Source organism: Mustela nivalis (assembly GCF_964662115.1).
Source record: "Mustela nivalis genome assembly, chromosome: 11".
Taxonomy (NCBI): domain Eukaryota; kingdom Metazoa; phylum Chordata; class Mammalia; order Carnivora; family Mustelidae; genus Mustela; species Mustela nivalis.
Genome location: NC_139030.1, coordinates 27,717,626 through 27,973,994, shown reverse-complemented (window position 1 = coordinate 27,973,994; position 256,369 = coordinate 27,717,626). Strand labels below are relative to the sequence as shown.

At 35.9% G+C, this 256,369-nt stretch overlaps 1 protein-coding gene and 1 long non-coding RNA gene across 7 annotated transcripts; one reads left to right on the top strand and one right to left on the bottom strand.

The window, feature by feature from the left end:
• Positions 1–17,260: 17,260 nt before the first annotated feature.
• Positions 17,261–151,593, bottom strand: KYNU (kynureninase). Of its 4 annotated transcripts, none has more exons than XM_082689356.1 (15): positions 151,550–151,593; positions 133,353–133,393; positions 126,796–126,978; positions 106,278–106,398; positions 97,028–97,110; positions 87,826–87,887; positions 85,950–86,021; positions 84,723–84,797; positions 82,268–82,414; positions 65,050–65,148; positions 63,991–64,064; positions 33,695–33,747; positions 31,518–31,603; positions 25,097–25,327; positions 17,261–23,729 (listed from the first exon to the last, which is right to left on the bottom strand). In XM_082689356.1, exons 3-15 carry the CDS (start codon positions 126,962–126,964, stop codon positions 23,592–23,594), a joined length of 1,410 nt encoding a protein of 469 aa, XP_082545482.1. In that variant the 5' UTR covers positions 126,965–126,978; positions 133,353–133,393; positions 151,550–151,593; the 3' UTR covers positions 17,261–23,591. The 4 variants fall into 4 exon arrangements, with proteins under 4 accessions (XP_082545482.1, XP_082545480.1, XP_082545479.1 ...); XM_082689354.1 differs by lacking the exon at positions 151,550–151,593 and adding an exon at positions 144,624–144,654; XM_082689353.1 differs by lacking the exon at positions 151,550–151,593 and adding an exon at positions 133,607–133,698.
• On the top strand, positions 133,346–172,172 carry LOC309843703. 3 transcript variants are annotated; one of them, XR_014300293.1, is made up of 5 exons: positions 133,346–133,388; positions 151,543–152,011; positions 163,949–164,091; positions 164,478–164,565; positions 171,944–172,172. It is a non-coding gene; the product is annotated as an uncharacterized lncRNA (long non-coding RNA). The 3 variants fall into 3 exon arrangements; XR_014300294.1 differs by having other exon boundaries at positions 163,949–164,102; XR_014300292.1 differs by lacking the exon at positions 163,949–164,091.
• Positions 172,173–256,369: the final 84,197 nt, after the last annotated feature.

The window sequence follows — 256,369 nt, the reverse complement described above, 5'->3', positions numbered from 1 at the left end:
TTTAGGACTTAAAATTTTTTAAAAATTCTAAATTAGAATTTTAATGATGGCTTAATTAAACCATTCCTAAGAGTTGTACATTTGAGTTGATTCTAGTTTTTTACCTTTATAAATAATATTTGGATAAGCTTTATGATAAGCATTCAACTGTTGTCCCCATTTTACAGATGGGGGAATTAAGGTGCAGAGACTGAGTAACCTGACCAAGGTCATACACTTATAAGTGGGTAGAACTGAAAAATTAAACCCAGCAGACTAACTCCTGAAATGACATGTTTAACCCTGTAGCACAGTGGCTCAAACCCCTTTATTTGAAAGTTTGGGGCCCACTGTGATTTAGAATTTAGAATTTTCTGGGTTTACAAATACATGCATCATATAATAAATATTTAATAGTTCCAGTGGGGTCTAGGATAGCACCACTAACTGCATTAACATAACTCTAGCAAAATATATGAATAATCACACTAAATGCAATATATAAAAGCAATAAATAGCCTTATGTAAGTTCACATCAAATGATTTTGGACCAGATCAGGTTTTGCCATCAAATGAGTTAAAAATGCCTTTGGGGGTACCTGGGTGACTCTGTCCCCTTAGGGTTTGCCTTCTGCTCAGGTCATGATCCCAGTGTCCTGGGATTGAGTCCTGCCTCATCCGGCTCCCTGCATAGTGGGGATCCTCCTTCTCCCTCTGCCTCTGCCCCATGCTTTTCCTCACTTGCTCTCTCTGTGTCCAATAAATAAAGAAAATCAGAAAGAAAAAAAGGAAGGAAGGAAGGAAGGAAGGAAGGAAGGAAGGAAGGAAGGAAGGAAGGAAAAGAAAAGAAGAGAAGAGAAGAGAAGAGAAGAGAAGAGAAGAGAAGAGAAGAGAAGAGAAGAGAAGAGAAAAGAAAAGAAGAGAAAAGAAAAGAAAGAAGTGAAAGAAAAGAAAGAAAAAAAACTGGGGGGTGGGGGAGAATGCCTTTAATTATCAAATTAAACTACCCTCCCATCCTTACCTCCAGCTGCTTCTTTGGGCTTTGGAGACAGAGATTAATTAGGAGTAGGAGGTGACGATGTTATACTTCTACATAATTGAGTATTAATGTTTAAATTCTTACTCTCTTACTCTAGCCCCAAATTGTAAGTTATGTGGCAAATTAAGGCTTTTGATCTCTTCTCCATGCACTCCATGACAATGGGATTTTCCCAATTATACTGATTATGCCTTGCTGTTTAACAGATCACCCCCAAATTTAGAAGCTAACATCAATATACCCCATGAATCTTCAGTCCAGAATTTGGTTAGGGCGTGGCTTAGTGACTCTTCTACTTTGTGTGACATCAACTGAGGCTATTCAGTTGTATTCAGCTGGCAAATGAACTTGTCTAGAGTAGCTAAGATTTCTTCACTCACATATCTGAATTTTGGAGGAGATCACTGGATGATTGGGGTCAGTGGGTTCTGCTGATAGGAGGGCCTGCGTGCTGTCTAGAGCACGACACTGTGAAGTTAGTGGGCCTCGTGGCAGTCAGCTTCCCCTTGGGAGAATGTTCCAAGAGATGAGTATAAATAGCAAGGCTTCTGTGACAGTTTCAAAGGCACCCACCTTATTGGTCAAGCAAATCACTAAAGTCAGCTCAGATTCAAGAAGAGAATTAGATTCCACTTCTTAGTTGGAATAGCAGCCAACAACTCTTAGCCACCCTTAATCTAGTATAGTTGTTTAAGAAAAAGAAAAGGAAAAATAGATGATCATTTTTAAGCAGTTAGTTATTAAACCTTAATGTTTCCATTTTTACTTTATTCTTTATTACTGGGGTTGAATATTACATTAAATATTTATTGATCGTTGTAATAGTGTCTGTGTGTGTATTGTCTAGTCATGTTCTTTGCTTTTTTCCCTTACTGATTTATAAGAGGTCAACATAGTTTTGATATCTTTAGGAATCTTTTATGCTTATATACTGCATATAGCTAGGGATACACTAAAAGGAACTCAGACTAAATTATTTTCAGAGAAATTTAAAGTTATGGAATAGATTTGATCTTACTTAATCTCCAACTATGTGGGAAATTATCTGAAGCTTAGTGATATAAACCCAAATAAAAGGCATGAGACACACAGTAGACACATACACAGACTTATAAGACTATATGATTAAGTGATTAGAGAAGAGAAAATTTCTATTTCTTGAAGACCATATGCTAGATCTCTTTCATATGCTATATTAATCCACTTACTCAAAATAATTTAAAGATAGAAGAAAAGTAGGAGATGGTGGGAAGGAAGTGTTACCATTTGTGGGTTGTCTGTGGAGCCAGCCCTTTGACAATTGACTTGTGGGTAAGTGTTAGAGTATTTGATCTTCACAACAACCCTGCAGAGTAGAAACTAGATGATTTACTCTTCTGACCTACAATGTTATAAATTAGAAGGTCACAATGTTATAAATAATAGTCACAATGTTATAAATGATAAAGTTAAAGAAGGAATTCACATTTAGTATCCTTTCCCCTTCCCTACAATGCCTCCCTGATATTCTCCTGCAAAACCATCCTGCCACTAATTGATCTCTATTTTGAAATCTCATTTAAATTACTGTAGAGGACATTTAAAAGATACTTCTTGGTACCACGCTAATACCTATTCTCACTCCCAGACATATGATAAAAATGTAACAGTAGATACCTAAAAAAATGATGAAGAGTTTCAAAAATTTGGTTTGTAGGTATCATAAAAAATAATGTCATTAATACAAAAATCAAAAAAAGGAAGTAAGAAAGGATAAAAAGGTAGGGCAAGCATTTTAACAAGAGATAACATTTTCTAGTGAAAATGCTTTCTGTAATAATCCAATACATTTCTCTCACTGCCACACACTTGCTAAATAATATGTAAAATACTGACACCTAATGTTAACTTTTTGTATTATAATTTCAGAAAATTTTTCAGTATCCTAAAATAAAATTTAGGAAGTCGCTAAAGAATTAAGGTTAAACAACAACAACAAAAAATCATATACTTTATGGAAATAAAGTTATTTGATTGTATGGTGTGTTAATGGGATATTATTCCTAAAAATTAAAGGTAGAAAAAGCAGCTCGTTTACATCTAGGATTTAGAATAAAAGCGAGGGCATGTAATTGAATCGAAGATTAGTGGCAGGAGTATATTATTGATGACACTTCAACGAACTACACTTTAATGCAGGGGTCCGTAAAACTGTTTCTGTAAAGGACTAGAGAGTACACATTTTAGATTTCAAGGATGGTGAGGTCTTTGTCACAGCCACGCAGCTCTGAAAACACTCATAGACACCATATAAACAAGCGGGCATGGCCAAGTCCTCCCTCCACTCCCCAAAAAGCTGGCAATGAAATTTGATTTTCATGTAATTATCAAACATCATGAAATATTATTTTTCACCATTTGAAAATATAAAAACCATTGTTGGTTTGTTGGATAAACAAAAAGAGATGCTGGATTTGGCCCCCAGGCCATCGTTTGCTGACCTTGTTGAAATGACTTTTAGTTGAGCTGTCAACGTAGGGCCAAATGGAGAACCATGTCCCTTCGGGAAGAGAACTGATTAAATGAAAGGAACGTTCGAAGACTGAACAGTTATTTCAGTTCATGTGATTACCACTAACTTCAGACCGACGTTGCCCAGCCAGCTATTTTATATTAACTGAACTAGCTACAGGAGCACCAAAACTAGCTTTAAGAAAACACTTGCAAATTAATGTATTCTTTTGTTTCATTGAGCTTTATACTTTTCAAACTGAAAACGACCTTAAGAAACTTAGGAAAACTTTTTGAACTTTTAAATAGAAAATCTTGCCTATTAATATGTTTCTAAAAACTTTTAAAGCTTATTTCCACATGAAGCCCTTTAACTCCCCACGGACCCTTCCCTTCCTTTAGAATACTCTTTCCCAGACCCTCTGCTTCCTATTTCTCATCCTCCAGCTCTCATTAAACCATCACCTTGGGTCTTTCGTGGGTCTTTCCTTGACCTTCCTATCAGTAAAATTTTCCCTTGTCAGTCTCCCTTTATGCACTCTGTTCTTTTTCTTTATAGCTCTTACCAAACCTCATTTATTTTTTTTTAAGATTTTATGTATTTATCAGAGAGAGAGAGAGGGAGAGAGCGAGCACAGGCAGACAGAATGGCAGGCAGAGGCAGAGGGAGAAGCAGGCTCCCCGCTGAGCAAGGAGCCCGATGTGGGACTCGATCCCAGGACGCTGGGATCATGACCTGAGCCGAAGGCAGCTGCTTAACCAACTGAGCCACCCAGGCGTCCCCCAAACCTCATTTAATATATGCAATGCATTTCCATTATGCCTGTCTCCCCCTGGACTCTGAGCTCCGTTGGCCTGGGATGAAGGTATCGTTTTTTGCTTTTCATTCTAATTTTTCAGCCAGCAGAGGGCAGTGTCTCTAGCCCGGGGGGTGGGTAGGGTGGGTGGGGTGGGTGCAGGTGGGGGTTAGTTAATATTTCTGAAGAATGAGTATGTAAATCAGATGAAATCAGATTAGCTTTGGTGGAAATGCAGTGATGTGGGTCCGGGACCACCTTCTGCTCTGGTGTTGTCCTTCCCTCAGTGCTTTTAGGGAAACTGTAGAACTACATTTTAAGATGAGAAAACTAAACTCTGATCAATCAATATCTATTATATAGTTACTTAAATATCTTTAAAAATTATGTTTGTTTTTCCTTTTATAGAGGTAGAGTCTGGAATACTCAGTATAATTAAGACTATAATAAGTACATAAAGATGACAGTTGACAAAGAATAAATGACAGAGAAGTAGCAAGATGAGTTTTTTTAAAGACTTATTTATTTATTATTTGTCTGAGAGAGAGAGAGAGAGAGAGTGCGATAGCAAAGGGGAGAGACAGAGGGAGAAGCAGGCTTCCTACTGAACAAGGAGCCCAATGCAGGACTCGATTCCAGGTCCCTGGGATCATGACCTGAGGCAGAGGTAGATGCCCAACTGACTGAGCAACCCAGGCACCTGCAAGATGACTTTAAGACAGAAAAGCAACTACTGGATATCACCGACCTGTGACGGTAGGTCTCATACTAGAATCCCAGAGCTCCTAAAATACTTTTTTGGTTTTTTTTTTCTGACAAATGAATGAAGTAAGTAGTAATTTATCTTAATTCATATTTGAGAAAATGCATGTACAAAGTGAGTATTTTATGAGTTTACCACACACACAATGTGAAAGGTGAATAATTAAAATAAACCAAAGTATCCATGTGCTCTGAGAGAAAAAAAGATTAAACATTGGTTAAATATGTGAACTCCAGAGCCAGACTGACAGTTTTGGATCCCAACTCTTCTACTTTCTAGCTTTTTGATCTTGGAAATATCACTTTATCTCTTCCACTTTATGTATAATATGAACACAGTGAAGTATTTATCTCACAGGATTGTAATAGAGATTAAATGAAAAGTGTTTAGACAATTGTCTGGCACACATTAAGCAAACAATTAACTAAAGTCATTATGGAGCTAGTATTTATCATTATACCCGTTAGACAAAACAATGGTACTTATTAGAGAAATGCTTGAAGTTTTTAACCTCTAAGAACTCAATTGAAATAATTTAAAAAGGAACAAAAGCAACTCTTGGTTACAACAAGATTTTATTTTCATTCATGCAATTTTAATTGTTTCAAATGTTCTCCACATCTCAGAGTTCCGTCATCAGTCCTAAAAATCATCCATTCATTCATTTAATATGTTAAGCACTGTGTTAAGCTTTGGGGATATGAAGATGAATCAGCCATGATTCAATAGTTACAAGATTCAAATTATAATAGAGTGTAATAAAAGCATTAATAAAGGTATAGCCAAGTGCCTAAACCAAGTGCATTTCCTTGTGGGCAAAGGAAATTAATATCGATTAACATTATATTAATATTATATATTTTTATATATTATATTGCTTATTGTTTTATTGTATTTTATATATCATACATTAATTAATGTAATTTAATGAAAGTATAATCAAGTGCATAAACCAAGTGCATTTCTTTGCAGGCAAAGGAAAGTTTCTACTGAGCTGTGAAAGTTAGTTGAAATTAAGTAAAAGAGGGGTGCTTGGGTGGCTCAGTGGGTTAAGTGTCAGACTTTAGCTCAGGTCATGATCTTAGCTCCTGGATGGAGCCCACTTCTGGTCTCCCTGCTCAGCGGGGGGCCTGCTTGTCCCTCTTCCTCTGCTCCTCCCACTCTCCTTGCTTGTGCTCTGTGTGTGTGTGCGTGTGTGTGTGTGTGTGTGTGAAATAAATAAATAAAATCTTTAAAAGAAAAAAGATAGAGAGAGAAAACGATGGAGGCAATCACTGGTCCATAATTATGCCACCAGTGCTCTGTCAGGGCTCAGTTCTATTCCTTTGAGTGGTCCTCTCTAGTTCTTGGCTTCACTTTCTGTTCTTTTTTTTTTTTTTTTTTTTTTAGATTTTATTTATTTATTATTTTTATTTGACAGGCAGAGATTACAAGTTTGCAGAGAGGCAGGCGGGGGGGGGGGGGGAAGCAGGCTCCCTGCTGAGCAGAGAGCCCAATGCGGGCCTTGATCCCAGGACTCTGAGATCATCCCTCGACTCTGGGATCATGACCTGAGCCGAAGGCAGAGACTTTAACCCACTGAGCCACCCAGGTACTTTCTGTTCTCTTGATTCCACATTCTGAGTCTTAACTTCTTTTCCACAAGAAACAGACCCTGTTTGAAGCTTAGTAGCTTTCTCAACCTGCATCCTGCTTTCATAAGTTATCTACGGCTATGTTTCAAATTCCCTAAAAAATCAGTGGCTTAAAACTAAACATTTATCATCTTATAATTTCTGTGGCTCAGAAAATCAGTAACAGCTTAGCCAGATGCTCCAAACCAGGATAGCTCACAGCATAGCAATCAATGTGTTTGCTAAGGCTGCAGTCATCTTAAGATTTGGACAGGGGGGATCCTCTTCCAACCTCACTAAAGGGTTGTTGGCAGGATTCAGTGTGCATGAAAGAGCACAAGTTGGGGGCAGGCAGCAGGAAGAGGGAGAAGCAGGCTCCCTGTTGAGCAGGGAGCTCCATATAGGACTTGATCCCAGGACCCTGGGATCATGACCTGAACCAAAGACAGATGCTTAACCAACTGAACCACCTAAGCATCCAAAACTATTTTCATTTTGAACTTTGTTTTGCTTTCTTTAAGTCTGACTGATATTTTTCTTCTTTCTTTTTTTTCTTTTTTTTTTTTTTAAGTGTAGGGCTGTTGTTGTTGTTGTTGTTGTTTTTGGTATCAAATTATGATCCAGTCCAGTAAATAGAATCATATAATCCACTCCAATAGGTAAAACATCCAGAGAGGCTACATTCCATATTTGACTAAGAGTTAGAATGCTGTGAAAAACACTGCTAAGATCATAGAAGTGATTTTGTCTAGCTGAGAGGTCTGGAAAATCTCACTAAAAGGTTTTACAGCTGTACCTGTCATCTATTTTGAGACTCAGATTATGTTTAATAGAAGGATTTGATATTTACCACTAGGTTTGAGAATCTTTTTCAAGATGGAGAACTCTATAATTGAGAAACAATTTTATTTCCCAACCCTGGAAGTCTTGGAAGTGTTGGGTTAAACAGTAGTTCTTTCTGTAGTTCATGTCTCTAGATCTGATTCTTTACCATATGAGAAAACAAACAAACAAACAAAAATTAAAACTGTCAACACTTTTAACATTCTGTCTGGAAACTTTAGCTAGATACACAGATGAATTAGATATTTTTTCTACCTTTCATGTTACCTCACAGCAACCACTTTACCAAATATAGTACCTCTAACTAAAATGGGTCAGCTTTTTTCAAGCCTCCAATGTCAATGTATTCACTATACTTCCAACTTCCATTAAGAGTCTTTTTCTTTTTTAAGAACTTATTTTTATTTATTTGAGAAAGAGACAAATAGTGATAGAGATAGTGAGAGAGAGAGCACAAGCGGGGAGGAGAGGGAGAAGCAGGCTCCTGCTGACCAGGGAGCCTGATGTAGGCCTCGATCCCAGGATCCTGGGATCATGACCTGAGCCGAAGGCAGATGCTCAACCAACTGAGCCACCCAGGCACTGCTTCCATTAACAGTTTTAAAACCCTCTAGCTCTGATTACTTCCTGGTCCTACCTAAAGCCAATACCAGATGTTTTAAATTTTTGTTATATTAGCATCTCACTTCTAGGTGATAATTTTTGTTTGAATAATCTATAACTGGGTAACTACCTATTTCAGAATTAGTGGTTTAAAATAGTAAGAGTTTATTATATTTTAAAACTCTATGAGTTGGTTAGGTGATTCTTCTGCTTAATATGATATGAGTTGAAGTATTGGGACAAGATAAAAATCCAAAATGGTCTTGTTTATGTGGCTGGTAATTGGTGCTGGCTACATGCTAGAGCTCAGTTTATGCTGTTGGTTAGCACCTCAGTTCACATCCATGTAGAACTCTCCATTGGGTTGCTTGGGTTTCTACAGAACATGGTAGCTGGCTTCAAAGAGAAACATCCAAAGGGGCAGAAATGGAAGCTGAAGAGCTCTTAAAATGAAACTTTGGAGGTTACATGTCATTTCTACTACATTCTATTGCTCCAAGCCAGTTATAGCACAAAGCCATTTTTCAATGTGGGAAGAAAGGTCACAGGATCTTAAACACCAGGTGGCTTGGTTCACCATCTTTGGAATCCAGCTCACACAGAAATTTATTACCCATAAGTGTGAAGTATAAATGTAAAGATGTAAAGCAGTGAGAATATGAGTCTAGGAGCCTACCCCAGGCAGGGTAGTTTACTACCCAAACTAAACCATTCATAAGGGGGTGGAAAGAACACAGACAGGGCCATTAGGAGTGTTATCAGTCGACTGAGAAATTAAAGGAGTTGGGAGAATCCTACGAGAAATTTTAAGTTTTTGCTACAGTCATTTTAATACTGTGGCCTCATTTAACAAACAGGAGGTGAAATAGCTTAACTAGATATTTAAACCAATGTAGACTTCCGTCTTGATGTTCTGAATGCTCTCACTCTTTATTGTTTAAAGGTTCCCTTTTCTGCGAATCATCATCTGCCCCACCAGCACTGATAAGACTTGGTAGTAAAGACATATTGAGCTACAACTTATTATGCAGTGTAGAAGAATGTTAACCATGATCTCCCACTGCAGTGAACTCATTCTCCTCAGCATCTGAACAACTAGAATCTGCTATTCCCAACTTTAGAGACAATGTATCATTATTTAATTCCATAGAGGTCTCAAAAATCTACAATTCTCCTTTGTAACTAAATCAAGAATTCAAAATGTCCTTCTATCATTGCAGAAGCAACTTTAACTTGAGGAGGCTAAAATACTTGTTTCAACAGAACTCACTCACAAGGACACGTTGTACACATATTCTTGTCTACCTGGAGCCTGGAGGAGGGAAACCCAAATCTTGACATTGAGAAAACTGAAACAGACAAGTAGATGGTTTTTGCTTCAACCATGAGTCAGAAACCTACTGAGAGTCCCCCAAGAATTCTCTTTCCTGGCAAAGTTATGACCAGATAATTTTTGGCCAGTACCTGAGCAGAGATTTATGCCCGGAAGAATGTATATCTATTCTGACTAAATAGAATCCTCATTAAACTTACCAGAGAGTTTTAAATAGTCCCTAATACCATTTACGTGTGTAGAGACTACAATAGATCATTGATGATACTTGGATGTGCAACTGCATGTGGAGACCCCCGAACCCAAAATGCCGTTTGCCCAATTCACACATGTGTTGCCTACAATTCCAAGCATGGCTCAGTCTACTCCCTTATTGCCATCCAACTCCCAACAGACTCTAGAGCTACAGAAGCTTAAATTCTAACAATGAGATCCACATCCTCAGTTTCATTACTCTCATTACTCACCCATGTCCCCTTGTAGATACTTCCAGAACAGAACCGCATGATCATTCCAAGCAGTGGTGTGTTGGTAAATGTTCAAGAGCCAGCAATCAGAGTATACTTCCAGAATGAATGTTAGTGTATTATTTATTTATAAAAGCGTGTAAGCAGCAGGTGGGAAAAACAAAGAATTAACTCATTCCTCAATGATGTGGGACATTTTGCTAAAACAACATGGTTTCTGAACTTTGAAAGCACATTCCTCAGTTTTTTCTTATTCACATTGTAGAAGCTACAGATATAATATACTTACAAGTTATATCTATGTTATCATTATTTTCTCAGGTCTAGAAAAAAATACAATAAAATCAAAACCTGATTTGTAGTGTTTGTCAATTCCCCTGGTGTAAATACTGCCACCATAGCTGATTTCAACCTACCAAGTAATGTTTATGCATGAAGAATTGGAAAGAGACATCTATGCCATTATATAATTTTTCTACTATTCAGATACAATAGACATAAATAAACTCAAAAATATAGAATTAGTAAAATGACTAGGAAGTAATGTTTTGAATATTTATTACCATTTTTCTAAACAAGCCTTTGTTTTTGGAATAAATATAGATGCACAGGAAGTTGTCAAGAGGCAACAGGGAGGCCTGGTGCATGTTTCACCCACCTTTTTCCAATGTTGACTTTTTGCATAATTATAGTACAATAATAAACTAGGAAATTGACTCTGATATAATCCATAAAGCTTATTCACATTTCACCAGTTAGTAATATACATTCTACTCTCTGTGTGTATGTGTATGTAGATCTGTCCAATTTTATCACACGGGCAGCATCATGTAACCACCACAAAATCAAGACATAGGACTCCTCTATTACCACAAGGCTACCTCATGTTAACCCTTTGTAGCTACTTCTCTCTTCTTTTTTTTTTTTTTAATTTATTTATTTGACAGACAGAGATCACAAGTAGGCAGAAAGGCAGGCAGAGAGAGAGGAGGAAGCAGACTCCCCAATGAGCAGAGAGCCTGATGTGAGGCTCGATCCCAGGATGCTCCTGAGCCAAAGGCAGAGGCTTTAACCCATTGAGCCACCCATGCATACATGTTTTTGCATTAAAAGAGGTTTCCATTTCTCTGTTGTACATTCCCCAAAGTACCATTACTGGGTTGTTGTAAGCACATTTTTAGTTTAGAAGAAACTGCTAAACTATTTTGCAGCGTACATATACCATTTTAAGTTATAACCAACACTGTATAGGTGATTCAATTTCTCCGCATCCTTACCAGAATTTGGTATTGTCACTATTTTTTTTAACTTTTGCCATTCTGTACACATCTTTACATTAACATAGGCCAATCAGCTTAGGCCCTCAATATATAGTGAATTTTTAAAAGTACCTACTGTATGCAGGATTCAATATTAAAAAAATGATTCTCTATTAAATTCCTAAAAATTATAAATAAAATAAATTAAATTTTCTTCATGGCAAATGTTTCAAAGGGAATGCAGTAGACCTTCCATTCTTCCTTCCTTTCTTACATTATTATTTCTATCTTTCTTCATTTTCTCTCATGTAAAGAAATTATGAGTATGATTTTTAAATCTTTCCTAAGCTGTACATAACAAATAGCTAACTACAATATGAGTTGGATGAACAGAAGTCTATGAAGGTAATTTTTTTGTTATCATATAGTTTTCCTATATCCCAATTTAGTACTTACTGGACGTGTCTTGAAATGCTGTCATGTCTGGTGGCAATGACTGAATTAAGCTTTGTTCTTTGGATAACTCATTCTCTCTTTCAACCATCACACACATATCCACAAACTTACTGACTTTATTTTTTTTTTTCATAAAATTCAAAATTTCCAGGATACACCTAGATTTGCAGAGATAAATAGGTCTCAGTGTGATTCTTCCTTGAGTTTCTGATACTCAGAGGAAAAAACCCTTCTATGTCTGCACTAGATGCATGGTGTCATCCGAGAGCTCTCTTCTTTTCCAGATTATGTATTGAAATACATCAAGGGAAGAGCCGGTTTCTATTTATATGACACCATTCTTCCTCAACTTGCTCAAGCCTGGATTACAGTATGTTGTCTAGCTTCTCCAGAAATCTTCCTTTTTCATTTACAATAATAAAAATTCAATTTTTTGTCCACATGTTTAAAATGTTTTAAAGCTGCCATTCACTAACAGCCTTAGTTTAGTTACACACAAACTGTTTGAATGCCATCAGAACTTCTTAAGCTACAGCTTTCTCCCTAATTATGAGCCATACATTATTGTCTATATCATCTGTCAAATAAACAGCCTTTGTGCTTGCCAAAAGAATATCTGGAGGTGCTCTTATTTATATTGTATGTTGAAAATATAAACAAAAACACAAGCATGGTTTACTGCATGTTACAATTAATAAACCACCACAATCCAAACATTACCTGCTTTTCCTCCATGTGACAGCGTCTCTTTAAGCACAGTTGATTTTTCAGAAAAATTTGTTTCCTTAACCTCTGCTAGGGAGAAAAAAAAGTACTCTATATTTAAACAGTTAGGGACTTATGTTAAAATATGTTGAGAGAATTGAGTATTTTCTTAATTTGGGGGGGGTCTTTATTTTTTTTTTTTTATTTTTTTTTACTTTGACAGAGAGAGAGGGATCACACGTGGTCAGAGAGGCAGGCAGAGAGAGAGAGAGGGGAAGGAAGCAGAGAGCCAGATGCAGGACTCACTCCCAGGACCCCAAGATCATGACCCCAGCTGAAGGCAGAGTCTTAACCCACTGAGCCACCCAGGTACCCCTTTTCTTGCTTTTTTTTTTTTTTTTTTTAATATTTATTTAGCTGAGAGAGAGAGAACACACAGGTGGGAGGGAGAGATTGGGGGAGAGAGACAGAATTCCAAGTAGACTCTCCACCAAGCTCAGAGCTGGATGTGGGGCTGAATCTCATGACTCTTAAGATCATGACCTGAGTCGGTATCAGGAGTCGGAACGCTTAATCTGCTGAGTCACCCAGATGCCCCTAGGATTTTTTTTTTAAATAAGTTGAAACATAAAGGGCATGGCTGCTACCACATGAGCATATTGAAAGCAGGTATAGGACTAACTAAGAAGAACAGAAGAAGTATTTGCCTAAGTATTAATTAGGCTTCAGACAAACATTAATTTTCAGGTTGAAATCAATTTTACTGTCTTCATTCCTTTCAGTGAATGAGATTCTGATTTTCTGGAAGTCTATTTTTAATTCCTATCCTAGACGATATGTTTATATTCTAATAATTACAATGGACACAAATTAATCTTTCATAATTAAGTATAATTAATGAAATACTCTTGTCTTTGTTTTAGATAATAAGAAACACACAGTAGTAGGTAAAGACAGCTTTTTTCATTAATCTTTGGTTTTTAATACAATGATTCTTCTTTCCTGATTACTTTCTACATATGCACAATATTTTATGCTTTCTTTTAAATTTTTTATTTAAGTAATTCATGTAAATAACAGACTGTTGCTAAGTACTGCCTGTCCTAGTAATGTGTGCCCCATATTATTTAAATGATGTCATGTATTTAACCAGTTAATCTGCAGGACAACTCTATGAAGTAGTACTATTATTATCTGATTTTACAAACAGAAATGAAAGCATTGAGCATTGAAGTCACCAGATTACATGAATGGTAGGTATATAACCAATATTTGAACCTGGTAGTTTGTTTTCAGAATCAGTGAACTTCACTCTTACAGTGTACTTCTTCACATATTTTGACTTTTATGCCCCAAATAGTAGCCTCCTGACCCAACCACAGCTCCCTTTAATTCCTGCTAACCAAGACTTGATGGCTTTCGACTACTTTGGCTGTTTCTACTTCTGTTTAGCTCCATATTTTTAAATAATATGAATTTATTGTTTTTCTGGATCTTCTGTATTTGCAACATTATTTTTTTCCTACTCCAGAAATTGAGGATTTAGTTATTATAGATCTCCTTCTCTCCATGCCTACAACCTCATAGACACAAATATATTTTCTCCTCACTCACCCTCTTAATATGGTACAATCATGATTTAGATTACAGCAATATTGTTTGCATGTTTACAATTGCATAAATATTATTTACAGCTGGTATTGTGAATATATGACAGAATAGGAACATATGTTAAAAAATACTGAGAAAGTAACATTTTTGTAATATGAAATTTAGACCTAGAGGATATATCTTCTAACTATTCAGTTTACTCTGATAATGTTTCTTTTATTGTACAATCATTTTTTTACAGTTAGTAATGCCTTCTTTTAAATTTGCTTGATATTGTCACCGTACTAACTTGAATCTTCAAATTAGTTCTAACAAAATTTAAAACTCTTCTCAGAACAGTGAACTACAACAAACATTAAGTATTTCATCAGTTTGTGGTGGCAAAGGGAAAGAGAGAGAATGAGATAGAGAGAGATCCATCCTTCCCCTGGAGTCTCTGAGCATTTGTTCTAGTACAATATGGTTCCTGTCTATGGCTGATGAACTGTTGTTGTCCTGGGACTTCTCTTTATGATCATTTGGGAATCTTGCCTTTTTTTTTTTCCTTTTCTCCTTTTTGTGGCTCAGTCTTTCTCAGTAGATACTGAGAAATAATATGTGGGAAGAAAACATCCCAAGACATTGTCTACCTGAAAATATCTTTATTCTACCTTCACATTTATTGATAATATGGTATCATTATAGTTGATATTTTGGCTTGGAAATTGAAAATAATTTGTCTTCCGAATCTTAAAAGCATACTTCATTATTCTTTTCACATTTGGTGATTAGAGTCTCTATATTATTGTGATGGTTGATATATCTAGCATAATTTAATTTTCTTTGTAAAGTTTTAGAATATTCTTTTTATCCCCAATGTCTTAATTTTTTCTTGTGATGCAATTTACATTAAAAAATACACTTATTATTTTTAATACTCAATGACCCTTTTTATTCTGAAGGTATATCTTTGTTTGGGGTGAGTTCTTGAAGAGTTTATTTTTTTTCACACAATTTCCTCCTTTCTATTTCATCTGTTCTCTCATTTTTAACTACTCTTAAACAAGCATTGACCTCTTGTATTAATTATGTAATTGTATGGATTGTTTGTTCTGCTTTTGAGATAATTCCTCAATTTTCTATTCCAGAATTTCCTTTGAATTTTTAATTTCTGATTTATTTTTAATTTTCAAGAGCTTTTCCTTGCTCTCTGTTTTCTTTATGTGTATAGTTCACTTGCTCCATAGTTTTTCTTTTTTTTTCTCTTGGAAATTATTAATTATAACTTTCCCCACTTTTTCCTCTTTTCTTTTTCCATTGTATTATTTGTTTTTCTGTTTGTTCTTTTGGGTTCTATCCTGCATTTTAAATGTTATTGTCGAATGTATGGTGATACTTTGTGTTCATTCATTTTTAAAACTGGAACTCTAAAAACCAGGTGCAAGCATTTTGTGCAGGGGCAGAACTTTTTGATTGGTGGGCAGCATTGTACCACAATGAGACCCAATACAAGGATTTGTAGCTCTTATAGATTGGACTGGATAGTTTTCCCAGAGGTACTTATAATCCTCTTCCTCAGGCGGGCTGGAGGAATGGTGGATGTGATCCTGGGTACATGCATAATTTCTTGGGAGCCAAGTGGGGGAAATAAATTGGGACTTTTCCCACTTAAAATACAAAATCTTGCTGAATCACTCCATTTTTCAGACAAATGGTTCATCCATCTCTTCAGCTGTCCTCGTGTCCCTAAGCCCAGAACTACAGTAGTTCATCCTCTCTAGAAGTAAACTCTCGCCTTTGTGGGTGTGGGAAAGATGCAATATTCTGATTGCACAGGTTGGAGGAAAGGATCTGGGGTCCAACAGCGAATTTTACAGACTTTCAACCACCAGTTTACCATCCCACCTGCACCTGGCCTTCAGAAAGAACTGTTACCTCCAACTAGTATCCATTTCAATGGTTCTTTGACCTGAGTCAGATCACTACTCTTCCCTATCCTTCTCTGTCACACAAAGAATTATGTTTTAGGTTCCTGCTGCCAGTCTCCTCTACCTTCCTGCTTTGAAAGTGTGTTGACACTGGTCCCTTCTCAGTGGGAGGGTCTTTCTATATTTATGCCACTTATATTCATTTACTATTATTTTTGTGAGATAGATACATAGTATAACACAAAAATAGAGATTAGTATACACTAGTTTTGTTCCCTTAAATGATTGTAACTTACACAACTTTCCCAAAGGAAGTACTTGAAAACAATTTTCTTGTCTTATTTTACAGTTTTACATTTTATCTTTAAAGAACTTGAGATTTTCTAATAAATAATCACACGTGTACTAGCAGAAGTACCAAAACTGATCACATGTGTCAGCTTTGACTGAACTGAAAGCCATTTGAAGAAATATCCTTTAAACTTTAACATGCTTTTCTTCAAATCTAAGTATTGTTGAGAGAAGGAAATATAAGAAAAAGATAACAAATATATATAGTGTATAAAAATATATGTAGCGAGTTTGTTATGAAATAAGTTAATATGGCCATCAATACAACCAAGTAACAGTTATAAAATAGCAATATTATTTAGAATTCAGTGAAAAAATGTGACATTTGGAGTCAGTTACCAATTTCAAACAGTCTGGTTCTGTTGTTGCCTCCTAAAAAAAGACTGTCTGTGATTCTCTCTTTCTGTTCTTTTTTTTCCTCTTAATTGCCATTTTTTCCTAGACCAGCTGTAGCATCTATGTCCTGACTTTGATCCAACTACTTACTTTAACCCATAGAGAAAATGTCTCCCATAGACTCTGCATATATCACTGCAATGTCTCCATTCTTGACAAGCTTGCTGTTTTAACACAATAGAATGCAAGGAGAGCTGCATAAAGTGAAACTCTCACAAACGGGGAAAGAGAAAATTAAGACCTCTGTTTAGTAAATATTGGCACAAAAATGCAGCACTTTTCACCTAAAATACTATTGTGAATATATGTGATTGAGATTTCAACAGAGACCCAGAAATTCTTTGTTAGTTGATTTGTCTTCTGTGAGAAGACATGCTTTAAAGTATTATTATTTATGATAATGGAACTCATTCTCAAGTTTGTTTCTGGATAGGGCACTGGAAGAGGGCTTTTGAGTCCCGTTAGAGACAAAGGAAGATGCAGTGTGATAATACCAGTGGTGGCCTCAAGGTAAAAATGGGTATCATATTTGACTTGTTATAACTGTACACTTCTCATTAATTACCTGCTTATAAGAGCGAAAATCTATGTTCAACAAGTGGTAAGTACCAAGTGATGTACTAAAATAAAATAAAATAAAACAAGACATAAAATATTAACCAAGTTTTATTAAGATAGGGAGAAAAGATATATACAAATACAGTGTAAGATATGTTCCTTTCAAAATCCATCATAAGAAAATTAAAGATAAATTTTTTGACATGTGGAGACAAAAGGGATTGTTTCCATCCTAGAATATGGGTGGAAAACATTATATACATGATTTTGTTAAAATCATGACTTTTGAGGAAGTTATTCAGGATTCTTCTCTAAGCCATCACAATTTATTGCTTATTTTTCAAGTATTAACAAAAGTAGAATCTTGAAATTCTTCAGAATTATCAAGATTTTGTCATACATTTTTCTCTTTCCTTCCTTTCCATCCATCATTTCTTCCTGTGGTGTGAAGAGTAATGACCCCCAAGGAGGTTCATGTCTTAATTACCAGAAGATATGAATATTTTACATTATATAGCAGAGGAGAATCATGACTGCAGGTGAAATTAAGATGAATCTATTGGCTTTCACAGAGATAAACCTGGATTATCTAGTTGGGCCCAATGTCATAACAAAAGCTCTTGAAAGTGGAAGAGGGAGGCTATTAGACTATGAAAAAAGAAGTGTCAGAGAGATACAACATTGCTGGCTTTGAAGATGGAGATCAGAACCAAGAAATATTGGCAACTTCTAGAAGCTGAAAAAGGCAAGGAAATGGGAATTTCCCCTAATGCCTCCAGAAAGGAATCCTGCCAAAACCTTGAGTTTGATCTAGTGGGATATATGCTGACACTGTAACCTGCAGAACTGTAAGATAATGTGGGTGGATTAAGTGTGTGGTAACTTATTTGTTAGCATTCTTATTGGGGGAAGGGGAGACAGAGGAATTTCAAAGCCAACTCCAGACTTTGTATCATTTCATTCCCATGTGCTGGGTGTATCTATTTAAAAATATTCATATCTTCTTACATCCTTAGTATCTGTCATAGCTAACAAGTTGAATAAAATTCTTCCTTGTTAGTATGTCCTCAATTCTCTCAGCAATGCATTTTTATTGGTCCTATACTAGTGCTATCACCATACACACAAGAGTTATTACACTGCCTTTAAATGTTTTTATTTTATTTTATTTCATTTTAGAAGGAGTGAGAGAGAGAGCATGAGAAGGGAGAGGGGTCAGAGGGAGCAGCAAATTTGCAGGGAGTCCAATGCAGAACTCAATCCTGGGACTCCAGGCTCATGACCAGTCTACTGAGCCACCCAGGTGGCCTCACATTACCTTTGAAACACAGTAATTGGATTTACTACTCCTTGTAAAATGGTCTTTGAATCAAGATCCAAAGACAATCCACAAATTGCATTTACTAATGTCTCTTTGGTTTCACTACATGAGAACAGTCCATTCTCCCTCACCTCTTCCATATTCATGCCATTGACTTGTTGAGGAAACCCAGTGAGCTGCCATGTAGCATCCCCCACATTTGCTTCTTTGTGGGGCCATTTAGCTTCTCTATGCCCCATAGTTTTTTTACACTGGAAAATAGCCCAAAGAGTTTGACTGGACTCAAGTACATCAATTCCCGAGACTACTGTGCAAGTGATGCTGCCTCCTTCATGATGCGCCACTTTAAGGACATAGTTACTGCCTAATTTTAAATATAATTTCTCTTAAAATATAGATTTCCTAACTCTGCCAACTGAAAATCCTGGAAACTATGATTAACTTGATTATAATGAGCACTCTTACTGTTGAGATTATGGTTTCTAAATATCATTGTCTTCCAAAAGCAACACATATTCTTAGAGAAATAAGTGATGTCAGGATTGAGATAAGAAATATACAAGGTGAGCATGCATCTTCTTACACCAAAATCAATAAATAATAAAAAAAAAAAAGTTAGGTAATATCAAAAAGACTCAGGAGCTGAAATTAGAAGAGTCAGAAGTTAGAAAACTGGAGCATTGATAAAAATATTTGGAATAAACTAGAACATATCATAAATGTTTAAATGCATTAGTCCATAATACTCTTCTTTATAAATGTCTTGCTGAGATTAAAATATATCACTAGAGGGCAGAACATGAATTTTATCTTTCAAAAACACATAATATAGATGCTAATGACCCACACAAGCATCAAATCCATTATCTCAGTTACAGGATGCCTTAATTCAGTGATGTCCAATGATGTGCTTTATGATATGATGCTTTCAGGGTGTTCGCAGTTTTCTTAAGGTGATGCAAAAAACATTTACCCAAAAATCAATGCTCTAACAATTTCAGTTTATGGAACAAAAGCAGAACACAATTTGAATGTGAACTCACACAGTTTTGACCTCAAGGAGAAAGTTACCTAGCAGAAAATATCTGTAGAAAAAGTTTCTTTAATTGGAAATTTAGCTATTGCCCTCACACCCAGCCTTTCCCCCAGTCAGTTTTGTATGGTAAGTTTACTTTAGTGTTACACAGACAGCTCTATGTATTACCATAGCTCCCAAGGGTATTACTCTAAAAGAATTGCATTTATATAAATGTGCATGAACTATTAAAAAGGCACAATCCATTTTCTACTGGGAAAATAGAAAGTGCCTAATATTTGTTTCTAGTCATAAAACATGACAATTTGACATATTGCTGGGGGTTAGATACTGGAAAACAAAAGTAAAAATCAGTGGCCAGAAAAAGCCTTTTAAAATGAGATGGCATGAAAGTAAGAAATTCGAAGAACTCCAAAATAAAATAAAAGCAGGAACCTGGGAAGTAAAAGTATGGTTTCCATCTTAAGAGTTTCTGCCATATCCTGAAGTCATTGAGCTTCAGTGCTGGTAACTAAATGAGACATTGAACAAGCTCAGGACCAGCCAACTAAGTAAACTGATCCAAGAGTCCTACATAATGTTGGCAACCAAAGAATATGTAAAAGAACAGCAAGAAAAATTAGTATCTTCAGAGAATTTGCAACTCTAAATTGGCCCGTGTGAGGATTAACACATCCAGTCTCATACTACCCATGTGATCTGAAAACACTGAAAACAAAAATTTTAGGGGTGCCTGGGTGACACAGTTAAGCATCCAACTCTTGTTTTTGGCTCAGATTGTGATCTCAGGGTCATGAGATGGAGCCCCACATCAGCTCTGCCCCCAGCAGGGAGTCAGCTAAAGTTTCTCCCTCCCTCACTCTCCCCCTCCCCCCTCCAATAAATAATCTTTAAAAATTTTAAGTGTTCTTGTGTTAGAAATGACCCTGAGTAACTGGCAGAAGCAAAAATGAGTATCTTTAGAAAGACATACTTTAACCCAGTTCTCAAAGAATTCCAAGGGGGGGGGGTGTCAATAAAACGAGTGGTTTAAAGTTAACCTACAAAAAGAAAAAGAAAAAGAAAAAAGAAAAGTTAACAAGTAGAATACACACAAGAAAATAAGCATTATTTGTGAAAACCAACAGAAACAGCTGAAATTTACCATATGCTAGATATAGAATATAAAAGGCTTATGGTTATTAACACTAGATGAAAGAAATTCTCAGATTGGCTTTCCTAGAAACAGAGCTTTGGCTGGGCTTTGTATTAATATAGTTTTCTTTAAAAAGATTTGAGAGTGAGTGGAAGGAGGGGCAGAGGGGGAATTTTCAAGCAGACTCTCCAGTGAGCATGGAACCACATAGGGGGCTCAATCCCACAACCTGCGAGATAGTGACCTAAGTGGAAACCAAGAGTCTGACACTTAACCGACAGAGCCACCCAGGTGCCCCTGGATTATTATGTTTTATTGAAGGGAGCTCATCAGGAAAACTTCAGACAAGTTCCCAGACAACATGGGAAAGGAAAAGAGCTGAGCAAAGATAAAACTCAGGTAAAATTCTAGTGTTGGCTCAGTCCACAGATAAAGGACAGTTTGGGAAGCATAAACTGCAGTGTATGTATATGTATTCATTATGTTCCTCCTACTTCTGTGGCAGTTATACATTCATTCTGTTAGTTCAGTAATCACCCTATTTTAGCCGGCATACATGACAAAAGCGATCAGCAGCTACTATTGGCAAGGATCAAGAGAAACCTCATTTCCTACTGGTTAGAAGTAGGAAATGTTAGTACTGGTTAATATTGGTTAGAGGTCCAACCTCTTGGGAGAAGAGTTTAATGTTGCACTGTGAAGTTGAACATGTGTGTGTTCTATGACCCAACATTTTCAGAGTTATATGTCCTAGGCAAACATTTGAACCTGTGTACCAAGAATGTTAATAGCAGCATTGTTGCAATGTTAAAAATATTTGGAAAAACTCAATGTTCATTAGTCATGGAAAATGAGTAACTCCAAGAATAAATACACAATTAGTAACTCCAATTATATACCAGAACACTGAGCAGCAATGAAAATGGGTACAAAGCTGTATGTAACAAATGGGTAAATCTCAAAAACTTGATTTTGAGTAAAAGAAGCAGAATATATACAATTATATTTACACGATGTTCACACACAGACAGTATTGGCTAATGTATTTTTATGGATATATACATAGATATAAACCTTCAATGAAAATAAGGGAATGGTTAACACAAAATATTATTCAATGGTTATCTCTGGATTTGAGGAGGAAGGGGAATACAAGCAGAGAAAAGGGCATTTCTAATACTCTGCTTCCTAGCCTGTGTGATTGAGGACATAGTATTGATTATTCTTTGAATAATTAGTATACATAATTTGATGTGATTTTAATGTGATTAGCAAGAATTCTTTTTTTTTTTATTATTTTTTTGCACGGTATTTAAGAACTTGAAACTTACAATCACTTTCATACACCCTTACTTGGCCATCTAATTAATAAGCTTGAGATTTTTCTCTTATAGTATCATGTTTTTCTTTCATAAAGCCTATAGTTTGTAATCATATATTTATTTGGGTGTTTGTATGTTTTATTACCTCTTTCTCCCACTAAGCTGCATGTTTCCTGAGAACTGAAACCATGTCTGTTTTGCTTACTTCTATGAGATTCAAAACGATTTCTTCTCTGTGAAGTTGTGCAGGGTCAAATAAGATAAATAAGATAACGTATGAATAGATCAGCACCATACATGGTACATGGCGAGTACTCAATACATTTATCACCATAGGTGCTGATACTGCTGTCAGTTCTGCATCTTTTTATTTAACTCTAACGGTTGTCTAAGTTAATTTCATTCAAATTTGTTCATCAGGGGTACTAATTATGTGTAGTCATTCCTTCTTCCTGCCCAGGTATATGAATGTAGACTATTTTGCCAATTCATGAATAGTAGCTGTAGCAACAACAGCTGAAAACCAGGAAAGTCCTATAGGGTTGAGTGTGACTGTAGTTTCCTAGTGGAAAGAATGGCCCATAGATTCGGGTCAGAAGGGGAGAGATGAAGCACTCATTTGCTAATTCTAATTCTTAGTCACAAGTATCTCGGGATGACTCGTTTCACCACTGCAAAGACAGGTACCATGGACAGACTTCTATCAGCACAAGTCCCCATTAAAAAAATAAGGAACAAACTTTGTAAAATGGATTAGGACCCAAGAGTTAGCTTGGAAATAAATGTAATAAGTCTCAACCAACACTTACTGTAATAAGAGAAAGTGAATAATAAATGGTACAGCATAGACCAATAATTTATGACACTTCTGCTTTTTCTATAGATGCCTCTTTTTAAAAATCATCTGTTCACTGTGAGAAGCATGCTGATGCCAGGGATGGTAACATGACAGAATGGTCAGTGGCAACTATAAGAATTGTTGACTAAAAACTGAAAAATAAATTCTGTCACAGATGTTAAAATATGATACAATTTATATATTAGAATCAATAAATAAGGTATAAACACATATAAATACTAGTCTCTGAGATTAAATATATTTCTTAGTGTGGGCCATGGCCAAAATATTTGAAAGCTACTGTCCTAGAAAATATATTTTTTCTTCCTTAGAGTTGGATGGAATACTGCAAAATCATGCATCTATCAGACTGTGAAATTATAGTGACTATAAGAAACTCTTTGGTAAATTAAAACTAAAGTAACATTTCTAAAATTGACACAAAAGAACCGCACACATATTATGAAGTTGTCAAATTATAAATTAAGTCAACATAAAACATTCACTGACCACGAAATATGATGGCTAAGATTGTGTACATAATACTTAAACCAGTAAAACTTTGATCCACCAAGTATGAAGAAATTGGACAGACATGTGGATTCCTCAGATCACAGACTCTTGGAAAAGATATTTCAGATTTTTCTGTAAAGTATATAATTCATTGCCAAGTATGTGTAATCAGTCTTAGAAAACTTCTAATCATTAAAATTTGAAAATAATAATAAAATAACCATAGAAACTTTCAGTAACACTTGCTGAAGTTGTTCTAGAAAACGCTGCTCTTTTTGATCTCTTCAGAGTCAAGTGCAGAAGTGAGGAGACTGATAAACTTATGAACATCATGAAAAGAGTTGTAGAGAGGAACTGGAGCCACTCGGATGCCATTTGGTTCTCGCTTGTCACACTGTGGGGGGGGGTAGGAAATAAAGTCACAATAACATTATCATTACTCACATGATGAAAAATCTACACTCAAGATAAACTTAAAACAATTATGCTAATTTCCCTAAAACTTAATATATAAACTTTTTTTTTACTTGTAGTAAAGCATGTTTCTGTGTTAATGGAAACTCTCCTCTTAATAATAGCTAAAATATGAATATCATGTGTAGCCAAAAGTTTTCCTGAAATCTACTCAGCAATCATCTTGAAGTGTTCAGTAAGTCATGGATATAATTTACTGGTGGGAAGACTCTGGAGAGATTAGAACCCTTGGGTGAATTTAAATGAACATACCGGGACATGGAGAGTTTTAGTCAATATTCTTTACGTTGGATCCTTTAATCTCTTATCACATCAGTAAGGAGTTGGCACTATCTCTGAAATGTCACAAAATGGACCCAAATGATTTGGTCTAGACTGAAGATCGCTATGACTGATCTTCAAAAAAATACCCACTGTGAGTTAGTACACTCAATATTTGGTTTATGTGCACTGGACCATTTAATTCTCACAACAACTTTTGGAGGCATTTTTGCCCCCCAAATGCAGATGTGAAAACTCAAACCAATAGAGGTGAATTAACTTTCCTGGAGCACACAGCTTACAAATGGTAAAACTTGACTTGGAACACTGAATTACGGATCCGTGCCTCTGGAATCTGAGATACCGTCTCCTCAGGAGAGACAGGACCACATGATAAACCATGCTGTCCCTGGAGATAGATACATGACCACCATTTCTCCTGAAATGACCCTACTAACGCTTATTTTCTTCAAGAGACTATAAACAGATCATTAAGGGCCTCAGGGTTTAAAAAAATATATATATTCCCTACAATGTTAACACACCTGAGATGGGTTTGCAGTTCTTTTTTGACTAAATGACAAGGTTGGAATGCCTTGGCTCAAACAAACAGCTAAATAAAACTGACTTCTTTTCTTCCTCCCCACTGTTATGTTATTTAATTCTGTATATTCAATAAACATACATATTTGGGCTTTCACTGGTAGAAACTAGTGAAAACATGTCTTCATTGATTATAATGAAACATTTTTTTTTTTTTCGGCTCAAACTGTAATGAACAGAATGAATAAATTATAGAAGACGGGTTCCTATATTCAAAATTTGTGGCTTCTTCCCTTTTATCAGAAACAACAGAGCTCTATGCCTTCAGTTAGCACAGTGATGAATATTTAGTTGGCAATATATCCTCATTGACTGACCGATGTGAAATAACATGCAACAGTAAATTAACCAAAGAACCCCAATTTTATCCCCAACATGCAACCCAGAGAGAAAACCGGGTAGCAAAGCAAGAGATATACTTACAACCACTCCTCGTTTTTCTAGTTCTTGGAAAACACATTTTATTGGAACAGAAAACGTTAGTGTAAGCTGGCATCCGCGGTCCTCTATGCTGGCTGGAGTAATTATGTTCACAAATGGTTTCTTGGTATCTGCTTTATCTTTGTTATAATAATGCTTGATCAAGTATTCCAGATAACCAGTGAGCAAAATAGATTTTCTCCTCAATGCTTTCATAGTTGCTTGCTTAAAGATCTACAGAAAAAGAAGCAATCTGATTAACAGTGTCTTGTTGATGTACAACGAAGCAAAAATTAACCGAGAACCATGTTAAAAAAGGAAATGCCCACTTTCGACCTTTCCAAAAACATCCCATTTTAGATAATCCTTCGTAAAAACATGTCCTCTTTTAAATGCTTGGCCACTGAAAGCCGAATATAAAGTTGCTGTGACAGGAAAAACCATACAAATGTCATTTAAACAATACTTGCAAGAGAAGAAGAAGAAAAATAAGTTAGGATAACATTCTTTTAGAGTTATTTTAAGTCAACTTAGTATAATTAATGTAAGAAAACATACCTTAACAAATGCATTTAAACATAATGGAATTCAAACCTTTTCCTCACAACCATTTTACTTAACCACAATCAAGAAGACCTTTTTTTTTTTTTAATTCTGATAGTTTTTTGATCCACACAGTATAATAAGGGCTAAACACGCTTGTACATACGAAAGGCAGTGTGACCGAGATTACTTTTAATTGTCCTACCAATTCCTGAATCTCCCCAGTTAACAGTCAGGAAATAAGCAGTTAAATAATAAAACAAGTACTGTCAGACAGGGAAGCACGTGATGTTAGATAATATATATGTTAGTACTGAGGCCGGTAGGCTCGCGTTTCTGTGTGTGTGTTTCTGTCTCTCTTCCCTCTCTCCCTCTCACTCTTTCCATTTATCTTTCCTTCTTCTTTCATCATTTTTTCCCCTGCTAAACTCCAGCACTGGTGTGAACACATGCCATTTGCTGCCTGAGGTGTTTTATATTAAGATGAGTGACAAGTGCACACAGTAACTGTTGTTGGAACACTAGAGGTCAAAACAGACATGCTTTTCTAGCTTATCTCTTCAGGTCAAACAGAGTTTCAAAATATATCCTACATATAAGAACTGAATGAACTTCAAACAGCGTGATGCACTGGCATGTCGCTTACTATCCCTTTTCTGTATCATGTTATGTCACAGAGCAAAGACAGGGTCGTTCAGTGACATCTAGACTTTATGAAGCTTGGGAAAATAGTTATTTCTGTGTATGCGCGGGGCATGTGTGAGCAGGCATTCTAATAGAACTCCAACCATCTGGGCAAAGATTTCCTTGATCTGTACGGCACGGAAGCTGCAGATTTGGCTGAAGGAGACAAAAGGGATTTGTATCGAAGGTAACGGTATCCAAGGAAGATGGGAGAAACGGGACAGAATGGCATTGGTCTCTGTCCTCAACCACACATCACAGACTGTGGAAGCAGGTCGAGGTGTGTAGATCTCAGAAGGTATCTGGGATGGGCAGTACAAGGAGGTAACCCGAGTCACTCAGGTAGCCCGAACTACACGGCATCTGACAGGAGCCATCTCTTCACTGTCTGCTATAAAACAAAATGTGAGTGGATCTGGCACAAGGCAGACTCAAGGGAACACAGCGAACTTTTGGATCAAGAGAGCCTATAGCAAGAATCAATTCTCACAGAGGGCAGGGGCAGAGAGAAGCAAAGCACGACCCACCAGTGGTTTTGTTGGCAGGGTAGGAGTAAAAGAATAGGAGAGGAAATTTTCCGAGCTTCTCTTTGGAAATTAATAGTAATTCAAGGAACATTTGATTTATAAATAATTCTGAAAAATTTTCTGGTTCTGCTATAAGCCCCATAAGATACAGGTAGGAGCAATGTGTGAAGCACTACTTTTAATGATATTGCATTTGTATTCTTAGGTTAGTAAGACTTTGGGGAATATTACTTAAGTTTATAGGTTTTTTTAAAGGAGATTTTGTTTTTGCAGATTTCTCTGATAGCTAGAAACCCATTTTTTTATGACAAGTAGTCCCAAATTTAACATACCGTACTCTTTGATAATAAAATAACTTTTAAATATGAAACCATTTTCCATCATTAAACCACATTAAGGGCAGCTAGACTATGAGGCACTCTTAAAATCCTGTCAGAGGCTATAAAGGTCTGTTCTGAGAACTCACATAAAAATATTAAAAGGGGGTGGTCGTGGCTGGGTGGCTCAGGTGGTTAAGCAACTGCCTTTAACTTGAATCATGATCCTGGAATCCACTCCTGTAACAGGCTCACTGCTCTGCGGGGACTCTGCTTCTCCCTCTACCCCTCCCCACTCTCGTATGCATGCATGCTCTCTCTCTCATTCTCTCTTTCAAATAAATAAATTAAATATTTTTAAAAAATATTAAGAGGGGATAACAGGAATTAACTGAAGAATACAATAAACTTATGGTTGGTATCTCATTATTTCTATGCTTTCTGTACTGAGAAAGAATTTTTTTTTTTAATTAGAAAAACTGAAAACTGTAGTTTGAAAATATTCAGCTTATAACAATTTTTGGCAGAATTTCAACTACATGGGTTATTTTTCTTACCAAGAAAAATGAATACAAAGCTAAAAAAGTTAGAGAAGTTTAAATGAGAAAAAATAAGTATAGTATGATGTTTTCTACTGTCACATTTTTTTCTCTAAAATTCTTAAAATTGGCCACCTAATCACTTTCTGAGGAATCACACAGTACACTTCTTTTTACTTGATGTATATTTTAATTGAATGCTCCAATTTTGTATTTTGGAGCTATTTATTTCATTATAAATCATATACTGAAAAGTCTAAAATCGTCTACCTATCACTGAATACAAGCATAGCCCTTCAAAATACAACAGATATATTTTTATTTCAAGTTAGCAGTTGGAAAACTGAGATTTCTGAAGTAATTTTCTATTAATATCTTCATTTTAAAAATGAGACAAATGAACTCAAGAGTACATGTAGTCAAGTGACAGTTGTCACCTAAGGTCACACTCAGTGTCCCTATGAGGGCTACAGTATGCCTCCTGGTTCTTACCATATTTTGTACTGTATTTGTATCATACATATTTCTATTTGTACTATATAAATATGTGGTATAGAGGCCGCTGGGTGGCTCAGTGTATTAAAGCCTCTGCTTTAGGCTCAGGTCATGATCTCAGGGTCCTGGGATCGAGCCCTGCATCAAGCTCTCTGCTCAGCGGGGAGCCTGCTTCCTTCTCTGTCTCTGCCTGCTTCTCTGCCTACTTGTGATCTCTGTCAAATAAATAAATAAAATCTTAAAAGAAAAAATATGTGGTATAAATAGCCAATAATATATAAAAAAAGACAGTTTGAAAATGATTATAAGGTGCTATTCTTCATACCATCATTCAACTGAATGCACAAGTCATTATAAACAAAATCGTATTAATATTTTAAAAGATCATATTGTCAAGCTGGTATCATATCCATGTGCACTGATTCTTAGGTTTAGAATCTCTCCTCCAGTTGATTTCTGACTATGTTGGATATTTTTTGAAAGACAAGTAGCTACAAGAAAAGGCACTTTGATTCATGCATCTATTTCTCATTTATTTGAACTTTAATTACCTGTCTCTTATAATGCTATAATGTAAACAAGGGCATGAACAACATAACGGCGGCCCTCATGCTTACTCATGTGGCATCTAGGGAGTAGAACATTTTAGTGCTTAGGTAAAGAATAAGAAGCAAAGAGATGCACTGTTTTGTCATTTCAGAATTTTGCAATTTATAATGAGGAGGAAGAATTTCAAAAAACACTTTTTCAACACAATGCTGGATTAGTTAAAAATAATTTTGGTTAGGGGCACCTGGGTGGCTCAGTGGGTTAAAGCCTCTCTGCCTTCGGCTCAGGTCATGATCCCAGAGTTCTGGGATCGAGCCCCATATCAGGCTCTTTGCTCAGCAGGGAGCCTGCTTCCCTCTGTCTCTCTGCCTACTTGTGATCTCTGTCTGTCAAATAAATAAATAAAGTCTTTAAAAAAATAATAATAATTTTGGTTAGAATGGAGCCCAGCAGCAAATAACTTAAGGTATTTCTAAGAGGCTCAAGAGAAATACGTAAGTGATAAGATGCTCCAGAGAAGTACAATCCCACTTCTTGTTGGTTTTAGAGGGTTTTTGCTAAGTTTAAGTGTTAAAGAAAGAAAATAAATCAATCTTCAGATTCCAGCTGAAAACAAAAACTTTGTCCAGGTGACTATAATACAGTGTGATGTGGCGGTAAACATTTCTGTGCTTTTTATCATTCAAGCCTAGCCTGGAGAACCAGTGGTAGAAAAACTGAAAATGTGATTTCTTTCTCATAGCAGAAGGGGTAAATACTTGAAACCAGTCCATTGCAGAAACATATGAAAGTTAGAGTATCTAAAATTTCTAGATCTGGCTGAAAACCCATTTGCAAAGATAAGGAAAATCAGACCAAATAACTTTAGTACTAGTTCTTCCTAAGGTACACCTTGGTGTTTTCACACTGAAACTTATTTTCTTCCTGATACAAACTTGCAAAGTGAGCAAAATTTTATTTCATTTTAAAACATTTAACAGAAGTGTTGCTCTGAATAGATACTGTAAAAACAATTCAAATATCATTATCTAACTTGCTAAGCAGATTCTCTCACTACTCCCCCCAAAAAAAAATTTTTAAAAATTTAAAAATTTTTTTTCACTGGCTGAGAAAATCTTGTTACTGGGTCTATTTTCAATTAAAAAAAATTTTTTTTAAAAACCTGCCTAAAAAGCGTAAACAACACAAGCTCCATCTAGTGGTCACACTGAGAAGGTGCTTTTTAAATGGGGATGAAGTGAAATGAGTTAATTACCACTGTGTAGTGGTAAGGTTGTATTTAAAAAAAAAAAAAAAAAAAAAAAAAAAAAAAAAAAAAACTTGACACTGCCACCCAGTGGCTAAAGTGAGAAACTGCTTTGCATGGTCACAAAATTCTAGAATTTAGGTTTAGAAAAGATCTTCGAAGTCTATCCATTCATTCATTCCGAAATACTCCACAACAGGATTTCCTAAAATATCACAAACTAGATGATCTTAAAACACTTTAAGTTAAAAAAGTCAAATTCTCTTTTGAATAGCTATATATTTAAAATCTGTTAGAAATGCATATTTACAAAAAACCCGTACATATCTACCTAAAATATATTTTACTCTATGTATGTATATAAAAATATATTTACTTAATATATGTATTAATATTAATTATATAGCATATAATTATTTAATATATATTTACTTAAATAAATTTACTCTCATACTGAAATTAATATCCAAATAATTAAGTTACATAGATATACATATGAATATTAACATAAACATACTTAAACATAAGTATATATTTATATAAATAGGTAGAAAGGTAGATAAACACATCTAGAAAACCAAGTTGATTCCTTGAATATCATTGATTAGGGTAAAACTAATTTTAACTATAAGTATGAATTTACTAAAAAATCTATACTAAGGCAGTAATAGTAGAGATTATACAAGAATATAATGCCACAGACACTCCAATTTTTAAAAAAATCAGCTTAACCTCTTGAGACAACCTTACTCAATCTTTGGCTTACTTTGAAGGATTCTATTTTTTTTCCTTAAGTATATAGTTCTGTGACATGGCACTTTGAGACAAGACACTTTTCATTGACTCCCAGAACCAGCAGCAGCAGAGTCCCCAGTAATCACAACAATGTCCAGCACATAATACTTTAATAGATAAATGCTGAATAAGTAAATTAAAGAAGAATTAAATATTGCATGGTTATTTTGTAATAGAGAGACCATGAGAAGATTGAACAACTTATTTAAGTTCATACAAATTCTAAGTGGAACTAAAAACATGTATTCCCTGGCTCAGTTTCAAAACATTTATCAAGTGCCAACGTTTATTATGTGCCAATCACCGTGCTGAGGCTGGGGATAGAAATAAAAGATGGCAATTAGGCCACAGTCACTGTCCTGAAGAACACTGGCCTTGATCACTGTTTATACACAGTCACATTAATCTTGCTGTTTAGCAGAGATGGTCCTACGACAGGTCACAGCCAAGTAAAGACATTGGTCAAGATGTGTAAAGTTGAAGGGGCGCCTGGGTGGCTCGTGGGTTAAGACCTCTGCCTTCGGTTCGGGTCATGATCCCAGAGTCCTGGGCATCCTGGGATCAAGCCCCGCATCGGGCTCTCTGCTCAGCAGGGAACCTGCTTTCTCTTCTCTCTCTCTGCCTGCATCTCTGCCTTCTTGTGATCTCTCCCTTTGTCAAATAAATAAATAAGTAAATAAATCTTTAAAAAAATATAAGATGTGTGAAGTTGAAGCATAGATCACTTACCTCTAAACTAGCATGTAAGGAGCAGACCAACAAAATGGGAGGGTTTGAAATTCGAAATCCACCGACCCCAGGGATCAACTGTAGTTCTGAAAATTAAACATCATGTCATTTTTTTAAATAGAATGCACCTTAAAAAATGTCCTCTGTGGGGTTTTGTTTTTTTTTTTTAATGACACTGAGGTAGTAGAGAGAAAGAGTAATATTTAAAACTTTTTATTACTAGGTTTTCTGAGGTATTTAAAAGAGACTCCATGGACCTAAAATAGTGGCATATTTTTTTTCCTTCACCTGCAATGTCTGTCTCCCCTGCCCCTATTTCATAGCAGCCTACCAAATCCTAGAGCTCTTAGACCATAAAAATGATCTTTTCTACTCTGAACCACATCCTCTGTCCTCCCACTCCCAAATCAGCGTTCCTCATTCTGCCCATGCTTTGCTTTTTCTACTAGAAAACCATGTCAATGAGAGAAAAACATCAAGATTTTAATGGTTTGTAATTGTAATGCCATCCAAAGGCAGAAATGTGATTGAAATGACCTAGGAAGGTGACTTTCAGCACTAAGATTATCAGGTCATTTGGCTTCTACTAGGGGGACAAAGGCTTTTAAAAAAATGATTTAAGGGGTGACTGGGTAGTTCAATGGGTTAAGCCTCTGCCTTCAGTTCGGGTCGTGGTCTCAGGGTCCTGGGATTGAACCCCACGTCGGGTTCTCTGCCAGGCGGGGAGCCTGCTTCCCCCCCTCTTTCTCTGCCTGCTGCTCTGCCTACTTGTAATCTCTCTCTCTGTCAAACAAATAAATAAAATCTTTTAAAAAAATGATTTTAGTATGACATATTTAAAAGGTAAATTAATAACAGATATCCTAATTAGAATCAATTAGATTGAATAGTAGCCAATCGAATGCAATCGAGTTAAGATTGCTAGTTGGAGATCGAACTAAAGCTAAGACTGACTTAAAGAGCATTAGAACGTATTCTAGGTCTTTAGAGATGCATCTAATCCAGGGCTAAATAAACTATGTCCTGGGGACCAAATCTGGCCCTCGACTTGTTTTTTAAACAAAGTTTCATTGGAACATAGCCACATTCACTCTTTTATGTCTATGACCATGTTGGAAGCACAATGGCAGAACTGAGTATTTGCCAGAGAGACAGCATAGCTACAAAAGGTTAAAAGATCTCATCTTTAGCCCTTCAGAGAGAGACTTTGCCCACTCCTGATATAGTCCAATTCTCTCGTTTACAGATAAGAAAACCCATCACAAAAGATTTAAGTAACTGGCATAACCACAGAGCTAATGATTTCAGCAGCCAGGATAAAATACAGGTTTCTTGATTTGAATGAAAGAGCCCGACTTAATCATTTGTATCTTGTTTTTTGCAAATGTGAATTTATTTAAAATATTTAATTCAGGTTGGTAGCAGTCTGAAGGGTCAAATTGAACTGAAACTCTCAAAACATTTAGGAAGCTTTCTGTCTCCAACGTGACTGAAGAATAGAGTCAGTCACTCAGGAAAAAGTAGGACAGTGGGGCGGCACGCCGCACGTGGTGTACTTTTATTTCTATCTGCTGGGGTTCAACTGCTATTGTTTGGTGTGTGGCAAAAGCCACAAAAGGAAAAACTGACAAAAGTGAGCTAAAAACGAACATTTATTCGATAGCACTATTATGTATGTGCTACTTGGTTTACAGCTTTGAACCTGTCTCACTCTCCCATCAGACCCCGAGAGACACAGATTTTATTATTCACATTAGATATGTGAGAAGGAAAACAATAAACCCAAGATGATGTAATTTGTGCAGCATCACAAAACGATTAAGCAGCAAAGTGCGATTGACACCTGTCTCTCCGGGTCTGACTACAAGCAAAACATTCCTTTCTGTCCTCACTGCCTGATGTTTTGGGTCCTCAGTGTTGATGAGATCTCAGTCTTGTACATTACATTTCCCTTCCACTTATCTCCCTACAAAGGGATAGACTCAAATTCATGCTAAAATCTACAAACACTTAGTTTTACACTCTGGAAATGTCATTTCTTATTTTAAGAATTCTCAGTGGCATTTTCAAAGTGCACTCTCCATGAGGCCTGTACATTACATATCATACGAAGACAGATGAAAATTGAAATAAAGGTAAAATAAAATGACTTGGAAAGTGAAACTGAATACACTTACTGTTATCCATCTTAAATCGGGTGCTGAGTTCATGGCCAAACCATCCCACTAACCTAAAACATAAATAACAACATCAGATATTTTGATCTATAAAAATAACTGCGATTAACACAGGAATCTGGGGTCTTCATACCAAAACCATTTGTGATGCGAGTCATCAAATATTTAAGCATATACATGTTAGATGATATCATAAGGCAATTAATATTTATAACCTTATCAAGAATGAGGATAAAAATCAATTTTATTCTTATTACTAGTTATATTATTTTTGTGATGTTAAATCATCTGAAAATCTGTATTTAAGGATCTTTTTCTTATTTCAAATGAACAAAATGTTGACCTTTTATTTCAATTTTAAAACAAATGTGTAAGTTCAAAAAGAAGAAGCAATTAATGCAATAATTTAATGTAATAATATTTAATAGTTTAATGCAATAATATTTTTCACAATAGGCTCCTTAATGAGAAATGGTGTTAGAATAACCTATATAATTGTGCAAAAATCTTTGAATAACTTTCTAAGGAAATTGATTCATGTCATATTTTAGTGAGATTAATAAATAAATAGCATGAAGTCATATAAATGTGTGTGTGTGTGCATATTAGAGGAAAAGAATTAGAACTTAAAGAAAAATATAAAATTTGAGAAATAGTAACTCAATATTTCTGGTACTATGTTCTATCTAAAGAAATTTTTGGCTTTAATGCTGCCAAAATAAAAATTTCAAAGGCACTTTGTTAGAATTGGGCAAAATATTTTTCAGTTTATGTAGAATGTATGAGTGAAAATAAATTTTGAAACAGAAGACTCTAATGGTGAGTGTGTTCTATCTAGTACTATTATCATGCTATAAGAGCAATGAAATTAATGTGCACAGGACCAGTGAATGAAGCATCAAGGAGGCCAATGGAACATGACAGAAAATATAACAATAAGGGTGCCTGGGTGGCTCAGTCAGTTAAGACTCCTGGGTTTGGCTGAGGTCATGATTTTGGGATTATGAGATTAAGCCCCTGGTTAGGTTTCACTCTCAGTGCAGAGTAGGCTTAAACTTCTCTGCCTCTCCCACTCTCTCTGCCCCTCTCCCTGCTTGCATGTGCTCTCTCGTGCTCTCCAATAAATATATAAAATCTTTTTTTTTTTTTAAATGAAGAAAGTATAAGAGCAGTTCTCAGATCCTGTAACAATTTAGTGAGTTATAACTGTCACATTGCAAAAAATGCAAGGGTAAAGAAAAGATATTCACATATTTAAACGGTTTTGAAAAGAAAAATTTCTGACTATAAAATCAAAAGGAAATACAGAGGCAAATATCGATAGACATAAGTATTTAAAATACTATGTTGAAAAGACAGACACAAAAAACAAACCAATGATGGGGAAAAGAGTGCTACTTGGCACCTATCAGTTTTCACCCAGTTTTTCATCAGAGAAGGGACAATGCCTCTGAAGCTACCCAGCCATTATAAAAGGAGAAATGTAAAAATGTAAATATCTCGCAAATTCAGAAAAAAAAGGCTCAATCTCAGTAATAATTTTTAAAATGTGAAGTATCATAAAAATGAGACCATACTTCATGTATCAAATTGGCAAAATCATTAAAAAAAAAATGAGGCCTATTTTCATCAAAGATTCAAAAAAAAAAAAAAAGAAATGAGTCCTTTATCTTTTTTTTTTTCTTTTTCTGAGATTTTATTTATTTATTTGTCAGAAAGAGAGGGTATAAGCAGGGGGAGGGAGAAACAGACTCCCTGCTAAACAGGGAGCCTGACATGCGATTCAATCCCAGGACCTTGGGATCATGACCTGAGCGGAAAGCAGTGGCTTCACCCACTGAGCCACTCAAGAGTCTCATGAGGACTTTGTCGAATCATGAGAATAAGTAAAAAATAACTATCAAGAGTACAGTCTGAGAATTTATATGAAAAAGATGTGTAATTTCCTGTCCCAGGACTTTTACTCTTTCTAATTTATTCAAAAGACTATTTGGATTACAGTGTTCAGAGTAACACTGTAAGATTTATGTACTAAGACACAAGTACAATACTATTTATAATGTCAACAGCTGATAAAATGAATTATACTGCTTTCATACAATGGAATACCACTGAAGCCATTACAAAAATCCTATTTAAAAGAATATATATTCAAAAAGGATAAAATGGAGATCACAATATTTAGAATATTATTACAATTTTAGAATAAAATATGAAAAAGCCAATAAAACATAATGCATTTATATTTAACTCTGGTCAAAATTTTAAAATCTTTTATTTGTTTTATTCTTTTCTATACCAGAATTTTCTAGAGAGCATGTATTGTTGTTGCATCAGAAAAAAATCTGTAATTAAAATTTTATAACCCATATTCATTAGTTCAAACTTTAATTCTAAAAATTAGCTTATTTTTATACTCTGAATATATATATACACATGTGTTTCTATATACACATACATATATTTTTCTGTATATATATAAATTTTATATCTAGAATTAGTTAACAAAAGTTGATTATAGATAACTAATGCTTTTACCCTTTGAAGTATCTCATGGTTTCCCTTTTCTTGAAGGGAAAAATTCATAGCCTATTAGTCCAAGCATAACTTCCAAACCTTAGTTTTAGTGTTTTTTTTTTTCTCATTTCAAGTGATTGATCCTCAAAACCTGTCAAACACCCCTCCCCACTTACCCCAAGACCACAGTTTCTCTGGCTGAAATGCTTACATGGGTAGAAACTGTGTAGGAGCAATGGAAGAAAAGAACCAGGGCAGAGCAGCAGAAGTCCAAGTGATGTAACACTTGAGGAGGTTCCAGGAAATTTCCAGGAAGTTCCTCTACTTTCTGAAGAGAAGGCCAAATTTTCTTATTTTAATTTCAAAAGCTACCCCCTTGATAAAATCCTAAGCAAAATACAGGGGTGAGCAGGACCATTTTCAGAATGGCTGCTATATTAAAAAAGAAAAGACATTTTTATATAAAGAAACCAGAGGAACCCTAACAGTTGGAAGTAGTCAGAGAATGAGATAGCTGAAAGGCGACCCTGTCCCGTTCCCCTTCCAGTTCAGGTGTCTTCCCAGATTGCAGATCCAAGAAAATTCAACTCATTCAGTGAAGACCCCTGAAAGAAAGAACTGGGTAATGCAGTCACAAAGATTTACAAGAAAAATGTAAAATTAGAGAAATCTACACACACACACACACACACACACACAAAAACATTCACCAGGAAAGGGTTGCCAGAAAGCTGATGGAATATAAAAAGCAAGGAGTGAAGTAAATCAAGCAACAGAAACTTAATGAAGTAATATTTCATACAATGCAAAACTACCCAGTAGAAATGCAGGAGTAGGACTGGTATAGCTTGACAACAGGAGGGGTGAACACAAGCTTGCAGAAATCAAGAAAAAATCAGGGAAGAAAAATAAAACACATAAAAGAAAAAAAGAGTTTGGGAAGAATGCAAGGAAGTTAGGAAACTAGAAAAGACACCCAGGTCAGAGGACAGCGGTGAGAAAAAATAAACCAAAGGGGGAAAAAAAATGAAGAAAGAAATTAAAAGGATTTAAAAGGGTCAAGAGAGAATGTTATAATAAGCAAAGATGTTGTGTCATACCCCAAAGGAATTTTCAAAGACAAGCAAAAAAATAAAAAACACAAAAACCTTTTTTTTAAAAGTTGTAATTCAAGGCAACTGAATAAAAAATGACTTGAATCAGGTGTATTGAAAAAAATTCAACACTGAGTGAATTGAGGATGATTATCGAGAGTGGTTTTATTTATTTTATTTAAGTTTGTTAAGGTTATTGGATATTAAACATGAAGAAAGCAAATGGGATTCCAGGCAAAAATGGTGAGGACAGAATAAAGGAAAAAAAATTAGATTTGTCTCAAATTTATCAAATGCAACCATTCAATGATGAGGATAATGTAAAAATATCTATATAATATCCCCCACCATAGAAAAAAAACATAATGCATGAATATTATGTGTGGATAAGCCAAATTGTATAAAGATTATGGTGCTGATCAAGCAAGAGATGAGCTAGTATTTTGCCATGAATTCTTTTCTTCCCTGTTTTGATTTTTTGTTTCAAATTTTTATTTCAATTCCAGTAAGTTAACATATAATGTGATACTGGTTTCAGGAGTAGAATTTAGTGGTTCATCAAATATATGTAACACCCAGTGTTCATCATAACAAGGGCACTCCTTAATGCCCATCACCCCTTTAGCCCATCCCCACCCTCAATTTGTTTTCTATTGCTGAGTCTTTTATGGTTGCTTCCCTTTTTTTTTTTTTCCCTTCCCATATGTTCATCTGCTTTGTTTCTTAAATTCTACATATGAGTAAAATCATATGGCATTTGTCTTTCTCAGACTGACATATTTTGTTTAGTATAATACACTCTAGTTCCATCTACGTTGTTGCAAATGGTAAGATTTGATTCTTTTTGATGTCTCAGTAATATTCCATACATACATATACATACACAGACACACATCACATCTTTATCCACTCATCAGTCAATAGACATCTGGGCTCCTCCCATAGTTTGGCTATTGTTAATAATGCTGCTATAAACATTGGAGTGCATGTGCCTCTTTGATCCCATGAATGCTTCATAAAAATCTAAATGAGGGTAAAGTTAAGTTAGCCAAGAGATGCCTGAGGACATTACGACAAAAGGTATGTGGTGACTTTCAAATGCATTTAATTATAGGACTAGGATTAAAGAAATGTAGAAATGAAGGTGACAAAACATAATGAAAGAGAATGTTGTATGACAATGTGAAAGTGGGTAACTGGCGAAATGGGGGTAATAAAGTAATTTCATTGATCATCTATACTTAAACTTGATAAATCAAATAACAGAAGTATAATCAGATCTAAGAATATCACTAAACACCAACAAAGTCAAAACAGACTAAGCCATGGGATGACAGGAATTGGGGCAGAAAGAAAGGAGACCTGCTAAATCTTTCATTGGTTGTGGAAGGGCACTAATAGAAGAAAACAGGAAAGACTACAATTTTTAACTAAAATATGAACATTGGGCGGGGGTATGCGCTATGGTGAGTGCTGTGACTTGTAAGACTGATGAATCACAGACCAGCACTCCTGAAACGAATAATACACTGTATGTTAATTAATTCAAAAGATCTTTAAAAATATAAAATATCAGAACTATTTGCTGAAAAGCAATGAACAAAAAAGCAAAACGTTATCTCGTGTTCGAAGACTAAGAAGATCTAAAAACAGAAAAAAATGACACTGAATGGCACTGAATTAAGACCAGACACAACCATCAAACAATAAATCAAAGAGAATGTTTAAATGAGCGATTCAGAAAAAAAAAAAAAAAACACTAAAAGGGTGAGCATAGATGTAAGTGGCAAATGAAAAATAAAGCATGGGTGGATGCAATCTTTACATCAGGCAAGATGAAATTCAGACCAAAAAGAATTAAATGGGTTGAAGGGCGTTTTATAATGCTGATGAATATAATCACAATAAGACAAAACAATTATGAATTTCTATTTAAGAGGTAAATCAAGTAAACAAAATACCAAGTAAGAGGTAAATCTAATTGATGTTGAATACTTATCCCTGAAATAAAGATTTTAGCTTTTTGAAAAGTACTCATAAAATACTGACTAAAATTAACTATAAAATAATGTAGTATTTCCAAAGTGGATATATTGTTGACTATGTCTTCTGATTATAATCCAATAAAATCAGAAATTATTAAGAAACTTAAAACAAAAACAAAAACAAAAACCAAGAAGACTCAATTACTTGGTAAGTTAAAAATTACTCAATTACTTGGGAAGTTATCTCAAATTATTTTTATGATCAAACTGAAATGGTAGAATTTCTTTAAAAATAATGAAAACACTATAGATCAGTATCTTTGGGTATTGCTAGAATAGTGCATAGAGAAAAATTCACAGCTTTACATGTCAGATCAATAGAAAACAATTTTTAAATGAAAGCAAATAAATCAATCATAAGACTAAAAATCCACACAGAAGAAAATAAACTGAAATAAACTATAATACACAATGAAAAAAGATAAAAGCTGGAATTATTAGTTAGAAAACATAAAGCTAAGTTACAATAATATATAAATAAAAATACATTTTGGTGAGAGTGAAAGATATCAATGAATTGAAAAAACACAAGACTAGTGTAGCTATAAAAAATAAAACATTACGGGGAGGAATAAACACAATATAGGGAAAAGAAAGAACATCAAAATAGACTGCTAAAATAAGTTTGATTTTATTTCATTTTTTTTTAAGATTTATTTATTTATTTGACAGAAAGTGAGACAGGGAGGGCAACAGAGAGCGACCATGAGCAGGGGAAGGGCAGAGGGAGAAGGAGGCTTCCCCGCTGAGTAGGAGCCCAAACATGGTCTTGATCCAAGAACACCAGGATCATGACCTCAGTGGGAAAGTAGATGCTTAACTGACTAAACCACCGAGGCACCAGTAAAGTCAGTTTTAAAGCTTAAAATTAAAATGGATAATTTTCTAGGTGAATTTATTTATCCCAACTAATTCCAGCAAAGAAAAAAATATCAAAGCCTGTAGGTTTTAATAAAAGAAATAAAGAAATCTCTCAAATACCTAAAATTCCTAAAAGAAGGTGATGACACAGGGAAATTCTGCCACTTTTCAGAGTAAATAATTCCAAGGTTATCTAAACGACTTCAGAGCATAAAAAAAAAAAAAAAAAAAAACAGAATAAGTAGCAAAAAAAAAAAAAGGCAAGAATGAAAGGAGTATAGGAAAAAGTTACACCTTTTGGGGAACAAATATAACATTAATATCAAACCAGGTCAGAATTGCATACATTAAAAAAAAGCACAAGCCAATCTGACTAAAGAATATTAATACAAAAATCATAAACAGATTCAAACACATTAAAATAATGTGTTATGAAGAGTGTGATTTATTTAAGAAATGCAAAAACAGTTTTATATTAACAAATTTATTAATATACAATTTATTACATTAATAAAGCTAAAAAGACAATCATAGGATCACCTCTATAGACCCTAAAAGACATTTTCAAAATTCTTCAACTGCTGTTAATTAAAAGAAAACTAAAATGAAACAAAATAGTAGTAAGACAACAATTATTGCAATGAAATATATTTTTGTCAGCCTAAAAGTCAAATTTGCACTTAAGGGAGAGCATGCTTTCAATTAAGACAAAGATTTTGCTGGGATGCCTGGGTGGCGTCTAGTCTTCAGCTCAGGTCATGATCTCAAGGTCCTGGGATCTGCATTGGGTTCCCCGCTCAGCAGGGAGTCTGTTTCTCCCCCTCCCTCTGCTCTTTCCTCCCTCTTCTGTCAAATAAATAAATAAAATTTTTACAATAAAAAATCCTCCTCTTTCTCTCCAATAAATAAAATCTTTACAATAAAAAATACTAAGACTTTGCAATTATAAAAATTGGAAATAAGTAAGTTAAGTATGACTACTTTCAAATTATAGGATTTTGTACCAGTATGAACAAACATATTATTTAGTATGGTAGTTTGGCACAAAGTTAATATGATAAATAAATATCCAAAATTTAAAATGCCAACAAGTGAATACAGTACCAAGAAATGTTCCAGAATTATACAAGGTAAAGTTTAAAACACTCCTGAATCCAAACAACAAGAAAGATTTGAATAATATTCCACAAAAAGAAAAAAATTAATGCTCCTCAAGTTAATGTGCAGATTTAGATGATCCCAGCAAAAAACACAAAAGATTTTATTTTATTTTTTAACTGGATACTAGATAAGCCAATGCTAATGCTATATGGAAAAAAAATCATAGTAAGAAAAGCAATGAAGTCAAATATTTATATAAAATATTACTATGTTACAAAACTTCAGAATAAAAACAACATGGTACAGTGTTAACAAATCAATTAACATACAATTTGCTACATTTAAAAAGCTAAAGAGAAAGTCATAGGGTTATCTCCATAGACTAATGAATCATAAGAGAAAATTGTATCAAACAACAATCTGTTTTAAAAAAATCATTTGTAACTCATGTCACAAGGTTAGTTAATCCTCTTAGTATAAAAATATCTAAAGACCAATAATATAAAAAATAACCCAAGAAAAATGACCAGAAGATCTGAATTGATCATATAGAAAATGAAAATGCCTCTTAAATGTTAAAAATACCTCTCCATTTACTAAAGATAAGAAAAATACAAATTAAAACTACACTTAGATACCACTGTTCGCCTCTTAGATTGATTAAAATTTAAAACAGATTATACATTCTCCTGGTATTAACATGGGTGATGAGTAACTCATGTATTATTGTGGGGTGTAAACTGATGCATCCCCCACCCCCGGAGAACAAATGAGTAACAGCTATAAAAGTTATAAACACATATACCCCCCAACCTAACAAATTCACTTCTGGGAATTTATTCACCAGAACTTGTACAGGTATGAGGTGAATAGTGCAATAGTCACCGCATCCTTTTCAGCAACAGTTGAAGATAGAAAAGAACCTAAAATTCCTTCAATATTAGGTTGTTTTCATAAATCATGGTAAATCTACATAATAAAATGTCTTGTAATTGTTAAATTAAAAGTGAACAAGAAAGACTTCCATGTCCTGAAACAGGAATGATTATAAGCGACATGAAACAAAAAGAAGGTGTAGAATAGAATGTAGAGTATCTTCCGTGTGTACTGAATACTTGCTGATTTTTATTTTTATTTTTCTCCCCAACTAGAACGTAAGCTGATCAGATCAGGGACTTGCCTCTCACAACTTGTAGATGAGTGTATGTAAGGAGGGTGATGTGATGTGTGATTAAGCAGTCAGTAAGTGAAGCACTGATTAAGGTAGCTGAACCTGCATGGTGATGGTCAGGGAGACTTTGCAGAGGAAGCTGAGTAGAAGAAAGAATATTTTGGCAAAAGAGGAAGGACTCTTCCAGATGGTCAAAGTAGCATGTGCAAGACCAGAGCTATGAGAGGACAAGGTTCTTTGGGAGTCGAGTGACTTTCTAAAGGCAGAGTACTCCATGTTATACAATGGACAATTATCCCCACCATTTGAGATGTAGCCATAATGTACTGAAGAGGTATTATCTGAAATTTATTCAACATTTTAAAAACTTGCTTTTCTTTCCACTTTTAAAATCCCTCATTTAAAAAACAGGAACCAAACTGTAAAAGGATCATTATCTGAAGTTAATATTTCTAGTGGTTAGAATACAAGGCAGAACTTTCTCTAATCTATTGTAAATATTAGCTCACATAACAACAGTTTGAACTCCATTTATAGGATAAACTGAGAGAAAATAAATTTTATGATACAATTGTTTATATGAGATTCTGAAGTTTATCATAATGGATATTTACTTCAAGAAACATTAATCATTGATTTAAAAGATTCATAACAAATACGTGAGATTTTTTTCAAAATGATTATGAAATCCATACACACTGAGAAAAGCCTCAGCTTATGTTGTACAGTAGAAGAAAAGAGTAATTTAATAATCCTACTAAATATAAGGCGGTTCTTTTTCTTTTTTTTTTTAATAAAGATTTTATTTATTTATTTATTTGACACAGAGAGAGAGATCACGAATAGGCAGAGAAGCAGGCAGAGAGAGAGGGGAAGCAGGCTCCCTGCCAAGCAGAGAGCCTGATACGGGGCTTGATCCCAGGACCCTGGGATGATGACCTGGACAGATGGCAGAGGCTTAACCAACTGAGCCACCCACGCACCCCAAGGAGGTTATTTTTCTAAATGACGTATTCACATACTGAAAGATGTATCAATGACACAACAGAGTTTTAATTATGGCTGCAGCTGAGATTTTGCCTCAGTTGTGAAAAACATATTTCAACCGAAATAATCATTAACTGTAAGATTTCACATGATGGTAATGAACTTAATATTTTACCTACATCGATGCCCACTTTTACTTTTAAAAGCCTCAGGGCAAGCTTTATTTTTAAAAGTTCACTTGCCAGGAGCACCTGGCTGGCTCAGTCGGTTGAGGGGCGGACTCTCAATTTTGGCTCAGGTCATGATCTCAGTCAGGGTCGTGGGATCAAGGCGCAAGGCAGGCTCCTCGCTTGAGATTCCCCTCTTCCCTCACCTGCTGCCCCTCCTGACCCCTGTGCTCGCCTGTGCTCTCTGTGTCTCAAATAAATAAATAAATAAATCTTTTAAAAACGTTCACTTGCCAAAATATTTCAATACAGTAAGTTTTGAGAGCACAGTATATTCCACAACTGGTTGGCATTTAGACTTACAGCTGAACGACAGATTTTGTTTGAATGGTCCAAAGAGAAGAAGTAAAGGGGACAGGATATATTTCACAATGCAGAAAATAGGAAAGGCAATGCCTCAGTTTTCACAAGACCATTTATGTGGCATTACACTAAATTCAATTCAAGCCACTGAGTTTAGTTCAGAGTCCACTGATGAATTTCTCATTGTCTGAAGTTGACACTCTTTCTAAACGACACTATTCATTATTACTAAAATCTGAATTTCCAGTTTTATATGATCTATTCCAGTACCTCCCAAAATGTCTTGTTTTGAAGGGAGATATTTTAAATGGTCTCATTTATGTGCTCAAAAATCTACGATTACATTTCAGTGATCCTCCATATTGCCAAAGTTTATCTCATAAACAAAACAAAATAAAGAAAACGGGGGGGGGGAAACCTACTTAGGAAGTAAGAAGGAATATTCTACACATATGTAAATGACAAATACCTAAACTTACATTTAATATGTCACTGTGCCTTGGGGAACATGAGAAAGTTTAAGAGTGTCAGGAGGTTACTGTTCTTTAGTCACTGGTCATGAAATCTCTAGCATCGGAAAACTGGTCAGATTTTCAGCTGCACACATGGACGCTGCGAATCATCATCACATACCAATTCATTCTGTCCGGCTCACTGAGTATTTCGCATGATGTCCCCAATAAGTGGTGTGTCCTCCACCCCTAGCACACACAGACTATGTGAGCTCATTCCCTCCCACCTCCACTGTCCACTCTTATTTTTTCTTTTTGTACTATGCCATTCAATCTTAAATGAATTGATTTTTTTTATTTTTAAAAAGATTATTTATTTACTTGTTCCCTCTCTCACTGTGTCTCTGTCACATAAATAAAATCTTTTAAAAAATTAAAATAGTTATTTACCCATAAAATTTATGACCTGATGATATTTACATATGTAACTTTAAAGAATTATCAAATTTCTGATGGTAACCATAATCAATAATAAAATTAAAAGTATACTTACCAAAGTTCTGAAATGTTTTGTTTTAAGATTTATTTATTTGAGAGAGCAAGCAAGTGAGAGAGGGAGAGAGAGCATGAGTTGGTGGGGTGGGGCAGTGGGAGAGGGAGAAGCAAGCTCTCTGCTGAGCAGAGACCCAGATAAGGGGCTCAATCCCAGGACCCTGAGATCATGGCTTGAGCCAAAGGCAGACACTTAACCAACTGAGCTACCCAGGTGCCCCCTGAAATGTTTTTATGTTAAATATCAGAATCAGGGCCTATCTTAATTTGAAGACATAATTGAGCTATGTTAGTGAGTTAAATTGACCGGGAAAGCAAAACCACTATATAAAGTAGTTGTTTATATGTGAGGTCCTTACGTTTTCTGTGATGTGTATTTATTGAAAAGCCCATTCTTATAGCAGTATAGAACTGTTGTAGGTACGGAGGGGACTCACTCTCACTGAGGCTCAGATTATATTTGCAGAAAAAGGAGGAGTTAGGGAATAAGTTCTAGCCTGAATGAATTAGAACCATTTACCATCATTTAGAACAGAGGCATTGACTATTTCATTTTTTTCTTTCTTTCTTTTTTTTTTTTTTTTACCATTTGAAAGGTGAGAAAAATGCTAGTTTGTTAGACAATCATTTCTTCTGTAGTTACATATCAAAAAATAACACATTGCACAAAATGCTTTCTATGGAAACATTCAGAATTTACCTCTTTGCATTTTCATTTTTAAAAATCTGAAGGCCAATATAGTGTCTATGAGACAGGTCATGAAAGTTAAGGGCAACGTGTCTTTTTCCCAGTCCTTTTCAATGGGATCAAAATAAAAACTGGGAGAAGCTTTCAATATGTTTTTCCTATTTAGGAACTTTTCTTTCATTCTTGTGTGTTTTCTAAAGGACTAGGTATTGTCATTTCTGTTTGTGGAGGGATATTAAAAATTCAAGAGCGTGAGTTATGATGGTTGCTGGGAGTATCTGAGAACAACATCAAAGACCCAGTGTGCGAACATGGTATCACAGGAGGAATGATAGGGTTGTGCTTGCAAGTACTGGTGACATGTTCATAACCTAAATGTGAAAGAAACAAGTGACTACATGAAGGGAAAAATGTGTTCTTCTTAGGGGAAAAAAGAAAAGAAAAACCAACAACGGATTCCATAACTGAGTCAGGCCATCGTGTTTGACACTTTATTTACTGAATCTATAAAAAGCATTTTAACTTCATATCTGAAAAAGTTCAAAAAGGATATTATGATTGTTTCTAAGTGTCTGTCTCATTACTTAATGATGATATACTTCTTTTACATTTGCTTACTGAAGAGATTATATTTTGCTATGTAAGGGCTTAGTATGAAGGGAACCAGCCTCTAGACCCCATTGGAGATTCTAACTATTCCCCATTCATCACCCTTGGCCCCAGCACCCACATCACTCCTGAGTGGAAGTTATATAAGCCCATACTACCTTTCAGAGTGATGTAGCTAATCAAATTATTGGTTCTTATGCCAACAGGAAATCTTATTCAAAAGACATGGTTTAATCAAATTTTTCGCAACAAACTTTTAACAAAAAAGGACCAAACCAAGACATGTTGGCTGGGAAATGGGCATGACAGTTTCATGTCATTTCACTTAACCTTTGCAATAACACTCTGAGGTAGGTATTATTTCCACACTTCCTTTTGAGAAAAGGAAGGATTACAGAGGTTGGGTGATTACCCAAAGGAACATAACTAAGTAAGACCATATCCTGCTCAGTATATATAAGCAGGAACCCTGACCCAAAGCAAGAACCTGTGGTTGAGGTGGCAACAGCAGAAGGAAGTTGAAGAACAGGGTTCAGAGTATCTTAACAAGCCAATAAGCAAGTAGAAGCTGAGACACCCAGAGCAGGAGCTAAAATAGACATGGGTAAGGTCAGTGGTTTAATGAAGTCAGAGTAAAGTTGACACTTACTATTCGTGAGTTTACTTCTAATATTTCTGCTCCTAATTAAATTACTTTTCTTTTTTAAAGCTTATTAGAATAAATCAATGTATCTTTCTTTCTTTCTTTCTTTCTTTATTCCTTTCTTTCTTTCTTTCTTTAAATCTTTTCAGCATTCCCCTGGCCCCATCCAGCCACCCCCACACCCACAGGAGCCCCCCTCCAGTGAGGAGGGACAGCAAGTTTTTCTATATTTCAGTCATTCTTCACATGTAGTTAATGAGACACTTTGCAGGAAGGTACAGACAAGAGACAGTACAGTGAGCTAGAACAGAAATGGTCCTTGTCCACAGAGTTTAAAATCTACTGGGCCTGGCTGGGGGTAGGAACTAATCAAGTAGGTATTAATTCAACAAAAGGGTGGGTGGGTTCCTCCCATCCCTGCCTCCTGGTGTTCATGCCTTGTATCACCCCTTCCCTTGTAACTGTGGGTGGACCTGTGAGTCTTCATGGAGAAGCAAGCATCCAGGGGACATACTGAGGTGGCACAAATTGACAGAAGGAAAATGGACTGGAACCTAGATGTCTGATATAACCAACAGCTGAAAAAGACAGAGTTGCCAACATATTCCATTAGGAGTGAGATATTGAGTGGACTGAGACCCTCAAAGAAATGAAACTGTAGACTCGGGAAGGTAAGTTCAGTTTCATCAACTTGAATTTTAAAGTTATTAAATGAAGGAAAGGAGAGTAAGAGAAGCAAAAGAAAAGAAAGTAACAGCTTTTTGTAGAGGCTCTTCATAATTCCCCAACAATTAGTAGTAAATGGGATCAAAGTACACTAGAATAGGGAGATAATAATGTAACTTTCTACATAACACGGCACTACAGTCTGATTACGGATGAGACAGTAATGTCAGTAACTTCAGTGATCAAAGCCGTTATTTGAAGAAAATATTCATCAAAACAATTCCATAAATTGTAAATACAAACTCTCTTAGTTTTATGCCATGTAGCCATTAAAAAATGGCAGGTAGAAAATACAAATCAAAACCACAATGAGATATCACCTCACACCAGTCAGAATGGCTAAAATCAACAAGTCAGGAAATGACAGATGCTGGCGAGGATGCGGAGAAAGGGGAACCCTCCTACACTGTTGGTGGGAATGCAAGCTGGTGCAACCACTCTGGAAAACAGCATGGAGGTTCCTCAAAATGTTGAAAATAGAACTTCCCTATGACCCAGCAATTGCACTCTTGGGTATTTACCCTAAAGATACAAATGTAGTGATCCTAAGGGGCACATGCACCCGAATGTTTATAGCAGCAATGTCCACAATAGCCAAACTATGGAAAGAACCTAGATGTCCATCAACAGATGAATGGATCAAGAAGATGTGGTATATATACACAATGGAATACTATGCAGCCATCAAAAGAAATGAAATCTTGCCATTTGCAACAACATGGATGGAACTAGAGCGTATCATGCTTAGCGAAATAAGTCAAGCAGAGAAAGACAACTATCATATGATCTCCCTGATATGAGGAAGTGGTGATGCAACATGGAGGCTTAAGTGGGTAGGAGAAGAATCAATGAAACAAGATGGGATTGGGAGGGAGACAAACCATAAGTGACTCTTAATCTCACAAAACAAACTGAGGGTTGGTGGGGGGAGGGGGTTTGGGAGAAGGGGGTGGGATTATGGACATTGGGGAGGGTATGTGCTTTGGTGAGTGCTGTGAAGTGTGTAAACCTGGTGATTCACAGACCTGTACCCCTGGGGATAAAAATATATGTTTATAAAAAAATAAAAAATTAAAAAAATTTAAAAAAATACCCCAGAGGGGGGGGAAAAAATGGCAGGTAGAGATACTCCACATAGTATGTGCACCAAAGTCCTGAGGCCATTAGTTGTGAAGTGTTTCAAACCATCACTGATTTTTCATATGCTGCTTTTCTTCCTTTGCATCTTTATTCTGATACAAAGTATCCATAATTACCATGTTCTCTTAATAATGGGGGTATCTATTTTTAATCTTAATTAAATTCTAAATGTTAGTTCTTTGGGAAATGATTGCAACTGTCTAAAATTAATTGCTGTACACTTTCACTAGATAAAAAGAAATTTAATCATTCGAATGGGATATTACAACAAAAAAATGACATTTTTCTTATTAAACTTATTTTTACCCATAACCCCTTGTGAAATAAGAAAGTATTGAGATTTCTTCTTTAATGTCTGACATTTTTCAGGTTATTCAATATTTTCATGAAAAACAACATCAGTGATATGTTTTTAATAGAAAATCCTATGCTACTGTAACTCTTACCCTACTAACTAGATTAAAATTTTTTTTAAAAAAAGATTTTATTTATTTATTTGACAGATTGAGATCACAAGTAGGCAGAGAGGCAGGCAGAGAGAGAGAGAGAGAGAGAGAGAGGAGGAAGCAGGCTCCCTGCTGAGCAGAGAGCCCGATGTGGACCTTCAGGACCCTGAGATCATGACCTGAACCGAAGGCAGAGGCTTTAACCCTCTGAACCACCCAGGCGCCCACTAGATTAAACTTTTGAAAAAAAAGTGTTAATTTAAATAAAATGATAAAAAAATTCTATTTACCAAAATAATATGCATGAGATAAAGTCTTTCCCCCATATTATCTTCCAATTGAACAATGTGAGCAATGTGAATCCAGGTGACTGACTCCTCAACTAGTCTTGTAGAAATGGTCCAAGAAGGGGCACCTGGGTGGCTCAGTCAGTTAAGTATCTACTTTCAGTTCAGGTCATGATCCCAGGGTCCTGGGATGGAGCCTCATGTTGGAACTCTCTGGTCGGCAGGGAGCCTGCTACCCTCCTCTCCCTCTTCTGTTCTCCCTGCTTGCTCTCTCTCTCTTTCTGTCTAATTAATTAATTAATTAAATCTAAAAAATCATAATAATAATAAAAAGTAAACACATACAAATGGTCCAACAAGTTTAACTTAGGGATGCATGTCTTTCTCCTGATTTAAGTTCCTATAATTGTTTAATATTGTTTGTAATTGTTTAATACTTTTTAAAAAAAGATTTTATTTATTTATTTATTTTTTTTTTTTTTGACTTTTTATTTTTTATAAACATATATTTTTATCCCCAGGGGTACAGGTCTGTGAATCACCAGGTTTACACACTTCACAGCACTCACCAAAGCACATACCCTCCCCAATGTCCATAATCCCACCCCCTTCTCCCAAACCCCTCCCCCCAGCAACCCTCAGTTTGTTTTGTGAGATTAAGAGTCACTTATGGTTTGTCTCCCTCCCAATCCCATCTTGTTTCATTTATTCTTCTCCTACCCACTTATTTGACAGAGATCACAAGTCACCAGAGAGGGAGACAGAGAGATAGAGGGAGAAGCAGGCTCCCTGCCGAGCAGAGAGCCCAATGCGGGGCTCCATTCCAGGACCCCAGGACCGCGAGCCTAGGCAGAGGCCCAAAGCACTGAGCCACCCAGGTGCCCCAATTGTTTACTACTTTTGAAAGCAACAGACACAAATGTTAACTGAGATTTCATTATGAGCCCCTGCTCTAAGCAGTTGCTTGATTTTTATAAAATAATACTATGATTTAGATACTATCATTATCCTCACTATACAGATGAGGATACTGAGGTTTCAAGACTCTTGATAAACCGTCTAAAATAACACAAGTGTTAGTTGTTGAAACATAAATGTACATTGAAACCCTTATGATCAAGAATATTCACAAGCAGATGCAAAAATCACCTGGGGTATATATATTTTTAATCAATCAGAGATTCTATAAAAGCAGTTATCCCCCAGATTACTTAAAAATGCACTTAGGTTTCTGAGTTGTCAGAAATATATAATATTTTTCTTGAAAACTTTTTTATATATATATTTTTTTACTTTCTCTTTTTTAATAATCTCTGTAATCAATTCCTTTTCTTCAAAAAGCACTGAGTGAGGCATCTAATTTAGTAAACTTGGAAAAGCATATTGTTTGTATATCACACGTTGAATTCTTTATAGTCGGAATGGGGATTGTTTATAGTCAAATAAAGAAATGGTGATTTAGGGGCGCCTGGGTGGCTCAGTGGGTTAAAGCCTCTGCCTTCGGCTCAGGTCATGATCCCAGGGACCTGGGATTGAGCCCCACATCGGGCTCTCAGCTCTGCAGGGAGCCTGCTTCCTCCTCTTTCTCTCTCTCTCTGCCTGCCTCTCTGCCTACTTGTGATCTCTTTCTGTCAAATAAATAAATAAATAAAATCTTTAAAAAAAAAAAAAAAGAAATGGTGATTTTAAAAAATTCATTCAAGCACAATATACATCACAAAAAATCTAAGGGAAAGTTAAATTCATTTTAAGACCCCACCATATGGAGCATAGGAAAGACAAAACAAAATAGAAAAGGAAGGTAATCTAAATGAAATATTGGCATGAATTCTATAAAGCCAATATTCCAAAGCTAATGAAGTAAAATTAAAAACCATTAAATTAGTTTATAAGTAGCTATTATCACATCAGGGCCACAAATCATTTCTACAAACTGAAATATGAACAATAACAATTAAGATGCAATCTCATTGCACTTGGACTAGAAATTTTAATCTTTTGCCACCAAAAACTAAAAATCAAGCAGGGAGTTCATTTACTTAGAATACATTAACAGAATTCTAAGAGAAGGTTTTGGAAGAGGTCTGATAAATAATAAAAAATAAAGGTTTTAATATGCTTTGTGTTCTTTGAACATCATAAATTTCCTAAAAGGAGTTTCAAATAGGTATTATCAAATGGAAAGCATCGCTTATTATAAAAACATCTTTGAGGCATGATATTCAAATTCACTAAGAGAAGACCACCAGGGATCCACTGAATATGATTTTGGATGCTAAGAGATAGGAAATGAAATACCCAACTCTCCTTGATCTCCTTAGCAAGACTTTAATGGCAGAATCTCCAGTATGAAATCCCTGAATATTTCATGCACTGAATTAATTCAGCTTATTCCACAAACCCCTTACCTCTCCTTATCCTGTATCTAACCAAAACAACTTTTCCCAGGCTCCTTAATCTGTGTTAAAAATGCAGTTCATCACTAGAGCAACTCAGCAAATGAGAAAATTACATCACAATCGGTTCTAAATAGTACATTTCCACAAAAGACTGATTACATAATGTCCTTTAATTTGACAATTTATTACCATGCATTGAATAATTTTAGTCTGTGTTTAGGAATATAAACCTGACTGAAGTTTTTTTTTCTCTTTCTTTTCCTCTTTCTCGTCCTCTTTCCCTCCCCCTCCCCCTTCATCTTCCTCATTCAGTCCCTTCCTCTTCCATCCCTAGCCTTCTTTCTTTCTCTCAGTCAAAGTCATAACTGAAAACTAAATACAATAGTCTGACTGCTTTCATGGCCTCAAAACATGTTTTGAATCAAATTGTTAGAACATAGCTAAAAAAAAAAAAAAACCATGGAATATTTGGGGTACATCATAATTGTTTATTTTTAGAAATCTGTAACAGCAACTGGAGATAAATCTGAATGCCTGTCGTCTCATATCGTAATGCCTTGTATAACCTAGGCTCAAGTAAAAGTATATCACCTAAGATTCTCATCAAAAAATTATGTTTTGCAGAATCAAAAAGTTCCACAAAAGTTGTTTTATTCAGAAGTAATGAGAAATTTATTCATTCAAATAGCTTTTATATATTCTTAATTTTCATAATAAAATTTTGGCAGCTGAACCTTAAGAAATAGGCATATAGTAGTCCTTTATACTTGAGAAAAGGAAAGAGAGGAGGTTATAGTCAAGTTTTTACAAATCTGTCTGGACTTACCCCTGCTTTACTGCATCCACCTACCGCAAAAGGGTGGTTGGGGATAAAGGTCACTGAAGTCATCGATATAGTTGATGACACCCATATTTCCATCAAACTGGTTTCAGTTTCTAACATATTCCTAGATGCAGTCCACTGTGTTCTGATGCTTCATTTTTATTGTTTGACAATCACAGTTTAAAAGCGAGAAGAAATCTTAGCAAATCCCCCATGCCTAATTATTTTTCCCCACAAGGAGAGCTGAAGAGACCTGAGTCTGTAAACTTGTTCCATGTGAACAGCCAATGGCTTCCATCTGTCTTTAAGATAAGAACTGATATTCCTTATTCGGAACGCAAGGAACTCCATCTCCTGGTCTCCGACTGGGATGCAGGTAAAACCACCCTGCCTTGAACACGCTCCTGCTGCCTGTTCCCCTCCAGTCTCAGTAAGACTTGGGAGAATTTCTGCAGTCAGCTCAAGTATCTCCTCCTCAACAAAGATTTCTCCAATCTATCCTTCCTTTTGCTGGTCACATAGAACGGACAGTAGGAGCTCATTCATATCTGTATACCCTTTGTACTGCATACTGTTTTGCCTACAGTAGATCTCAAGAAATAGTTTTTTAGCTAATAAATGAAATAACTACATGACATTTAATTAATGATTTAGCATCCTTCTGCCCAAACATCCAATTAATCCTTCCCCTCTAACCACAAACTTTCTATGTCCTCTTGGCTCAACTTTCTAATAACTTTTAACTCTATCCTGCTTTCTTCATTCCATTAGCCATGACCATATTTTAGGTAGTGAGCAGCTCACTTCTGTATGCCTGCTGACATCCTTTAAGTGACATATATATGTTTCTGTTCTTGACCTCTTTCAGAGTGCTGCCATCTTTTATAATAGATCATTAATCTGTACAACTTGTCATCACCTCCTCTGCTACTCTCCTGCTTTGAATTGTGATCCCCTGCCTGCTTTCTGTAATGGCTCCCCGGCTGGTCTTCCAAAGTCTACCCTTACTGTCTGTCCTATAGTCTGTTCCCAACAAAGACACAAGAGGGATCATTTTGCAAGTTGCTGTGTCATGCCCTATTTCTGGCCAAATGGGAAAGGAGCCGTGTCTTCATATAACCTTGTTTAAGGGCCTACATTTTCTGGACCCCCCTCTCTCTCTAATTTCACATACTAATCTCCAGTAGGCTCAATCTATTCCAGCCATGCTAGCCACTTTGCTATTCCTCAAATATTCAAGACACATTCATGTCTGAGAACTTTTATGCTTAGATACTCCCTCTGCCTGGAACTGACTTCACCAGATAACTGCTCGACCCAAACCCCACCTCCTTCACCTCTTCATTCACATTTTATTTTCCCAGTGTGGGCTTTCTTGAACACCTTTTAAATATGTCATGTTGCCAAGGATTCCATGGATAGTGCTGTTATACCTTCTTTTCCCTCCTGTTTTTCCACGTGTCTAAAGGACTTACCAACTTCAAACACATTAAATAATTTTCCCCTTATTCTAGGTATGGTTCGTCTTCTCTTGATGGAATGTATATGAGGACAAGCATCTTTGCTTTGTTTGCCCATACATCCTACTTTAAAAATTGCTTGGAATATATATAAATATATGATGCTCAATAAATATTCATTTAATGACTGTGAAGGTACTACAGGAGTGTTATACAATTATAAGTCAAAATTATTCCACAGTATTCACTGAAAATACTAAGTTCTTTTTATAAACAATCATAGATTTATTTTTTTCGGGGGAGGGGGGTGGCTCTTCATTGTGGTTGCTCCACGCTCTATTCACCTAGTATCAGCCGAAGTTGTTTCTCCGAGCCCCAAGGACAGTATCTTCTAGCTAATCAAAACACCTTAGATGACCAAACACAAACGGAGAAGGGTTTAAATGTACTGAAACTCTGACCTCAGGGCAGATCCATTGGATAGGATTTAGACCTGGTTGCCAGGTACCCAATCTCCCAATCACATTCCCAGGCTGCTCCTCACGTCAGCACATTAACACTGCAGAACTGCCCTGCAGAGTGAGAAGAAAGGCTTGGACACAAAAGCTACAACTGCTATAGTTCAAGGAGATACTGGAATCCTGAAATAAAAGCAATTCAGGTACATATAAGGAAGGTGGAGCTAGTGCATAAGAATAAGGATAAGAGAAAACAGTAGAAAACAAACAAACAAACAAACAAAACAAAAAAACAAACAAAAAAAACAACTGAGAGAAAGGCAGTGGGTGATCAGCACTTTCGGAGGAAAAGTAAAAGCATAGCTAAGTGACAGAAGAAGATTCAAAGGTGTTGGTAACAAACAAAAATCTCAAAAACTGACAAAACAGGTTGCTTAGCTCGTAAATTGTACATTCATCCCTTGATGTCAGCAATTAGTTGCCAAAAATGACTATTAAAAGGCTTGACATGTCCGCAATATTAGGTAAAATATTACCAACTCGCTCTGAGTTAGTAGAAAAGATCTCTATCAAATCTTATTTTCCAAAAAAAATTCATCTGTTCACAATTGCTCTGCACTTTCTAAGTTTACTGATTTAACGCTGCTCTGGAAAATAATATGAGACGGTATCACGAAACTCAATTTCTTTTCCTCCTCTCATTTGCTCACTCATCTGTAAATACTGTTTAGAGTGTTTCACTTGGTTCTGTTACATATTCATTACATCTTCAAATCTGACTCAACAGGAGGTTTGTTCAAGTATGTCCAGAGATCTAAGAGTATGACAAGTGTAGTTTATAAAATAAAAAAGCACTTCCTGATATCATGAGTTTGGGTTAATGAAAATTATTTCCTAAAGTTTTGGAATAACATGGTATCCTTAAAAGAGCTAAGTCAATTATTTTCCTGGTAGGAAAGCTTTATTAACAAATCATTTGAAAATTTTCTGTATCTACTTTCTGGAAATATATTATTATCTTGAAAGACTGGTTTATAATCCTTTGAGGTAATATTGATATTAAAAGCACAAAAACAGAGAGATGTCTGAATTTAGGACTTCTGAAAGGACCAGTTGCAATGTTGATTAAAATACTCATGAAGGGTTTTTTAAATTGTCTGTAGCTAGTTTTCCTGGATATATTTGGTCTTTGTAGAAGCATATGGAAATGCATATTTAATTTGACAGTATTTTGAAAATCATGCCCCCTTCAGAATAACTTGCGAAGTAGAACTGCTTCCATATGCTAGAAGATGGTTTGTCTATTATGCTAAGAGTAAAGAAAGACATATATTCAACAACAAAATTTTTAAAAGTATTTTTTGGGGCACTCCAGATTAAGAAAGTAAAGAAAGATCATAAGGACAATGTCAGTCTATCACTTCTTGGCCTTTTGGTTAGCCAAAAGTAGGACAATGTCACTCTAATCGAAAATTTTAAAATTAATTTATAATCAATTTTTAAGCTATCACCTTGAACATCAAGATGAATTCTCACAAGAATCACAGGGTCCTTAAAAAAAAAAACAAAAACAAAAACAAAAAAAGGCCATTTTCTGCCTAAGTTTCCATGGCTTGTACCAAACTTCTACCAAGTCTTCTGAGATCTTAACCAAAGCTGATTGGAGCAGAGAAAAGAGCAAGGCATACTCTCTATACATGGACGGATCATGACAAAGAGCTAGACCTCAACTCTAGAGAAAATTATCATTTCTTCCCAATCAAATATTCTCCTTTGGCATCGAGAAAACACAGGTAAACAAAGAAAAAAAGAAAACCCATCACATGAGCTCAGACCTTTGTTTGGAACAATATATGACAAGAGTTCTTATCATCTGTGAAGTTACCGGCAGTCTTGGAAGTACCTGGACCCATTGGGTCTGTGTGTAACGACCAAGTTCCCCGTACTGCCCCACACAGCAGGTTATCACTGTAGCATGGCTCTTTTGGCAAATCTTCAAGAGCAAGAGAGCTACATGTATATTTCTCAGATAAAAGTTTAGCAATAGTTCTTCATAGTTAATATAAAACAACAACAAAACCCCCTGCAGATTTCAAAGGTCATTTCAGGGGCAAAACTTGCAGTTATTAAAATAAGAGCTGAAGCTCTTTGACAAGTTTTAGTTTTGGTGTCTGAAAGGTTCATTGACCTCATATATCTTCAGAGACACTAGACTGCAATTTTAGAAGAGAAAATAAATTTTGAGATTTCAAAAGACTCCAATTTCCCCAAATTAATGATTATGTCATCATTATCTGAGAAGAATGATTTGCAAGGAACAATGGCTTTAATGTATCTTTTTATACTGATAATTACTATTTTGGCTTTCCTTTAGAGCCAGGATTACTTTATCTCCTGAGCTAAAAAAAAAAAAAAGGTATTATTTACTGAACTTATTTCTAATCATGATCACACCTCACAGTATAAATGTTATTTTTATGATCACAGCTTAAATTCACAACACAGAAAAACCACCTAGGTAATTTTGCATAGTACAAATTGTCAAGCACAGAAGATGAAGGATCATTTTAGAGTTACTAATCTAAAATGGTTTCTGAATGAAGATACGTGTAGGTTTTATGTCATGATTCCATAGATGAGTTTTCTTCAACCAAAGTATGATCTCTTGGACCCCTCACAGTTAAGATTTGGGGACTAGGACTTAGTATAACCTAACCCATGAGCATGTCTTTGAAATTAGGTATGAGCATGAAACAAACTTGATTTCACCACTGTTTATAATTTCTAAAATACTGTAGAACGGGAATATAGAGCAATTTTATGATAATAAGCAAACTTTTAAATGTTAAGCCAATAATTCAGATTCCATAAAAATTCTAGTAAAAAATGTAAGGAGGAAATGATCACCTGATATATCCCTTTAAGAAATGTCATTTAAGTAATTGTTCTTTATATTTTCTTAAATATGAAACTAACCAAGTGAAGTCTTTCTCATAGGCAACAATTTCAGCTTTCAAAGTAATAGAGAGTAAATTTATTCGCTTAGTTAACACAGCATTCCATTTAGCAGAGGATTTGTAACTAAATTCCCCCCCACCTTACTCAAGCTTTTCCAAAGCACTTGAGTTAGACATTAATCCCTCCACTGCTCCTATGGCAATGTCTGATAAGTCTCCTAGCAATTTCTTTTCTAAAGATTTTAATTTATTTGACAGAGAGATAGGGAGAGCAGGAACACAGGCAGAGGGAGAGGGAGAGGAAGAAGCAGGCCTCCCCCCAAGCAGGGAACCCGATGGGGGGCTTGATCTCACATGACCTGAGCCGCAGGCAGATGCCTGACTGAGCCACCCAGGAGCCCCTCACCTAGCAATTAAGAAGCTGCCTATGGCACATATTCTAACCTTATGTTACCTGTCATTTAAATCATTTATTCAGTTACTAAAATAATCTCTCCAAGTGGATTATAAATTAAAATCATAGCAATATCTTATATTTACTTCCACCTGTGAAAGCTACTTGCACAAAAATATGTGTTGGTTACATCTGTTCATGTCTTCTTAATCGACTCAGGATCATTCTCTTTACATGACAAAGAAATGAGTACCTTAGAAAGGACATTTGTTGGGAGTAAGATAAAACGGAAGTTTTACCATGTTTAATTCCTGCGATTAGAGAGATACATGGGTATACTGGAACTCTTCACTATTTGATGACCAATACAAAAAGACCATTTAAAATAAAATTCACTTTAAGCCAATAACCATATTTTATAGTAATTAATGGGAAAACTTAAAGGTGATTGAGAAGCTCTTAAAAAATAAGTTTAAAATTATATAAAAATTAGGGGCCTCTGGGTGGCTCAGTTAGTTGAACAATAGCCTTAGGCTCCAGTTATGATCCTGGGATTGATTCCTGCGTCGGTCTCCCTGCTCAGCAGAGCCTGCTTCTCCCTCTTCACCGCTCACGCTCTCACTCTTGCTCATTGTCTCTCTTTTAAATAAATAAATACTTTTTAAAGATTGCATAAAAACTAACTTGTAATTTGATAAACTCAAAATATAATGTGCTAATTGTTAGAAAGAAAAAATAATAAAGTGTTCATTTCTGGTGTATTTTTTAAAAATAGTGAGATAGAAAAATACAAACTTTCATATTACATTTAACTTTTTTGGCATGACCACAGAAAAGATCATTTCTATAAAAATTTTTGAAGCATTCATCATTTCCTTTTAATCCCTGATATTCAAGTCATTTACTTTTGAAGTACCGTGTCTAATTTCCTCTACTTCATCTGTTACTGGTTCTAACTCTGACAGAGTCTCACTGTCCATAGTTTTTTGATTCAGCAGTTCTTTAGTATCACTTAAAGTATCACTTTAGTATCACCAGGAAATTTTGAATCTCTTGAAACATTTTACTTTACAATCCATTTTCACTATGTTTTCATTGTGTTTTCTGATATTTATAACATTCTATAATCAGCAAAAGACCAAAACTTTTTACAATAATTCATAGATATAGCTGAAGGGAAAATTTCCTATTATGACAATCTTTGCTTTCCTACATTACCGTGTATCTTTGGGAACTGGTTTAATGCTTTGATAATCAGAAAATCTTGTAATCTGAAGTCAGATTAAAGTAAGAGCTAAAAAGCAAGCAAGTGGCAAAGCTGTGTCTTCTACAAATGCCTACTGTTGAAATCGTGTGTGGATGAGGTATTTCTGGGCTCGGGGGCCAAGGGTTGAGGCATTGAGAGAATCAGTGAAAGAGTGAAGGGGTAAACTTTGTAAAATATAGAAGAGTCATCACATAAATTGGAGCAGAAGCAGAAGAAAACGGCACAATGGAGGCTTAGGGCTGTGGAAGCACCACTGACAAGGGAGATGGCCAAGGATATCTAATATGGCTGAGAAGTCAAAAAGTCATGGCTAAGAAGTGATCCATGTTCGTACTAAAAACTGAATGTAAGAAACAGGCTAAATGGGTAGAACAGATACCCTGGGAGAATCTGAACTAGAGATTCTGTCAAAACGCTGAGAAATCTATAGATATTGGCCTATCACATTTTAAAGGATCTAGAGACATGAATTTACATACTTTACTGGTGTCACCTACACTTTCTTATTCTTTAGCGTTTAACAAGGAGACCTTACGCAGGTACTAGACAAGGTTGTGATAAGTAGTTAATTCCGAAAGGATCACTAAGAAACCAAAACAAGGTTTAAATTATAGGTTAAGTTTTGGATGATGGCATTCTTCAACACTGCCTGGAAAAGTATGTAGAATCAATGTATCAAGTCAGCATTCCCCAGAACAAATGTGCATTAGATGATCTCCCCTTGTAACATTAATCATCCAGTTGGGCCAAGCACGGCATATTTCTTCATGCCTCTTTTTATCCTTTCTTAGATGTTCCTGAATATTGTTTGGCATGTCTTCTTCTTCTTCTTCTTTTTTTTTAAGTTGCCAAATAAAAATAGTAGTAATAACTTACATCTCTGTCTTCTAAAATTTGCCTTAACTATTGCACTGAGGTTGTCTAGCCTCTTTGGCTAGTTCTTTTTAGCATTCAAATGACTTTTTAAAATAAAGGAGATGACTCAAGCCCTCAATAAAGCCTTAAAAATGACAGCTCTATTTATAGGCCTCAATCAAACACATCTAGCTGATTATGGAAATGTACTGGTATGATTTAAACTTCTAGCATTTTCATCAAAATTATCAGTATGCTCCATTCTTGGTCACTCAAAAAGCACGCACACACACACACACACACATACACACACACACACACAATCCCAGGGGAAATGGACATTTCAAGGGATCTACTACAGTGGAGTATTTGAAGGTTTGTTATGCCAGCACGGAAAGTGAAGAACAGCCATTGTCTAGTACGTATGGTTTGAATGGATGGAGAAAAAATAAGTGACAGAAGGAATCTTAATAGTGCATATGATCCACTCCTGCTCTTATTCTAGTCTCTCAAAAGAAAAAAAAAATTGTGTTATGTGTGGTGGGGGGGTGTTGAACTACAGTCTATGGACTCTTACAGAACAATCACTTTATGAGATTCAGATATTTTTGAATCCCATAAAATTAAAAAGTATTGATCTAAAGTATATCAGGAAAGTCAACATTTATGAAGTAAAAAAGGAAATCAAAGTATGTAAGTCCTTTTTTTTTAGTGACAAACTTCTGATCCTCAAATACCTACAATTAAAAATATTTCCCTATATATTATTAATATTATAGACTGAGTTGCAGTCAGCCTTGAACGAAAAAAAAAAAAAAAGTAGCATTTACTCACAACCAGTTCTAATTTAGAGTAATTCTTAGCTACAGACAACGTTTAGAATATGACACTGGAATGAGAAAAGGTAGTGATAAACTAGGACAAGGTCAAATGCTAGTTAAGAAAAACAGCTTGAGTTATGATGCTTAATGCAGCGGATCGACTATGGACTGTACTCTCTTTCTCTTTATTGGCAAAAGATTCTTGGAAAAAGTCTTAGGTCATCTGTTTGAACAATGGCCAAAATGCCTATTTAAACAAAAAAAAAAAAAAAAAAAAAAGAAAGAAAGAAAGAAGAAGTAGTGAAATTCTTGGTACAGATGTAATTTACCAGTTGCTAATGGAAACATATAAGAAATACTTCAAAGTTATACACTGAATACTAAACTTTAGAATGCTGGGCTACATCCTGGGATCCACTCTCTACACCGGGTGGGTCAGTCGCTTCCATAATGCCCTTCTTCACCACCCTTGATGAACATTTTTGCATTCTGTTTAATCACAAACTTAGCCCGCCCCCAATCTTAACTTTGACCTTCATCCTGGTTTCATTTCTTTATTGAAGGCTTTGACTACACAATATTGCACTATTGTCAAATAACATAAAAAACTAATTTAAATATATAAAATTAAAACTTATTGAGAAAGAATAAACGGCTGGATAATGAAATGTCATTTGTATACTATTTATTTGCAATAACATGCTTAGCCACTAGATGTCACCCTTTAAAAAAGCAATAGCGTTTACTCCACAAAGTTTGTTACATTAATAGCAGTTACTTTCCACTATTGGATAGAAGTTGGCTCCACTGGAATTAATTACTTGGGCATGATAGAAAAAGAAGCTTTAACAACAAACACACACCACCAGCTGGGGTTTTCTGTAGAGAGGGCTTCATGAGTCAAGCCTGATTTGAGTCTTGTCAGTCTCCAAAGCCAGAAAGTTAAAATGCGACAACAGATAATAACGTGTAATTCTCAAAAAATTTAAAAGCAAGGCTCTCATACAAAGAGCTCATTCAACTTATTAATGAATGAGGAACCAGGAAGATGGTAAGCCCTGTACAAGAGAGAATTTCTGGAATGGAGACTTACACAATCAGTTTCTCAAAGGTCTGATGAAATGAACTTGGTTATGGATGTAAAATTGTTTAATGTCTTCAAAGTCATAAACCATAACCTCTGAGATTGTGTTTTCTACTTAAGAAAAATGATCTCTACTATGTCCACTAGTCCAAGGTCTACTAGTTAACATCCAGTGAAGCAACAAACGATTTAACTTCCATGAAAGACCACAGATAATGCTTAAACCACTGTGCCTAGCACTGTACAAGTGCACTATCCTATTTTAGTCTCAGAATCATTGCCTATGAGGTAGATGTTGGTATGACCTCTATATAAAGGATACAACACAGAGACATCAAGGAAGCTTCTTCAGGTTATAGACCAGAGAGTGATCAAGGAGTAATATGAAGCTGTTCCGTCTATACAGTCTTTCTCCTGGGACCAAAAATTTAACACATACAGTGTTCTAGAAGATGTCAGGATTCTGCCCACTACAACCCCCCCCCTCTCTTGTTCCTCATCCATGAAGGGTAAATAGTGATAAAAGAACTCTCAAATGCAACAGACATTATCTCTAAGATCAGAATTTAACTGCTGATCCTTACATTCTCGAGAATTTGTGTAGATTATGTACATATCCCCCAACTACTCCACCAGCTTGTCTTTGGGTTGATGTAATATGTCCGATCCCTTATTACAATTTAAACAAGTGGAGAGTGGGAAATGCGAGTAGTGAGGCTTCACCCAGGGGAAGAAATATCCTATATACTGTCTACATGGCAAACAGTTGTGCTAGGTAAAACACCATCAGCGGGGTTTGCTAAAAATGAGAAAGAGACCTTTTAAAATAGGCATGGCACTCCTATAACATAGTAATGCTTTATGTTCTTTTCAGAGAATTTGGGACTTAGGGAGAAATATAATGTACTGACAGTGTATTTGTGGAAGATGTCTTCCTGCCAAAATACCTGTCTAAAGAAAATGCTCTATTTAATTTTAAAACTTTAAAATCTTGAAGAAATTTCTGACATGATTAAATGATCTGTAGCAAATCATCTTAAATTTCTTGGATTTATATGTGTAAAACCTCAGAATTGTGAGGTGCTCGAAGTTTTATTACTAATTCAGCTTCAATTCTTGTCAAGATTACTCCACTTAGCCAGTGGCTGAGAAGACTCAGGAAACTAATCAAACATTATTATATTACCTATTATGAGTCTAGACAGTCTTCATCACACACACTCTGACACAACAATTATGAAAGGAGCTTTTTGCAGAATATTGTATCTGTATCTCCACACCAGATAAAAACAAACGTACAAGTTCCCCAGTCAAATAAAAATGTATGTATGTGTTAATAGATCACATTTGCATTTATACTTGCTCTAAAAAATGAAAAAGTTATATAAAGTAGAAAAGTATTGCTTTTTATGCAGTCAGCCTGTGTTGTTCGATGTTCAGCTTCTTCAGTTTTCATGGATTATAAAATCTTTTAGGACAGAAGATAATCCTTACAAGACTATCGTATAATGTTTCTAGCTTTAAAGGTAGATGTAATTTTAATAATAACATACCACATTTAAGGCTCGATTAGGCATAGCTCTGGTTGCCTTTGATTTATTCATCAATGTGAGGAATCTGAAATTTTCTGAAGTCTAATTTTTGAACAAAAATAAATTGTCTCTTTGCATTAAACCATCTGCTCCACATGATTACAGTGACTCATTTTTAGCATTGAAGCTTCCCTTTTTGTGATTAAATTTCTGTTCAACCAACTGAACTCTTTGAAAAGCATTTATTTCTGATAAAGTGCATCATTGTTAATAGAGTAATAATTATAATCAATCCAGATTCTTACTGGATACCACCTTAATGAACTCATATAAATTTAGCATATTATTAACACAAATTAATTTATTCATCACCGAAGAATGTAAAGATGGTACTCACGCAGGTTTAATTGTATGGGCATGCTTTTCATGGACAAAAGCACCAGCAAGACCTCCTGCTCCTGAGTTTAAATACTGGATTGAAAAGAAATTAAATTGTATGACAAAAATAAATAATGAAATCATTTGATTTTTTTTTGTTATGAAACCAACTTTTGACTAGCTCAAAATGTATGATTATTTGAGCTTTTATAATAAAGCAGAATTTTGCATCACCTTATTCAAAGAAAAAAAAAATAAACATAGCATTATCAATTGAGAATAAATACCTATTACTTACCTGGCCAAATTTTGCCAACTAATAGATACAGTTCCAATGAAGTCTATCTAATTTTAATGTTTATTCATTTCAATTATTTTGTCACAAAAATACTTAAATAATAGAAAAGCATATTTTAAAAACACTAAGTTAAAATAAAATTGGTTTCAGGGGCACCCGGGTGGCTCAGTAGTTAAGCATCTGCCTTCGGCACAGGTCATGATCCCAAGGTCCTGGGATGGAGTCCCACATTCTGCTTCCTGTTTGACAGGAAGCCTGCTTCTTCCTCTCCCACTCCCTCTACTTGTGTTCCCTCTTCACTGTCTCTCTCTGTCAAATAAATAAATAAAATCTTAAAAAGAAATAAAAAATACAAAAGTAAAATTGGTTTCATTTCCATGATTCCTGTCAGTTGTCTTCAGATGTCAATAACAAGTTGATTCCATAATAATTATCTTTACATAGTAGAAATTTCACAACATTATTAACAAAAAATAAGAACCTAATCAATTTGAATTAAGCTCTAAATGTGGAGTTTCCCCCACCCTGTCTCCTGACTTTTATAGAAACCAGGTAATTGAAAGAATAAGTACTCTACAATAGATGAAAATACCCGATTTTAATTAATTACTATGCTATTGTATCATATGACTTTGTAATGAGCTAAAATCAGAAAAAGCAGTAATGAAAGTAATGGAGGAAGTAACCCAAATAGTTAAAACTGGCTACTGAGCCAGTGTTTCATTTAGATCAATGTCAATGTGTGATAAAAGGATGTAAAATATATTAAGTAATTTGTACCTTGTAGGAGCACCAGCAGGCAAAATCAACTCCCCAGTCATGTAAGTGGAGTTCAACATTTCCAACTGCATGTGCTAGATCAAAGCCAACGAAACACCCCTGGGGAAGGACATAAGACCAAGTTTTAAATCTGCTTAATGATTAGAAATAGTAAGAATAAATATCTCTAAGAAAATCTGACAAACGATTGCACTATAACTATAGTTTATTCTTTGGTGCAGTGGTTCACAATGTCTGAACCACAAAACACTGGGCATTTTCAAGATCCTTTCAAGTTGAGATAGTTTTCATAATACGAAGACATTTTTCACCTTCATCACTGTGTTGACATTTGCACGGATAATGCAAAAGCAATTATGGGAAAACTGCTGGCAGGTTAGCACAAATCAAGCCATCAAATTACACTAGCAGTCACTGCAGGTCAAGATCGTTTAGTTGCAGGGGGAAATAACAAGATAGTTTCACTTAAAGATCTCCTTGAGAAAGCTGTAAAAATGATTAATTTGTTTTAGATCTCAATGCCTTAATTCTCAGAGGTTTAAGGTTGAATGTGGGAGTATGTATAAAATATTTGACCACATTCTGAAGTAAGACAGTTGCCTCAAAATAACGTACTTATACAATTATTTGAGTTGCAAGCTGAACTAGCCACTTTTACTTCACAGAGAATGATTTTTTGCATCAAAAAACAACTGAAAGACAAACAACAGTAACTCACACTTGGCTGTTTGACAGACATTCTTCTGAAAATGAATGAAATGAGTCCGTCAATTCAAGGAAAACAACTCAGTCTTTGTTGCCAATGGAAAAAAAAAAAAAAAGTAGTTTCCAAGAGAAATTAGGTTTTTGAAAATTTGTATCCACTTTCATGAGGATGACCATTTCCCAATATTTAAAGACATTTCTGATGAGTTTAGTACTAATACATAATTTTTAAAGCAATACATAATGAACTATGTAAATATTTGGAAAAAATGAGCTAATATTTTTTCACAAAACCAATGTTTGATGTTTCATATCACACATGGATAGAAGATCTATTCCAAGTGCAAAACCAAACAATGGATTTTAATGTAACAAAGTGCAGAAAGCTCAGTAATTTGGTTTTACATTGCCTATCAAATTCTGATATAGTATCAAACAATATTCACAATAAACTGTGAAGCCAATAGAATACTTCCGCTTTTTACAACTATCTATCAGCATGAGGACTAATTTTCTTCATGCTTCATGAAGAAAAAAAAAAGGAGGAAGAGCTTGAATACAGAAGCAGAAAAAGAAAGCCAGCTGTCTTCTATTAAGCCAAACAATAAAGAGATTTCCCAAATATACAACTTTCTTTTTGTTTTAGAAAATATGGTTTTGTTTCCCTAACAGCATATTATTTAATATGAAATGTGTTTGTAATTGTTGCTCTAAATAAATGAATAAACATATTTACATACAAATATAGTAAATATATATAAACAGAGTATCAAAACCTCTTTGAGGTCCTCAGTGATTTTTAAGTGTGTAGAAAGGTTTTTGCTACTAAAAACTTTGAGAATCATCTCTGCTTTAGTGTATCCTATTTACCTGATGAATAGTAGTTTTCAGTTATCACTAAGCCCACATCATGCTCACATTTAATTAATTCAAGTATATGCAAACTATGGTAAATTGCCCTAATGGTTCCCATTCTTGTATCCTATTTCCTTTGCCATGTAATTTTTCAGTTCTTCCCACTGTGGACAAGATACAATTCTCTGCCCCTGGGATTAGCCAGGTGACGTATTGTGACCAATGGAATGGTTAGCCCATCTAATACAAGCAGAGATTCCAAGGGACTTGAGTGAATAAATAAGGCTCGAACTGTCCTGCCCTCTGCCATCTCTGGCTTCCATCTTCATGGAAGAAATGGGGATCAAAGTCACCCACACCTGAGCTCAGCGTGACTCATCTGATCTCCCCACCTCCCTCAGTTGGCCAGAGATGCATGGCTTAGTTCAGTCAAGAGTGGCAGATCTCTAAGATGAAGTATTGCCTAGATCAGATGACACAAAGATGACCAAATAAAAATGCTGTTGATGACTCTACACTGTGCTCTCCCTGCATACTGACTTGAGACCCTAACAGCTTCTTACTCTTAGTTCTTCACTTGTTTACATGATCCAAATGTTTTGTATATCTGCCTAGTAGAATTCAGTTTTAGAAACTAAGCCTCTGTCTCTATTAAGTTCCCAGAAGGACAACCTGAAGCAATAGATTGTATTACCCAAATTGTACCAAGTAGTAACTTTTCACTTAAATGGCTTACCATTAAAACCTCTAACTTTCTGTGAACCAAAATGGTAAAAGTTTTACTTAGAGAATATAGTGACTTATTCCATATTAAAACAATTTTGTACATAAACATGAATTTTAAAAAAAATCCCTGATCATTAAATGGGGTGATAGTTCACCCTGCAAAAATGTTTTACCTGTGAGCTTTTCTATTTTTAGCTTACTAAGTGCATATACAATTACATTTTCAAAACTTTACACTTTCTCCAAGTTTGAAGTAACACGCAATTTGATTGAAATTGTTGAAGTAAATAATTGCAGAGGGACCAATTTTAGATTGTTCTAATACCTCTTAAGAATAACTAACCTCAAACTACTATTACAGGTACTTTCCATGCATAGAGGGATGCAAACTATGACCTGTTTTTAATAAATAAATTTGTATTTGAACAAAACTAGTCTCATTTGTTTAAATATCATCTATGACAACCTCTGAGGAGTTTGTTTCAACAGAGACCATAACGGGTCACAAAATCAAAAATATTTACTATCTTGCTCATTACAGAAAAGATTTGCTGATCCTTAAACTACAGCATTAGTCTCATAAAGAAAACACAGTATACTGAAGAGTCAATTAGAAACCTTACTCTTTATGATGTGGCCAGAGCTAGTTACCTCATAGAAGAAAGAGTTCTTACCAGTACAAGAATCTGATTTTGTGAGGGGATTTTTTTGGGGGGTGGGGAATGAATTCATATTTTGTTTCTCACAGAAAAAAAATGAGCAATACAGGTCATAAAAATAAAACAGATGCTCTGTGCTAACCTAAGTTTTGAGAGTGACATAAAAGAATCTATCAAGACTTAGAGATCAAGATCTGGGTTTGCAAACTAATGCTTGGGTTCAATGAACACACACAGAGATTTGTTTCTATTTTAACATACATTTTAATATTGAAATTCAACTTAGAAAAAAACAGATTTCCAAATTTAAAATCTTTTTTCTTGCCATCATTACTAATAAAGGCAATGATGTTTGTTTTTTCCATTTTTCCCACTTTTTTCCATTTTTATCTGTTTTTAAAACTCAACTTAGAAAACTTAAGGAATGGAAAGGAAGCATTTTTATTTTGTTATCCATTACTTGTAAAGAATGGCGCAGTGAAGAAGCCATTTAACTTCAACCTACCATATCTCATTATTATAAATCCTGTAGTTACATCAGCGGTACCCCATTAAAAAAATTCACTGGAAGCTCTTACTGTATGTTTTAATGTATGTTCAATTCTTTCCCCATGGATGGCAGAAACATAAATTATTAAAATGTAACTGTTTTGAGGAAAGGACCAGAAGATAACAAACTTGAATGAGATCACCATGAAGTGATTTTACGAAAGTTTCACTAGATGGCAGCATCTTAAAAATAAAGGAAACACAAACACTTCTCCAAAACCTCTCTACAGCCATCCAGTTGTTTAATTTCATTATTTTACCTCTTTAAGGGTAGGTAGAAAAACAATATGAATAGGCGGAAACAGAAATTCCACATCTGAGTGCCTACTTTATGCAATTTCTAAAATAAAAATAAAATATTTTTCAATAAACTTGTATTAAAATCATCCGCAAGAGCTCACAATCATACTGACACAACCCCGTACAAGCACAGCAGTGGTCCGCCAACAGGTTGCCTCACTTTGTAGTCAATCTCCAGACCAGTGCGGTAATCTAACCATTATGAATAATCCCAGCCTGCCTACTTCCAATGAATTTGCTAAATCGCACTTTTGAGTAAGACACCTTATGTCCCTTCAAAGAACCCCATTAGCTTCAGAATGTAACTCACTTTCCTTAGTACCGGGTCCTTTCCAGTTTTCTTGTCTCAGGTGCCCCTTACCTACCTCCCTCTATTTGCAAAAACCTTTCTCTGTCTGAGGGTATTCTTTCCCTCCTCGCTTTGCATGGGTATCTCAGGTTTTGATTATAAGATAACTTCTAGGGGCACTTGGGTGGCTCAATCCTTAAGCCTCTGCCTGCAGCTCAGGTCATGATCCCAGGGTCCTGTCCTGGGATTGAGCCACATCCGCTCCCTGCTGGGTGGAAAGCCTGCTTCTCCCTCTCCTACTCCCCCTGTTTATGTTCCCTCTCTCAGTCAAATAAATAAAATCTTTTAAAAAAATAAAAATAAGAAATAAAAAAAAGATAACTTCTATGAAAGGTTCCTTTGTCAAACTCTCCCTTCTATCTTATCGATAGCTGTTTGCATAGACCTCTTGTACCAATTTTCCAATCTTATTGTCCTCTACTTTTACATGATATTGACTTAAATAATTGCTGGATATAAATAAGTAAATGAATTTTAAAAGGTCATACAATTGTTAATAAATATTCTCTAAACTGATGATTAATTTTAAAGATTATTATTTGAAGCCCTTTCTTCCTGTTGCGATTTAATGGTATAAGCAATTTATTCAGACTTGGCATCTTTTAAAATGAAGTTTCCTGGACAGTTAACAGTAGTCAAAAATATGTTCAAAATCCCTCTCGATAAAACAAGGAATATCATGCGTTTTTTCCCTTGCCATCTTCTCTAGCATAATACTAACATTTTTCTAACCAGGGGAGTAATACACACAGCCTGTGCAAATTATTCTTCTATATTAATAGATTTTTATTAAATCTCAGGATTTCCATGTGAAGGGGTAGCTTACTGTCTCTCAATTTTGATTCATTATTTATTAAAATGAAACATGGAATAATACACATTAATTTTTTACTCGTAACTATTCATTCAAACTGACTTTAGACTGACATTAGTTAGTATTAGTTCGTTCTTCACCAAAAAAAAAAAAAAAAAAATCCTATAAATTATGAAGACCATCAATAAGTAGAAGATTTGGTGTGCAAAGGTTAATTATATAAGGTAAGGTATTTGTGGGTGTATACAGAGCTGATAGTCAGCAGCTATCATTGGTGTGCTCATATAATTGCTAGGTAATAAAATACTAAAGGTGAGCAAAGAACATTTGTCCTGAGCCACTTGAGTAATCACCCATGGTTGTAGGTCCCGTGAGCCCTGGGAGATGCCTGCAGATGCTTGCCAGCTAGCCTGTGGCCATTCATACATACCAGCCTCTGCATGTTCCCTATAGAGTGCACTTCCAAACACCAGTGGACGCCCTTGGCAGTGGCACTGGCATCATGATGGGTAAACTGCAGATGCCTTTAAGTTCCTTTGAGGCTAGTAATGTATACTAGTAATGAGAATGTGACCTTCCCATGGCAGCTTTCACACCGTATCAGTTGGTCTTTAAATATTGTGAGTATATAAAAGTCATAGGAGACAAAGAACTACAGTGCTATATCTGGACAATGTTACCTTAAAATGAAAAACTGATGGGAAACCTTGAGGCAAGTGAAAAAAGAAAAAGTTACAGGAGCATGCGTGTGAGTGAGTGAGTGAATGTGTATGTGTGTTTGTGTATGTTGGCCAACACTAGAGAGATGGTAGGAACAAAGAGTGGATTAACAGTAATAGGTGACCCAGTTAGCTCTGATGTTGGGATTCCCCAAAGAAGTTCAAAATTAGGGAGGAAGGCGGGAACAAAGAGGAAGATGAAAGCTGGTAGGTTTTCTTGACATAGTCTTGAAGCACTGAATTTTCCAAAATTCATTGAAGTGCTGTGATTCAAAAGCACACATAGATGCTAAGTTAAAATCATCATCATCATCATCATCATCATCATCATACTCAGTAAAGATCTCTGAAAGAGGTGCCTCACTATCTCTGTAAATATTTCAGAGTGAATTTTTATTCTGAAAGTCTTTCATCCAGCCTAAATTTATTAGGCTCTTCAAATATCTTTCTCATTCTTTTCATATGAAAGGGTTTGGAACATTTGTCCCCAAATTGTGCCACACTGGCATGTGGATTATTTTGGGCCAAAGGCAAGCAAGACTCTGCAAGCTTAAATTTTTACCCCTGTCTTCACCCCCTAGGAGAATCTACATTGGGCGTCTTCCTCGGAATAGGAGTCATTACCAGAGATAAATGTTACCTGAGTGACCCATCTGCATGTCAGCACAAACATTTAAATATCATCAAACATATGTCTCGTTGCACTGTGAATTGCCTGCTCCCCTTTGAAGCTCCAGGCCTCTATCCGGTTCCTTAGTTATGGGTGGCGTATATACCTCACTTTACTTTTCTCTTTGAACTTCTCATGCATGTAAGGTTCCCATATGTACAAAATCAAATCTGATTTTTCTGTTAACCTGTCTCTGTTAATTTTATTGTTAGACCAGCCAGAAGAATCTTTGAGGGTAGAGGAAATTTTCTTCCCCAAAGTACCTATTATTACTCACATTTCTGTAGAGCACTATTGCAGAAACTTAAGATTCATCCTTTTAGCTAGACTTTCTTGAAGTAGATATTGATGCAACTGACAAATCTGGAGATGAGAAATAGGAGGTAGGGAACACTGAAGCACTTTGTTAATGAAATTTAAAAATAATGTGTTAGTTAAGAAGATGGGAGACAGAGCCAAAAGCTCTGTGGAGGGAATGAATAAAGGATTTAGGACAGAGAAAAGGCAAAAAGATCTTGAGACTCAAAAGTGTTGTGTAATTTGTAGGTGAAAATGTCTTACTATAACAAAGAGTGTGCTTTCAAGAGTAAATTTTGGCTATTTCTTATACTGGAAAAACCCAGCAATTGTCATCTCTATTTATTGTCACAAGTAAGTATAAAACGGAAGGGAAAAAATAAAACAAATTGAGTAGTACTGTTCTCTTCTGGAGTCTTTCTCCAGCTGGTAAGGACCTCACACAAAACAGTTTGATTTATTTCAGATACTCAAGATGGGAAAAATAGCTCAAGGTAATTTTTCAAGCTTAATTTAGTTCATTTAATATTTAATGATTTAATGGAGCAGTCTGCATGTCCTAAGTGTGTCAAAGAACAGAAATGGAATTTTTAAAAGAACTCAAAATTTACAAAACATGTTTTGATTTTTTAGAACACCTATCCATTATAAATAACTCTTCCAAATTTTCTGATTCTATTTAAATGGGGACACAGTTGTGCTTTTTACGTAGTATGTGATCCATAAAACTAACCTGATCAATTCTTGTTGATGTGCATAAATTATTCATTCACTGGCCAAACAGGTGCATATTTAAAGGTAAGTGATTATATGCAAAGCACTAGCATGTGTCTGTGAAGTTTATAAGGTCCACTCTCAAAAAGTCATTGAGCACTCTGCTGACGTAAGCTTCCTAAATTTGAGACTTAAGATGGGCATTAAAATAATTATGAGATAGTCCAAAAGCTGGCTGATAATACATTTTCCTTCGTGTTACAAAAATACAACAAAAAGACAGATTTCACCTGACATGGAGGAGCAAGAAAATCTTGATGATGAAGGTCAAGGACTGCACACTCATTTTTCTATAGGAGTTAGTCAAGAAGTATATGAGATAGGCCTGTAAGAAGTACTTCACTTTATCCTTTCTTGTAATATAAGCATAAATATATATGCCAGCTGTCACTGCTTCAGCTCCAGGTACAGGCAGGAGTTGTGTGAAGAGCTCAAATCCCAGTACATGGGAAGCACTGTCAGCCAACCTCTTGCCACTCATTCTACAGGAATGATGATCCAGTATTGTCAACCTTCTAATTTTTTAGATAATACCTGAAACTAGGAACTTTTAAATAAAACTTTTTTATTTTTCATTGTTGGCACGTGATAATTTTATTTTAAGTATACCATGTTTGCATTTAGAAAGACAGCTAGACAATGTAAATCTCTAGGACACGTTGTAACCTGGGAAGCATGTAGTGGCTAAGCTGGAGGAACAGAATCTTCACATGTGGGGATTCTAAGAGGAGGGGAGGCTAAGATTAAAGGCCATGAAGACAGGAAGTATGCCATCTGGGCAGGAAACAGGAAACATTTGGTTTTGCTGAAACAAGTTATGTGAAGTAGAGCAAAAGCGAATATACTGATAATTTGGGCATATGCAAAATCATAAAGGCTCAAGTGATTTGGATTTTATTTCACAAATGATAGAAGAACAGTGGTCATCATGTGGGATAACCATGAGGCAGGGAATCTAATAGGAGATACACAGATCTAATCACAGCATTACCTGATATAGGCCTTTGACTTTTGAATGTGTGACATTTAATCAACATTTACTTATCTTTTTATCTACCTCTCTTGTTAAAAGTGAATTTAAAGCAGCTCTTTAATTTAACCATCATAAGGTAATACCTATATTGAGAACCCCATTTAGATGTAAAATGAAAGCACAATTTTTTATATGTTCTAGTTATTACTGTGTCAATTTCCATGGCAAATTTCTCAACTAGATTTACTCATATATTTAAATTTACATAATACTTAACTTGACAATATTGCAAATAAGTCTATAGGATAATTGTTGAAGACATCATTCTTAAATTTCTTCTCTTGAAGCTTATTTTTATACACAGTGTGACAGTCACCTTATTTGTTCGCCACCTCACTTAAGATAATTTGCTAAGAAAATCAGCATTTTTCTCTTGACCTCAACTAAGTTTGATATTCCCAATCTTGCTTGAACAAACAATTTAACTGAGTAAAGAAGAAGATCATGAAAGAGGACATTAAGAGAAATCTTTCACATTTTATTTGGTATTTATTTTTCTTTTTCTGTTTCAGGATATTTTGAAATTCTACTTTCATTGCCATGAGGCACAAAACTGACTTTCCATTTCATACAGTGGCTAGTGAAGACATTAGAACTAGTCTATATGTTTCATGTTGGAACACTTTCATTTTTTCAGTTTAACAAAGACTACCATTACCTTTCCTTTGACTAATCAAGTGGAATGAAAAATGGGATACCAGAGAAAGTAGCCTGGGTCGTAGAGGACTGAAATATTTTATAAAATGCATATCACCTACAGGATAAGAAAAAAAAAAAGAAAGCTAAGGGCAGTATTTCATTTGGGGGCCGTAGGTTTGAATGAAACTAGATCTGGAAAAATAGTTACATACTGTGGCCCTGATGAGAGTGGTTAGTGAAGCACCAATCATGGCTGGCCTTGGGGAGGCTTGCTTTGGTCAGGTCAGGGATTCTAAAATAACATGAGTCCCAAAATTCCTCTTTTATTAAGAATTAATCAGTCTTTCTCACACAGTCTATCTAATGAAAAGCTTGAATTAAATAAAATATCTGAGGAAAATTTCTTTAAAACAGCTCAAAAGTTTTAGATTCTTGGGTACTGATCCTTACCCAACGTACTTTGACTTATTGATTCCAGGATCCAACCTGGAGGAATTTAAGACTACAGATAGAGTATACTGTATATTTTTGAACAGAATAATCCTTCATTATTCTCAAAGTAAAGGATATTTAGTTGATGAGGCATTTTGCCTAAATTCTAGGTCATTTTCTTTCCTTTATTTCTATCTCTGTGCCTGTATCTACACCCATGGTCTTTCTATTATTCTTGAATTCTATGAACAGCTAAATCTGGGTGAAACCACAGAAGCTCAATGTAGATACTTAATTTCTGATGTTTATATAAAACCTGTCTTTACCATGACAGAGATAATAAAGTTAAATAAAAATGATTTCCATGAGAGAACAGAAAAAATATTTCATGTAGTATGAGATAAATCTGTTATCTGGCACCCCATGCACAACTGTATCATGATAGAGATTTTTCAAATTCTTGCACAGCAGCTGCAACTACCTCTTAACTTCTGCCCTTTTTATCCCATTCCTGCCCATTCTTGTAGGCAGAAAATTTCTTTTAAAAATTAAAACAAAATGAAGTTTCTTTATTATCTCAAAGCTTTCAATGGCTCTCTGTAGGTCTTTAGGGAAAAGCTCAAGACTAAGTATAGCTTAGTAAGCCCTTCTTACCTTTGTCTGCCTTATAGATTCATTTCTTGTCATACCTTTCCTAAAATTCTACAATCTTTCTACAATCAAATTATACTAAAATATTTGCTTTCTTGTAATCCAATCAATTTTTTAAAGCTGTGTAGAGTGGTCCTACCACACAGCTAGGCACCTGAAGGAGATTTTACCTGTTTAACTCCTACTCATAATTCTAGAATTGGCTCAAGTCTCTTTTCTAAAAAGGTCACTTTGACATTCCAGGCTAAACTAAGTGTTCTTATTTGGACCTCCATTATTTTAATGTACTAAAATATTTACTGATCAAAAGAATGAAAGAAAATCCAAATGGATGTCTCATTCTACTATAGAAAGTATAGAGACAAAGATTCTTCTTATGCACTGATGAGAAGATCCTATTGGGTGAAATGGTAGTGACTTTAATAGAATAACTGTACTCATTACAAGTTCTTAATATTGAAAATTCTCATATTAACCTTTTTGGAAAACAATAATTTTTACACATTAAAAATGCATACACTATGCCAGTTTATACTATAGTTATATACAAACTAATTTTGGTACTAATTTTTCCCAGCTGATCCATTGCTCAAGTCCCATGCAAGTGTTTTTGTTGTTGTTGTTGTTGTTTTAATATTTTAAAGAGAGAGTGCATATGAGTGGTGGGGACAGGCAAAGGGAGAGGGGGAAGTAGGCTCCCTGCTGAGGAAGAAGGGAACCTGATGCAGGGCTCCATCCCAGGACTCTGGGATTATGTCCTGAGCCAAAGGCAGACACTTAACTGACTGAGCCACTCAGGAACTCCTTGTATTGTTGATATTATTCTATTGTTATCATCCTTTACAGAACTGACTCCCAATATCCAATACTAGAAACATCTCAACCAAACTTTCTGTAGAGTTTTGATGCTTGATCAATCATTTATTTGTCCTCTCCAGGTGTCTCCAAATTATTTTTAACAAGAATTTAGTCCTTTCCTAAAGATAAATGGGTGGTTTGGGGAGGTGACCATTTATATGTAAGTGTTGTTGAGATACTTCAGATTTTACTAAATGATGTTAAACTACAATAACTTTTTTTATAATGGTGTTTTTACTTATATTCCTTCTTTTTGTCTTACCTATTCTGCCTTCTTATTCAAATTGTTGGGGCTATAATTGTGATCATTATTTATTAATAATTTAGGCAGTTTATGGTTGGGTCTAAGAGATGCTTGTACTCATACTCAGTGAAGAATGACACAAGGTAGAAGCTAATAAAACAAAACACAAGTTTGCAAAATTCAGTCGTTTTTATCATTTGCATTTTTTTTAAAGGTCAATTTTTTTTTTAAGATTTTATTTATTTATTTTGACAGAGAGAGATCTCTGAGCAGAGAGCCTGATGCGGGATTCGATCCCAGGACCCTGAGATCATGACCTGAGCCGAAGGCAGTGGCTTAACCCACTGAGCCACCCAGGCACCCTATCATTTGCATTTTAATGTTCAGTAGGCTACAAGACAACTAATGTGCCAGCATGCATATAGGTACAGTAAAATGATGTAAAAAATGTTTAAGGGGGTCACTGATGCAATCAATTTTTATCTGTCACTCACTGTCTGCCAGCCCCCGCAAGTGCCCATAAGTTGTAGACCATTTTATATGGCATTGAGGAAGGAACGTAGAGTATAACCAGTTGGCACTGCATTCTTTTATCAAAATTTTTATTAGTCCATTACCAAACCTTTTTAAAGTTCAATGTAATCTCTTGAGTTTTAGCCATGCTGTTCAGATTGTCATTTTTAAAAATATATTTTAGGACAGAAATATCCAGTGAGAGCCTTTAGTTTATAATTCTGTATGTTTCACTTTCTGCCTAAGGATCCATTACTTCTTTTTCTGGTAGATTGGATATTCCAATATGTCTTTTTCTCATATATTGGTTAAGTGCTAACATTTACTGGTTACTTACAATGCACTAAATACGAAATATTTTAGGAATAGTATCTTGTTTAATTCACCTAGAAAACAAGCACCCTTACCTTCCCCAGTTATTGGTGGAGAAATAAAGTCATATCAGTAAGTCAATTAAGCCAAAGTATGCTAGAAACTAAGGAAAGGGACATGGACTCAAGACAAGGTCCGACTTGTCTCTACTACCTAAACTTTTTATTAAGGTAAATGCTACCCTACACCTCAAAGTAAGTATCCTGCTCTATCAGCAAGACAAAACATCTGAGTTTCAGGTGCGGCAAAACTAGTAGCTATTATTCTTGAGTACACAAATATACTTTATTTCACAGAAATGTCCATGTGTTAGTCAAAGGAATATGAGTGAAAATAAATTTTGCCATGATTAAGTCAATGCCTTTAAGAAGTTAGCATGCCCCTTCACATCCTTTTACCCCATTGTTTTGGCTGAATCAGACAAAGGATCCAGGGTATGAAAGCGACAGGACACAATCCTGAGTGACTGAAAACCTGGTATCATTTCATGGGAGAAAGCTGATTCCTGGCTGCTACATGAACAATAAATAAACATCTATCAGAATGAAAGCATTTATAGCTTTACTAGTTAGTTACCAAGACCTAATCTACCTAATACACCAAGAGTTTCCACTGAAAATAATTTCTTTTTTTTTTTAAACAATTTCTATTTGTTACCTACTTCTTATCTTAATCCAAGCTGAGACATTATAATTTATGGGGAGTCTATTCATTTCTCCAGATGATTCAGAGACTTTCCTATTATTCTCTCCCTTTATATTCCCTTATTCTGTCTAATCAATTTCCTGTGACTCATTTTCAAATGTTTTGTGAAATGAGGTGGGAAATAAAATATAAAGCAAGAAAGAAATAAAGGAGGAAGGGGAAAAAGGGGGGAAGTTAGGAAGAGATGGAAGAGGAAAGAGGCAGCAAGTTAGAAACAATGATGTTCCTTTGGGGGTGAAAATGGGAAATGTAATAAATACTGTGGGTTGGTTAAACAAACCCTTCTTCTTAGCTTGTCTCTACTATAATACCATAAAGGTTAAGAATTTCTTTACTCATGCTCTTTTGAAGCTACCACTTCAGAAGGCAATGAATCATAAGCAGGAATCTGCTAGCTTTTTCTGGGAATAATTTTGCACTTTGGATGAAAGGGACAGATGAAGCTGCACTGCTACTTCTCTCTCCTTCCTTCTGTCTTAAATAGAATCATGATATCTGGATTTGGGACAACTGCCTTGTGACCACGATGTGAGAAGCCTGAGAAAAAACCAAGAGAACCCAAGAGATGCCACTCAGACATTCCTCAACTGCTCAGTGCATCCCAGCAGCCTCCTAATTCAAATCTTTCATGGCGAGAAAAAGAAATCCCCAACTTTTGCCCAATTTCTCATTGGGGTTTTGTTTTTGAAGCTTAGAAACTTAATTAATTTAATTCAGGAATATTAAAGAAAAGACCAACCCTGAGAAGGTGGGATTAAAAAGTGACTGGTTGAAAAGGCAAAGAGGAGGACAATGTCAGAATTGAGTCTAAAGGTCCAGAAGGGTGGTGGCATGAAACATTAGGGTCCTTTTAGGGGAAACAAAACTAGAGCCTACTGATTTCAGAGTGGATGTAGGATTTCCAGGTAGAATAGGGAGAGGAGCACAAATAATCCTTTTCGAGTGTGGGAGTACTCTGTAGCTTTCACTTGGCAACAAGAGTGGAATCTTGGAAAGGGTTAAAATCTCTAGGGATAATAATTCAAAGGACAATGAGGAACAACTACATTCAGTGTGCATAGAAAAGAAGAAATGATTAGTAGGAACAACTAATAGAATATGAAAAATTTAGAAATAGGGAAGTGAGGCAAATTTCCAAAATAGTGGGTTGGCCAATAATATAGAATAAAGTAAACGGCTTCAAAGACAAAAAAGGAAAATGTATCTTCAAACTGACATCTCTTTTCATATGCTGGCCTTCCCTTATAACTTGACACTATGTTTAATTTTCCTTGGCCAGCCCTACTTGTTACCACCTCAGGCCTTCTCATTTAAGAAAAGCCTCAGCATCTGAAATTCATTATATGAATCAAAACTGTTCTTTTGATTAATTAATTTTTCTTTTTATATGATCACTGGAAATATTGTATTTTTTCTATGCTTCAAAATCCACTTCTATACCATCTATAGCCAAGTAATGACAGAAAACCGAATGCAAATTGGGCAAGACATTTGAACACGTATTTCTTAAAAGAAGACATTCAGAAGGCAAAAACACATTTGAAAAATCCCAACCTCATCAATAGTCAGGGGTAGTGCAAATTAAAACTACAAAGCATTACGACTAGAAACTAATCAGTTTGATTATCAGTGAGGATGTAGAGTGACAGATGCTCTCATACATGTTGATGGGAGTATATACCAAATTGGTACAACCCTTCGGGAAGTTGGTACTATTGATTAGGATTAGACGTATGTGTATATCTATTTCCAAGACCTCCAATCCTAAGTATGTATGTAACAGAAACTGGTGTGAAAGCTTACCTAATGTCTGCGAATATTCAGAGTCATGCTTACAATAGCCTTCAAATGGAAATAAACCCCAAATACCTATCCTGATCAGAATGGAAAACAAAAATGAATTGCGATTGATTTCATACACTGAAACAATACACTGAAATGAAAAGAAAAACGAAACCACGGCCACCAAAAACCCCACAAAACTACCACTACATACTACATGAAAAAATCTCAGAAACGTAATAATGAGCCAGTAAGACAGATACAAAGATACATATTAACACATTTATAGATGGATAAAGTTACTATATATGGCTAGAGGAAGGAGTGGTACCTTTGGAGGGGAGGTAACAGTATTTTAGAGAAGGCACAATTGAGGATTCTGAGCAGCATAAATGTTCTAGAAGTTTCTTAATGTGGGTGATGACTATATGGGTTCAAAATAATTCATCAAGCCACTTATTTATGATTTGCACTCTTTTTGGTATAATACATACATTTCTTTAGTTAATATATTTTTCAAAATTCCTGTTCCCACTTCCCTTTTACATGGTTATGAAATAAACAACTATTCTTGTTGACTTTCCTTGCTCCTTCTCAGTATCAATTTGGTTCCTGCCATACTTCATTTCCAGAAACTTTTTTTATTATCTTATTTAGCAATTTCTACAGTGATGTTTAATGCCTTTTTTTCCTATAATTTCCTCTTTTTTGATTGACACCTTTAATTTTTCTTTCTCTTCAGATTTATCTGCACAGACCACCCAAGAGAGCTATGTAAGTCTACAGTTTAAAATCACTTCTCTCAACCTTCCATTGGGAATGGGAGAAACTGTCTAGCCAGAGTATAAATGAGCATTAGAATAATTTTGATAGTGGTTAAATTAAAGTCTACTCAATCCCAATTTCACTCCCATAGTATCCATCAGTTCTGTGCAGTTACAATGAGATGGCACTGCTCATTCTTACCTTCATCTGACTGAAGGCTTAATCAGAGTGTCACATGGTAGGCATTTATTATACTTTTTAAGTAAAAGCAAGCCTGGAAAATACTGAGAGAATGTTTTAGCAAAGTACTTAGGAATGAGAATTACATAAAGCACCTAGGTAAACAGATTTATTTTGCTTTTCAATTGGAAATAAAATGTCTATCTGAGCCACTTTCTATAGCTTCATATTTGTTGAGGACAGTGCAAGGTGCAAAGGAGCCTTCATGGAAGCAGAATGTGTGCAATACAGCACATATTTTACAGTCTTCCTTCTCAACACCGAATTCATGAAGTGGGTCCAGCTATTCCAAATTAACCCTTGTGAGAAGAGGCTTAGAAAAGTCAAGTAACTTGCCCGAGATCATATAACAATACAATGATCTAGCCAAGATTTAAACCTCAGATTGTGATTCCAAAACCCGTGGTCTGTCTTCTATCTTCCTGTCTCATTAAGGTTAATGTATACTAAGGGGATCAGGGACTGCTGATTACTTGCATAACATTTTAAAATATAACTTTTTATTGACCTCCCTTTATTTTGGTGTTTAACATTTAATGCCGAAATTAAGAAGACATTATCTTTATATCTTTTGTAATGCACCACTTTCACACTTATCCATCAAACCAGTTAGAAGTCATGGCTGGAAGTTCCTAGAGACTGCTGATAACAGTGCTAAATTTCTTTTCATTAGTTCTATTCATTAGCTTCAATAACTAAATATATTAATGAGACCTCACACATATATTAATCCTGTAACTTATTAATGTTCAGAACAAAATTCCATTGTCACCTTTTTAAATGCATAATTTCATTGTTGAATCAAATAGAACTGAAATTTAAGGATTTTAAATACAAATTATAGCTGCTGAATATTATTATTCTAATTTCATTTTTTTAGGCAAACAAAAACTAAAAATACTCTTTTTTTTCCTTATTTTTTTTTACAAACATACATAAAGAGACACAATTTCAAAATAGTAAACGATGTTATGTATGACTTGGAAAAATGTAGGAAAAAACTCCCATTATTGGCAGGATCATAATTTCTCCAGAGTCTTAAGAATGAAGTGGCTTTTTACAAGTACACTGTGTCAAATGCGATCTATTGTTAACTTTTATTCTGCATCTCCCTTTCTTCAAGCACCTAAGTTTAAGTGAGAACTGAACTACATTGAGAATGAGTACAACAAAGTCCCAAAGTTGTGCTTCTAAAAGTCCTGGCATATACAGTTATTATCCGAAGTATTCTGTCTCATGCCTGCTAAAGGACTAACTCCGTACCAATGACATCACCTTGTAGGAAGCTCACCTGTCTTGCTGATTAGAGGCAAACTTTGGGACAGCAGATGGTAATGAAGAAGTGAGACAACAGAAGTGACAAAGAAAAGGTTTAAATAAAGATCCCTAAAGCAAAAGAGTACAGATTTTTTTTTTTTAATGCAAGTCTTACTTTTTTTTTTTTAAATTCTTTAAATAGCTTTACACAGACACACACACAAAGGTTATCTCACTAGAAGTGCAGTTAGACGACTACTCAGTAGAGTGATGTTCAGGGCAAGGTGGGATGGGGAAATGCTGTACATACCTTTGCTTGTCCAGCTTTTGTGATGGCAGGTATATTAAAGAGCTGTCCAGTGTAAAAATGCAGCCCACTGAACAGGATCACTGCAATCGAGTCTCCTTCCTTCTCAATTACTTCAAGAATATCCTCTGTTCTCAGTGTTTCTTCACCCTAAAGTTGAGTCAGGCACAAGTTACACCCAATCTACAATAACAAATTTGTCACGTCTTATTTCCCAATCTAAAATTCACCTTGAGTTCTTGCCCACATAAGAACCCTCAAAGAAAAGTTTTGTTTTTTTTGTTTTTTTTTGTTTTTTTTTTTTTCCAATTAATGGTCTTCATAAGTCTGGCGAGGGAGCAGCATTTAAGCATGCCTTTTGTTATTATAAGAAATGATAACAAAATCGTAAAAAAAAAATACTGTCTTTGCAAAACCCAACTTGCTTTATTCTTTAGTTTTTCAAATAATCTTTACTCTTTGCATGCCTACAAATTGTTTTTTCCTTATTCCCATCCAGTAAAATACCAGGAAGTATGAGAAGCCCCTGAAATATTAAGTGGTAAAATTTTCTTGGAAATTATTAATCCATCACATTATGTTTTCCAGGATAAAAAACACATACCTTTCACCTGAGTATAACCTAACCAAGAGTAAACTCTCCTCCACACCAGTCTAAAAATCAAGCTCCGAAAATGAAGGGAAATATCAGTAAAACTAAGATTATCATGGTTAATTTTTCCACTTCTTCCCAGCTAAGACTAATGATTGGTTACTCAGTGGAAATTCTGAGTGAATTTAAACTTGGTCTTGCAAACAACTAGAGCAAAAAGAAATCTGCAAACACAAAGTATCTCCTTGTATCTTAATCATTCTTATCTATTTACAAAGTTTTTATAAATTTTCTCCAGTGCTAAATCTGACATTTTTTGAGGTCAAAGCATCATTTACTCCATTAATATTTGGAGGAAGCTCCTTAAGGTATTCATAAATTTTCCTTTAGTTATTTTTAATTTTTGGCAATACTTGCTATTTATCAAGTACTGTGTCTCATGTTAGGCACATATTAATACAAATATAGCACATACTTTAGTTTCTACTAGAAGTCTGGAACTTATTTTAAAAACTGAAATCTATAAAAAATAGTACTGATACTGAAATCTTTAAATTATTAGCTGATACGTATTTTATATGTAAAGAGAAGGATCTTAGTAATTCTAAGACAAATTCCAAGTAAAAATAGTAACATGGCAACCCAAAACTCTTTTTTTTTCTTAAAAGAATTCTAAAATGGCTTGTCCACCATAATTTCAAAGTGCAGAAGATGAAGTACTTTATATACTAATTATTTATTTAAAGAATCAGTATAAAGCACAAAAGAAATGTACAGCTTAATGGTAGAATATGGTTCTCTCTGATGATGACCTGCTCTAATCTAGTAATGCTAAAGAATGCTCTCAAGATTTATGATTAAATCATGAGGTTCCATAACACTTACCTCTTTCAACATTAGAACTTCTGATAAATTAGTGGCTATCTTCGTTTTTGCTAGAAATTATCAATTTATATATGACACATGAAATAGATACCCTGTCGCAGGCATGAGAACTTTCTATCCCATTAATTGACTGCATGTTGGCAAATAGAACTAAATGGAGTAGATTTTAATTTCTCAAAGTATTCTGGGTTGAAAGAAATAATTGTTCAAACATTGGCTTAACAGCCTGGAAGCATCATTTGTGAAGCCTACAATTTATTCTGTGTGGATCTCTTGGTGCCAAATTACACAAGCTGCAGGGTTGGTATGTCAAAGTCTGTACAACTTGGCCTTACATCTCTATTAATGGAAAGTGCACAGTTATTTTAGATCTTGAACATATGTCAACCCTGATTAGGTGCTTCCTTTGTTACCTGTTTAAATATGAAGGAATTCCAGAGAGATAAGGTAACTTTCTTTAAGTCCCTTACCCAGTTAAGTTGCTGAGCCTGGGATTTCTGTGGGGTCTAATAAGCCCAGCCTCTTTCTGCTACACTGCATCTCTTTCTACACCCCACCCCATCCAAGCACAAAAGAAAATATTTGATACTTAGATTAAAAAGAGATATAAAAGATAAGCATCATTCAATTTCAACAAATATCATTTTAAAGGTATCCAAAGGCAATGGTATTTGAAATTGAACATGACACATGCGATTTGCCGTCCCTTTCCATCCCACTAAAGAATATGGCAAACTCCAGTGGTATTCATAGGAAAATAGTTTGCTTATGACTACCCCTCGAAAAATAAAAATACATATACTTCCAAGTTAATTCTCCATTTTAAGCAAAATGAGCTAGCAGTAATAGAAGTATACGTCTTTTATACGTTCTTGAAAGTTCCATTAAAGTAATGGGGATAATAAACTTCTGAGGAAAATGAAGAAAAAAATCAATACTAAAGAGAAACAGAATGAATATTTATTTCTCTTTCTCATATACCTCTCTTGGCTTTATAATCCTCATGCTTTTCTCAATGTTAAGTCCATGAAGTTGAAGCTGTGACTCAATAGCATACTGGAAAAGAAGAATGATTTATTAAATCAAATCCAATGCACAGAAGTACATTGAAATAACTCTGAAAGAGATAATAAAATAACAATAAAAGCATATTATTGTATTGAATCTAAGGTCAAGGTTAAAAGTGACTGAAAAGAATACACCAGAAAAAAATTGCTTAATTTAATTTATATGCAGGAATCAGAACATTCCTTGAAATACTGTATCTTAGAAATTGGATGGAAGCACAGGGGCCATCTAGGCTTCAGGGAGTTCTAAGAGATTTGTAGAAGATATTAAATCTCCTAATTTAAGTCAAAACTGGAGTTTACAAAATAACCAGAGTGAGTAGTGTGGACTTGTTACATTTGAAATAGCTTCTAGGAAGGGCTTACCCCAAAAAGAGTAACATTAGTAAAAGGAAAGAACATCAGAAAGTTCCCTTCACTAACAGTACAAGATATGAATGGGAACAGGAAATTTAGGGACCCTGAATTCTTTCTCAACATCAGGGTTTTGATCCTTTAATGGCTATTGATTTGGACACAGCTAAATGACATAGATTTTAACAGTTAACAGTGATAATAGAGAGACAGAAATCAAATTTCTCCCTAACACTAAAAGTGAAATATGCAACTTTATCCATGTCTATGTCTGGAATGACCAAGTTTCTTAAAGAAGCAAGACAATGAATCACAAGAAATATTTTTAATCCTTAATCAATGTTTTTTTTTTCGATAATAAAGCACCAATAATTATGTTAGCATGCTATGGACAAATTAAAGTTTTATTCTCATTCTATATAGCTAAAGGGTTAAGCACTAGGGTATTATTGATTTGATTTCATAAAGTAAAACAGCAACAAGAATTAATAAAACATTTATAACTGCACTTGATTTAAACCAGCAGCTCGCTCAATGTTTTTAAAAAGACTAATAAATCAATGCTCCCATTCAAACCTTTCCTCCCCTAACACATGTTTTACTTGGACAAAAAAAATAAAGCTACAATCTATATTTTTAAAAACACCTAATCAAAAGCATTTGACAGATCTTTTTATTGTAAAGTTACTTGGAAAAAGACTAGAGAACAAACTGTTCAACACGGGCAAATGGTGTGCTCCTCTAGGAAGAAAAGAAAGAATATAAATATAATTGGAAGAATCCTTACATGATCTGAAGGGAAGGCTTTGGCTTCCAGAAGAATTTTATAGCGTTTTGGTGTAGGCTTAAAAAAGGATAACTGCAATGAAATGGATTTATTGAGAAAACCATTAATGTACAATTTATACATTTGTTCAGTTTATACCATATTTTCATTTTATAATCCTGGCATTTTAAAGGCCTGACTCAATGACACATCTAGATGTCTGTCAAGGGTTCCTTTCCCAATTAGCCTTATTTCTAGTGAATTATAAAATAAAAGAAGGTACTGGCTCATTATATTTATCAATAGAAAAGCAAATTTTGGAGACTACATGAGATAAAAACAAATTCTCAAACTTTACTTAAATTTTAATTGAAAAACTACCTTTCCAATGCCTTTAATGGTAATTTCTCTATTGTAAGACTGAATACTATGTTCTACATAAATTTTATTTTATTTATGGTGATTCATCTTATACTGCTGATTTGGTTTCTGGTACATATTTCCACTGCCTTATTACTTTATGGGATTTTATTTTAGGTCTAACTGGAAGGGCCTCAGCCCTAACATGAAACATTTGACATTTCTAGAGGCACCAGGGAGAAATAGCTCATTTGTTCAAGGGAGCCCTTCCTTTTTCCCCACAGTTCCTAGAGAATAAACACTGCCTGCCAACAGTAACAATGAAATGATCGCTACTGTTGACTTAGTGTGGATCACTGGCCAACGTGCTGAAGCAATTTTCACGCATTACCACATTTCACCCTTTTATATACGTAGCAGGTAGGTATTTTTTTTTTTAAGATTTTATTTATTTATTTGACAGAGACAGAGAGATCACAAGTAGGCAGGCAGAGGGAGAGGGGGAAGCAGGATCCCTGCTGAGCAGAAGCCTGATGCAGGGCTGGAACCCAGGAACCTGAGATTAGGACCTGAGCTGAAGGCAGAGAGTCTTAACCTACTGAGCCACCCAGGGGGACCTCAGGTAGGTATTTTTGTCTTCATTTTCATAACAGAGAAAATGAAGATGTAGAAATCACCAAAACTGTGTCCAGAGTCAGATGTGAAGTAACTTAGCTAGGAATCAAACCCTGAGGTGTCTGAACTTAAAACTATGCTATTTACCATCATGTTTAACATACTCTGTGAACGTGTTCCTTTAGGGATATTTAACAATCATTTCTTCATTTTTATTAATGTATTAATTATTAATATATATATTAATATTAATATATTCATTGTGTGCTTTTGTCACATAGACATGTTTCCAAAAATGAAATAAAGTCACTTAAAAATGAAATAAAATTTTTTCAAAGCCTCAAGCAGTTACTATAGACACCATATTCCAAATCAAGCATATATTTGACATTTTAAGGTATACATATTTATTAAGTACTTAGGATGTAGGAAGCACTTGAAATACAGTAACTCTTTTAAGGTATTAGATCCCTTTTCTCCAATTTCATTCTATTTTCTAAATCTTTTTTAACCTATTCCCCCCAAAATTTGTCCATTAAAAATATAACTGATCCAGAATCCAACACTGCTGAAGTCCAGCATACTGGCAAACTATCTTTCCGAAGAGCTCAGTGTTTGCTGGCATTTGTACATCATTTTGTGTGCTGGCAAGCAGTTTTGCTTTTAACCCACTGTAACTTTTATTCCTTATACTCTGAGATAAGAACTGTTCATTATTCTAACTCTCTTTGCAAGAGTCAACTCTCCCATGATTATGAAGAAGCCCTTCTATCATAGTCCAGCATTTCCTGGTAAAAATGAAAATAACCTCACAACTTATTTTTAAATAAGTAAACCACCAGATGCTCATGAATTAAAGATAGAAAAATGTCAGATTCTACAAATGAGTGTATACTAAACATTGGTGGGAAAGGATACTTACCAGCAGAAGATGTAAATTAACAGTCAAACCATTCATTAGGGCAATTTCTTTCTCATTGGCTCCTGCAAAGTAAACACATCATAATTTAGATTTTTCTATTAGTGCTGAAGTTACTTGGAAAAACAAGGTAGGAAGGCTTCACTTCTTCATCCTTAATGCTTTTAGAGATAAGGACATATTTGATGTGTCATTCAAAGAAATGGAAGTTTTCCCACTTGACTCATTTTATCAAAGCGATATCTGGACTCTCATGCACACAGCTGACTAAAATCATATTTGCTTTTTGATATAGTAAATAATAGCAACAAAATAATGACACATTTGCTTTTTCCTGTAAAATAAAAATGATTTATCCTATTATCAGTTAGTTTGCCAAATTCCCATAGAGTACATTTTTGTGGTAAATGTATCTCAAAAGAAAGCAGGGCCAATCACATTTTTAAAGCTAGTTGCTTCTAATACCCAATTAAAATGCACCTTTAATAAGAGAGCTAGTTTGCCAAACATACTTCACTGTTATTTCAGTGAGATATATAATCATTTGTAAGACAAAAGAGCTAGAAAGCAAAACACAAAGACCTAAATAGCTCTGGGATTTATTCATACACACTGAGATGCAAGATAATTAATACAGATAGGTATTATCTGATGGGGAACGCATGCAAAATTAAGATATCCACTACACAATCATAATCTGATCTAATGCTTAGTAATGAGGGCTTGCATACTAGAGATAGACCCAAAGACAAAGCATACACTGGATCCTTAAGAACTCAGAGTTTAATAACAACAGTACTTTCATATTTTTAGTTCTTACAATGTCTCATAAAAGCATTTAGACCTGTATAATAGGAAAATCTCCTTAACTATCACTGAGAAAAATGGGCTTTGTGCCATTGTTTGTAAAACTGTGTGAGGCGTTAGGGAAAATGTGTCATACAAGTCCTATATTTCATATCCAAAAAGATACTTCTCTTAAGAGTTCCATTTTAGAGGAAGAGACAGCAAGTAAAATGATTATTCTAATATACAGGGAGATTGCAGGGTAAGTCCACTTGAGGGCAGGCCACTGCAGCTAAGTGCATAACTTAGGAGTTTCTATTTCAACATAGCCATCTAGTCGAGAAAAACTTCGGGTTGCATTTAACAGATGGATTTCTCCATTTGATGTGCAATGTTGGTAAACAATCAGTTAGAGGCTGTATCTCTGGTCCTTGTAAGGTGAACAGTGTCTGAAGTCAAGGCACATGAGACCAAGCTCATTCTATATTCCTAGCACTAAATAAACTTTGTCCTAGACATACTAGAGATAGGAATATGATAACCTTATGTTGCATACGGTGGCATATGTCTTCTCCTACAATATGAAAATCTTTTGGAAACATGTAGAAGAAATGCTGCCAGCTTTACTATATTTATTTCTTTGCATTATGGTATGAATTTATCCTGTTATCTCTAAAATGAAGCATTATCTAAGATATCTCATCTAATATCATCCTTAAACCCATTAGCTCTCCACGTGCATCTTTTCTGAGAACCACTTATTCCAAAAAATATTTTGGCAGAGAAAGTGAAAGGAGAAAAGGAAGGAAAACCAATCTTATAAAGAGAGCAGAATTCATAGAAAGAGAAGCATTTGAAGGAAGGTAATGAGAAGAAAGAAGAATTCATATGTGAGTTACCCCAAAATGAAAACAAAGAACTCAGAGAGGCAGGAAGGGAAGGAAACTTTGTAGTGAAGGCTGGACATCCTGTTTTTTTGCTTTACAACTGCATCTGACTCAAATAATTGCACATTCCTTGAAAATTTTAGTCCTCCAAACAATACACTGTCCATTTTGGACCAAAGAATGTAATGAACCAGATGTGCTAGGCTCAATTAAGGTAGACATACACTTGACCCTGTGCTATCTACTCCCTCACTTTCAGTGGCATACTAACACTCAGCTCAATTCTTTGTAAATAATCCCTCGCTGACTTGAATAATTTGTCTGCCACCATGCACAAAAAGGATCTCATCTTAGAACACTCCAAATTCAACCAAGCACTTCACGAAAGGCTCACCTCACTTGCAACTGAACTTTGTGAAGGAGACGGTCAGTCTATTTAATGTGTGTGCTTATGTACACAGGTCTATCTGAGGACGGTGCAAATATTAAAGTTTCAGGACATTAATGCAAGTGTTTATTTCAGATATAACCTATGGACACTAAAGAATCAAGGGTTCCTAACACCAAAACACCACCCATCAAACTGATTTTTAGCATTTTTTTAAAGGAAAATTTATCTATTTGACCTATCTCTTTTCTTTAGGTACAAATTGCATTTCTGAAACCAAGAGCTGTTCTTGTAGGAGATTTCATTATCATCAGCATCCCATAAGAAAATAAAAAAGAAATTAAGCAAACAAATTCTTCCAAGTTATTTTCCTTTGTTCTTCTTCTTTTTCCTAAGAGGTTTTTTTTTTGTTTTTTTTTTTTGTTTGTTTGTTTGTTTGTTTGTTTTTTGAATTACTGTTGAAACATTGAGAACTACAAGCATTGCAGGGCAAAAATTCTTAAAAACTTCCTGAAAGCTTATCAGGATTTGAAGAGTTCTTACTTTAGAAGATCATCTACAATTCACTGCAGTAAATGTCAAGATTTGAATCACTTCATCCAAGATGGGTATGAGCCAGGGTTTTCATCTGTAGAGTGCCTTCCTGCTTGTTTATTTATTGAACAGAATTTTTTGCTTTACCAGAAGGTGTGACTTAGTTAAATACAAGCAGGGCCTTCTTACCTCAATGCCTGGCATGCGGATGTTTATTGAGTCATTACTATGTGCCAAGACTTCTAAATACGTTACTTGTATTTTTTTCACATCTTCTTCACAGCCACACAATAACTTATCTACTTTAATTATCCATATCTATCAGTGAGGAAACTGGTGTCCAAAGAGATGAACTAACTCACCTTAAGTCTCATAGATAAGAAATAAGACAAAATCTTAACTCTCTCTTAGGAAAAAAAAAAAGATTAAAACCTTTGTTCCAGATTATACTGGGAAGCGTTGTCTACATTAACCACTCCCTGTAAATCAAATACAGGAGGCCCATGTTCATTACCAACATTCCTCCGCATCTAATTTTAATTTAATTTCAAAAATTTTGCCAAGAGATGACAGGGCCCCAAGCTGCTTAGTGTTCAGTAAGAGGATTCATGATGATCTCCAAACCGCCATCCACATTCTGTCTAACTGATTAAGCAGATGCAAACGTTATTGTGGATTTGCTTATAAGGTTTGTAATCAGGCTAAGTCTGAGAACTTTCCACTCTTTCAAGTTGTAAATTCCTGTGTCCTCCAGAGGTGGCTAGCGCATGAGGTTTTGTTAACTGGAGACAGCTTCTAGGGATTATTGCTTCTCAGAGGGTCAACCCAAAGTTTCATAAAGCAAATTTATGTCTACATTACAACATTTTTATAAGCTGAAATGCATGTATCTAGCCCTTTATGATTTTTATGTACCCAGGGAGAAGTAGGCTTAATAATAATACTAATAACATTCTTCAGCAATTCTATTTCTAGCATCTTGATAATATGACATTAATTATAAGGGAGACTTATTCCATGTTTTGCAGAATTGTTCGCGCTATATAAAATGTTTTATTAACAGTTTTCTTTCTCATCTGAAATTGAAATTATTTTCTATGTCTATGAAAAAATACAATCGCTCATTGTCTCCTCCTGCTCTCTATCCAGTCTATCAGTTCGTACACACAGTAATTTTTATTATCCGCCTGTTACTTGTTTTGGGAAATTTTACGGTGAAATAAAGACTGTGGTTTTAAGAACCTGGAAGAGTCGATCATTGCCCCAAATGTACAATGTGTCTGTTTGCTCATGACACATGTGTGGAGCTTGGAGGTAGCAAAAATAAATTTGACTTCTGCTGGTTTTTACAGTACTCATCAATTATTTTAATTATTTCATGATTTATGCAGTCTCCACTTCCAAGCAGGATTTGAGGTTTCTTGGGTTACAAACTGAGGAAGAATGATGAAAAAAAGAAAAAAAAAAGAGTACAATGTATGCAGAAGAGAAACAGAAACTTTGCTACTTTTAATTTAATCAAATTTTCTCAAAATTTCTTAGTGACCCGGCAAAAAGGGAAACTGGTGGGATTTGCAACAAATAAGATAATCTAAACACAAATATATTTAAAAACACTCTCTAAAATAATCTATTCCTAATAAAACAAATAGGGTGAACTTCTCATTTTTCATCTTAAGAATCATTTCTTGGGTGCCTGGGTCGCTCAGTTGGTTAAGCGACTGCCTTCGTTGGCTCAGGTCATGATCCTGGAGTCCCGGGTTCAAGTCCCACATCAGGCTCCCTGCTCTGCAAGGAGTCTGCTTCTCCCTCTCACCCTCCCTCTTCTCATGCTCTCTCTCTCTCAAATAAATAAATAAAATATTAAAAAAAATCATTTCTCTAATACATGCAATTTACAAAGTAAAGAAACAAGAGATAATAGTTACTAAGTATCAAGTTTTTAAAATATTGTTTCTAATACACTTTGTAGAGGGTCAATTCACATTCCTTTGGTCAACAAAAAAATAGTAGAAATATTTCTCCTGATAAAATGTGAATGGTAAAGAACAAAACAGACATTTAATAAACTGAGAATTGAACTAAAAATTACCTTTGTTCGCTGACAACATTTCAAATAAAATATTGTTATATGTATGTCATAAATGACTTGAGACTTTGGAAAGCCTACCTTAAATAACTTATATGCTATATATGCTTATTGTTACTTATAATACATAATGATTATGATACATGTAATAAACAAAATACATATTGTTTCTTGAGCTTCATTTCTATGAAAGTGACTGTGCTCATTTCAATAAGGAATTGTTATCTTTTTTTTTTTAAGATTTTATTTATTTATTTGACAGACAGAAATCACAAGTAGGCAGAGAGGCAGGCAGAGAGAGAGGAAGAGGCAGGCTCCCTGCTGAGCAGAGAGCCTGATGCAGGGCTCGATCCCGGACCCTGGGATCATGACCTGAGCCAAAGGCAGAGGCTTTAACCCACTGAGCCCACTCAGGCGCCCCAGGAATTGTTATCTTTTATAGCTCGTATCATTAGGGTCAAATGTCTGTAATTTAATTAATACAATATTCAGAACAAAACCATAAAAAATAAAGTTTGTCCCATATGTATGATAATTTTGTATGGTATTTCAAAGGCACAGAAAAGTCCCCAAAGCTAATAAATATGTATTTTTTAATAAGTTGAATCCTTTTATTTTTCTAAATAAATTTAACTAGTGGGGTTTTTCCCATCTTCCTTAGTAATTATAATGAGAGAGACTCATTTGAAATTTCAGTGATGGCTGTGATGTATTTGCTGGGCAAATAAAATACTTGCATATTTAATAAGTTTCACTAGAGCTATAAACTTTTAAATGGTCAAAGGAACCTTTTTGTAGGGTTTACTAGCTTCATATATAAATCTCACCAAATAGTATCACCTTCCTACTTCCTTGGCCTGTATATAAACATCCTTAACTCCCTTTTTAGAGGATGATAAATATTAAGCATAAAATAACAGGATTAGAATGCAGTTTATGTTCTGAAAGCAAACCTAGTAAGGAAAAACAAAACAAAACAAAACAAAAGCCACAGCTAAAGAGAACATATATGCTCAGGCAAATTAATCCAGGTTTGTTTGGGGTCTTTTCCATGCTAGACATTTGAATGCATATAATTAGCTTCTAGAAAATGAACACAAATGAAAGCATCACTCAACAACTATTTAACAACATACCCTTAAATACAATCCAGGATTATTTAAGTGGTAGTTTGCTCCATCAGAATATACACAATCCTCTAGTGTTATAATATAATATAATATAATATAATATAATATAATATAATATAATATAAAATACTAACACCCGATCAAGTGCTGTTCCCAAGAACCTGACTAGCCTGGTAGGAGATGCCAGGTTCTCCCCTTCACCTGCCTGACTGACCTCCACTCTGGCCTTGGGTCCCAACCTCAGGCATTCAGAGCTGAGAAGATTCACCCTGGGGCTCCTCCAGAGGGTCTGGATTCAGGCTCTGTGCATACAGCCTGGCTTCATGTGCTGCCCTGAAAACACTGTGCTACCAGGCTTCCAACTGCTCTTTTCCTTATCAATGGCAGCATTTCTGGTAGAAATTTTTACTGATCTATTTTTTTTAATTAATTAATTATTTTTTTAGTATTGCTGTATGTTTTTTACTCCAATGTTTTTCTGTCATCTCCATGTGTTTGGAATAGAAGTGATCACTTTGGTTTGTACTTAAATCTGTTATTTTAAACTAGTCAATATCCTGATCCTATAATATAACCACATAAAACAGAAATGTATATAGTGTAATGATTACTCAGTAATAGCTAGTAGGAAACACAACTTACTTTTTCTTGCAACCCTTCTATTTTCTTTTTCAACTTCTTGACCAGGTAATACATTCTTATGGTTCATAAACTAAAAATGGATTTTCCTTAGAAGTCTGGTAATTTGGGCTGTATCACACATGAGTGCGTTTTTCCACTGTGCATGTGGTTCGGTTTGTTGTGAGGGGACCCTACTGAGCCACTGTATAGGGAAAACTTTAGAATGTTTAGGTTGGGGCCCTTGGGTGGCTCAATGGGTTAAAGCCTCTGCCTTTGGCTCAGGTCCTAATCCCAGGGTCCTGGGATCTAGCCCTGCATCAGACTCTCTGCTCAGCGGGGAGCCTGTTTCCCTTCCTCCCTCTCTCTGCCACTTGTCTCTGTTTGTCAAATAAATACATAATATCTTTAAAAAAAAAAAAAAAAAGAAAGAAAGAAAGAATCTTTAGGTTGTCCAAACATCACAGAGAAAATTGTTCCAATTTCCTGCATAAATACTGGATACTCAATTAGAACAGAAGTGGATAAACATTTATTTTAATTCTTTATTTATTTTAATTCTTTTAAATTTCTTTTCACCAAGAAATATGTTATAGACTAAACTGTGTCCTGCTGAAATTCATATGTTAAAAACCCCATTCATATGTTAAAAAAACCCCATGCGACTGTATTTAGAGATAGGCCCTATAGGAGGCAATAAAGGTTAAATGAAGTTTTAAGGGTGAGAGGTCTTAAGCCAAAAGGGCTGGTGTCTTTGTAAGAAGAGAAACACCACAGTTCTGTTTGTCTTTGAGTGTGAACAGAGGAAAGGCCAGGCGGTGACACAGAAAGCAACCATGTACAAGCCAGGAACAGTGTCCAACCACTAACCAACCCTTGGATCTCTGACTTCTGGCCTCCACCCAGAACTGCGAACAAACGTCTGTTGTTGAAACCCCCCAGTCTGTGGTATTTGGTAATGACAGCCAGAGCAGACTAATATAGTACACACATCCTCCCTCGGGAGTCTTCATCTCCCCTCTCCAGGGACTCACCCAGTCATCTGGGGAGAAGGATTCACCTGGCAGCATAAAACGGGCAAAGGGAGCTGGCATGCTATCTGAATTTTAAACAGACTTTCAACACATCTCTCTTTTTTATTCCTATTTTACTCCCACTTCTAGAGACGCTTATTGTAATTTCCAGACTTTTGAAGGTTCTGCGGTGTAAAGTGGGTGGCTTTCTATTTCCTTCCCATTGGGAGATAAAGGTTTGATTTACCTTTTTTTTCCCCCACAAAAGCAGTTACCACTTACCCACTTGTGATCAAACTCACAAAATGCTCCCATCATCTACTTTGCTCTATTTGTTCTTTGGAATTTATGCCTTTTTTTTTTTTTTTTAAATACAGTAAGAGTTGTTTAGTGAAAATTCAGGGGAAAAAAAATAGAGAGTACTTAAATGCTTATGTTCAGTCCCCTCCACCATTCCCTCTTTTGAAGCACTAATGTCAATGATTTTTTTTTAACTTCTCTGTGTTATATGATTATATGTATATATTAATTTTACATTTTGGGGACTATCTTCCTGTATGGGAGTCCCATGAGGATATCCCATGGGATAAAGACGATGAGGATTTTTACTATTTTACTTACTTACCATTTTATCCTCGGGGCCTACACCACAAGTCCTGACACACAGCAGAAGTTCAAAAATCATTTCTGAATAAACAAGGTATTTCTCAGGTTTTCATGGTTTGTCAATTACTGTAATTCTTTCGGGATATAAGTTCTACTGTCCTCACTCTAATTCCACTTTCTCTCAGCTCACATGTGATTATTGTCTTCTGACCAAGATGCAATTGGGATGAAGCAATAAAGGAGTGAGATTTGAAAAAGCATTATGAAACTTGGGATTTCCCAAAGTCCTCTAAACAGACCCCACTCCAAAATTAACATATCGTTAATTATTTTCAATACCCTGCATATCATGTAAGATTTCAAGCAAACCTCAATATTCAGCCCAATTAAGTTACTTCTCTTTTTAAATGTTAACACGTTTGCCATCTAAAACTATCTTAAATTCTACCTAGAGTATATATAACTCACTTTAGAAAACACATTATAAACCAAAGAATATCAAAAACCATATTATTTCCAACAATTCTCAGCTTAATTTTAGAATTAGTCACTGTGGATTAAATTGAAATGAGCCAAAACCTGTTTGGTGCTTTAGGAGTTTAGCACGTAAAGGTTAGTGTTTATCATATAATGAAATGTTATAAAATTCATTTAAGTTGATTTTTAAGAAATCAGTTTGGAGTGCCTGGGTGGCTCAGTGGGTTAAGCCTCTGCCTTCGGCTTGGGTCATGAGCTCAGGGTCCTGGGATCAGCCTTCGTGGGGCTCTCTGCTCAGTGGGGAGCCTGCCCCCCCCCCCAGCTGCCTCTCTGCCTACTTGTGATCTCGGTCAAATATATAAATAAAAAATCCTAAAAAAAATCAGTTTAATTATAAATAAACACAATACATGTGCTCTTTATTGGGGAGTACATATTAGTTTTAAAATATGCAAGAAAACATAATTAAATATTTTATTTTTGTGCCAAATAACCCAGTTATATCCCCTATAGCCTTCAAGTCTCAATTAATAGTATATTCATTCTTTCTTTACTGTTACAGGTAAAAATAGAAAACCAGGATGTTCTTCAATAAGATTTTGACTTTATAATCCAGGTTTATATCTAAATGATAATGCTTTTATGATTCCTCTGGGAAAAATTCATTTTGTACTTACCTACAATGTCATTCATAAGGCCTACAATAGTCTCATCTCCTGTAATCCAAGGACGTTTTCCTAGGTCATGACCATAAGCTCCCCTGAAATTGAAAAGGGGCATAAACTCTATTAGGTTTGTTTGTTTGTATGTGTGTGTGTGTGTGTGTGTGTAATTTTTCATACATCAGTATTGGCAACTACACATTTCTAAATGAGTTTTTGTAATGTTTTAGTAATTATATAAAATTATGCTTCTTTAGAACCAAAAGTAATACTTGAGGACTCTATCTTTTTAACTTGTCATTGCTTAATTTCTCTAACTTCCTTTTTGTTGGAGGGTAACAGAGACTATTTCTTTATTTTTCTTTATCTCTATTTTAGAACCTAAGATGTTATTTTTTTTCTTCTTTATTTTGAAAATTAAGACTCTTTGAACATTATACTTGTATACCTGTAGCACACAGTAATATCTATAGTAAAACATGGCTACTATTCTTTGAGGCTAGAAATTAAAATTCTTATAAATTTGGTTTTTAAACATAGTTATAATCTGTACACCAAGTCAAAGTGTATAAAATGTGACTGTATTTGTGATGACATTTTAAGTAGACAAATAAACTTGGCAATGATCAAAGCCAACATTACAGCTTTACCTATTTTCTGGCAATTTCATCTACCATATTCTAGCTCAATTTTATTATTCTAGTAAGTGTCTCGGCAGGCATAAATGGCAAAACACAGAATAGGTAAGAGAATTTCCATTCTCAAGAAGTTTTCATTAAATGAGGAAGGAAATAAATTTGAAATATGGAAGAAGAAACTGAAACAAAGAATCAAGGTAGGAGGGACTAAACGTGCGGGGGCACACTTGTGGCAGGAAGCCCAGAATTAATTCTTAATTCCCTAGGAATTCAAAAACTCCCTGAAGCTGGAGAAAGGAATGAGCCTGTATTTTCTGCATAGTGCAAACTGTGCTTTAATCTATACTCTGAAATTCAGTAAGCTGGCAGGAGTGAGTGGTAAACTTGCTCTTAGAGGTGAAGGGTAGCAGAATGTCACCCCAAAATATGTTGCTGTGGTAGACTGATCATCTTGAGTTATAGGCACTTGAAAAACAGCAAGTGCAGTGAGAGGGTCTCTCTGAACTCCCCTATCTGCTTGAAGAGAGATTTTTCAAAAGGAACTCAGTAGCCATAAAATCACCTCTCCAGGAGTTTCATCAACCAGGAAAGATTGAGTCTTGTCACGGGAGAAGAGACCAGAAGTCAACACCACACTCAGACTGGCTTTGTCACAACCTATCCTATCTTTTATCTATTCTTCTAAGGGCTCTGTCACCTTTCCTAAAAATCACATGTTCTCCCCTAAGTGGCCTACATCCTCCTCTCCTTTCCTTATTCAGATAGGATTTAAGCCTGAATTCTAAGTCATCATTGGGAGGGTGGGTGGAGGTCCCTTCTCCCCCACGTTTTGTCTCCCATGTGTACAAGGACTATGCATCCTAATAACTTGTGCATTTTTTCTCCTCCTGCTAAGCTGTCTTTTATTACAAGGGTCTCAGCTAAGAACTCAGAAGGGTCTGGTCTGGGGAAAATAATTTTCTCTCCCCAAGAGAGTAGTGGGGTAATAGGATGAATGGAGCCCTGTTTTTAGCCTTTGTTGATTTTCATGATGTGAATATCCCCTGTGGTCCATTTCCTGGCATTAACTAAAATCCTCAATATTTAATGACTGGCTTTCATTGCTGGTCTGAGCCAATTCCAGGTCACCACTGGTTATGAGACTACATGTATTATAAGCTAATAAAGCCTGTAAAAATAAAAGTAAAGGGGTGGCAATATGTACCTGAAAGGATGAATGTGAAAAATAAGTAAGATAACATGTAAAAGAGATTGGCCCATAGCACTCCTTTCTGACTTTGCCCTACTGTAAATCTACAGCATGGGCATGTGGGGTACAATGCAATTTTTAAACTAATATTTTGATTACCGTATAAACTGAGATGAAGGAAAAGGACTTTCTCTGTGAATAAGCAGCAACTATAAGAGCTAAGGAGGAAGAGAAGGGCAATTGCCAGTGATTATTATTCATATTATTATTAGATAGCCTGCAGCTTGCCTCTTTCTTGACTTCCAATATAAATGCTAAAGACAAAAATCATTATCATTAAATGGTAGTTAAAGGCAGATACTTGGATCCTTTTTTATTTTAATCACACAGAGCTCCTGGCCTTGCTGATAGCACAATACATCTTATTACATTTAGGTAGTAAAATTCTATGTTCTGCCTCAGAGAATTTATGTCTCAGACTAGCAGGCCACCTACTTCTCACTCTGGTAGACACCATGGTAATAATCTTTAAGAGTATGTTTCTTCCTGCAATTCTGGCATCTCCCCCCACCTTTAAAATATCACACACACACACACACACAGTCTGCTTCTTTCCTTTTGTAGGCTACATGACTAAGCCTAAGGTAGTGAAATGTATTTAGGAAGTTGTTACCCCAATAAACTCCAACTAAAGTGGCCTGTCTTTATAAAGGCTTGATGTAGATGACAGTGCAGTTTTAAACATAGGTATCAGAGTTAAGAAAGATTACATTGCTCTCATTCACAACTGCCCAACATACTTGCAACGTAGTTGCAAACTTCTTTTCCAGTGCTGCAAAAGAAAAGAGCCTGGCAGACAGTTCCCTTATGGCTGTGGCATTAATCATTCCCCCAAGTGGGGTGTTCTCTGAGATGTCTAGGGAGGGCTATCTGCTCACGAAATTAGATTTCAGGATGTAAAATCAAATTAGGAAGTTAATAGAGGATCCTCTTTGAAAGAGGACTCTACTTTAACCATCCTACAAAATAAGTAGTAGCCAGGCTTTTAAAAGCTTCTTCCTCCTCGCTGCCCCCACCCCCACTCCACCATAAGGAAACAAATAAGACATCTCAGATTCCTTAAGACCACCACTTTTTTTTTTTTTTTTTAAATCTGTGACCCAATTGGTGATTAGCCACCTACATTTTCCTACATCTAGAGATGTAGGAAAATCTTAAACATGTCATACTTTCTTATTCATACTGAAAGGCGGTGCAGCAAAATTTGCCTCTTTAGCATAAAGATTATCTTGAGATGAAGGCATCTGAAAAACAGCACATATAGGGATGTTTCTTCAGAATTTTCCCATCTGCCTCAAGACGGGTCCTTCAAAGGAACTCAACTACCATCAATCCCTTCCTCAGCAATTTCGTCAACCATAGAAGATTGACTCCTGTCCCCAGAGAGGAGCCCAGAGTCGAGACCACACCCAGAAGATTTTGTCACAAACCATCACATCTTCAAAGTGCTTTTTATCCTTTCTAAAAATCATTTATTCTCCTTTTAAAGTGGCCTATATCCTCCTCCCCTACCCCTATCAAGATGACATGTAAGTTCTCAAATCTCAAGGATTTCTTTTTTTTTTTTTTTTTTGTAATCACTCCCCCCCCCCCCACCCAGGAAGCCCTCATGCTCATGATATTAATAATTAATAAGGAGTAATTATTAATTCTTGTTAATCTATGTCTTGTCAGTTTATTTTATAGGTCAGTTGTTGAATTGGGGGGGTAGAGGGAGCATTTTTTCTTCCCAGAATACACTTTTAAATATTTGACAGAGAAAGATCACAAGTAGGCAGAGAGGCAGGTAGAGAGAGAGGAGGAAGCAGGCTCTTCGCTGAGCAGAGAGCCCGATGTGGGGCTCGATCCCAGGATCCTGGGATCATGACCTGAGCTGAAAGCAGAAGCTTTAACCCACTGAACCACCCAGGTGCCTGAATACACTTTGTTTTTTAAAGAAAAACATCAACTGAATGAGACAGCGGTGTCTCAAGAGCGTAAGAGCACGCCTGCCCACACACACACTGCCATCAAGTCAGTTGCTGCCCGCTAACCATGTAGCTTGTTCCTAACATGTAATTCAGTGGGCTATTTTCTTATTAAGTAAGCCTACCTAAAGTCACATAGGGCTTAGAAACATCCCTATAAAGACACAACTGGGTCAAGTTTTTGCTCCTATGAAAAGAAAGAAAACCATTTATCAAATAGATAAGACACACAGAAGACCTAAAATATTGTGGTTGTATCTTAGGGACATGATATACACTTCTCAGCTTACAATGTGCTCTTCAGAATGGAGGTATCTTCCTCTTCTATCCCATCTTTCCAATGTATTATTAGTCCATGTTATTTTTCTTTAAATAATCTGGGCCACTAATAAATCCATAATATATAAATATGTAGTATTAAATGTTCTAAAAAAATTCTGGCAAACTCACAGACCCCTATTAATGTTATTTCTGACTGTTATAACCTCATTTGGCTGGTAATTAACTATTATATATCAAATGAGTCAAATCACCATGACATTTTTCTATTTCAGAATGTCAAAAAATCGAAATATTGTTATTGCACAAATTTAATTCTTCCTAGTAAAGTAATCTACTTAAGAAACCACACAGTTGCAAGATAACAATAATAAGCATTTAAAAACCCACAGAAGTGCTTTATTTTCATTGCTCTGTCTTAAATAAGTTAAAAAGGTTTAGAAGAAATCATTAAGCACCAAAAATATTTCTAAGTATGCCTCTGTTCTTGACTTTCCTCTAGCGTAAGTAATCAAAGTTGGTAGCTGTATGAATTCTAAAATCAGGCTACCCTATGGTCAGTAACAGTTTATTTTGTAGATAGGTAGGTAGTATGGCTGTGATAGGACATAAAAGATAGAGACAAGGACATTAACAGCCATGAGCCAAGTGGTAGTTCTTACTTTACATGGCTTGGATGGCCAGTCAGACTTGTTATCAATATCCCAGAAAAATATCTAACTTAGTCAAAGGATAGTCTGATTTTTATGTTACTGTCAAGATTATGAATTTCTAATTTTTTTTCCTGTTAAGCAATTCACTTCAGTTTGCATTGGTGTATTTATTAACTGTGTAGCTCTCTTGGACTCAGTCCTTCTCAAAATCTTCCACTGGTTAAGAAGAGAGAAAGGCACTGGCCTGATTTGGTTATCAGCTAAGAGGCAGGGCAGACATGGGGCTGGAGAAGGTGAAGAGGATAGGTAATCAGGAACGCTCACCACAATAATGGGAGGCCCTGCATCTAGAAGCAAACCAACATGTGAGAGGATATTTAGCACAAAAACAAAAGCAATATTCAAAAAGGGAAGTCAAGGGAACAACAGCCCTTCCACAGTGGCAAGATTATTACTTTAAACTAAAAGCATGTGAACAGCCAGCGGCCTAAGAAAGAAACACTCCTTGACTTAAGGAGACTCTTCTGAAAATACAGCTGCCATTAGCCCACTCACAGATGGAAAGTGACTCAACACCAGGAGGTGCAAATTCAGATGCCAGCCATCTCCCTCTTGGGGAGCTTCCAGCCAGGAAAGATACGCCCATTATTATCAGAATGAAAAGGCCCAGTAGAACTTTCTATACTTCCGACTGAAGTGCTAAAACTGCCCAAAGGGGGTTAAACTGGTATATAAACCCTTACCCTTAGTGATTGAGTGAATCACTTTTTTGTAGAGTACTTCTGCATGCCCATGAAAGAAACTTGGGTTAGCTATCTCTTATCGATGAATCCACAGGCCCTCAATGAATAGAATGTAAACTGATAGAGGAAGTTTTCCTCCCAACAGAACCTTAGCTGGAAAAGGCCAGAGAAAAAAATTTAAGCTAACAATTTAGGACCAAGGAAATAATGAACAAACACTTTTGAGATCAAAGATGGACAGTGGGATAGAACCCCATTATTCTGACCTTGTCCCTCAAACACCACTGACATCAACAAGGAGACAGGGGGTGTGACACTGACTGGGCCCACCACCACTGAAAGCAAGAAGACTAAATAAAACTAAGCAAAGATAAAATAAAACTAACTAGAAGCTCTCTGATCTTTTTCTCAGAATCTTTTAAATGTAGTTTACATTGCCTGAAGCATTAATATGCACCTCTTTACTGAATCATTTGTCTAATGAAAAATCAGTAGAAGGCATTAAGATTCTCTAATTTTCTATTGTCACAAGGTAAAATGTAAAATTGGAAGTTAACAACAATAGAAGGGTGTTATGACAGAGAGGCACTCTCCTGGAATATAACTTTAAAGTCTCAAAAATAATCAACCGGTCTAACAAACCAAGGTAATCACAAAGAGATGAATAAGATAGCAGGGCATCCTTTTTAAATGCCTAAAGGATAAAAATGCACAGCCTTGCTGAATGAATATCCAAAAGGCAAGGACACACTCTAAAGTTCAAATTCAATCTAATTCTCTGCTCTCTTTTATATTAAGGCCAAAAATGAATATTAACCATTTTTATTAAGTATGACCCTCATTTTTTAAACACTAAAACCTGCTAGTGCAAAATGCTTCCAAATGTGCTGATATTTATTTTTCAATTTATGCATGCAAGTTATGCAGATACAGTTATAACAGGCTTAATAAATTATATAAACCTCTATGATTTTTGCATTGAGGTACAAATTTATATTCTTAACCACTGAAATTAACAACTTTGCAGTGTAATCTAATGCCTGTGGTAGTAATCATTAGCACAGTCAATGTAAAATAAACCTTAAAAGAGGTACTATTCCCAATATGAAAGACCAGAGGCATGAAAACCGAAGAATTAGAAGACATTTGGAGTTTGAATAAGAGCCAAATGTCTTGTTCAGAGTTCTTATCTGATTTAGTTTCATTTTCCTGCATTCATGTTTTTCTGACCTTCGGGTTTGGCTTCCTCCTTGTGTCTATTTTCAGATTTTAATATTCAGGACATATTTTTAAACTATTTCTACTCATTTTTACTATTTTTTTTTCTTTTTTTAAAAATTCAAGCAAAATGGACATATCGAGTTCACCTGCTTCAGGTGTACACTATAGTGATGCAACAGTTCTATGCATTCCTCTGTACTCACCGTGCAGTGTACTCTTAATCCCCTTCACCTTTTCGCCACCCCCTACCACCTCCCTTCTGGTAGCCATCAGTGTGTTGTTCTCTTTAGTTGAGTCTTTTTTTTTTTTTTGTCCTCCTTTTTTTCTCTTTGTCCATTTGTTTTGTTTCTTAAGTTCCAGAAATGAGTGGAATCATGGTACTTAACTTTCTCTGACTGACTTATTTCACTTAGCATTACACTATCTAGATTCATCCATGCTGTTGCAGATGGCAAGATTCCATTCTTTTTTATGGCTGAGTAATACATGTGCATATATATACATACACCCCACATCTTCTCTGTTGATCTGTGGATGGACACGTGGCTTGGTTCTGTATCTTGGCTATGGTACAACATGCTGCAATAAACACAGATGTGCATACACCTTTTCGAATTAGTGCTTTTGTTTTGTCTGGGCAAGTATCCAGGAGTGGAACTGCTAGATCACATGGTAGCTCTATTTTTAATTTCTTGAGGAATGTACATACTGTTTTCCACAGAAGCTGCATCAGTTTGCATTCCCAGCATCAGTTACACAGTGGTCCTTTCTCTCCACATTCTTGCCAACATTTGGTATTTCTTGTGTTTTTTATTTTAGCCATTCTGATAGGTATGAGGTAATCTCTCACTGTGGTTTTGATGTGCGTTTCCCTTATGATTAGGGATGTTGAGCACGTTTTCATGTGTCTTATTTTTAATATTTTAAATAAAATAATTAATTTTTAATAGTTAAAAGTTTTTCTTAAATATTTCCAGTTCCAGCTTTATTAGTAACTACTGAGGAATGATAAAAAGCACATAAAATTAAGTTATTTTCCTAAAGGGATTTATAATATAGTTGAGAATATGAAGCTAATGAAAACAGATACCTCTCAACATCCCCCAGCAGTGATTATTAATACAATGGGCAGCTGGGGAGAGACTATCAGCAGGGTTGAAAGGGTTGGGATTAGGGACGGTCTGCAGGGGAACAGAGAAGCAGGGAATGTGAGGAGTTTCTTAGGTGGAAGAGTGAAAGTGAACAGAAATGATGGAGAAAAAAAAGGATTTAAGATTTCAGATTCTTGCGTGGTTGGAGCAAGAACTTGCTCCAACTTTTAACTTTTAGCTATTAAAAATTAATTATTTTATTTAAAATATTAAAAATAAGACATATGAAAATGTGCTCAACATCCCTAATCATAAGGGAAACGCACATCAAAACCACAGTGAGAGATTACCTCATACCTATCAGAATGGCTAAAATAAAAAACACAAGAAACCTGTTTAGCTAAGCCCAAATGGAGCAACTTCTCAATAAGCACATTCAGTTTGGGGAGGACAGGTGGTACCTTCTGCTCCACTAATCTTTTTCTTCCCCTCAACTATTTTAATTTTCTTATTTATAAAAATTGGTGTCATGAAGTTTAGCAAGAACAACTCATGAAAACATAGAATTAAATTCTAAATCTTAACTCCTTTATTAGTCACTAAATAAAATATAATGATTATGTATGATTTAGATGTATCAGCTTGGGGGAAGGGCCTATTTTTTCTAATACTTTGAAAGTTTTACTTTTGAATCTGTCACTAACTTACGTCATCAATAAAATGAGAACACACTGAATAACATGACTCCTAAGATTTCTCTACATCCTAAACTTCTAGGAGCGTACTGTACTCCTTTCCAAATAACAGGCAACCTAGAGTGATTTTTAGTTATTAATGATTTGAAGGGATACATGCAAACTGTTTATAGCAGCATTTATCAACAGTAGCCAGTTAGGGAAAGAGCCCAAATGTCCATCAACTGATGAATGGATAAAGAAGATGTGATGTGTGTGTGTGTGTGTGTGTGTGTGCGTGTGTGTATTATACAATGGAATATTACCCAGCCATCAAAAGGAATGAAATCTTGCCATTTGAAATGATGTGGATGGAACTAAAGAATATTATGCTAAGCGAAATAATCAGAGAAATACCATATAATTTCATTCATATGTGGAATTTAAGAAACAAAACAAATGGACATCGGAGGAAAAAAAGAGAAGCAAACCAAGAAACAGACTCTTAACTACAGAGAACAAACTGTGGGTTGTTGGAGGGGAAGTGGGTGGGGGATGGGGTAACATGGTGATGGGGATTAGGGAGGGCAATTTTTGTGACGAGCACTGGGTGCTGATGAACCACTAAATTCTACTCCAGAAACCAATATTGCACAGCACATTAATTGGAATTAAAATAAAAATTTGGAGGAAAAAAAAATAAAGTTCTTGTATGAGATGTCAAATGATAGATTTTGAAATAATACTTACATTTTGGCCCACTTATCTAGTTCTTCTTCCAGATATGTTTTAACCATTTTTGGCTGAAGGCCAAGAGAATTTCCCAAGAAATAGATGGCGTTTTCATCTTTATTCACTAAAGATAAATCAACTGAAACAGAAAGAAATGAAAAAAGTGCTTATTCAATTCATTAAACTTTCATTTGGCATTGCTAATCCAGTACAACTAATTAATATAACTAACACCGATAAGGATAATAAATAACTTATAATTCCTCCCAAGGATAACATCAAGTTTTCAGAAAAATAATTCTTTCACACTTAAATTTTAAAATTTTTATCTACAGAGACTTTTGTTGAGATCTCTTACTTATTGTGCGCCAAGAGGAAATCTAAATTAGCAACTATTCCTAATCACAAACAAACGAAGGTAACAGAAAAAAGTTAGAAACGGAATTTTTATAGAAAGTGTTTCATCAGCCCATCTAGTCATACTAGCAGGTTACCAGAGTCTAGGCACATTCTAAACCTCTGTAATAAATGGTGTTGTAGATAAGGCAAATAAAAAATATCTAAATGAGTATTTACATATCTGAAGTAGATATACTGAATTTGTACATATTTTTCACTCTGTATCTCTATACACATAATATTAATATATATACAGGTAGATTGTTCTCTGTATCTACGTCTTATTCAAATAAATCAGAATTTTGGTGATTTGTCTATCTTACAACTCTCTGTTGACAACAACAAATGCAGTTTTATTAGCAAACCAATCCATGTTTGAAGACAAAACATGTTCCGTGCGTGTCAGCCCCATCAATGACCCAGCATGAGGAGTCAATTACCCAGACTCTGCTCCTATTGTCTTGTCTTTTTCCTTCACTGCTCACGGCTTTTACAGACAAATACATAGAGGGCTGCTTATATTTTGAAAGTCATTTTTAAAGTATGTTCAGTATGGAAGAAAAGCAGAATTGTAAACTAAATTATCTTGTCCCTTGCCACTACATTCCTCTAACTTGGTTAACTTGTTTGTTTAAAAAGTCTCAAAGCCCATCAAATGGTATTATGTGAGAATTCAATTGGTCTTATGTAATGTGACAGAACAGAGTAACCAGAAAATGTATTTTATAAACTCCGCAAGAATAAAGAGATCACTTACCACTCTCCACCTTAGTCCCACTGGATCTGTGTAACATGAAAGATAAGTAGCCCCGGCTTGTCTCATGCCAGAAAAATGGTTAAGTTATTAAAAACTGTTCTTGGCAGTGTTGGGGGTGCAGGGCTGCACACACTAAACCAAAATATAGCACCTTGACATACTGAGTATTTTAAGCTGAGGGAATTTAAGAAACTGCATGTGTAAGAAAGACTTTTCCACCATGCCCTAAGCAGGTCATAAAACCCTCATGTGAGAGGTGCCCTCCCTACACGTCTTCATCTCCAAGACACCGAGAGGAAGGCAAGAAAATAGGCCTTAACTGTTTCCCCCAGTTTACTACACTCAGTTCATATCCTCTGTTATCTTGTCATATTTTTCCCATTAATGTCAACTCTTCATCAAACCTAGCATTAAAAATTCAGGTTTAATTGCTTCTTTGGGTCTTCATTTCCTTTTGAAGTCTCCCCTCTCACGTAAAACTCGTATTTTAAAATAAAAATTATATGCTTTTATCTTGTTAATTTGTATTTTGTTACAGACTTTTGGCCTAGCACTCAGAAAGGTAGAGGACAAAGTTTTCCTTTTTCCCTAGAGCCGAGTAGCATGTTAACAGAAAACAAGGGAGAGGCCTCCAAGGGTTGAAGGAAAAGCATGTGAACCAAGTTAATGCAACTGCTTTCCATAGGACTGAGAGAATCAAAGAATATAGCCTCTCCAGCTGGCTCCACTGAAGATCCCAGGCCTGCCAAAAGAGGCTTTGCGGGTGTGTTTGGGGACCAGGTAAGAGACTGGTGGGAAGGAGAGGCGGCTGCTGGGGAAGCCACCCGCCCTCTACTGGCCATAGAGGCTCGGGTAAGGGGGACCAAAAGAGTTCATCTTTACTTCACAAACCTCATCCTTGGGTCAACACACCTCCAAATATTTGCAGACCCCTAGGAAGAGAGAAGGCAAATCCCTAAATGAAGGAATGACGATTTTCCATCCAATCTGGCAGGCGTCTAATTTGATTCCATTCTTTAAAAATGCAAAACTATACCATTTGTATACCTCCAGTGTGGGATTGCAAATTATACTCGTTATTGTATATTTTAACTGATGTCACATGACTCAAATTTGAACTAAGTTATTTAAATAAGTATAGTAACCCAGGCCATTAGGAAGATATTAATGTCTTTTTAACTGCACCAAATCAAAGATCCTCCTTCTCCTAGTGATCTCTCATTCCTCCTAACTCTAAGAAACATTGGGAACTAGTTTATTTTACCATTGGATTCTGTAGAATAAATTATGAATTCACCTGCCCTTCAAACAAGTTTTACTTAAGATACATTCCTCTACCTGTGTGCTATCTCCTAGAGGTCCTAGACTTGTAGGTAGCGCGTTCTCTCTCTCTCAAAACTGCAGTAATGGTTTGTTTTCTTGGGAGGAAATGGAGCCAACTCCCCACTGAGCAGGGATCCTGATGCCAGGCTCAGTCCCAGGACCCCGGGATCTTGATCTGAGCAGAAGGCAGACGCTTAACTGACTGAGCCACCTAGGCACCCCAGAACATTCTATCTTTTGACAACTTCTTTAAAGCATATTGAGGATTTGATGTTCTGCCAAAATACGTATTTTAGTAATGATGGCATTCATAGTTCTCTTAAGTAGGAGTTGCCAATTTGCACATATTCTTTTGAAATTTCTCAATATTCCTTTTGGTTTTCTCTCTTACTTCAGTGGCCTTTTCACAAAGGACTTTAGTGGCTTACTGTACTCTCTCCCTTTTCAAAATAAACTTTTGTTGTATTAACACATGTCATTTTGGTGGGTCCCAAATTCTGGTTAAGTCATAATGCCTCAGGACTATAACTCCCCACCCACCAAATTCTCTTCTTTTAGTGTCTCTGTTTCTTTTTTTCAGGAAGATCTTTCTCCCATTAGAGTAGGCTCCATCGCGTTTTAGGGATGAAAATGTTAAGTGTCTCAGTGCCTTCCTCTTGATCCACACCACCCTAGTCTACTACTCTGAGAATCAAAACACTGAGAGGTATCATGACTGATGTCCCCTGTGATTTTTGTGTCCAGACCAGATCATTTGCTACATATGCTCATTTTGTCCCCTTGTAGGCAGTATCCCCAAGCGGCGACCTTTTCTAGTCAGGGCAAGGCAAGCTTTTTCTGTAAAGAGCCAGAAAGTAAATACACGTGGGCCATACAATCTGTTCCGATGACCCATTCCTGTCACTAAAACATAAAAATATATACACAAATAAATGTGACTGCCCTCTCACAGAACGTTATTACAAAAAAATGTTTTCTGATCGTGGTTTGAATGGTCATTCTCCAAATTCTAGCACAGATTGGGCATGTTGAAAGAGTGCATGATGAATTTCCATTACAGTCAAGTCTCCATCTCCTGTAAATACCCTTTGAGCCAGAAACATCTGCTTCCTGTTGAGACGCAGAAACTGAAGGGACCCCATAGAAAAAGCCATTTTTTTTTTTCCTTTTGCTCCAGCTTGTTATTGCTAGGACCTGCACCCCCATCCCACTTTACACATGCCTTGCAATGCAAATAGCACAGGTCCTTGTTAAAGGACCAAGACATAATGCTAACTTTGGAGTCTTCAAGCACAATAACATTAATTATTATTAATTATTAATTATTATTAATTATTAACATTGATGTTCTCTAAGACCACAGACTCCAAATACCTTGATACCAAGAACCCTGACTTCAGGGAATAAATTCCTTATGAAAAGGACACCTGGACCCTGTCTGTCCTTTTTCTATTTCTTGGATGCTTAAGTTCACATGCACCAGACCATAATACCAATAAAAATCCTAGACTCAAAGCAAAAACAAGACTCATGCTCTTTTCCTTCCTGAGTCTCCAGAATGCACTGTCCACATTTCTCTTATGTATTACATATCTTCAGTAAACTCTTTTACTTCCTATTAGCTCATGTTTGATTTCCATCCTGCAAGAAGTCAAGACCCTCTTGGCTAGTCCTTTTCTTGGGGTCCTCCAACAGACCTGCATGGATCACTGTTACAAATCCTTTGTATCAGTTTGCTAGGGCTTCTGTAACAAAATCCCAGAAACTGAATGGTTTAACAATAGAAATGTATTATCTCCATAGTGCTGGAAACTAGAATTCCAAATCTAGGTGTTGGCAATTTGCCCATCTGAAGGCCATGAAGGGTGGGTCCTAGGTTTCTCAACGTGACATGTCAATGCCTCCGTTCATGTCCACACATGTTCTCCCCACATCATGTCTGTATACATTTCTGTCTGTCTCTTTAGTTCTCTGTCTTAAATAGTTCACATCTTATATAGTTCACATCCTTACCCTAATGACCTCAGTTAACCTTGAGTAAGGGACAGGTGGGGTTAGGTAGGGAGAAACAGATAGGGGGCTATGAGTCAGGCTCACAGAAATCCCAAAAATGTGGAGCTGGGAGAAACCAGAAATAGGGGAACAAATTAGCCCTAGGCCTGTGAGGTCTTTTTTTTTTTTTTATGATAATCATCTGTGACCAACAAAGAATAACCAGACTCCCTAGGAGGTAAGCCATAGAAGGCAGTATCACTAGTCTTTGTTCAATGGTGATAACAAAAGATTATGTTAAAAGGATTCTATTTATTTATTTGACAGAGAAAGACACAGCAGAGATGGAACACAAGCAGGGGGCAAGGGGGAGGGAGAAGGGGCTCAATCCCTGGACCCCGGGATCATGACCTGAGCCAAAGGTAGACACCCAATGGCTGAGCTGTTCAGGTGCCCCAGGTTAAAGGGATTTAAGTTCACTGGTTAGCTTTCTACAAAAGACCAACCCTAAAGCCCCTCAAGGCAACCCTGCTGGGATCCCTCTCACTCTTGAGAGCTTTTTCTGTATCTTTACTCAATAAACTTCTATGGCTTTACCCACTCTCCTTTATCCACAAGATTCACTCTTGGAGTCCGTCAGACCAGAACCTAACTCTCTCGCTTCCCACGACAAAAGACTCCATTCTCCAAACTGGGTCACATTTTGTGGTACTAAGTGTTAGAACGTCAACATATTCTCTTTTAGGAGACACAGTTCAACTCATGACATCCTCCTTAAAGGTACATCTGGTTAAAACAGGCCTCACTCACCTCTCACCTCAGTCAGGCATTAAATCAACGGTGATGGTCATTTGTCTGAAAGCCTCCTTTCTTCTTAAAGGTTGCTGTACTAGAGCTCATGATTCTGGAAATCACTAGATTCCTTCTGAGTAACATTTTACAGCAGCAAAAATGTCCATCACTCTAGACCTCATGTTCTTACTTTTTTAGTTTATTTATATGTTCTAAGATGAACCCAGGAACAGTTTCATTTTTGCTTCTTAAATATAAATCAAAAGTTCAACATCACTTTGGATTTCAAATTTCTCTCATCCTCAGCTCAGGGCTGATCTAATTTAAAAAGTTTGAAACAAACAATACGTTTATTGTGTGTGTGGGTTTTTTTTTTTTTTTTCCCCCTTGTTCCTCATTGCTGTTACCTTCAATCCCTCCAGTGGAATGAGGAAAAAAAAAAAAAGACTCAGGAAAACATTAACCTGGCTTCAGTGCTTTTATATTATTAGCAGCTCTTTCCCTTAGAACATACTTTTTGTGGGTCCTTTACAAATTCTTTCTCACTGGAGTCCTGTGCACTCTAGCTAATAACTTTGATCCTACCCGCTACCACTACCTCCCACCTCTTGATGTCATGTGTCAAGATTTCTTTCTGCTAATGTTACCATAAATCTTTTCCCAGGTAGGGTCTTCTTGAAGTGATTTAAATTCTGCTACTTTGCAGTAGGGCTCACTTAACTGAAAAGAAATATGCCCCCTTATTACAGTAATTGATGGTATGTTAATGAAGCTACTTTAAAATTTGAGTTTTAACTATTCTAAAGTCTTCAGTAAAGTTGCCTTCCACAAATAAATGTACTTTGCATGTTTGAAGCATCCAATTAATACTATCAAATTTGGCCAAATATTAATCCAATTGCAAATACATTGTTGGATACCAGTACCAGCTGTTTTCTTTTAAAGAGATAAGCTATTATTTATTTTAAAATTATTCATATGTGAGTATAATACTTTTTAAACTAGTTGTGATAATCTACTCATGAAATGATAATTTAAAACATAGATATATAAAAATAGATACTTGTGATCTTTTATGTACTAGTTTATCATAATAGGAGCTTTATAAAAATATAACGTCTAGGCTTGATTCAGAGACTCCAATTTCACTGGTCTGGTCTGGGGCCTAGATAGATCCTTTTAAAATCTTTCCAAATAATTCCATATATTGCCACATTTCAGAAGACCTGGCACAAGCCCCCTTATTAAAAACAAAACCAAACCCAAACTGAAATTTCTTAAATTTAACTGCATTACTGAAGGTCACAGAAAATACCTTACTTTTAACTTAATATAGCAACTGGTTATTATAATTTACAATTAATTACACCATTTAAGGTATTTTAAGACTCAGGAATAAAACACATGTGGAATCATTCAAAAGCAAGGATAGCAGAGTAATTATAAAGTAATTCTATTTTTTTCCTTATTATATATAAAGAGAAAAAATCTAGATGTAATCCTCTAGTTTGACTGAAATACAAAGGTAAATCCCAAGAATTTTAAAAATGACTTATTTATATAAAGAGTATTTTCTAAAATCCACTATTTGTTTTTTATTTTTCTTTATTTTTTTAAAGATTTAATTTTATTTGAGAGAGAGACAGCAGGAGAAGGGGAGAGATCCAGACTCAGAGAAGAGGAAGAAGCAGACTCTCTGTTGAGCAAGGATCCCATTTTGAGGCTCGATCTCAGGACCCTGAGATCACAATCTGAGCCAAAAGCAGACACTTGACTGACTGAGCCACCCAGATGCCCCTCTTTTTAAAGATTATTTGAGAGAAAGAGCACTCATGCACAAGCAAGCAAGAGAGGCAGAGGGAGACAGACTAGCAGGCTCTCCACTTAGTAGGGAACCCCACCTGGGCCTGGATCCCAGGACCCTGAGATCATGATTTAAGCCGAAGGCAGATGCTTGATAAACTGAACCACCCAGGCACCCCTCTAAAATAAATATGCTGTGAGAAGGAAGTTAAGTATTAATTTTTGTTAAGTTTATTAATTAATTAAGTTTTGCTTATAAGGTAGCTGTGTATATCTTTCTTATGTATGCCAAGGGAATACTATGTGCACATAAACCAACATTAAATGGGAGTGTCAATATGTGAAACAAATCTAAGTATTTTCTTTCAGGGGCTACCTAGGTGGCCCAGTTGGTTAAGTGGTTAAGTGCCTGCCGTTGGCTCAGGTCATGATCTCAAGTCCTGGGAGGCCCCATATCAGGCTCCCAGCTCAGTGGGGAGTCCGTTTCTTTATTCCTTCCCCTGCGTGTATTCCCTCTCCTTCACTCTCAAATAGATAAGTAAAATATTTACAAATAAATAAATAAATAAGGATTTCCTTTCAGCATTGCAAAATCCTTTAGTTTATTCTATATAATTTTTGTTATCAGATTATCAGATATTTATTCATTAGAATAAGATAAGTTTGCTAACATATTCACCTTTAACTTAAAAAAAATTCCTTCTTATTTAAGTATATTACTTTTAATTAATGTTTTTCTTTTAAACAAGAAAATTCCACATCCTGCCTGTTTCACTTCAGAAGTGGCTAAAATTTTAACATACTATTACTGTCCATTTGATTTGTTTATTATTTTAAAAAAGAAATTTTGTTTTCTGGGCGCCTGGGTGGCTCAGTGGGTTAAAGCCTCTGCCTTCAGCTCAGGTCATGATCCCAAGGTCCTGGACTCGACCCCCACATTGGGCTCTCTGCTCAGTGGGGAGCCTGCTTCCTCCTCTCTCTCTACCTGCCTCTCTGCCTACTTGTGATCTCTGTCTGTCAAATAAATAAATAAATATTTTTTAAAAAAAGAAAAAGAAATTTTGTTCTCAAATTTAAATTAAAGAGGAAAGGAAAAATTTTAAGCAGATTCTCCTTGAAGATATACAATGTTTTTACAGATTGGTGAACATGAAATTATTGATGATTGTATTATAATCAGTAATGGAAAGCATAGAAATTCAAACTGTGTTTGTTCATGTTTTGATTATTTGGAACTCTGGTAATGCCAAGAAGATTTTAATCAGATAATATGAATTTATTGGATAAAAACTGTCTAATTATGAAGTTGTCTCAATCTAAATACTTGTGGTACTATTATGGTGGCTTTTGGTTGTTGTTATTCTTGTTGGCAATACTGAACTGAATCCTGGCAATTTGGAATACTGGTTAACTGGGATTGATGCTTAAGTCTATAAATCTGAGACAATAGTCCTCTGAGGAACTAGGTCAAAATTTTATAAATAAACAAATAATCTCTAGGGGAACCCAGGTGGTTTCAGTGGGTCTTGATTTTGATTCAGGGTCTTGGGATCAAGCCCTGCATTGATTTTTGTGCTTAGCATGGAGTCTGCCTGAGATTCTCTCCCTCTGCCCTTCCCTCTAATCATGCACATGCTCCCTCTTAGTCTCTTTCTCTCAAATAAAGAAATAAATCTTTAAAAAATAAACAAACAAAATATCCAGATGCAAACCAATGGGAGCCAAGACTTAATCACTTTTATTATATGATACACAGAGTACTGCATTTCAAATTTCCCAAGGACCAGTTCTGGTTCTGGTCATCAGAATGAAAAACTAGTTTGCTAGCATAATCTTTAAAAAAAGAAAAAGTTTTAAAATAAATGTTCTTTCTTTTAAGTATAGTTTAAATGTTTTTTTTTTTTTCTTGAACTACAGAAAAACAATAATTGCCTTCTACACTACTTAGAGAAATCTAAGAACCAATTTGGCTTGGAGTACAGAGTACATTCTGACACACTAAACACAACTAAAACGAACTGAGTAGAATTTTAGAATCTGAGGAGTTTGAAAAATAAATGATAGTAAGTATACCAGGCAGAAGAAAACCAGCATTTGAAAAACCACCAAACTGGCATTGAGTTTCCTGTATTTTCCTTCTACTTCTTAGGAAGCTCCCAGGGCTTGTTTTCAAAGAGGGCCAGAAACTCCAAACCATGGAGTGAGTGTGAGCCCTAAGACTCTAAGAGAAGCCCACTATCCCTATTTCTGGTCAGAGGTGTAGAGAGAATCACTAAGGGGTGTGAGAGAGAAATCTTGTTGGTGTTTCCTTTACTCTTTCATTTTTCTGTTCTTATTCTTGGTCACCACTAGTCAACCCTGTGACAGTGGTGGCAGTTATAGTGACAGTGGCTGCCCAGGCACCCAAATCATGGAGATTGGAAACACTTTTCTCTAGCCAGAGGAGGAATGGTTCTAAGAATATTGGATTAACTCTAGTTGTTTGGTTCCTCTGTCCTCTTGCTTCTGGGCACCAAAGACAAGCATAGTCATAGGAAGTGCACTTAAAAAAAAAAAAAAAATGAAAGTCTCAGTTTTTTAGCTAGAGGAAAATGAAGATGGGTCCCTAGGAGCAGGGAATTGTTAGGTCTACTGAGAGCTTAAGAAAATGATCATATAAAGTTGTATATGAACTTCTGAGCTTACCCCTGCTGGAATGGATCTAACTCTAACAGTATTACTAACAAAATTGTCAGAACTGACCCTAGATCCTAAATTGGTGATTGTCATACACACAGGACAGATCCAAGTAACACTGGAATCACCATCCACAGAAGGGTTCTGGGTAGATTGCTTGATAAAGCAAACCGAAAGAAACAAGAAATATCAACATTCATGATACTATTTAAAAAGACAAAGACTTATAAGATGCAAAAGTGTCTAGAATCTAAATTTATTCAACATAAAAGCCAGAACAATCTCAATCTATCTTAATAGAAAAGAAAATCAATGGACATTAATCCCAAAACAACAGAGATATTAGAATTATCGAAGACTATAAGGTAGTTATTGTAATTATAATCCAAGATGTAAGGAAAGACACTTTGAAGTGAATATAAATCATTTAAAACAAACAAACAAACTGAAAGATAGTTTCAGTTTGTTTGTTTGTTTTAAATGGAGGACAAGGGGAGATGGAGAGGAGAAGGGAGTTGGGGTAAATTGGAAGGGGAGGTGAACCATGGGAGACTATGGACTCTGAAAAACAATCTGAGGGTTTTGAAGAGGCTGAGAGGTTGGGGGAACCAGGTGGTGGGTATTAGAGAGGACACGGATTGCATGGAGCACTGGGTATGGTGCAAAAACAATGAATACTGTTATGCTGAAAAAAATAAATAAATTATTAAAAAAAGATAGTTTCAGCAGAGAAGTAAAGTACTTTAAAAAGAAATAAACTGAAACTTCAGAACTACAAAATACAGTAAATGAAAATGAGAAATTCCAAAGAAAAGACACCCGAGCAAATGGGAATGACAAAGGAAAGAGTCAATGAACTTATAGTCAAGTCAATAGAAATTACCCAATTTATACATCGGGGAAAAAAAAAAGAAATTTAAGAAAATGAACACTGTCTCAAGGATATTTAAACTTGTATTATTAGGATATACTTGTATTATTAGGACATTGTTAGGAATGGAAGAAAGAATGAGATGCAAAAAAAAAAAAATGTTTTAGGAAATAACAGTTGAAAACGCCTTGAACTGGTCAAAAGTAAAAATGTATACACTTCAAAATCTCAGTGAACTCCAAGGAGGATAAACTCAAATAAATGCATGCCCAGACACATTATAATCAAATTGCTGAGAATTAAAGACTAAGAAAAAGTCTTTAAAGAAGCCAAAGAAAAATAGCCCTTTGCTTATTGGGGACCAATAATTCTAATGACTAGGAGTTTCTCATCAAATACCATGGGGGACATAAATAAATAAAATCTTTAAAAATCAAAAACAAACAAACACTATGAAGGACAAAAACCAATGGAACAAAATGTTTAAGTGACTGAAAGAGAGGCATCTGGGTGGCTCAGTCAGTCAAGTGTTGGGACTCTTGATTTTGGCTCAGGTCATAATCTCAGGGTTGTTAGCTCAAGCCCTGTGTTGGGCTCTGGACTGAGCATGGAGTCTTAAGATTCCCTCCTCCTCTGTACCACACCTTCTCCCCACCTCTACGCTCTAGCTTTCTCTCTAAAAGAAAACAAAAAGAAAAGAAAAGAAATAGTAAAGGAAGCTCTTTAGGATGAAAAGAAATAGTACTGGAGAGAAATTTGGACTTTAGGAATGAAGGAAGAACAACAGAAATAGTAAATATCTAAGTAAATGTAAAAGACTTTTTTCTTCCTTAATATTTAAAAAAATACATTAATATACAGTTTTAAATTTTGAAAAGAATACAATGGTAACATTATCTGATTAGGTTTTTAGTGTTTGTAGATCTAATATATATGACAACTATCAAGTTAAAAAAAAAGGATGGTAAAGAGAACTATATAATTAGACACTGGTAAGTTTTCTATATCCTTTCTTACATGATAAAATATTTCTAAATCAACTAAAAAGTTTTTAATATGTATTTAGTATATACTAATTATTATTAACATAATATACATATCCTGTAAACTTTAAATTATGTGCATTATAATCTCTAGAGCAACCATTAATGCAAACAAAAATTACACAAAAAAATTATAATCCAAAATTCATTATATAACTTAATGTAATGTTAAAAAAAATCATATGATCAAAGTGAAAGCCAGAAAGGCAGAAAGAAAAGAGAAAGTGATGAACAGAAAACAGATAATAAAATGGTAGATCTAAATTTAAACTTACATTAAAACATAAAATGTCTGAAACACACCATTTAAAATGTATTTCCAGAATGAACTAAAAAAAGAGACCTAACTATATTCTGCCTATAGTCTATTTTTCAATTGTAATGATATAGATAGGTTAAAAATTAAAAGGTGTAAAAAGATATACCAAGAAAACACTGATGAAAATGAACCTAGATCAGTGTATTTATAACAGATAAAGTAGACTGCAGAGAAAACAAATTACCAGGGATAAAGTAAAACATTACATAATGAAAATGTATCAGTTCAACAAGAAGATATAACAGTCTCAAATGTGAATGCATTGAACAAGGGAGTTATTTCTCCCAGCTAATGGTTTATTCAATGAATAATGATTTCAGGTTTATTCAGTGAGTACTTAAAATATTTCTTGAATCTCTTTTTTCACTTCCAAAGCATTTACTTGGATTTTTAAAGTTCCTTTTGGATTTCTGCAAAAATATTTTCATCATTTCCTTAATTCTATTCAATATGATTGTACCTTGTTGATGAAGTGATATTACCAATATTAATATACAATTTTGTGACTCCAAGCTGAAGTATTTTCACAGCTATGTATAAATGCAGAAATTTCAAAAATTACATCATTGGGGGGAAAAAAAACCATGTGCATGCGTGTGCAACTTTCTAACACACACACACACTTTCTAATTCTTCAGCAACTATGCTTTTGTTTGCTGTGTCTTTGCAAATGCTGTTCTCTCTGCGGGTTAAGACCTCACTGGCCACCTCTACCCTACGGTCTGCCTAGATGGCTTCCACTCACACACACAGAAACACTACAGTCCCTGCTTTCAGGGAGCAAATAGTCTAATACAAAAGGAAAAACAATATGACAAGTCCATGAAATTGCAGAATACAAGTGCAATGAGAAGTTCAGTGTATCAACAAAATTAAACTTTTAACTGAGAAATGCCCTTATTTGTTGTTCTTATAGAAATAAAATATATTTCATTATTAAAATCACATAGTCATAAATATATATCTTCTTAAAGCTGGATAAAGCCTTTACTTAACATGCTAGCTTCCATTAAATTCCATTAAATAAAGGATTCCAGTTTATGCTGAAAAGCATACTCTTTCACATTTTGTTCACTGATACCTCATGCTTGTCACTAACTCCTGAGCCTAACAATAGTTGAACTGAAGAGGCTCTATTATTTTACACGGAACCCCTGGAGACAAACTCCAGCATGGCAGTTTTCTATGTCAATTTTGTCTAACAGGATAATATCACAAAGTCACAGTAATAGTAGATCTTATTTGGATAGCATTCAATTTAACTTATTAAAGTTGGCTGACAATTTACTCATCTTTCCCACGTATGTGATAAAACGGAAAGGGAATATTTGAGTATGAAAAGAACAGTGATGAGAATACTGTTGAATTAACTTTCTAGGCCCAAGATGGAGCTGCTTCTGCCTAGTCTGGCACATCTGCAAACTGAAACTTAGGTAACTTTCCTACGCCTGTTACGTTCTGCATGACTAGAAAAGCAGAAGATACTGTCAGCCAACACTCGAATGCCAAGCCAATGGTGAACTCCATACTTATTTCCTTATTCCTCCTTCCCTCAATCAAGTCTGAGTATGGCTGTGGCAAATCATATTATTTTCTACGTCTTTCTTCTTTGTTCTTTATTTTTTGTCCTATAAAAGTTTATTCCCTCTCACACCATTTTGCAGTTCTCTGGATCCTAGGGAACAGAAATTGCCAGCTTTATGAAGTGATAGATAAAGTTTGTATCATCGAAATTGTTTTCTTTAACCATTTTTTAAAAACTTCTTGTGTAAAGATATTCTCGAGTACAATTTACTCCTAAATTGACGTTCTCTGATGTAATGATCTTCTCTATAAAGCAAAGCAGGTTTGGTAGATGACCAGCCACCTGGGTGTGGGGTGGAAAAGGGGAGTAAAGAATTGAGTTTCTGATCATGGTCATCAAACTACACACACTTACTGAATTGTGCACTTAAAAATGATAAATGATGTAAGTCAGAAAAAGACATACTATATGGTATCACTTATATATGGATGCAAGGGCCTACTTAGCCAGAGAGACTCCATCTCGGTTAAACAGCCATTTTGTTGTTTGTGCAGCAAAACTTAAGCTGACCCTGGCCCCCCGCCCCCCAGAGGAACTTACTTAAAAACAAGTCTGGGAAACCAGTAAAATATGGTCGACCAGTCCCTGATAACAGAGCCCAAATACAAGGAACGGGTCAGGTCAGATGGAGATAACAGAGCCCAGAATGCAAGGACAGGTCAGACCAGGTGGAAACATCCAATCAGTAAAGCACACATAGTATCTTCCTAACCACCAAAGAATGTAGACCCTGCCTTTTGGGTGCCAAACTTGGGCGCCAATTCTGACCAGAGTGATAGGCTAGTTCAAACAGCTACTATAGGGTAAATTGTCATTCAATTGGCCACCCGCGTGTGACCTAACATGACTATGCAGCTTTCTCTGTGTGTTGCAATCTCATTGGCCACCTGTATGTGGCCAGGCTCAACCACATGGCCTTTGCTTTATAAAAGCTAGTCTGTGAGGCTGGAAGTCTTCTCTCTCTCCATAAGCGACGGTTCTGACCGGTGGGTTTGATTCTCAGTACCGGCAGGAAAAAAAGCTTTGCTTGACCTTCGCTTTGTATCAGTCTCGCTCCTTTGATAATGGACCCCATCAGTGGAATCAAAAAATGATGAATGACTGACTGACTGGCTGAATGAATGAACACATAAACTGAACTCAGAGACAGAGAACAGATTAGTGTTGGTTGCCAAAGGTGCGGGGTGAGAGGTAGGCAAAAGAGGTCAAAGTAGTCGAAAGGTACAAACTTTCAGTTTTAAGATAAATAATCCTGGAGTTATCTTGTAGAGCATAAAACAAAATGGCTTCTATGGTATGGTAAATCACAACTCAATAATTTTTTTTTTTTTAATTTAGCTCTATGCCCAGTGTGAGGCTAGAGCTCATGACCCCAAGATCAAGAGTCACTTGTTCTACAACTGAGCAAATGGCCAAGGAGTTTACTAAAACAAATTTCAAACACTGATCCAAGATATGCAAAATCAAACAAGGAAAGAAAAGCTGTTGATTATCAAATGAACAAAGATGTCAATGAGACGCTTGTTTATTTCTGGGAGAAATATAAATATAAATGGAAGGCATTTTGGACTTTGATAGGTAGGTCATAAAGAAGGCAGATGATCATAGGGGAAGAGGGAAAATAAAATGAAACAAGATGAAACCAGAGAGGGAGACAAACCATAAGAGACTCTTACTCTTAGGAAACAAACTGAGGGTTGCTGGAGGGGGGTAGGGGGGTGAGGGGATGGGGTAACTGGGTGACGGACATTGGGGAGGGTACATGTTATAATGAGCACTGGGTATAAGACTGATGAATCACAGACCTGTACCCCTGAAACAAATAATGCATTATATGTTAATTAATTGAATTTGAATTAAAAATCATAGAAAAAATAAAACAAATAAAAACCAAACAACAACAACAAACTTCGCCTTGTATCGCTGCCAAACCAGTGTATCTTATGGAACTATCCGATATTCTCTCAGAGATTTAGAAACGAAGATATTCCAAACAGGAATAATTTCAAGGAATTTAAACAAGTCCTTTCCAATATTTATGTCTTGCATATTCCTTCCTTTCTTCCTTCCTTTTTCTCTGTGCAGGCAAGTATGCATGTGTGTGTGTGTGTGTGTGTTATTTTGGGGGTATGGCCTTTAGAATAATGTTGAATATATAAGTGCAATACCAGGGTGCTTGGGTGGCTCAGTGGGTTGAGCAACTGCCTTCAGCTCAGGTCATGTGTGTGTGTGTGTTTGTTATTTTGGGGGTATGGCCTTTAGAATAATGTTGAATATATAAGTGCAATACCAGGGTGCCTGGGTGGCTCAGTGGGTTGAGCAACTGCCTTCAGCTCAGGTCAGGATCCAGTCCCACATTGGGCTCTCTGCTCCGAGAAGAGTCTGCTTCTCTCTGACCCTCCCCCTCCTCATGCTCTCTCTCTCTCTCCAATAAATAAAATCTTTAAAAAATAAGTGTGATACCAGCTGAGTAAAAATAATTTTGACCCTTTTCTCTAGCAACATATCAGGAACTATCCAAGAGTTAGGGGGAAAAAAACCTTATTTTGATAAAACTTTCTCTTAGAAACCCTGAGCCAACATTGTATTTATTGGCAGAATACCAGAAAAACCCCAGGTTGTACCTACAGCCTTTCCTTGGAATTTTTTAAGTCTATATTGGGAGTCATGATCCTTTCATTTGTTCAAAACTTGTTTATTTATGCTCTTTGTTTTTCATTATTCAGAGTTACTAAAGAACATCTTGTTCACAGTGTTATGCAAATTAACTTGAGAGGCAATATTATTTTTAGATGTTCTTGGAAGGTTTTATTAAGAAGGGAAGTACTAGTGTTTTGATGGATTCTTTGGGGCTAAAGGAAATTTGCACACCATCTGCCTCTGAGCCTGGCGAGCCTTGTTCCCCAGGCTCATCTTCACTTCTGCGCTCACGAGGCTCACTTCCTTACGTCCTTCTTGTTTCTGCTCAGGTGTCATCTCATCAAGGCTTCCTGATGGACACTATCTGCACCCCGGCAGTCCTCAGGATGCTAAAGAGCACCACCTGGAGTAGGGTATTTTTCACACTGTTTCTAAGTTGATTTATTTTCTGTCTTCTTATACTAGAATACAAACTCAGGGATGTGACAACTTTGCTCTTTAGTTCACTGACAAACTGTTCTGAGAATAGCGTCTTGAACAGAGTAAGTGCTTAATAGATACATGTTGAAAGAATGAACACTTGGCAAGTAACAAGCACCTAGAGAGAGTATAGTGGGAATAAGGCTGAATGGATTCTGGGCGCCTGGGTGGCTCAGTAGGTTAATACTCTGCCAGTCCTGGGTCCTGGGATCAAGCACTGCATCGGGCTCTCTGCTCTGCGGGGACCCTGCTTCCTCCTCTCTCTCTCTCTGCCTGCCTCTCTGCCTACTTGTGATCTCTGTCTGTCAAATTAAAAAATAAATAAATTAATTAATTAAAAAAAAAAAGAATGAACAGATTCTTCTCTCTGTGGTACCATCCTAAGCGATCTAGAACAGATGAAGTGGGGTCCCCTCAGAGTCTATGATTTAGTAATTTTGGTTTGGGACTCAAGAACCTGCACATTCTAGTAAATTCCCTGGTAATCATCTTTGGGCTGGTCAGGAACCCATGGACTTTGACAAAAATGAATTTAGAAGGACTTTGGGGGTTAATGAAGTCAAATTTTTATATCATTCAAAACTATTTTTTGAACAAATAAATTATTTAGATTCTTTATTGAATCAATTCATTTTCCTTCTCTTTATATTTCTTTAGGAATGAGGAATTTATCCTAGATGGTAATTTTTATGTTATTTCCTATTGAATATCTAATTAAAACAAATGTTATAACCATAATCGGGATTCTAGAATCAACTCAGTCTAATGTAGTGATTACATATATAATATATATAATAGTATCTTTACCTGGGTTCGGATTAAATTATCTCAAATGTTAGTAGAAGAGTCCTATATGGAGCCAGTATTAAAAATCTATATTGGTGGGGCACCTGGGTGGGTCAGTGGGTTAAGAAACTGCCTTCGGCTCGGGTCATGATCTCAGGATCCTGGGATCGAGCCCCGTGTCGGGCTCTCTGATTGGCAGAGAGCCTGCTTCCCCCTCTGTCTCTGCCTGCCTCTCTGCCTACTTGTGATCTCTCTCTGTCAAATAAATAAATAAAATCTTTAAAAAAAAACTCTATTGGTTAAAAATATATATATATATCTCTATTGGGGATACCTGGCTGGCTCAGCTGGTTGAGTGTCTGCATTCACCTCAGATCATCATCTAGTCCTGGGATCAAGTCCCACATCTGGCTCCTTTCTCAGCAGGGAGCCTGCTTCTCTCTCTGCCTGCTGCTCTCCCTGCTTGTGCTCTCTCTCTCTCTGACAAGTAAATAAATAAAATATTTAAAATCAATCAATCAATCTCTGTATTGAAGTTAAAAGTCCATTATATATATTTTTAAAGATTTTATTTATTTATTTGACAGACAGAGATCACAAGCAGGCTGAGAGGCAGGCAGAGAGAGAGAGGAGGAAGAAACCTCCCTGCTTGAACAGAGAGCCTGACACAGGGCTCCATCCCAGGACCCTGGGATCATGACCTGAGCAGAACGCAGAGGACTTTTAACCCACTGAGCCACCCAGGCGCCCCAAAAGGAACATTATATTAAAGGGACAAGGAAGCTAACATTCTGGACCTGTCTTAGGCTCACTTAACATAATCTAATTTTCATGCTGGGGAAAGTCCCTACATATTTTGGAGCAGCTTTTTTCTTTTCCACATGGAGGAACACTGGCTGAAAGGCTACTTGCTTCTTAAACTTGCCTAGCTAGGTAAAAGTTAGAGCAGGCTGTCACAGACCACAATGCCCCTCCCAGGACAAACACAGTGAGTTTGTTCATTGGGTTTTGAACCCACTGTGCTGGAAAAGATGGATATATAGCAAAGTTCTGAGGCACAAGAGGACTGTGGAAAGGTAATTAATATGTATTTTGTTGCAACAAAACTGACTCAGCCTGAGGTTGAAGTCATGTTAGTCAATGAGTCTTAGGTTCAGTAACAGAATAAGTGATACATTCAAACAGGGTTTTAACTTTTCATGTACCCCTTCATTTCAATACTTGAAATTCAGGGCTGAGCTCTATCTCAAATCTGATGGCATAATATAGAAGAAAGTCACCTTAAGAGAAGACAGACAGACAAGACAACTGGAAATTCTTAATGCATCACTTCTCATGTGCAGGAAGTAGTCCTTGCTCATATCTAGATATGGCCATTATTTACCTTCTTCTTCCAAGAGAGACCCAAGCTGCAGCCACCCTAGACCACTGGCCACCTTTCTCCATACCCACCAAGTGCTGCTGTCATGTTTTCTCTTCTCTCTGTGATACCAACATCTGTCCTTGCGGGATAGGTTTTGTTAGTACTTTTGTTTGCTTACTTTGCTATGTCTGCTTTTCCTATTACTCATTAAAAGGAATAAAACAATTCTTTCTAAATCTTGAGGAAATTAAAACTTTCAATAAATGTCATAAAGCTCTAGAACCCTAATTCTTGATTTGTAGTTCTTGGTGCCTGCGGAGAAGGCCACCTAAAGTTTTGTGGCCCTCTAGGCTTTTGCTGTGGTCTCCCGTGTAGGAACCCCATCAGATCTCCCAAGCAGCCCATGGGCTGCAGAGTACATCAGGGCAGGGTCACCAGAGCACACTTGTCTCAGGTGGGCCATAGGGATTTCAAGGGACTTCCTCTGTGTACCATACATCACCAGGCAAACTTCTCTCACATCACTGAAAGAATATCCCTAGACTTTCCTCATTTTTCACACACAATATTATTTTTAATCCCTTAAGATTTAAATCAAAGTGCCCTCTCATTCTAGATTCTAGAAAGACCTCGATTTTTTTTTTCTGTGATATCAGTTCCCTTCACTTACCCCATTTTATTAGGTCCTAGAACTGTCATTTATATCAGTGTCTACCTCAATTAATATTAAGCACCTTTAAATTGGATACAGAGCTTTCTCTTATTTTATCCTTCCGTAATTTCACAGGGTGCCTTCCTGAGTTACATAATAACATATACTCCAAACAGGACAACTATGTGACCCAATCTCATTTTAAAATCATATTAACTGATGCTTTTGGATTATGAGTATCCAAAATTATATCTTCCTCATTTAACCTAAAGAAAACTGAAAGTTAAACTGGATTATAAAGTATCTGAAAATAATTTTGGTGGATCAATTCTATTCAACCTGGTAGTCTTTTTCACTGATGTAAAATGGAGCAAAGTCAGATATTTAGAAAATCTGCTTTTTTATATTTGTGCTGTTTTTTAAAATAGGACTTCTCCCAAACTAAGAACAGAGTCAGCTTACTGTGTTATTTAAAAGAAAAAAAAATGCAGTATTGCATTTCTTAGTAATTGATTGTTTCTTTTCTTTTTCTTTCTTTTTTTTGGGGGGAGGGGGTAAGTCATATACATGCCATCTTTATAGCACACAAAGATGGTTATTCACATAACATCTTCTTAATATACTCAAATCCCAAAATAATATTTCCTCTAAGACAAATATCATATTATCATAAACTAGGCACCACAAAATAAGAGATATTCTAATACTGTATTGAAAGGAAATTGTTTTGAGCTCTAAGTGCTTAGAGAACAAGTAAATGCGTCTGCCTATAATTTTCAATCAGTCACTCTATTGTTCACAGAAGTAGATGACAGTATAAAAACCCTGTAAGTATTTTATTCAGAAGAAGAGAAGGAACATAAAGAATCTGAGGCTTAGGTAGGCTGACAGGTTGATTTAGTAGCACCAGGAACTTGCTGTTTTTCAGACATAATTACAATAGCTCTATTATGTAACAGAACAATGATTTCAAGGATTTATGATAAACACAGGCAGTAGCAAAAATAAATTAATAAATTAATTAAGAAAAATAAAATCCCTTTCAGTGTTCTTACCTGCAGGTAGATCCTGCATTTTGGGGATATGAAAATGCTCCTTGAAGTGCCTGAGCTTATCTTCCTCATCAAGGTGGAGGGCAACCCTCTCATCTGTGGGGTGACATCCAAGTTCAGATGCAATGCGTTGCACTGTGTCAGCTGGTAACTCAAGAGATGAAGGCTCCATTACAAGTTGTTTCTCTAAAAATGAAAATAAACAATTAAAAATAATTTAGCCACCATCATTTTTTTTTCTATAGAAAATTAGCCAAGCCTTTGTCTTAAATAAGATTCTCATCTTCCCAACCTCAGAATAGTATAATTAATCAAACAGCATTAAGCCTCCTGCTTGAGTTTTTCTCATGTATGAAATAAAGAAAATGATAGTAACTTGAGGATGTTGAAGGACATTTAGTTAATAGTGATGAGGACAGCGTAAAAGCTTAATAAATGTCAGCTCTTTCCATTCTTATTTCCTGGAAAAGGGCCCACATTAGTGACTTTCAAACATATCTAAGTTCATCACCTTTTCCTCTAAATGTCTTACTGGGGATAAGAGTAAAGATGCTTTTGTAAAAGTGTAGAGAACAGGAACCCACCTCGCTTATGTTTCTTCCTATCCCATTGTCATTATTTTACTCCCATTGGTTCTTGGATCACTGTTTTAAAATCAGGTACACATATACAACAGAACCATAACGAATTCTTTATTGTGAATGAAAACAATATTGATAAAAAAGGTAACTTTACCTTAAATAATGTTAATACTTTTTGCTATATGAGGAGCAAAGAGGTTTTCCGGCTACCGATAAAAAGACACTTCTCTTTCAAAAACTGTATATTCCAGGAGCACCTGGGTGGCTCAGTTGGTTGGGCCTCTGACTTCGGCTCAAGTCATGATCCCATTGTCCTGGGATTGAGCCTCCCAGCAGACTCGTGCTAGGGGTTGCTCCTGTCATTTATATCAGTGTCTCTGCTCCTACCCCTGCCTTGTGCACACCCTCTCTCACTCACTATTTCAAATAAAGACATAAAATCTTAAAAAAAAAAAAAAAACTATGTATTTTCCATCTTGGAACAAAGCAAGACCCTGTGACATTTTCTGAAAACTACATTTTTTTCTGTTTAATCATTTAAAATTTCTCACAATTTTGGAAAGAAAGGTTAATTTTCTGGAGGGAAAAAAGTAACAATAGAAAATTAACTACATATTCTTAAACTTTATCCAAACTTTCTTTATACTGATTTATTTATATTTCCCAAAATTTTAGTTTTTTTTTTTTTTTGAAATTGAGCAAGAATAGTATCAAGAGGAAGAAAATTTCTCAGGTAGCGTGATTTACAAATTTATATTTTTATGGCTCCACTCATGCATTCCTCCATTCATTTCTCTTTCTACGAGCGCTTGTGGAACACTAACCATATCTCTAAGCACTGACGAAACAGCACTGTGAAAGATGGTACATAAATAATCCATTTGTAGAGCTTACTTTTTAGTGGAAAATGAAAATTTATAATTAAATAATGTAATTTCAGAGTTTCAAGAGCTATGAATTAAAAAAGCAGAGTCATGGGATGGAGAGTCACTAGGGTATGGAATGACTTCCTCAGAGAGAGGGCGAGGTGCATCTCTTTGAGGCAGGGATCTACATGCATATCTGATTCATGTTATGGAATTGAACATGTGAAGACCAGGAACCAAAGATGACAGAAAGTACAAAGATCCTGCAGTGGGGACAGGCTGGCCTGTTCAGCTAATGCAGTCTGGAAATTAGGGGAGAAGGAGACATTATGAGGTTAAAAAAAAGGCAGGGCCAGAAGTTAATTATGAAGAACTCTGAAGCTAGTAAGGGGTTTGGATATTTTTCTAAGTGTAATGGGAAACTGTTGGAGAGTCCTGAGTAGAAAAGTGACAGGGCATAATTCTGCACAAAATAAAAATCACTTTTTCTGCTTTCTGATGAGTCAGAAGGAGTTGGAAAAGAGAGGCAGATTCAGGCTATTTTAGTAGTTGGGGGGAAAATGATGGTGGCTTAAATGTGATGAGGAGAACAGCAGAGAAGTGTGCGCATCCATTAATATTTTAGAGAAAAGGCAGATAGATTTTTCCCTGGCAAGGATCTGAGCAAATATGTTAAAAGTGGTGCAGTAAGAAACACCTAGGAAAGAAAAATTCTGAGGAGGGAAATCCAAGTTCTATTTAGGACATATGAAGTCTGAGGTAAAAATGATAAACTGGCTATTGGACCTTTGGGTCTGTAGCTCAGAAGAAAATTAGATCAAAAGATAGAAGCTTGATTATTTTTCAACTCACAGACTATACTTAAAGCTTAGAAATCCTAAGGACTACCTAAAACGAACAGAGATGAGCCTCTTAAATCAATCATCTGTCTTCTAACTCACCGTCTTCTTCTCTCGCACCCCAACCAACACACCCAGTGTTGGGCAATGAAGTGTTGCATGTCTGAATGTCATACCATGCTGGTAAAACAAGCATACTTCTTATTCTACAAACTGGAATTCTTCTGCTTATTCATTTGACCTCTTCCTTTCTCAATTGCCAGGGATCTCCCCTCATAAGCTTACTGTTCTTTACATTCTCAAACAGGATACTGAGCTTGATTTGAGCTTGTTTTTAGCTTTGATAATGGCTTTCAATTGCTCTAATCCATGCTTTTGTGCAAAAGTCAATGATTTCAACATTGGTGTTGACAGCTTTTTTAATATCTGACCATACTTAGTTATTAGTCTTTTTCACAAAATTTCTCTACCTCTGCAGTTTTTTCCCCCAGGTCATTCCCTTTGCCTAAAATGTTCTAAAATCCCTAGTCCCCTTCAAAGTTCAAACACTATTTTTTCCCCTCCCCTGAGGCCTGTCATGTTGTTTCAACTAAAAGTAGTTTTTCTTTTCCTGGATACCTGTAACACTTAAGAGCACACCTTAATTCATAAGTAATGTATCCTGTCAGATACTGTATTTACTTAGATGCCTCTATGGTTGGGAAAGCTGAAATACGTTGTCATACCTACAATCTGATTCTGCATAGGTTCCCACCTCTTGCCTTCTGATGAAATAACCTGCTTTCTGAATAGAGAGGACACTGTCTCTACCGCTTGACATTATCAATTGCCTGGTCACAACTGACTAAACCCCTTCTAGACACTTGACTCACTGGAAACAATGCACTGTTTTGTCAATGGTCTGTGAGTTGCTATGACTTGCTATGAATGCTTTAGCCAAACAGTCATGATGGTGTTTAGCTGAGCATCTAATAAATTCTTTCAGGAATCTGAGCCAGGAGGTAGTTATTTATTCAGCTGGAAACAGGAGCAACAATTTTTTTAAGACTATAGAAAGCAGGGTAAGACGGTTGGGTCTAGAAAGAGTATTGTCATGAGTGACTCATTTTTTTAAAGTCAAACAGAACCACTGACTGTTAAAAATATGAAGTGATTTCAGAAGCAATTACGAACTGAATTAGTTATGCAATGGCAGGGAATGGGACAGCTCTATCTCCTGAAAGAGGAAGGACGAACTAGTCTGGAGAGTCACTGAATCCTTCCACGCAACAAACTGTATAAGGCCTGGAAGGTCACCTAGAGAACTGGCTGTCCTGAGAATCCCATGAGCTGTTTTCTGCCTGTCAAGCCTGTTTTTACTATAAACACATTACTCCCGGTGGCTAGATGGAGTTGCTGATCTACCCTACTGAACTACATATGTTTTACCTTGAGGCTTAAATGCGGTTTAATTCCATCCATCCCTGAGCAGTGGCCTTTAGGTAGAATGTTCCCCTAAAACAGCAATTTAATAAGGATGCACAAAATAGCTTGGATTATTCCACATGATTAAGGACTATTCATAAAGGGATGCCCTTCTTACTCCAACGACATGAAATTAATTAGAAAAACATTTTCAGTGACACTAAGAATCAAGAGGTCTTGCCTTATATTTAGGAATTTTGTTGGAGAGTCAGAACTTTGAGGGTTCACCGGGCTTGACTGTAAATTCTGAACAGGGTACCTAAATATACAGGTTAATTTGCTACCATCATATTCCCAGTAAAATCCAACTTTCTTTGTTTAAAAAAGATATCGGGGGGCACCTGGGTGACTCAGATGGTTAAGCAACTGCCTTCTGCTCAGGTCAGGATTCCGGAATCCCAAGATCTAGTCCTGTGTCTGGCTCCCTGCTCAGCGGGGAGTTGGCTTCCTCCTCTGACCCTTCCCTGTCTCGTGCTTGTACTCTCTCTCTCTCAAATAAATAAAATCTTTAAAATAAATAAAATAAAATATTCATATTAATCATTAGTATTTTTATATTTGTTTCTTATTTAATCCTCCTAACAATCTTGAGGGATCAGAGTAATTTTCTTCTACTTCCAGACCAACCTCTGGACTCAACAGATTAGAAACAAAAACGTTCAGAGAAGGATAACAGAGCCACCGTTTGGGACTACACCTCACTTGAGGAGCGGAGTCAAGCCATGCTTGTCTTTGGCATGGAACGTGGGTAGAATGCACAGGACAGAATTCCTCCCCCTCTTATTTTATTTGTTGTTTGATCTTACTTTATGATTTTTAAAAAATATTTCTTTGGCTCATTCTCTCTCTTTTTTTTTTTTTTTTTTTTTTTGCTAACTTCATTCTTTTTTCTTTCAGCCTTATACTCCATCTGCAAAATACAGCAGGCAATTAATCTAACTACTGTTTTAATCTTTCCAATTTAGTCCCAGCCAGGCAGAGGTTAAAGAGTCTGGTCTCAACTTATGGGCCTCTTAGAGCGCAGATGTCGCAACCTCACCGGCACAGATACTGAAATACATGCTGAGGAAACAGGCTTTTGGAGAGAACACCCAGAGTTTCATCTGCCAAAATACACTGCCAATGCCAGAAGTGAAGGCAATCCTCAGTGACCACAATACCTGAGTGCCCTCAGGCCAAGGAAGTAATTTATTAACTCAGAGTCCTTTGAGGCTTCATTCTGCACTCACCCTCCCAGCCAAGACAATTAATGTGCCTCCTGTAGGTTTACTATGTGCAAATAAACGGACATGATCTTGCTCTGAAATAAGAAAAATCAATCCAATCTTTTAAAAAACTGCAAAATTTATATTTCACATGTTTAATTTTGGTTTTATTAAGAAGGTTGGGGGTGCCTGGGTGGCTCAGTGGGTTAGAGCCTCTGTCTTCAGCTCAGGTCATGATCCCAGGGTCCTAGAATCAAGCCCTGCATCAGGCTCTCTGCTCAGTGGGGAGCCCGCTTCCCACTATCTCTGTCTGCCTACTTGTGATCTCTGTCTGCCAAATAAATAAAATCTCAAAAAAAAAAAAGTACATTTATTAAGAAGGTGGGCATATACACACATTTGTTTTTAAGCAAATCCCCTAACTTTTCTGTGCTGCAATGTTATGTAAAACTAATTTAAGTTCTATTTTCTTCAGATGTTCGTGATTAGGATCAAATGAAATGAATTAGGGAGATTCCTTTATAAAGAGATGAAAGATATGCCCATACTATCTTTCAAATGTAAGACCTTGTGATGGAAATTGCCATTTTACCTTCAATATAGCTTTTTAAATTTTGTAAGTTGTGTTGTCAATGTTATTAGGGGGCTATGACTTTAAAGCTAAAACCTTTATAAAAAAATTGGTTTTCATTGGATCGTGGAATTGAGGATCTTCTAGTCACCTCTGCATCTAAAGTTAAATAGTTAAATAAATGACCATGACTACCCAGGGGTTAATCTTTACACAGTTTCGTCAGGTTTCATGACGAAATGAGCAAATCACACATGAGTTCAAAGTTTAGAACCTGGCAAAGCAGATTATAAAGAAAAGTGTAAAGCTTTTCAGTGAGAAAGAAAGAAAATGCTATTTAAATACACGTGCACAAAGCAGTACTCTTTAAATGTATCATTGTTCATTGTTGACACCGCATATGTCATGTTCAGCATCACATTAATAAGACCAACACATTTGCTGTAATGTTACTACCTAAAAAACACCCCACCCTCCTCAAAACAAAAGCAGGAAAGAAAAAGAACTCTTTTTAGCCATGCAGTAAAAGTGTTATCAACTCTCCTTTCTTAGGCAAATATTTCATAAAATGAAAGGGGAAGAAACCTGGCTCATAGACATCTTTCACTTCTCCAAATAAGTACTGAATATGACTCAGAGCACCATAAGACAAATGGAATTTCCAGAAAACATAGGACCTGATACTTATTAAAAGACCTGAAAATCATCCAATCTTACCATTTAAACTCAACTACAGAATTAACTTCAATTAGTCAAATGTAATCCCCTTTTACTAAATGAATTGCACAGTACTACTGATGGCAATACACTGGTGAAGATCTCTATTTCACCCAGCACTTTAAAGTGTGGGAGTTTGTGCATTAGAGGATTGTGCCATTTCTATAAAGATAATCTGGAGAAATAAAAAGAGAAGAAATTGGCAAAAGAAACATCTAAAACATTGTACAAAGGTTCTAGCAGAGAGTATTTTCCCTTGGAAAAATCAGTGACTATATATCTATGTACAGAGTGTACTATCAGCGTCTTGTGCTTACCAGCTAGGATTCTGATGATGGGGTCCACAGTTCCCAGTCTCCTATTTAAAAAAAAAGAAGAAGAAAGAAAAAAAAAATCTCTCAAGTTTTCCTGGAAAACTTACAGGTCAGAACTCAGGGTGAGAAATTCAGGGGACTTCTGCTCAGATTCTACCCTGTGGGCAATTTTTGAGCTAACTTTAGCTCCTCCCCTCTTTCTAAACTGATAGTGAACTCCAGTCACTGTCAAACATTCAGCAAAATACTGCTCTTACTCTTTCAAAGAGGTGGTGCTTCTTTACTGTGCAGTCCCCTAAGCAGCTCTGCCCTTCAGACTCTGCCTTCCAACACTTGGAACTTTGGGAACGAGAGCTATCTCCTGTGAAGTTCCCACCAACTATATACCATAACCTTGTTTGTGTTTGAGCTGAACCAATGAGTTTGCCCAACAGCTTGGTTTCCGAAATTTGCATTCCTTCTTGCTTTGGGCTCTGGAATGCTCTAAGAAATACAGAGAAGTTCTTTCACAATTCCAGGAATAAGGTAAACTTGGATTTTGAGGCTATGCCCCGTGGTCACATGCACTGTGAGTTTCTAGTCCACAGGCAGTTAGACATTTAACAGATGAACATTTTAGTCAGCAGTTTTCATATAGGTTCTCAATTCTAGAATATACTTTATTGCTCAACAGGTACTTTTTAAAAACTTCTAGATTATCAATCTAGTCATTTAATAAGACAATTAAGGAAGAAAGAGAGTTTGAAGATAAAGTGGAAATAGCCTGGAAAACTTCATAAATGCAAATTATCCCTTTAAGACTTCCTGTCTATTGTTCTACCTCTGTTATCTCTTTATGCTTATCCCCGAGTTTGGGTCTTTGGGTAAATACCCTTTTAGGTATAAAATCAAAGAGAAAAGAGTTTCAGAGGACTAAAGATAGAGACTGGTTTGCAAAAACATGGATGGATCGATCTAGAAAATATAATGCAAAGTAAAATAACCAGTCAGAGAAAGACAAATACTCATATTTGCAATTCAAGAAACAAATAAGGGTGCCTAGGTGGCTTGGTCAGTTAAGCTTCTGACTCTTGATTTTGGCTTTGGTCATGATCCCAGGGGCATGAGATGGAGGCCTGTGCTGGGCTCTGCACTGGGCAGGGAGCCATCTTAAGGTTCTCTCTCTCTGCTTCTGACCCCCCAACCTCACCTCCCCATCAAATGATCGAATGTACACTATTTCTTAAAAAAAAAAAAAAAAAAAAAAAAAAAGGGAAGAAAAAAAAGAGACAAACCAAAAACACGTTTTTTTGTTTTTGTTTTTGTTTTTTTTTAAAGTAGACTCCACACCCAGTATGGAGCTCAGCACAGGGCTTGAACTCTAAACCCTGAGATTAAGACTTGAGCTGAGATCAAGAGTTGGATGCTTAATGACTGAGCCACCCAGGCACCCCCAAAACACTCTTAACTGTAGAGAACAAATGGATGGTTAGTGGGGTGGGGGGGACATGGATGGAATAGGTGCAGGAGATTAAAAGAGTTCACTTATCACGATGAGCAGAATTGCTGAATTACTCTACTGTACACCTGAAACCAAGATAACACTATATGCTCACTCTACTGAGATTAAAATTTTTAAAAATGAAAAAAAAATAATAAATATATATACTGGGCCTGAATAATTGAATCCCTTTGGTATGCATGCCTATGCCTTTTTGAGCATCCAAAACATACCAAGTAAAGCATTGTTTGATTGAATCATCTCTACCATGTGTCTACTGTATAACTCAGTATAATTTACCCACCCTTTTTGAAGCTCAGTATCCCATCTATCAAATGGACCTAAAATTGCCTTTCTAACAAAATTACTAAAATAGAAAGCAAGGTGTGTAGAAAGCTAGAATAACAAGACACATAAGTTAGTAAATGACACATTCTTTTTTTCTCCTTACATTAATCAGACAAAGAGTATTACCCTCCAGTCTCCAAAAGAGGGGGATAAAACACATGAAATTAATTTAATACAAGTAATTGCACAAAGAAAAGAAAATATATTTCATTTCCTCAATCCTACTTTTACAGTAATCCTACAAAGTGAGTGGTGTATCCTTATTTTATTAAGGATAAGGAAGGATTTTATTAAGGATATTAACTTTGAATCTGGTCTGGGTGTTTCAAAATTTCCACTTTTTTTTTTTTTTTTTTTTTCTGTTTTATTTCTTGGGCTTAAGAATTTTTGGAAGATTTGACCAATTCCAATATCCAGGAAGTGAGCCTAGCCTGGAGTATGTGTTGTTTTTGGTGAAGAATCAACTACTGACTGTGGATACAGAGACAGAAATAGAGCTACAGACTGACCTATCAAGGTCATATTGCTTTTTCTAAAATCTTCTGATGGTAGTGTTAGAAACCATTCCATCTGAATATTAATCAGCCCTATGATAAGATCCCCTGTCTTTCCCCATAAGGGGAAAGTGGTCTTGCTTGAAACAATCCTTTCTTTTCTTTTGCTGGAAACTTTCTAGCCCCTCTCTCCTTCCTATAAAAAGATGCCCCCTACTTGCAAGATGAGACGCTGCCCAATTCATGAGTCCTTTAATAAATCGAATCAGCTCTTCAAACTTACTCTGTTGAATTTTGCTTCTTTAACACCACTGTTAAGGAATTTGCTTAGAGCTCTAAGCTACATTCTTGTCCCTTATGTTTTGTCAATCTCTTTTTTAATTTGTTACCTTCTACTAAAAACCAAAATTCAACTAAGCAAATTTTAAAGATCTTACTGGCTTTATTCAACAGTTCATGAATCAGGCTGCACCCAACCTAGCAGAAAGAAAGGAGCTCCCAGGAGCTATACAAAATGACAGATGCATAGGAAGAAAGAAGCTGGAACAAAGATGTTACACTAGATTAAAAAGGCAGATTAGTTATGACAGGGTCACTTTCCCTTAGGGCATGGCTTGGGTTTTCAGGTGGATTATTTAATTACTGCTGATAGATAATTCCTGATTGAATGGTTTAAGATTCCATTTGGGATGGGGGGGATCCAAAACTATAATTAAATATCCATGTGGTATGGGGTTAGTGTAAGTGACTACATTATGGCTCTAGTCTCTTGTTTTTAACACTTCATTCATTAAGAAAAAAAAAAAAAAGTATTAAGCATATTCTTTGCAACAGGCACAAAGCTAAATGCCAGAAATATCCTGCCCTGAAAATATAAAAGAATTGTGAAAAAGCAAACTATGGAAGGAGTGATAAAAACTAGGTTCACTGAAGAGCCAGACATAGAGGGAAAAGAAAATAGATTGAGCTTCCATTTCTTCTTTTTTTGGAAAGAAGAAGAAATACGTTGTTGCCAGGATCAACTGTTGTGTTAATTCTGTTGACTTATTAATTTCCACATATCCTCTTGCTTATAGCACGGTAAATATCTAGAAGGTAGAGGCTTTGATTTTACCCTCCTTAGCAACTTGTCCATAAATTACAGCTAAATAAATATCTGTTTAATTAGTTACTTTTTTCAAAAATGTTTCAGTCTTTCTGCCAAAATTGATGATTCGGGATATGAGGGAAATTCTTCTCTTCCTAAAGGTGAGTAAAGGACAAGTAGGGCTAGGTAGGGAGAAATAGGGGGCTCCATGACCAGGCTCACAAAAATCCCCAAAACGTGGACGTGTAAGGAAACCAGAGATAAGGGAACAAACCAGACCACCTTGCCCTCAGCGTGTGTGTGGGGGGGAGAGGGCGGGAGGAGGGGAGTGTCTTTTTTACAATAATGACCTGTGCCTAAAAAACGATGTCAGCCATTAAAGATGTAATCACCAGTCTTTACTCAAACCAAGACATCACAAGAATGATAAGGCCACAAGCTCCCTGGTCAGTTCTAAATGAAAGACTGTCCCTGGAGGCCCACGTTGGCCACCTTGTTAGGAACCCCTCACTCCTGAGAGCTTTTTGTTTGTATCCTTGCTTAATAAACTTCTATGGCTTTACTCACACCTTTGTCTGCAAGATTCATCCTTGGATTCTGTGAGACAAGAAACTAGCTCTCCCGCTTCAGGGGTCATCCTTAAATTTTCCTTATTTTACAGGGCTTATTTACCATAGCTAAACCAGTGCCAGGCAAATAGTGGACTTCCATGGGGGTTTACTGTATTATTTACCAAATTAAAGTCAGCACGGCAAATTGTTTCTGTAAGAATCCTAGGCTACACATCCAACTATGACACTCTAATGCTAAGTGCTCCATGAGTAGAAATGGGTGATGAGACTGAACACAGAGCTGCTTGGTGGCCAATCCAGGTCTTATTATTAGTAAGTGTTCTGAGAAACGAAAGAAGACCTCAACCTCACGGACCACATTGGGGAAAAAACTGATAGAAGCCTGCAGTCACAAATTTAGGCATTGAAGGACAGCAGAATGCACTCCTCCAAAATGTGACTGCGAGAATTCAGAACTTGCCACCACAACATATGTCACTGTGGTATATTGATTATCTTGAGCTGCAGGAACTTAAAGAGGATCTCTCCGAACTCCCCTACCTGCCTGAGGACAGATCCTTCAAAAAGGATTCAGCTGTCTGTTCCTTCGCTGGGAGTTTCCTCAACCCTGGAAGATGGGCTCTTGTCTCAGGGAGGGGACTAAGAAGTCAACACCACACCCAGACCAACTTTGTCACTATTGTATCTCTTACCTACACTTTTAAGGGCCCATATCTTTCCCGATAGTCCTTCACTCCCCTTTAAGAGGCCTACATCTCTTTTCCCCTTTTCCTTTTAAGATGGTATTTAAGTCTGAATCCAAGCCATCTATGGGAGTTACTCACTTTTCCCTGGGTACCTCCCAAGTACACCTGAGGTATTCATGTTAATAAACTTGTTTTTCTCTTGTTAATCTCTCTTTTATTATAAGGGTTCCACAGATGAACCCAGAAGGATAGAGGAAGAATTATTTTTTTCCTTCTCTTTAGGATACAGAAACTTTCTAATTAATCTATATTATAAATTAAATAAGAATGTTTTAGGATCTCAATCATCACATCTACAGAGGGAGATTTAATGAATCATTGGGACTCTCCTTTCCTGGATGTTTTAAGTGTAACAAAATACCCTGAGAGGAACATGTTAGCTTCTTCTCTCTAATCCCTTCCACCTCTCTTCTTCCCCCCAACCCCGCTGCCCACCCAAACATTCTTTGCCCTTCCAAGTGGGGGTAACCAAAATAACATAACATAATCTTTTTAAAAAGCCCTGTCGGGATGTTCTTACCAAGTAATTTCTATTCTGAAGCCAAGGAAGGCAGAATCTCATTTACAGGGGAGAGAAAAATATAAAGAGCAGAACGCACTTAAAACTCCCCTCTGCTCTTCTCTCTCTATTTCCTCTCTCCTATTCCTCCCTTCCCTACCTTTACCTCACCTTCTCTCCCCCCTTCCTTTTGCCTCCATTGGCCTTCCCTCCCCCTTCTCATTCCCTCCCCCTTTCTCTCCTGTTACAGGATTTATTTTCCTTTGTGATTCTCGGTCATGGTCATGCTACTTCCAAGAATGAAGAGGTAGACCAGACAGAGTGAAGGCAGCCAAGGGAGGTTGACGGAGGGAGAGTAAAGTGAAGCTGATAGTACAAAGCTCCCACACAGGGAGTGGATCTGAGAGGGTTGATGATTTGGTATTTAGATCGAGGGGTTTTTATGGGCTTGTTGGCAGGCTGTTTTTATTTATGTATTACTACTTTTAAAGATTTTATTTATTTATTTGACAGAGAGAGACACACAGCGAGGGAGGAAACACAAGGGAGAGGGAGAAGCAGGCTTCCCAGTGGAGCAGGGAAGCCAATGAAGTGGTCAACTTGAGCATGAAGCAGACAGGCTGTTTTTAATCTGATTATTCCTCCATCCAATGCCCTGACATCCAACCAGGTTTTGGACACTTGGGAAAGGATGGAGGCTCCTTCCAGGGTGATGTAAAATCCTTTTAACAGTGGTTTTCTCTTGGGGTGGGGGTGGGGGGCAGTCCCTGACTGACTTTCTTCCAAAATATCCTTCCTCACTCCTCTCTTCCTGGTCCCCGCCCCCCACCCCGTCCCTCTCCCCTGCCTTCTCTTCATCTCTCTTCTTCCCTCTTCTCCCTACTTCTCCTACCCCTCCTCTCTTTTCTTCTCCCCTCTCCCCCACCCCAACTTCCATAGCAAGGAAAGCAAAACACATTAATGTGCGAATAAATCACTAAGCTATATACAAATAATCTATTTTCTCCTTCCTGTGAGGTATATATTCTATTAGAAAAATTTCCCAGTAAGGGGCAGGGACTTTCCCAACCTCTATACATAGTATTATAAGCAAATGCCATTTTGCTAGTTGGTGATTAAAATACATTTAGAAACTAAAATCCCTGTAACCTATTTACTTTCCCCTACATCAAATTTCATTGTTAAATTCACAGAGGTATTTAAGGCAATTGATATGTTATGTCTCGGCAAGGGAATTTTAATAGTTCTCTATTAATATGTGTTTGCATGTCAATTTGCCCAGATACCTGATTATTTACATGAAGACTTGTAATTAACACATAATTTAGTTTTTTCTCTATATTTAAACAAGAAGAAAATTATAAGTATCAGAGCTAGGTACAGACAGTTTTCACACAATCCCTAGACACAGGCTTGCTGGTGGGTTATTTGATACTTTATGCAGCTAATTAATTTGATCTATTTGTTTGACTATGTATGATATATAAAATATGTTAAATTTTTGAAGATTTAATAGATCTTTGAAGATTTATCAATTTACCATATCTTATTGACTTGATATTTTTAATTTTTATTTTGAAATAATTTTACCCCTATAGAAAAGTTGCAAAAACACTACAAAGAATTTTGTATAGAGCCGCCTGGGTGGCTCAGTGGGTTAAGCCGATGCCTTCGGCTCAGGTCATGATTCCAGGGTCCTGGGATCGAGTCCCACATAGGGTTCTCTGCTCAGCAGGGGACCTGCTTCCCTTCCTCTCTCTCTGCCTGCCTCTCTGCCTACTTGTGATTTCTCTCTCTCAAATGAATAAATAAAAATCTTAAAAAAAAAAAAAAGAATTTTGTATATCCTCTACCAAGTTTCACCAATTTCACATTTTGACACATTTGGTTTTTCTCTCTCATGAATAAACCCACACACTCCCAATACACATAATGTATGTCTTTTCTTGAAACATTTAAGACTACATTGAAATATCATATCCCCTTATCCCTAAAACTTCTTAAATGTGACTTTCAAAGAACAAGGATATTCATTTATATAACCTCACTATAGTTATCAATACCAGGATATTCAACATTAACATAATACTATTATCTAGTAAACAAATATTATTCAATTTTTTTTCCAGTTGGGCATAAGAATGTCCCTTGTAACTGTCTCTTGAAGTGCAGCATCAAATCCAAGATCATGCAGTAAATTTAACTGTCTTGTCTCTCTTGAACAGTTTTTTTTTTTTTTTCCCTGTCCTTATAGCATTTTTCTTTTTCATTTTTTTGGTGTTTGTTTGTGTGTGACAAAACACATAACATAAACTTTATCATCCCAACCTCTTTTAAATGCACAGTTCAGTAATGTTAAGTATATCATATTGTTGTTGAACCATTCTCCAAAAATTCTTCATATTGTAATCTTTAAACTGTATATTAATTGAACAACTCCCCTTTTGACCTTCCCCAAGCACCTGACCATCACCGTTCTACTTCCTGTTATGATTCTGACTACTTCAGATACCTCATATGAGTGGAATCATACAATATTCTTTTTTAACTGGCTTATTTTATGTACCATAATGTCCTAAAGTTTCATCTATGTTGTAGCATGTGATAGGATTTCCTTTTTTTGTATGGCTGAATAGTATTCTATTGTATGTCTACATTATATTTTATCCATTCATCTACTGACGGATATTGGGTTGTTTCCATCTTTCAACTATTGTGAATATGCTATTATAAACGTGGTGTGTGAATATTTCTTCAACACTCTGCTTTTAGTTCTTTTGGATATATACCCACAAATAGGATTGTTGGATCATGCAGTAGTTCTATTTCTAATTTCTTGGGGAACCTCCGTTTTTATGTGCATTTCTCTAATGATTAGTGATGTTGAGCATATTTCCATAGGCTTGTTGATTGTCTTTGTCATATAAAATACCAATAATTTTGAAGTGCAGAAAATAGTTATGCTATAGAATATTCCTCATTTTAAGATTATCTGCCATTTCCACATGATTTGACCTAGGTTCTTAATTTTTGGCAAGAATGCTTCATTAGTGACATTAAGACCTTCTCAGGGAATTTTATTAGGAAGCACACCAGGTTAGTTTTTTCCATCATTGGGATAATTTAGTTGCTCAAATTGTCTCTCATTAGCCAGTGGGAGCTCCTTCAACATGGTTCTTATGTCCTTCTGATATGTCACCGTCATGTTGTTTTTGAGCACTTGCTTACTTTGTAGCATAAAATGTTCCAGGCTCATCTTGGATTTTTCCAACATCAGCCTTGCAATCAGCCATTCCTCCAAGGGGCTTTTAGAGAGGAAAATCAAGAAAACAAATCTGTTCTCTAGATAAGCTTATTGCAGCCAGGTATCAATGCCTCCAGTCACACAGTACTGAAAAAGTTATTTAGATTAGTTCTAACTTTTCCCCATTCAGGGTGGTTTTTTACATCTATAAAATACAGTTCAATTTATTGTTTTGGTTTGTTTTATATTTTAGGATTTGGGGTGCTGGGTGGCTCAGTGAGTTAAGCCATTGCCTTCAGCTTGGGTCACAATCCCAGGGTCCCAGGATGGAACCCTGCATCAGGCTCTCTGCTCAGCGGGAGGCCTGCTTCCCCCCTCTCTCTGCCTGCCTCTCTGCCTACTTATGATCTCTCTCTCTGTCAAATAAGACAATAAAATATTTAAAACAAATAAATAAATAAATTTTAGGATTTGTCCAATCCTTACTGATTTTTCTTTTTTAATTTTTAAAATATTATTTTAACCTTTTAATATTTAATTTTAATTTAATAATTAAAAAGAAAATACTACTTTAATATCTAAATATGTGAATATGTATATTTACATATATAAATATGCTTATATAATAAATAAATATGTGTATGTGTTTATGTATACAAGTATATGTATCTTGAACACAAGAGAATGCTTACCTTATTGTTTAAATATGACATGATCTATCAGTTTTTCAAAGGGCAAACACCTGAAGTATTTCAGCTGGACACTACCATTTCCACTGAATGAGGCAAAAAAAGTCAAACTAGTGACCAGAAAATGATTTCACATCTTTAAGGGATGTATGCAAATTTTTGCCCTCTCAATACTCTGAGCACAGAGGCAAAAAGGTCAAACAAATGCTACAAATTTACTCTTAAACAGCTCATTCTGTAAAGTTAGTATAGCTAAGTTGGGATGGAGCAGATAGATAGAAAAGATAGAAAGCAGATAGCAGATAGAAAGAAAAATTTGTATACCATTTAAAAATGGTAACTATGAGCTTTGCGCAGTGGCAGTATCGTAGCCAATGAGGTTTATCCGAGGCGCGATTATTGCTAATTGAAAAATGGTAACTATGTTAAGATTCTCACTGGTGGATATCAGCCTTTTGTCTGTAGTGTCGTTTGTGAATATCTTCTACCATTCTGTGGATTGCCTCTTTGTTTTATAGAGTGTTTCCTTTGCTGTGCAGAAGCTTTTGATCTTGATGAAGTCCCAAAAGTTCATTTTCCCTTTTGTTTCCTTTGCCTTGAAACATATCTTGAAAGAAGTTGCTGTGGCTGATGTCAAAGAGGTTACTGCCTATGTTCTCCTCTAGGATTTTGATAGATTGCTGCCTCATGTTGAGGTCTTTTATCCATTTTGAGTTTATCTTTGTATATGATGTAAGAGAATGGTCAAGTAAAGAACTCCTCAAACTCAACACACACAAAGCAGATAATCATGTCAAAAAATGGGCAGAAGACATGAACAGACACTTCTCCGAAGAAGACTTAGAAATGGCTAACAGACACATGAAAAAATTTTCATCATCATTAGCCATCAGGGAGATTCAAACCAAAACCACATTGAGATACCACCTTACACCAGTAAGCATGGCCAAAATTAACAAGACAGTAAACAAGAAGTGTTGGATAGGATGTGGAGAAAGGGAATCCTGTTACACTGTTGGTGGGAATGCAAGTTGGTGCCGCCACTTTAGAAAACAGTGTGGAGATTCCTTAAGAAATTAAAAATAGAGCTTCCCTATGACCCTGCAATTGCACTACTGGGTATTTACCCCAAAGATACAGATGTAGTGAAAAGAAAGGCCACCTGTACCTCCATGTTCATAGCAGCAATGGCCACAGTCACCAAACTATGGAAAGAGCCAGGAAATAAAATACTAGATTTGGTGTTTAGCACAGCATGATTTGATTGGGTAAAGAGACAGTCTCTAGTGGAATGAGATAGTCTATAAAGTGAAACAAATTTGTAGAAGTAAGAACTCAGGAAAGAGGTGATAAGTATATTCTTCTTAACCCACCACACACACACTTAATCCTGGAGCAAGGGAAGGCCTCCTCAGGTTTCATTGACATTTAAAGGAACACGGTAAATCATTTGGCATCAGGGTGGCTTTTCAGGAAGTTTAGATTTTATCTCAGGCTGTACACTTGAACCTCACTGCTTTTGGCTCTTAGTGAATTTAACTCTTAGAGAATTCCAATTTGACTTTCTGCTTTCATGTGAATTGGGGGAGAGGAAGTTACAAAAGCAGAAACATGAATTTTACTTCATATATATTCTACTTCAAATCAAATGTGATTCTGCTTTGAGAAATCATAGAAGAAATATTCAGGTCTCAGTTGTTGAAAAAAAAAGGAAAGGTGCTACTCTTTGCTTTGAGTATTAGGGAGAATAAAATCAACATTTTGCTCTACCTTACTGTCCTCATGGGACCTTTGGTTTGCATCATTGTGTTCTAACTTCCTTCTGTATTTACTGTGCAATAATTTATTCATTACATCGATCAATTTACTTATTTATTTTTTAATCTTGTGCAGTCTATTATGTTTTAACACATACTATAAATTCCTCAACACTGCTTAAATGGTAATAGATAAACAAACAAATAAATAGATAGTTAGATAATTGTGATTCTTGCTCCCTTACAAATTCCTCCTCTCTCACTTTGGCTGTCCCTTGATAGCTATTCCATAATCAACTTGCTCTGGACCTGTTGCCTTGATACAGCATTCTCTAGAACATTTGTTTAAGATACTCACCTTTATGATGCTTCATTTTAAGAAGACTTCAAAAGGCGTTTGAAAAAGTCAGATCTTTTTTTTTTTTAAAGATTTTATTTATTTATTTGACAGAGAGAAATCACAAGTAGATGGAGAGGCAGGCAGAGAGAGAGAGAAGGAAGCAGGCTCCTTGCCGAGCAGAGAGCCCGATGCGGGACTCGATCCCAGGACCCTGAGATCATGACCTGAGCCGAAGGCAGCGGCTTAACCCACTGAGCCACCCAGGCACCCATAAAAAGTCAGATCTTCATAGCCTTCCCTGTGTTGATCAGAGCACCCCAAGCTATTCTGCATGACAAGAGGGCTTCTTGGTCTGGATGTTGTGGGATCCAAATCAGCCAGGGAGTAGTTTGTAGAGTCACTACATCTCTTACCCAGTTTACATAGGACCTACCTCCATTAGGAAAGTTTATATATTGTTTGACTTCTAACTTTCAATTAGCTGACAGAACAAAAGTAATTCCTTGTCATCATTATTAATTATTAATCTGCCTTCTACAAGAGCCCTATATCTTTACTGTTGTTGTAAGAATGAACTTTTGGACTCACTGCCTAACACAGAATGAATGCAATAGTAGGTTAATGTTTTACTAACACGATAGGTAGCTAAGTAGGAGAATCTAAAATTTAAATAAAAGACACTAATACAGAGCAAAAATCATCAGCAGGAAGAAATATGAAGGAGGAATTATTTCCTATTTTAATTTTACCTGTATGACTATGAAAATGACAGAATCATCATCCTATTGGTGCTTTACAGAAAGCATAAAGCCCTCACTTTGACCAACTACTCTCTATTCATTCCTTCCATCCCATTTCCACCATCACTGCCTGTCATGGCTTACAAAGGGCTCTTTAAGACTTGGCCTGACTTGGAGTTCTCATTTTGGACCCTTTTCCCAAGGCACATTAATGGCCAGCCATGCTAAACTTACTATGAAAATTTGACTGCCGCAACTCTCTCATCCACCTCTGTTTTTCCCCTTATACAGTTACTTCCTTCTGTTTGAAATGTTCTTTTCTCTTTTGATTGTACTTTCCCCAAAACTGTCTCAAGCTTTTCTCTTAAACTCTGTGGCCTTCATTTATACTCCAGTCAGATTTTATTGTCTATTTTATAATGATTCCCATGATATTTTAACTGACTATGTTCCAAGAGAATTAAAGCCTTTTGTAGCTCAGAAGCCTAACAGGTACCCAAGAGATCTAGGGGATTTAGCTACCCAGTGTGGTCCAATTCTTTTAGTTGTTGTTGAAGCAATAAATCAGCATGGCTTAGAGTGTAGGTCCAAGAGACAAAGGTTTTTTTGTGTTGTGAGATGATTTAGCTAGATCTTTTTGTGTGTAAAGCCAATTGCTGTTGCACTTTCCTCTGTACCACTGACTGTGACTTCTTATGACAATGGCTGATCTATGTCCTCTCTCTTCCTGTCTTATGTTTCTTTCCAACACTTAGAGTGGAATAGAGTGTAGAGATTGCTCCTCAGTCTATCAGGTTGTCCAGAATTACTGCTCTGGATAAGATATTCTTTATTGTTTCCCATAGAACTATGACACCTGCCTTAAGAGAACTCCATTTAGGGCTAACACGAGATGTATGAGTATCCTTACTGCTCCCAGACTTCTAAGGTCTGCAGCATTACTGTATTCAACAGCTATTCTTCATAATCTCTGGTTTAGAATTATAGCTATTACCTGTTTTTTTTGAAGAAAGAGTTTTCATCTCCATTTTCTAAGAAGTGTTCTCTTGACTTTAAAGAGAAGAGCAGAATAGTAATGCCTTTTTATTGAGAGAGAGAGAGAGAGAGGGAAAGAGAGAGTGAGTGTGTGCACACACATGCATGCAGGAGGAAGGGGCAGGAAAGGGAGAGAGAGAGAGAGAGTCTTCTGCAAGGTCCACAACTGGTATGGAGTCCTACATGGGACTTGATTCCCCTGATTCTGAGATCATGACCTGAGCCGAAATCACGAGTCCAGCACTTAACCGATTGAGCCACCCAGGGGCGCCAAGTAATGCCATTAATGTGTCTCATTAACTGCAAGCTATCCTTAAGTCTCACTTCCACTTCTACTCGCTCCTGAGTCCTGTCTTGGGCAGAGCTCTAATGATCTGCCAATTAGGAAAATCCAAACTGCCTTCTCTGCTGACAGCCTCTACATTGACTGCTCTAGCATTTCTTTTACACTGCAGATCTCTGTTCAAGCTCTGTCCTCATTCTCCTTTACCTGTTCTCTTCCTGTCTCGCAGCCTTTCCTTTTGTCACTCCTCCAAATAGATCTCTTCACTCATGGCTTATGAGATGTGACCTGTGCGTCTATTACTACTGCTTCTTGCATTCTACATCTTGATTATGATACAATCACAGCACAATACAATAAAGGGTACACTCCCTATTACATTTCTGAGACTTGAACATATCGACATATGGTTTACAGAATGGCGTGTTTTCTGGTAAGAGCTTCTTAATAATCCAAACGCCATAAAAGTACAGCTATGTTGGTCATTGAACTATGTAAGAGGGTCAGCCCAGTTTGGAAAGCTTGAAAATACGCACAGTCCCTAAGTCTATAACACTCTGTAATTAACCTGATTAAGTAATTGAAATTTACTGATTAATATAATAAAAGTCAATAGCTGGCCTGAAAGCTGTCAAAAAAGTAGTTATTTCATATATACATGTGATCTAACAGATCTCCAGAGAACGTGATTATAATTAGATTAATTAAAGTATTCTGAAAGTACATCCAGTGGAATTAGGAAGAGGTAATGATGATTTTGCTTAGGAAAGTCAAAGAAAGTTCCAGAGAAAAGTCTATACACACATGAAGCCACATCCTTTCTCCCTTGCCTGTGGCTGTCTCTGCTAATGGAATTCACATTTTAGTGTTTTCCTCTGTACCTTGATGTCATCTTTCATCTGCTTAAAGAGTACTCCAGGAGCTAATTTGAAGGGATGAAATATTTTTATCAATCTAGGCTACACATACACAATTTAGGACAGCATGCATCTTATACAGATCTGAGTTAGATAAGTGAGTATAAAATGCTCCCAGAACTCCTTGCTGGTAAGGAATCTGGCCAAGAACAGAGGTATTGATTGAAAGAGCCAAGAAAAGACATGAGGGTGGGAATTTATCAAATACTAGCAGTTTACTTTATTATCATTTCCTGAGAACTTCTGAAATATTTTCAATGTTTGGAGAATTTGTTTAGTAACTAAAAGGAAAAGTTTCTACTGAGAGAAAACTTTATGCACCTATTAGAACATTCCAAGTGACCCATTGTTTTCCTTATCTATCTGTTTGCCAGTATCTGTAATATAAATTTTAGAAAACATATTTTGCCTCATGACTTTATGAATGATTCTATTTCATATCAAGACATTCTGGTGTATTTTATTCTTTCCTTTTTAGGTTTCTTCTTCTTCATAAAGAGATCAGATACAACTTAGACTTTGTATTACATGATACCTTTTTCAAAGTATTTTGACATGTTGGATGATAAACCGCACACTAGGGGCAAGAGTAATGGTGATGAAAGTGTTGCTGTTTTGAAAATACAAATATATGGATCCAATGGATAAAACTGTGCCCAAATGAAGAGATGTGGGTTCCTCCATCATCAGCAGGTCAGCTTACTGTGGAAAGGCAGGTCAGCTTGAAGGGCAGAGTCCACTGCTCACACAGGTTGGAGTGCCCAGCTAATATGAGTTCAAGTGCAGAGTAATGGCTTCTGATTTCCCCGCTGCATCTCCTCCATTTGTCACTATAGTCTACATTCTAAACTTCCTGTGCCTAGCTTGAGACTTCAGTCCTGGATTAAATATGATATAGAAGAAATCATTCAATTTAAGTGTAGATTAAAATTAAATTTAAAACTAAGTTTATATGTTTATCTAGGTACAACAAAAGTATTAGCTTAATTTGAAAAAGCTTAATAGATAACCAGTATGCATTGAATTCTTGCCAAATGTAAATGCTGTACTAGTGTTTTACATGCATTATCTCATTTAAACTTCAGAGGGAAAAAAAGGAGCTAGAGGTACTATTACTACTTCTACTTTATGAAAGAGGGAATTGAAATAGAAGTATAATAGATTCAGCCAACAGAAAAGTAACAAACTAGATAAAGATGAATATCCTCAAGAAAAAAGAGGGGTGCCTGGGTGGCTCAGTTGGTTAAGCCACTGCCTTTGGCTCAGGTCATGATCCTGGAGTCCTGGGGTTGAGTTTTGCATTGGACTCCCAGCTCCTTAAGGAGTCTGATCTCCCTCGGACCTTCTCCTTTCTAATACTCTCACTCACTCTCTCTCTCTCAAAAAAATAAAATCTTAAAAAAAAAAACCACACACAATTTTAAAAAATCGGCAAGGGATTAAAGAATATAAATCACAAAGAGAAAACCTGAAAAGTACCTACATTTTCAAAAAATATATATCTCTTTTTCTGTTTATATATAAATTAAAAGTATATTTATATCTTTATAAATATGTATTTTATATATATTACATAGATTTATGATGTATTAATATATTATATATGATTTATATATATTTATATTATAAATATATTATATGTAAATATAAAAGTATATTTTTATAAATATAAAATTTTTATATATAACACTTTCGTATTCAGAGAAGTGCACACTGAAGTCATGCTAACATACCTTTATATATCAATCATATTGATAGAAATTAAAAATTTCAGATGACATCCACAGTTGGAGGGAATGAGGAAAAGTAGAAAGTCCTTAACATTTTGGTTTAGTAAAGCCAACAAAGAGAACTTTCTGCAATTTATTGAAATTAAACAGTGTTTCATCTGTTTTATTGAAATTAAACAGATGATACACTCCGTGAATCATCTATTCCACTCCTGGGGATAGATCTGTATTGTTTTTCCCAGTTCAGATATTTGATCTAACTCACCAGACCCAAAATATATACCCACTTGAGGCTTTTATTTAGCGAATGCAAGCAAGCATCAGAGATCTCAGAGATATCCACAGTATGAACTCCTGTGGGCCTAATCTCTGTGCTCTGGGGGTGGGTTGATTCTCTGACTTGAGCTGCCAAGACCTGCACGAAGGAGTTATCTTTGGGAGAGACTCCTCCAAAAGCTTTCAGTGGTGTGGTAAGTAGTCAAGTCAGGCTCATCCAAATGCTTAGGCCAGTGGCAAACTATCAGTGGTAAAGAAGCTAACCTTGCATGTTGTCAGGGGAGTTTCAAACCCTAAACAAAAGATGAGATATTCTACTGCCCTTACCTTGGCTAAGTCAAAAACCGGAATCTAAGCATCCCCAGGGGTAAAGATCTATCTCTCCCCATCCAGCTGAAAATTTGGTCTATTTCTTGCATAAATGTTCCTACACTGACAGAGAGATAGATGTGACAATGTCCATCTCTGGCATGCTTTGGAGGGCAAGGATTTAGAAATGCTGTCAAGGAAAAGAAATTAAAGAAAATGTGTGATACATGTATGATGGGATAAACTAACAGTAGAAAGAATAAGATTTGCCTACATCAACATAGATAGATATCAAAAATGAAATGTTCAGTAAAAGCCAGAATCCTAAAATTTTCCTGATATGTATTACATAACAAGATGTATTGCCTAACGCAGTTTATGAGCATAAAACACACCCAAATAGGCTATATATTATTCAAAAATCCAAAGTATTGTAAATAAGTAATGGATAGTGATTTGGGAAGAATGTAAATTTTGAATAAGACTAGATGCTTATAGTGGAATGGAATTGGGATTAGGAACCTTTGAAAGGGAATAAAATAAAGTGTGTGTATGTAAAAAAGAGAAGATTTCCATGTAATATAGGCCCCCAATTAATAATAGATAATATAATAAAAGAGAAAACAAAATAATCATAGCTGGTATCATAAGAAATGAAAAACATTTCTGTGGATAGGAAATAGATAAAACAAAAAACGAGGGGCCACCTAGGTGGCTCAGTCAGTTATGTGTCCCACTCTTGATTTCAGCTTAGGTCATGATCTCAGGACCCTGAGATCAAGCCCTGAGTCGGGTTCTGCTATGAGTGTGGGGCCTGCTTGAGATTCTCTCTCTCTCAACATCTGCCTCTTCCCATGCTTACGGACTCTCTCTCTCTCCTTCTCTCTCATAAATAAATAAATAAATATCAGAAAGACGGAAAGAAAGAAGGAAGGGAGGGAGGGAGGAGGGAAGGAGAGAGGAAGAAATGAAGAAAGGAAGAAAGGAGCTGTGAGTAGTGCTGAAGTTACAGACATACAAGACTCGGGACCTGGCTGCAGCAAAGACACAGACAAGTCCGGCTCCTGTAGGAGACAGAAGTGCCCCTTACAAGCTGGACTAACAGACTATGATTGCTGCTTTGGGAAACGGAGCAGGTGGTTGCAAATAATTCATTTTTCTGCTGGAAGTTTTTTTTTTTTTTTTTTTTATTTTAGAATACAGAATTTCTGCCAAAGCATCCAGGATGGATGTGTGTGTGTGTGTGTGTGTGTGTGTGTGTACATATGTGCATAGGTGTGGGAAATTGTCTGCTATTTCAGTAGTTATCGTCTTTCTCCAACCTCTTTCATTTTCTTTTTCTTTAACTTCTGTATTTCACATGGCAGACTTCCCAGATACGCATTACAAGCCCCTTGTCAATTTCTTTACATTTTTACTGTTTTAAGATTATGGAACACCAGCCTAATTTTAATAATCACCATGTACTTCAATTCTTCTGATTTTTAAATTAGAGAATTACATAGTTTAGAAACTGAAAGCCTTATTGTTAAAGAATTGAATTCATCTCCAGTTCCCTTTTGGTTTCTATAACAGTCGATGTGGGTTTCCTCCAGATTCAATTTCAAAGCTAGATTCAAATCAAATCCGAATTCAAATTCATAAAAGAACTTACCTATTTGGTGTTTTTTCATCGCTCTTCTGGTGTCTAGGTGCTGAATTCCCTTGAGCATTTATCTACTCCTGGCTTTATTTGCCTTTATAATTCAGATCACGTTATCGTGGCAACTTGAGGGATGTAACTGGCAGGAAGTGCTTTGAGGCCCACAACTGGGCATTGGTGACGTGGGAGCTGGCAGTGCCTGTCCTTTGCTGAAGTTCCATCAAGAACGCTTTCAACTTCATAGTCTCTGTCGTTGAAAAATTTGCTCTTCTCCAACATGCAGATTAGAGAGTGTCTACTGCTACAACATTCCAACATTTCTCCCAAGACCAGGGAACTCTGAGGACCAGACACGTATTTAGATGCCAACCTTCTCAGCAGGCCATGGGTTGATTCTCCAGGATCCTCAGTATTGATTTCTCATCCCAGAATTCTCCACACTTGGTCCAGAGGCATCTGTCCGGCTAAGAGAAGGTAAACTTTTTGGGTGCCTTTTCTTTTCTTTCTTTTTTTTCCCCCCAGATTCCAGTTTGGGGTTGGGTTTGGGGAGCAAGGGTTCTGCTTTTCTGTCCTTATGTGGGGAAACTTCTGCATGAGTTACTGTTTTGCTTCAACCACTTCCTAGTTTTCTGTTTCAGAACTGCTTATCTGGAAAAGATGCATTCGGTTGGGCTCACCCATGTGATAGGCTTATCCGGACAGGGCCTGCCTCAGAAGGTCTCTAGGCCTATGATTTTATTAGAAGAGTAGATGTGATGCATTACAGAGGGAAAGGAGCCCATACCACCACACTTCAAACCAGCTTTGCACAGTATTAGAGCAGCTATTCAGAACCCAGAGTTTAGATAGTACTACGCTTAATTATGCTTACCTTCATTACCTCCCTACCCAGCAGTCTGAGACCTTAGCAGTCTGCTCAGCAGTGTTTCATTCAGGAGCAATATTTGAGGATATAACTGGAATTAAGAAGGTAGGATGGTAGGAACATGCATTCTGTTATTATTTTCAGATTCTCTTTTGAATTATCACATTTTTACTTGATTTTTGTGGAGTTCAAGCTCTTTTACAACAATACTAATACATGGTTTTTCTGTTTTTTTGTAGTTATGCTACCCTGATGAATTCAACTATTTTTTTGCTTATCATGGCATAAAGAGACAATTCTGGTATCTCCATGTCCAGATGTATCGGTCTTTCTTCTCTCAAGTCCCTTAGGTTCATTACAAAGGAGGTATTGAAAATATAACCAGTGAAAAAGTACACCATCATGCTTCATTTATCTTCTTCAGAAATAGTTTCAGAAAAAGAACACATACCATTCTACAGCACGTCTCTGTAATTACAGATGCTCACTGTGATCCCAAATTATGCTTTAACTTCAAACTGAGATTGAAGTCAACTTGTTCTTATACAATTGGGCTTCCTCTTCATTACAAAGTTGTTCATGTAAATGCTCATGTAAATATTTCTGTTATATTGGCCATTAGTTTCAAAGAAGGACTCTTCAGCATTTATTATATATAATGTCCGCACTATTCTTAATGATGATAATTGTAAGGAGTCCTATAGAAAAGTCTTGATTACCATATCACAACTTGAAATCGTTCAGATAGGGCTCTATATAGTAAAGCCCTTTTCAGGAGTATTTTATCTTCTAAAATTCATTATTTAAAGATTGTTTGTCTTGAGAACTCATCTTGAATTCTTTGCTCAATTTCCAATTTTTATTTTTCCATACTACTCAAAACATACTTAAACACATCTACAGATAAAATTATAATAACCCTGCATAAAATTGTACAAAGAAAGAAATTACATATAGACACAGAAAAATTCCAGCTACAGTTTATATAAATCTGTTCCTCAAAAGCCAGATTTGCTGCAAACATTGTGGAACATTTCATGGGCTCTCATTAGAGGTAGAAAATGAGTTTCACAATTCAGGAAAATAAAGCACAAATAAATAATCCTTTTGCATCAGTATTCAATATAGTATTTTCTCTTTAAAGAAAACAATTTACATTTAAAATCCATAAGCATCAGATGCACATGCAGAGACATAACTGCACCTGCTTTGTACCCTGAAGAAATGGACAGCATTGTCTTCTAATCTGTATTACAATCTATTATCTAGCTCCTGCATGAAAACTATTTGAGCAATGTTGTCTTAAAAACTAAACTACTGTAATAGAGCTCAAGCAAATGATAGATCTTCAACTCAATATTCAGAGTATGGCTCTCTACCAGTGATAGAAATTGATCATCCTAAATCTCCAAAGTCAGAACATATTCAGGAGATAAAAGCCTTAATTTAGCTTTTAAAGAGACATATTTTATTCTGACCAGACAATAATTCTCTGGCATTCTTTGGACACCTATTACATGCAGAATGTCAACAGACCATCCGTAAGAAACATGATTTCAAAGCTGTCTTAATTGCTGAAATTTTTTTCAACACATTTCATTCTTGTCCCTTGAATTGTTGCCCCAATGCTGAGTAAATCATGGCATTTCTGATGGCTGAACAGATGGTCTTCTGTTACTTCAGGCTCTGTCTTGGTGATGGCTTCTCTGACATGAAATCTCCTCACTATTTCCAGAATATGCCACCATTAGTCTGTCTTCAGCTTCTCTGATACTTTGGTTCCTGCTTCATACAATACCTTTCATGTTTGTTCCAGAAATCTTGCTACAGAAGTCCTACCAAAAAAAATTTTCCTTAAACATGTCAGGCCTGATGATTCCACAAGACCTTCATATTTAACTCTTTTTAATGTCACCATTTGTTCTTAAAAATTAAGAATTTAATAAACTGGGAATTTTGGAATATTGAGAAAAATAGTTAGAAATACTAGAATAAATATTTGATCTCCAAGTCAGGAGATCTAAGGCAAGGCCTATGTCATCCCCTATTTTTATGACCAGCATGGACTGTAATAGGAGCACCCTGCATCAATGTTGACTGATTAATTGACTCTTTCTTCTATTTGTCATGCTATCTGTCATTCCTATTTCACTCTCTGCACAGGGGTTCACTAGGTTTGTTGCTGCTATCCATCTTTAGAGCTATACCGTATGGGGAGGTTGGGTGCACAAAGGATTTTCTCAGCATTGTATAGCTAGCACTCAAGGTTCTTATACTGAATATTATGTCTAGGCATGGAATGGAATTACATAGCCATAAAGATTTGCTGAGGGATCCACAGGGTTTTGGAATTAAATGACCCAGGGGAGGAAAAATATCTTCCTCTACCAATCTTAGGTTTTCCTGCCAATGGCTCATAAATTAGACTGGCCAAAGACAGATAAATAAGAGGGGGAAAAAAAACCCAAAAGTTTATTAAAAGGTTCAGAAGTCCATGTGGCATTTGAGAGTACCCAGAGATGGGTAACTCAAAGATATGGTTAGAACTGGGCTTATGTAATATCTTAACAAAGAAATAATACATTTTTCTAAAAGTGACAGGACAGGAGAAAAGAACCTTAAATCTCAAGGGGCAGCCAATTGTGGAAAGGAAATATATGGGAAAATAATGGCAGATACAAAGTAGTTAGTAAAGCTTGTTCTGCAGAGTCCTTGAGTGCTGGACAGGTTGATAGAGTTGAAACTTATCTCCACTAGGGGTATCTGGTTGGCACACTTGGTTCAGCATCCAACTCTTGGTTTTGGCTCAGGGTCTTGATCTCAGGGTCGTGATCTCAGGGTCAAGAGATCACGCCACGCATCAAGCTCTGTGCTCAGCGTGGAGTCTGCTTATGATTCTCTCCCCCTCTCCCTCTGCTCCTCCGGCTCAGGCTTTTCCTCTCTCTCTAAAATAAAGAAAGAAATCTTTAAAGTTATCTTCACTGATTAACTTTTGTGCTTTCCGGTAGAGAGGAGGGGGGAAAAGCTTGTAAATTTATGTCCCGCTTTCAGAGAAATGCCTGCTTGGTGGAGGGGCTGACTTTTCTTGCATATGCTTCTTCTCAATTGTCTTCAGCTCAAAATAATCCTTATGCCAAAGTGGCATATTTTGCTTTGGCATATTCTGCCTTCCTACACTGATTAAGAACGATGCCTGGAGCAACTACCTGTAAGACTCAGTTTAAAGTATCCAAGTTTCTAACACTGAGATAATTCAAAGGTGAGAAGTAAAAAAAAAAAATCAACATGGGGCACAAGGGTGGCTCAGTAGTGAAGCATCTGCCTTCAGCTCAGTCATGATGTAAGGGTCCTGGGATCGAGTCCCACATTGGGCTCCATGCTCAGCGGGGACTCCTCTTCTCCCTCTGCCTCTGCCTCTCCTCCCAGCTTGTGTGCTCTCTCTCTGTCAGATAAATAAATAACAAAATCGTTTAAAAAATAAGTAAAATTAAAAATAAATATATAAATCAACCTAGATAAGTGCCACATAGGCTTTCATTTTTTTTTTTCTGCTTAGATTGACTCTATTCACAAAATCATCCAAGAGAAGTTTAAAAAAAAAAACATTTCTCGCATTTCAGAAGACTGCTGCCCTACAGAAAGATCGTACACACAGGAATATTCAAGTTGGAAAAAGAAGAGCTAGAATGGCAAAAGCGGTTGGAGGAATTAACAAGAAAATGTTAAGAACTGTTTGAGTTATAACAAGAATCTTGAGTCAAGAGGGAGATGCACAGGCAACACATCCAATCAGACCATCAGAAAAAATCTGGCCAATGAATTCCATTTGTTCTTTACTAATAAAAAAAAAATGTGGGTGTTGTAGTTCATGGTTTACAAATATTTAGAGTAATATACGTAGCTGTCTTAGCAGATATGGTTTCATGTATTTTCTACATTTTCTTTATACAATATCTTAAAAACACTTCAGGTTTTTGCTGCCTATAAATGTCCTGATTCTGTCTGGACACTGATCTTCTATTAGGTTCATATTCTGGTAAACAAAGCAGGAAAAAAACATGAAAGCCACAGACTATACAGAATGCTTTCTTCAAGATAATTAGCTTTTCCTCAGTATGCTACAAGTGCTACTGTGCTGAGATGACAAATGTGATATGAAAGTAAAGCGAGGTGTGCCTGGGTGGCTCAGTCATTAAGCATCTGCCTTTGGCTGAGGTCATGATCCCGGGGTCCTGGGATCTAGCCCTGCACTGGACTCCCTGCTTGGTGGGAAGCCTGCTTCTCCTTCTCCCACTCTCCCTGCTTGTGATCCTTCTCTTGCTGTGTCTCTCTCTGTCAAATAATAAATAAAATCTTTTAAAAAATGAAAGAAAGAAAGAAAGAAAGAAAGAAAGAAAGAAAGAAAGAAAGAAAGAAAGAAAGAAAGAAAGAAAGAGAGACAGGAAACCCAAATTATGGTATCCAATAACTTCAGCAAAATCTACAGTCTTAAAACCATTTCCTATTAGTTAACAACTGATCTATTTCAATCAGACTTACCTTTTAACTGTGAGAAATACCCCTCCTCTCTTCTTACACATGCAATGCCCTCCCCACACAAACACAGATGCCATGCTGTCATGCTCTTTCTGTGTTATCTGTTTTTGTTCTCCTTGGATGGCTTCTTTCTTCTCAGGCCATCCATATCCTGACCATCCTTTGGAAGTTGTGTGTGACACCCACTTGACAATACTGATGCCTCTTTTCTCTAATTCTCTTTATTGTTGTCAGTCAGTTACATCAAACACAGTCAAGCAGATGAATATAGGACACACTCAGTCAACTTTATGATGATTTATTTCTCTGCAGATGGCATCGTAAAAGTAAAAGGTCTGCAAATGAGTCAAAAGTATGATACTTGCTACACTGAGTCAGTAGGGTTCTGCCCCTATCAGAATCCTGTCACTTAGTAGGACACCAAAGAGACTAATGGTTGTACTTGATGATGACCTCAGATGTCAAAAGGAAAAAAAAGCTCCGAAACCACCAGCATTTCCCTTGAAAACCTGGATGGAGTTGTTGTTAGTGCGTTTTTAAGACGTTTATGATGCTATTTGTTTCAAACATGTATAATCATTTGAATTATGAGAAGGGCAAATACAGGGGAAATCATGAAATGGGGAAACCTCTTTATAGGTATCCTCCTTCATTCTCTGTCTCCTGCTTCAATTTATACAGTGTTCCCGTACTCTTGACTTTCCAATTATGTATGAAACCTAAATACTTTACACACATGTTCACACACACACACACACACACACACACACACACACACACACACTACTCACAGCCAGGAAGAAAATTTCAATGTGCTCAAGTTGTATTGTGTTTCTACAGGTATGTACACTTTACAGGAGAAGGCAAACACCAACATCTTTGCTGAAATTGGCAAACAGTGTTACCAAATCTTGTCTCCATTTTTAAGTCAATGGCAAAATAAGGGGGAAAAGATCAGAACAAAAGATACATAGAAAGTTTTTCATTATTTTCTTCCATGTTTGGTGAAACATGGCTTTTCCATGATCATGCCAAGCCAACAAATTCTCCCAGATCCACTGATGACTTAAAATACACACACACACACACACACACACACAAATACGAATCCATGACAGGTAAATAGTGAGTGTTTTTATAAATCAAAGATGTCTCAGAATGATTTATAAATTTTACTTTTTTAAATCAAGCTTAGAAATTCTACCTGAAGCAAACTTACATATTACAATATACTTTAAATTTAATCCAGTGGGGTATGGGTCGGTGGAGACATTTATAACAGGTATTTGCATTTTTTATTAACATATAATGTATTATTTGTTTCAGGAGCACAGGTCTGTGAATCATCAGTCTTACATAATTCATGGCACTCACCATAGCACACACCCTCCTCAAAGTCCGTAACCCAGCCACACTACCCTTCTCCCCACAGCCCCCAGCAACGCTTCTGCCCATTTCTTGATTGGATTGTTTGTTCTTTGGGTGTTGAGTTTGGTAAGTTCTTTATAAATTTTTGATACTAGTCCTTTACTGATAAGTCATTTGCAAATATCTTCTCCCATTCTGTCAGTTGTCTTTTGGTTCTGGTGACTGTTTCCATTGCTGGGTGAAAGCTTTTGATCTTGATGAAGCTCCAATAGTTTATTTTTTCCCTTGCTTCCCCTTGCCTTTGGTGATGTTTCTAGGAAGAATTTGCTGTGGCTGAGTTAAAGAGGTTGCTGTCTGTGTTCTCCTCAAGGATTTTGATGGATTCTTGTCTCACATTGAGGTCTTTCATCCATTTTGAGTCTATTTTTGTGTGTGGTGAAAGGAAATGGTCCAGTTCCATTTTTTCTGCACGTGGCTATCCAATTTTCCCAACACCATTTGTTGAAGAGGCTGTCTTTTTTCCATTGGACATTCTTTCCTGCTTTGTCAGAGATTAGTTTACCACAGGGTTGAGGGTCCATTTTTGGGGCTCCCCTATTTTGCACCATTGATATATGTGTCTATTTTTGTGCCAGTACCATATTGTCCTGATGATTACAGCTTTTTAATAAAGCGTGAAATCTAGAATTGTGATGCCACCAACTTTGATTTTCTTTTCAACATTCCTCTGGCTATTTGGTCTTTTCTGGTTCCATGTAAATATTAGGATTATTTGTTCCACTTTGAAAAAAAATGATGGTATTTTGATAAGGATTGCATTAAATGTGTAGATTGCTTTGGGTAGCATAGACATTTTCACAATATTTGTTCTTCTGATCCATGAGCATGGAACATTTTTCCATTTCTTTGTGTCTTCCTCAATTTCTTTCATGAGTAGTTTATAGTTTTCTGTGTAAAAATTCTTTGCCTCTTTGTTTAGGTTTATTCCTAGGTATCTTATGGTTTGGGGTGCAAGCGTAAGTAGGATCAAGTTTTTAATTTCTCTTCCTTCTGTCTTGCTTGCTGTTGGTGTATAGAAATGTAACTGATTTCTATGCATTGATTTTATATGTTGACACTTTACTGAATTCCTATATGAGTTCTAGCAGTTTTGGAGTGGAGTCTTTTGCATTTTCCACATAAAGCATCGTATCATCAGCAAAGAGTGAGAGTTTGACTTCTTTGCTGATTCAGATGCCTTCTATTTCTTTTTGTTGTCTGATTGCTGAGGCTAGGACTTCTAGTACTATGTTGAATAGCAGTGGTGACATTGGATATCCCTGCCATGTTCCTGACCTTAGGGGAAAAGCACTCAGTTTTTCCCCATTGAAAATGATATTCACTGTAGGTTTTTCATAGATGAACTTGATAATATCGAGGTGTGTACCCTCTATCCCTACACTGAAGACTTTTGATCTAGAAAGGATGCTGTACTTTTTCAAATGCTTTTTCAGCATCTATTGAGAGTATCATATAGTTCTTTTTTTTTTTTTTTAAAGATTTTACTTATTTATTTCACAGACAGTGATTACAAGTAGGCAGAGAGGCAGGCAGAAAGAGAGGGAAGCAGGCTCCCTGCTGAGCAGAGAGCCCAACGTGGGGCTCGATCTCAGGACCCTGGGATCATGACCTGAGCCGAAGGCAGAGGCTTTAACCCACTGAGTCATGCAGGTGCCCCAGTATCATATGGTTCTTGTTCTTTCTTTTATTAATGCATTGTATCACATTGATTGATTTGCATATGTTGAACCAAACTTGCAGCCCTAGAATAAATCCCACTTGGTCATGGTAAATAATCCTTTTAATGTACTGTTAGATCCTATTGGCTAGTATTTTGGTGAAAATTTTCACATCTGTGTTCATCAAGGATATTGGTCTGTAATTCTCTTTTTGGATGGGATCCTTGTCTGGTTTGGGGATCAAGGTAATGCTGGCCTCATAAAATGAGTTTGGAAGTTTTCCTTCCATTTCTATTTTTTGGAACAGTTTCAGGAGAATAGGTATTAATTCTTCCTTAAATATTTGGTGGAATTCCCCTGGAAAGCCCTTGTTTGTAGGGAGATTTTTGACAACTGCTTCAATATCCTTCCTGGTGATGGATCTGTTCAGGTTTTCTATTTCTTCCTGGTTCAGTTACGGTAGTTTATACATCCTAGAAATGCATCCATTTGTTTCATATTATCAAATTTGCTGGCATATAGCTGTTCATAATTTCTTATAATTGTTTGTATTTCTTTGGTGTGGTTGTGATCTCTCCTCTTTCATTCATGATTTTATTTATTTGGGTCCTCTTTTTTTTTTTTCTTTTTGATAAATCTGGCCAGGGGTTTATCAATCTATTAATTGTTTCAAAGGGTCAGCCCCTAGTTTCATTGATTTTATTTATTTATTTATTTATTTATTTATTTATTTATTTTTACTGTTCCTTTGGTTTCTATCTCATTGATTTCTGCTCTGATCTTTATTATTTTTTCTCCTGCTGGGTTTAGGTTTTCTTTGCTGTTCTCTCTCCAGCTCCTTTAGGTGTAGGGTTAGGTTGTGTATGTGAGAACTTTCTTGTTTATTGAGAAAGGCTTGTATTGCTATATGCTTTCCTCTCAGGACCACCTTTTCTGTGTCCCAAAGATTTTGAACACTTGTGTTTTCATTTTCATTTGTGTCCATGAATTTTTTTTTAATTCCTTTTTATTTTCCAAAGAAGCAGAATGCTTTCTGGCCTCCATGTATTTGAGTCTTTCCAAGTTTCCTCTTGTGATTGAGATCTAACTTCAGAGCCTTGTGGTCTGAAAATATGCAGGGAATGATTCCATTCTTTTGGTACTGGTTGAGACCTGATTTGTGTAACCCAGGATGTGATCTATTCCAGAGAATGTTCCATGCACACTAGAGAAGAATGTGCATTCTGTTGCTTTGTGTTGGAATGTTCTGCATATATCTGTGATGTCCATCTGGCCCAGTGTGTCATTTAAAGATGTTATTTCCTTGTTGGTCTTCTGCTTAGATGATCTGTCCACTTCAGTGAGGGTGGTGTTAAATTCCCCTACTATTATTGTATTATTGTCTATGTGTTTCTTTGTTTTGTTATTAATTGGTTTATATAGTTGGCTGCTCCCATGTTAGGGGCATAGATATTTAAAATTGTTAGATCTTCTTGTTGGACAGACCCTTTGGGTATGATACAGTGTCCTTCCTCATCTCTTATTATAGTCTTTGGCTTAAAATCTAATTGATCTGATATGAGGATTTTCACCCCAGCTATATTTAGATGTCCATTAGCATGGTAAATTGTTTTCCACCCCCTCACTTTAATTCCAGGAGTGTCCTTGGGTCCAAAATGAGTTTCTTATAGACAGCATATTGATGGGTATTGTTTTTTTTTATCCACTGTGATACCCTGTGTCTTTTGATTGGGGCATTTAGCCCATTTACATTCAGGGTAACTGTTGAAAGATATGACTTTAGTGCCATTGTATTACCTGTAAGGTGATTGTTACTGTATATTGTCTCTGTTCCTTTCTGGTCTACTACTTTTAGGCTCTCTCATTGCTTAGAGGTCTCCTATAGGGCTGGTTTGGTGTTTGCAAATTCTTTTAATTTTTGTTTATCCTGGAAGATTTTTATCTCTCCTTCTATTTTCAATGGCAGCCTAGCAGGATGTAGTATTCTTATCTGCATATTTTTCTCATTTAGTGCTCTGAATATATCAGGCCAGTTCTTTCTGGCCTGCCAGGTCTTTGTGGATAAGTGTGTTGCCAACCTACTGTTTCTACCATTGTATATTACAGACTTCTTGTCCCACGCTGCTTTCAGGATTTTCTTTTTGTTACTGAGATTTGTAAGTTTTACTATTAGATGACAGGGTGTGAACCTATTTTTATTGATTATGAGGGGGTGTTCTCTGTGCCTCCTGGATTTTGATGCTTTTTCCCTTTGCCATATCTATTGTAATTCACTCCAATATACCTTCTGCCCCTCTATCTCTTTCTTGTTCTTCTGGAATCCCAATTATTCTAATTTTTTTTTGTCTTATGGTATCACCTATCTTTTGAATTCTCCCCTCATGGTCCAGTAGTTGTTTGTCCTTTTTTGCTCAGCTTTTTTATTCTCCCTCAGTTGGTCTTCTATATCACTAATTCTCTCTTCTGCCCCATTTGTCCTAGCAATAAGAGTCTTCATTTTTTGTTGCACCTCATTAATAGCTTTTTTGATTTCAACTTGGTTAGATTTAAGTTCTTTTATTTCTCCATAAAGGGACTTTATTTCCCCGGAAAAGGATTCTCTAGTGTCTTCTATGTTTTTTTTGAGCCTAGTGAGTACCTTGATAATCATCATTCTGAACTCCAGTTCTGACATATAATTTGTGTCCATATTGATTAGGTCCCTAGCCATCAGTATTGCCTCTTCTTCTCTTCTGTTTTGTCATAAGTTTTTCTGCCTTGTCATTTTATCCAGATAAGAATAGATTAATGAGAGAACAAAATATTTTAAAAGTAGCAACAACCCCAGACAGATATACACTAACCAAATCAGAAGAGACCTATAACTGTGGGCAGAAAAAAGGAGGAAAAAAGAAAAAAAAGAATATATTAGCATATTAGACTGGTCAATAGAGCAGAATGGCACACTTGATTTTTTGGTGTATTATGGTCTGTTAGAAGAAACTACCTCCCAAAATTTTAAAGAAAGAAAAACTTATATATATATATATATTTTTTTCTTTCTTTAAAATACCTATATATATATATATATATATATATATATATATATATATAGGTAAACATGATGAAGAGATGGAATATGACCATAAAGATGAAAATTTTAAAAGATTCTAAAAAAGGAATTGATAAATATTTGGTTTAAAAAAAAAAAAGAGGAAAAATATGATCAGGCTAGAGACCAGAACAAAGCCATGTGCTAGATTTAGGGTATATTTTGATGTATTAGAAGAAACTGTATCCCAAAATTCTAAAGAATGAAAAACCTATAAGTATCCAAAAAATAAGGTTAAATACAATGAAGGGATAGAATATGACTATAACAATGAAAATTTAAAAAAAAAGATTTTTTAAAAAGGTATTGATAAGATAAAATAGTTAAAAATTGTTAAAATAAGAAAGAGAAATGTTTTTAAAAAGTAGAATAAGAAAAAATAAAATAAAAAATTTAAGTTTGAAAGACTAAAGGATCATGGAGAAAAAGCCATGAATTCCATGTGTTGCATTACCTTAGCTCTGGAGTTCTGCATTCTCATTAATTAATGAACTCGGTCTTGCTGATCTTCTGGGGGAGGGGTCTATTGTCATGATTCTCAAATGTCTTTGGCCGAGGTGGAATTGCATTGCCCTTGCCAGGGGCCAGGCTGAACAATCTGCTCATGTTTGTTCTTGTGGTAGCTTTTGTTCCCTGAATGCTTTCTGTACAGCTTTGGACGATGGGAATGATGATGGCGGCCTCCCAATCTCTGGCACTGTGGGAGCTCAGAGGTCAGGGCCCCACTCCTCAGTGCACCCTCGAGAAAAGCAATCATTCCCATTACCCTGGTGTACAGCTGCACTCCAAGCTCACCAAGCTTGTGACAGAGCATTTCTGTCTCTGGCACACAGGTCCACTTGGGATCTCCAAATCCAGCAGATTTCTGCAGTGCACTCCCATGCCTCTCCTTCCAGAGTAGGCAGGAGGATATGCCACTTGTGGTGTCTGTGCTGGAAGAGCAGTGGCCCAACGGTGACTCAAATCATGGTTTAAGGTAACCCTGAGGTGAGAGCCTACTACTCGGCTCCGTGTTTGCAGCTGGTTTCTCCACTGCAATGCCTGTGAGCTCTGCCACACTCAGACACCCCTGGTCTTTTTGTGGCCCCATAGTTCCTGAGTCCACACTGTCCCCATGAGGGTTCCACCCCCCACTTAGCCTCTGGTGATGTCCCTAAGTGGAGCAGACTTCTAAGAGTTCTGATTTTTGTACTCTTCTGCTCTACCACTTGCCAGGAGCTGGCTTTACCCCCTGTGGTCTCTCTTCCTGTATATTGCCTCAGATTCACCTCTCTGCAAGTCCTACCTTCCAGAAAGTGGTTGCCTTTCTGTTCCTAGAATTGATGTTATTTTTTTTTCTTCTACCTCCTGTTGAGTTTGTAGGTGTTCAGAATGGTTTGATAACTATCTAGCTGAACTCCTGGGAACTGATGATATATAGGTCTCCTACTCCTCTGCCATCTTGCTCCAGGTATGTGCATTTTAATCATTGATTTAAGTACTCAGGAAATTCTCTGAATAAAAGTGGAGTAGGCTTTCACTGCATAAGGACTTTTTTTTTCTAATTTAGGAAAAATAAAAATAGGTAAATCAATTTATAAAAGTCCTGGTTAAATTTAGTGGAAATGCTGGTGTAATTTTAAAGAAAAAAAAAATAAATTATCCACAAAATCAAACTCAGTGTTAAACAGACTGAAAATATTAAAGAGATGAATGAGTGTAAATGTTAAGAATAGCATAGCAAAATTCTATAGATCTCATCAAGTAGAAAAATCAGAGTCCAGTCAGAAACTAACTGCATTAAATTAGACAAGCATATGTAGAAATGCATTAAAAAACTATAGAGTTTACAATAGAAAAATATAAGGGTCAATAGCAAAGTGCATAAATGCTAAATTAACATTTAATTAACCACAAGGGTCAGCGAGATTTGTATATCTTATATCAGGGAGACAGGTGCAGCAAATTTTTCATAAAATTATATTTATTCAATTAGATGTTCTGAAATTATGTCCTCTTCATCAAAATGTTGGTGCTAATGGATAATTGCAATTTAAATGAACTTTACAGAAAAAATAGGGTTTTTTTAAAATAATTTTTTTAAGGTTTTATTTATTCATTTAACAGAGAGGGAAAGTACAAGCAGGGAGAGCAGCAGGCAGAGTGGGAGGGAGAAGCAAGCTCTCTGCTGAGCCAGGAGCCAGATGTGGGACTCGATCCCAGGACCCCAGGATCATGACCTGATTCGAAGGCAGCCACTTAACGAACTGAGCCACCTAGGCATTCCTACAGGAAATATAGTTTTAAATGGAAACTTGGTGTTACTCTGAAATTTTCTCACAAAATTTTAATAAATCAAAATATGGGAGAAAAACTACCTACAGCATTGTTTCAGTGCTCCACTTAATCGGTTTGTGTAGATCTGAGCTAAAAGTACCTGTAACACATGAATGATTGTCATGGAACCTGTCAGGAAGCTCAAATGCAATACTGGTAGTAAATCCACATTAAACACTACGAAATTTGGTTGCATACCAATCAGCTTCACATAGACTTAGAGTTGATCCTGCATTTAAAGAGGTGACGAAAAATGCATTGACAATATATTGCACTTAATTATGTTTGAATCACAAGTTTTATTACCCTCTTTGTGAGCTGGCTACTAGGAACTCAGGGACCCCAATTTCAGCCCTCAGGATAATTAATGATGGCAGTTTTCTTATATCTACTTGCTGAAGCTGTCTGCTGCACGTGCTGTCTCACTAAGATAAATGACTTAGCCAATTGCAGATAAAAATGTTTTCCATCAGAAGTAGGCTGTGACACTACAATGGAAAACAAGCTCTACCTGACTTTATGAATGGCAAAAATTTCCTTGCCAGAATGTGCAATGGTAGATGATATTGTTAATATTGATTTCTATCCATTCAAGGGTAGCCATGTCAACAAGATCAATTCTTTTAGTCACATCTGTTGTTGTAGGGTAAAAAATATCTACTAACTGCCAAAACTGAATTTAATACCACATCGTGGTTTAAATTTTAACTTTAGCCCATCGGATTTTAGTTTTTTAGGGAGAGTAAGAAGTGAAATATTGATGATTTTTACTCATTGCAATCTATCAGGGTTAATGTGCAATTTCACCAAAAAGGATTGAAGTAAACCAAGACTTAGGATTATTTCCATAGAAAGTGATATCCTTGGACTGGAGTAACTGTCATTAATTTTTTTTTTCTACACCCTAGAGAATTTAGGTTAGTTGTGAAGAAATGAACACATTTTAGACAAGAATTAATAATAGTATTAAAAAACTGTACTTGCAATGCTCAAGAATAAGATTTTGACTTTAAAAGCATGAAAAGCAAGACATATATGTAGATTATAATGGTAATTCAATACACTATCTTTTTATTACTATTTCTTGCTGAAAAATTCAATAGGAAAAAGAAAACTACTCATGATAAAAATATTTTTCTCACTAGTGCAAGTCTTCTATTCACAGCTAGGATATTTTTAAAAGCATAAAGTGAATCAAATTATGAATCAAATTGTGTTACTTAGAAACATGAAAACTTCTAGTGAAGTACAGGTCAACAAGAAAGAAAGGTGAAACTCCCCCCATGGTAAACATAGCAGTGCATGGTTTAGTCTTAACTTGTCTTTCTTTCTTTCTTTCTTTCTTTCTTTCTTGCTTGTTTGCTTTCTTTCTTCCTCCCTTTTTAAGAGATTATTTTATTCTCTCTCTCTCTCTCTGACAAATAAATAAAGTCTTAAAAAAAAAAAAATGGATGCCTGGGTGGTTCAGTCAGTTAAACATCTGCTTTCAGCTTAGGTCATGATCCCAGAGTCCTGGGATCCAGTCCCACATTGGTCTCCTTGCTCAGCAGGGAGTCTGCTTCTCCCTCTGCCTGCTTCTCCCCCTGTTTGTGTGTTCCTTCTCTCTCTTTCTCTCTCTCTCTGACAAATAAATAAACAAAATCTTAAAAAAAAAATTAAAAAAAAAGATTTTACTTATTTAGTTATTTGTTTGACAGAGAGAGAGAGAGAGAGAGAGAGAGAGCAAGCAAGTGAACACAAGCAGGGGGAGAGAGAGGTAGGCAGAGGGACAGGGAGAAGCAGGGTCCCCCCTGAGCAGACTATTCCGATGTGGGACTCAATCTCAGGACCCTGGCATCATGACCTGAGCCAAAGGAAGACACTTACCAAACTGAGCCGCCCAAGCGACCCCAGATACCTTTCTGACTTCAACTCACATCACAGTTCTCTTTCTCTGTGATTTCCTCCATGTCTTGGCCTTCATTCCATTCTGCAAACCTGCCCAGTTTGCTCACCTCTTGTCTTTCATACTTGCTTTTCTCTCTTCCTGAAAAACTTTTCTTTCTAGCCTTCTCAGAGTATGTGCAATATTTCCATTCTGGCCTCCATTCAGAAGTTATCTCTCTGTTTGCCTTGACCAAAAAAAGCAAGGTCCTCATGCCTGTGACATCCTAAATTTTCATTGCATTAGCATGTTCTGAAGTGATTCAGTTTGCGTATATGCTTACAACTATTACAATTAGGTCAGTAATATTGTCGTTCTTTTTCAAAGCCAGATGCATAGTATATAATAAATATATGTTGAGTTGATGGATGAATGTTGACCTCATATCAGAATATTTTTAAAATACCTATACTTGGTCACATAAATTATTCCTCCAGTGTTTTTTTTTTCACATTATTTTCTCATACTTTAATAAAAATATAATTAATCAATCAAAACTACTTACGTGTAGAAACTGCATGAGACTTCTCTAAGAGAAAGAAGAGGGAAGATTAAATGGGTCTTCTTAAGAGTGCTTTAGAAAACACAAATACAAGTTATTTTTAGAATTCATCCATATTATTCATGTTGAAGTGATCAAATTTTTTATCTGTACATTGCTCTCCTTTACTTACATTTTCCTTGATTTAATAAATAATTAGTGTGTTCCTGCTATGTGTAAGATACTATTTATAGTGCTTGAGATTCTTCAGACAAAAAAACCCCTGGTCTTGTAGAACTTAATGGTTTGGTGGGAATGAACTATAAACCTGGTAAATAAAAGACACAGGAATTCAGAAAGAAAGTAAAACTGTGGAAAAACACAGTAAGTAGGGGATGAATGAGGCCAGTGAGCTACTGTATCATGGATTCCGAACATTAGCAAAGCATACATCATGTGACCAATACTGTGCTGATACAATAGCAACAAATAACTGTGTTCATTTGATTTATGGAGAACTTTCTATGTGTGCTGACTTCGTTGCTGTTTTTTGACTGGATGAGAAGGCAGAAAGAGACAGATGGTAGAAATGTTTCTTCTCTTTAGAATACTTAGAATGGATTAAACTACATTAAACTGTATTGTTAGATTGCAGAGATCAGAGATTTTATTGAAAATGACTCAGAGGAAAATGCAGATTCTGGGACAAAAAAAGAAAATGGGAACTGAAAAGACAAGCTTTTGGTGGGAGAACTTTTCTCTCTGGACCTCATAATAATTGAACTGAGAAGAGAATGTTCCACCACTTTTCTGATCATGAGAGGCAAACTGACCTTGCTACTTGCAAGCAAATTGTCAGTTAGAATACTACACTGTTAGCGGATCCTTGAAGGTAATCCTGGGCCAGTGAACTCTGAAATAAACCACATGGATCAGCAGTTGTAATTAGCTGTTGATTGTATCCCCCTTTGTTAACTATGAATTTTCAGTTAATTTTTTTTTAATTGTGATTCAGTCATAACCCTGTAGAAAGAAATTTAGGGTAGAACCTATTTAACTCTTGTACCAAAATGGTAACATGGAATTCTGTGCCTTCCTCACTCCCACATGCTTTCAAATTTATTGCTGCAATGGGCCAAAGGATATGGGGCCCTGGAGAGGGACCAGGAAGGTGAGGCTGCCATGCAGGTTGGTGTCCAATACAGTTGTTTACAACAGTGGCAGCTATAGCAAGAGACAGAAGAGTAAATTAATGTCTATTGAGTGCTTACTTTGCTTTAATATAATGTATCAATTCATTTAATTATACCAATAATATGAGGTAGTACTATTCTTAACATGCCAGTCATGAATGGAGAGGTATTGTAGCTGAGTCATCATAAAGTTGATATTAATAGATAATATACATTTACACGGATTCTCATTAGTCGATAATGACCATCATACTCTCTATTGGTGAGGGTTCTTTGGGAGAGCTTAGAGGCAAGGGTAGACCAGAACAGAAAATCATGGAAAGATCTTCTATTAATCACTAAGACTTGGATTATCTACTTGGATTAGAACATCAGTATTCCAAAAGGTTAAGAAGTCCAAAGGACTATGGGGTGCCTGGGTGGCTCAGTGGGTTAAAGCCTCTGCCTTCAGCTCAGGTCATGATCCCAGATCCTGGGATCGAGCCCCACATCGGGCTCTTTGCTCAGCAGTGAGCCTCCTTCCTCCCCTCTCTCTCTGCCTGCCTCTCTGCCTACTTGTAATCTCTGTCTGTCAAATAAAATAAATAAAATCTTTAAAAAAAAAAAAAGAAGTCCAAAGGACTATGTTTTAGTTGTTAAATACTCTGCACCCCTATTCTCCTTTGTGAACTGCTAGGAAGAATAATTATTAACACATGACTGATAACTATTAACTTATTGTGAAATTATATCCCCAGCATAAATTATCTATTAGCTCTCAGGGCCTTCCTGAGAAGTGTGTACCTTGCTGCAATTCATCCTGAGTCTAAGAACAGCCCATTTTCAGCCATTACCACATAGCAAAACCAAAAAGAAATTACTGAGGACACTTGGGCCTCAGGAGTTCCTCTCTCCTTTCTTAAATTGGTTTACGAGAGAAAGAGAGAGAGAGACTGTTTCACTTTTATATTGAAACTCTAGTGTTAAAACTGGGCTACATAAATCTATTTTCTATAGAGTATTTGTAGATAAAAGAGGAAGAATGAAAGAGAATGATAGTGACAAAAAGGGTTCACTATCTGGAACCATGACTGCAGAGGCTAGATAACTGAGCTAGGATACAATGTAGTTGGAAGGATGATTCTGACTGACTTTACTATTGACTTCAATTGTTACTGTCCAACGGATTTGACAGTGATCTCTACTGATTACTAAAGTGGCTTCGTATACTGAGTCGACTAAGCTTTAGTGATGTTTTGGTATACATCCATAAATCCATCTATTTATTTTCATTCTCTTGGTATTTCATTAGGGAAAAAAATGTGTTTAAAAAAATGTGATTAATTGCCTTAACCCCTTCATAAGCAATTTCAAAATAAAAGTATTTATTTCTGAAAGGTATAAATATCACCCTATAGTCACTAGAATGGGAATCTCAAGGGATCTTCTAAGGTTATTGGAGTAAAGACCTAATGGAGCAGATAATTCATAAACAAGCCAGGATAAAATATGAAATAAAAAGCTCAAGGTGATATATCTATTGTGAAGCATTTTCTTTGGAACTTAATTCTTCAAACATAAAATATTATAGAGGTTTTTAAGGACAAATAATATATATACATTAAGAATGTGAAGTATTATCTAAATATTTAGGTTTTAATCTTGATAGATTTTTTTCATTGAGTTGTTAAGGGCTTTGTTTTATTTTAGCTTATTCTATTTTTTTTTTTTTTTTTTTTTTTTTTTTTTTTTAGTGCTCTGCTTTTTTCTCTCAGGTATCTTAGTCTAGTGCACCAACAGTCAAACCTATTCAAGGTCCTACTCTACTCCCCTAGAGATCCCGACATCATGTCTACAAGCATAACAATATGGTGGGCTTAAATATATTTTATCTGCTATTCCTTATTTCTTTTGTTAGCATATGCTGTGCTTACAGTATGTCTATGTGGGAAATAGATAACCTAAACAGCTGGGCAGCACTACGAGTTATAGAATACAGAACTGAATACTTAGTTGATACCCTCCGTCATGAACACAAGTTTCTTACCTGGACATGGAATTTTAAAAAGAAAAGAAAGCAAAAAGTTTTTTAAAAAACAGGGGGGTGAGGGAAATGTACATTATGCACAAAGGAACTAAAAATATGTTTTGTTTTTTTCCAAATATTTGGAAATATTTTCACAAATAATTCCACCTATGATAATTGTCATGTACATAAGAAGTTTACTTGCTTCCAGGGGAATAGTTCATCAAAGCTCTCTCATTAGGAGTCCTGAGTACTAGAGGGGAGAATCTCCACTGTGCTGACATTTGCCCTGTAAATTGTTATGGCCCCAAGGAGAAATGCCATCATTCTTTAGCCTTCTTTACAGAACCTGGGAAATTCCAGACCTTGCAAATTTCCTTATCCTTAGAATTCTTAATTTCCCTGTAATGGTTAAATGCACATTACCTCTTTTGATTTTATTACAAGCTTTTTAAGACTCACTGTATCTTCTACTTTGTTGTATATACTATAAAACAATTGAGATTTTTTTTACAACTAGCCAATGAACATGTATTAACTGTTGATTCAAACTCATGTCTCATAAACTTGTAAAAGGGAGTTTTCTATTTGTGTAATTTTATTTGTACAACTTGAACAAATAATTCACACTTTAAATGGTTTCAAATGTGTTTTTCAATCAATCAATGAATATTTACTGAAAGGTTTGTGTGTACTCAGTAAGGCACTGGATGAATGATAATAGGGTTGAGCAAATCCTTGGAATCTAGTTTTATCCCAGTTCTGTAGAAAACATTTCTCCCTATATTTATTCCAATCTTGAGATGACTCTCCTTTTTGTGTCAAATGTAACATTTTTGTAATGTGTTTTGAGATAATCTTTTAATATTGTAACACTTTTTTTAGAGATTTTATTTATTTATTTGACAGAGGGACACGTAGCAAGACGGGAAACACAAGCACGAGCAGTGGGAGTGGGAGAAGCAGGCTTCCCACTGAGCAAGGAGCCCAATGCAGGGCTCAGTCCCAAGACCCTAGGATCATGACCTGTGCCGAAGGCAGACTCTTAACAACTGAGCCATCCAGGCGCCCCAATACTGTACCGCTTTTTAAAATGAAGTAAAATAATAAAAAAAATTTTGAAAACAAGAATAATAAATGGTGCTTTGTCTTACAATATTGTAAAATATGTTTGTAAAGCTGAGATGTTATATACTACATTCAACTATTTAATTTGGTTACCAAGTGAATATCGAGTGAAATTTAGTGACTAATATAATATGTAATTTAATGAATAGTCAGTAAGAAGTACTATGGTAAACATCAATGGGTAATCAATTAATCCGGGCAAAATGCCTGGATCCAGGTGTTTGCATGCATGTGGATATGTGCATGTGGGGTGATTCACATATATTCATATATTCTTACATGTATAATTTGGGTATTTCATAAAATTGACCTCTTAAACATGTAGAGAAAGATTACTTATCATATACAGCAATGGCTTGCCTCTATTTAGGAAATCATAAATTCCCTTTTTGCCACATAAATCAAAATAAATTCTAGATGTAGTTAATAAACATTTCAATGAAATTTTAAGATGATTTTGAAAATTGAATGCATCTTAGGGTAGGGAAATACTTTCCAAGTAATCAAGGGGAGGGCATAAAGTAAAAAGACAGATTTATCACATAAAACTGAAAGTATTAATAGGGAAAAGTTAAAATAAAAGTCAAAAACTTTTGGGGTGCCTAGATGGCTCAGTGGGTTAAAGCCTTTGCCTTTGGCTCAGGTCATGATCCCAGTGTCCTGGGATCAAGCCCCACATCAGGCTTTCTGCTCAGATGGAGACTGCTTCCTCCTCTCTCTGCCTGTCTCTCTGCCTACTTGTGATCTCTCTCTGTCAAACAACTAAAATCTTAAAAAGAAAAAAAAAAGTCAAGAACTTTAAAAACTTGTACCACACATGTAAGGAAGTTCTTGCAAAATGAGTATGTCAAGTATTTTGGAGATCCATTACACTTGAGAACAAATGCACCACCAAATATTAATTTTTTTCATTTGCATAGAAGGAGATGAAAACACACAAAGCAAACTTAGTCTAAATATTGATAAAAATAAAGTAACTTCATGTTTGTGAATCATTTATTACAGACTATCAAAACTTGCTAGATACATAAAAAGCAATTTGAATTTAGTAAAAAAATTACATCTGTATAAACAGAAAAGTGGTTGAGAATACACACAAAGATAGTTCACAAATGTTGAACTGTAATTAAGAAATTTAGTAAAAGAAGTTCAATTTATCTTGTAATCAAAATGAGGTATCATTTTTCCACCAAATTGACAAAAATATTGAAAACCAAAAATATCCTGTTTGGAAAGGAGGCAACAAAACACTGGAACTCTTGTGTGAGACTGTATTTGATTATTTGTAAATTAACTCTATTTTGAGTATTTGACAACAATGACATAAAACCTTAAAAATGTACATATTTTTCCTATCAGAAATTTCACTTTCTGAGAATGAAGTCTTCAAAATATAATCAAAGAAATGCACAAAACACCTCTCCCAGAAGCTCAAGAACACCTTAGTCATAGCCATATTTGAGAAACAACTTTTGGGGCACCTGGGTGGCTCCATCAGTTAACTGACTGGATCCTTCCTTAGCAGAGAGTCTGATTCTCTCTCTCTCTCTCTCCTCTGCTCCTCCCCACTGCTCATTCTCTCTCTCTATTTATCTCAAATAAATAAAATCTTAAAAAAAAAAAAAAAGAAACAACCTTTAAAGTCTTCCATATGGGATGTTTAAATGTACTAACCATATGTACTAACCAAATGTACTAACCACTAACCATAACAGTATTGGTGCATATGTGCTGATTTGGAAACTGGTTTACAACATACTATTAAGTGAAAAGCAAAACAAAATTTGGTTAAGAATGGTTTTAGGCTCTAATAAATGCTCATTTGGAGCACTGGTTCTAGGGTTAGGGTGAAAGCAGATCTCTTTAGAAGATCTCATGGAACACCGTAGAATGTGGCCCAAATCCAGCGCTTTCTTTGTTTATCTTCTTCTCGTGGGCTGGAATATTCTTATTAGGTCCTGAGGTAGGTGACTTTGCAGATGTTGTCATTATATTCTCCCCTTCCCTGCGTAGCTAAATCCTACTTAGTTTTCCTTTACTTTCCCCGTTTCTTTTTACATGATTTTGCTCTGTGATTTATCATGATACCAACTGAGAGGAAAAGTAAAAAAAAAAACAAACAAAAAAACAAACCAGTGTATAGAAATAAGGAATAACCAGAGAGTCCAGAATTATACAATACAGTCAGGGAGGAGCTTTCTGAGAAGGTTACAGTTAGCTCAACCACAGGGGTGAGAAGAAATCAACCAGTAAGAGTCAGAGAACAGTGTTTCAGGCAGAGGAGAGAGGGGAGCAAACATAAAGGGCCCAGGCACCAAGGGCCTCATACTGTTTATAGTGTCTAGGGGACATGTAGTCATGTAGCCCTAGAAATGACACAACAGTGACTCTCGGTGAACTAGGGGAGGTAAGCAAGGGTCAGATGATGCAGCCCTTTTAGATTAAGAGTAGGTATCTGAATTTGTTCAAAATAAATAAATACATAAAATCTTTAAAAAATTAAAGAAATTAAAAAAAAAGAAAGCACCGGAGAACAAGTAAGGTTGGGTTGTAAGGCTCCCATCCTTAGGACAAGGGAAGCAAGGTGGTATGACTAGAGTAAGTGGGCTGTTTTCTTCAAACGTTATTTTTCATTTTCAGCTCATGGGAATGAACAGCAGAAAATGGCCAATTTTTTTTTTGTCTTTTTTTTAGTTTTTAAGGATTTTATTTATTTGACAGAGAGAGATCACAAGTAGACAGAGCAGCAGGGAGAGAGAGGGGGGAAGCAGGCTCCCTGCTGAGCAGAGAGCCCGATGTGGGGCTTGATCCCAAGACATTGAGACCATGACCTGAGCCAAAGGCAGAGGTTTAACCCACTGAGCCACCCATGTGCCCCCAAAATGACCAATTTTACAGAGATGAGTTTGTTCCTAAGAAAATGGATAAGACATGAGGCAGAAAACTCCTGGAGGAAGGTGAATTCATAAAAGTGAGTATATAAAGCTGCACGAAAATTTCTCAAGCATTTGGCTGACTCCCAAGGTATGCCTATGTAGAGCAACCTGGTGGAAGACTGGCTACAAGCCAATGGGTTGGCAGGGATTTCCAGGTACATTGACACTTAGATTCTCCCAAGATGGAGGGGCCTTGTTAAACTCCAGTCACTTCCAGCTGAGACCCCAGAAGGGCGATGCCTAGCATAAGACTCTGTGGCAGAAGCATGGCCAGAGGACTGTGGTCTAGGAGTAGGGACAAATTGAAATATTTTCTTAGAAATAGATTTCATGAAGGATAGAGACTCAGAAACTTTGGGAAGGAGGAAGTTGGATTAGATAAATTGATGGGATTGACTGAATAAAATCTCAAATTTGATTTTCCTAATACGAATATTCAGGTTTCATAAAGAAAAAAATAAATATTGTTTATTTTTCATAAAGACAAATTTTTCTTCATATAAAATAAACAATATTTATTTTTCTCTATGAAAAATAAACAATAACAAATAACAAAGAGTAACAAAGAAAAATAAACAGTATTCTTGGCTATCTCTAAAGCGTGTACTCTGATCTTAGCTTGGAATGAAATCTTGGAAGGATTTTCTTGCAGAACTAGTATATTGTCCCTGGTGAATTTACTCAATACTATTCTGGATTTGAGGTATGTATTAGACAGTGTTAGCTAGAGAAACAGAAACAATAGAATGTGTTTATACAGAGGAGGTTTATTATTAAGAATCAGGTCATGTGATTATGGGGGCTGGCAAGTCCAAAATTGCAGGATAGACCAGGAGGCCAGATTCCCAGGAGAGGTTATGGTACAGATGAAGTTCAAGGTTATTCAGCTGAAGAATTCCCTCTTGCTGGGGAGGCCAGTCCTTTTGTTCTCTTCAGGCCTTCGCTTGACTGAATGAGTCTTAACCATATTATGGAGAGCAATGTGCTTTACTGGAAGTTCACCTATTTAAATGTAAATCTCATACCAAAATACCCTCCATGTTGACATAAAGCTAATGATCACAAGGTATAATGTGAACAAAATGCAAAGATGTTAAGTGTTTAATGCAATGAGTTTTGACAAGTACATGCTCTTAGGTGATCGGACTACAACTGGAAATATTCCCATCACCATAGAATGTTTTTCCTGCACCCTTCATTTACTCTTTCCCCTTGCCAGCCAATCACAATTTGATTTCTAGATAACAATTTTTTCAGGTCTATGGCTCTATATAAATAGAACTTTAAATAACTGTTTTTGTTTGTTTGTTTGTTTTTTCTCAACATGGTTTCTTTTAGACTCCTTCTCACTCTCATGTACCTCGATTGTGTTTTTATTTTTATTTCTGAGCAGTGTTCCCTATGTAAATATCCACAGTTTATCCATTCGTCTTGTAGTTTGTTTCCAATTTTTAATATTATAAATAAAACTGTATTAAGCATTCTTGTACAAGTATTTTGGGGACTGTAGGTTTTGATTTCTCCTGGGAAAATATTTAGGAGTGGATTTGCTGAATCACAGGGCAGATATACTTAAGCTTCATAGTGAAATACCAAATAGTTTTCCAAGCGATTGTACCAGTTCCCTTTCTCCAGGAATATATGAAAGTTCCAGTGGTTACACCTGCCTGTGGACACGTGGTATTCTCATTCCTTTTAATTTCAGTTATTCTAGCAAAGTGACTTCTTGATGTGGCTTTACTTGCATTTCCACGATGAGTAATAAAAGTGGAATGCCTATTATGTGTTTATTGATGAGCTACATATTCATTGGGGGAAACGTCTGGTAGTCTTTTGCCCTGTTTTTTGTGTGCTTATCTTTATATTATTGAGCTTTAGAGATTTTTAAAATACATATTCTAGAAACAAATTCTTTATCACATATACATATTGCAAACATAAGTGTCCAAGTCTGTGTTTTACTTTTTTATTTTTTTAATAATTTCTTTTGATGAGCACGTTCTCTTTTCTCACTGTGGGTCTTACTTACCTTTTCTGTTACTGTTGGTCCTCTTTGTGCTCTGTGTTCTGTAGAAATATTTGTTTACCCTCTACCACAAAGATGTTCTTCTCTTTTATTCCACAAGTGTTACATCTTTAGCTTTTATATTCCTTTCTATCACTCAACTTGCACTATTTTCTTCATAGCTTTATTGAAGTATAACTGAGATACATTAAACTGCACATATTGTGTAAGAAGCCAGCAATGGCATCTCAAGGGAGTCTCAGTCTAATGGAAATTCTATTATTCCATTTTCTCAGAGTTCTAAGTACACATTTTCAACCTGCCATGCATTTTTTAATTCCACTAGTCTGATGTATACGTTCAAGTCCTTAAGCACTATTTTATTTGGTCTTTTATCCTGAGCCTTTGAGTGAGGCAAAGTGGTTTCCCATTCTACTTGTTAAGCTACAGATAAGTTAGGGCCAAGGTTGCTATGAGGGCCATGTTGCTTTTCAAAGATTAGATTGCTGTTTCTCTATAATTCTGGTTTTAAAATACATCTCTATCTATCTATCTAAAACATAAAATTGATCATCGTGACTGTTGGTAAGTGTATAGTTCATGGCCACTAAATATATTCACATGGTTGTGCAATCACTACTACCCATCTCCAGCATTTTTCATCAACCCAAACTGAAACTCTGTACCCATTAAACAATAATTCAACTTTCCTTTCTCCCTGGTAACTACTCTCCTACTTTCTGTCTCTATGAATTTCTCGATTGAATTATTTTTTATGTATCATGTGAGATAGAAGGGAGGGCTCATTTTTTCCCCATATGAATACTTACTTATTTGAGCTTCTCCCACCTTGCCAGTTTTTACTAAAAAGTGCCCATTGGGATTTTGGTTGCGATAGCATTGACTCTGTAGGCTAGCTTGACGTTAATTGAAAAGCACTGAGACATGATCTATAAACAGGGCAAATCTGTTATCTAGTTCTTCTCTAATTTTTCTCTGTAGGTTTTTGCATTTTTCTACACAGGCATTAGCAGTATGCACGTCTCTCATTAAATGAATTCTTTATTTTTGTTCTCTGACAATATTCTAAATGGTATTGTTTACATTTCATTTTTGGTTGCTTATATCCAGGCAACTTTAAATCTTCAAATAAGCCTCATTTAAGTACAAGGTAATGCATAGTAGAGGCTATTGGGAAACCATATCTTATATACATGTCTATCACTTGAAAATCATTTTCTGGCCTATTTGAAGTAGCTATAATATGTTGTTGTTGTTGTTTTTAATGTGGAAATTAGATAGTATTTCTAGGGTAATGTGTTACCTAGAAACAGGGCCAAAAAGAATCCGGAGTTGCTGCCACCCTGTCCTGGGTTCTCATGGGGAATAGTTATGAAAATGTCACTTGTAATACTAATAAAACTGGCAAAAGAGACATGGTATTTATTTGCAGATGGAAAGGACTAAAGTCTTTTTAATTAGACTTATAAAGAGGCACAACAATTCCTATTATAAATATTCATAATATTTAAAGGTCATTCTGACATAAGGTTCTTGGTTAAACACAGAAATGCATTGCCAGGCCCATTATCACCAGAGGCTCTATCATCAGTGGTTTTTTTTGTCCAAGAGAACACTTTGAAACCTCTTTTACAAGGATTGTAAAAAAAAAAAAAAAATGGGATTGGTTAATTGTGTACTGCTTGACATTATTCATGTTGCTATTTCTGAAATTCTTGGTCAAAAAGTAATTTAAGAATTTTTTTTTTCTAATCTTTTTTTTTTAATAATTTTTAAATTTTTTATAAACATCTATTTTTATCCCCAGGGGTACAGGTCTGTGAATCACCAGGTTTACACACTTCACAGCACTCACCAAAGCACATACCCTCCCCAATGTCCATAACCCCACCCCCCTTCTCCCAACCCCCCCTCCCCCCAGCAACCCTCAGTTTGTTTTGTGAGATTAAGAGTCACTTATGGTTTGTCTCCCTCCCAATCCCATCTTGTTTCATTTCTTCTTCTCCTACCCACTTAAGCCCCCATGTTGCATCACCACTTCCTCATATCAGGGAGATCATATGATAGTTGTCCTTCTCTGCTTGACTTATTTCGCTAAGCATGATACACTCTAGTTCCATTCATGTTGTCGCAAATGGCAAGATTTCATTTCTTTTGATGGCTGCATAGTATTCCACTGTGTGTATATATACCACATCTTCTTGATCCATTCATCTGTTGATGGACATCTAGGTTCTTTCCATAGTTTGATTATTGTGGACATTGCTGCTATAAACATTCGGGTGCACGTGCCCCTTTGGATCACTACGTTTGTATCTTTAGGGTAAATACCCAAGAGTGCAATTGCTGGGTCATAGGGCTGTTCTATTTTCAACATTTTGAGGAACCTCCATGCTGTTTTCCAGAGTGGCTGCACCAGCTTGCATTCCCACCAACAGTGTAGGAGGGTTCCCCTTTCTCCACATCCTCGCCAGCATCTGTCATTTCCTGACTTGTTAATTTTAGCCATTCTGACTGGTGTGAGGTGATATCTCATTGTGGTTTTGATTTGTATTTCCCTGATGTCGAGTGATATGGAGCACTTTTTCATGTGTCTGTTGGCCATCTGGATGTCTTCTTTGCAGAAATGTCTGTTCATGTCCTCTGCCCATTTCTTGATTGGATTATTTGTTCTTTGGGTGTTGAGTTTGCTAAGTTCTTTATAGATTCTGGACACTAGTCCTTTATCTGATATGTCATTTGCAAATATCTTCTCCCATTCTGTCAGTTGTCTTTTGATTTTGTTAACTGTTTCCTTTGTTGTGCAAAAGCTTTTGATCTTGATGAAATCCCAATAGTTCATTTTTGCCCTTGCTTCCCTTGTCTTTGGCATTGTTCCTAGAAATATGTTGCTGTGGCTGAGGTCGAAGAGGTTGCTACCTGTGTTCTCTTCAAGGATTTTGATGGATTCCTTTCTCATATTGAGGTCCTTCATCCATTTTGAGTCTATTTTTGTGTGTGGTGTAAGGAAATGGTCCAATTTCATTTTTCTGCATGTGGCTGTCCAATTTTCCCAGCACCATTTATTGAAGAGGCTGTCTTTTTTCCATTGGACATTCTTTCCTGCTTTGTCGAAGATTAGTTGACCATAGAGTTGAGGGTCTATTTCTGGGCTCTCTATTCTGTTCCATTGATCTATGTGTCTGTTTTTGTGCCAGGACCATGCTCTCTTGATGTTGACAGCTTTGTAATAGAGCTTGAAGTCCGGAATTGTGATGCCACCAACATTGGCTTTCTTTTTCAATATCCCTTTGGCTATTCGAGGTCTTTTCTGCTTCCATATAAATTTTAGAATTATTTGTTCCATTTCTTTGAAAAAGATGGATGGTACTTTGATAGGAATTGCATTAAATGTGTAGATTGCTTTAGGTAGCATAGACATTTTCACAATATTTATTCTTCCAATCCAGGAGCATGGAACATTTTTCCATTTCTTTGTGTCTTCCTCAATTTCTTTCATGAGTACTTTATAGTTTTCTGAGTATAGATTCTGTGCCTCTTTGGTTAGGTTTATTCCTAGGTATCTTATGGTTTTGGGTGCAATTGTAAATGGGATTGACTCCTTAATTTCTCTTTCTTCTGTCTTGCTGTTGGTGTAGAGAAATGCAACTGATTTCTGTGCATTGATTTTATATCCTGACACTTTACTGAATTCCTGTATAAGTTCTAGCAGTTTGGGAGTGGAGTCTTTTGGGTTTTCCACATATAGTATCATATCATCTGCGAAGAGTGATAATTTGACTTCTTCTTTGCCGATTTGGATGCCTTTAATTTCCTTTTGTTGTCTGATTGCTGAGGCTAGGACCTCTAGTACTATGTTGAATAGCAGTGGTGATAATGGACATCCCTGACGTGTTCCTGACGTTAGCGGAAAAGCTTTCAGTTTTTCTCCATTGAGAATGATATTTGCAGTGGGTTTTTCATAGGTGGCTTTGATGATATTGAGGTATGTGCCCTCTATCCCTACACTTTGAAGAGTTTTGATCAGGAAGGGATGCTGTACTTTGTCAAATGCTTTTTCAGCATCTATTGAGAGTATCATATGGTTCTTGTTCTTTCTTTTATTGATGTGTTGTATCACATTGACTGATTTGCGGATGTTGAACCAACCTTGCAGCCCTGGAATAAATCCCACTTGGTCATGGTGAATAATCCTTTTAATGTACTGTTGAATCCTATTGGCTAGTATTTTGTTGAGTATTTTCGCATCTGTGTTCATCAAGGATATTGGTCTATAGCTCTCTTTTTTGATGGGATCCTTTTCTGGTTTTGGGATCAAGGTGATGCTGGCCTCATAAAATGAGTTTGGAAGTTTTCCTTCCATTTCTATTTTTTGGAACAGTTTCAGGAGAATAGAATTAGTTCTTCTTTAAATGTTTGGTAGAATTCCCCCGGGAAGCCGTCTGGCCCTGGGCTTTTGTTTGTTTGGAGATTTTTAATGACTGTTTCAATCTCCTTACCTGTTATGGGTCTGTTCAGGCTTTCTACTTCTTCCTGGTTCAGTTGTGGTAGTTTATATGTTTCTAGGAATGCATCCATTTCTTCCAGATTGTCAAATTTGTTGGCGTAGAGTTGCTCATAGTATGTTCTTATAATAGTTTGTATTTCTTTGGTGTTAGTTGTGATCTCTCCTCTTTCATTCATGATTTTATTTATTTGGGTTTTTCTCTTTTCTTTTTGATAAGTCTGGCCAGGGGTTTATCAATTTTATTAATTCTTTCAAAGAACTAGCTCCTAGTTTCATTGATTTGCTCTATTGTCTTTTTGGTTTCTATTTCATTGATTTCTGCTCTGATCTTTATGATTTCTCTTCTCCTGCTTGGCTTAGGGTTTCTTTCTTGTTCTTTCTCCAGCTCCTTTAGGTGTAGGGTTAGGTTGTGTACCTGAGACCTTTCTTGTTTCTTGAGAAAGGCTTGAACCGCTATATATTTTCCTCTCAAGACTGCCTTTGTTGTGTCCCACAGATTTTGAACCGTTGTATTTTCATTATCAATTGTTTCCATGATTTTTTTCAATTCTTCTTTAATTTCCCGGTTGACCCATTCATTCTTTAGAAGGATGCTGTTTAGTCTTCATGTATTTGGGTTCCTTCCAAACTTCCTTTTGTGGTTGAGTTCTAGCTTTAGAGCATTGTGGTCTGAAAATATGCAAGGAATGATCCCAATCTTTTGATACCGATTGAGTCCTGGTTTAGGACCGAGGGTGTGATCTATTCTGGATAATGTTCCATGTGCACTAGAAAAGAATGTGTATTCTGTTGCTTTGGGATGAAATGTTCTGAATATATCTGTGATGTCCATCTGGTCCAGTGTGTCGTTTAAGGCCTTTATTTCCTTGCTGATCTTTTGCTTGGATGATCTGTACATTTCAGTGAGGGGAGTGTTATTTTATTATTGTTGATGTGTTTCTTTGATTTTGTTATTAATTGGTTTATATAGTTGGCTGCTCCCACGTTGGGGGCATAGATATTTAAAATTGTTAAATCTTCTTGTTGGATAGACCCTTTGAGTATAATATAGTGTCCTTCCTCATCTCTTAATATAGTCTTTGGCTTAAAATCTAATTGATCTGATATAAGGATTGCCACTCCTGCTTTCTTCTGATGTCCATTAGCATGGTAAATTTATTTCCACCCCCTCACTTTAAATCTGGAGGTGTCTTCGGGCTTAAAATGAGTTTCTTGGAGGCAACATATAGATGGGTTTTGTTTTTTTATCCATTCTGATACCCTGTGTCTTTTGACAGGGGCATTTAGCCCATTCACATTCAGGGTAACTATTGAGAGATATGAATTTAGTGACATTGTATTGCCTGTAAGGTGACTGTTACTGTATATTGTCTCTGTTCCTTAGTGATCTACCACTTGTAGGCTCTCTCTTTGCTTAGAGGACCCCTTTCAATATTTCCTGTAGAGCTGGTTTGGTGTTTGCAAATTCTTTCAGTTTTTGTTTGTCCTGGAAGCTTTTAATCTCTCCTTCTATTTTCAATGATAGCCTAGCTGGATATAGTATTCTTGGCTGCATGCTTTTCTCATTTAGTGCTCTGAAAATATCATGCCAGCTCTTTCTGGCCTGCCAGGTCTCTGTGGATAAGTCAGCTGCCAATCTAATATTTTTACCATTGTATGTTACAGACTTCTTTTCCCGGGCTGCTTTCAGGATTTTCTCTTTGTCACTGAGACTTGTAAATTTTACTATTAGGTGAAGGGGGGGGGGGTATTCTTATTGATTTTGAAGGGCATTCTCTGAACCTCCTGAATTTTGATGCTCGTTCCCTTTGCCATATTGGGGAAATTCTCCCCAATAATTCTCTCCAGTATACCTTCTGCTCCCCTCTCTCTTTCTTCTTCTTCTGGAATCCCAATTATTCTAATGTTGTTTCGTCTTATGGTGTCACTTATCCCTCGAATTCTCCCCTCGTGGTCCAGTAGCTGTTTGTCCCTCTTTTGCTCAGCTTCTTTATTCTCTGTCATGGTCTTTTATATCACTAATTCTTTCTTCTGCTCATTTATCCTAGCAGTTAGAGCCTCCATTTTTGATTGCACCTCATTAATAGCTTTTTTTATTTCAACTTGATTAGATTTTAGTTCTTTTATTTCTCCAGAAAGGGCTTTTATATCTCTTGATAGGGTTTCTCTAATATCTTCCATGCCTTTTTCGAGCCTGGCTCGAACCTTGAGAATTGTCATTCTGAACTCTAGATCTGACATATTACCAATGTCTGTATTGATTAGGTCCCTAGCCTTCGGTACTGCCTCTTGTTATTTTTTTTTTGTGTTGAATTTTTCCGTCTTGTCATTTTGTCCATATAAGAGTATATGAAGGAGCAAGTAAAATACTAAAAGGGTGGCAACAACCCCAGGAAAATATGCTTTAACCAAATTAGAAGAGATCCCAAATCGTGAGGGCGTAGAAAGGGGATAAAAAGAGGTTCAAAAAGGAAGAAAGAAAAAAAAGAAAAAAGAAAAAAAAAAGAAAATAGAAAAAAAAAGAAAACAAATAAGAAAAATATAAAAAAGAAAATATATATATATATTGGATAAACTAGTTAAAAAAACGTTAAAAAAGAAAAAGGTAAAAGTTAAAAAAAAATTTACCAGAAGGCGAGAAAAAAAAATTAAAAAATGAAAAAGAAAAAAATCCAATTAACTGCAACACTAAAAAAAATCACAGGGAAAAAGCTATGAGTTCTGTGCTTGGCTTTCTCCTCCTCTGGAATTCTGCTGCTCTCCTTGGTATTGAAACCGCACTCCTTGGTAGGTGAACTTGGTCTCGGCTGGATTTCTTGTTGATCTTCTGGGGGACCGGCCTGTTGTAGTGATTCTCAAGTGTCTTTGCCCCAGGCGGAATTGCACTGCCCTTAATAGGGGCCGGGGTGAGTAATCCTCTCGGGTTGCTTTCAGGAGCTTTTGTTCCCTGAGTGCTTTCTGTAGAGTTCCGGAGGATGGGAATACAAATGGCGGCCTCCTGGTCTATGGCCCGGAGGAGCCGAGAGCCCAGGGCCCCACTCCTCAGTGCGCCCTCAGAGAACAGCGCCCAGTTACTCCCGTCTGCTTGACCTCCAGCCGCGCTCCAAGCTCACCGAGTCTGCGACCGGTTCAAGGTAACACCGAGCTGTGAGCTTACTGTCAGCTCTGTCTCTGTACCTGGCTTTCCCGTTCCAATTCCCGCAAGCTCTGCGACATTCAGACACCCCTGATCCTTCTGTGACCCTGCGGGACCTGAGGCCATGCTGACCCCGCGTGGGCTTCGCCCCGGTTTAGCCTCTGGAGCGATGTCCCTCAGCGGAACAGACTTTTAAAAGTCCTGATTTTGTGCGCGGTTGCTCCACCGCTTGCCGGGAGCCGGCCCCTCCCCCTGGGGTCTATCTTCCCGTCGCTTTGGATTCACTTCTCCGCCGGTCTTACCTTTCAGAAAGTGGTTGTTTTTCTGTTTCCAGAATTGCTGTTCTTCTTCTCTTCGATCTGCGGATGGATTTTCAGGTGTTTGCAATCTTTAGATAAGCTATCTAGCTGATCTCCTGCTAGCTGGAGTAGTCTCAGCCTGCTACTTCTCCGCCATCTTGACTCCGCCCCTCGTAATTTAAGAATCTTAAGTGATTTATCAACTTCTCTTGTTTATTAAATGAATCATAATATTTTATAATTTAGAGTTAATGATGTATAATCATAAAGAAATTTTGCTTTCTGCTGTCTCCATAAACCTTCCATAGGCACTAGATCTTCAATCCCAGATTTTGGCCAGTTCTAATGTGTTCCTGTACAATGGAAATAGTTTTATGGCCTCTTTGAACTAAAAAAAAATCTCAAATATGAAAATAGTCCAATTCTATTTAATAATGAAAACTAATTTTAATTTCACATAAAATCTTTACTCACCATCCCAACTGAGATCTATTTTGGCAAGACATGAGAAAGGAAGGCATGGCTGGCTTACCCATCTGGCCTTTCACATTCCTCCTTGCTGAAGTGGCTGAAAGTGGTTTCTGGTTCTAGAGGGAGGATCAAAGGGGAGGAAGATGTGTGTTGACAGAATGTAGAAAAGGGAAGCAGGGATGTTCTTACTACTTGATACATTTATAGCATCTCATTTTCTGAGATTTGCAGATATTTAATTCCACCTTTCTCTTCTGAATATTTTTGTGTCTTTTTCTGAGAATCCTGGATATCGTGCATTCTCCTTCAATAAACGTGACTGCATCTCCATGCAGATTAATATGAAGACCTTTGATATCTGTTCTTTAGTTTCCCTCTGCTCCACTCCATTACGTTCTAACAGCTGTCTTCCCTAAGATCTAAGTAAATTTCATTGTAAGGAGGCACATTTACAGGTTGTGGGAATTAAAGACAAGCACATCTTTGAGGGGCCATTATTCAGTTTACCACACATATCAAATTCATTCTAAGACAACTGCAGAACAATTGTCTTAACAAGTGACTATTTTATCTACACTATTTTATCTGCATTATCTCTATTTTTTGCTGATTAATAATATTCTGATACTTATGTTAATACTGCTGTTCATTTACTAAAATATGTATTTATTTCAAGAAAGTTTTATAATCTAAAGGTAAAGATATGAATTCCTTCTGAAGCTTATATTTTTAATAAAAACTTTTTTTTAAGATTTTATTTATTTATTTGACAGAGATAGAGAGCACAAGTAGGCAGAGTGGCAGGCAGAGGCAAAGGGAGAAGGGCTCTCCACTGAGCAAGGAGCCTGATGCGGGTCTCGATCCCAGCACCTTAGGATCATGACTGGAGCTGAAGGCAATAGTTTAACTGACTGAGCCACACAAGCACCTCTATAAATTATTTTTTAATAAACTCACACTCTAATATGTTTAGCTAATGTGAAATATTGTAAAGCAAATGAATAATAATTTAAAAAATAATCCATCTGGGTCAAAGGAATCATCTACACTGAAAGTTTTGAGCCAAATTGGTTTGTGTTAAAGATACAATGGGTTATTTTACTTAGAATAACAAAGGAAGATATATTAGAGGTCTCCTTTTTCAATTTAAAGATCTGTTTATGGTGGTAGCGAGTATATCTTGGCATTTTCTCAAATATAGATTAATTTACGTCCTCTCAAGTCAGCTGGTTGAGACTTAGGACTATTAGGAATAGCTAGAACAATGGTTTTTACCAACCAAATTCCATATAGAAAACAAAGTCTTCTATAACTGACAAAGTCATATCATGTAAGATAATAATTATGGCACGGTAGTTCTTTATAGTCCCATGGTCAAGATCTGGGATCTAGAGTTGGAAAGATCTGTGTTTAAAGTTCTTTAATCTGAGGAAATTCTCCTTATCTCTTGTGAGGTAACAGAATATATATTACAAGGGATACTAAGAGCACTAAGACCATCTCTTGCAAGCAGTGTTAGCAAATTAATCGAACCCAAGCAGAGGTTTGCAGAAATATCCAACTTGTGGCCAAATCTCACAGAAGCTTGGGTAACCTGGGAATTACTACTTGTGATTAGCATCTGAAGTGGGGTGGGATCAGTTTTGTGGGTTGCACAATGTCTCTAGGTAGATACTGTCAGACCTACGTTAAATTGTAGGACACTCAATGGGAGTCATGGAAAATTGAATTGTGTATTGGAAAGATTTACACACATTTGGTGACAAAAAGTGTCAGTAGTGTTCTGTGTAAAAGTAAAGTAGAAATACACAGATAGAGAACTATAGGTTTTTACAATTCACCTCTCCGTATTGGTTTTCCTAGACTAAAATATTACCTATTTAGCTGGGCTTTTTTGAGTTTAAATGAGGTAATATGTGTAGAATACTGAGTGCTTTAGTGATGCATAGTTGTACTAGTGCTTAGTAAGCAGTAGTTAAAGACATGAAAATGTGAATCGTTGTTAGTATTATTATCATGGCCCGAATAGTTCAGACTTTTAGAGAAAGAGACAGGAAAGAGAGCATTCGACTTTTGTTAAATCATTTAGATAGTGTTTAGACTGTTAATATTAATCTCTGCAGAAGTAATCTTAGAACTTGAGATGATGCTAAATTTTGAAATTTTTAAAAATTAGCTCACAGGCCTTCTTTAATGTTCCCTCTGCATCAGATTGCTTAATCAGGGACAAAATCATAAAAAAATAGTAGTTTGATAATTTAAAGATTTGATCAGTTCTATAACTGTGATCAGGTATATATCCAGAAGTGAAATATACTTACCAAGTGTTTATTGTTTAAAAAAAAAAAACCCTCAAAACAAGAAAAATAAACTTCAAAGACTAAGTTTCTCTAATGTCCATATGTGTATATTATTTATTCACTGATTTTTGAAAAATCACTTAGCTTAAGGTCAAATGTGTACTGCAGACAAAATTGCATTAAAATTATTAATAATTATTCCATAAATGGATGATACAAAGATCTAAACCTAAATTTAAAAGTTAAACAGCAACTTGTTTAGATTAAATTATTTAGAACATAGATTAGTAATTTTCGGTTAATAACTAAAACACATATTCCAAATTTAAGCAACAGGCAACAGAACTATAAGGCAGTAAAAAAACTTCTGAAAGTTTATAACAGAAACACATAACCATAGCAATTCAAAAGAAAACATAGTAATTTAAGTTTCAGTAAGTATGATATAAAAATTACTCTCAAAACTCTTCTTAAAGCCATCATCAAATTGTTCCATGTCATAGAAAATATGACATTAAAATTTTTCTTAAATCGTGCCAGGATGTGATGAAAACAAGAGAAACAGGAGAATAAAAGAAATATTAAGTTTGATTTTCTTAACCCTTGCCTTAACCTTTAGACTGAAAACCTCCTTCCCTGGCTATCACAAACTCGCCCCCAAATAAGCACATCCATTAAAGTGCCTGTGAAAATATAGGGTAAGGATCATGCTATCTTTAAACTCATTCTCAGTGATACATTGTGTTTATACAGTAGTTGCTATTTTGCTCAGAGATCTTTCCAAACACTTAATTTTTCACTCATTCCACACATTTTTATTGAAAACTTCCTGTAGTTCATACACTTCCTAGGAGAAAAAGAAGGCTGACCAGTCTTTTGCTCTCATAGAGATTATGGTTTGGGTAAGGAAAAGGACCATGGGAAAAAAAAAAAAAAACACCACAACAACGCAGTAATAAAACGCTAATCTAATAATGTAGAAGCAGATGGCAGAGCATGACTAGGATGTTATTTATCCTTATATGTGGTAGTCAGAGAAACAACTTGACTAGCAGTATCTTAGTCATTGTAATAATTTTATTTTTCTATCATCAGAGAAACAAATGGAGACTTTTTTTTTTTTTTTTGTTTCTAAGATTGTATTTATTTGTCAGAGAGAGAGAGCACAAGCAAGGGGAGCAGCAGGCAGAAGAAGAAGCAGATTCCTTGCTGAGCAGGGAGCCCGACATGGGACTTGATCCCAAGACCCTGAAATGATGACCTGAACTGAAGAGAGACCCTTAACCTATTGAGTCACCCAGGAGTCCCTTTGTTTTGTTTTGGTCTTTTAAAAGGATCATCTGAACTCTGGTCCCTGAAGAGATAACTTCACTCATTTAAGAGATGATGCCAAATTTGAGCTTCTTTAGATACCTAATTTTAGGAGTTTCTATTTTGAATCACATTGACATATTTTTGATAAAAGAATTACTTACTCTAAATATGTCCCATGTGGATTATTGTTTTGTATATAAGGAGCCAGGGCAAAAAAAAATCATAAAAACATTTGAGGTGCTAAGTGAATTTTTACAATTATTTCTGACAGATCATTTATTTCCTAAACGAACTGTTACCATGTTTGCATTAGTGACTGGGAAAAATAAAGCAAAATTTTATATTTACCATCATATGTCTCCCAATGATTTAGTGTCATAAATAGACCTCTTGATTGCCTACTGCATCACAGTTTCTTAAGTTAACTTGATCTTGCTTCTGATAAGAAGCTATCACTGTGTTTCAGAGAGGAGGACTTAGGGGGATGGGTGAGCCCAGTGATGGGTATTAAGGAAGGAACTTACTGCATGGAGCTCTGGGTGTTACATGCAAACAATGAATCATGGAACACTAAATCAAAACCTAATGATGGGGGCGCCTGGGTGGCTCAATGGATTAAACCTCTGCCTTCGGCTCTGCTCATGATCTCAGGGTCCTGGGATCGAGCCCTGCATTGGGCTCTCTGCTCAGCGGGAAGCCTGCTTCCTCCTCCCTCTCTGCCTACTTGTGATCTCTCTTTCTTTGTCAAATAAATAAAATCTTTAAAAAAAAACACAATGATGTACTGCTGTATGGTGATGGATATAACATAATAAAATTAAAGAAAAAATAAACCATCACTGTGAAGTGTACACTGTAATTCTTTGACTGTAAAGTACACAGTTACCTCTAATGAAGATGATGCCAATTAAACTATAACTCAATGCTCATTGTCACTTAGACTCATATTTTATACTTTTATACTAAAAGAGCTCTTTTAAATTTAAGTAGACATAGAGTTTAATCTTTTATTAATATAATACATTCATAGAAGTAAAGAACATTCTAGGTATATTGGTTGAGTTGTTTCTGAAATTTTAACAGTCAAACTGCAAGTTTTCTGAGAAATTTTTTAATTCAGTCATTAATATTATCTTCTAGAGTACTGAGGAGACAACATTTCTTAAAATCTTTCACAGAAAAATTAAAATCCTTTAGTAATGAGCTCCTAAGACAGCATTACAATTATGAAAATCTAGCTTAATTTAAAAAACCATGTCAGGATTTCTTTTTTAAAGATTTATGTATGTATTTGAGAGAGAGAGAGAAAATGCATGCGAGCAGGAGAGGGGTGGAGCGAGAGAAATTCAAGTAGATTCCACGCTGAGTGTGGAACCCCACATGGGGCTCAACTGCATTACTCCGAGATCATGACCCTGAAATCATGACTTGAACTGAACTTAAGTGTCCTATGCTTAGGGGGTAGTCAAGATGGCGGAGAAGTAGCAGGCTGAGACTATTCCAGCTAGCAGGAGATCAGCTAGATAGCTTATCTAAAGATTGCAAACACCTACAAATCCCTCGGCAGATCAAAGAGAAGAAAAACAGCAATTCTAGAAACAGAAAATCAACCACTTTCTGAAAGGTAGGACTGGCGGAGAAGTGAATCCAAAGCGATGGGAAGATAGACCCCCCCCCAGTGGGGGGAGTGGCTGGCTCCCGGCAAGCGGCAGAGCAACGGAGCACAAAATCAGGACTTTTAAAAGTCTGTTCCACTGAGGGACATCACTCCAGAGGCTAAACCAGGGCGAAGCCTAGGCGGGGTTAGCATGGCCTCAGGTCCCGCAGGGTCACAGAAGGATCGGGGGTGTCTGAATGTCGCAGAGCTTGCGGGTATTAGAACGGGGAAGCTGGCTACAGAGACAGGGCCAACAGTGAGTTCACAGCTCGGGTTACCTTGAACCGGTCAGAGGCTCGGTGAGCTCGGAGCGCGGCTGGAGGTCAGGCAGACAGGAGTTACTGGGCGCTGTTCTCTGAGGGCGCACTGAGGGGTGGGGCCGTGGGCTCTCAGCTCTTCCGGGCTGGAGACCAGGAAGCCATCATTTGTATTCCTGTCCTCCGGAACTCTACAGAAAGTGCTCAGGGAACAAAAGCTCCTGAAAGCAAACCCTAGCGGATTACTCAGGCTGGCCCCTGGTAAGGGCGGTGCAATTCTGCCTGGGGCAAAGACACTTGAGAATCACTACACCAGGCCCCTCCCCCAGAAGATCAACAAGAAATCCAGCCAAGACCAAGTTCACCTACCAAGGAGTGCGGTTTCAATACCAAGGAGAGCAGCAGAATTCCAGAGAAGGAGAAATCAAAGCATGGAACTCATTGCTTTCTCCCCATGATTCTTTAATCTTGCAGTTAATTTAATTTTTTTTCTTTTTCATTTTTTTTCTCTTCTTCTGATAATTTTTTTAACTTTTACCCTTTTCTTTTTTAACGTTTTTTTAACCAGTTTGTCTAATATATATTTTTTTCTTTTTTATACTTTTCTTTATTTGTTTTCTTTTTTTAATTCTTTTCTTTTCTTTTCTTTTCTTTTTCTTTCTTTCTTTCTTTCTGAACCTCTTTTTATCCCCTTTCTCCCCCCTCATAATTTGGGATCTCTTCTGATTTGGTTAAAGCATATTTTCTTGGGATTGTTGCCACCCTTTTAGTATTTTACTTGTTCCTTCATATACTCTTATCTGGACAAAATGACAAGGCGGAAAATTCACCACAAAAAAAGAACAAGAGGCAGTACCAAAGGCTAGGGACCTAATCAATACAGACATTGGTAATATGTCAGATCTAGAGTTCAGAATGACAATTCTCAAGGTTCGAGCCAGGCTCGAAAAAGGCATGGAAGATATTAGAGAAACCCTATCAAGAGATATAAAAGCCCTTTCTGGAGAAATAAAAGAACTAAAATCTAATCAAGTTGAAATAAAAAAAGCTATTAATGAGGTGCAATCAAAAATGGAGGCTCTAACTGCTAGGATAAATGAGCAGAAGAAAGAATTAGTGATATAAAAGACCATGACAGAGAATAAAGAAGCTGAGCAAAAGAGGGACAAACAGCTACTGGACCACGAGTGGAGAATTCGAGAGATAAGTGACATCATAAGACAAAACAACATTATAATAATTGGGATTCCAGAAGAAGAAGAAAGAGAGAGGGGAGCAGAAGGTACACTGGAGAGAATTATTGGGGAGAATTTCCCCAATATGGCAAAGGGAACGAGCATCAAAATTCAGGAGGTTCAGAGAACGTCCCTCAAAATCAATAAGAATAGGCCCACACCTCGTCACCTAAAGGTAAAATTTACAAATCTTAGTGACAAAGAGAAAATCCTGAAAGCAGCCTGGGAAAAGAAGTCTGTAACATACGATGGTAAAAATATTAGATTGGCATCAGACTTATCCACAGAGACCTGGCAGGCCAGAAAGAGTTGGCATGATATTTTCAGAGCACTAAATGAGAAAAGCATGCAGCCAAGAATACTATATCCAGCTAGGCTATCACTGAAAATTGAAGGAGAGATTAGAAGCTTCCAGGACAAACAAGTCAAAACCACAATGAGATATCACCTCACACCAGTCAGAATGGCTAAAATTAACAAGTCAGGAAATGACAGATGCTGGCAAGGATGCGGGGAAAGGGGAACCCTCCTATGCTGTTGGTGGGAATGCATGCTGGTGCCACCACTCTGGACAACAGCATGGAGGTTCATCAAAATGTTGAAAATAGAACATCCCTATGACCCAGCAATTGCACTACTGGGTATTTATCCTAAAGATACAAACGTAGTGATCTGAAGGGGCACGTGCACCTGAATGTTTATAGCAGCAATGTCCACAATAATCAAACTATGGAAAGAACCTAGATGTCCATCAACAGATGAATGGATCAAGAAGATGTGGTATATATACACACAGTGGAATACTATGCAGCCATCAAAAGAAATGAAATCTTGCCATTTGTGACAACATGGATGGAACTAGAGTGTATCATGCTTAGCGAAATAAGTCAAGCAGAGAAGGACAACTATCATATGATCTCCCTGATATGAGGAAGTGGTGATGCAACATGGGGGCTTAAGTGGGTAGGAGAAGAAGAAATGAAACAAGATGGGATTGGGAGGGAGACAAACCATAAGTGACTCTTAATCTCACAAAACAAACTGAGGGTTGCTGGGGGGAGGGGAGTTGAGAGAAGGGGGGTGGGGTTATGGACATTGGGGAGGGTATGTGCTTTGGTGAGTGCTGTGAAGTGTGTAAACCTGGTGATTCACAGACCTGTACCCCTGGGGATAAAAATATTTTTTATAAAAATTAAAAATAAAAATAAAGAGTCCAATTATAAAAATCTAGCTTAATTTAAAAAACCATGTCAGGGTTTTGTGGGGAGTTTCTTAGCAGCCAGCAAGTCAGTTTACTCTGTAATATTTTCCAGCATCTACCTGCCTTCAAATGTCAAGATGTTGATGGAAAAATACACGGTTTAAAAAACCAGTTGAGCCACCAGACACCCCTATGTCAGGAACTTTTACTAAACATTATCTTTTCTGATGGAGTCAAAAAGTTAAAAAAATACTCTAGTATTATCTCTGGGCTTTCCTACAAGCCACTGCCATCCTTCTGCAAGTTTTCATCAGGCATTTTGATGGTTGCCATGCACAGGTAATTCCAGCTATGCCCCAGCTGCAACTAGGCTGATTCTGCTTTAAGACATTATTTGTTTCAATACATATCCATTGCAAAGATGCTAAAATGTGAAAAAAAACAACAAAAACAGCATGTCATGATTAATGACACAGAGTAATAAAGTGAGCCTATTCAAATATCACTGGTTCAATAGGAACAAAGTAAAAATTTCAGTAAGCTCGTTTTTCTTCTTGTTCTATAAGTTAAATTAGTCTATTGCTTATATCTAAAATATCAAATTTCTAATTTGTCCTAATACACTCGCATTCTCTGAATAAAATCTACTTGTAAAATATATGTCTTCCCTATCCTTTTTTTCCCCCCAAGTACAGTGAAAGCTCTAGAAAATAAAATTCTCAGTAGCAACTGCTATAGCTAACTACCTTTCAATCTGGGATGAGCATCTTTAGCAAAAGAAGCTTTGTCTCACTTGTTCTTTGCTAAAGCCTTTGAAGCAGGAAAAGATAAACAAGTGGTCTGGGGTGAATGGAAATGAAACAGAAAACAACTGAATTTGATAAGACTGCTTCCTGGTGCTGCAAGCCTCAGGAAGATGCACGTGAAAAGAGGTCAGCCATAGCCAACTCCAAGTTTGTACACAGAGTTCCTCTTCTGCTATTTACTCCTTCCTGCTTAGTGCGTCAAAGTAAACATCCTTGGAAGGTATCATCTGTGCCTTTTTTCCCCTTTCTCTTCCAAGCTAAATAGTAGATAGGTACAACAAGTCTTAGTAACGTGTATTTTTCCATCAACATCTTGACATTTGAAGGCAGGTAGATGCTGGAAAATATTACAGAGTAAACTGACTTGCTGGCTGCTAAGAAACTCCCCACAAAACCCAGTCTTTTTCTCTTCATTACAATCTGCATTCATGATCATACCTGTGCACTGATAGTTGTGCAATCTTACAGAGAAAGAGATACTAACCACACTCAGAAGCAAAGATATATTAACAAGAATTTTTATTATTAATTTATAATAAGAATTAGAGCAGTAATATATTAAGAAATATATAACTCAATTTTATCATGTTCAACACAGCCTCTTATTAGCCATACAAATTTGCTCCTTCAACAGTCTCATCCGCTTCAGCTAATCATCACTGGATATTTATAACTTAAGCCAAAAGCCATGGACTCACCTCTGTCTCTGTTCTGTGAACCTTTACAACAATCCTACAGCAAATTCTGTGGACTCTACATTCAAAACACATGTAGAATTGGACCCTTTCTTTCCACTTCCCTGTTACCACACCATTCCAGATCACCATCTTATCTTGCCTGGACTATTGTAGTAACTCACTAAAAAGTCTCGTCTCATTATTTCTGCCTTTGCTGTTTATTAGTGTATTCTCAACACAGCACCCAGATGAATCCTATTAAGATCTCCTTTTCTTGAAACTCACCAAGTTCTTCCCAACTAACAGCCAGATTCAAAATCTTGAGGACTACCTACAACAATCTAATGATCCTATTGTCCACCTCTCATTCCCAGTTACTCCTGTCTCAAATTTTGTGGCCCTCTTTTTGTTTTAATTTTCTCCACATGACTTGCTACCATATAACATCTTTATTACTAGTTAAGTGCCACAGGGCAAGCATTATGGTCTGTTTTGTTGACTCTTTTGGCCCTGTTATGTAGAACAGTGACTGGCGCATGGTAGACATTCAATGCAGTCATTTATTCTGTCAAGGTAAGCATATTCTTTCCTTGGAGATAATTATCAAAACTATAAATTACAAGGTGAATATAGACTCAAAGAAAGAATTATTTGCGTTATGTGCTATGATTTCCATGAAGGTATAATATATATTATATTTAGAGTACCAGGTTGAGTGTGTGATTCAACCTTCCACTTCCCTAAAAATACCTCTTATTCAATGTTACTTTGGCTTAATTTTTAATTATTCAAGTAATATATTATTGCATTAGTTTCTTCATAGGAATATTCCATTTGAAACTTACATCTCTTGATCACCATCCTTCTGTTTTCCCCTCCTTGCTGGACCTTCATGGTATCCTTCTAGCAGAAATCCAAAAGTCTGTTTATATATCCAAATACATGAATAAAAAATATGTTTTTGGTACAGGTTTTTATTTTTACATAAACAATACTATAGTGTACATATTTTCCAGATTGCTTTTCTTGCTCCAATATGTTTTCAACCTGTCTATGCTAACTAGAGGTCTAGTTAGGTCCTTATAGGTGCTATATATTATTCTATCAATAAACAAACTATAACTATTTTCTTGTTTGGGGAGCTGTGGTCATTTTAGGGTTTTTTTGTTTTGTTTTGTTTTAGATTTTATTTATTTACTTGACAGAGATCACCAAGTAGTCAGAGAGGCAGGCAGAGAGAGAGGAAGAGAAGCTCCTTGCTGAGCAGAAAGCCCAATGCGGAGCTCGATCCCAGGACCCTGGGATCATGACCTGAGCCGAAGGCAGATGTTTTAACCCACTGAGCTGCCCAGCGCCCCTCATTTTAGGTTTTAATTTTGGGAAATAGTTTTTCATAAAGTGCTTTAGTTCATCTCCACACACACATGTGAATTTGTTTTTTCTATCTTAGTTACTTAGCTACTCAATTGCTGAGTCACAGTACATACATTGTCAATGTTAACAGATTTGCCAAATTCTTCTCCAAAGTTGCTCTACTGCCTTATACTCTCCCATCAGGAAAGAAAGAAAATAGCATATCCTGACAATATGTCAATGCATTATTGTCATGTTCATATTGTTTTTTCATATTTTTCTAATCTGATGAGTGATAAAATATTTATTCTATAAACTGAAATTGCTATAATTACATCTGAGAATTACTAAATTTGTATATATGTATTAATCATCTGAGTTTCCTCTTCTATAGATCGATTATTCATATTCTTTGCTGGTTTTGCATTTCACTTTTATTTTTATGTTTTATAAATTATATGTAATATGTTTCATCCTCTATAGTGTATCCTTCAAGATTATTGTCCCCTTTATCAAACATTTAAATTATAGTTATCAGTCTTTTCTTTTGACATATGCATATGTGGTAAAACCTATTTTTTAATGAAAGATATGATAACAAAAAGTCAGGGTAGGCATAAAATCAAGTAGGAGGATCACAGGGGTATAAAATGTTCTAGTTGTTATGCTGTTGATCGGTTCAGAAGTTTTTTTTTAATGTGTGTTCGATGTGTATGAGTATTAAATATTACTATGTAATATTTACACTGTGTGTATTAAACTGTATTTAATACACTGTGTGTATTAAAAAACCTCACTGTCTTCGCACTCTTGCATTTCACTGCAGTTTTCAGCGGTTGAAGTATCTTCTAATTCTCACTGTTTTCTTCACGGGCCTTAATGCGATCATAAAATAATAAATAATAATGCGATCTAGTCTTTTTTATATTTTTTTTCGCTATCTCCACTATGAGAACATTCTTCTCTCTGTGTTGTCTTCTGTGTGACACTGACAGTAATATGTTTGATTTTCCTCTATTATTCCCAGAAAAAATATATTTTGTCTTTCTTTCTATGATTTCTTTTAACAGCTGATAGTTGGAAAAAAATAAAAAAATAAAAAAAAAAAACAGAAACAAAAAACCAGAGAAGCATAGGTAAGTGAACTGCAGTGGAAAGATTTTGAACAGGAATCACGTAAGTTCTTTTGTGCTTTGTGAGTATTTAACACAGGTGAAAAGATCAGTTCTTCCTACCCTTAGAAGGTTTGCATTTCCACAGATATAAAATGAGTCTCATCTCTCCCATTTCTGTTTTCATTCTGCTACTAACTGCTTGGGAACTGTATGTGTGACTTCTGCTTGGCCCCAGGTCACTTAAATCCGTTTCTTTAAGGCAAAGCAAATGTTCTCAGACTGTAATCTCTTGAAGGACAAAGGGCATATCTTGCAGTTTTCTTTGTTCAGTGCCTGGACAGTATTATAGTGGTGAAAATTTTCTGAATCCTACCACTTCAGAGTAAATAGTGGTTATTAAGTCACCGGAAGTTTCTCGTCTCCTTTTGTTGTAAGGTACCCAGATACAAAAGCTTCTATTTGTATTTTTACAGGAAAATAGTCTGCACAGGTAATGCTTTTAAATCTCATTGCTACCTTTATGAATTTAATAATAACAGAGCATGTAAGGATGTCAGAGGAAAGGCTTTATGAATGTCAAATAGCTTTATCCAACATTTATGAACTATATTGTGTTGGAATTCCCAAGGAGTTAGTTAGCCATCAAACAACCCTAAGGACAATATTTATACTATTTTCAAATCCAAAACACAATATAAGATAAATTCAAATACTTCACTTTTTATGAGGAGCTATATAAATAAAATGTTTTTCTATGTCCTTGAAATTTATCCATAAGAGAAAAAAATTATAAGTATGTTTTTCGTATGTCCTAATTTATGACTTTTCTGGATATATTGGGTTATATATACAATTAAATGTATATATATTATTGTGTATATATTACATTATATTTTATATATTATATTGATAACATATATAGATTATATATTATATAGATAATATAGATATAGATAGATAATATATTATATGTACACATGTGTACATATAATAAATATTATGATGCTATATCATATATACATATATATATTATATATACTATATAAACACAATAGTATGCATAATTGTATATATAAACCAATATATCCAGAAAAGTCATAAATTAGGACACAGCAAAAACATACTTCTAATTTTTTTCTCATGCAGATCAGTTTAATAATATTATACATATTATAATGCTATATATACACATAGTTATATATATAATTATACACACACACACACACACACACAGACATAAGCCCTACTAATATTTTATTATAATTGTCAGAAGACCAAAGGACTTCATTGATCACCCTACCTAAAACAGCCCATGGCAGTATATTATAGATTTATTTATTTATATTTTGAAGGCTGTCCACACCTCTAGAATGAGAACAGAAACCTTGATTTGGTTTGCTGCCACATCACCTATACCTGAAACAGTTATAAATGAATGAATGAATGAATAAAGGATAATAAATTTTTAATTTAAATGCAGTACAGTGTATTTTTTTAAGAAATGCTATATCTTAAAGATGTTGGCTAAGTCTATTAATTTCAGTGTTGTGCAAGTCCTGAAAAATTAATCACATTTTCATTTTTTCAGACCTCTATGTGAAACTACCAGATGTTATATAGCAGGTCACAATAGGTCAGAATGCTCAGGTCAGGGTTACACAGATATTGATTGCAGGAATTTTCTGTGTCAGCAATTACATACAGAAAAGTCAACAAGGTAGGAAAGGCTAAAATATGGTAGAAATCTATGACATTAGTAGTGTCTGCATATCAACCAATTGCAAAATCTCAATGGCTAATGACAGCTTTTATTCTTATGCTTATAGGCCTATGGGTTGACAAGGGCCACTCAACCTCATGTCGCAGGTCCATTGTATGTTAGGATGGTTCTGCTCTATGCATGTTCCCTCTGAGACTAGAAAGGCACAAACCAACTGGGGTGTGATGTTCTTCTGGTGGTAGTCAGGAGCTCCCCAGTGGGCTTCAGTAATAGGTGAATGTCCCATAAGGCCAAGGCTCTACTTTTTTTTTTTTTTAATTATTTATTTATTTGAGAGAGAGAGAGAGAGAGAGAGAGTGCATGGGTCAGGGGAGGTGCAGAGGGAGAGTATCTTCAAGCAGATTCTCTGCTGAGCATGGAACCCTTTGTGGGGTTGATCCCACAACCCATGAGATCAAAAACAAGATTGAGATGGTCAAATGACTGAGTCACCAGGGAACCCCAGGGCTCACTTCTTTAGTGCTGTTAGTTATGTCACATCTATAGGTCAAAAGAAATCACATAGCCATACTCAACTTCTACAGAGCAGAGAAATATATTCCAAATGCATCAAGGCTAGGGAGAATAAATTTTGTTGAAAAATATCACAATCTACTTCAAGAATCTTTGGCAAACGAATGCCTAATAAACCCAAGGCAAACACTTTCTTCTGTTATCTCATAGACTAAACCAGAGCTGACTGACTAAACAAGATTCTTCTGGGAAGTGTTGTTCACTCATGTCTCCCGTCCCCAATTATATTGAAGGATTTACCATGTATGAGACTATATTGGTCAGGGTTCACGTAGGGATACAGATCAAATGTAGTAATTCAGAAGAGATTTAATCTGGAGCATTTATTACATAAATGTTGGATGGATATGAAGAACAAAAGAGAAAAGGACAACTTAATATTGAAAAGTTGAAAAAAAAGATATGATACTCAAAACTCCTTGTGCTATGCCTGCTGCTGTTCTACTGGAACCTGTCATACTTGTTTTAGTTTTAGCTCAACCAAGACTGACACTGAAAAGGCCGCTGCCTTTGACAGATTGCTTAAGTCCAATATCACCCCCCATATCTCTAGCAATTTTCAATAACTACCAAATCAAAGGCCCCAGAAGCAAAATCTTCCTCCCACTTTCTGATTTCCTATTTGGGTTCCCAATGATAAGAATGCCTTGAAAAGCCAAATATAAAAGGGACCTGACAAATATAATGTGCTGACTCCAAGACTCCTAAAATATATAGCAGAGCCAAGAAGGGTGGACTTTGGAGGTCAACAGCAAATAAGCAAATGATTGATGGTAAGGACTGTTCCTCTTTGGCTGGAGGAAGATGGGGAACTTCTTTAGGAACAGAAGAAGAAGAGAAGGAAGTGCCAAAATATGAAAATGATGGGACAGCATTTGTTGCCCTACCATCCAGTCGGACAAGATCTGAACTCTGTTTAAAAACAAAACAAAACAAACAGTCCTGCCTTAAGCTATAAGTTGAAAGAATTCAGTTAATGTGCTGCACTATGAGGTCCCGGAATGAGCCTTGGGTTTTCAGGGTTCACATGATACTGTGCATGAAATATACTGCTCACAGAGATTTCAAGTACTGGCAACCAGTCCCAGGATAGATATGACTCGATGCCTAGAAAAGAGTGCCAGGCTAGAAAAAACTATACTAGAAAGGTCGTGACCCTTGCAAGATACCACCAACCTTCATATTCTTTACAAGGTTAAAGCCAATTGCATGGATTTTTAATGTGGTATAGTGTTTCAATGGCCTGATGAAATCTGAGAGAATTTATACAACTCTAGACCTTAAGAAATGGGATGAAACCAGTCCATCTAATCTAAACTTAAAGTTATTATGACCCACAAATGGAAATATATTTTATGGTGGGTTATATATATACAAATACACACATGCACTATAAATAAGAAGTTTCATGAAACAACACTTACCCTAACTATGTGGTGCACTTTGATATTTTCTATGTATCTATTTTATACTGTTTCAATTTGTGAAAGATTGCTGGCTCGGATCCTTTTAATTGATTTCATGACTACGAATGGGAGTTTAACAGTCCTTTTAAAGTCTGAAAAACACTGTTCATGCTTAATTATTATCTTTTGGTTAAGAAAACTCAGATTCTTGGGGCACCTAGGTGGCTCAGTGGGTTAAATCCTCTGCCTTCAGCTCAGGTCATGATCTTGGGATCATGGATCCAGCCCCGCATCAGACTTTCTGCTCAGCAGGGATCCTGCTTTCTCCTCTCTCTCAGCTTGCCTCTCTGACTACTTGTGATCTCTGTTTGTCAAATAAATAAATAAAATCTTAAAAAAAAAAAAAAAAGAAAAAGAAAAGAAAAGAAAACTCAGATTCTTGGGGCACCTGGGTGGCTCAGTAGGTTGAGCTTCTGACTCTTGATTTTGGCTCAGGTCATGATTTCTGGGTTGTGAGGTCAGCCATGTCAGGCTTCCCACTCAGCAGGAAATGTGCTTGAGATTCTCACTCTCTCTTGGCCCCTCTCCCCTCTCAGCATGTGCATTTTCTCTCTCTCTCTCTCTTAAATAAATAAATCTTAAAAAAACAAAACAAAACACATTCACTTTGAGTAATAACACTACTAATTTTCTAATGTTCTTTACACACACAGTTGCATCATACTGCTTTCCATCATAAAGTCCTGAGGGAGTGAGGCAATAGCTAGTTAAATTGTATTCAACCACACAGGATTTTTTATCTATGCTCTTAGCAAATGTTTCACAATGATTACAATTTATGTATTTGAGCCACACTGCTTCATGGGTTTATCTTATCTCCCCAATGAAATTGTTAGCTCTTTGAGAAAAGAACCATCTCCAATATTTCTCTTTATCTTCTATAGCAGTAACATGATTCTAAGCAAAGAATTCTAGGATTCAATAAAGACATATTTAATTGAATAATAGAAAAAGAATTACAGAAGCTAGTTTTAAATTCATATGCTTCTGAGAGATAGCTGACAGGTGATAGTTGTGGTCACCCTTCCAAAAATAAAGTAGAATCATAGAGTTTTCTCAATAACATGGAAAACTTAACATTTCATTTCTCTGTTCAATATAAAGTGTTGGCACAGTCACTCAAAATATTCTGAGTTTGGAGTCCATTAACATTTGCAAAAAAAACCTCTTTAGATTTATAAGAACAGAATTTGGAATAGGCAAGACTTGAGACAGTATAACCAGCTCACATTTTCTCAGACTGGTAGAGTGCTGGTATACATTAAGAGCTTAATAGTTGTCTGATATTCGTATTCTGTTAAAGTGTTTGGATTCCATGAAGAAAACAAACAGGTAGGCTTATCTTATATGAAAAGGGAAAAAAACAATCTCCACAGAGACTTTCAATTCTGCCTTTCTATCAAATAAAATTTTTATGGCTTTGGCATAAATCCTTGAAAAGCTGGGATTTTAATAGAAATGCCTATGTAGTTTTAAATATAGCACCCCTGGGCTATTCTCGTATTACAGGAAAATTCAATGTCCTTCATAGCAACCAAATATTGGAGATATCGGTGGTGGTACTCCATTCAATGTTTAGCTATTTGAAAATCTTTCTTTTTATAGAAAATGTATTTATCACAGTTTACATTTGTCAAGTACTGAATAATTTAAAAAACTGCTATAATCATTTCAGGCTTATGTACTTAAACTATTACTTATGCAAATGTAAGTTTTAAAGTGCATAAATGTGGGGAGATATATTTATTACCCATGAACTGTAATTCTTCATATGTTGTCAGCATAATATAGTACAAAGAATACTACACCGTGAGAAAGAAAATGTGATTGTTAGAACTAAAATTGACATTCACTATGTGAGATATTGGTAAGTCACTTTACCAGTTTAGGTCTCACCATTCTGTCAGGAAAATGGGAACATTAATGAACAATAATCACATTCTTAAGGGGTTACTGTGCAATCAAATGAGACAGAAGTGGGAAGTGATTTTTAAGCAAAGAAAGTGGCTTAACAATGTAAAGTATATATGTTTTTACATGTATATTCTTATTGTAAAATATATAACCATTGTATATGTAAATATTACCATATAATATAAAGAAAGAAATATTATAATAATAGGGGTTACTAATTATGAAAAACACCTATATATTCTATAAATACTATTTCATTTTTATATAATCATTCTTCTTTTCCTAGATATTTATTTTATTTAAAAAAAAATTTTTGTAAGATTTAGGGGTACCTGGGTGGCTCATATAGTTATGTGGCTGCCTTTGGCTCAGGTCATGATCCTGTAGTCCTGAGATTGAGTTCCGCATCGGGCTCCCTGCTCAGCAGGGAGTGTGCTTCTCCCTCTGACCCTCTCCCCTCTTGTGCTCTCTCTCTCTCAAGTAAATAAATAAAATCTTAAAATTTTTTCAAGATTTCATCTATTTACCTGAGCGACAGAGAGTGTGTTTGCATGAGCAGGGGAGAACAGCAGAGGGAGAAGCAGGGAGCCTGATGTGGGGCTTGATCCCAGGACCCCAAGGTTATGACCTGAGCTGAAGACAGATGCTTAATCAACTGAGCCACCCAGATGCCCCTTCTGATTTAAATAACATCTTTTTTTATTATTATCATGAACAACTTTGTACACCAGTATATATATGTGTATGTGCGTGGGAATATATATGTGTCTGAATATACACAGACACACACATAATTATTTCTTTAAGAAAATACTTGAAGTGCGGCACTTGGTGGCTCAGTTGGTTAAGGATCCAACTCTCGATTTTGGCTCAGGTCATGATCTCAGGGTGGTGAGATCAAGTCCCACATCAGTGTGGCATCTGCTTTTCCCTCTCCCTCTGCTCCTCCCCCAAGATCTCTCTCTCCCAAATAAACAAATAAATAAAAACTTGGGGAGGAGGGGAATCCCATGCTCTTCTGTCTGGGCCAGGCAGATGCTCCAGAACTGTTTGTTTTATTTCTATGAAAAATTGTTTGTTCTATTTCCAGAATTGTTTGTTCTATTTCCATTGAAATTTGGATAGGGATTTCATTACATCTCTAGATTACTTTGGGTAGTATGGATATTTTAGCAATATTAATTCTACTAATCCATGAGCACTAAATATCTCTCCACTTTTTTGTGTATTTTTCAATTTCTTTCATCAATGTCTTACAGTTTTTAATGTACAGGTCTTTCACCTCTTGCCAAATTAATTCAACTTTCTGGTTTTAACCATTGTACTTTAGTTTTGTAAAATGTTATATTTGAGGGCAGCTAGCTGAAGGATGCAAGAAAATACTACACACTGTACTTGAAGCTTTTAAGTAAATAATTTATTTAAAAAGTCAATAATTAAAAAATTCATAATTATTGTTCCATGTACGTGTACCATCTTGGAGAGTATTATAATTGATGATGACTGGCAGTAGTTCATTCCAACAAGGCAGAAATCTTTTTACCACTCTATCTGTAACACTTAGGACATTTTCTTGAATGGAGTGTGTGCTCAATAAATGCTTGCTAAATGAGTAAATTAATGCCAAAATTTTATCCAGTAGGTGCATCTGAAATAAGCATGCTAATTACACAATATTGGAATTTTAGATTGTTTCTAACATATGCTAGTATAAATGTTGTCAGTGAAATGATCATCTTCATTCTGTACTATCAATCTCCATCCCTCATGATTTTGATATATTTTCCTTAAGAACCTATTCTCAAGAATGAGATGAGTGGGTTAAAAAATATGTAACTTTATTTGGAGCTTAAAGTTGCTTTAAGTTGATGAATTGTTTTCTAGAATTCTTGTATCAATTTACTTTCTTTAATTGTTTAATTTACTGTAACAAATTTGCTCATTCTCCATTTCATCCTTGAATTCATATTCTATACCTGAGCGTTACCTTACATCTGCTACTCAGTTATTCCCTCAGTCTCTACCCAAACTTGAATCTGTTTTCAGCACAATAGATCATGGTTGAAAATGCAATGAGGAGCTCTAGCATGAGAATTACTTTGCTTTATATGTGCCTATGCTTATGCATATCACATATGTGGCATTAATTAAACAGATAATGGTGAAATCCCTTTATGTAGTGAACTTTAAGAATATTTCCATTGAACAGTTTGTTAACCAACTTACTTTGTGTCTTCAACTACTTAGTGCTGTTAACATACAAATTCAAATTAAAAAAATCCTGAATAAATTTTGAGGATAAATGCTATTAATACCATTCACTGAAAGGTAGAGGCATTTTATTTTTTATTTTTTATTTTTTTGGCATTTTATTTTTTAGATAATTCACAAACTGTCACCCAGATTAAGGTAATATTGTTCTTTTCAATATTTGTCAATTTTCTACATTGTCTCATCTGGAAATTAGATTTTTTAATACCATTTAACATATCACCTGTGCCAAATAAATTGCTCTATAAATCATTGCTTTAAGATTTTTAGCATTTTTAGAAAGGAACTGGTATATATTTGAATATTTTAATTTTAAAACCAGATCATAATATTTTAAAAGCAGTTATACTAACTTTTACTTCCTATTAAAACCATTCTAAATTGAATATGACTTTTACTTGAATCATGGAAAACTCTAATTGTTGAGACTTCATTAACTTCACAAGAAAAATTTACTGGAAACAGTATTTAACTTTCCTGTGTCATGACCCTGCAGTATCTAAGGTGACTCTTTGTGACTAGGACATTTCAATTAGTAGCTTCAAGCGATAGATGTGCATACCAAAAGGAATTTCCTAGTAATGTATATTAATCTAGAATGCATTTAAGAGTTAAAGTTGATTCATTTTCCAGTAACACTGTGTAAGCGCCACCTTTACAAAAATTCATTTACTTCGTTTTAATAATATTTTATAAAAAGTAATTTTAAAATGTAGTTTTTAGCATAGTCTGTGGTGGATATGCCATTTCTCTCTCTCTTTCTCTCCTCCTCCTTCCCTTCTTCCTCCTCCTCCTCATTTATCTCTCTTCTTCTTCTTGTTTGTTTAAAAGATATTTAAGGAACACTTAACTATTTGGAGAGCAATCATAGAACCAGTGAAAATCAAGCTCATTGAGCCATGGCTCCTGATTCAGCAGCAATCTATACAGGCAGGATATACTCATTTAATGATGATAATGTGCCTAATGTAAGTTTACTCACTGTAATCCCAATATATGTGCAATGTTTAATATTACAAAACAAGACAAAACTCACAAATTATTATGAGAAGTCATGCTAATTATCTGCTCATTTTTAGCAAAGCAGTGATTGTCAGTCTGTTAATCAATTGGTTATTGTAGGTAATTTCTTGACACAGACTAACTCAGAAAGCTAGTGTCTCAAAATATGCATTATTAGTCCAAAGAAATACTAAGCTAGAATGGGTGGATAAGCATAATGAATCAATATTAAATCTATCATTTACTATTATTAATATTATTATTAAAACAGTAACTCAAAACTTTGTCCCATTTGATGATGTCATGTTAGTTGTCATTTTTTTTCTGATGGTAAAATGAAATATTAATTCTTAACAGAATGACAATATGGTTTGAAAACAGTTTACCTAGAATATATAAATATAAATACATGTTAGCACATGAAGAGTTTTTCCTTTCCAGGTTTGCCAATACAAAAAATATATATATTTTTAAATGCCAAAAGACTCAGGGCACCTGGGTGGCTCAGTGGGTTAGGCATCTGACTCTTAGTTTTGGCTCAGGCCATGATCTCAGGGTTGTCAGATCAAGCCCCATGCAGGGCTCCATGCTGAATGTGCAGTCTGCTTAAGTTTCTTCCTACCTTCACTCTCTCTTGTTCTCAAATAAATAATTAAATCTCTAAGAAAATAAGAATAAATAATAAATAAAATTAAAAAAATGCTTAAAAACTTAAGCATTTAGTTGTTCTACGAATTGAACTTTAAAGTAGCTCAGGACAACGTGTCTCACTGCCAAGTTATATTTAGTCTGTTTGGAGTGAATAGTTTCATATTTTTAGATAAATGAGATTATAAGAATTTTAAATTGCTCCTGCCTTATGTAAAATATGAATAACTCTACATTAGAGAAATATTGTGAGGGAAATTGATGAGTCCCTTGCAAGGGGTTCCAAGTTTCTTGGAACAAAATCTTCACATATAATAATACATTTGGGGTAATATAAAAATCATTGAGCATGAATTGTGGCATAGAAAATGTGATGTTGTTAGAGTATTTTAATCTTAATCTATATTCTTTTGACCTGATTTGAGGATTTTGTTTATTCCTTTTCCCATAAGAATTCCAGGTCTCTTAACAAACATTGCCAGTCAGTACATTAAGATGAACTATAAGCAAATTTACTCTGTAACTTTTTGTTGTTGTTGGAAATAACAATGAATAAACATGGCAAAAATAGGCTTAAACAGCAAAGGACCTTTCTGACTTGCATAACTAGAAAACTTGAGGTGGCATTTTTCTCAGATAATGCTTAAGTTTGACTTAATAATGTTCTCTAGAACAAAGCTTCTTTCTGGCTTTCTGCATTGCCTCGAATGCTATTGCAGTCATCCTAGGATTTTTTCCCTTCGCGATATAAATATAGCTTCTAGCCACTCAAAGGACTGTATATTTCCTTCTTCATACAGTAGCCTCAGAAATTCTTGGAAAAACTGCAAGATGATTTAATCATCTTGGGGCAAGTTCCTATTCCAAACCTATCATTTTAGTGAATAGAATGTACTGATTGCCTAAAAGTAGGTCACATGTCCTACCCTGGCCCCATAGTGTCATAGATTATGGATCATGGACAACATAGATTACCAAATGGAAATCAGGGCCTGTTGTGAGGGTTGAATTCACACACACATATATATTCTTATTTTATTATTTTAATAACATTAATATTTAATTTTTTATATTATCTGGTGGTTTACTTTTAAATTGGTGATCCTCTGTTTTTTAATCTCTTCATATTGGAATGTGAGTGTTATGAGAGACATTGCCTCATTCATTAAGACTATTTTGTGCACCAGTTTATTTTCTGCATCCGGAATAAGACCTGGTATACAGCAGGTATGATAAACATTTGCAGAAAAAACAAGTATGTTGTCTCCAAATGGGTTTTATTCTCTCTTGTACTCTTTTGCAAGCATGGGGCATGAACTTTCCCTTAATCTTCCACTGAGGATGCTGAAAATTAAAATATAATAGAAAAAAACCTTGCATTGCAACTTACAATTAGTATTAGATATATCAGCTCAAGTACCACCTAAACTAGCCTTACTATTAGGACCTTTCTAACAGAAACGGCTTCTGTTTAGCATCTAGCCTGAATCTCTGTGGTAATGGTCAATTTCCCTCCCTCCTAATTTCTCTGCCCCCTCATACTTAAAGGGGTTTTTTTGAGCATGACAATCCTACTACCCAGAGTAGAACAACCTATATCTCTTATTTTTTTCAAAAAATAAAAACCATGTCGAATTTTTCAAAAAATAAAAAAATAATTTTCAAAAATTATTTCAAAATTTATTTCAAAAAATTTTTAAAAAATTTTTCAAAAAATAAAAACCATGTTGCATTTTTTTGCCCCAATTTTACCTGTTCCTAGGGTGGTTGTCATCTTCTGGAAGATGCTACCTCCAAACACAGAGGTGTGGTGACCTGATGACTTCAAAAAAACACCGTCTTGAAAACAGTAGCCATGCCTCACCCACTTTCCTCTCAAGCAAATTACTTGTCTTGAATAATAATATCTGCAACATCAGCAGTTCAGTGCAATCGTCCACTGTTTAGCCAAGCCCGATTCATTTCCAATGTACAGTTTCTCTTCAAGCCCAAGTTAATTAGGCTTTCCCATTTTTAAGTCCTATGAGGTCTCTATCGCTCATGCTTTGTGGCTATTGTTTTCATAAGGATTCCCCCCAGGGCTTGCCATAATTGTCAGAGGCAGCACATTCTAAATCCATATTGGAAAAAAAAAAATTCCTCCAAGGGAAGCACAATCTGCAGATATGCAAGTCTACTCGCAACGTAGCCAGCCTCTACATTTTCTTACAGAGCAAGTGCAGCCCTTGGAGTCACATCTCTGCTTTACATCTTCAAAATTAAAAAGCACATTTTCAGTGTATGGTTTTCCAGAAACAATGAAATAGCCTCCCTGTAAGTAGAATATAAGTCTTAAACAATTGGAAAGCAGAAAATATCCTGACTACTTCAAAAGCCCAGGTTTTTTAAGCTTAGTTTTCATTTGTTTGCTCCCCAGGTCTCTCAAGTTTGTATCTACTAGCTTCAGATTTCAAAAAATAATGGCATGAATGGGGCACCTGGGTGGGTCAGTTGGTTAAATGACTGCCTTCTGCTGGGCTCAGGTCATGATCCCAGGGTCCTGGGATCAAGCCTTGCATCAGGCTCCCTGCTCAGCAGAGAGCCTGCTTCTCCCTCTCCCTCTGCCTGCTTCTCTGCCTACTTGTACTCTCCCTCTGCCAAGTAAGTAAAGCCTTTAAAAAAATAATAATGATGGCAAAGTTTGTGTCTAAGCCAGAATGAAATACCTGGTATGCCCATCTTCCACAGACATCTCTACAGGTAGAAGATCAACTTCAAGCCCTTATTGTTTTTCCAGGGATCACTCCACTTTTTCTATCCCCTAACCTGTTCATATGCTGTCATCAGCTTGTTATGCCACCTGGGGAGGGAGTGTGGGAAAACCTCTGCAAGATTATCATGCCAGCATGAGATTGCCAAAGGTAATATAGGTCCGAGCAAAAGTGGTTAATAAACATTTTACAAAATCACAGAATCTATCTTACTTTTCTTCCACAAGAGAAACCACATCACAGTTTTAGCTTTCATTATCTTCTTCCAAACTTATAAACTAATCACATTTGAAAGAGTGACAGGAATAATGGGGTTCTGAGGTCAGGAAGAAAGAGTATCTCATGCATATCAAAATGATTTTGGATACTGATTGGCCTAATGTGAAGAATTTATGCAAATAACCAAGAGTTGTTTCTTGTACTCCCTGATAAACTTTAGCTTCTCTAGAGGAAATTCAAATGTTCCTCCACATGTAAATTACGAGGACAGCTCTCCTTTGGGGAATATAGAGTTGTTAATGCTGGGCCTGATATAATTTGGAGGTTAAACATGGAGACAGATTTAAGAATAGCTTTTTTTCAGGCTTTTAATGATAAAGGCCAAATACTTGAACTTCAAGTTTGCTAACCTTTAAGGCCAAAGGTGTTGAGAGAGAAGAGCCCATATTAATGGCTTAATGGAGAATAGTGGAGACATCTGACAAAAGGAATTTATTTTAGTAGCACTTTAATGAAGTGAGAATTTGGCAAAAGGGACTGAAAAGCTGACAAGTCAAAGGTTGAGGTGGTAATGGACTGGATGTCTCTTAAGTTACTGGGACTTCAGTTCAGATGATTTAGTAAAAGATATGCACTTAAAGCCATTATGGATAGAGCACTCAAAGGTGTCATTATCTCAATCTTCTCAACTCAATTTCAATACTTCTTGAAATTGTTACTTCCTCTCACTTCTTATCGCCTTTGTCCTGACTACTTGCATAGACTATTACTGCATTAGCTTCTGAATTAGCATCCCACATACTATTGTTCTTTGCCATGGTCCAACTTAACACAAAATTATTTTTCTAAAACACAAATGCTTAAAGTCATACATGGCTAATGAGAATATAAATTGCTTCCACTTAATGGAATACTATGAAGCACTATCAATCAAAATTAAAAATCCACATACCACTTAACTAAGCAGTTTCACTTTTAAGAATTCATCTTATAACTATCTTCACCCATGTAAAATAATGAATGTGTAGAAATATGCAGTGTGTGCAGTACAGATAGAGAAATTTCAGGAAAAACAGTAAAAGACTAGTTAAATCAATTGTGTTACATTAACACAATGGAATTTATGTAGCCATTAAAATGAAAAGAAAGATCCATATGTACAAAAATGTACTGTCTGCAAGATTTACTTATGTGGGGAGAATAAATAAGGTATAGAATAATATACAGGGAAAAATATAAACAAAAAATGGAAGAATAAACAACATGTTCATAGCAATTACTTCCCAGGAGAGGATCTAGAATGAAAAAGTATGAGAAAGATCTACTTGTCATTATAAATATTTTTTTTCAGAAATTGAACTTTCTACTGTAATGATCATTAAAACAACTGCTTTTTTCTAAAGGATATAATGGTTTTCAATAATCTCTTGGATAATCTTCAAAATTGTTAATATCATATACATATATGTGCTATACCTAATATAATAAAATTAGTATTATTTTACATATGTATGTATGTATCTATGATGTCATAGATATCGATAATACTACATGTACCTATAAAGTTCTATGTATGTCATAATACCATACTGATATATATTATATCATATATATCATAATATCATACAGATATCAATATGATATTATATATATATATTTGTCTATTTATCTATCTAGTCACAGTGGTGAGTAAGAACATTTACATTGCCAATTATTATTGAAAAAAAAAACAACAACAAATTTCCACCAATAGGGCTTTCTTAATTTCCTACAGGTCACGTAGATGGCCTTTGTTATTAATTAGTTCTGTGTGCTTCTGAAGATTCACTTCAAAGGTAACTTTAGGAAAACATGTTCTACATGGAGCTAGGGGCCAAATACATAATGTAACTTTAAAAACAAATAGTTGTAATATAATATACATACAGGAAATTGATCAAACCATAAACACAGAGCTCAATAAGTATCACCATGCTTACCAAATTCATTTAACCACAAGCACAGATACACACATAACTAAAAATAGAACATAACTGGAACAAAGAAGTGCCACTTCCTAGTCATTAGGAAGAGAACTACCTTCTCTGCCTTCTAGCACCATGTTTTAAAACTTTGTATAACTAGAATTATATAGTCCATTTTCTGTTTGACATATTTCATTCAACACATGTTGGTAAGATTCATCCATTTAGTTATGTGTAGCACTGGTTCATTAATTCTTGTTAATGCTTAGCATTCCAGTATGAATAGAGTACACTATTTATTTTGTTAGTAACAGACATCTGAGCAATTTCAGGTTTGGAGCTATTATAGTGCTGCCACAAGTATTTCCATATCTATTCTTTGGTTCAGCTATGTAAGCATTTCTACTGGATAGATTCGTATTCTATTGGATAAATACAAATGACTGCATCATAGAACAAACATATATTCTGCTTTATTAGATACTGTCAGTTTTTGTAGTGGTAGTACCTCCTTACTAGTAGACTAGGAGAGTTACCACTACTTTTTGTCCTCATCAACAGGACAAATGGATATGTTCAATGGATTTGTTATTTCTTATTTTGTGACTCTGTGGTTCCACACAAATGATTTAGTTATGTTTTCTTGAGATTTGTTTTCATTATGACATGTACTTTTTTTCCCTAAAGGTTGTTAAAAACTAAAACCCATAGGTAATCACTTGTGTTAAGGCCCCACAGCAGCAAACCAAGACTCATGCAGTTTTATCCTCTTTAGAAATGTGACCTTTAACCAGCCAACGTGAACTTTCCTGGTCAGCCCTAGAGGGTGATTTACTGATAGGCCCATTCCATTTCCATTAGGAAGGCAACCTTGCCTAAAACAATGCATTCTTTGCTATTAATTGCCTTTTTTTCCGTTTCCTCCCTGCCTTTAAAAAAAACTTTTTCTTCCCTGAAGCTCAATAAAGCTTTCTGTTTGCTGGATTGGATGCTGATCAATTCATGAATCATTGAATAAAGCCAATCTCATTTTTAATATTTAGTTGGATGGATTTTGTTTCTTAACATAATGCGCTTGAGTTAAAATCTACTTTGTATGATATTAATGTAACCATTGATTTACTTTTGGCTAATGTCTTTATATGTGCTTATATCATGTTATAGTCTACTTTCCTGTGTTTTCCTCAACTTATCTCTCGTGAGCAGCACGGAGTTAGGCTTGTGTCGTTTTTTTTTCATTCAGATCGATACTCATTTGCTCATTGGAGTATTTGGACCACTTCCATTCAATGCAATTCTGGTAAATTCAGGTTTTAATGTACAAACTTACTCTGTTTTCTGTTTGCCTAACTGTTTTTCCCCCTATCTTCCTTTATTTAGATTAGTAATCCTTGATTTAGGGCTTTAGCTTTATATTTGGTCAGTAGTTTGATTATAATATGCCTAGATGTTATTTTTTTTCTTTTTGTTACTGTTTATAGTTTTTTTAAGATTCTGAGGGGTTTTTAAAATCATATCTGAGACATGAGGCATTATTTACTCATTAGATTTTATATACTACAAGATCTGCAAAATGAATAACCATCCTATCATTCCATAATATTTATGTTTAACTGAACTTTTAAATAAATAACACTTATAATTTAATATCCATTAATTAGCAAAAATAATCCTAAAAAGGGAAGACTTTATTTATTTTAAAACCTGCATTTATTTTATGTATATTTATTGAACATTTACTATTAATAATAATGTGCTAGGTCTCAATTTTAAAAATAAGCAAAAGATTAGAACAGATATTTCTCCAAAGAACATACACAAATGGCAAATAAGTATGCAAAAGATGTCTAACATCATCTAACATAGTTCTAGGGGATAAGATCAAAACAACAAGGAGATACCTATTCACAACATTAGGATGGCTAAAATAAGTTAGACAAGTAATGTGGAGAAATAGGAATCCTCATACATTCCTGGCTGGATTTTAAATGTTATAGCCTCTTTGGAAAACCATTTAGCAATTCACTGAAATGTTAAGCATAAAGTTAACATGTGAGTCAGCAATTCTACTCCTAGGTAATATACCCAAGAGAATTAAAAATAGGCATTCCAACAAGAAACTCTACACAAATGTCTATATCCAAATTACTCATAATAACAAAAGGGAGAAGCAAGTGGAATGCCCATCCACTAATGAATTTGATTAAAAAATAAACAAGGTATATTCATGCAAAGGAATATGATTCAGCTATTAAAAGAAATGAAGCACTAGTACATGCTGCAATATTGTTGCTTTTGTTTTTACAATGGAATTATACGAGTCCCTATATTTGAAAACTGCAGAATAGATAAGTCTCTGTAGAAACAGAAGGTAAGTCTATGTTCTTGTGTGTGAGGTAGAATTGATGGGGAGAGTTGTTAAATAGAGAGTTACTACTAGGATATACAGATTTCCTTTTTGGGTAATAAGATGTTTTAAAATTAGATTGTGCTAAAGGTTAAACAACTTTGAATACACTATACAACTACTTTATTGTACACTTTTAATGAGTCAAATTTTTAGTATATGAATTATCTCAGTAAAGTTGTTAAAGACAAAAATAATAGTAATAATGACAAGATTACATGTATTAATAATATGAATTTTGTTAAAGAAATTTAAAACCACTTATTTTCTTAAAATATTTCCACTAATTGCTTCTCTGACCTCTTTTGCTAATATTTTTGTCAATGGGTTTGAAATCCATCTCTATTTGATACAATTGTCTATTAATTCAATAAAACAGATGACTCAGGAAAGCATTTTGCTCAAAATAAATCAAGAAAACTTCTCACCATTATTTTTCAAGATTAACAAGCTCATTCAAATTGCACAGTTTGAAGAAAAAATATACTGTGATTTGTTTTAACTTGAAGAAACCTTTGAACAATTATGTATTATTTTTTATTTAGTCTTTTAATGACTAGTTTATCAAGAGTAATATAAGAATGGTCATATAAGTTGAACACTTCATATTTACTGGGAGCTATAGAAATATTCTTTCTATGGTAATTAATAAAGAACTTACATATTTATGAAGTAAAATGTGCTGATGATTCCATGAAGACCTAAAAATAGATTTTAATTTTAATTTTGTCTATCTCACAAATTTACTTTACTCCATGTAAATGGTAGTTTAAAAAAATTGTGACCTATTTGGGATGAGCGTAACTTTTTTTTTTTCTCAAAAATTACATGTCACGTGTTGGCTTTTCTTTTCGTTTCCTTCCTTCCTTCCTTCCTTCCTTCCTTCCTTCCTTCCTTCCTTCCTTTTCAATTCCATGTACAAGTGACACCATGAAGTATTTGTCTGTCTGATTTATTTTACTTAGCATAATGACCTCAAGTTCCATCCATGTTGTTACAAACAGCAGTATTTATTTCTTTCTCATGGCTGAATTATTTTCCATTTTTGTATTGTGTCACTGAACTTTTCTAAAGTAGAACTTAAATGTTCCTAAATAGATAAAATAAGTGAGATGATGGATATATTAATTAACTAAATAGCAGGAATACATTCACAATGTGTCTATATTTCAAATCATCATGATAATTAGTTTAGACATCTTACAATTCTGTCACCTATAGTTCAATAAAGTTAAAAAAATTATGCACCAGTCCTTAGTTTTATCTCTAGATACTACTTGTCTATTATAATACTTCTTCAATAAACCCATGTATATATATTTTTTGCCCTTCTAATTCTGTGTACCATCTTCTTGAATTCCATGACTCCCACCATACCACCACCTGACATGTACATGAAACCATAATTTTTTATAACATCATTTTTATTTAATTTACATATAGCATCTTAGTTTCAGAGGTAGAGTTCAGTGATTCATCAGTTGTATGGGTGTAACACCCACTGCTGGTTACATCACATGCCCTCCTTAATGCCCACCACCCAGTTGCCCCATCCCTCCACCCCTCCAGCAACCCTCCGTTTATTTCCTATAATTAATAGTTTCTTGTGGTTTGTTCCCCTCTATTTTGTCCTGTTTTATTTTTTTCCTCTCTCTCCCTGTGCTCCTTTGTTTCGTTTCTTAAATTCCATATATGAGTAAAATCATATGGTAATTGTGTTTCTCTGATCTGACTTATTTCACTTAGTATAACATCCTCTACTTTCATCCACCTCATCACAAATGGCAAGGTTTTTTTCTCTCTCTCTCTTTCTTTCTTTCTTGATGGCTGAGTAATATTCACAATATATATACTACATCTTCTTTATCCATACATCTTGTGGACGTTGCTGCTATAAACATTCAGGTGCACATGCTCCTTCGGATCACTATTTTTGTATCTTTGGGGTAAATCCTGGGTCATAGGGTAGCTCTATTTTTAAAGTTTTGAGGACCTTCCATACTGTTTTCCAGAGTGGCTGTACCACCTCGCATTCCCACCACCAGTGTAAGAGGGTTCCCCTTTCTTTGCATCTTTGCCAACATCTGTCACAAAACCACAATTTTATGTATCTTTTCCCACCTGGGATACAAGTGCTCAGAAACAGCATAAATTATTTATAAATTAAATAAAACAACTAAAAGAAGATAAACAGTCTCAGAATGTAGCATAGAAGAAAAAAGAAAAAGGAACAAGGGAAATCATGTAACATGTTTCTAAGAAATTATTATGGAATAAAATGAACTATTTGAAATATTTAGTTTTCTATTAAAAATCAAAGAAAGGAAAGTAATTATGATACTTTCATAATGATTTCTACTTAAATAAGGATTAAATTAGTGGGTGATATAGAGGCAAATACTAAGGATATTAGAGAGAAAGAAAATATTCTGACTGATTAAATAAAGGATATGACACTGTTGAAGGTTTATAAGGTTATGCCATATTTCATATCTGGTTGTTTCCTTTAATTTTAATATGCAGGGCATATTAATTTTGACAAATAAAACAAGGATCAAAAATCACTTTCACAAGCATATGCATGATAAATAATAAATATTGTAAATGATTATCAAAAGGTTTGATGTCAATACAAAAGACACACCCACTTATAAAGTTCTCTGATCTACTGACAACTCTTTCAGAAATTTAGAGATCTACTCCATTCCTAGCAGCATAAGATTCCATAGTAACCTAATTTCTTACCATAATATATTCATTGCCTATTCTCATCTGCAACTACTTGATAGACTGTCATATTGTTATAAAATATTGATGGCTACATATTACTCATAAGCTAACAATAGGTTAGCAAAAATTTATGATTTAAAAAAAAATACTTAATGTGTTTAAATCTAAGATATTTTGTAATTGCCATAAATTTTTTGAAATAGTAATAAATAACTCAAATAAGCTAAAATCTACTTTCAATTATTATCTAACAAAATAAAGCTAGTATCCATTTCAATAAATTATATATGAGAGTCTTATGACTAATATTTATTGAATCCATGATATTCTAATAGCTAATTTGTTGACATAATGAGTATTTTTTTCACAATTGACATTTTCATTATTAAAGTATAAAAGCAACTTGAGCAGAAAGTATAATGTAGACTATTGGTAAATTCATTTAAATTTAATCTCAGACATTTCAATGAAAACTTGTAAATGTGGTTAGGTTAGTTGCTATAGCATACATCAGAACTGTTCTCAGTTAAGAGACTTAACTAATCCACTTTTGGTTTGCCTTTTTTTATTGGAAGTGTTGGAAAACTAAAAGTTAAATTTCCCATCCACCACTGAAGGAAGGCCAAGCCATGCCTGTGCAAAATTCACTAGCACGAATATAAATGCAACAAAGCCAAGGAAGAGTGGGGAAGAGAGAAATCCCATGGGTCCTGGCTTATTGAGCTCCTTCAGCTCTAAGCTTTTTCTTTTCAAAATTCCATGTTATGTGAAACAAACTAATTTTACAAGTTGTTATTTGTCATGTTTTTGGCTATTTGAAGTCAAATGTCCTATGGAATAGTAAAGCTACTGTGCATTTTAAAAATAATATATACCGACTTAAATATTATTAAAATGTACACCTTTTCACAGATTTGTCACTGTCACAAATTGAAATCGGAATGGTTAAACAATCTGCCTAAATTTATATGGCCAGAAAAATGACAGGCTGGATTTCTACCCATAATTATGATCAGTCCTTGTTCTTTCCATGACATTCTCACTTCTCTGACTCTTGTTAATTCAGAACAGGTTTAAAAATTGTTGTTTTCCTCTCTTTCTGCCAGTAGCCAAAATAATATTTTAAATATATTTGCTTGTCTGTTTGTTGTGATTTACACTCTTATTTTGAAAGAAAATATGAACTTTTCCCATAAATAATTATATTCTAATGTGCTAGCTTCCCACACTAACATATCCTGTGAAGACTGATGGTGGGATGAATTTAACAGTGGAAGGAAAATACATATCATGGCCTAAGCTCGAAGAGAAATCTCTGATGAGAGCCATTTCTTCTAGTATATAGGTTTCCACCAAATAGTCCCTTATTCTATGCCTATTTGGTGAGCATTGGTAATGTATCTGATGTTGTGCTATATCCTGGCAATATGTACAAAGCAGAGATTCCTCCCTAAAGGTGCTTATAGTGTACCTTTTTACTCATGAACAGTAGCATGAAAGGATCAAAACGTCTAGAAAAGTTTTTGTACCTTATGCTCTTACAGTGGCTCGTACTCGAGCATCGCATGGTAGGTAAACTCTACGCCAATTCTTCCCTCCCAGCTCTCCATGGAGCTGTGTCTAATCAAAGGAAGACATGCCTGTTAAGAAGATTTTGCCAACCCATGTGCCTGCCTGAATCCTACTAGAAGGAGTGCCATTCTTTAATTTATAAAGCCCAAGAAAGTAGTAGGATCATTTGTATATCAGCACACGGAAAGGACACCCATCTTTTTCTGGCTGGTCAAGGAGGTTTACTTCAAGTCATGGTTAAGCACCTCATCTTTCCAGACAGTAAGTGTTCTTTTTTCTTTGATCAAAGGGATAAAGAGCTGTCCAGAATAAAAGACATACATATGTGGCAACACAATAAGATGTGTACAAGCAAATTGAATTCAGGAAACTGAGTGTAGGACACAGGATGGTGAAAAGGCTGCAAATATATGCAGGAATAAGATCTTGAAGGCCTCATGTCTCATAGCTAGAATGTTATGAATGTACAGTATATACTGAAATGAAAGGATAGATAACCATACCATAAGTTAGGCATTTACTCATAAGGGGAATGACCTTACATATTTTAATTTACTGAATCAGAGTACCACCTCAAAGACCAAGAAAACAATAGTGATACAGAAAAGAAAGTCTCTGTTTTCAAAGTGAAACTGTAATTTATCATTTTGATATTGTAAAATAAAATGGATCACAATTTGGAAAGAACTTCAGAGCACAGGTAATCAATAATTTTTCAAATTTATAATGCATGATGCACATTCATGCATGCATAAATCTATTTAATGTGCAATGTAGCCTAATAAATTTTAAAGTAGCAGAGCACATAAAGTTTATTGATGATATTTAAATTTTTACAGTGCAATGTACCTTTAAGAAATCACCACATGTTGAGTTTTGGTGTAGCATCAAAGACTATCCACAATTATCTGAAAAGGCTATTACAATACTCCTCTAACTCTTAATCTCATAAAACAAGCTGAGCGTTGCTGGGGCAGGGGGTGTGGGGAGAGGGTGGTTGGGTTATGGACATTGGGGAGGGTATGTGCTATGGTGAGTGCTGTGAAGTGGGTAAGCCTGACATCCACAGACCTGTACCCCTGTGGTTAATAATACATTATATGTTACTAGAAATAATTAATAAGAAAATAAAATACTCCTCTGATTTCCAATTATGCATCAGTGTGAGGCAGTATTTTTTGAGATACATCAGTCAATACAAGATTTAGTACTACATTGAAAGTCAAAATGTATGAAAATCTAGTTGCCTTCTGTTATCAGATGCAAAAAGAGATTTGCAAAAATGCAAAATACTTTTTCTATTTTCACTAACTTTTCTGTATCTTGGAAAATAGTTTTTTTTTCCATAAAAAATGTTATGCTAGCATGTAGTGAAATTATCACTGTTTTTAAATGAATAAACAAATAATTTTAAACTTTCTCAGTTTTAACTACCTATTGAGTAATATTGATAGATATAATCAGCAGGAACAAAGTCCTTGAGTCCCTCAATTTATTTTGGCAGGTTTATAGAAGTATTACTGGTCTATAATGATCTGCATATATAAATAAGTACAATTTGAGCAATTTGACATAAGCATCATCACAATTAAAATAACACACATACACATCACCATAAAAGACTCCTCATTCCCCTTTGTGATCCTTTCATCCTTTTCCAGGTCTGCTTTTTGTCAATCTATATTAATTCTTTTCTGTCCTCTGCTGTGTATTAAACCATGTCTTAAGCAATGTCTTAAGAAAGACATTGTTTTGATATCTGTGAGTCTCAAAACAAAAATAATAATTTCAGCTCTCTGCATCAGAGATTCTGTAAAGATCAGCTGAGACAGTATTATTTCTGTTTCTTTCTTTCTTTCTTTCTTTTTTAGGATTTATTTGTTTATTTGAGACTGAGTCACCTAGGAGCCCTGAGGCAATATTATTTTTATTTTAATCTTTTGATAACTGGGAACTGTCACCAATTATAACTGTCAAACACTCAGATGGCATATACATGGATGAAGTTTAGAATCCAGGAATTACAGAATTGTTGTATAGTGAAGGTCAGTTAACTCTGGACCATAGAGATTATATTGTCCATTGGGCTTTCTTTTGATACTATAGATAAAACTAAACCATTTCAGTTGTAAGATTAAATGACCTCAATATTTCAAATGATTGTTACAAAAACCAGAAGAAAATCGGATCACTATTATGAAATTTGAAAGGAAAGAATGACATCTGTCTTAACTAGTTAGGATAAAGATCAGGAAAAAGTGATATATAGCATCGTTGGAGAGATAATTCTCCTGTTTTTGTTGATTATGACAAGCTCAGCATGATTCAATGCTCTGATCGTGCCACTGAAAATATTATCATAACATAGCATTAAATTGTGTTAATCAAAGTCTCATACCCAGATGAAGAAAGTTATTCATCTCATCTACTATGCAGTTCACACTTGGAATAATTTCTTTAATACTGTACATCACAATGTAAAACCGGCATTGGAGAATTAGCATGTGTTCAGAACAGTGAGGTGTCTGAAAACTCTGGCACATTAAGGGAGATGAAAGGAACTGGGGGATTTTAGGCTAAAGATAAAAAAGACTTAGGAGAGCCGTAATAGATGCTTTTAAATATTTGAGTAGCTATTCTATTGGAGAAAGAATAAATTATATGTATTTTATATAACTTTCAGACGTCATTGATATGCATTTATTAAAGTTTTAGTGAAGCAGTTGGAACTTCCTAGAGAGGAAGATCCTTGAAACGATGGATGATCTGCCATGATAGACTAGGTAGACAGATTACACAGGGAGATCACCCTTATGTGAAACCTTTGAGCAGCAGCTAATTCACTGCCTGTTTCGGGTGTTTGGTTAGCACATGGGTTTGACGGTATCTGTAATTTGAAAAGGAAATTTAGGAAAAAAGTTAAAATGCAAATGATAAAGTTAGTCATCTGCTACATTTACATGAGCAACTGTCCATTAATATTATATGAAGAAATATGGGGACATGTAGGCCTAAAGCAGGACTATAATGGGATTCTTACCGAAGAATCTAAACAAATCTGAGACATCTGTTCAATATAGGCTCCATATAGGATGCTACCTAATTTACTTGATGACAGCATTTTGAGGGACTTTGAATATAAAGATAGATAAATAACTTTAGATTCAGAGTTAGTGATGAATAAATCATTTGAGGAAGATGCAGACATGGAAAGAAAAAGATAAACACTCACAGAAAGAGGTAACAAGAAAAACTGAGTTCTAAGAGTGGCAAAGGAACTGAGGTGCAGACCCCTTTATATAAGAAGAGAATTAAAAAATTGGATCACAGGATCTTCTGTTAGATCCTCATGTTATATATGATGTCCTAAGTAATAATTTGCAATCTCAATTTTCAGTAGCAGCTGTGCAGTCATTGAAATATTTTTATTCACTTTTACGCTCTTGAGTCACTTAATACTAATCCTGAAGTGACCTGAGGTTTTCTCTATTATGTGCAATCTAAGAAATCCTTTAGTATATATTTTTATGTACAAATGTTTAAATTGAGATATGTGGAATGGGATTTGCTAGGGGTCTAAGAAAAGGAGATGGAAGATCCAGGCTTTAACGGATGCATGAAAATTTTTTTTTCTTTTCTGAACATCTTCTAACTCTATGACTCCCCACTCAACATTTTGTTCTCAACAAGAAGTTTTTTTTTTTTTTAAATATATTTTTTTAATTTTATTTATTTATTTGACAGAGAGAAATCACAAGTAGATGGAGAGGCAGGCAGAGAGAGAGAGAGAGGGGGAAGCAGGCTCCCTGCTGAGCAGAGAGCCCGATGCGGGACTCGATCCCAGGACCCTGAGATCATGACCTGAGCCGAAGGCAGCGGCTTAACCCACTGAGCCACCCAGGCGCCCCAAGAAGTTTTGTTATAGTTAGACCTTCTGCGAAAAATCACTCCTTAACAATATATTTACAAATGCGGCCCATGGACTACTTATATTGGAATCACCAAGGATATTTGTTGAAAATTCATATTCCTATGGTTAATACCATTGAATCAGATTCTATGGAATCCTATTCTCTGGAGGTAAGTCCTAGGAGTCTGCATCTTAAGCAGTATGACTTTTATGCACATGAAATTTGAGAATCACTACTTTATATAGAGAGAATTTGCTGACCACTCAGTATGAACATGCTCTAGCTTCTACCAAGTAATGTTGATCCCTGAGTCCTAGTCCCTTTGTCTGGTAGTGGGTAACATGGTGGTTTCCTACTATGAATGCCTGGATTCTCTGACTCCTGTTTCCTGGTTATTGTTGTTGTGGAGTATTACATCATATATCTGGCCAATTCTTTTTTTTAAGATTTTATTTATTTATTTGACAGGAGAGAGAGAGATCACAAGTAGGCAGAGAGGCAGGCAGAGAGAGGAGGAAGTAGGCTCACTGCTGAGCAGAGAGCCTGATGTGGGGCTCGATCCCAGGACCCTGAGATCATGACCTGAGCTGAAGGCAGAGGCTTAACCCACTGAGCCACCCAGGCACCCCATGGCCAATTCTTTACATTTCAATCCTTCTGGTTTATATGTTCAGAGAGGTTTCATTTTTCCTGTTTGTGTCCTGAAGTCACCTCTAGGATGGCCAGTATTCCCAGACATCACAGCCATTTGATCTCTTTAATCAAAAAGATACCTGCTTGGGTAAAGACCATTTGAAAGAAATATTAGGAACATTTTTTAACTACTTTTTAAAAGATTTTTAAAAGATTTTTTAAAAGACTTTTTAAAAAAATATCTTATTTATTCATATGACAGAGATCACAAGGCATAGAGGCAGACAGAGAGAGAGAGGGGAAAACAGGCTCCCTGCTGAGCAGAGAGCCTGATGTGGGTCCTGATGCTTGATCCCAGGACCTGGAGACCATGACCTGAGCTGAAGGCAGAGGCTTAACTCACTGAGCCACCCAGGCACCCTAAGGAACATTTTTAAACTTTTAGTTTCTAGGAAGTTCTGAACATTTTCAATGGTTAGCCATTGATAAAAGCTATGCAAGAAAGGCAAATAATAAAGCCAAAATCCATGTAGCATTTTGACTTGGTTGTATACAACTCAAATCAGAGATTTGCAGCTTTGAACAGGGGTGGATATAATATTCTTCTCCTAGGTTCAGTGTCTAGTTCTTTCACACAATTATGTAATTTCTCACTAATGCAAAAGTCTGTTTTTACACTGAAAACAGAGAGAGGTTCTTTATGAACGTGAATGATAAATGGAAACATTTCAAAGTTATGTATAACTAATCAAAGTGGAGGCTATCTTGACATTTTATAAATCTTACAGAATGTCAAAGAACATTTAGTTTTCAAGTTAGATCTCAGAGTAGGTTGCAAGAGTTACTTATTTCCCATAAGTGCTATCATGTTTAAAGATTTTACTCTCATTTCTTTTAACTCAGGGAGGAAAAATATGAAAAATTTATTTTCAAATCGCTTCTAGTTCATCAAGTTAAAGCAAACATACTGTGAGAAATGTAAAACATTGTTTTTTACAGGTTACATTCCTGATTGTTCTGAGGAGTAGAAACTACAGTAAAGACTTCTCTAGGGCAATTGAATGAACTCATTTGCTAAGAATATATTCATTCTTTGAAGAAAAATATTAATTTCTTTTCTTTCTGTAGTGAGTTCAATGGTAAAGTCACAAAGGTGAATAAGACATATTTCCTGTTCTGGGCAACTGACCAGTACTTTGAAAGCCAACAGTGGAAATACAAATGAATAAATGAAAGGATTAAGGTTTTTGTTTTCATTTGTTTTGTTCTTTTTAGTTCTGTGGGGAATGAATCAGAGGATAGAGACACACTGGCTGGAATAAGGAGGTAGTTTTTTTGGGTACTTAAGATAGTTAGATAGTACTATTTGTATCTTTCACTCCCCAGCCATCTTAAAAGTAGGTATCAAATGAACACATTTGGAGAGATTAAGTCATTTACCAAAGGCAGTTTTCAAGTTCCCATTGTAGGTCACATGGCATTTCTTTGATCTCTAAATACTGGAGTGTTTCTCTTCTCCTTATATACTATTCCCTACATCAGCTTTTCTCACTTTTCATGGCTTTAAATATCATGCCATGACTGTGTTGACTACAGTCTTCTCTGTTCTTCATACTCAAGTATCCAACTGCCTGAATGACATTTACACTTGTGAGTATAATGGGTGTGTAGAATAGGCACTTAAACTTCATATATTCAAAATTGAACTTCCAATATCTCTCATATCTCAAACCACCTCCTTCTGTCCTTATTTGATTAAATATTAACTCCATCTTTCTCAATTTCCAGGCCCCAAACTTTGAGTAGTTTTTATTTCCTTTTTTTGTAAAGCCCACATTCAAACTCCTTTGTCTCCTCAACATGTATCTAGATTTTGAACACTTCTCAACATCTTTTTTCTCTGAGCTTTCTTTTACCCTTTGAAGAGGCTTCCCTAGGTCAATCAGTCTATCTATCTATCTATCTAATCTATCATCTATCTATCTATCTATCTATCTATCATCTATCTTTGTATTCAAGGCAGTTTCCTGAATATGTGACCTATACAATCTCAAACGGTCCCAAGTTCAGAAGGACCTATGTTTGGCTTAATGTTCTGGTGTCACCATCTTGAAATTCATCAAAATTTTATCTTTGGACTTGTGTTTTGTAAGTGAAGTCCAATGGGACAATGAAACATCCATATCAGCAGAAGAAGATAAGTGCTGTATGTATGCTTGCTGTTAATCCTTGTCACCCCATTCACATACAGGTTTTGTGACGTCCCATGAGTACAGAATTCTGTTTGGAATCACAACGCATGAAGTTCAGTAAGACTTAAAGTAAGTACAGAAGAAGGATGTTATGTCTACGACTCTCTAAGTGGGACTGCTGACAGCCTTGAGAGGCCACACTTTAATTTGATTTTAGTACAGAAAGAAGGTAACAGTGTTCAAAGAAACATGAGCAGCTAGACTCCTCACATATTCTTTCTTAGTCTTGTCACTTCCCTCTATTAGCCAACCACTTATGAAAATGATGACATTGAGAAAAAAATTGAAAATATTGGGGCAACCCGTAGCTCTTTTGCCTTTTAACAGTGACTTATTAATGAGCAAACCGAATTTGGAGAGTATTGATTGACTATACCTGTATCAAAAAGTAAAATAAACCCAGTTGATTTACTCTGTGACCTTTCCACCATTATGGTAAGAACAATATACACATGTATGTCCCAGTCATGAAATATGAACTGGGTAACTTCAGTAATTCCACTTATTTATTAAATGCTGTTATTTGCACTTAATACTGACTTTCTGCAACACAAAGATGAACAGTAATGGTGCTGTTTCCTTGCTTTTTAAATGAGTCCCTGCATTTCCATTTTACATAACCATTGGGCATTGATAACCATATCTGTGCTTGTATATATTATATGCTATAATATATAAACAATCATTTAAACTAAATTTATAATAAATAAAATTCAATAATTGTTATATGTTAATACTATAAATACATATCCAATATAGAAACATATACATGCACACACAAAAACGCACACACACATATCTTCCTTCATTGCCATGTTGTAGTCTGAACCCTGTGTTGTGTGAATATCCTGTGGTACGTTTAACCATTCCTCTTGTTGATGGACATTTGGGTTGTTTCCAGTTTTTGACTATAAAACAGAAGTTCTCTATAACATTCATGTACCATTCTTTTGTAAGCATAAATATTTTTTTCTTTGATAAAAATCTGGTAGTTTAATTGTTCATACATAGGGTAGATACATGTTTAAATTCATAATAAACCTTCAAACAGGTCTCTAAAGCAGTAGTACTACTTTACACTCCCGTGAGCCATGTATGTGGAATGTGCAGTTACTCTAGATAGTTGCAAACATTTAATAGTATCAGTATTTTATATTCTGGCAATTTTAGTGGCTAACAAATGTCATCATTTTTTGGTTTAATGTGCATTTTCCTGATGTCTATAGAACATGTTGGCATTTGAAAATCTTCTATGCAGTATATCTTTATGACTTTCATCATTTTTTATTAGATTGTTCTCTTATTGGGATAGATTTGTAAAAGTTCCTCACATATGCTGCATAAAAATTACTGGTCAGATATATGTATTATGAATATTTTCTTTCTGTCTGGTTTATTGATTGAGTGCTGGGTGTGAAGAGTCTTTAAACATTGTGAGATGAATGATTCCACATTTTTTCCCTCAACAAGCATACAATCACTAGCGTTAAAGTGAAGGCCTGCTAGACATTTTTTACGTAAACTAGTAAATATATTTTTGTTTGTTTAGGAGAGTGGACACCGTGTAAAGGCTGTCTCGAGTTCTGAACATTGACACAATTCTTGATTATGTTTAATGCTTGACCGAGCATTATGTTTAAACTGTGACCAAGCTGCTGATTTCTGATTTTCACATAGTTTCTATTTAGGAGTTCACATCAAAAATTTAAAACTTCTTATCCCATAATAAATTTTGTATCCATTACATGCAATATTTCTGTAGTTTTCATTCATTTATTTGCATAGTGATGAACCTATATACATTGGAATCTCTTGACATCTGCCAAAGAAAAGTGAATGCTGGTTTCTACACTTAGGATATAAACTAAAACAGAAAATTTTACATTGAGTTTATTTATTTACCTCAGAGATGACAGATTAAGTAAGTATCATAGGTACTGAAGTCTAGCCACCAGTGAAAGAATATACTTCACAGTTACTCATGGTGGTCTATTTTTTCTTTCCTGGGAATTGTATGATTTTTACTGTCAGTAATACTAAGAAGATGCTTTGTTTCCCAGGATGGATGGTTATCTGAGTAATAGAAAAAAAAAAGTATTTTTTTAATCCCATCTGAAAAATGATGTTAGTTGTTCCATTCAAACTGGTTTTTAAACAAGATTTCAAAAGTGATAATCAATAGCCCTCATATGAACAAAAAAGCATTCCCTTTTAACCACAAGGGAAATAAATAAATTATGCCATTCAGTGAAGTGTGAACCCAGAATGTAATTATTAGCATTACCATTTAAATGGCAACTTTGTTGGATATTTTACTGGAAATTTATCTCAACAAAAATAGTCAACATCACTTCTGATTATAGGTTATTAAATGTGTCTATTACACCTGCATACTTATTTTCATTAAATAGGTCACACAGCTTCTAATTTTGTATCTGCAAAAAGTATCTAGAAATGGATGGTTATATTTTATATTTGAGGTATCAAAGTAAGATATGTTTATTTCCCTCAGAAATCACGTTTCGTCTCTCTTGTTACTTATTTATTTTTTACCAAAGTTTCATTTTAAGAAACTCTATGCATGTATGATCAATACTGACTTTGTATTAGGATGTCATAGTGAAAGTTTGAGCTCTAGATTCAAACACTGGGTTAAAATTTGACTTGGCCATCTCTTAGCTTTATACGCTGGGCAAGATTTAACTTCTCTATTCCTCAGTTCTTTACCTCTAAAACAAGGATATTGAATATAATTATCTTGTAGGAATATTTTAAGGTCAAATTCGTTAATTTTAAATGCACAAACACACTAAATTAGTTTGTGTATATGTGCATGTATGTTTATAATGAATTAAAAGATGGTTTAAAAATCCATTCACCTGAAGTAAAAAATAGATTACTGAATACCCTTGGGCTGAAGGAGAAATTGGAACTGCCATTATCTTATACTTAGAATTTAACATAATGAAAATTTATGTTTTATAAGCAAGGGGGAAAGGCAAACCTGATTAGAGATTTGGTAAAGAAGGTCAGCATTGATTCGCAAAGAAGTGCCATTGACTTAAAAGAATATGAAAATGCTCTCAAATTCATAATTAGTCAAAGAAAGCCAAACATCAGTGAAATATTTCTTTACACTTTTAGTAAGTAAAAACTAGAAAATTAGATAAAAACAACATTGACAAGGATGTAAACAATAAATTTTAAAAATCTTGTCTTATGATTGGAATATAAGCTGGATCAGCCATTTTGGAAAGTAATCTGTCTATATTTAATGTCTTCTAATGACCCTGAAAAAGGAGTTCTAAGTATACATCCTAAAGAAATTCTTGTACAGTACAACAAATGTCCATGTTGAAAATAATAATAGGGGAAATAAATAAATAAATAATGTGTTTTTGTGGGCACTATGAAATATTAAGTATTAGTGAAAAACAATAAAAGTTGTGCATGCAGTATCCAATGCTTTAGGACCTTTTCACAGCCAGAGTTACTGATATCCCTGTTAAGGGAAAGGTCTACAAATGCCAAAGAAAAAGCCTCTCCATGAGTAAAGAGGGTAAAATCTGGTCCAGTAGTCTGATAGAGCTGTACCTAAATTTGATCAATTCACTGGGTATGGAAGCTATTCTTATCCCTGGGTATTTTTGTCATTGTGTAAGGGCTAATTTTTATTTCATCCTTTCCTTGTTTTGAGGAAAATGGACAAATATTGTTGTTCAATAAAAAACTGAAGCTCTGCTGGGAATATTAACATGAAGCAATCCTGGCGGAATTTTTACACTGAAGGAATGAAAACCCACCTTGACTAACAATGTTGTAATTTCCGCATGGCCAGGATACATCCTAGAGGATCTTTGGACTGAATCTAATCCAGGAACACTGGAGAACAGTTCAGTTTGAGTGCACTAAGCAAACCTAGAGGACACACTAATGCTTCAGTGCTTTCTTTCTTAAAAATAAAATTTAAATAAAATGGTAAATGCTTTTATAAATACCATAAGCAGAAGTTGCAAAGAACAGTAGATCCTAGTAATTAAATAAGCAATAGACTCCGTTTCCTCTCTACCTACTTTTGAATTTTTTAACTGACCATTTCTGTTTTTGACAATGACCAACAGAATGTTTAGAACTAAATTTATAGGTCATCTACTGCCAATGTATAGATCAATTTTGTTCATTAGTTTAGCTTATTTTTGACATTATTTTAACTAATTATTTTCGATCATCTTCCAACTTCAAAATATCCACTTCAAAATTTTAATATCTTTTCTTATTTCACACTTCTCCCCAAATCATCTTAAGTCTTATATAGAATAAGGCAGAGCATAGTAAAACATGAAAATAAATAATCCAATTAGGATCTAAATAAGAAAATTTAAAACTACTTTAAGAATTGCCTGCTACCAAGGAAACAAAAGCAAAATGAATTTTTGGGACTTTAACAAGATCAAGAGCTTCTGTGCAGCAAAGGAAACAGTCAACAAAACAAAGAGGCAACCCACGGAATGGGAGAAGATATTTGCAAATGACACTACAGACAAAGGGCTGATATCCAAAATCTATAAAGAATTCCTCAAACTCAACACACACAAAACAGATAATCATGTCAAAAAAAAAAAAATGGGCAGAAGACACGAACAGACACTTCTTCAATGAAGACACACAAATGGCCAACAGACACATGAAAAATGTTCATCATCACTAGCCATCAGGGAGATTCAAATCAAAACCCCATTGAGATACCACCTTATACCAGTTAGAATGGCCAAAATGAACAAGATAGGAAACAACATGTGTTGGAGAAGATATGGAGAAAGGGGAACCCTTTTACACTGTTGGTGGGAATGCAAGTTGGTGCAGCCTCTTTGGAGAACAGTGTGGAGCTTTCTTAAGAAATTAAAAATAGAGCTTCCCTATGACCCTGCAATTGCACTACTGGGTATTTACCCCAAAGATACAGATGTATTGAAAAGAAGGGCCATCTGTACCCCAATGTTCATAGCAACAATGGCCACAGTCACCAAACCATGGAAAGAATCAAGATGCCCTTCAGTGGACGAATGGATAAAGAAGATGTGCTCCATATATACTATGGAGTGTTATGCCTCCATCAGAAAGGATGAATACCCAATTTTTGTATCTACAGGAATGAGACTGAAGAGATTATGCTGAGTGAAATAAGTCAAGCAGTCAATTATCATATGGTTTTGCTTATTTATGGAGCATAAGGAATAACATGGATGACATAGGGAGAGGGAGAGGAGAAGGGAGTTGGGGGAAATCAGAAGGGGAGATGAATCATGAGAGACTGTGGACTCTGAGGAACTAACTGAGGGTTTTGAAGGGGAGGGGGTAGGAAGTTGGGTGAGTCTGGTGGTGGATATTGTGGAGGACACATATTGCATAGAGCTGGGTGTGGTGCATAAACAATGAATTCTGGAACACTGAAAAGAAATTAAAAAATAAGCAAAAATTTTTAAAAATTGACCGCTACCAGTCATAAAATGAATAAGTTGAAAAATGCTAGCTACATCTGTAATGTACATGGCATGGAGTACAGAGCTATTGAATCACTATTTGTACACCTGAAACTAAAGTATTTATTGTGTCAACTATACTTCAATAAAAAAAAAATTTATAACAGAGAGGATTTTCTCTAAGGAATTGATTTTGTGGGGGGTGGGGATGCAGACAGAATGGGGAGGTAACGGATATTAACAATAGTAGGAAGTCATTACTACCTGTAGTTTGTTGAGACAAAGGGAGGAGGACAATGTTTAAGTGTAGAGTTCAGTACTGTCCAACAGAGGCTGGAATCCATTAGGGCTTTCTGGTGGGAGCTATTGGAGGAGTAGCTGAGGCAAGGGAAGGGGAGATACACTCTGGCTCCTCCTGATCCCTCATTAATAGAACATAGTAAATCTAGGAAATGCAGCCTGTGAACAGAGCAGAAGTCAGAAAGAGCAAGGAATAGATGTGAGGGCAAACAAAACAAGATCATCTTGACCATTTGATAAAAACCACTTCAATATTTCTATGAATTATTCTTTTTGCATTTTTCTCTTACATATAAACAAATAACAATGAAAAAAAGGTCCCTGACATTGGATATATTCCATGAAGAGTTCCCTCCATATTTGACCTAGTATCTGGTATTTATAGACTGCCTTCACTGAGGAAAAATAAATCATGCATAAAGAGAGATTACTTTTATAAAAACATCAGTCCTATTGGATTAGGGTTCCACTCTTACAACACCGTTTAATTACCTCATTAGAGGTCCCATCTCCAAATACTGTCATATTAGCAGTTAGGACATCAACATAGGAATATTGGGGGAACACAATTCAGTCCACAATAGCATTCATATTACTGTGACTTAGCAGTGACTGTAGGCCCTCTGGTAAAGAATCTATGCCAAGGGAGAGAGTGCACATCAAACTAGGCTTGACTCAGCAATAAGATGGAGAACCAGAGAGGAGGAACCATCCTGGTTATACCATGTTGGCCTTACTAACCCACCTCAATTAGTTAACAGCTAATCCTGGATATTTACCCTGGAGAAAAAAGCCAATTTATTTATAAAATCAAAATGAACTTGAACAGCTCCAGGACCAAGCAATTCTATTGTGAAACATGTACAGAAGAGCCACAGAGGAAAAGAGAAGTTGTGTCCTTACCAATTTACAGTAGGGCATCTCAGGAGGCCTGAACTGGGTACTCACTGGTGATGGCATCAATGTTTTGAGTAGCAGTGTTCAAAAATCCCGTAGGGAATGGCCCAGGGAGGGATAGTAGAAAGAGCAGTTGCTTGAGGGTAGCTGTGGCAACAGTCTTGATACAGCAGTAGGTAGGTAGTTTGGGCAGTATTTCTGGCCCAGTAGCTTGCAGGTGACATGAGCTCACCCAAAGTCCCACAGATATGAACTGGACAGATTTGTGGATATCATACTACTGAGAACCATAAAGGGTCTGAGAGCTGAAGCTGTTTCTCAGTTAATAAGTTACATCAGCACAGTTTTGTGAAGGCTGGCAGAAGACCTGGGACTCATGGGTGGGAAACACAAGACTTCATTACTCTGGGCACTGCAGTCACCATGAGCTTTGAGGTCACATCCTTTCCCCTTTTCCCCTTAAATACCACAGGGGGTGGCCCAGATGTGGGCGTGCAGGGAGTGTCTTTGTGTCACAGCCGAGTACTCCTGGCTTAGCAACCCCAGTCTTTTCAAGGGAGCTCCTAGCCGACCTGTCCAAACTTCATACTGAAGGGAGACATTGTTTTGATTATTCTGATCAGGAAACAAATCTCTCACTGCTCTAGGAAGACACTATCTTCCAATTCCCTTTGCTATACTAACATCCTTGATAAGACAACCTCTAACATAGGTGTCAAGGCCTTTTGTTAAGGAGACACGTACTGTGGAGAGTTATCTCCCAAAAGGCATGACACCTCAAGGTTGGCCGTGAGGGGCCAGAGGGGATGGGGATATTAGTATCTTCTCACTTGTATCTGTAAGCTTAAGACTACCACGTAATACTTACAAAGGTAGCCGTGCAATGCAGTTTTTAAATTTTTCATTTCCTTGGATTAACACTAATTTTTCTTCTCTTAACATGGAATCAGTTCTGAATATAAAATATAAAATAAATCTAAATAGTAATCTATGGAGGAAAGTGAGCAAATAAATGGACAAATTAATGCAGCATGTTCTTTTTGCCCTTTGAACAATTAATATGCCTAGTCACTGAAGAGACTGGGCAATCAGACGTGACAGTTTGTAGAGAAATTTCAAGTAGGAGATGAATTTTCTAGCACTTAATCCTTTGCTTTTTCTTGAAAGTGCTGGTCAGGGAAGGAAAGCATTGGTAGTGGTAGCAGAGCCCTTGTTAAAAAGTACATCCGGGACTGCAGAGACTGGTAAGGAAGACTGAGTGTGAAGCTTCCACAGGCCTTTGAGATGTCAATGATGGGCAGTAAATCCCCCTCTGAGAAAGGTGGCTGTTTTATTTGTGTGTGTGGGGGGGGGAAGTAAAAAGGAAAAGAGCCACTTCAAAATGTCTTTGGTTATAAACGGGAGCAAGTTATGATTGGCTCAATCACATTGGCAAAAATGTCTAAGCCTACTAATGATTTTTTTTTTCTTTTAGCAAAATGATTCATTTGGATTTTTTTTTATAAAGATTTTTATTTATTTATTTGATAGACAGACAGAGATCACAAGTAGACAGAGAGGCAGGCAGAGAGAGAGGGGGAAGCAGGCTCCCCGCTGAGCAGAGAGCTCAATGTGGGGCTCGATCCCAGGACCCTGAGATCATGACCCGAGCCGAAGGCAGAGGCTTAAACCACTGAGCCACCCAGGTGCCCCGATTCATTTGGATTTTGAAGGGATTAGGAAGACACAAATTTGGGGATCCTGGAAATGGAAGCAAGAGTAAGGAGAGCTGGAATTTCTAGTTTAAGAATCAATGAGGAGGTTAGGGCTACATGAAGAGAGGACTTCTAGGCAGTCCTCTGAAGGTACAGGTAAGGGATAGGAAAAATAATACGGCACAACATTCATTTTTTAAAGTGAGGTTCATTGAAGTATAATTTATATTTAGCAAACATCCTTCTTTTTAGTTCTATAGTTCTATGAATTTTGATAAATGTCTATGGCCAAGTAAACATCACCACAAAGTATCTGACATTTCACTCCATAAACTTTCATGTCCCTTTGTGGTCTATTCCCTTCCCCTACCCCAGCAACCACTGATCTGTTTCTGTCCCTATAGTTTTGACGTTTATAGTTCTGTAGAGTTTTGCTTATGATATAAATTGGACCATACCTTTTGAGTCTGGCTTCTTTTACTTAACATCATGTGTTTGAGTTCATCTATGTGGCTCTCTGTGTTCATAGTTCTACTCTATGTGTAGCATTGACTATTTGGTTGTTTTCTGTTTCATGCTGTGATTCTTCTTACCAACTTCCCACCCCATCCCCCAAATCTTAAATAAGTTTTATTAACTTATACATTTTGTTTTAGCCTTGTGATTGCCCTGCCTTGGAGAACTTTTGCTCATGTGTTCTGCTTAATAGAACATAGCATAGTAGGAGATGGTCACCTAGTTGCTGGGGAAAGAAGTTTGCAGTGAGGGAGATTAAGAATATAGTCATCTGTATTCCCCTTTCTAGTTCATCTTTATGAATTTTCAAGACAGGATTCTAATTCCTGCAACAACGTAAGATCCGGTTTGAATCATTTTATTTAGACCTTAAAGCAAAGAGTAATTTTAGTGCCTAGAGAATTTGGGGCTTCTTTGGTTACAGATGCAATTGGAGGTTTCTTAAAATTGAAATATAATATCCCAAATCAAGTCCAAAGCATGACATTAATCTCTGTCCTATGCAAAGAGAATGGTATTGTCTAGATTTTACTTCTCCTTTTGTTTACTAACATTAAAACATGGTCATCATATTCTTAAGCAAATGTAATAACAAATGACAGTTCAGAATAAAATTTATTTTATTTTATATTCTTTATATTCTTTTTATTTTATGTTTTATGTACGTTAGAACTTGTTATAGAAAATCTTTTCTTAACTTACATATGAAATTTAATAAAAGGAAAAGGAATATATACTAAGATTTCTAGAAATTTAGGGAAAAAAATGAAAAATAATGAGAAACTTCAAGTGATTTTATAAATTATCTCTTGTTCATCTCACAAGTTTGACATCATTTCATGTTTGGTAAAAGAAAAATACATATATATTGTACTAAAAACACATATAAACCCTTCTGCCTACTTGTGTTCTCTTTGTCAAATAGATAAATAAATAAAATCTTAAAAAAAAAGAAACTCCTAATTTTGATGTTTTAATTTTTAAAATGAGTTATAAAAAATTTAGCCTCTGGTTATAGAGTCAATACTTTGTAAATTGTTTGAAATAAGTAGGATTTTTCTACAATGACAAATGTTTCTACCATTTTAGAATATTCTAAAATAAGATCATACTATTGATAAAACTACCAGAAACAAAGAGTTAATTCCTTCAATTAAGTGTGCCTAACAAAAATAAAAATTACAGCAATCACTTATGGTAACATTGATCACTTAAAGTTGCAAAGGAACTTTGTCTTTATATTTACATTTGATTAAAAAATAAAACTGCACTCCCCAGATGCTACTTTTTTTCCTTTTAAACCGGAATGACATATTGATTTAGGTGCTTAATTTTTAAAACATTTTCTTCTTGAGAAATTAGTCTTCTGTCAGCTTCTCCACTGTACATAGTTGGAATTCAGAGTATTCTGCCTAAGAGACAGCTTTTGTCTTTTATTGTATGGTCTTCAGCTGTGAGAAAAATTGTTGCTTGCTTTTCTTTGCAATCATTTCTTTCCAAGTAATCCCTTTCCTTTATCTTCCTAATACTGAGTAAGCATTATATTTCTATAGTATTTTTTCAAACTATTTTATGTTTTGCTACATTGATTTTCTCTAAAGGTCATATAATATACTCATTAACTATGTGCTATTCTTTGTTCCACATGGCAGTGCGAACTCAGTTTAGGTAGGGCACATACTTTGAGATACTCTTTCCAAAGCAGGCCTGCATTTTCTTGGATTCTGCCATACTGTTTCACCCAGGTTCCAAGTGACAATGAGTCGTTTTCTAGTTGTTTTGTTCAGGATTCAAAGGGTACATAGGAGTGAAGGTAAATTTCCAAAGGGAGGTCAAGACTTTAACCGCCTTCTAAATAAATAATCACCTTCTAAATACTTCTAAGTAAACATTGTAGATGCTTATTAAAAAGTTGACTGATTTTCAAAAAATACTTTCCCAAGAAGATACTGGATCATTTTATACATATCATTGATTTAATCGATGAGCACTTCAATGATTATCCCTAGTTTACAGATGAGCAAACTAAACCTGAAAGAAGTTAATATCACACAAAGTTTGAGCAGTTACGAATTAGCAGATTCTGGATTCATCCATGTAAACTGCTTTTGAGCCTGTATTCTTAAACACTGGGCAACACTATTCTCCAAATAGTAAGTATGAATGGTGAAGATGAATCACTTTTCCACAAGAATCATCACTTAAAAAGTAAAAAAGGCCAACAACACACGCTAATATTTTAACCACAAAAACAAAGAAAAAAGATTCCATTGTATAACTCCCCCCCCCCCTTTGTTGTGTGTGTGTGTTTCTGCTGATCTTGGCATTTTGACATTTTTGGTCACCATTTTTTATTTGCTGACTTTTCATGACTAAATTTAGAGTGACTGTATATCACCCCATGGGATTCCTGGTGGGAATTTTCTGCTTCTTTCATTGTTCACTTGTCCTGCGGATCTGAAATCTAACGTTAAACTCATGGGCAGCTCATGTAGAGCTCTCTAGTTAGGACATCTCAGACCATGAATCCATTGCTTGACAGGGAAACACTGAAATACCTCTCCTTTTATGCCACCTTGTTGGTGCATTTTAACACTCAAAAGATGGGGGAGGGGCCATCTTGATTTATTTTTAGTGTTTTCAGTACATTGTTGTGTCTTATTTTCTTAGTGGTCACTCAGGATAATATAACATACATTACGTGACTTAGAGTCTACTGGTATTGATGTTTTATCACTGCAAGTGAAGTGTAGAAATTTTACTTCCATTTAGATTCCTTTACCTTCCCTACTTTTATAATATCATAGACTTTGTTGTTTCTTCTACATATATTAAACGGCACATCAAATAGTATAATTTTTCCTTTAATCATCAAATATGTATTAAGACTCATCAGAAGGATAGTCTGTTTTATTTAGCTTTATTTTCACCCATTCCAGAGGTTTTTTTTTTTTTTCTGAAAGAGTAAACCTTCTTCTGTGATAGTTTCCTTACTGTTTATAGACATTCCTTTAGTCATTTTTTAATGATTTGCTAGTGACAAATTCTCTTTGGTTTCCTTCATCTGAGAATGTCTTCATCCTGAAGGATATTTTCATCAGATGCAGAATTTGCAGTTATTTTTGTTCAGCACTTGAAAAATGTTGTGCCACTTTTTTCTGGCCTTTACGGTTTCGGATGAGAAATCCTCTGTCATTAGAATTGGTGTTCTTAAATAAGCAGTGCATCATTTCTCTCCGCTGCTATCAAGATTTTTTTCTTGCTTTTAGTTTTCAGAGGTTAGATTATGATGTGTCTTGTCCTGGATTTCTTTGGGTTTATCTTATTTGGGGTTTGCTCAACACAACTGCACACAGAGAAATGCACATATATATACATCTATGTGTGCTCACATATCTCCTTGAAAAGGAAGACCACAGTTCAAGGGTACTGAGTTTAAAGACATTGTGGGTTTAATTTTCAATCTTTGTAAGTCACCCAATTAAATAAGCTCCAGTAAATCAATAGCCTGTAAATTCAAAACTAGTCCAAGCTGAAAATAATAATTGCATATGCACTACTTCTGGATCACAAATGATTCTTTAAGCATACAATTAAGCTCTAATATAGATTTTACAAACAAGTTCTAAATAAGTTGAGAAAATTTATCTGCAAATGAGTATTTGATCTGAGACTAATATTATAGTTTTGTAACTTTAAAAAATAATCTAGAGAATTTATTAAGAAAGGATATCTTTTGGAATGAGTCAAAATTTATTTTTTGAAACTACTTTCAAAACAAAATTGAAAAGCAATACTTTTGTATGTAGTTGATGGAATTTTCAGGTCCATATATTCAAATGTAAAAAATGTGAAGTTTCCTTATATTTCTAATAGAACTTCACTTAGTTTTTGTACAGCATTTCCTCTATTTGTAGAAAAATAATCTACTGATTCAAAAGAAACTCATGGCTTCTAGTGTTTTCTTGATAAATATTTAATCAGTTCAGTAACTTTGACCTTCACCTTTCCTACTATTTTTGCCATATGATAGTCTAAACTCAAGATCAGGTGATAAATGACACACAGAAGAGAGTAAAGGAGGAGAATATAAAGATGGGATTATTTATAGAGTGTGGGTAAGTTTAAGGAGTATCAATAGGGAATGATGAATCACTAAGGGATTTGGAGAGGGAAAAGTTGTTACTATCCCTATACCTAAAGAAACAATAGGAAAGTCAATAACTGGAACCCACTGAAAATGAATAGTCATATATCATGGAAAAGAAGATAGTCATAGCCAAAGTCTGTCTTGTGAAGAACAGATATGGTGAGATGAGTTATGGAGGGAGGAGATGGAGAATGTAATTAAATACCTTGACCTATCCTTTTCTCTCTCTCTCTCTCTCTTAACTCTTGTCAATGCTTTTTATTGTCCAAATCCAAGGATGAGCCAAATGGCAACAGAGCCCAAATGAGATGGTCAATACAAGTAAGCCTCTAGGTCCAAGGCAATGCAGAATAGAACAGATCTCGAGAGAGAAATGAGAAATTTCAGTAAAGGGCTCACATATTATTCTCATATAGAAGAAAAATATCTCTTCCTCACATCAACAAACATCTTCTTGGCTTCTACCATGGTGTATAATTCCCACTGATTTTTAATCATAACCTCCTATTCCATTGTTCAAATTTTGGGTCTTGTGCCTTTGGGGTCCTATCACTGTGAATATTTAGACTTCCTGAACCTTTCTCATATCAAATATACAGTCCTTAGACATCTCTCTGCTCTTCTTGGGGTGGAGGTTGAGGATCATTCTTGTGATTCTCTGAGTGCAAGTAAATTTGGGGGGCAGTAGGGATCTCTATATGCTTGTTCCTACTCTGACATTTATTCTTGGAACTTTCTTCTTGCAGTCTCTAGTATAAGAAACTAAGAACTTGGGGCGCCTGGGTGGCTCAGTGGTTAAGCTGCTGCCTTCGGCTCGGGTCATGGTCCCAGGGTCCTGGAATCGAGCCCTGCATCGGGCTTTCTGCTCGGCAGGGAGCCTGCTTCCTCCTCTCTCTCTCTGCCTGCCCCTCTGCCTACTTACGATCTCTGTCTGTCAAATAAATTAAAAAAAAAAAAAAAAAAAAAGAAAGAAAGAAACTAAGAACTCAGTCCTTCAGTTAGTTTCCCTCAAACTATTGGTATTTGGTCAACTACTCCTGACCCTAGCAGGAAGCCTGGGGAGTAAAAACCAGTGAGGAAGGGTCAGGTCTCATTTTGTGACTTCAAAGTTACCTAATTTGCTCTCACAGTTCTCTTCTCCCTTTAAACTATGTGTCTTAGTTTGTAACCAGAAATTACTCTTATACAGTCTACCACCATCAATTTTTTTTTTCATTTTTGTTTATGGTATAAACGATGTGCTTTGATTTTTGGAGAAAACACAAAAGTAGGAAACTGCGATGAAACACTGAAACTTTTTTCAGGGAAACCTGGGTGATAGTGTCAGTTGAGTGCCAGGCTCTTGGTTTCGGCTCATTTCATGATCTAAGGGTTATAAGAAGGAGCCCCACATCAGGCTCCACACTCAGCATGGAATCTGGTTGAGATTTTGTCTCCTTCTCCCTCTGCCCCTCCCCTATTTGTATGTTCTCTTGATCTTTTATATAAATAATTTCTAAAAAAATAAAAAATAAAAAAATAACCCACAGTTCCACAGTTTTTTCAAACAGTTAAGCTATTCAAATCTAAAAGTGCCTCATCTTAAGACTACAGGATGAGCTATGAGTTTTTAAAATAGTCTCTCAAGAAGGTCAGTTGGTTGTTTAGTTTTCACTTGTGCCCCCTACTTCCCAAACCCCATCTACACATGCAATGGATGCCATTAAGTTAATAGGTAGATCCAGGTGTTAAGAAAAAAAGCTATGGAAAGAAAATCAAATCTGTTATCATTCCACAATATTGTTGTGTCAAATAGGTTTACTTTGGCAAGTTTTACCCTTAGAATTGCAGAATGGTATACAGATTAAAATCTACAGGGCTGAAAGTGCTTAAAGTGATGTGACTATTTTTCTAAGAATTGATTCTGTAATAATGGAAGAATTTAAGTACATCACCACTTTACTTGTACACCAGTATTGTACCTTTAAAAATGAATTAATAATAGTATCTGCATACATCTTCTGAATAAACATTATGAAAATAATCCTGTACTACATAAAATCTTCTCAACACAATAGGTTCAGGAGAGACTTTGGAATACTACAAAAAAATAATGTTTTTATAGTTTCATCTCTCTTGAAATCAATTTTACATTTTACTTTGCTTTAAAGTGATTGTATAGAGAAATAAGTCAGGAATTATAGATTATTGGACCACAGTAATAGAAACATAAGTTACAACTGTATTTGTGAAAACTATTCTCAGAGAATTTAAATGTTCTATTGAAATTACTTTTCTCAGCAAAGTAAAGAAGAGAAGGTCAAAGCATATTTATATTCCGATGCTTATAGGAGCAAAGCAAACACAGTATACTGTGGTAAACAGGACCATATAGGGCAAGGTTTCTTATAATTACACTATCCACTTTCTGTTCCTTGTTACCTTGACTACAGATCATCTTCCTAAAATTATTAGTTAATTACAAGTAAAAACAGTCTCAAAAAATTTAACAAGTTGATTGCTAGTCTTTCAAATGTAACTACTTAAGTCCCCAAAATGTGTTTGTAATGGTTTGACTACTACAAATATAAACTATTTCAAATACCGTAGTTTAAATGTTAAGTATTTAAACTGTGTGAATTATGAAATATGTTAGTTCATCTAAATCATATCTATGAAAGGATTTACCAGCTTTCTATCAATTATTCAACAATATTCATAGGTAGCAGGGTGTTTCCTATTGAATAGAAAATATTTTGGCTATTTTTTTGCTATAGTATATGAAAGTAATAGTCTCTCTTTCATATTTGACCTATCTTATTCAAACACAATTCAATCATTGATTTTTTTTGCAATAATTGAGAGAGCTTCTTCAAATTAATGCACTAAGCTATCCTTAGTTGAAACTCCAATCCCCTTCTCCCAAAATTAACCAATAAAGCAACAAATCAGACAATTAGAAAAACCAAAGGCATAATTGCCCACTGCATAAACAACCATATAAAGTAATGGTTAAATAAATAAGCAGTAATATCATGATATTCTCCAAATCCTAAGTAAGAGCAATGCCATTCCTAAAGCTAAGTCATTTGGAGAGATTTGAGCTTTCTAAAAATCGGTTCTATATAGATATAGATGATAGATTAGAAATCTAACTATAAAGATAGATTTAGAAACATGTGTTTTTTATGTTTATTTGCATGTGTCTAACCTCAGGGTTTTACTGAGTTATTTCATTTCCATAACAAGTTTGAAGTGACAAAGTTATAGTGATGGAAAGCACAACAGTGAGTGTAAGACATTAGAGGTGGAAAAAGGAAATGGTTATGAAAGAGTAATATGGTAATATGAAGGAGGTTCTCTCTCTCTCTCTCTCTCTCTCTCTCTCTCTGTGTGTGTGTGTGTGTATGGTAATGGAACAATCTCTATCCTCTGTATGGTTTTGTTAGCCAAATCCATATATGTGACAAACTTTCACAGAGCCATTCTCCTTACTCAGTGTTCACATACACAGGAATATATGCAAAACCAGAGAAATTCCAATAAAGGTTTCTAATTGAGTTAATAGTATTGTCCCAATGTCAATTTTCATTTTGACAATGTACTATGGTTATATAAGGTATTATCAATGAATAAAGTCAGAGGAAGAATCTCTGCACTATTGTTGCAATACCTTGTGAGTCAAACTCTTTCAAAATAAAAAGTTAACTTATAAAATTGACCTAGGAGTGACAGAGAATTTTGAGTTAGCAGAATGGTCATATAAAAGGTATTATAGCAGTATCTTATGTTTAAAAAGCTAAGTAGAGAACAGGTAGATATAAAATGGACCCAAATCAAACTTCTAGAGAAATGTCTGAGACAAAAATGAAAATGAGATAAAAAATACAATGCATTTTGTAATTGTACTATGATAATGTAAGAAAGTATCTTTATTTTATGAAATTACTAGTTTGAAATTATTTTAAAACTTTTAAAAGAGATGGGATGCTTGGTGGCTCAGTTAGCTAAGCATCTGTCCTTGCTTCAGGGCATGATCCCAGAGTCCTGGGACTGAGCCCCACATGGGGCTCCCTGCTTAGAAGGAAGCCTGCTTCTCCCTCTCTTTCTGTGCTCTCTCTCAAATAAATAAATAAAAATCTTTAAATAAAAAAGAAACAAAACAAAACAAAAAACAAAACATTTTTAAAAGGGAAAGAAAGTGGGCCTGAAATGAGTGCATAATTTCCCTGGTCAAAGGCTACCCAGTATTCTTGCCAGAACAGCACGTTGTCTTGAAGTATCTCCCTTTCTTTTTTCTTTTTAAAATTTAATTAGGTTCCTTCTCTTACATTAGATGACTTTATCTCAGTTTATATTTTCACTGAGAAGACATGAATCCATATACAAACTGAAGTTTTTCAAGCTGTCATCTCCCTCTTATATAAGATAAGAATAATAGAAATATGCTGGCTTCATATATTCTCTATTACTAATTCAAATGAATGATCTAAGAAATTTTAGTAATTTATTGAATTGCTGATCTCCTGGTAAGCTTGTCTGATACTATAAAATCTGAAAAACTGTTTCTGAACCCTGAGTAGAAATCTGGTATTGGTGGCAAGGAACTATATGACTTCATGACAGCAGTCTCTTAGAAAATGTTAACAAATATGACCCACATGATGGGGTACTTCAACAGAAACCTCATAGTATGTTAGCCTTTAAGTAGATTTGTTTTAAGGACAATTAAATTCAAGATGTGGTTTCATTTTATGCCGCATTTTGAATAAAATGTTATTTATAAGGTTTGTTTTTTGTTTTTTTAAATTGTGGCCATTAAAGGGAATAGAATTTGACTATAAATAAGTTCCTTTAAAAATCACACAGTGGGGGCGCCTGGGTGGCTCAGTGGGTTAAGCCTCTCCCAGGGTCCTGAGATCGAGCCCCACATTGGACTCTCTGCTCATCAGGGACTCTGCTCCCCCCCCCCCTCTCTGCCTGCCTTTCTGCCTATTTGTGATCTCTGTCTGTCAAATAAATAAATAAAATCTTAAAAAAATAATCACACAGTGTGTTTCAGGCATTGTTCTAAACATTTTATATTCATTATCTTCTTTAGTTGAATTAATTCTTCAATAGTGATATTCTTGGCCATCATGAAGTTGAAGAATCTGAGGTTAGAAACACTAAAGTAATTTGGTCCAAATCACATAGCTAATAAAGGGAAAAACTGGGATTTAATCAATGGTCTGTCTGAAAAGAAACTCTGCCATTATTGCATACACCCATGCTTCTGTACTCTGAATGAACAGTTCATTTGGATGTGCCATAGGCAGACTCAATCAGTAGTGTTGCTCAGGAAATGCTGCTGAATCCTAAATAAAATCCTCAAAACTGAAGTTTTTGTGCATTTTCACTAAATAGCAATCCATCTCATATTCCCTAATTCTGATTAAATTACAGTCAACTTTTTTTTTTTTACTTTTATTTTTTAAAATTTGTTTTCAGTGTTCCAGAATTCATTGTTTATGCACCACACCCAGCTCCATGCAATATGTGTCCTCCAGGCTCACCCAACCTCCCACCCCCCTCCCCTTCAAAACCCTCAGTTAGTTCCTCAGAGTCCACAGTCTCTCATGATTCATCTCCCCTTCCGATTTCCCCCAACTCCCTTCTCCTCTCCCTCTCCCTATGTCATCCATGTTATTCCTTATGCTCCATAAATAAGCAAAACCATATGATAATTGACTGCTTGACTTATTTCACTCAGCATAATCTCTTCAGTCTCATCCATGTAGATACAAAAATTGGGTATTCATCCTTCCTGATGGAGGCATAACACTCCATAGTATATATGGAGCACATCTTCTTTATCCATTTGTTCATTGGAGGGCATCTTGATTCTTTCCATAGTTTGAGGACTGTGGCCATTGTTGCTATGAACATTGGAGTACAGATGGCCCTTCTTTTCAATACATCTGTATCTTTGGGGTAAATACCCAGTAGTGCAATTGCAGGGTCATAGGGAAGCTCTATTTTTAATTTCTTAAGAAATCTCCACACCGTTCTCCAAAGAGGCTGCACCAACTTGCATTCCCACCAACAGTATAAGAGGGTTCCCCTTTCTCCATATCTTCTCCAACACATGTTGTTTCCTGTCTTGTTAATTTTGGCCTTTCTAACTGGTATAAGGTGGTATCTCAATGGGGTTTTGATTTGAATCTCCCTGATGGCTAGTGATGATGAACATTTTTCATGTGTCTGTTGGCCATTTGTGTGTCTTCATTGGAGAAGTGTCTGTTCATGTCTTCTGCCCATTTTTTGACATGATTATCTGTTTTGTGTGTGTTGAGTTTGAGGAATTCTTTATAGATTTTGGATATCAGCCCTTTGTCTGTAGTGTCATTTGCAAATATCTTCTCCCATTCCATTTGTTTTGTTGACTGTTTCCCCAAGTCAACTTTCTAATCATACTAGTGAAATGTAGTAGGTCATTAGTTTTGATTTGCTTTTTTTCCCTTGGGACCTCTATGTAACCCGTGCTATCTTCTATGGATTCTGCTTAATTGGTAGCTCTTTTACTTTGTACTTTCTTTCTTTCCAAACCTTTCATTTTCTATCATTCTATGATTTCTGTTTACCTTGCTTTTTCCATGTCTCCCAGTATTCATATTTTTTGTGTTTTTTGGACTAATTGGGTTTTATTTATAGTCATATTTTCTTTCCACCAAACAAATATCCATAGACTCATTCTACTAGTCTGAAACAACAGCATTTATGTCTTACTTCAGTGGTTACCACTAAAATGTAATATGCATACTTAGATTTAGGAAACTCAAAAACCATACAAAGGTCTTAGAAAATTTATTTTCAGTTGCTTCTCTTTTACATGTTCTTAATGTCTTGCTATTTTCCTTTGTTTTTTAATTTTCTCAGGTTTTTTAAATTACACTCCATATTAGTCATTAAACTATTATTGTTGTTTTATACTGTCAACCCTCATTTAGCTTTGCTCATATTTGCAATTTTCTTGTTTACCATTCCTTTTGTCTTTCCTTCCAAAGTGTCTTCCGAAAAACAGCCATTTGAATTGTTTCAAGGTGGGTCTGTGCTGCCTTTCTATTTTTGCTTGTTGTTGTTTTGTCTCATTTCTAATGAAAATTCCAGGAGGTATGTATGTGGCAGGCAGTCTCTAGGTGATCTCTGCCTCCTGGTATTTACACTTATGTAATCTTCTCCCCTTGAATATGGACTGTACCTAATGTATCTCTCTTCTAACGAGTAATACGGTTAAGATGATGGGATATCACTTCCAAAATTAGATTTACCAAAAGTATGTGGCTTCCATCTTGTCACCTTTTCCCTTGTCTCTTCATTGCTCACTCTAATGAAAGTCAACTGCCAAGTTTTGAGTTGCTCCAAGCAGAGGATCAACAGCAAGGAAGTGAGAGACATGCAGTCATTGAAGAACAGAGACCCTCAATCCAGCAGCTTGAAAAAAGGTCCTGTTGACACCAAGTAAGTGAAGAAGTCATAGTGTCCACTACAACTTCATTGATAACCTACCTAGAATATCTTTTGAACTCCCATACCACTTTACACATTTCTTTTCTTTTTTTTTTAAAGATTTTATTTATTTATTTATTTGACAGAGATCACAAGTAGGCAGAGAGGCAGGCAGAGAGAGAGGAGGAAGCAGGCTCCCTGCTGAGCAGAGAGCCCGATTCGGGGCTCGATCCCAGGACCCTGAGATCATGACCTGAGCCGAAGGCAGAGGCTTTAACCCACTGAGCCACCCAGGTGCCTCTACGCATTTCTTTTTTATGGAACTTCTCACTTTCAATCATACATTAGATTTGTAAGATGGACATATCTTAGATCTCTTAGTAGATTCTAAGCTCCATTAAGGTCAAGATTTATTCATTAATTTGTACAAAAACATTTACACAATACAAATAAAAATATTTAAAATGTTTATAGAATACTTGCATATTCTTAATACTACTAGAACAAAATTTTTAAAAAGAAAAGGTAAAGAAGGAAACTAAGAAAGTTAAGAATGAAAACCAGGTAGAGTGAAAGCAAGAACAAAGCCAATAATCCCAGATAATTGTCTATAATGGGGGGATGGGACTCCAGTTCTTATGTTACCTAGTTGGTGAGGGCCATGTCCTATATAGATAGATAGACCTGCATGAAAGATACAGAATATTAGGGAAAGTTAATTAATCAATTAAAAACTGTCACTATTTACTCTTTATCAGACATTGTATTAATCATGCAATATTAATTAATTGATTAATTTATTTATGTTAATCATGCAATATTTAGAATACCTTTTTCATTGAAGAATCCAGTATTTAATGGAGGAGGTAGAAAAGTAAAAAACTGAGGGTTGCCAGGGGGAGGGGCAAGAGAGAGGGTGGTGGGGTTATGGACATTGGAGAAGGAATGTGCTATGGTGAGTGCTGTGAAGTGTGTAAGCCTGGTGATTCACAGACCTGCACCCCTGGGGCTAATAATACATTATATGTTTATTAAAAAAAAAAGTAAGAAAATCGTTATATTGCATTGTGATTTATAATTATAGAGTCACTGAATTTAAAGAAGGCATTAACAACACATAGTAGGATCTGAAGAGTTGAGATTTAAAGAAGGCTGCCAAAATTTATTTATTTATCCAGGTGAAGAAAGGAAATAAGGAGAAAGAATAAGAAATAGTATCATAAGCAGAGGAAATAGCAAATGTGAGAGCACAAAGCCATAGGAGACTAAATTCTTATAGCTCTTATCATGTTACATGACCATATGGGAAACAGTCTATGCTCAGGTTATAATGAGCAAAGAGAATTAAGTGGTAAGATTGAATGTCATCAAGGACAGCATATAGCAGACATACTAAAGAGTTTGGACTTTATTCTGATGGTTATTGATGCCACTGAAATAAAAAGTTAGGTCAATCACCTAAATTCTTGTTACTTAACAGTGTGATCCATGGAACAGCAGCAACAGTATCACCTGAGAAATTGTTAGAAACGAAGAACCTTGGGCCCCACCCCAGACCTATGAATCAGAATCCCAGTTTGCAAATCACAGATCACAATGCTTTGCGACTCCTAGATTTTGCAGACACTATTTGTGCCTGCCTAACCATAATTTCTGCCCTATCGCTCTGGCTAATGAGAGCCCAGTTTCCTTAGGTTGAGTCAAAATTTGTCTGAATCTACCTTGATGTTCTCATTCCCTTTGCTAGTAAGTAATTTCAGGTAAGCATATAATCTAGTCTAGCCAATGAGATGTGAAAGATGTACTGAGTGTATATGTATGAGAAAATTTTCCCTGATCTTAAAGAAGCACTTTTTCTACTTTTAGATGACAAGGTGATGTCTGCAACTGCTTTACCCGTAAAAGGTATGAGCTGAAGAATCAAGGTGACATTCTGAAGTCGAATGAGTAGAAAGTTTCACAGAGTCTACGTCCTTGATGATATTGCTGAGCCCCTGAATTAACAATCTAGGAGCCAACTTACCCTGGGACTCCTGTGATGAGATAACAGATACCTTCACTGTTTAAGCCATATTGTCCATATTGTCTTTTACCAAAATGTCTTTTTTCACTTTCAGCCAAATCATCCTAACTGATAAAAATTCTAACTGATATAAGGTCAGGTTGCTATCTCAATCATTTCTACCAAAACCTCCTTCCTTTTCTTGTGCCTTTAGAAATTCTCAAAAAATGGCTGGATGTGGTATAAACATGTTTCCAAAATGACTATCTGTGATTTCTGGTTTTGTCTCTCTTTACCTCTGAATCCCAGGACATTAATATGTCTGCTAGTTCTGCTAGTGGTCCTATGCATTTATCTCTGGCTATATCCATCACCATTCAGAGTTATAAATTTTTTCCTGTTGTGAGAACTTTTAAGATTTACTCCCTTAGCAACTTTCAAATATACAATACAGTATTATTAACTATAGTCACCATGCTGTACATTACATCCCTAATGTACATCCCTGTACCTTATATATAAAACCAGAAGCTTGAAAAGGCTTATTTCTTTAAGTGTTTGACTAAAAAAAGGATATACCTAGCTTTAGAGATCCTGAGGTTCATACTGACGTAATTACATAGGGTTTTACTACAAGGCATTCATCCTTACAAGGGTGCACAGATAAGTTTGAGGGTGGGGCACATAGCTGGATTTAAAGGACTCAAGTTTGGCTTCTCCACACATCTCAAAAAATAGCTAAGAGATATTAGCAAACACTTGTCCCTGCTTTTGGATAGAGTCTATATTGGTAAATTCATTCTTTTCTTTGAGATTTTCTCTCTGGGTCCCAGCTGGTACTTCCTAAAATCAGGTTACTATGTGTTCTTCTCCATTACATGTGACTGCATAGATCTGGATTTTTACTGCAGACTGTGTTCAAGTTCTTTCTTGTGAAGACTCCATGTCCTGGCAGCTCAAGGGATGTTGCTTGACTCCTGCTTGTGTGCTCGGGTGTTATATGCCCAAGGGCTATTTAATACCATGAACAGAGTTGCTGTCATTGTGAACAAGCAAGGAATTAGCCAGGTAATCAAAAGATTTAAACAAGATAGATAAAATAATAAATCTGTGCTTTAGATTCATTGCTATAGTATCATCTTAGAGGACGGAATAAATATAAAGACTGGAGGCAGAGGGACCAGGTGGATTACTGTCATAATCCTGGTGAGATATAATGAGAGCTTGAATTAAAGCTAGAGCCTTAGAAGACAAAGCAGAGAAAGCCAACATGAAAGAAATTTTTATTGTCAAATTAAATATTGGGCATGAGGAAAAGGAAAAAAATCCAGAATGCTCCCAGACTTCAGTATGATTTATATAAATTTGCTCTCTACCTCTTGTCTCCAGAAAGTTATGTTTAATTAAGAGATGGCACTGGTTTAGGATACTGTATAGAGATAAGTTGACCTCAGTAACTCAATGTGCAATTTCTAAGACCAAAAGAAAACAGAGTCATGCTAAGGGGATCATTTTAGGCCCTAAATAAAATGATGCAATGAAACTAAATAAGCATAATGCCCTTTCTACTCTGTTTGGCTCTTCAGGGGAATATTTATTTGTGAAGGCATGCTAACACATATTATGCTGCAAGTGTTTACTTCTAACACATACTTATGTCCTCTTAACCTATACCATAATGGGAGAAGAGAAAAAGGTTGTGGAAGCAATGAAAATGTACAAAATTTGTATGCAAAGCTCATGTGAATTTTACAAGTCAAGTAGATTGTCCATAGATATGAGGGTCTAAAAATATTTCAAAACTATTTCAGTATGGGATAGTTTGGAGTTTCACAAATGAACCAGAATAAGTCTTCACAGGTAAAAAGAGTTTCATTTCTTTCTTACAGCTATGCACTAAAGCAAACAATTATGTCAGTAGGAAAAAAAAAAAAAAAAGGTGTAGAAATTTCAGATCTACCAGATGCTGATAAAATTGATTGGTATTTGTATGCTCACCTCCAGATGCCTATCGTAATGGTGTTACAACTAGTGTCCAGCCCATTTCTTAAAGGAAAAAAAAAAGTCTACTAATCTAAGTGTTGATGGGGCTCATTGTTTATTCTTCCTCTAGAATAACTTAATCATTAAAAAAAAAAAAATCATTGTGCTTTCTCAAATCAGGATGTGAGAATTTTTTTTTTTTTTTTGCCCAATGAATGGAAATTAAAAGCTGATTGAAATTTGATAATTACTCCCTCACTCTCAACTTGTCCTGATAGTACCCCTCCTAACGTGTGAAAAAGATTTTTAGTTTCAGAATAGATCATCTCATTCTTCCCTCTGCTATGACAGGTTTACCAAGTGAGCTTGTTATTATTTCTCTTCGCATCATGACACTTTGATTTAATCATTCCTAAAATGCAATTGTCTGAGGTGAATCTGAAAGAGATTTTGCAAAATGTTTCTGAATTTGACCCTTTGGGGCTGGAAGCTTGTTTTGTCATTCTTATCATTCAACAATGGATCAATCTCTTTGAAAGCAACAATGCATATCATGTACAATGTACTTGTTGTATTTGTGATAGTCATTAAAATTCTGCCCTTTGAACTGAGATATTCCCAAACACATGTAGTGTTAATGGTTTACATTCAATAAATTCTGTGAACTTTAGCTTATATAATGTTATTATTTATGCACATTTTCCATTTTCAGAAATGTGCTATTCTTGGCTTTCCACATTGCTTGTCAGGATTTTAGAGGACAGTCAAGAATCTCCTTGGACTTATTCTAGCAGTGAGAAGGAAACTTCCCTAAAGGGAGACCCGAAGCTTTACTCTCCATTAAGTAAATCCCTGTGGAGTGAGAAATGGTGATTGGCAGTAGCTGACCAGGATGCCTTGAATTTTTTCAGTCACTGTTTCCTGAATACACAGATTCCTTTAGCTGAGTGCAAAAGACTGAGTATTTCATTTTGGCCAAAGGTACCAGTCATAGTGGGAACTGGCTTTTGAGAAATAGCTTACCCCTAGAGAATGCACGGAAAGCATATCATGCGCTTACCGTTTGTGAAAATGTACCTTTCGAATTCTGTGTTGCTAGATCTTTGTCTCTGGACATTTTGCTGGTAGCTGCCCTATTGCCCTTCAGTATTCCAAGTGAGGAAAAAAAAAGAAAGTAAGTTTTTCTCTCTCTTATTAGCACATTAGGTATATTCAGTGTTGTGCTGCTGGGTTTTATAGTTCTCGTAGGCAGCCACACATCAGTCTCCAGGGACCAGAACTAACAAGAGGAACCCTGGAATGGCTGTTAGGATCCTCACCTTCCTTCTCTACTCATGCTAGGAAGGGGCTGGCCAAAAACCACAATCCCATGGGAAGATTCTCCCTTAAAACCATTCGAAAGAGTCGTGCTGTTTTTATCACTCTTCAAACCAAGGTTGAACCAATGACTCCGTATTTATTGTAGAAGTGCATTCATTCACCTTTGGTTGTGGTTCATAACGTCTGTGCACATGAATAAATGTTGTGCTCTTGGTTCAAAGAGTAACCAGATCTTAAAGGTAAAAGTATAAATTAAGATGTGTCAGGAAGTATTGGATTTTTTCTGAACTCTAAATGAGATCATAAATAACAGATGAAATGCAATGGCTTAGAACTTCAGGGTAAATGACTGCATAGAGATCTGAATTTCCAATTAGATTCAGATAAGCATGTCAAAATTTGGCCCATCAGTGTATTCAAAACTGTGGTCAGCCTTGCTCTGGATCAATTCTACCACTTCAGTAACTGTCCACGTTGTGTATGTGTGTCTGTGTGCATGTACGCATATGTACGGGGATGCGTACGTGTGTGCGTGTGTGTGTGAGTCTCTTATGGCTAAATTGCTGGCAGAAAGGATAATAGTCTGTTATGGATCAACCTGACAGCCACAAATCTAAAATACATGCTTCTTTGTTATGCTGATGGTGAGTAAGGGAGCCCTGGGCTAGGCAGGGAGAGATAGGCAGGGGCCTAGGGGATCAGGCTCCCAGAAATCCCCCAAACACTGAGATGTAAGGAAGCCAGAGATAAGAGAACAAACCAGACTAGGCATGTGGGGGGGGTGTGTGTATGTGTGTGTGTTTATGACAGTCACCTGTGACCAACAAAGAATAACTGGACCCTAAAAAGGAAGTAAGCTTTTAAAGAAGTCACCAGTCCTTACTCCAGCCAAGGTATCACAAGAATGATAAGGCCACAAGCTCCCTGGTCAGTTCTAAATAAAAGACTGTCCGTGGAGGCCCACATCGGCCACGCTGTCGAGATCCAACTCACTCCCGAGAGCTTTTTACTGTATCCTTGCACAATAAAACTCTATCACTTCACTCTCTCTTCTTTGTCCATGAGCTTCATTCTTTGACTGTGAGACAAGAACCTCACTCTCCGGTTTCATTTTGGTGCCAAAAACCTGAGCACACTGCCACCAAAGGGTGAGTAAAAGTGGACTCTTTTCTTTCTGAGGAGATGGCTCTCCCTTGGAAAACCTCTTCTTTTAATAAACAACAAAACTGGGCACCTGTTGGCCAGTTAAAGGCAAATAGCTTGGCCGCTGGTCTTAAGTATCAAATGACAGGCTTCCAGACAAAATTTTAGTCAATCCCCCTTCCTCAAAAGAAGAGTATATTGGCCTAACCTTACCCAGTTCTTCTGTTCATCGGCTTTTCTCAAAATTCCTTTTCCTACTTCAGGGTTCTTGCCTGTACTGGGCCCTTTCAATCTCTGGTGACCAGTATGCCCTTTTCATCAGAGATTCACTGCAGGAAGAATGTTGCCATGTACATATAAGACTTTTTCAAAAGTATCTTTCCTGAGAACTTAGTTCAGGAGGAGAATCTTTTCCTCATTTTTGTTGCCTGGTAGCACATATGATTTTTCTGTTAGGCACAATTTAGGTTTAGCCATGGCCAAGAATTAAAACCCAAATTATTGGTAAGCAGGAGTGGAGCTATCTCTTTATATGACAAGTTGGAGGCAGCCCCGTGTTTCCTAGGCATTTACTCCCATTGAAATACTTAGGGGATTAAGGAGGAAATTAAAAACACCCTGCCAATTCCTCAGTTGATTGTATTAGTGGCTGGGACTTTAATGGATCCTATAGTTGAGGCTTTCTTGTTCCAACAACAAAATATGAAATTATGATGATGCTAAATCTCAGGGGTTTGCACCCTCCAACAGAGCCACGCTTACAAATGGCACCTTGGGTATACGGACAGGAAAAGTGCTCAAGGGGTAAAGTGAGGAAGCATAATTGAAATTGGCTTATAATTGGCCTGACTGATCAGGCATCATGGAACTAAGAATACAAGTGAATTTATTTGACCAAATAATGAGAGCTCAATCAAGACAGTGCTAAAGAATGAGATCATTAAAAGGATTCCCTGCTTTGTTTAAGGTTCATCTGAGGAGTGCACATAAATACTGGCAGGCAATCCAGCACTCTGAACCTGCCTTTTGGTTACCATTGGTGACCTTGGGGTCTCCAAGACATGTGAAAGGATAGAGACCAGCCCTGGGGGGTCACACCAGGGGAAGCATCATTCATAAGCAGCACATTTCTCCTCCCACTGAGAGACCCTAGCTGTTTCATTCACATTCTTAGCCTTCTAAAAAGAATATTAAAGTTTAAACTATTAACTTTGCTAAGCCCCTTATGAATAGGCCAGACTTTTTTGGGAAATCCAGAGGAGACAAGAAGGATCAGAGGATTGACGGGTGAGAATGGCTATTCCCACTGGCCTGAGCCCTCCGCAACCCAAGATTTTAGGCCACTCTTTCACCTTGGGTAGGAAACCATGGGACATCTTGGTTTACAGGGGAAAGCTGATATGTAGGGACACCTTCTTATTTACCTCTCTATAACAGGTACAGGGTAACTCCTACTGGGATCTCAAGATGGGAAACAAACCATTCTCCATAGGGACTCCTCTGGACTGGGTACTGGAAAATTGGGTAATTTGCCCTTGTAAAACTTTTCTAGTATTTCCCATAGGTTAAACATGGTGGTCCTTCAAGGCTAGGTAAAATAAGGTGTGACCACTGTGGCAAAGCATGATCTCTTCAGTTCCCAAAGACTCTCCCTTGGGGTGCCTTTGAACCCACTGAGAACAATTTGGATTGCAAATCTAGGAAAGGACTGAGCTCCTGTAACAATTTCTGCAAGGCCTCAGTGGGATCTATCAGGTATCTCCTGCAGGAAATAGGGTGAATAGACAGAGGTACCCTAGGTCCATCCACACTTTCAAGGCGCTCAATCAGGACCCAGACCTAAGGCCCTTTTGCAGAATATGTTTGGTGGTAACCAGACCAGTAAACTCCCTCCTGACCTATTGGATAATTATTCAAATAAGACTCCTCCAAAAAAACCCAGGTTGCTAGAGGAAACACAGGCCATCCCTAGCAAAGGGGACATTGACTCCCACTCTCTCTCTCTGTTCCTCCTACTACGATATGGGGGCTTCAGCCTCATTTATTTCCCAGATAAAATTGGGACAACTGTGGAGAAATTGGAATTGTGGAGAATTGGAGACAACTGTGGTTAGTCTACCTCAGGTAGGGGACTTAAAGGAATATTCTCAAGCAGGTACTGAAACTCTCTTGGTTTCGGGTAAGTCCCCTGTCTTCCTCAGCCTGACATGGACTGACTAATTCCACTTATTAGTGGAAGAACATGGTGTTTGCTCATCTGTCCAAGTGGATGAGCTTAAGAACCAGAAACCTTTTGCTTCTGCCTTCTGACTGCACTTTACCTCTTTTGTCCCTGCTAATTCCCTCCCCCCCCCACCCCCATTTCTGCACCACCTCAGGTGTGGTCTGTATACACCTCTGACTTCAGTTTTTGCCACCAGTGTTCCAGGTAAAAATGACAATGGGGATAAAACTGATTGACTTTTAAAAGTGGACCTAGGTGAGACATTTAAACTAATTTATTATCTAACTTATCACTATTTAAACTAACAAGTTTGTTGGTTTAAGTAAGATAGACTTGTCTTTAAAATTACCAGCATTAAATATAAACTTTTATTCTATCAGGGTTTACTAAAGGTCAAGTAAGCTTCTGTTCCTCTGTTGCAATTTGTTAGCAAAAAGATGACTTAAAATGATGGTTAATTGTCTGTCTCAAAGTTTTCATGGGTAATTGTTAAGATAGCCTTCAAAGTCTTTGATAACCTGAAACTTTAGAGTTTTTCTTGGATGATAAGTAGGACTCAATTCATTAGATATCTGGGTTAAACATGGTAGGTTTACAAATGGGATAAAGTGCTAAAGCATTGATTATCGGATGTAGGTTGGTGCTTTTAACTTCTTATTTTAGAGAAACTAAGGATATTTAAACCTGTTGGTAAACACATTTTGTGCTTAATTGATTCCTAAATTTGCCATCTAAAGAACTCTGGTGTTCACAATTGGTTACTACTTAATTTTCACTGGACGCTAATATTTCTAAGAGTTAAAATTCTGCTAAATGTTTAAGACTTGATATGGGAAACAAAAGCTGAAGAGAAATTATTAAATTTCGTTACTACCTACAGCCCATTGGCAAGTCCTTGAAACAGGAGAAGTGACATTCCTCTAAGGACTCAACTGCCTCCTTGTTTATACTTTGCTAAAGGCAAAAGGCAATCTTAGTCGAACCCCTATCCCCAGGGTCCTATAAACCTTCTTTAACATATAAAAATTCTTTTGGAAACTTCCTTTATCTCTAAGCCACCCAAGATATGATTGGCAATCATCCCCTAAGCATACGACCCACCAATATACATCTGATGGCTATCTCATGGCTAAGGTTTTATTAAAGGGTAATAAATGATCTTCTTCTAACAATAGATAGCTCCCTGAAGGTCCTCAAGACCTTGCTTTCAAAATGTCTTAAAGTCTTAAACTATCTTTAACCCCCTCCCAACTTGTAAGCATATAATGGGCCACCCCTAGTAAACCCATTGCAGTTCTTTCTGCCCACAGCTCTTTCCCCATACTTTAATAAAACCAAGTTTTTCCACCAAAAACATCGCAAGAATTCTTTCTTGGTCATTGGCTTTGAACTCTAATGTCTTTCCTATATCAGACCGATGGAAATAAAGGAAGCAAAGCTATATTTTAAAAAATGATCCAAGAAATGGGAATAGTTGTTTGGAGAAAAATGTTTAGGACAAAATCTTAACATAAAGGAAAGTTGTAAGTTTATTGTAGGGAAAACTTTGGAAAGGAATTTTACATGTAGTCAGGAAGGACGAAGATTAAAATGAAGGTATTTTAAAAGTACAGGGTATAAGATAGGAATTCTGCTTTTCTTTCCATTCAAAAGACAAGGTTTTCTTGAATTATTGGTCTGCTCTTGATAAGAAAATGTGAACAAAGTTT

Excerpts from the sequence above, each read along its gene's own strand:
- KYNU (XM_082689356.1), bottom strand. The coding sequence starts at position 126,964 with ATGGAGCCTTCATCTCTTGAGTTACCAGCTGACACAGTGCAACGCATT. Across the intron at positions 82,415-84,722 it reads GGATTATAAAGCCAAGAGAG|GGTGAAGAAACACTGAGAAC; the intron begins GTATATGAGAAA and ends ACTCAACTTTAG. Across the intron at positions 33,748-63,990 it reads GCCCATACAATTAAACCTGC|GTTAGTGGGATGGTTTGGCC; the intron begins GTGAGTACCATC and ends TTTATGTTTTAG.